The following is a 245,564-nucleotide window of genomic DNA, read 5'->3' as shown; positions in this document are numbered from 1 at the left end:
ATTAGTTAAGCATTGCAAATAAATTTCTCTGAAACGCTAGATGCTCAGAAATCTGGATAGGTGTGATGTTTACGTTTGAATAGTGTGCGTAACTTAGCTTAACTTGACTTTGACAAATTTTTGAAAATCCTGAGGAATAAAACGACACCAGCAAAGTACATAAAAAAAGATGACGAAGATTTATTTACGGGTGAATATAAATGTTTTACACTCGTGAAGGTTCACTCTCTCCCCGCTTCATAACCCCTGATGAATTTTCCACGGTACATCAAAGCAGCAAACCCATTCCTTGGGGGAAGTCAGAATCCGTTGTGGTTTTCATACATATAGTTGGGTAGTTGCCATGCATTAATTCCCAAGGATCCGAAGTTCGAGCTTTGAGTCTAAGTGGTCGACGTTGAAAAATCTTTTAGGATATGCTGTTCAAAAATTTGGTCCGAACAGATTGACCAGAATTTTCATCAGCCAAAAAGCTTAACGAGGAATAAGTAGCAGTTTCAAACGGAACATGATGACGATGAAACGTACAACGAAAGAACTGAAACTCGATCATCTAATCCTAGTTGAAAATTCAAATTCCATGAGATAACTTAATGAATACAGTACCTGAATATTTCTTCAACAATGATGGTTATGCAGCAATGCTCGGTTAGGTATTTAAACGGTCAAACAAACGCGGCAGGTTACTGATTCCCGGCTTTTATCCAGGCGATGAAGACCGTGACTTAAACGGCAAGTTGAATTTGGCGGCTTTTTTATCGGCCGCGGCGTTGCGCTGCCGTCGGTATCGCCAGCTCTGATCTTCAATCGGTAAGGTAGATTGGACAAAACTAGCCCTGGTTCGACAATCGCACAGGATACTGACTCATCGTTGGAGCAAATACCTACTATCGAGTTTTAAGCCCGGGGAATCCCTTGATTTTGAAAGATGCTTGTATTTTTAAAACCTGAACCACAAATGGATCATGGATAAGACACACTGCGATGAACACGCAGATTTAGTTTCACGCAAGTTATTTGGCACAGAAGTAAAACTGTCGCTGCCGTAACGCGGCCCAGTCATTGCTTCGTAAAATGCCTGAAATATTTTGCGGGAAATAACAGTGACATTTGAATCCGGTGTCGAATGATGCGGACATACCTCATTTATAATATATATTATACGGGTATATACGTACCAGGAATACTGCAGCGCCAGGAAGATGCAGATGCACATCGTTGCCGCTATAAAAGGTGGCGGAAATATCAAATGACGTGTTATTCGACTAGCCTGCTGTTCCACTAATGAACTTGTAGAATACGAATTATGTACTCCTGCTTCATTTTCTTTATTAAACGACTAACAATAAGATTCTCCGATCATAGACGAAGCATTTTGATGGCGATGCCTTCGTTGAGTTCGTTCCAAAATCTTTCTGTTCTCGAATTTTATTCCTACGATATCGGAAGGGGATCTAAAAAATTTGAGAGAATTAATGTCCGATATTTCGCGCGTATTTGCTTTTCTACGGCAGCGGTTCAATGAAGGTTTCTGTATGGACGAGCTAATAGAGAGAATGAGGAACTCTTCATGGTTACGTGTAACATGATCAGAATACCCGGCCATAAGAGATCCTCAAAACACGACCTACTTACTGCTCTACTCTTCTCTCTTCCTCTTCACGTTTCGTGTATTTTCATTTGAACGAACGGTCGGAGTGGCAAAACTTTACGTTCAGCGGCACCGCCTATATCTACTCGGAACGTCGACCGGAAAAGTCTGCAAAGTTATGTTTCGCAGTCCTTTTAATCGGCGCGTGCAATGCCAGATTGCTCTGTTCTTCGACGTTTACAGTTTTTTTCCTGTAAAGATATCACGTCGCGTTTCCGTATTTCAGTTCTCTCGCAAATATTCTTTGTAGAGCGAATCGGCAGAATTTTTTGCAACGGTTACCCAAGACGAATTTTCGGATCTCATTATTGAACTTCAAAGACTGGGCAAAAATCTCGATTTCGATATTGGAGGTTCTAAGGTAAACCAAAAAAATTGAGACTCGTTTGACCATCAGAAGCTTCAGCTGCAATATTCTTGGCTTACTCATGAATTAGTCCATGAAATTTTCTTTTCTTGTGTTCAACTATGATTTACAATATTTAGAACTTCGTGGTTCTATTGAGTCAACCTGAGTTGCGGGAATCTGCAGGGTGTAAATGATACCTAGATTCGAGTCGGCATATCTCAACAATAAACGAATAAAGGACTAAGAGGTTTAAACGAGTTATAAAATTTCGAGTTAGGCATGGTTTCGATGTAAAAATTGCACGGATAGTTATGTAACGGTTGAAACGCCATATTAATAAATTTTCTTTCGGTATTCTTCGAAATCGCTTCAAAATTCGATTGTTTAAAGGATCGAGGGCCCATCTTGACGGACAAAATTATCCGGAGATGACGAATCAGGAGGAGAGACCCAAACCCACCGCACACGTGTGAAGTGATTCGGGTCAGGTTTGAAGTTTGCACGTTGCAGACGGCGGCCACATGCCGGGGAATACGTGTTGCAGATTTCCAATGCGTATGTATGTTAATGCATGTCGAGACGAATGGCATGGCGCAGTGTAAGTTCTGAGAACCTCGGTTACAGCCTTTGCGTGCAGGGCAGACTAAATAAAAGGCACAACGACGCGGGCGCGACGTCTCGGCTTGAGAGAGAGAGAGAGAGAAGAGAGAGAGAGAGAGAGAGAGAGAGAGAGAGAGAGAGAGAGAGAGAGAGAAGAGATTAAAGAAGGAGAGTAAAAAGACGAGCTGATCGTTGTGTATGCAAAAGAGAAGCTAATGTGAGCCACAAGCGTGTGATGCATGCATGTATTGAGGACAGACACTCGCAGTCTCTGTAAGACTCGAACTTTATCACGAACATCATGGCCAATTCCCTCTCTGTAATTCATACCAGGTTCCATAAGGACTTTGGGCCGCATCTATATTTGGCGGCAAATAATTTGCATCTGTTGCGCAACGTACGCAAATGGAAATTTCGACGGGATCTTCTTATACCATTCGGCGGTTTGTACCTCGATGTGTACAATGTTCCTGTAACTATTGCTGAGGGAGAAGAATAAAAAAAAAAAGAATACTTGACATTTTACATTTATAAATGAGCGTTGTGATTCGCGCTTGTATATTTTCACGTTTTTTCTACACGATCTGTACTTACTTTTATACGAAAGAAAAAAATGCCAATAAATTATGTTCGAACTTGTATTCTCGGGCAAAATTTTCATCCCGTACAATAAAATACGTTATTGTAATCTGAAAGTTTGTAATACATATACCGTGTTAATTGCGAATGGACAGAAAAAAGATGCTACATTCATCTGCACGTGTAGTTTCTGAAACTTCAAATAAACAATTCGTATTCATGACACATGGGTGATGGCATAATTTCCGAGGTACTTAGTTCTTTTCTTGTACGCAGAGTGAAATAAATTTTTCCTTCAAAAATACACAAATTTCTTTCTGTTCTCGCTTTGTGCTTTACATCCGGTAACTAGGCCTCCGCTAATTGTTCATAATCTATGTATATACGAAACGGTTTATTCTTGTATATTTGTTCACCTGAGATTTATCACCCGGAGAAATATTATCGATTGGCTCGCACGTCCGGTGTGGATTTTTTGCAAATATTAAACGTGCGAGGTACGCGAGAAACAGAGGAAATAAAAGTAAGAATTAGCGAGTCATGGAGACGGGTGGAGAGAGGAAAGCGGAGCGGCGACTGGGCCTAGAAACACGAGCGTAACCCTAAATTTTAAAAGCTTCGTATACGTAAGAACGAGGCTGTGAAAGAATTAGGAGCCTTGACTCCGTGTCAAAGTCGTAAAAATGGTTGACACTATGAATCGAAAATGTCAACGATAAATCTCGATTATGACGCGAACTAATCCGGGGCTGGGGATGTGTAATAAACACATCGAACGGTCCAACGCAACGATTTAAGCGTCGTGTGTGACAAAATATATCTATGCAATGGCAACATAATTTCAGACCTGCGTCTTGGGCATATGGTGATGCACGCGTGTTTAATGCACGCGAGTAATGAACCAGTTGACTATTATTCGACAACGGTTAGATCATTTCTCGCGTCCATGTTCCCGCACTTTACGATTCGTCGCTGTAAAACTCAATAATGCGAGTCGTCAGGTCGTGACACGGTTCTGTAAAGACCAGGATCTCTTGCCCGCTTACAAAGGCTCTCAAACACAGAGTTTCCGCGTATTTGTACCTGCTCAAATTTGAGTTTCGCGCCGTTGTCGTAACGTCATTCAGCACTAGCGACTCGCGGATCGTTCTCGACGAGCCGCGGGAAATTTGAAACTTGTCTAAGAACTATGAGTGCGCGAGCGTGGTTATAAAGAAGAATTCTAGTCGATCATGAATTGGGTTAAGTACTCGAAGATAATTCCCGAAAGTCGGAGCGTCGCGAGACCATTTCTGTCAAAGGGGAGTGGAACAACGGAGTGAGCCCTTTAACCGCAATGTCAAAGTTCCGAATTAAGGAGCGAATGAGCAAACAATTAGACGGTGGCATGACGCATACGTCATCCAATTATCAATGTGCAACGTTCGATGGCGCACATGCACTAAAGTGCAGTTCTTTGCCCGACGCGTATGACCCGAAATAAGAGCAAAGATGTTTCCACCGGGTTTAATTGTATGTAATAAAAGTGCAGGACGGCGCGTCTCTCGATGTTAATTGTGCAAATTAGTGTATACATACACGCGCATAAACAGTTTGAAAAGTATCTCAATTGAAAATTTGCATATGCGCCAGAAACTGCAGTAGCAGCAGCGGTAGCAGCGACGAACAGAAGCTGGTAAATTAGTTTCACAATTTAATTCCTAATGAGACTAAAATGAAGTTTAATGTGTTTCGCATCGTTAACATCGGTGTAAATTTTTTCATAAAATTCATACAAATAACGAACGTTACATCATTCGTATAATTTTACTGGTAATTAGCTAATTCTTTTTAGCATAGACCAGTATGAAAGATAAAAAAAAAAACGCGATTTTAGTATGTTTCGTCGAATCTGTAAATGATTCTTCTTCTTTCGTTATATCATGTATCATGTTTGTAGCAGATAGTTGTAACTTTGGTTGCACAACACCGTTATTCGAGGGTCAAGGTCCAAGAAATAAAGATACATTTTTATCATGTTCATAGCTTGTTTAATTATACATTTTTCTACTGGATTATCTCGCTCGTCGTTTTACAACCCGTCGTACGAATATCGGTCGGTGAAAAATGCCGGTAGGTGTTACCGTGCATATATTCAAATATAGAGGTGAATAGATATAGTTTTTGCATAATTTTTAATTATTACTCACCAGTGTATTTTGCGCGTGTATGCATATTTTTAAATAAAGATAATGCCCAAGTTACAAATCTGGCCAATAAACTTGTCTAGACGTAATCGTAAACTTCGTGTCTCACTCCCCTCGGTTCTTAAGCTCTGAATTCTCTATGACCCAATGAAATCGGAACATACAATTATGTATTCGTAACCTTTCCATTAGGCAATAAGTTTTTTTTAAATATCTTTACGACACATTTTTAATTGTGATATACGCGAAAAGTGAGATACACTCTAAATTTGGAATACGGATGAACTTATCAACTGTACGTCAACAATGAAGTAGCGAAATCGATCAGACGATCAAAAAGTACTAATATATATATTTGTCTGGCTAGGTTCTCACTTTTTCCCCTATTTTTATGAGCTTGTATTCATACATTCATCTCTCGAAAGCCTTTTTAATTTTCTCCTAACAAATTAACGGAATGTGAGTATAATGTCGTTAAATTTGAGGTTATAGATACAACGCGCTCGTGTTTTCGTAACCGGTTTTCGGTATCGTTACCTTAGACGTTAAATTATTTATCATTTATACACCTAACAATTAATACAGATCGAAGCTCGTCAAATTAGACTTGATTGCTGATCATTGAATTATTATCAAATCTGTAAAATATGTTTTGCCACAAAGCGAACGCTAGCTCACGTTTCGGTTAAGATTTCAACGGCTTCTGCACATTGATTTATTGCAAACAAAGTTGAGATGGATTCTACGGTACATGAAAAAGGTTTCTGTACTAGTCGAGGTGACTGAAGTGGAAATTGACTGTATGGGATGTTTTCGAAAATTCATACAATCTCCATATATCAGCGCCTAAATCCAATATGGCGGTTCAGATAACAACCATCGATAGCTGTGAAGTTGGTTCATGTCTGCCTAGAGTTTTGGCGCGTGTTTCGAGCGCGGTTTCGGTCTCAACGCCAATGTGTGATAAAGTATAGTGAAAAAAATCGCTATTCCGCACGCGCGGAATCCTCGCGTCCGCGGTGGTCCGCGTACCTTATATTCGCGATTCTTGGGCGAGTCTGACGCACTGGTAAAACTATGTACGTTATACCTAATATTAGCCCCACAGTCAAGTAGGTGATTAAATGCCTGCCGTATAGGTTTTCACGCTCGCCGTTCAATGCGGCAGCCAGCTTCTGTATAATACACATGGCGATATATCTATGAATATCATCTATACGATTTCACTATACAGAGTGGCATTCCATCGAGATGAAGAAGTAAATAAATAAATGTATGAATAATGGTAAGCGGATTAAAATAGCGGTCAGACTATCGTTCCAAACTCTACAATTATCATTAATTCCGAAACAATTCCCGAAGTTTGCGTATTGCTCTTGCAGTTATTTTTATAGTGGTACTCTACGATTGAACCTTCACGAACATTTTATCGCCTCGATTGAGCGGCGATTTATAGTTATAGTTTATATTTGATCTTTTTTATTTTTTATTATTTTGCACAGTTATAAATTTGAGACATTCAGAGCTTGACACTTGAAATAGTTCACGGCGCAGTTCAAAGATGAATAGATAATCGACGATGATTTATAAAACTCGAAAATTGATGATAATTTATAGGTGGATCAAGATTGGTGGGCGTAAATCACACGTGTGAATCCAAAGATATCCATTTCCGAAACGGAATGCTGGAATCTATTCCGATATGAATTTTGAAATAGTGATTTTAAGCAGGTTCCACAGTTAAATATCCGCAGTACTTGCTGATAATTTTATTACGAATTGGTCGCACGTTGCGTGTTTATCAAATTACGGTGATTTTTTCGAAGAAGCAAAACATAATTTTCAAAAGAGAGGACAGGTAACCATTTTTTACATCGAATTGCCTCAAGATACCGAAAATTTTTGTGTATTCTTTCGATTTCACTCTGCATGTGACGAGTGATTTTATCCTGAAATCAATTTTCGCTACAATCCCACCGCGACAGTTTTTGCTTCCTTATCACGTTGGTACCGTAAAACATGTAATTCCGCAATACCGATCTGACATCGATTCGGCTCAACAAGTAGCAATTAAAAATTGGACATTCATCGAAAAAAGAAAAAACAAAAAAGAAATCCACTTCGGAAAATTTCTAAGTAACGATTTTTCAAAGGGCGAGAACAAAAAAAAAAAATCGTCAGGGCGTGAAATTGAACAAGTCTAAAACATTTTTCATAAAATCGATATCGAAATTGTGTCTCATAATTTCAGCAACTTTTTGCTCGTTGAATTTCTAGAATACCCAGCATCGCAGCTTACGAACGTAACAATTTGTTGAATGCTCCGTGAAAGCGTTTCCAAAAAATCTCGATATTCAATCCTTCGCAACGTTGCGAAAATCGAACGATCGAAGGGTAACGAACCCGTTGAGTCGGTGCTAAACCGTTTGGCGTAAACTGGTCCGGACAGAAGAGGATCGTCCGGCACCTTGACCGGTAACCGGCTGAACCGGCAACGCGCGCACCGAGCGTTCAGAACAGATCGGATCGGACCGTCGCGTCGTCGAGTGTGCGGCTGCTGAACGGAGCGGCGGGGCGGCTCCTGGAGCGAAAAGCGAGGCTTGCGAGGTGCCGAAGGCGGGGGGGGGGGGGGAATGGACGAAGGAGGGGGCGCCACAGCCGAACCTGAACCTCGGTGGTTCGCCGCAAGGGGGGGGGGGGGGGAGGCGAAACGGGTGGAGAGGGAACCACCACACGGGGCTTTTGAAAATGTTTTATCTTAGCCGGCGCGCACGGCTCTCAGACGCTACCCAACGCCGGTACGGTGTGGTGTGATCGTTGAAGCTGCAGAGCGTGACGACGAGCAGCGTCTGCGGTAGAGAGATTCGTTCTAAGGAGTCGGATTCGATCAGGTCTGCAGCGAAAAATTCGCGGGGTTGTTACGGAGCTGGGTGGAGAGAGAGAGAGAGAGAGAGAGAGAAGGTAGAGACGGCGGGTAGATTAGGAGGCGCGGTAAATTTGAAAACGGTTACGAAGGAACGACCAGTAAACAGGAAAATACGTCAACCATGAACCGTTGTCGCTGAAAAGTTTCGACTGACGGTTCGAAATCATCGCGCGGGTTTCCATCGACGGTTTTTCGTACCGCTGTCGCGGTAATAGATATAAAAAAAATAAAAAAAAAAAACAGAAATAACACCCTTGACCAGGCTGTCGAACCGTTCGCTGTTCGGCGATCGGTAATTCGCCCTTTCGAGATGACCACCAACGGCAGTGTTTTACTCAGGAGTGCTCTTCTCGCAGTGCTACTCGCCGCTTCCTTCGCTTCGGCATCCTTCGACGAGGTGAGTTCATTACACACGTTTCTCATCGATATAGAACTTGATGGATGTATGTGTATATAGGTATATATACCGTCATCGCGATGATTCTACAAGAGTTGTAAGTCTGGTTTTAGAAAATCGATAATCAGTTTTATACTGTATTTCCCTCCCCATGATTTACCTCGAAAAGTGCCGGGTCCTTCTTAAACCCAACAGTCAACGTTTGCATTCAATCACATTTCGTTCCTGAGAACCATATCCGTATGGATAATAAATTGTTCTTTCAAATTTGTCAAATTGCGCATACACAGGTATCGGTTAAATACCAGAGCTTGATAATCGATCACCCACCAAGTACTCGTCTCGCTCTATTCCCATCCGAAAGTGCAGGCAAAGAGATGTTAGAAACAGGTTGAAACCGATTGAGAAAATGAAGAATTGAATAGTACGAGTATCCGCGCCATTTCTTTTAACGTAACCGTATCGCAATTCCCGCTGTATAATCACTTTACAATATATCACGACGAAAAGGAACTAAAAATATAATCGTACGATAGAAAATAGGAGGAAAGGGGAAGGAGGTAACTGGGCCGCTTATTAGGTCGGACGATAACGATGCGGTTACATCTGCGGGGCTATCGATCACACGTGCTTTCGTTTTATCGATGACGGATCCGAGCGATTGTGATTTGGGAATCGCAGAAATCCTTGTTGCGATTACACGTCTGCAAATGGCCTCCGTTGTACGAGCCGCGACGGCAACGTGAAGGGTATCGACACATACAGTCTAGAACTCGGATTATCCGTCGTAGCAATTCAAGTGTAACACACTCAGGGGTATCCGTTTCTACGTCTCGGACTGCATCAAGTTCGACGCACCCTCGAGTTTGAACAGAATTAAGGCTTCCTTCATCCGATCATCCTGCGGCTGTCGCTGATGGATCAGCCCTGGTCTCCGACCGGAAGTAGCAAAGTGCGAAAATTCCCGGAGACACTGACAAAGCGTCGAAACAAGTTCGCGATGATAGTTCGGAGGTGAAAGATCGTTGCGACGCGTGGTTACCTTCTACTTAATGAGAACGGAAAAGCAAGGTGGGGATAAAAATGTTAGAAATCAGAAAGATTACTGCATCGGTTTCTCTAAAACGCGAAAATCTATTTTATACAATGATTTCGAAGTATGTACAGAAAATTCTGCTGTATTCCAAGTCATTCTGACGTTTCTGCATCGTGGTTTGGTTCTGTACTTTGATCTTTTCACATTTCGACATTATGGATTTGAAAAATACTATAAATAAAAATAAATCTTGGCCCTATGACCCTTGAATTTTATGGATCTCTGTGAATCTCTACCCCCACCCGGAAAATCATGTAGGAACAGAAGGAATGGGGAAGTCTTATTCTCGCGTGCATCGCAGCACGCGCGTCCGGCATTTCTGGTGAACCTCTGGATATCGAGGTCGACTGACAGGTAGCTCGGGATTTACCTCCCAAACAACATGGAGACGCCTATTGCGTGGCAGCCGTGAACATCTGTATCAACATGTGCCCAGTACCTAAAACCGACGGTATTGAAACGATACCTTTGCGGAGAACGCGGTTCACAACTGATTGTTGTGAACCGCAATTTGTTTAGCAGTACTTTTACCTCGATTGGAAGTATGTCGCTCGGTTGGTGTCATGTTAACTCGTAGGCAGCGTAGGTTTCTTCTTTGTCTGATACTTAATAATGTACCTTAATTAATTTGCCCAAAATACGACGGATCGTCAAAATTTGACAATTTCCATGATGGGCAGAAAATTGGCCCACGGAAATTACTCGACTCAGAGACGTAATAGCATATCGCATACTCGCTACATCTGGTCTTCCTCGTTAAGTATTTCGCAGTGTTATTGCATAATTCGTTCATCTGGATCCGATATTTTCATCTGATTTTATGCTATTTTAAGAATCTTGAAGATCGTGAACGATAATATTTGGAAATTGAGGAATTGAGCTGCTTATTTATGTTTTTATTTTCGATCTTAGTCTGCGCGTAATCAATACCGATTTCAAATATAAAATAGGTAAGAAAAAGAGTTCGCTCTCATATTTCGTTCCTCGAAATATCCTATACCGTTGAAGTTTCGTTCGCTAAAATAAGGTTCCATTAAGCGTAGCTCTTTCGTAATCAACGGTAAGATAACAGGCCTGCGGAATAGAACTTTTAATATCTCCCGAATAGTAATAATGCTTTTTTCTAGGTATTTAGATATGCTGAATTAAAATGTAGCGAAAGTTTTTTTTACACCGTATCGAGATTTATTCTTATGCAAGATACGCATATTTATAAATTTTTGAACAATGTTTATGAAAAAAAAAAAAATATATCAAATATAAAACTTTTTGAGTATAAAATTAATGGCATTAGTTTTAAACAACACTTAAGAGACTTGTGACATCTTTTTCTACTTTCTTCAAAATTCCTGTTCAATCTTTTTCTCTTGTACTTACCTTGATCTAAATATGCTTAAGGTCCTCATAAACAGCAACTAGCGAGGGTTGATGAACATTTAAATATCAACACTACCATTAATACATATAATTGCCACAGAAACTGGAAGTGAACTCTAGTAGTACGAAGAATACAGAAAAAAAATGTAACAAAATTTACGTGATAGAATTTATTGAATATCTTTTTCATAGATTCGTGCCTAATACCTACAGAAATTACTACTCAATTTTCTAGGGGGAGAAAACCGTCGCAGGCCTGTGTAATCGAACCACATTTTGGCGGTGTAATTAGATAAAAAAAAAAGAAAAGATAGGAGATAAGAACGAAGAAGGAGAGAGAAAATATGCGGCCTGGAATTATACATTTGCGATAATTCGAGTTTAATTCAATTAGATCGTTTTTCGGAGTCTGCATATAGATATTTGCGTTATGTATGTATATATATAAATATATATATATATATATATATGCGTGTGTGTGTGTATAGGTATGGATTTTTATATTCGCGATTCGCACGTACAGCGATTCGACTCGAATGGCATATTATTCGGCCAGTTTCGGTGATCCAAGAAAGTAGGGGGAGGGAGGGGGGGGGGGGGGGGGCACCTAATCCAGGTCCCAATTATTGTCACCGGTCCAACTCTTATAATTAACTTTTCAATTAGCCGAATTACATCCGTCATTTAACCCTGCGCTGCACACTGTCACATCCCGCCTCCTCGGTCGTCAACCGAACGGGACATAAAATACGGGGATGAATTAAATGAAAAGGAAAAGAGTTCCGGGGAAAAAGGGGAATTGAAAAAAAAAATTTTTTTTAAATTAAAAACAAAAAAAATAAAAGAAACGTCGGAATCCGTAATAAAGAAAAGGAGAGCAAAATCGAATCAGCTGACGATCGGTCGCCTCGGATAAGACTTTTTTTTCCACCACATCCTTAGGACTCCGTTTAAAACCACGCAATTGACCGCGATCGTCAGAGTAAAACGGAAAGATTAATCATAGCGATGAGAAACAAGCTGCGGTTTAACCCGTTTGGAAAAAGAAGCGACGGAAAATGCAGACGAAGCAAAGGAAGAAAGAAAGAAGGAAAGAAAAATCGAATGCGTATGTATGAGAGAGAATGGATCGAGACGCGTTTGGAGATGTTTCCATGTGAAATTTGAGACGAAACTAAGCGAGACGGGATGCTGCCGTGCATCTGCACCCCAAGTCTGGCACTGTTTGTGTTCGTAAAACGCCTCGACCTTGGATCACGTCTGGGTTTGCCTGTCGCTCATCCAGTCTGACGGATGAAGGTCTCCAGGCAGCCCTGCAGGCTACGATAATTGTGGTATCAATGCAAGAGCTAAGAATTACAACAAAATAATCGATTTTCGATAAAATCCATTATTTTCTTTCGATTAATCGATTATCATCGATTATTTTTCGTCACAATCGTTTTTTGTTTCTTTTTACTCCCACGGACGGTGCGATACGATATCAATTAATGCGATTAGAGTATCAATTATTATTCTAAGTATTACTTATCAAGTACCTGTTTGATGTAGTAAGTGAAAGATAAGTGAATATTTTCACCTGAAATTGAAAAATATTTTTTATGAAACTATAAATTATCAAAAAACTTTACCGCTATTAAGACTACGTGCTGAAATTTACGAAATTTGTGGTTTCGTATGCGCCGTTTCAAAAAAAAAAAATACGATGTAATCGATTAATCGATTAATTTTTACCGATTCAATCGAGTCGTGCTCGATTATTTTTTTCGACTCGATTAATCGACGCATCGATTACACAGCTCTACAAAATAAATACTTTTTTTTGTTGCTCTGATTTTTTCTGTGAATCCTGGTGTTTGAGAACGTAAAACTTACGAATATAATTATGATTATATTAGATTGGCTCTGGTTTTTATGTTATTGTAGTATTGTATTCGAGATGACTCAATGTTTAAAGGCGAATTTCTCTTGAACGGTTAAAGTTCTATATGAGTAGTTTTTTATAGAGCGTGAAATTTCCTATGAGAATCTGTTAATACAGATAGTTTATTAGACGTACGTTTAGATGGTTTATATGTCAGACGTTTATGAGATATATTTTTTCCTAAATTTTTTTACCTGTTATTTAAATGGAAAATGGAAAAAAATCAATATTAAAAGCTCGTATTTGGCTGAGATATTCTATATAAGATGCTCTACGGAAAGTTTGATGCGTGTTTGAGAGAAATTTTTTAATTTTTTTTTTTTTCGGAACACCCCAATACCCCCCCTTTCGAAGAAACTTGTTGTGCCCTCTTTTTCATGGCGAGAACAACAAAGTATTATATTTCTTATATTTTTTATACTTCTGCCCGAATAAAGTAAGCATAACTAAGGTTATTGATAGTATTTTTTTGACAAGCTTTAGATATTAAAAAAAAGAAATCGAATTTTTCACCTAAACATTGCTTTTTTGAGTCATATATGAAAATGTCGATAAAATAAATAACTAGAGCCAATTTCGAAAAACTACGCTTACTCCTAAGGTCGTTGACATCGAATCTTTCTAAGACGACTCAAATATCAAGAGCAACAAAACCACTGTAGACCAGTGTTATTATTTTATGCTTACGACGATCGTCGCTATTATGAGCCGGTCCGTAAAATGTTGACACCTTCTTCGGAACAATTATTCGTTCCAAATCAGAGTCACGTCGATTAGTTGTGCACGTCAGAGTTCTGGAGGTTGGTTGGCCAGAATACGATAGTTATAATTAATTTTTTTAACGTGATAGTCGCACAATGCGTGCGACATTCATCAAATTGTTGTATGTATATTCGGAAGCTACGAAGACCTTTTAAAATAACAAAACCCGAAAATACTGGAATTATAAATACAAGGTTAGAATTACCGATGCCTTATTTTAATCAAAATACCATCTCCTCCGAAATCGCTGAAACGGATTTACTTTTTTTTTTTTTGCAGAGGACAATTAGAATCGTCATTTGTCGATTATAATCAATACCGACATATATCGGTAGGTACTTCAAGTATTAGTTTCGATGAATAAAAATCGTGCGACGACCTTCGGACTGAAAAAGAAAAAGAAATCAAGAATTTCGAAATTGATGGATTCTCGGACTTTTTGTTTGTGCTGAAGCCGTTGAATGACTTGGCTGATTTTAGACAAATTTCATTTAAAAACTGAAAGGCAGAGAATTCGAAGCTTGAAATTCACGAACGGTTTTTGCAAACCAAAGATTTGATTTATATTATACGAATGCAATAAAAAACGGAGATTTTATCTTATGAAAAATATGGTGATTTCGAGACACAATGTTAGGATTTCCGTTCTGAATGCGATTCTTCTTCCGTCGCTCAAATCGCAAAATCCCTACTATCCGGGCTTTTATTGACCGGGTCATAGGACGAATCGCTTATCCATAACACGTAGTTATTTGCGAGCCAATATAAACGCAGTTCTTTCCCTCGAAGGGTAGATTAAAACAAACTTAATACGTGAATTCAGAACTAAACGAGATGCGAAGAATCCGTTCATCTTCGACGATTCAATTATACTTGCGGTAAGAAAGTTTTTCAGCACTTGATATGCTTCTTTAACTTCTTTCTTATAAATTGTTTTTCCCGATCTCTTTTTACCTATGCAACTTGTTCACATCACGCTTTTTCTTCTTCTCTAGAACGAAAACGAGAATCAAGAAGAAGCCACGTATAATGAGCTCGTATTTATATCGTTGATTATTGTCTACCATTTTTTTAAAATTTATTTACAATTCTCAACAGTCTTAAAATTTGATATGTATTCGAAAATTTTCAACTCACGTAATAAACTGTGCGCGAGGATGTTATTTCATTGATCAATAAAAGGTGATTGAGTTTTAGGTCAGTTTATATCATCTACGAAAAAACCTCTGAAATATGACGAAATTCAGAATGAAGTTTGTAAAATCAGTCAAATTCTTATAGACGTACATCTATCCGTGTTCTCTGTAGTATCAAAGCAGTTAATGACCTCACTGTATGTACAACTACGTAACCACAGAATCACGTAATGAGCTTTCCTCACGCATAGCTGGATATGTGATAAAATTCCGAGATCTGGTTGAAGCGATCCAGAAACTTTTCGAACCGTTGTGGTTTTACTTCGCACAAGTTATTCGCCGAATCGTTAGAATTTTGTCAATCTGACGAAATTCGCGGTCGCCGTAGAGCCATTGTCTGTTTTAAGGGTTTATACCTAATCAGGAGGCCGATAAAAGCGATTTATTGAAGTTTTTTTATCAAGAGACATTTGAATTTATTAATATAAAAATTTATATACATATTGGGGTAACATTGAACTTGATTCTGATATTTTTTATTTGTAAGAATAGTGATTTTTAAAGCTGCTATAGCCGATCTCCGCAAGCACTTCTGAAAAAAGGCGTTTTGCGGTGAAAATTTCTGGACTGGAACAACCGAAATGGAAAAACAAAAAAGGTCTAGTTAATATAAGGTATTGTCTGGTCTTTGATGGAAAGAATAAGCGAAATATTAATTTATAACAAAACAGTGGCTTCTCAAAAAAAAATTTCGATTTTCCATAAAAATTTTCGCCCCAAGTTGCTTATAAAATGGAAAATATTTACCGGCGATAAAAAAAACCTTCGATCAAGGACTGAAAAATATATTCATAAAGCTTGTGTGAAAATTTGAGACTGATCGGTTCAACCGTTTCCGAGAAATCTTTCTCACCGACTTTGAAAACATAGTTTTGAGAAAAACGCTTTCAAAGTTCCAAAAGCACTGCCAAAAGCTCCGAGGGCGTCTTTGCAAATTTGCGCGTAACTTCGAGAATACTTGTCGGATCGACATGAAATTTTTTCCGCATATACTTGAGTATACGTACATTACGAAAATGAAATTAAGACACAAAAATAGATTTTTGAAAAATCCCGACTAATTATAACCCTTTAATCGTCTCTGCCATGTCTTCTGATCAAAGTGCGAAACTATAGTTTGTTCGGCCAACCACGCGTCCTGTAGGTGTCTGCAAATTTTTACCTGCGTATTCCGAGCTTTTACTCTGTCCCGCAAAAGTCGGGAATCCGATTCCATCACCGCCCACGCAGTCCAACCCGAGTGGACCGTCGAATCTCTCGGATTGTCTCGAGGTGCGTTGTAACTTTTGTCGGAGAATCCGAGTCGTGTCTCGTTGTGCGAGGACCGCAGACTCCGTGGTCACCTTTCTCGGAATATCAACCGTTAACTCTCAAGAGTTCAAATGAATAACGAGCACTCGTGACGTCCGCCGGTTTTTTAAGTCGAATAAATCCCTCGCCTGCTTCGAAAATAAACGGGTGTCGATGATCTATCTGTCACTCTGCACTGCTAGAAGTTTTATTTTTATATTTGTATATTCTTTTTCTGAAACGATTCTTTCTCTGGCTTTGAAAATGAACCCAAAACCCTCGTTTAAGGATCGTCCGTCAGGTGTAGAGTTCGTTTGAAATAACAATGACTAACGATGAATGAAAGAATCACTAAATTGAGACTTGAAACGATATTTTTCTTTTATATTCAAACACAGGAAAAAGCCCGGTTGTTAACAACTTTTCGGAAGTTGTGCTGTTCTGACGTTTGTTCATGAAAAATGACAGCCAAACTCAATAAATCGTAGCCCATTTTGTTTGTAAATGAATTATCTACGAATCGACCGAACTCAAATATTTATAAAACTCTTAAATTGGCCGAAAATAATTTCTCTAAAATCAATAACGGTTACGTATGACAAACAAATTCCTCGTTTCAAAATATATAAGCGTCGTTGAAGTTCAAGGTGGAATGATTACGTGGAATCAAGTTACTAATGGAATGAGATGATAAAGTATGCATTGAATTTGGACCAACTGTAGGAATTTATCAATCGACGAAATATCCCCGACGATACATAACCTCTCATATCATCGATCACGTTTATCAATAATTTCTGTTTTTTTCATCGCCAATGATATTATATCTCTTCCCATAGAATTGATCGTAACTTAATTCAGTTATTTATTCAATATGTTTGTCTCTCAGTTTCTCAGTTTTTACACTTTTTCAGTAGACTATACACCCGATCCATTCTTAACGGTCCCTCCTTATCATGGACCGTTGCACAGCTTGCAGTAATAATTTACAAATAGCCATGTGTGTTCAGCTGTTAGAACATCGGCTTTTTATGGAATGAAAGGGAGCCCAAGTAGGTGGGACACAACGAATTGACGACTTTAATTGACTCTTAGGTAATAAATTTTCTGAACCCTGTCGTCCCGTTACATTGTGCAAGGTATAATAACCCGAAGGCAGAATAACAAATATACGAATTTTAGGTTATTATTTGTGTTTGCACAATTGTAGAAAGATACCGTAGAACCAGCAGGCATCCCAGTCCTGTCATTCATAAATTTTGATCCGTAATTATTGTAGCAGTGTAAATATACAAGGTAACATAAGACTATAACAAACACGATAGAACTATGATTATTTTCATCTTATATAATGCAGCGGTGACATCAGCTCGAGATAATGTAGTGTATATTGTATATAATAGAACCGCTCGATTTATGACAGGGTTATTCTACTTTCTCATTCTTTTTTCGCAAGTCTGTCTTATTTTACACCGATTATATAATCTTCTCAAAATATATGTACAACCAAAGCTACAGTTTATAGTGGGTAAGTATTTTTTCTCAGCGCGACCAGCGGCCTCTTGACTCATTTTTCCTTGACTCGAGTCAGTTCTCGCTATAATGGCTGATTCGTACGTGTAATTACTATGAATAAATTTTCCCCACGACGAAGATGCGATAATGGTTCTTTTCTTGGCGTCGATCGGAACAGTTGTAACCAATAACTGTACACGCTTAATCGTGACCTTACGATTATCTAGTTTAAACACGCCTCAATAAGCGGTGACGCATTCGGAACATCATTGATAAGGTGGAAATCGCATAAAAGCCTTCTCTGTATTATAATACAATTGTGTATTTCTGATTAATCGAGCTATTTTTTCTCCTCACAAGAGTGCCAATTAGTCCAAGAGCTAGATGCATTTTTTTTCTACACTCTTATACGGAACTGATTTTCTTATTGGAAAATGTTCAGCGGTGTCCCCTGAATGTAAATTCAAGTTTGGCGCGCTATAAATAAAACCTATGCACTATACAGAAAAAAGTTTCAAATAAAAGTTGTAGAGAATTTCATTATCCATGAAAGCGATGAATATCATTTTTTTCGCACGATGCACGGTTCGCGAGTTATTTGATAAAACGTATTTTCCAAGATGGCGGCTGAAAGTCCCTCCCCCCCCCCCCTCTCAACGCGTCGAGCCACTTGAATTTACATTCGTACGGTCATGCAAGAACATTTTCCAACAAGAAAATCATTTCTGAAAAAGATTGCATTGTGAACCTACTTTTTTTTCCTCTGGCTCTTGATCTAAAAAACTTGCCGTTTTGTATAGATTCGGATCTCTCAATCGGTAAGAAAGTTGCCTGCCGATACCTAGTTCAGAGATTATGCGGTCAATATAACCTACAAATAATAACTTGCGATAAAATAGCCTAGAAATGACAGAATAACCCTAATTAATATAATCAGAGTCAGTATAACCTGTAAAGAATAACCTGGGACAATATTACCTAAGTTAAATATCCCAAGGTTATAAAATAAGTTCGGCCTCCGTATAACAGGGGCGTATCCGAAACCACAACACACTATCCTCTGCGATAAACTTGAAAGTTGGTTATAATTATTATTACATTAACTGATTTATCATTTTCTTCCCTTTTATAGGTTATGTATGTAACGGTTATTTTTTGTCGGTCGCAGGTTGTTTTTTTTTTTTGAGGTTATTTTATCGGTAATCCAGTTCGGAGCTCTCAGCGACTCTTCTCCCCGATTCTTACGGCCCTGGCAAACGAGAAGCGCGTAGCAACGGTCAACAATGCCGCCTTTGCCTTCGGTTCGAACTTTCTTCGGGTGGGTGTTGAAGTACATTGTACATCTGCTGGACCATGCAGTGCGCTTATGCCTACCGACAAGACCGAGTTGTATATTTTTAGCCACGTCGCGAGTCAGTGTGCGCTATGTATATTTATATATGGTGATTCGTGACTCGTTTACAGTCACGATTAAACCTTCGACTATAACGTCGCTGTTTCTACAACCGTGAATCACATATGTGACAACATTCAAACCGTTTCATGGAAACGAAGGAAACAATGTTTCACGTTCACGCCAACGCGTTTCAAACACACGCTATTATAGGTTATCCAAGTTTTCAGGGATTACCTATCGACAAGGCGAATAATTCCTTCGGTGAAGTACTTTTTTTCCGAACACTTAGTGAAGTCGTGAAACACGAGGTTACCTGCACCGGTTATCGATTAATCATAACTTTAATCTTGGCGGAACATCTTCTCAGAAATATAATGAAACCGTAATGTCGATGATTTCTCACATCATACGCATACGTCTCATATACCCGTATTCATAATCGAGAATCGATCGTATAACCGCTAACTGCAAAATAATCATCGATTTCAATATAATCCATTCACGTGGCAGGAAGGAAGTGCTTGTCGAACGGCCGTTACCTCTCGTCTCTCATGCCTAGCCGCCTCGTTCGTCAAGGCTCAATGGGAATTTCAATCACGTTTGCAGGTAGCGATAAAGCGAATAACTGCACAGTCGAACCCCGAGCAGCGCGCAACCGTGTTTTCGCCATCGGCGCAGCTTTCTGCGCATCAGGTCAGCTGTTTCAGTTTCAGGTGGGGGTAGCCGTGTTGATGCAAACGAACGGGGTTCTACTGTACACGCATCGCGAGCTCTTTACCGTTCTCGATTCAAGTGCTGTAAAAAGTGCACCGAGCGCCAGGTTCGAGATAAATCGACTATCGGGTACAAAAACCTTGCCGCGAGTCACGAGAGTTCAGCGAATCGTTATGTTGGTAAATTGTACATAGTGTAGTCAAGGTCACAGCGTTCAATTCGTTCTTCTGGCTCTACATATGCTATCTAACAGGCGTAGGTATACGTGATTGTGTTTTAACGACAAAAGAGGCACTTTATTACACATTTTTTTTTTCTTTTTTTTTTTTTCTTTTTTTCAAGTGAAAGTAAGAAACAGAACAAGTAATGTCCTCATCTTCTCGCATCGTTGCATTATCATCGTCGACGACATTTCAGTGTACGCCCGTAACAGCTGTGAATAATCAATTAATATCGCCTTTCCAATCTTCGCAAATGTGTCTTCTCAGAAATGTTATATCGACGATATACGTTTTAATATTTCTATTCGAACTATTGTTCATGTGTCGTTTCTCTCAAGATATATCAAGTTGGTTTTTCTTAGTACATCCGAATGCGGTTATACACGCATCATCGTCTCACATTCGCAGTATGAGTAGATGCGTTATTTTCATTCGCGGGTCAGCCCATTGAAGATCCATTAAAGTCATGTTTGACGGCAAGGAGGGCAAACAGTCGTTGGTGAAATGAAAAAGCGAATAACGAGCATCACGTTGTTTATACTTTTAAACGGCTGGTGCAGCAGATCGGAGGTCAGCTTTAATTATCCGCGACGGTGTTCATCGGCAAGGGTCAAAGGTCTCCGCCAGTGTCAATCGGGTGATTATTTTTCCACGAGTGGGTGTATGCAGGATAAACGATAAACTTGAAACAAATGATGCAGACAGCCTGCGCTCGATTAGCATCGTATCAAAACGCCAAGTGCATAAAAATAAGCTGATCGCGCCCTTGCTCCACTCTGATTTCTGCAGAAATGACCTCTTCTTCGATTCTCCGACTCGTCGTCATCGCTAAATAAGTATAAACCATGTTTGTTACGTATCTTCGATGAAACTCCTTGCGACATTGCACGTGTATTTTAAACAAGTCAATATACCTGTGCCCAATCTTTTTCGGCTTACCAGAGCATGTCTAATTACTCTATCTTGTCTCTCTCGTGCCTGCGGCCGATCGAATATACAAACGCGTATGGAATATGATTTCAGATTGTCGAGTCGATATTCCATCGACCATGAAGTGTGAGGTATAATGTTTTAATGCATACATTTTTCCTTACATGCGATTCACTCGAAATTTTGAATACGTGAGCTTTTGGGGTCACTGATTACGAATCTGAACTCGAGATTCGAAAATTCAAAATTACTGATCCGATATGGCGGACAAGCAAAAGCAACGAGAAGAAAAATTTTGAAAAAACTCTGTATCATTTTTTGATATGTATTAAGTTTGCGTAAAAATTGGCATCGGATTTAGTAGTAAAAAAAAAAGCTGCGTGTATTAAAGGGTCAAGTATAAATAGATAAGTCTTGATTGTGAAACTAAGGAGAAACGTGCCTCGATGTCTTATTAATCGTAACACCATCGGTCGCCGATTTTTGCAAATGAAAAAGTATCGAACGCTAAAAAAATCGTCGATCGGGTTTCGGACTTGGAAAAACCGAGCTTTGCTCGCAATTTTGCATCAATGTTGGAATAGCGGAGAGTGAGAGGGAGGATCAGTTTTAATTGATTTTTCGTATAATCCTCGTTAAAATATTAAGGATATTATCATCCCCTCTCGGCCGCTCATTTATACAGGAAAACTGCGGGTGAGTCTCGCCCCTATTTTCCACCCCCGAGCCAACGTTCCGGCACTAAAATTAATCCAATATATATCGGGAGGAAACTTATACTACCGTGACGAAAAAAAAAAAAAAAATAACTCGGTGAAAAAACGTTTTTGTCTGTGGCTGGTGGAAAAATACACACACACACACACACACTAAAATACAACCCCATTCTTCCGGCTAGCTTGGTTCAATATTTTTGCGCATCTTCTGTCATTCTGCAGAGCCTCAACCAAAAGCTGATCAGCATTTACGCTTTTGCTCAATTTAACGCACCTAATCTAACGCCCACCTCCCTTGTTCACTTAGTTTTCCACCCCGTATTGAACTCCACGCGGCTGTCCTGCAGCTCTCGAAGGATTTCAATTATTCCCTGTAGGAATGTCGACGCCTGGGTAAGAGAGGTTGCGTCGTCTTGGGTCTTGGCGTCGTTCTGCAGGTTCCGGAAATGGGCGTTTTTATTCAATTTCGTCGTATTACCATTCTATTCTTTTTTAGACTGTTTTTTGAGCTTGGACATTCAGGATTTAAATGCAAAATTTGAAGCATTTTACCGATTGAGAAGGTTGATTGGCTAGAGGTCGATACTTTCTATTGATTTTATTACCAGATAGTCGTCCGCTGCTTATTTATCAAATTAATATATTATAGGTATGTATACATTTTCGTAAGTTACGAAAATTTCTTTAAAAATACAAGAATAGAAATCAGTGGACTTGTAAGCAAAAGTGTTGATATCAATGCTTCATTTCCTGTTGCTTGAAAATTGTTGAAAATATAATAGATTCGTTCGATCTCACTTTACGATATACTCAGCTACCCAATTATTAGTAATTTTTACGATATTTGAAATAAGATATCGATACCTAGCGATAATATTTCATTCATAATTCCAGTATTTGTTGCTTTTGTATTTTCAAAGCGATCTTCGTAGCTTACAAGTGTAATAATTTTTTAAATACACAATATTTGATCATGTAATAATTGTAGGTTTAATAAAAGGTACAGATTTTTGGCTAACCAATCTCTTCATTTACGTTGATGTTTGTTCAAACTCTTCAACGACAATTTCAAGATTTTTTTTTTCTGATCGATTACTTCGATTAAAGACGCTCGAAATATCATGAAACAAATCCGTCACGTTTCGCGTGAAACTATCGCCTTCGAATAATAGAAATAGAAAAAAAAAGAATTCGGAGTGCCAATGCAAATGAGCTGATTTCAAATTCGTGGATTTCTAATCGCCCATTAACGTTCAAGCATCAGCAAAGACTATAAAACGGGTAGATGTAGAGAGCCGGCAGCAGAGGTTATAAGGACCAGTTTCTGCCAGCGATCATTTTTATTATTACCGTTTTTTTATTTTCCCCCTTTTTCCCGGCGACGTTTCGCAAAACCAGTTTGACTCGTCGCCCACACGCGACAAGCTCCGAGCTGTAACGCATTCGCATGAACATATATGCTGACCGTGGGGGCAGCTTGATGAAATTTCTGTGACTTGAAAACGCGCAGCCGCGTCCCGACTTCCAGTTTCTCCCCTCCTCTCTTCGCCCCTTCTTCTTTTGTTTCGAAACGCGGAAACTTCCCCGTCGCCCTTTGCAAGGCTCACCCTTCAGAAATTTTGAAGACTTGAGGACCAGTCAGCCCCTCTGACCTCGTTTATGCTGCGGCTTCAACTACGAGAATAATTATAATTTGTTACACCACCGGACTTAGTTGTACTCTGGGATACATACTGTTGAGATCGTGCTGTAGTCCGCAGACCTTACCGACAGAGTCAAACGTCACTTGTTTTAACTGTGGTCAAAACCACGTGACATTTTACTCTGTCGGTAAAGACTGACTATAACCTCGCAAGTTTCGGTGTATAAATTTACAAGGAATGAGTTTCTCCTACTCGTTGTTCTTTCACACAAATGACAAACAAGAACGGCTGATTTCGAGTGCAACCTCAGGACTTAATTCACTTGCACAATTGCGCTGGAATGAAAAAAATGAAATGGCTGCAGGGTCCCGATTGTGAGTCTAGGAAAGACTCGCGAAGGACTTTAACCGACTGCCACGTCGAACGAATCCTGGATTCATAAACGGGGCGTGAATAATGCAGAGGAAATCAGACGTAAAATCCTAGAGATTCAGCGAGGGCGCTTGTCGGGTTGGAAATCGGAGGAAATCGGACTTCTCCGATGTGTGTTATGGTGCTATGAAAAGAGAAAAATTGAGACGACTGCGGGGTGCAGGGGAAAGTAGGGAAAAGGGATTTCCCCTGAAGATGTACAGATAACCTTATGCCCGAGTACAGGGCGTGCCTCGAGTCTGAGGAAAAATCACGCGATCCGCGTACTTGAATTTTTCATGACGATAGTTTGACTTTGATTTGTGGCTCGTGTTCATTTCGAATCGGTATAACATAAATACGCTACGTGTGTGGACGGACGAACTTGTTAGTTATACCTTTTATTCCGGGGTCTAAAGTACAGTCGTTGCTTTGCGAATTACGATTAGCACGTATTCGACGACGACGAAAGAATTCTGCAACACTCAGGATCTCGTCGACCGAAGCCAAATTTTCATTTATCCATTCAATTAATTTGTCTCGGAATTTATCCATCCTATGAAATATTCATGTCAGGCTGTTTACGTTCACTTCATTTACGACTAAAATAACCAATATTCGTTGAAATTGGACAAAGTATACGAATTTTATTATGACCAGAAGGTGATCGATAATGTAACCCGTTTCAAATTATTAATTCCTGAAGTGTCTGAAGTTTTTTTTTTTTTTGTTTTTTTTTTGCCCTCGAATTAAGGGAATTGTTGTCTTCAGTTGAAACTGCAGAGTATAAAATTTTCACAGATGCGAACATCTATCCTACAGAATTTTCTCAATGTATAAAGTTTAAATATATAGAAGTAAGAATATAGAAAGATCGAGTATAATATGTAATCATAACGGAGAATGGTTAAAATTCAACTCTATTCTTATTCATTACGAGTATCCTACATTGTGGCGTTCTATGTTTTCACTTTTCTATATATATATACTTGGACTTTTTGCATTTTTCAAATTCTATAAAATGGAATATCAGAAATTATTACGTTTCTTCTATTCTCCATTCCTTGCGACAATTATGATACCCACTCAAGAAGTTATCGTCAAACCTTCGCCACAAATTTCGAAGAACTTTTTTTAAAGCGCACAAAATTTCGAACCAATCATGTTCGAAGTCTGTAACGCGCGCGCAATTTCTCCTCAATGAGCATCAGTCAGAGTACAGGTATAATTGAGATTCGGCCTTTTTTCTCTCTCCTATATTTTTTCGTGTTACCTAATCGATGTTTCCAAACAGTCATCTCGCGGCGATCGTCCGTCGCGAAGGTCCAAGGACCGTTTTATTTCGAGAGCGTTTGAAAGGACCGAAGAGTAGCCCCGGCTGCATGAATGGAACCGGTGATTAGCGATTGCCGACTGCAGTGAGAGAACATATATTTATCCCCAGTCTCTACGACGCGGTTGGCTTCAAGTTCTGCTCGTTTCTGATCAGTCGTCGACGCTTCTATTAGACATGTCATATATCACGCATGTAATACGCAACGACCAAGCGGAAAGAATCGAGAGGCGGGGATGCAATTAGACGCACAATCAAATCCTTTTCCATCTCAATACATCATCGACGAGGAATGATCCATATCGTGTACATACAGAGTGAATTCCTAACGACTGCATGGATTGTCGTCTGCTAAAATTTAATGCGCACGCGCTACAATCCTACCGCACAACTGCCTACTACTTTTCTGGTTACAACTGTTTAGTTGATGTGAAAATAGCACATGCAAACAAATGGTCGAAATTTACACTTTTCCATGGAAAAAAGTATTTTCTGCTAATCTGCCATGAAAATCCGAATGCCGATTTTGACACAAACTTAATACACACAAAAAAAAATTTCTCTTAGTTCTTTTTGTTTGTCCGCCATATTGGAACCGCGATTTTAAATTTTCGAATTTCGAGTTCAGATTCGTAATCAGTAACTCCAAAACCCGGTGTATGTAAAATTTCAAGTAAATCGCATGTAAGGAAGAATATAAACATGAAGAGGTTAATATGACGGTTGGTCGCCCTGGCAAACGGCTGCTCTCGGATTATGGCGCATGCGCATAAAATTTTAGCAGACGACGGTCGGTCATGCAGTCGTTACTAAAGAACTCTGTATATTCACGATGTATGAAGTTCATAGAATCGCACATTTTGTACAATATTTCTTGCGAGTACTCAGAAATCTCTATCGCACAAAGTAAAAACGTCCTTGGCATAGAGAAATAAAACAAAGAACATACTGAACAACAATACCGTGGAAACACTTGTTTTTACTACTTCAAGTTTCTTTTCTCGGTTTTTGTCACTTCCACACATTACACACAACTTATTATATAAATATTACGCATATTCAATGCGCAGGAAACGAGCCTGTAAGTCGGTTAACGTACGTGTTACGTAATTTGTTGTTAATCCGTATTGATCAACGCAGCTTGCTGTTTGCTTTCTTTCGTCAACGTACGATCCTGGTCAATGTTTTTATCGTTTCCGCCGCGAGGCTCGAGTGTAAAGTCCTTCTTTGCCTGGTCCAAAGTTCCCTGCAAATTCCCCCCCCCCCCCCCCCCCCCCCGCCCCAAATTTCTTCGCGATGCAGCGAGAAAATTCTGCAGAGCGCGAAGAATGAAGGTGGAACCGATAAATCCTTCTTATCTTCAACTCGTAATTCAGATATTCTGCACCATCCGACTATATATATATATGATCCGGTATTCTTTACCCGATATTTTTCGGGCCTTTCAGAATCGTTCGAGCATGTGAAGGCCACGCCTGATCGCCGACGTCGTCGACTTCTATACAGGCGAAATTTGAGAATCGAACAAAAATTGTAGGCTAAGAATTAGCCGAATAAAGGAGTTCAGCGAACTTTACGCTCGTGCAGAAAAAGGTTTGATCAACGACAGCGAAAATCATTGCCCGGAATTTTTTCACATCGTACGATGTTTCGGAATTCCCGGATCATTAACATTCGGGTATCTAATCCTGGCGATCAATAAATATTACCTACAGCTTGTTGACGATATTTCAGAGGATTTTAAAAACTTACAAATTCTGATATTTGCTCGTTGTATTTTAATGGATGTTATTTAAATGGACTTTATATGGATGTTTCGCAAAAAATTTTCAAACATCGGGGCAGAGTTTTAGAAAACTTTCAGAAAAATGGCAATTGGGTTTTTCGAGAGAATGTTGAATTTTGATTTTTACAAATGAGATAGAAAATCAAAGCTTCTTGTAAATTTTATTACGAAGTGGTGATTTTTTTTTTACAATTCATAAAATTAATACGTTGATCGTGAGCTACGATTGTGACTTTTCTATGAATGTGTACTATAGTCACTGATTTTTCGTTTCAAACCGATTTGAAATGAAAAGTCGACGTCTAAGCTGACGCTCGTGTTTTGCTTATGATTTTTCAGAAGAACCGTCATCGTCAGTTGACGAATATTTACACCAATTCGATAAACACTCAAAAATGGATTATCTAAAAAAAGATTGATCTTCAATTCTCTCGCAACTTTGTTAATATCAAATCAAACTGTCAAAGTTAGGTTCGTATAATAATTTGCTGACACGATAAATATAATGTCTGATTTTCTTGCAAGTTTCACCAACTGCAGGATCGGTTGAAAGCGTATCGAAACGCATAAACAAGCTTGAAAATGCAACAGAGACGCGGACGTGAAACAGATGTTTGGGTGCAACAGCTTTGCAAGTCACAGCCTCTTTCTTCTCCGTACAATGAAGTGTAATAAAGCCGCGATCATGCGAGAACTTTAAGTTCGTCATGATGCGTTGGGCAAAACTTGGACGCGGTGATTCTTCGCGTGGGTCGTCGAGGTCAGACGCAGAAACAAGTTTCTCGATGAAAGTGAAACAGACCCGTCGATTCATCGACGAACTCGCAGTAATAACGACGTCATTTATTATCATTATTTATATCGGTCTTATTATAATTGTTACTTTTTATCACTCTTTTTTAATTCTTATTCCGTTGCCGTTTCCCTCTCTCTCGCTCTCTCTCTCTCTCTGTCTCTCTTTTTCCCTCTTTCTATCTCTGTGGCACACTTATCGATTCACGCAGTTTTCAGAAACGTCTCGTGGCTCCAACCTTTGCCGCGATTTTTCCAATGCAACTGAATCGTGTGTGCGTGTGTGTGAATAATTATCGCGTAGGTAAATGAATGACTTCTAATTCACTCTTCCGTCTGAAATTCAAAGTACAGAGCAATTAATTCTGACGATTATTCCCATGTCTGTGATTTATATAATATACTTTACCGTTTTATGTTTTCAAACTCTTATACACGAATCAGGTTTTTTGTTTCTTTGATAATAGGATATTTTAATCTTTCTATTCGATAACCATATTCTTCTTTTCGATCCCCAGCCGGCATTTTTTTTTTCACATGAAGGAGATCTCTGTTCATTTATATAGTTGAGGCAAAATAGGTTTGACTTAAAAATATTCGGGGTGTGGCTGCATTTTTGAGTTTAGGGGTTTTAGACCCTCGGGAACTCAAGTCTGAAGTCATTTTTGAGCTGCGTAGCAAGCGTTTAGAGAAAACAGTAAAATTTGACGTTTTTTGCGTTTACCTCAAAAACTGCTATCGCTGAATGAAAAATGACTTGACCATCGCCTAGAGCGAAAGATTCTAAATCAAATTATGTCCTCATATGTCGGAAACAGAGTCGTATTAACAAATTGCTGAAAAAGAAATTATTTCACCAAAATTCCCTAAACGCGATCGATAAGTAGAATTTCTTCTTTCTTAATTTGTTAAACCCATTCCGTTTCCGGCATGAAATATTTCTGTTTTCTCTTAACGCCGGTTATGCAGCTCAAAAAAAACTTCAGACTTGAGTTCCCGAAGTTTTTAAGGTATCGGAAGGTATAAGAAATCTTTAATTCATACATATTTTTTCACTAGACCATACGAATGAAGAGAAATCTCCTTCCTGATGCCTGTTCGCAGTCTCGTCGCGTAATCAGGTGCTGTTATCGGGTGGGCGAGTGGTTGGCACGAGATTATGCATTCGATGTATGAACATGTGCAGTGCAGAAACGGAGGTGGAGGGAATGTCGAGGTGAATTAGCTTCTAATACCGCAACCGCAAAGAAGAAACGTGCTAGGGTTAAATATAGCTTATGACATCAGGTCGAGGCTCGTCATTATGTGTCGTATAATGCAGCAGAACTCGATGATCCCGCATCAAGTTTATTAGCAGAACGCCGTGGATCTATCATCGATCGTTCTATTATTTCAAAGATTCTTTCGCGTCTTGCATTGTCAGGCCGACCGCCGTCTTCCGACATTATCGACTAGATTTCATTGTGTCGTATACCACGCGCGAATAATATTTACACCTTGTACCTTTGATAAACTATACTATTGTTTGACTATAATATCATACAAAGAGAAAAGCAGCTGTCGAAGAAACATATCGGAATCTGAGTTATTCGCAGAACGGAGCTTTTTAAATTCTGTATACCAAATTATAAATGCGAAAAAGAAGTCGAAGAGGCGAATAAGACGCAAAGACAATCGTACCTTTGAATGAATAACCCTGAGTTATTGACGATTCTACGAATATCGTTTTGATCGTTGCGTCAAGCAATTGCTAGGAGGTAGAGAAAAAAAAAAAAAAAAATGGAAAAATCATGTTAGAAAATTGATAAACTGAAGAGTAACAGATGTAAAGAACATGGATCAAGAAACCAGACAGATACGTGTATATTCCAAAACAATGAAATAAAATAAAAATGCGTAAAATTTTTTCTGCAAAATGTTCGATTCATTCCAATAACGTCTAACAATTACATTGTCGAACCAAGTGCTTCGTTTTCCTTTTTTTCTCGTGGTTCGATCGAAGCGTCTTATATTTGTCAGCGTATCTCGATTTTTTTTTCTCGGGCGGCGGGAGGGAAGAAAAAAAAAAAGAAAGAACAAACTAAAACTATATGCAAGAAAAATCATGGACTGTGAAATTAAATTACACGGGTTTCTCCGCTCGGTTTACAGATGTAGCTGTGTTTAATATATAATCTCGTTCGCGGTTGTAGCTTTTTGTGTTACCAGCCGTGTAACTAAATGTCTTATTCTTTTTTCTTACACCCACCTACATATTCGTTTTTTCTCATTATATCCGTTTTATGTATCGTCGCGTCTCAGAATTCAGATGCTGCTGCACAGCAGCCGTATAATACCGACGCGAATGCGACAAGTTGAGGAAAGAAACTGTTCACTTGTGCTCTTTTCCGATTGTACGGTCTATTTTTATCCCGTGCTTATGACTTCCTAACGACGCTCTCGCATATATTGGTATTGAAATTTTCTTCCGTCGTATCTCACAATCGTCGTGTCTAAACGTTTCAACTACATGCATACAAAGATTTGGGCTGAGTTATGAAATCCGGATTATTGTCACGTCGGGAAACAATGATCCGCTGATCTTGGGTTATAAATTGATTACCTAACCGCAGATGTTATCGATCGTGTAATATCAAGAAATATGCATACGTATACGTATAAACGGTACAAAATCATCGTTGCTAATGATTATTAGAGAAAAATATCTAATCTAGCACACATCGATGTATTGGATGCAAAATGACATTCAAATTTATGTTTTATTCGCTATAATATACCGGGAGCATCACGATCCGGGCTTACGTAACATTTTTCGAAATGTACAACATTCAGTCCATGGTCGAATCACGTTTACCATAATTTACCATAATGGGTACCTCCCACACCTGACATTTTATTATTTTCGTACACCTTCTTTGAGCCCGGACTGTAGGCGAACATATATTAATAACAGCACAATACCGATAATCATTCAATTTTTCGGTAGTTTCGTAAATTAATTTCCTCAATATTGGACCAATTTGATGAATTCTTATAGACATTGAGAATTGGGTAGGCCGGATTTTCTGGTCAAGGTCAAAATGAGTATTTCTTATCCCATTCTGATTGAGATTATACTTCAATTTATAATTGATTTTGTAATCAATAATCTATAAATCGTCTCGGTTAGATTTTGAAAAATCACAATTGATTTCTTGCTGAATCAGACAAGTTTGTCATTTGCAAAAAATTTTTTACCAACTGACAAGCTCAAGAAAACGAAAAAAAAAAACTTTGACGTAGATTTGTTGGGAATTGATTTATTTAGAAGAAAAATAACTACGTTTGTTTTTTTTTTTTAAATTAAAACCGGATCAACTGTATCGATTTTTTGATTAAAAGGATAGCAAAATAGTGTGATTTCTATGATTTCGTCAATAACAGACGTTCATAATTGAAATTTAGTGATTTAAATAAATTTTTTTTATCTCAGTAATCTTTTGAATTAAGTTTAACTTGATTATAATTTGATTCAATTAAACTTCTAAATTCTTTCCTTTGTCACGTTCTTCTTTCGACAAATTATCAACTCGATCGTACGTCCCATAAATCCTTAGTATATAATAATAATATTCCCATAACTTGCCGACGGAAATATGCATATTATATCAAAGGTGAATCTATTCCCGTCGATACCTCTCGTCGAGTTTGTATACCTACAATAACTTGTAATCGGAGATCGTTACGGTCGTTCCGAGCTTGTTGGCCCTGGCTTGCTAGCTGGGTTTGGCAATTTGTTCCTCTTCGAGAAGAGCAGACTCGCCGATGCCGAATGAATTAGAGACTCTTTGATGGCGTTTTCTCTTTTCCTCCTCTGCAACCAGCCGAATTGAGCAACCAGCGTGCATATAAACCCGCCTGCAGATCACAGCTTCACATCTCCGTACGAAAATGTGTATCTAATTAAGAAAAGTTATTCATCATTTTTATTTAGTTACAACATTGCACAAAGCGCTGCTTTGTAATTGTGCTGAAAAGAGAAGAAAAATAAAAACGAAACTAACCGTCCATTTTACTCGTTATTATTACGTGACCCAAATTTGAGTTTAACGAGGAAATTGGACACCTCCTCACATCCAAGAACCTGTATTATCAACGTGTAACCGCGGGCCACGCGCTCTTCGATTTTTATCACGCGGTGAAGATTTTTGTTGACATTTTTTTAGATAACAGAGATATTCCGGCCTCGCTACTATTAACCATTTTCATTGTACAAGCGTGTATATCTTCTGCTCTGGGTGTGCGCGATGATGTCGGCGATATCAGCCAGGTTAACGCACTTTGCGTCTACTGACCGAAGTTATGCTTCGAGAGCTTTAAAGCTGGCCTCTGGATCCGATCCAACGATCCTTTTTCTCGGACACCTGGAGAAGAAAAATCTGCATTACAATCGGAAAGCGAAAAGCGCGATGGATTGCTTGACAAATTTTTTTCATACCTTCCTTGGTTTCATTGACTTTTGAGAAGTATCACTTACGCAACAATTACGCGGATCGAATTACCCACCGAGTGAAATCAAACCGACGAGATAGACGTTCTCGCTTATCGTTCAGCGCCAAGTGTTATCACCTTTGCCTTTGATCGTGATAAAATCGCGATTGTGCTAGCTGGCTCATTGTCAGAGGCGAGTCGATGACCCATTTAAATGATCTCGTTTCGGTTCAAGGTGTGAAATTCGTTATTGAATCGCTTGTAATATTCTTCCTAGAGATTTTTTTGACGGGTTTATTCTCAGTCCAACAAATTGGTACCAAGTTTTCTTTCATTCCAACATCTTCACTTATTCGGTTATTATTTTTCCGATAAATTTGTTAGCGTTTTAGGAAACGTAACACGTGCGGATCTTATCTGTGCACGGTTACTACAATAAATGCTCTTGAAATTTCGATATCGATTACCTTTGACACGGAGTGGCAACTTACGCAGCTAATTAGCCACGTGCTCTAATTATTCCAGCAGCAAGAGAAATTCGCGATCAGAGGTTTTTAATTTTTTTATTTTCTCATCCGTGAAATTTAACCAACCACATTACGATAGTCTGTACAGATGTAACCGTAATTTGGTAAGCTCAGCCGTAGCTATTTACAACGATCGTGAATATCATGTTTCACCTTGACGTTATTACCCGAAGAAATTAAAATAAACACAGAGAAGAAATAGCAGAGCGTTTATCGATTTTGTAAAATCTTTATTAATCGTATAATTTACTCAGGTTTGTATTGCTTACAAGAAAAGTTTGGACAATTTAGATGATAAAATTTCGTAACCTGTTTTATCTGCATTTTTGACATAGAATGTATCTTATATTTACAGTTTTTAAATGCTTGGACTTTTTAATCCTCGATTCGTCTAAACTTTCAGTGTTTAAGGATATGGTGTAGGTTTCGTGTAGATTTTCAAAATCCATGAAGCTGGTATGTAAATTTTGTGTGAAAAAGCGTGCAGGGAACTCGACTTAAATCGAAACAGAACAAAAATTGCTGGTTTTCAACAATGAAAATTGTGACAAAAATTGTTTGATATTTCGAATTTAAAAATTGTGCGATATCTCGAAAAATCTTTCGCGAGACCGAAATTTAGGCTACAAGAGTCTCAGTGAATAGCAGTTATATTTGTTATAAAAGACACGAGGTAGCCCCGGCTTACGTCATTTAATTGTCGTTTTATCTAGCGCTATAATTCAGACGCTGTCTCCGTCTCGCGCCCTTCTCCTTCTCAATCTCTCTCTCTCTGTCTCTCTCACTCTCTCACCTTTACCAATACCACGCTGGGGAGGTGGAACGGCGCGTACGAGCGCCGCGTAGCTCCAACGTGTCACAGGAGATGAATCGGCGCGACGATCCGGCGCGCAGCGCACGCGTATAGAATCACCCCGTGATAACGCACGCGTTCCTCTCAATCTCGGTCTCCCGACCGCGGCGGGCTCACGTCTCGATTTCAAACCGTCGAGACTCGAGGTATCACTATGACTATCTGCTCATACCGAGCGATAAACGTTTCAAATGCGCGCGCATCCGGAAAAAAAAAAAAAAAAAAATGCGCATGTTGGTCCAAATCCGTAGTTGTATGAACGCAGATTTGCACAAAGTCGGTATAAGTCAGAATTTCTTGAAAACAAATGCAGAGAGAGCTGATTTTGACGTGAAAATCGAACCACCGATTTTCTAGGGACTTTTGTGTATAGGGATTTTGTCTATTGGCATTGAGTTATTCAGGATGTGGTGTATGAAGAGGTTACTCGCCCATCTGGCGCAAATAAACTCCCACAGCAGTGTTCGGTACACAACGAATAATATTTATTGATGAATAATAGGCTTTGACATTTATTCACAGTACGCGTCTCGTTACGAACTGATGCCGGTTGGCGTCGGCCATAGAAAGTTCGTTATTTAGAGAGGACGTTTCATACGCATACGTTTCTAACTCGTCCATTGTACGTTAGACTAACTATTTCGCAGTCTGCCTCCATTTATGCAATTCAGGTTACATTTTACCGATTGACATTTGCATCGAGGTTCATAATTGCAGTGACAATTGGAGAGATATAGTGAGAAGTTGGCCAATTGTTTACAACGAGACAAATATCGATTGGTGAAAATGTACCCAGAATTGCATAAATGCAGGGATATTCACTCGATCATCGTCAAATAAAATACCAATCCGCGAAATGAAAGACTTACCGAACCCAACTTACTTGTCGTCGCATCATGCTAAAGATCTTTGGCCAGCACGAGCTACCGACAACAGTGATAAAAAAAAAATACGTTTTCGACCTAAATCGCACCACCAATTGCAAAGTAAAAACTGAAATCGGATAAAATCATAAATTATTCAACGAGTTATAATAATGGTTACGACTATTTTTATAAAGAACGGTTGGGTTCTCCGATTTCTTTACATCCCAAGTTAATTTCACGATTTGAGTTAAAAAAAAAATATATAAAAGAAAAAAACACAAAAATGTTTAGAAGTGACAGGAATGCGCTGATATTCGCGAATGGCCAGAGAAGAGAGACGAGATATTTAAAAAATTTCCGGGGGAACGAGTTGAGAGCGCTTATCACATGTACGGGTCGCTTTAAATGCCATGGAGAGTGTAAATGTGGTAGGCATTCTCCATAAGTCGGACCTTAGGCTCATGCAGCCGCGATTCCGAAGGCAAGAAACCCGTCCTGAGGCGTGTCTCGCGACTGGAAGATGATGTCATTCTGCCTGATACATTCAGAGGTCTCACCAAGCCTTCCCTGCTCCGAAGAGCTTAACCAAGGGCATTTTGTCACGAAAACACCACTTTTGGATCTATTCCCAAAACCATTATCAGAATACCCATGTACGCACGGATTTGTTTGGGTAGCTTTGAAATCATCAGCCGATCCGGAACAGAGTGCTTGAGAAGAGCGAGAACAATGCGCGAGAGATCGAAACAAAAAAAATGGTTGTTCCACTTTCGTATATACCTACAAAAGTGATTCAGACGATCTATTTATCGCGATTATATCACGCCAGCCCCGCGGTTTGAAGCCTGGTTCTGGAATTAGCGCATGGGTTGCTGGTAGTGTAAGCAAGTCTGATATTATACTAACAATAAGCTAGTAAACGACCGATGACGAAATCGCGTTTGTTGGCTTCGAGGAAATACGGTTAAAATCCTTTTAGGCGAGGACGTTAACTCTTATTTTTTAACATACATTTTACTTAATTTTTTCTTTCATCACTTTGAGTGCGTGTGGCTGACTACAACTTGTTCGAGGAATTGCAAGTGAGTGTAATCAAAATCGCAAATCCCCAACACGACCGACGCATCTCATCGGCTGATAGCTTTGTGTCCACGCGATGATCTTATTTTATATAAGTTATGTACCGGAAATGGACTGTGTCACCAGAACCAGGATAACAAATAATAGACTGGTTTATCTTCCCTGTAACAATTATCTGTAAATCGCGTAATCTTGTCGTGACATTGATGAGTCGTTCTTCTTTAGTGGTACCTCGTATCAATCTTTCCATTCTCAAGTCTCACCACACTGGCAATCAAGTGGCGAAGAACATTCATGCCCAGCAATTAGTCCGATATGAATGAAATACGACTGGAGAGCCCAAATTTCGACCATTTCAGACGAGTACCATCAAATATTATCAGTGGACTTTGGGCAAGAAACAAAAGAATATATTCATGAGTTTCAAAACCATTTCTCGAGTTGTCCATATCGTCTGGATAGTCTGACTTACTTTGTTACAGTAATGAAAACGGATCTCACGGATAAGCTGCAGAGCTCATTTGTCCCTGAGTTTTTGCGCTACTCAGAAAGCGATGTACTTACCACAAGTTCTTCATCATCGTCTGCAGTGAGACGGACGGGTTGTATTTAAGTGGCAGAAGTTTCCTCCTCGCACAGCTTTTAACACGGATGAATTCACTCGTGCCCTTTATTTTTGACCCAAGTTTTTTATTTCCATCTTTCACACCCGTTTCGCTGCATCCTCAATTCTTCGTGACGTATATACTGACATTGAAACGTTCTCATGACTTGGTTTATCTCCTTCTAATCTAACGACTCACGATTACTGTCCGACCACTAGCGATTTCAATTTCCTCGGCTTATCTCATCGCCTGTGTATCACTATGATTTACAGTATTATTTTATCTTCAAGAGCCACTCGATGACCAATCATCACATTGAAATGTAATTCATCGACTGCAGACACCATTAATTTCTTCATACTTTTGGGAATCTTTCTGCAAAATGATTCGACGATGTCATTCGCCTCATTTATCAATCTAAGTTATCTCATTTCTTACTCGCATTTCTCTCTGTCAAGTTTCTGTCCGCACTCTCCTGCGATTTGGTCTTTGGCCAAGACGAAGAAACCTTTCTTCCATATTTCGCTTCGACTTCTCACCCTTTTCGGATCGTTCGTACAAGCGAAGCTAGTCCGAGCTCCTGGCGAAAGCTCCGAGAAAGAGCACAGATTATGAGTTAAAGGGTGCTCGTTTTGTTTGCTTTAGAGAAAGCAGCCCGCGATGACGCGTCGCGAAGCGAAGGTAGGTATGAGACATTTCGTAACCATGTATCCATATGCCTGATGCAAAACCATACCATTTACGGCGACCTCTTCGCTACTCATATTTCTATATATTTTTTTTTACAAGCCAAGGTACAATATAGCCTGTGGTTTTCGTTCCACGTACTCGGTTGATATAAATTTATGTATATTAACCACACGTACCGTATATACATGTTTGATGTTTACAATTTAGCTGGCGTCTTCTTCGGTAGCTATGTTATACCTAATTATAGAACACCACGTCAAATCTCGGTGCAAACACACTCACTCGATTGCCATTTCTTCCCTCGTCTCTTCTCACCGATATCGCACTCACGTACGATCCATTTAAATAAATCATATAACGAAGCGTGCCAAGCCCGCCAATTGGGATTTGCTGTAGTTTTGTGGCTACCGAATCATACAGTACCGCATAATACGTCTATTGTTTAGTATTTTCGAATGTGACACGAACCTTTTACTCCTCGATCTGCTTTCCGCAAGCGAGCTGATCTAAAGTAAGCTGCATCCGAAGATCTAGATGCTAGAAACAAACCAGCCCTCCTCCCCCTTTCGGTCGTTCTTTTATTATCGCCTCATGCTGTGCGACAACTTGCCGAGACGGTGAAAGCGCAGACTGCTAGTGTTGTTATTATTCCACTGAGCAGCTTGTGCATCATGCTGATAGAACTACACGTGTCTGTAATAAATTAAACTTCGGAGAAAAAGGAAGGCGAAGAATTTTTTTACTCATACTCCGGCGTCTCTGCAGCTTGGCATGTTTGGCCAATCGATTAGTGTCACCGTATTGGTAATTTTTGTACATTCTAACGCTAAGTAATTTTCGCCGCGTGGTCACTTATAGAGGTGCGAATGGACTGTCCCTATCAGGAATCGCCGTTTCCCCTTCGGCGATGCGACTTACTTCTTACTGACCAAGAGACGTAGGCATCTTGTCCACAGACTTGAATATACGGCACACCAAGGCTTATCGAATGAAGTACTGGGTGGTCAGATCATGACTAAGGGGGAGGGGGGGAACAACTTGATTTTAGACCGTTTAAGCTGTACCCCGAAAGCCTCAAGGGTATCGCTAGTTTCCTCCTCTTCCTCTTCACCTTCTCGCACAAATGCTTCAATTCGGAATTTCCTAAGCAGTAAACGAAAGATGTCGTGATCGATAGTACAGTGCACGTGGTGAATGGATGAGATAATGGTGGTGGAAAGGAGAATAGGAAGAATTGGAAGGTGCCCGATTGACAGTGACGATGTTACACGATGATCGGTGCATAGGTAAGCAATATGCAACCAGCGATCTTGAGTAAAGAAGCATCTTTGCATCCTGAAGATGGAGAGACAGACGATCGAGTTTATTCTTGATCACTGCTCGGCGCGATTCGACACGTACGATGATGGGGGTCGGGAATACAAAGGTGGCATGGGGAACGCGGTGGAATTTATTCGGTCGATGATTTGAATATTTGTGCGTTTATAAGCTTCGCGTGATCGGAGCGCCGCAACGCAACGCAACGCAACGCGACGGTAAAAGCCGGATGATGTCACTGCGTGGCTCCCAAGATGACGTAAGACCTCTTCTTCCACAAACAAAGCCGCGTGTAATATGTATGGCCTGTGTGTACAAGGCCCGTTAATGTGTCGGCGTTATCCACCCACCTTAGCGCCGCTACGCCATAAACTCTATACTTGAACTATAAAAGCGTTGGCAACAAATGAAGAACGAGAAAAAGGAAAAGCTTTTCCTCATCTCCCGGTGTGGCGTGCCTTTAAGTCGCTGACCTTCGGGCTGTCCAATCCTGTCCAAGATCCAAGGGTGCAAACTCTCATGTTTTGCGCTAATCTTCAACGGTATATGACGATGATGACGATGATGATGATGAGGTGAAATGGATTTCACTTCCATTTACTTTGTCCAATGAAAATGTTTCATTCATTTTAGCCAAAGAATCTTTCTGTTATAGTTGTAACTATTAAACGAGAAATTGTTTAGCTGTATTGTAAAAACATCTCTAATGATATAATGATCCCAATTCGTGCGTACTTAATGTTAGTCTGTTCTATAACATATTGTTCTAGTATATCTTGCAGAATATATATTCACTCGACTTTATCGGAACGTTGATTTCTTCAAATAAATGTCTTACTTATTTTTTAAGTTCGTGGAAAATTTTCAAGACAATATTTTATCAGGAAAAATTATATATCTGCAATAAAAGGTTTACGATTTCACAAATGGCGTGATATATCTTTTTCTCGTTAAATTATTACTGTATTTTAATTACTGGGCCTCGCGGTATCTTCTAATTCACATCAATTTTCTGACCTTTCGGTTTCTCCAGAGATTGTCGAAAGTCGCAAGTGACTGACCCCAGCCGAAGTTCCGATTTCTGCCAGTCATTCAACCTACAGGGAGTTAAAGCGCCGCCAGATCTGAGCGGCGAGATGCAGCGAATGAACCGGTTTCGATGAGCGAAGAACCTTTTGTAATTAACGCTTTACCGCGGGGATAGAACGAGTCTATCAGCGACGGGTAGGCAGCGTGGGCGTCGAAAACTCGCATACATAATAATTGGATGATAATTGGAAACCCGAAACTACCTAGCGCCGAATTAGGTTCGTTTATCGGGGATAGAAGGGCGGGAAACTGCATAGCATCAAGCGGAATCGATACATTATATTCTATGTCAGTTTTCTCCGACGGCGCGACATGGGGGGAAGACGAAGTAGAGGGTGGTAATCGGAAATTCGAGACACCGCGCGTGTGCTTCACAATTATGTTCATCATTCTGAGAGAGCAATTAACAAATTTTCGAGAAAATTCGCGCGTGCATTTATCCCACGCGTTTTAGGAGGGGAAAAATCGCTTTTCTCATGAAGCCTTCGGGCAGCTTCGCCGCTTTTACGGCCCGGATGAATTAGCGCCAATTGTGAACCAGGAAGGCCTTCTTCCTGCACCCACAGCTGCCGGCGTTTGCGGCTGGATTAGAGTGTGACAAAGTGAGGCAATTATCACACGTTTGCAGCATTTTGTGGTGAATTTATTTTCGAAATAAACACCGTGCTGGTCGAAATATTTTTACCTGGGACTTCCTGGAAAATTATGCATTAACGTCAACACGACGGGCTTAGGAATAGAGGCAGGAATATCAAAGCTCTTCATCTATGAATTTATCGATTCTAATGGATACGGTAGGGATTTTTGTATACTTGTCAAATACGGCTGAAAATTTAATGCAGAAAGCGTTGGCACGGTAGTGACTAAAAATAGATGAGCACACCGCCGGTTACGTGATCGTTAGCAAAATACGTAAATACGTATTCTAGCAACGTTTCTTCTGCTCTCAGCAGAGATTGAGATGTAGCTCCAACTGTTTAACCAATACACCATAAAGTATGTGGCGCGGCGTAACGTAAACTGTTTTTATCTCAAATGTCGGAATTTTTACATCACATGTTTATCAAGCAGTTAGATTGCTCAATATCCGCCAGTAATCATTCGGAAATTACGCGAGAAACTTGATCCGTGGGACGTAGAGTCAGATAAAAAAAAGTCTTACCGAAAGTTTATTTTGCCAAATTTTTTTTTTCACTAGTATCTTGGCACGATTTCCTGGGTACGAACTCGACAACTTCGTACTTATATCTATAATTCCCTACGTACTTCTTTACCGATTTCGACAAAACGATGCAGGTCACCTGGCTTTGAATGTTACGGCTGACCAAAAATCAGCAGCAATTGCGTCCATGGATTCAAACGCGTTGTTTTCTTCCCTTTCTTCACCCCAAGATTGGTTCTCAGAGGAGCTTAAACATGCGATTCGGAAGCCGTGGCGAGGGATTCTCGGACGGGAGGGCTGCAACTGCACCGGGAGACGGGATCCGGGAGTCTTTGGCTTTGGGGGGTTAACGGGTAAATAATACCCTCAACTCTGACGCGCACTGCAAAGGGACGAGAGGCTGAAGAGCAGCGACGGGATCCCGAGCTTGTAACGCTTGTACCACCCATTCTCCCCCCCCCCCCCCCCCCCCCCCCCCCCCCCTCCCCCCCACCCCTCGCCAGGCGAAGGCCTCTTCAACGCTCGACTCGCGAAGAGGCTTACCGCCGAACCTCCCACGCCGCCCTAATAGTCCATTGTCTGACATCCTCGGTCTGTCTTGGCGGGCGTCTCGATCCTCATCAGAAAGCACAAAACCTGTCTTTATCCTCGTTGCATTGCTGCAACGCTGCGACTGACACTCGAAATTCGCCAACACGTGACCCTGAGCATCGACACACGGAACATTTGGTCCAATAGAGATCCGTGGAGGATCGACAGATCCATATCCATGGTGGATCTCGACAAGCATCCAAAGAAATCCACGCTATCCATGGTCTGATCAAAGCCAATGATGGGTATTCATTGGATGTCCGTGATAAATACCCGTCGCACATATTCGTAACATTCTAGTAGATATGGATGAACAAATAGCGAACACAGATTGGAATTCTAATGGAGATCTATCAAACATCATGGCAGTTCACATATACGTATCCAATAGAGATGTTGTATATCCATCCTAGATATCCGCGTTACATCCATTGGAGATGAATGTTGAAGACAATGTAAGTCGCGAGCAAAGTGAGCACCGTAAATTTGTCGCAACATTTTAGTGACGCACGAATATCTGGATGATGCATTGCACGGTCGACTCGAGACCTGGTCGTTGACCCAATGAAAGGGTAGCCTGGTTCAGCAGGTTTTCTGTTGTCCAGTGGATTACAGTCGTGGATCACGTCCGTCGAGGAGATTTTAGATTCTTTTTTTTCTCAGCCCATGCTTCCGCCTCTGAAACAGATGACGTAGATTCTCCAGACACGTGGAATTGTGACTCAGAAAGCAAGATTCGAGTCTGCGGTAATGTGATTTCGAATGTCCTTCGTTCGAACGTTGTTTGACTGGTGGTATTATTCTGCACTATTATGATGTAAATGTTGAATGTTCATTGCGCGTGTTTCGGCGCGATTCCCTGCATGGTAGACATGAGTGTCGAATAATACTTGGTGCCAAGATAATGGGTTCGACATTCAGCGTCGTCCGGAAAATTTGCATACTTCGCGTCGCGGCGTTCAGTCGAAGGATGATAACGGGCCATTCTGGATTACGTAAGATGATTTTTTCCAGATCTCTGCAATACCTTCCCGTCTTCACTGCATGGAATCGAATGGTCTTTTCTTCTTAAAAACCGGCGTCACGCGCATGTTCGTAATATTGAATGACCATACATGATTATGTCAAGGTATTTTCGCGATGTGAGAAGAAAAATATCCCGGAGACCATTCCACGGTTTACGACTTTCAAGCATGTTATTACGAAATCCGCACTAGAAGGCGCGACAAAGTAATAAACCACGGTTTACAGTCTGTCTGGTCGGTCTTAGGCACGCCTAAACTGACGTCATAATGGAAATAAGTTCGGAATGGAAACGTTCGTTGAAGAGGCGATTGAATTGAACAAAAGGTTCGTTGTCGAAGTGTCTGAGAGTCGGAGGAATAGAAACATTCGTTAGCGTGATACCCAATTCTGCGATCCTGAAATGGTCTGAAATCATTGAGGGTCTTTAATCTTCTTTCATATTCAGGGTCTGGAGTTTCTACTAGTGAAAAATGAACCTGACCAGATCAGTTCATGGTGTCGATACTCATTTGAGTATGAATCTTAAAACTTTCAAGTACACCGCGGAGTCACACAGCGACGGATCGATACCCTGCAATCCTATCCCGTGACGCTTTGGTCTGCACTCTGAGGTGCAGGGACGAGGATCCCTTACAAAACCGTCTCGATTTAAAGCTGGTGTGAAAACGAGGGTAGGTAGGTACGTCAAACGGGCTACAGACGAGGATGCGAACGCCGGCATGCAGCGGCACGGGGCTTAATAATGTGTGCAGCGCGGATGACTGGAAAAGTTTGTGTCATTCAGAGGGAAAATCAGTGTGGCGGGGTCTTTCAGACGACGACGACGACTGACTGACTGACTGTGCATGCGATGCGTGATGAATGCGCCGGCGTGTTGAAATATAAATGGTCCCATGCACGGCGGTGTGGCGGGTAGAAGAGCGAAGGAGCGCGAATCAAATGAATATCCCGCTGCTCTTATAAGGTATAATAAAAATGTGTCTAGCTGGCAGCGCGGCTGACCTCAAAACCTGGCGCTCTTTCACAAAATCAACCAACTACGTATTAATATTTCACAGTTTGGGTGGAGGCGGTGATTTCCGGTTGTCACACGCTCCATTGTAACTGTATTCTAGATTCATTCCCGTGCCTTGACGACGTGATCAATTGGAATTTAATGCCCCTTGACAGCTGGGACCCAATTTTCTCGACGCGCCTTCGAGCTTGCGAATAAATCCCCTGCATTCGACTAACTTTACATGTTAACTATTCGGAATGCAGGGTCTACAGGTACCTTTAGCATCACCGAAATATTCATCAAATATTCAGTGAAGAGCACTGAACGGACAGTGTTCACGCGTTTTTCGACCATTTAAGGCGCAGACTGCATTTTTCCACTGGATCCGAAGTGCAACAGTTGTGCTTTCCATCTTCACCCGTCGTTCTACACATTCCGCTTGGTGTACATCGCCTTTCGCAATCTGCAGCGACGACGCTTCTTCATAAGAGCAATCATCTAGTTACGAACCGTGTTCTGCTTCGGTAAGCAGAAACCTTATCAACTCCAGCTTTACGTGAGATCTGAGTCGAAATCTGACGGCGAGAACGCATCTGCGAATCATGGTCAGTTTCAATGTTGCAACTACCCATGAATCATCACACGATTCTTCTGTTTTAAAAGCAGCACTAGTTTTTACGGCGAAAGGACAAAACGAAATCTTCGGTGAAGTCAATTCCGTCGTAACCAAGACCAGGTGGCACCTACGTAAAATGTTAGCTGAAACGGCGGGCTACGTCTACCGGAAGACGATTAGACAAGGAAAAATTGATAGCAACTCGGCGAGCACATTGTAAACGTTCCGTAAAAGGATCGCGGTCTTGTTGATCAGAATCTTGGAACAACATCCAAACTTATAGACCGAAGTCAGCATTGAAGGAATGAAATTTTTTTCTTGTACTTTTTCCTGGATATATTATATCCACCTGCCTATGACTTGTTTTCGCTATGGAACAACAGCTCGAGCTGTTTTCGCGAGTGTCAGCAGCTCGCGGTGTCACGTCTTCCGTTTGTAGGATTTATTTACGCGGTGGGATATCCAGTCAGCACATTAGTTTACCATCATACGCGCACTGATACGAACAAATGTCGTTTCGCGCTTGATATAATAATTCGCGAAAATTTCTCGCGACTTTCATTGGTAATGCGATGGCATGGAAGATTCGATCTCGTCAAGTATGAATGACATGCAAACCATGAGAACCACGGAGATTCGGATCCATGAATTCATGCCTACATACCGCATGGAGAATATTCGGCTGAAATTAACGGGTCGACATATTTGGCGTCAAACGAAATACGTGCAGTGTTACACGCTCACATACTACGCAAACGACTCTGCCACGTTGATCTGAACTCTAAGGCATACGCAGAACACTCGGCGGGTCGTTTTCGGTCATAGGCTACTCGCACACACGCTGGCAGCGTACGCTCAAAGTTTAAGATTGCGGTTGCATAACGAGACGACCGAATTGGAAAGAAATTATCGCTGTACAGAATGATGTCACGGAGCACGCTCTCACAAATATTAATGTGTAGGGGGACGTAAATCAAGTCCTTGTCGACCTTCTCGGACACAGTTTATTGTGTGTAAGCGCTATTCTCTGCATCACGATACGAATGTTTATCACCTCGCTGCCAAAGGCCGTTATAATGCCAGTGAAAATGTATCACTGTAACGATTCTCAGAGGAACATTAATTACAATAATTCTAACGATCAGAAAACATCGCACGGCAGCAAATTCGTATCTTATATATAATCGTTACGACTTGTCGGGGATACCACTGCAGGCGGTGATTCACTCCACTACCATGAATTCTGGCGAATGAAAATGAGCCTGGCAGTCACGCCTGGCGACGGAATTCGATTTGACACTTGATCTCCAAAGATAGACCAGTTGATCCCCCGACTTCTAAAGCGACAGCTAACTAAACCTCACAAATGAATATTATCTATCGTCGTTCCCTGACGGCTCTGCATGGAATCAACAGCGGACGGTGAGTGATGGTTCAACAAATGAACGGTTTTGAACGGGGGTTCCGTTATGGTTTTAAACCCAACTAAACGTCGTATCAATCTTGTCACTGGCCTCAATTGCCTTGTTTGTGACGCAAGCCTGCACGTGAAAACATTGCCAGAAACTTTGTCAAATAAGCTTGACCTTACCGTCGTTTAGAATCAGGGTTTTTAGTGTGCAGTTCGAAGACATTCATCATTAGACAACCGAGGAGTGAAGAGTAGACACATTTTTAATGTCGCTTCTCGCCCAAAGTTTTCGGGACAAAAGTCCGTGAGGCCAACTCGAGGAGCTTCCGGTTCGTTTTGCTAGTGAATTCTTTTTATCACGCGTTATTTACACACCTCGGGAGATTCGGTGGTGGGATCGCAGGACGGAAGTCCTTTTTCTATACATAAGGTGGCTGCATCGTTGGTGTAAATCAGCCCAGCTGACGTCTTTGCGTTCGGCAAACAAGAGTCGAGAGTATATAGTGACTAACAATAAGTTTCAGACACAGCACCGTAGTTGACGGAGTGGAAAATAATGGGAAGGTCTTAACTCGTACGCGAAAAATGTACATCATGCGGACTCCGGAGTCCAAGAAACCGAATCCCATTTGCAAAGCTCTTCGGGACACCGAAAGGCTATCCAAAGTCCCAACCATAAACGGGTCCTCGATTATTCGAAGAAGTTGAAAATACAAGGGATGCTTCGTGTATTTTTAGTCTCCGCCTTGCGGCAGCCCCGCAGGGCCGACATCTAACTCTCTAATGGATCCGTGACTGCATAGCTGTAAAGATACTAACGTGACTTGACTGAGGGTGCAGTTTATTCGCCGCGAATTTCGGCCCTATGATAAATCATTTTCTAACTTTGAGAACGAGAAATCCGAGTGCTTACACCAGGGGTTTTGGCTTACGTAGTCGGATTCCACTTTATACGACTTGCCTGATGTGATTTTTCCACTCGCATCAATTAAAACCTGCTGCTAAAAATATAAACAAGTCCAAGATCGATTCAAATGAATGGATATTCTTGGGAACTGGTTTTTTCTTTACCAAGTTCAACATATCTTGAGCGTGGAATTCTGGTTACGCAATAATCACCAAGTTCCTAAACGATATTAGTTAAATATTTGCACATTATACCTGTAACATTTACGGAGGTTCGTACATATTGACTGCTCAAGCCTCCGACACTTACCTCATCGATTTTCGGGAACATATTCTTCTCTCTCGATGTCAACGTCAAATTATAATCACCATATGTTTCTGTTGCATCAAGCGCTCTGCTTTTCAGGATATACGTGACATACCTAAAATTCAGTAAAAGAACATGCCGAAATAAATGCATGACGGAAAAAAGGTTAAGAGCGGTGGAATAATTATTTTTTTAATCACTAAAATTTAAATTACATACACCTTGATATTTATCTCGTTACCGTTAATGTCCTTGTACATATATCGACATTTCTAGCTGGAATATCACGGTGACATGTGGCATTCTTTAACACACCGTATCCATAACATGCGACGAAACATGAGGCCAGAAAATCAGAGTTCCAGGGTCCCGACTGCGGGCGGTAGTTGTTAACGGGAGTTTAAGGGTGTTTAAAGGGTGTTTAGGGTCGCTTAGATATTCTCAGGGGTAACATGAGCGCCGCGGACGTGTATCCTTCGGGATTCGCCTCCCTCCTCGTTGCTTCGTGAACTCGAACAGCTCGCGCCGCCCTGAAAGGCGAAGAAAGAGAGAGGGCAAGGTGATAAGTGAGTTTTGTGATTTGTCGAGTCGGCCACTCACTTCGCTACCGCTTCGGGTTACAACCTGATTTTCTGTCGCGGATACCGCCGGACGGGCAGGTCGCTCAGGAACCACGTGTGACTTATGACGAGGATGACGAGTCGAAGGGAGGGTAGAGGAAGAAGGGAAGGAATGAAACGGAAGCGAAATCTGAGTAATTCCAACTCATCAGTGTTGATTTCGAGTGTTTTCCATTGATCATCAATCTCACCTCTGAATTTCAATGGCCTTCCGAACATTTTTACAAGGAAGGTATCCCAAGAGGCGATTTGGCAGTTTCACCCACAATAACATAATATTATTTAAAGAATTCAACTGGGAAAGTTTTCTCATAACGAGAAATGAAAAACGTTATTTTCTCCATCAAAAAAGAAGAAAAAAAAACTATTAAATCGCCCCTTAACATGCTTTACTTTGAAGGGTGGTTTCACCATCTTGAAGTGTTTAATGGCAGATAAAAAAAAACACGTGTCATTTAGTTTTTAGTCTACTATAACATATTACAAAAGAAATCAAATTGGAAGGATCGACCTCGAATACCTTTCTTGTAAGTTCAATTTTAAGTGATTTCGGGACTGCACAGAATCGTTGGAAATAATCACTTGCCAGACTGGAAATAGAGAAAAGCATATTATACGATAGGAAACGATAGAATATTGACGAATCGAAACCATTTGTCGTTTACCGCAAAACTTGCAACGATTTCTTCAACCTCGTCGTGTAATTTCAAAAGATTCACAATGGCTTCGGTTATTTGAAACGATTCCTCGTCCTTTCAAAGAATCTTCTCGTCATTGACGTTCCTCTGATTTACAATTTGATTTTCAACTGATAAGATGATAACTTCGTTGAGTAAATGGCCCCTCGATTTGTGCCGAAATTAGTATTCCTCGAAGAAAGCTTCGCGGTAATATATCACCCTAGTCATCATTCCCCGACTTACGCCGTTCATCTCAGTTAGTTGGGCAAGGTCGTTCTGCCGTCCCTGATATAGTACATATTCTAAGACTTTAATTTTTCGTTCGATTTTTAAGCGTGGGTAAAAAATACTCAGTGGATACAAACAAATGGAGAGAAATTCGCGGCTGGTTGGTGGTTTAGTTTTTTTTTCCATTCTTTTTTTTTCTTCTCTTTTCTCAACCCGTTGAGAAAAAGAGGAAGTCATCAGAGCCCCGAGTTTCCGCAATTTAGCTGGACGACGTCGACGGCGCGGAGGATTGTCGCCGGATTATTTGACCACTGTCTCCTCCGCCTACTCGGGATGTTATATAGGAGTTCATATTATCAGAGGGTACAGGATAAGCTGGAATGGCTAGACGGATTTCTTCCCACAGTCTCCCTCGTTTTCTGACGAGCTACTCGAGATTTCCGAATCTCGATTTTCTGCAAAATTATATACACGTAATATAAGTAGAAAAGTACCAGGCAAAATTGCAAAAAATTACGATCATCGTTTTGCGGGTTTAATTGGTTCGAATAAACCGTTTTGCGATATTGATTCTGGTTGAAAATTGGTTATAAGTTTTTTAAAAAAAAAAAAAAAAACACACTTTGAAGAGCTACATACAATTTGGTGCTTACGTTTTTAATTCGCGCTCTTGGACTCCAGGCGATAATTGAGTCCTCTTAATATTTGAGCCTAGTCGACGGTTCAACGGCTCTCGATATATTGTCCATTAAATGTCAATGAGGTGCGATAATACCTGAATTAAATTTACAACTTCTGTCGAAGACGGAGCTTTGACCGATTAACTTTCTCGTCCTTTTATCTTCATTAAGTTTCTGCTTTTCTACGTTCAGAGAAAAGGCGACGTTATTGCTCGAGAACGTAATTCCGAGTTTTCTTGAGACCTCAACGATTTTTAAGACACAGAGACAATCGCTTCGGACAAGTTGGAAACGGACGACTGGTTTTTCCGCAAAATAGAAGATAAAAAGATAATTATCTCAAAAATTCTTACCATCTCAAACAACGGTTAAAAAAAAATTTTTCCAACCGTCAAATGTTGTCCGGTTATGAAATTTTCTGAGAAATCGTTCTCTGTAGTTAGAATTGAAAATAACCGACAGTTTTCTGTCAAAAAAAAAAATGGTTTCACAAAACGCCCAATTCGCCAAATTCATTGGATCGTAACTTTTGGCTGATCATTCGAATGCAAAATTGAAGAGCGCAATCACGGTTGTGAGTTTCTGACGCCGTGCAATGCCGCTATTGCCAAAGATGCGGAAATCGGTTCGTTTCAACGAAGCCTCTCGATTCGAAGGGAGACTCTCGAGAACTATTTAGGCGGTTTTGGGAGGCCTGCAACACCGGTTACGGCGAAACAGGGAAGGCGAAGGAGAGGCGATAGTTTAGCAGGCGCGTCGCGAGGCCCTGTTAAAATGCAAAGGCGCGGTTAGACGAGGTCTGCCCCACGGATATTCGGGGCAACTCTTTAGTATTCCGGCGTTACACTCTCTCACCCCCGGCGCTCCTCGCTCCTGTAACATGTTCTTCGCATTAATATACCAAGGCTTAAGACAAAAGCGACGACGACGATCGGCCGCGAACTCTTCTTCTCCTCCTCCTCCTCCTCTTCTTCGTCTTCTTCTTCTTCTTCTTCGTCTTCTTCGTCTTCTTCTTCTTTCCCTCGGCACTCGCCGCACGTCCGACGACTCGACGTATATTTTCGTTAACTTGACGCCCTCGAGGAGTCCGTTAAATTGGGGATTTTTCTACACCCTCTGACCATCTTTCCTCCCCCCTTTCACCCCAGCGATGCCAACACCACCTGCCACTTCCTTCCGGATTCCAGACCTCTTCCAGAAGTAACGTATATGGCGTTAAAATGAAGGAAAGTTACCGGTTATGAATAATTACTCGGTACGTTTGTTCAGATGGATCGAAACGGTGAATTGGAGTGTTATCTTTTTCAATTTTTAAATTTTGTTACGATATTCAATAGTAGGATATCTTGTTATTACAACAATTTGCAATCCTTAAGGCACCTCTGTAAGTTATACAGAATAATAAACTATCGGCACAAGTGTAGAGATAATTTTTCAATAGCAAAAAATCCATTCGATTGACAAATTAATCATTTGCCTCGATGTTTCGAATTCCAGAGAAGCTATTAGATAAAATTTTGTTACGAAGTCAACTTGTATAAACGACGATATCGTGTCGTGAGAGATTTTCAAATTTTGTTGTCATCTTCGGTTAAAGAATTTCAAATACGCAGGCCAAAAAAGAAAATCTATCTTCACTTCACAACCGTAAATGTATTTCAAATATGAAAGATTTATACGCTATTTCTTGCATTATTTCTCGCTACAGGCTTATAAATTTTTCAGGTTTCTTATCGTTTTTCACGTTTTTTTTTTTTGTTTGTTTTTTCATGAAACGTGGGTACGAGGAATCAAGCGCAAAATCAAAACTTCTGAAACCTGACATCTCATAATATCAAAAAAATCTTTCCATCGCAGTTATTTCGGTTACAGATCTACTAATGACTTGATTCCTTCATTAATTAACTCAGGGTAAAATCCTTGTGCTTCTGTTTTTTTCTGTAATTTCTTGTAACGCGTTTCTTGTCCCAAAAATTTGGACAACGGGCAATTTTAACTTCTTCCCGTACAGAATATCCGACTTAACGGTGAAAGCTGAGGGAATGAAATTTTCATTCAAGTAATATCTGAATTGCCGTTGACGTGACTGGAAACGAGACTCGATGTTCACGAGTCGGAGATGAAGGATGACCCAGTAGCGGCATCGAATAAGGTCAACGAAAGATTCGGTAATCACGGCGCCAGCGGCGGCGACGTTGTCTTCAGTTTTGCGATTAGCGGAGATAAACATATCTCCTAGCTACCTCGGTTGACCTCTACCGCTAGCAAGCTCCAATTCCTTGGGTCGGGGGGTTAAAGTTAAAATCTTTGGTAAACGTGTTCAACTTTTTTCTTGGAAGCATAACAGTTATGCAATCCTGGCGATAGCGTCAAAGTAGGATAAGAAGAATGTGTCGTGGCGTTAATTAAATTGGTACATGCTCGGTGAATAAATTACAGGCCACGGAGAGAAGGGTGGGGGGGTAAAAAACCGTGATTTGCACATCGGAAGCAATTAAAACCCTTCGTATCTGAGTAGAAGATTTTCAATCCACGAAAAAATATGCAGCATCGCTTCTGTGCAGAGTGTTCCGGAAGTTGAAAGCCGATCTTTAACGGCATTTCCGTTTAGTACACGCTTCCACGTTCTGAACCGGATAAACTTGGCAGTCCTTCTTAGAGGACGACGCGAGGCTTAAGAGACTTGAGAACTTTTATACCTACCTACTCCTCTTTGGCAGGACAAAACCTTTGCCAACAATTACGAGAGTCTTGGCGTATATTGCATAAAGAATACCGGGCGCTTTTCGACGCCCCGCAGAATTAACAGCTGAACAACTTTATAACGGACGGGGCAAACTCTTTACTCGGTTTTCATCTTTTTTCTTTTTTTCTTTCCATCATGTTTTCTCACTGCAGTTAGGTTATTGCGAATCTTTATACAGCGTTGTTTTACACACGAAAATTCGGTACGTGTGTTTTATGACAAACTTCTCGTCTTTTGACCACTGAAAAGTTATTCAAATTTGATTCACACTTGGTCAAGTTGAGGAACATAGTTTCTTTTTACATTTCTTAGTTTGATTCGGTTTTTCTTTTGTCTCAAGCCTGCTTTCGTTCGATTTACAAAATTTTTCTTCAAGTGTAAAAATTCTTCTTCTGCGCGCGTGATTTCAACACCGATTTACTAGCGTTTAATCCAGACAAACAAAGTCCACTTCAGCCATAATTGTATTCCGATCGGTAACGGCTAATAGCATGTATGTCCGTACAGAGAGAATCCGAACACCATTCATAAATCTCGCGTGACCTTTTTCCTCTTGAATTAAACCGTAAGCTCGAATGTAAAAATTTTGGCATTTAAAGGCGTGGATGTTCCCACTTTTTGCACAATTCTGTGACACCGCTTCGCTAATTGCCCGTGCGCTGGTTTCATTCACGAGATTCGCTTTTCAAACCGTACGTTCCGATATTCCTACTCGATCCAGATATCAGGTGCGTTTGATGTTCTGCGAGTTGAAATTTACTTATATTTATTAATTATCATACGCGATTTCATTTAAAATTCCAGAGTGTCGTGCACGTAACGCAAAATTTGCGATTTCTATTCTAAATCTAAATCTAATACGTTGTTACGAAAATTTATGCAAAAATGCGACCGGATTTGGCGACTAATATCGAGCAGCTTGCCCACCCACGCCCCGAATCATCTGTAAACGCTTTACAGATTTGTTTTTGATAATTATGGGCGAGTGATATCCGATTTCCGCAGCTTGTTGTTTATCTGCGGAAAAATTCACTGCCATTTTTATAATTCATTGAAAGTTCCGTTTTATAGAGTGCCGTAAATCCGAGAGTAAATATGCCAAGCGCCTAGCGTGTTGAACAAGGCTTTCGTTTTCCAACAAGACTTTTCGCCCTCGCGTGTATTCATTTACATATATTTTCATCTCCCGTTAAAACCATGATTTTGCATTTCCTTCCGCTATGGTGTATAAACGTTGGGTTTGATCTCGACAAAAATGAAAATAAACAAACTTGACGATAATTTTTGTGGAATAAAGTTCCACTAAGAATGAGATTTTCGGAAGGAGAACTTTAATCATAAACACTGTAATATTTAAGGTAAGTATACCAGTTATTGACACATTCAGATCCATTACCAACCCTTTTATTTTTCAAAATTATAAATTGACGGCACAAATTGTAAATTTCTCGATGACTAAAACCAATTGCTGGAGGCTTAGACGGTACAAATTTATTTTTTAGTAATCTTAGAACTAACGATCAGACAGATACAACCGAAAAATATAAATAATTGGGACCGGGTCAACAACTGGTACACTTCCCTTACTGCAGTATTTTGTGTCTTAAAATTGGAGTGAATTTTCATCGACCAAATCCCAAATTTCAAGGAACCGGATCGTCACTAGTCAGTTCGTAAGAATTTACTGCTAGGTAAAACAACTTCCGAATTCCCGGTCATTTTCAAACGGTGCGCCTGCTGAGCCACTTCCGGTTCCAAGGTGGTGTCACAAGGCGTCGGCCAATAAACACGGGCAGCACCCTATCCGTTTGTGTACATATATTTATACAGGCGATAGGCGAGTACGCTGCGGTTATCATCGAGGCCAAGCACGATTTGGCTTGTTGGTGAATGCCTTTCCTGTGTCTCCCTCTTTATTTCTTCCCACCTCCGCGCTCGCTTTCCTCGGAAGGCATATCCGCCCCCATTTTCCCCTTTTCACCCCCGTGGCGGCATTACAGCGAGTAGGTAGGTATATTGTCTCGACTCTTGACTTCCCGACGACGACGACGACGAAACTTGGTTATTCCGGAAGAGTTTTGCAAAGGATTTTCGCGCTAAGTCCGGTCTACGATCTTTTTCGGACAACTACGTGCTTGTATTTCGACGATGGTGCCGCTCGGATCCCGCGACTTCGAGTCGAAACTGACAGTAAAGGCTCTTCGGTGAGAACGGAGACGAAATGAAAACTACAAATGTGAGTGAAATCTTAGCTCGGTGGATTTCACATTGAGCGTCGGCAGAACCGCTTTCAGCCTTGCTCGTTTATCATGTCTCTTAACTGCATGAAACGAAACGCGTCTCGCCAAAGACGACCTTCCCTCCGACTTGATCTTCATTCGGCGCAACTTCAAGCCACGTGTTATATATATGCAAATTAGGACGATCCATTTGTGGACTGGTTTGCAATTGAACCACGTGCCCCGATGCTCAGAACTCGCCGACGTAGTTCAGAGCTGCTTTTAACGTGCCTAACAATCCTTGTTTGACAACTCGTTAGCTACCTTGAGGGCCTTTTGACGGACCACCTTATATTCTTTGTACATGGTCTACAAATATTGGTCGTGTAATATTGTTCCATCACTTTGTAGGTACAGCGTTCAATGAAACGCCTTTTGTGCTGTAGGCAGTTCATATCGCAATTGTGGTGTGCTAACTGAAGTGGCTAGTTACAACAACGGCTGGCAATGAACGAACTCATCCAACGATTTACGAATAGTACAACTATTACGTTTAACTGACCAAAGCAACCTTTTTAACTGTGTAAATCTAAGCACAGGCATCAACCTGAACGTCAAAACATTTCTAACTGGTTCAAACTCCTTGAGAATAAACGTGTTTCAAGTGCCTTTTTTTAGCTTCTCAATTCTTAGACAGTCCGGTTTCATGTCCTTATCTTCCTCTCGAGTATCTTAATCGTAAACCGCAACAAGTGTCGATTTAACGAACTGAAAATTAGACGAAACGAGTTTGTCCTCGAGTTCGACACGGTCAATATACGTTCCGGAATCCCCTGAGCATTTGGCCTCAGCTACTTGATCCTTGGTGGGGTTCGGAACCTTTTGTCTGGGTCGTAGCACCTGGGCGTCGCGTCACTGACCTCAGGATGGTCGGTTTACATGCTCGGTATCTTTGAAGCAGTTTCAGAAACCACGTGGTTTGTATCTTGGTGCATTAGGCGTGAAGTATGGGGTAACGGGCGTAGGCGGGCGAAGGGTGGGAAAGGACTCTCGATTCTGATCCTGAATTTATATCGCGTATTTAGGTGGGAATTGGTAGTTTACGAGCAAAGCGTGCGAGCACTGGGTGATACTCGGCAAACAGCCAATAGACCTCGATGGCGCTGAGAAACAGCGACCATGCGGGGCCGAGTGAACAGATCCAAATCACTTTTATTATTCATCTCTCTTCAAATTGGCCTTATGGAGCACTCTACGTCTTTGCCCCGGGAAATTCGACGCACTCAGCGAAGCAGGCAAAAGTTTGGCGAATACACGGCAGTGTCGACTTTTCTTCTAACGACCTTCTTTCGCTCTGATTGCAGAACGATGATCTGGTCTTCGATGCTGCCGACCGTGCTGAACTTCCTATGATCCAGAAGCACTACCAGCCCTCTATCATACACAGAATAAAAAAAAGCGTGTTTGACTTCTTCCGCGGCTCTCAAGAGGAATCGGTTGAAGAGGATAAGCAGAGCTATGGTACAGTATTTTAGGCTCATTTTATTAGACAGCATTATTTTTTAACCAGACTTAGACGCGACTCTACCATAAAAGAGCTTTACGATTCGAATAAAGATCTCACGAATCATGGTACAGTACAATAATTGCTCCCTTACATCAAGTTACGGGATGTATTCATCGCCTGGCCATGGCAGGTTAGGTGATGTAGGTCGTTTGCTCCGATTTTCTCACCCTTCAATTTGGCAAAAGGACAAAAATCACTTTGCGAATTACCAGTACGTCAGTCGTGGAATTCGTTCGAAATCTCTTTCGAAAGACAATTAGTATTAGCCAATCACTACCCAACGAGAATAATGAGCTTATGAATTTCTCTAATTTCTCCAGAAGTCAATTCGCTGTTTGACAATTCTGAAAGGAACGAGCGATTCAAGCGATCGCTACGAAGAACGCCTCGTCAAAACAACATTGACCAAAATGAGGTAAGAAAAATACTCCATTCTAATCGGATATCAGGGTAAAGTTCGCAAGGAATGGATCACGATTGTTTCTCACGTTTTCACAGTTTTCGGATAACGGCGGGGACGATGACGAGGACTATGGAGAATCCGGAAGCGGTGACACGATCACCAACGACATTACCGAGAGTATACCATTTCCTAAAACAGATCCAGGAACAGAATCAAAACCATTTGGCGGCACATGTGAGTAAAGCAAAAATCATTCGTATAAGTAGCCTTAACCGCCCAACTTCCTGATTGCATCACTACAATGGCTTCCCAAGCGTTTGGTTGCATCAGGGACAATCCAAGTAACTTCAATTTGATCTCTTGCAGATTACTACCGAGTTATCGTAAAAATCACAGAACCTTTCAAGTCGGAGTTCGCTGATCGACGAACACCCGAATTCAAGAATCTCAGCGAACAGCTGATTATTGAAATCAACCGGTTGTACAAACGATCTTTACCCGATTACGATACCGGTACCGCCATCCTCAAATTCTCGTGAGTATCTTCACCGGTATCCTTCCGCGGCCACCTCGGCTCGCGATTTAACGTCAGCCTACGGTCCAATGGAGCAGAGCTTTTATCTGACGACTCATATTTCAGGAAAACTTCCGACCGCTTCACGACGCAGGTCACCCTCGACATCGTGTCGAACGACTCGAACGAGGATCAGGTCCGCTCGGTCTTCGAAAAACAGGTCAATCTCCATTCTCTTGGCACCATAGTGCTCGATCCAGAGGATTTCAGCTTTAGAAACATGCAATGTGAGTATAGAATACCTCTGATGTCTAACACAGCGTCGCTATGACCTTAGCGTGTTTTAATACTGGCCAAAGTCAGGGAGTGAGAAACCTTTGATTTGGAAGTGTACATAGTAAATAGCCTCGACGGCTTACGTCAGAGAAATCTGGTAAGAATCACGCATGACGTACTTCGCACTGACGTTCTTATCCGTAGCGTAGTGCAATAGCGTATATAATTAGTAGTAGATTCACACGTAGTTCAATGTTCATCAAGTTATTTATCCGTTTACTTTTCTTCCCGATCTTGCACTTACATTTTTGGTTCGATTTTTGAATCCATCCCTCTCCGCTGCATCTTCTTCCATTCATCGGCTTGTGATCGGCTTTAGCCTCAAACCAAGGTGAATTGCAATGCGACTATGAGGTGGAAATACAGTGCAGAACGACCGGCGAATGCGTACCTATCGACTCGAGATGCGACGGTACTTCACAGTGCGCAGACGGATCTGACGAGGAGAACTGTAACCCTCCTGAAGCCACAACCTCCACGCCAACCACTCAAGGTAAGATACCCTTCAGATTTTGATTTGATGGTATTATCATTTAGTCATATTCACATATTTTCGATGGAATTACATTTCAATTTGATCGTTCCCCAATCATACTGCACGCATGACGAGTTTATGTGTATGCACAACGAATCAATGATATTATTGTTACTTTACATTAATAGTTATTACTTTTCTTCCACCCACAACCATTCTTGAACATTGTACACGTATTTTTATTAATTTCTCTCTTCTTTTCTACAACTATCCGTCCATTTATTTCAAATTCTTCACCTCTTTCCACCGATCCTGCTTCTTCTACACTATCTCTCATTCTTTCCACCTCGGCGCATCGAACTACCAACTGCAACAACAATCGCAGACAGGAACATCGAGCCATCGATATCAAGAGCGGTGGAAAATTCCGGAATTTCAGTTGATGAGAAAGAAGCTGATAATCGCATAGATGGGCCGGGGTCCACCTTAGATAGAGAAGATGCCGTGATTGATCAGGAAGAAGAAGAGGCTCGGCTGGGTCTGAATGTACCTAGACTGCTGACTCCCTCACCTCCGACATACCCGGGTATCGTGTGTCGAGGCGACGATACCTTCCGCTGCAGAAATGGCAGCGGATGCCTTGCCGGTGCACAGCGATGCGATGGGAATCCAGATTGCGCCGACAACAGCGATGAAGAAGGCTGTCCTCCGAGAGGTACGAAGAACTTCATGACGCAATAACACAAATAGGACCAGGGAAAAATTAAAATCGACTCATCCAACTATCACAAAACCAATATGAAACATCGGCTTGTCTTTCGGTGTCAAGCTTTTCTGCTCTCGAATTAATCCACTCCGCATGCATCTTATTCTTGCAATCGTGTCTGCCTTAACTATAGTCAAGGATCAATGCCCCTGAAAATTGCCCCTCTTTGAGAATCAAGTTGAAACTTTGTTGTTCTCAGGTGTTTTTCATGGTAAATGGGAGTAAGAAGAAAATTGATCCGCGTAAAATAACCTTGAAGCTTTATTTACTTTTCCTTGACAGCTGAATGGCAGTTTATAACATTGAATTTAACCACTTTTCGTCCGCTCGCAGTGATAAATATAGATAAACATACTTCAGTCTCATTGGAATCACCGTAAATCATTTGAAAGAAAAAGATGCCCCACTTCTGTAATGAATGATAAGGAATCACTCATGGGCTAAGCATCGGAATGAAAAACTTTTCATCACCACCCATGGTTTTTTCCTTCACCTTAATCTGATGCATTTTAACGAATGCCAAGTCAGACTTCATTCCGCAAGCATGTAAATTTCACGTATGAACGTATACTCCATACCAGAAATTTTCTGTTCTTTACGAATCATTTTCACTGTCTAGTTTTCTTTCTCTTTCTTTTTGTCTCTATTTTCACCTCGACACATCCGTCCACGGTCCCTTCTTCGACCACGCCAATCGATCTGAACCGAAATTCGGGACGGGCAGTTCCAAATCTACCAAGAGTAGGCGGAGAGCTATTGCCCGAGGATCCATATCAACATTATGATCAGAATGAAGATGAGCTATTCAAAAATTTATTCCCGACCCAATCAACCTCAGCAGAAGACCGTCGGAACGACCCGTGGACAGTCTTAGTGCGCGAACCAACCTCCGGAGGAAAGGGTGAAAGCCAAACCCGATTCACCTCAACACCCAAGACAGACATAGAGGAAGGTAATGACGTAGAGTTGTTCGAACCTCAGCCTCAGCCCGTACCGACAACAGGCGTCGCAGTAGATGAAAAGCCAACGACCCCAGCAGCTAGGCCGGGCACAGAAAAAGGTGGCGAAGATGAGACGTGGTTATCACAACCTTCGCCTATCCCGGAATGGGTTCAATGCCGAGGTGACGACTCGTTCCGTTGCAAAGATGGCAGGAAATGCATCGCCCGATCACAGATGTGCGATGGCAGACAGGACTGCGATGACTATAGTGACGAAGAGAATTGTTCGAACGAAGGTACGGAGAACATCGCCGAGTTAAAACCACAAGTGAATTTCGGAAGCTGTGTCGACCGCAACCAGAATGGCCAAATCCATCCAAATCCACGCAGCCGATTTCAGGGCTCGTAATCGAATCTCGATCATTTTTCTTACGTTTTTTATTCATTTATTTTTTTCTCTTCTACGCGTGTCTTCTGTCGAATTTCTTTACGTCTTATCTCGTCTTCTCGCTGTGACCAATCGTCACCCGCTATTACCGAAAATGCTTGAAACTTTTATCTCGGCTTGCTGTTTACTCTATGCTTACGGTGAAACTCCAAGTCCTTGTGGCTGAAGGTATGTTCCAAAACGAGGATACTTGCTCAGATTTCAAGAATAACCATGAGATCAGAGAGCAGTTTATTTAAGTCAGGTAAATATTTAAAACTGCGGGAGTATATACTGAGTGGATAAACTCATGGATGAAAATTTCGGAAACGTTAGCTTGTCCTTACCATCGATTCACGAACGAATTTGAGGTGGACTTAAACTGTTCAAATATCCTATTTCAACGTTATTAACTGGCTTCTTAACAAATAATCCTCAAACATTGCTCACCATTTGTGTAATATATTGACAGTAGTTATTAAGGATTTCACACTCCGTCTAGTGTTTAGTGGATTAAGGGCTGTGGGTTTATAATTCAAAGTTTTTAATATTGAGTAACGATGAAATCTATGGAATGGAATCAGGAGTTTGATAAGAATTAATTCACGAATGGCTTTCTTCAAATTTCGTATGATCATCCCCAGCCTGCGGCATCGACGAGTTCGTCTGCGACCTTTCGAGGTGCATCAGCACATCTCAGCGGTGTGATTTCAACAGAGACTGCGAGGACGGCAGCGACGAGAACAACTGTCCTGAGCCACCACGTGAGTCTTTTGCAATTTTCTATCACAATTAAGTTACCATTCGTTAATTACGCTTGTTTTTCGCTTCCCTGCGGAATTCGATATGCAATTTGATATCGTTTCTTGCGAAGCAGTCGCCGACCATCATGTCGGTACAGTTACCAACCGATGTGGTACTGACTTGAATCCCCCTGACACATCGTCGGTTAAGCGAAACATTTGACGGTCGGTATGATGTGAGGCTAAAACAGCAAACAGCAAGGCTACCATCACTGATTTTCAGTAGTTCCCTGTATTATCGACATTTGTAAGCGTTCACCCCAATACGGTTCAAGGGTGAAATTCGCGAGATTAGCAAACTAGCAAAAAGCGAGTCCAACGCCGTTGGATTCCTTCCAATTGATCGTTTCAGTTTATTGAATAGATCTGTGTCAATATACCTCTATAAGATTCACTAATTCACGTGCTGTTCGATAAACTTACATCTTCGACCTACGAGCAGAGTAAAATCTTCCAAGCTTACTCAGCGCTAAACGCATCAGTAAAGCTCGGGGATTGTCTTTGAGATAGTGCAACACTATATCTGCGTGTCTTTTCGAACTTCATCTTACAAGCCGCACAGAACTTGATATCTTAAGACGTGATTTTATTCGTTAAACCGATCCTCCGGCATCTGTCGAGAAGCTTCAGACTTCGTTGCGTGAGCTTTTCAAGTGGACACACGCGTTTTCGACGCGCGTAGAAGAAGGTCGGCATTGATGAGGAATTGAGTTCCAAAATCATTCGTGACGAGGCCTTGATCACCGGCGTTCTCTAATACGTGTGCGAAGTGAAAAAAGGTCATGCAAAACTATGCAACGAGGGCGTTCTCGTGAATATTCAAGAGCAGACTACGCTCTTTTTGGTTCGGGTGGGCTGGAGGATCATCGGCTAGTCAACAGCCCGGAATCTCCCAGCCTGTTCCACGCGTTCTCCCACAGCTTTTCGCTCACTTCAAGGAAGGCCTTGCGGATTCTAGTTCCTGCAAAATTTATCCTGTACTTTTTCTTTGTAAATACTACTTTTCACATATTCACCTGTGCAAATTTATTGCCAATTTACTCAATTAAATATCGCTATAATATGCATTCTCGAAAATCTAAACGTCCCACGATATCAGTTCTGATTGAAATTGCAGTGAAACGAATAGAAAAAAAAAAAATAAATAAATAAATAAACAAATAAATCAAAATTGCTGAATTAAAACAAAAAGTATGCTACCGCGAAAAAGCACGTCCGCAATCAAGTAGATACTACCAATTTTTCCGAGTGTGTCAACGACCGGTGATCGACCCAAAGATAACAACGACCGACGCCGCTCATTGTATAAATCAAATTATACGATTGCCCGCAGACTCATTTCACGTCTCGATTACGAGGATAAGGACGGAAGTCCGTTCGCCTCTTTGTCTTACGCTCTAAACTAGCATCCCTCGTTTTTTCCTCGGTGTTGTATACATTATATTATACACGTGCATAGTACAATTTACAAGGCCTATAAATACCGGCGGACACGCTCGTTGCTGGTGGTGTTCTTCCGATCGTCGTTCCAACCTGCATGCTTAATCAATATTCAAGTATTTACCCTCCTCCACCCCCCCCCCCCCCCTCCCCCCTTGCCCCTATCCCTTTTCGCCGTTTTCCTATAGAGGATCTTTTGCCGGAGCTGGAGGCATAACCCGCCGGCTTAGGATGAGGACAATTATGAGGCTTTTTGGGGTGGTGGGGGAGGGGGGAGTCGGCATTTCGCCGCACGCTAGGCACCACCACGACAAACGTCATTTTCTACGACTCGGGACATTACTCAGGGTGAATCTTTCTCCCTTCTTCCCTTCCTCCAGGCCCAACTGAACAAGCACAGCGCATCGTTCGCAGGGAGGAAGGGGAGTAAACCGTTCGAGAAATGTTATTTATCACTAGATTTTTTCCCCGCACTGTTCGCGTACCATCGTTTTTTGTTTCCAGTCCTGATCTCTTTCTGACCTATCCCAATGTCCGCACTTGTGTAAGGCTTTTTCGACTCGGGTTAAACGGCTTTATGTCATGTTTACTTTGAGCTAATACTTGGGGAGACAAATTTCTTACAGTTGTGTTATCATCGGTAATAAAAATGATGTGATTCCGGATGAAACATAATAACGAGTCTTTTAGCTTATTGTTTGTATAACCAAAAAATGTAGTATATTGTGTTTAGATTTTTTTATGGTACAGTTAGTCGTAGCTACTATATCCTCTTTTTACGACTGTTCCGATGATTCGATGAAGGGCAAAGAAACTTACAAGTTAATCGAATCTACAAACTGACGTTACGACAACCTTAAAATGTAGCATTCACAACTACAATCAAACTAAATGGTTACTAGTCACAGATTTCCCTGTAATTCCGACACAATATTCAAAATATCAACGTCATCGCGATACTCTAATTATTTCATTTAATTTCATGATATTTTCCGAAACAAGATGGAACTCTTTTCTAAGTGCAAACGATGCTTGACACACAATCTTACTTGACTACTTGAGAGGGTTAATTTGTTTGGTTTGATCTGACGTGATTTACCCCTATCACAACATGATTTGAAAAATTTTATTTAGGACTAGCGACGTCGGTCGATTAAATTATTTCACCGAGATTACATGCGGAATCGTATAAGAAAATTTGGGCCATAATTCTACGTCTCTGTGTATTGTTAAACCGTAAAGCAATAATCTCCCTGGAAAGATCGTATTCCTAAATCGATTTTACACCCGGGTCGTTCCCGTTGTTATAGAAATAATTGGCATTGTTCTCGTGCTACTTTAGCTTCGTTTTATTTACCCTATTATCCCTCAGGAATACATTTCAGCCGGGTCGTTACGCACACACAGACATGCATAACCAGAGCTTTTCACGAAGCTGCGGACGGTAAACCCTTTTCCACGTAACCTGCATTTGTAATTTTTATTCTATCAAAGCTCGGTCGTGTTCCGTTTCACGTGCGATTCGTCGACGTTATCGGTCATCGATTCGAGCATTTTTCGCACGCTATGACACGCCGTAATAACGCATGACTTTGTTATCGGTACATCGGTCAAACTTGCAGCGAAAACTAATCCCATCTGTGTCAGTCTTCTTATCACCCAGGTAGCACATTTATCCAAATGCCGACCATCGTTTGATTAATTAAAGACGACGTAATGTTCACAAGTAAAAAATTTTACTCACGAGTTGGCGGAATGTCAGTAACGACCGTCAATAAGCCAGAAATCGAAGCTGAGCCAACCCTGTGTCAATGAATATACTCAAAATTGTTGTCAAGATCAAGACAACGTTGAAACAAAAATTTGATATGGCATAGAACTCGGCACAGTGAATTTAACAGATTGAAATCCGAATAACCAGCATTCCGAACGTAAAAATATCGAAAGTCCAAAAGAAAGAAAGATCAAAGTGGTGAAATTTCACCAAACCAGAAATTCACGGAACTGAAAATCTTCGATCATTCGGAATTTCGGTGTTTCAGATTTTTTAATTTTCTCATCTTCTCACTTTCGAAACTTTGACTTATCGAAGTTGCGCCCTTTCGGGATTTAGTCCTTTCAGAACTTTGCACTTTCAGAACTTTGAGCTTCAGGTTTCTAACCATTCGAAACTTTGATGTTTCGTCAAAGTTTGATTTCTTCACCTCAAGTTTCGCAAGCAAAAAATTCGGGATTCGGCGCTTTCGGAACTTTTCAAATTCGGAATTTCAACCCCGCCTGAATCGGAGCACTTTCAAGCGTTGAAACGGATGAGAAACGGGCGGCGACCGAAATTGCTGAGACCGATTGAGCGCGGCTCGCTCTGCAAGTGTTGGGTGTTTTCATCAAGCTAAACTCACCGACATTTGAGAACGTGATTTTTGGTGCTCACCTCGACGAGTGTCGTAACCGCGGGATTAAACCAGCGGGGTACGGATTGGTGGGCGTCAACAATTCCCCGCCTCGTTGTTGCGCTCCATGAGTAATTCCGTGGCTGCGTTGTTGCTCTGTTACCATTTTTTCCATTCCATATTCTTTTTTACCCGTGTTTCTGTCGTTCGCGCCCAGCTGCGGCCAGCAATCGCGAACCTCACGAAATTACACCGCTTTCCAGCGCCTCCCGAATCAGCAGCTCAATCTAGCTTTCAAGCTCACAATTCGTTTCGGTTTCGAATCCATCCGGGGAATCAATTCTTCAGTCCATTTCTGGCACGCTTTTATGTATTGTCGAACCTTTTTTCGGGATTAGGAAGCGATCGGACTCTCATTGTCGGTAGACTTGCAAGTCGAGACTTGATCGTCCTGAAACTTCAAGTTATCCGGTCTCAAAGCGCAACTTCTTTATCATCTTCAAGTTTTCAGAGGACTTTTTTTTGTTTTTTTCTTCACCATTTCGAATTCCAAATAGCAGTCGTTACCTCGTTTCATCCAGCAAGTGTTTTGCAGAGTTTTTGTAACATGCGCATTAACGTTGAAGAATAAGTTACACGCAGTTAACTTCGGGGGAAAATCCAAGACGGAATTAGTATGTTCTAGGTAACTGCCTTTACGCCCGGGTAATTAGGAAAATTCGTTATTCGTATATCTTACGAGGTTGTAGAGTATAATCTTTACCGTTAAAGACTATGATTATAGGCGTCTTGAACCTTGTACGTACAACCAGAGGTGAAAGAAGTTCAGCGAACGAGTTGAAGAAGTCCATTAGTATGAAAATGTGGCCGAGAATCTCGGCTTGAATATAAACATTCAAGCTCTTCTGACTTCTCTTGCTCCCGTAAATTTCTCACCCTGAAGTGGGAAGCTCGTCAAACGCCGAGCTTTTCGCCGTCGTACTAAAGGATGTAACAAAAAATCGTCACACCGTCTTGTCCAGTTTTCGGTCCCGGCTGAAACCGCCAATAGGTACGATCGAAATTTCGATATAATTGAAGACGAGGGATTTCAGGATACCGACGAAGCCACTCAGCCGGGTAAAATTATGGAGACTGTCGCAGCTGCATGCGGCTACTTAGCGAGCGGTAACTTATACAGAGTTTCACGGATCCGAGGCCTAGTTTCCATTGTGCGGAAAGCCGAGCATCGGAGCAACCAAAGTTGGAATTGGAAGTTGGATATTCTGCACGAGATAGACAAAGAATAGAGCATGCAGCCCGTTCCACTTGTTCAGTTCCATCCTGTTTAGTTAGGCGGTAATCTATTCCGTTCGTTGCGAGCTGAAGCGAGGAGTAAAAAGCGAGAATCGAAGAAGAAGAAGAAGAAGAAGAAGAAGTGAACTAGATCTCCTTCCCCGGAATCGCGGTGGCTTAATCAGCCGTCCCTTGGCGCTCCTACGGGTGTTAATAATTAGCGAGGCATTCGTCTGCAGATCGTCGAGCGCGTCAACGAGTTTCGAAGAGGATCAGCTACGCGCGCAGCGCGGGAGAATTCAACGGGGGTGAAAAAGCGAGCCGAAGATGCGCGCGCAGCCCTCGGCGATCATTTCGACGGGCTTTAGTCGCTCGCACGAGTCTTTCAAAGCCGTTACGAAACCGGCCGAAAGCTCAGCGCGCCAAAGTCAGTCGCGCTACCGCCGCACGGAACTTTCACGTCAAGCCACGCGTTTCGGATTGAGCTTTTTGCTTCGAGGGTCAAGAGGTAGCTTTTCCTTGTGCGGGTGTCCGTTTACGTATTCAGACTTAAGATTAGACGAGAATCGAGAGTATTCGTGGTACTAAACAGCAACAGAAATTCAAAGTACAGCGTAGTTTGTGATTTGGTTCGACTGTTTCGAAGTCTTTTTCAAATCCAATACGCGTCTTGTAATTAGATTGATCAAATCGATATGTGTTTTCTGTGACAAGCAGTTACGGTAGTTCACATATTATCCAAATTCAGTACGAAACGGTTGAAAGCACATGAACAAAAAAAAAAAATACGACCAAAACTTTTATTATCTGTAGTGGGTTTTATATTTTTGAAGCCCTCTGTGTGATTTTTAACTTTTTGTTTGTTTCGTTGGAATTCTTTTTTGCGAAATCGTGAGATTTGTCAACTCGCTTTTCGTTAATTTTCAAACGATGTGATCGACTCTTTAATTCGTGGAAAATTTATACTGTATCAGACTTTGAAAAGATTGCGTAAGAGAGTGGGAGAAAATAAAAATTAAGTATTGAAATAACTGCGGCCTTGAAATCGAAGTAAAATAAGACGAAACCGAATTTCAACGTATCAGCTATTGTCGAAAACCATCGATAGCGTGATTCGATCCCCTATATTTTATTCTGATATCTCAATCGGTTCTTGAGTTATCGCTACAGTGAATTCATCTCAGCGTCACAAAGAAGAATCTTTCAACTCGTATCACGGAGGCATTCACAATTTTCCAATAAATCGCAATTCTCGGATTTCTCCGAAATGCTATTTATTAATTATGCACACCTTCGTAACTGTAGATCAAACTAATTTTTGCAACTTTGATAATTTTTCTTCGAAGATCTCTTGAAACAGTCTTGAAATTGAACTTTTATTTTTATACATAAATTAATGTGTAATCTACTCATTTACTGCAGACTATGAAAAGTATTGCAGAACTTCCGACGAAAAATCGGTAACAAAATCAGCAGCTTCAAAAATTTACCTCTTTGAAAAAATCAGGCTTCATTTACTCAATGTAAAACTTTCACGTGCTGTTTTCCAAAGACTGTAGAGACGAAATTTATTTGAAAGAATTCTCACTAGTTCTTAAATTTTTTTCGAAAATTTTTTTATCATCTCGTTTTCATTTCTCAAAAGCCTTGATTAATCAAATTTTCTTTCACGAAGACCAAATTTCATAAAAAAATTTCAAACTCTCAAATAAATTTTCGCTGTCATCTCAGACTTTGTAAAAACAAACGACGAAATTCAACGTGGATAAAATTTATCCCTCAGAGCGAATTTCGCTCTTAGGCGAGCTTGCAAAGCACCAAACGCCGCTGATTACGATCAGCGGTTTCCCACCATTCGTTGTCAGTATGAAATCCACGTCAGGTCGCGTCTTTAGTTTCGCCGAACGTCGGTTTCAAGTGGTTTCAACGGGGGGTTACATTACGTTGCGTTACGCTACGTTGCGTTGCGTTGCGTTGCGATGCGATGCGATGCGATGCGTCCGACGATAACTCCGATCGTCGCTTTCTCCCTGACACCGAGCTTCTCCTCAGTCGTGTCAGCGACGCTGCCTGCCATACTCGCGGCTGTCAGTCGTCGAGGTGATATTCTCCGAGTTAGTCGGTCAGTCAGTCGTTCTCCCGAGCTTTGACTCGATCCGTCCGATTCGGCTTTGCAGCTTGTATTTCGGTACGTTTTCAAATCGGCAGAGCGATTAAATCCTTCGGTTTGTGACTGCGATTTCATATTTCTTACTCGTAATTAAAACACAAACCAGTTTTTTTTTACCCCCCCTATATCGTGTTGATTTTACAATAGTTTTCTTTCTCATTCAACTACGTAAAAACATTATCACAGATAAATTTGATCGTCATTCTTGCGTGCGAATTGTACGAGATTTCTCCGACAAGTTTCAGACCGTCGGGAATTCGAAATTCGAATAGAAAGCGCGCCAGAGTCAAACTCCGTGTAAACCGATTGGGAGTTTAGGCGGGAAATTTGAACCAGCGAAGGATTTCAACCGTTTATACACGGCGTTTCTTCGCTTCTGGCTAGTGGAATTTTTATTTCCACAAGTTTTTACAGTTGGTTTCGTAATTTACTACCGTTCTTCACTGCCAGTGTCTGCAGCGAAGTTCAAGCTCAGGTTTTCCGCGGTATGACGTGACTTTCGACACTCCGGTCAAGATAAGGTTTCAGTTTGAACTTGTACAAAGTTGAGAAATACCGATAGAGCTAGTTCGATTTTAGTGAACTTCTCTTCGTAGCTTTAAATATAGAAATGATAGTCACAAGTGGAGAAGAAGCGCGAGAAATATTCTTTGCAGGGTTGACGTTGAATGCGATATATTAAAAATAGAAAAAAAAAAGTAAGAAATCATCGCGCGTTGAGACAGAGAGAGAAGCATAGCCCGAGAATGAAATGAACGAGAAAATCTCGGGTGGGCGTCAGGTCGGCGAGGTAAATCGCAGTAGGGAAGCGGACCTCGAGTAACAACAACGCTTTTATTATTCAGGTGCTGCGTTCCGCGTTACGTTCACAGGTACAACATACGTGGTACGTCAGGTACGCACAACGCTTCAAACAAATCGGACGCGCGTAGCGCAGCCGGCATTTTTGTGTCGTGTATTTAAGGCGCTGAAACCTTTTGTGAGAACTTGCGTAAACGCGCGCTTCTTATCTCTAAATTCTTCATAGAGACTGTAGAGCCTTTGTGTCGTGTTTGTTCCGGTGCTACGTGATCCAATTTTCAACTTTATTTTCTCGCTCTTGCAACTAAAGAAAACACCCAATTTATTCGCATTTATTCTACCGCGGTAGACGCTGCAGTTTTCAAGTCTAATTCCAAAGAGATTGGTTGGACGAAAATCGGTACTTTTCAGTTATTTTATTACCAGGTGAAAAATATGGTATTCGGATTATAAATAACTGCAGTATAGATGTCGACGCTTTAGTCAAAATCAATTTATAATCGTTAAGAGTTCAGTAATTCCGTTCAGAAATCTAACTTCTAAACATTCACTGTCACATCTTTTTTCATCATTCTGGCATCGTTGAATAATCAATTTCAAAACATTGCACCGGTATTGATTACCGTTAAAAAAAATCGTGACATTGAATTCACTATTACTAAAAACGTAAGATAGTCTAATTCTAGTTAAAACGAACCATCGTAGAATGAAATCGAATGATTCTGTAAGATGTTTAACAATTTTAAATCGATTTGGAACGAAGCTTCGATATCCAGACTTTTCTTTTCAATTTTACTTATTTCTATTTTGCTATTTTTCGAAATATCTATGTAGCTTGGAAATGTAACAATTTCGTAAATATTGCATATACAACGATCCCATAAAATTTTTATAAAAATCCTCGATTTTTGACCAACCACGTATAATTCCCGGCATAGAAAATAACAGAACTTGTTTCAAAGTGGTCGATTTTTTCGACATTTCACAGCCGTTCGAAAACTTGATTTTCCAAGTCTCGATCATCGCGAATCGCGCGCACGCATTGCAAACCGAAGCGAATTGTTAAACCGCTTCCCACGCCCCCGTTTGTTTTCAGTGTTTCAAGTTCAGCATAAGCCATGCGGATTAGTCGCTTGCAGTTCTAGTTTGTCGCGCTGCACTCGCTCTCCGAGGTGGCAACAACTGAAGTAAAGAAAAAAAAATAAATAAATAAATAAGGTCGCGATCCGAAGGCGAGATAATTCTGCAGTGTTAATTAGTAAGTGAACAAATGAACGCTTGAAGGTGGCAATTCGGAAACCCAACCGTCAAACTTAACAACTGTAAAGGGCCAAGGGCTCCCAAGCATTGTGAGAAATGGGAGGATCCAGATGCTTCGTCTACATCGCCCTGTTTCTGCTGCTCGTCATTTCCTCCGTAGATTCTCAGGGAAGAAGACGGCAAAACAGGACTCGTCCAAGAGGTAAAAACCAGAATTTGGCACGAATATCCGCTGCAATTATAAACCAGTCCTATTTGAAATGTACAATTTTCGCGGGCATTTACGGACGTTTGAAATACCAGAAAACTTTATGCCGTAGCTTTGAGTAAACTCTGATAAATTCTAAGTCATTTTTTCTCCCATCCCGTCAACTCGATTCAACTTTTATATTCGACACAAAAGTTTTGTGTTTTGAACACGGGACGGAAAATACCGAAATGCCAATTCCGGACTCCGCCAGAGTGTGATATTAAGTTTAGAAAATTTCCTCATAGCTTTGCAGGAGTAAAGTCTGGAGCGCTGCTCTTCGGCTCCGTAGAAACATCTATCGGTAGTAATTTGAGTGCCGATTTAATTGTGGTTTGGTTAAATCGATTAGGAGAATAATTACCGACTTGCAGAGAGATAATTGAATCCATTATTCTAATATCCTCTTATTCTTCCAGTACGGGAGGGGGGGGGGGGGGGGGGGGGGGGGGGGGTGGGTGGGTTTGAATTTCTCCGTAAGGTATTCCGAGTTAGGCGGAAACTGCCGTTAAAGAAAGAATGAGAGAAAAAATTGAGGTGATGGAGGAAAAAAAAAAAAACAAAAAAACTATCCGATTACAATTACAAATTAACGATTACAACAATTTCCTTTTCTCTTATTTTTAAACGTTATATGTAAAGTTTGTATAATCTATAAAATGAACTCCGTGTATTTCCCTTTTTCCTTGTCGTCGATAATTATTCAAACCACGAATAAAAGCTTGGGTCAATTAATCGCAGGAGTCGCCTGTAATTTCAACAATTATCCCGTCGATTTCTCTCTCTACATTTTTATCAGTCTACGTCTCTTCTCGCAGGAAAATTATCACGATCTTAATTCTTAGATCACCGCAGAGTTTACCACTTCTTACATAATTATAAAGACATACAAACGAGCTGTTTCCTCTGTCTCAAGGACTATGTCTGAACTTTTTCCATTATTGTAGTTCTCGGAGGAAATCATGCGACCGATCTAACCGCTCGATTCCTGCTGACATAACCGTAGCTGCATCCGGTTGCGAAGTTGGATAGATATAGCGGAAACTATTGTCGTATTTTTCTCTCTTTTAGCGATATTTTCTATGTTTTCAATATTTGCAAACACCGGCTCGAACTTAAGAACGAAATGGAACCGGATCGTGCCTATCTAAAGCAAAACAAAGCTCGACGAACTTGAACGGTTTTCTTAATCGACGCGAGAATGCGATGCAGATGTAAACCCAGTTATTTTGCACGACGTCTGTAATCGCAATTCGTGCAAGGAAAAAACATGACTAAGTTAAGTTCTGATAATCTTCATTAGCAATACTATCCTCTCGGTGCGATGGGAAAAATATTTTGAAACGATGAATTTTTATCGAGTTCTTTTAGCGACTGATAACACAGGCCTGCGAAATATAACTTATAATGCCCCCCAATAATAAGTAACAATGCTCTTTTTTTAGGTATTTAGGTATGTTGAATTAAAATACAGCGCAAGTTTTCTTTACAGCGGATCGAGATTTATTTTTATTCAAGATACGCATATTTACAGATTCTTGAACAATTTTTATGTAAAAAAAATACAATGAATACAAAACTGTTTGCTTAGGTATAAAATGAACAGTATTACTTTAAAACAAAACTTAAGAGATTAGACAAATCAAAAATATTTGCAATATCTTTTTCTACTTTCTTCAAAACTGCTGTTCAATTTTTTTCTCTGGTACTTGCGTGGCTCTAAATATGCTTAAAATCACCATAAACAACAACTACCGAGGGTCGATGAATATTTAAATATCAACACTACCATTAATACATATATTTAACACAGAAAATGGAAGCCGATTCTGGCAGTACTAAGAAAACAGAAAAAAAATGTTCTCAAAAAATTTACGCTATATAATTTTTTAAATATTTTTTTTATAGACTCGTACCTAATAACTACCGAAACTATTACTCAATTTTGTGGCGGGATCATCGCAGGACTGTGTAATATTTTTTATTCATCCGATTGGAATGAATAACACTTTTATTCTCACTTTTTTCGTTCAAATTTTGCAATCCCTGATTCCATCAGGTGTTTTTTACCGAAACACGTACACTTGACGATGATGCCGCGTTGGGTCGATGTGTAAAAACGTAAGTTGGTTAAGTTGGGTAAGAAAATTCTCGATCGCAAAGCCCAGACGCGACGGGAACACGAATATGGCTTTAGCAGATGTGCTCGACCCTTGACGGCACTGACCCTTGATACTCTTAACAGGTAGACCGGCACTAGTTGACTTTACTAACTGAGATAATACGGTCTCGGTGACGCACGTGTTAAGTTTCGGGGAAAAAAATTTCACTATAAAAACACTGGGGGGGGGGGGGGGGGGGAGGGATGAAAAAAAAGTAAGCAAAATAACAAATTTTACGTATATATTCACTTATCCATGATTACGACATTCAAGCTTACAACGCTTCTCTCGTTATTTGTTATATATTGATAATGCATTATTTGCTATTTCCGGCCGCCTTTCAGTTCTCTAATTTCTTTTATGTGAGAAAATATAGCGGAAAAATCGCCCCGCGTCTTTCCTTTTTCAGGGTGGTGGAGACTGGCGCGAGGGTTGAAACTATCTTTGTGAACCTGTAAAGGTAGATGCACACTATACAGGGTTGTACGGAAGTCGGATGTACGTCATACGGCTCGTATATAATATACTCGACATGTACTTCCGTTCCACACTTGAATCGCTGCTCGGCGAACCATTTGCCGAATCGATAAATCGAAATCTACCGATACGTAAAGCGGGTCTATGATGTACGAAAACAGGGGACGCGGGGATTATTTGTTGCAGGAAAGGCAATCGGGGGATTACTTAATTCGTGCGAAGAGTAAAGAGAAGAAGAAGAAAATAAGAAAGCACACAATTATATTTATGAGACTGAAGTTAGCTACGTTAGCGAAACCAAAGATTGGGGAAAAAAAATCACTGTTGTGCAATTTTTTAGTGACTCAAGTGGCCAAGTTTCGACGATTAAATGAAATATTTTCATCTTATTATAATTTACTGCATTTTGTAAATTCTTAAAATTACAAAATAACGGGTTTTCCGAAATAAGATGTTGGATTTCACGAAATCTCCACCGTCCAATTGCGTTTGCTTGCGCGAAACCGCGTATCAAATATATCGATACGTGCACACGGCGTATATAGGGTAGAAAAGCGTGGAGGTAGAAGATGTAGTGAAATTTTTTTCCAAAAGAATACGATGTGGTTTGGTAAATAACGTATGGATATAATATACATATGTACGTACGTGAAGACAGGGTCGAGGAAATAAAACAGTAAAAATAAGACTCAGGGAATTTTAGCCCCGAAGAGAGAAACCGCTGGTCGGATTTGAAAGGGAGGAAGGGGAGGAGAAAAGTGGGTAGTAGTAAAAGTTGGGAATAAATAAATTCGATGGGGGGAAAGGCATGTGCGTCTCGCGAAAAGTGTGTTTGCTTCTGGGGAATGGCGGCGTCGTCGAAGGGCGAAAAGCAAGCCCAGAGGCGAGGATCAAATCTAATAACCGCGGAGGCAAATATCTCCAGCCGGGAAATAGTGTTTCCCGTAAAATCCATCGCCCTAGACGCGATCAAATCGTTTAAACACCTCGCAAAATATCCTCAACGACACGTTACAAGTCGCTTCTGGTTATTATCACCTTATCCTCAGGGTAAATTTTTTTCCTTCCCTTTATCCAGTGACATTCGATGCTATCGATTATTTTGGTGACAAATTTTCTTCTACATTTTCTTCGTTGTTGAAAAAAAGAAAGGGGATGTAGGTAATTACAAAGCGTCGTTTAGGACGTGTAAAATGAATTTTGAAAAAGTGGCAGACCATGGAATTCCGCTAAGTATAAAATAACGTTGAAATGATAATTTAAAACTCCGGGCGTAAACAGTTTTGATTATATGTAGACAGAATAATCTGCAGTCCAGTGAAAATATTTTGCCATAACAATCGCAATAATATTTTTCAACTGCAAAAAACATTTTTTAAACCATCGATAAATATATACGATACCCTTCGATTTTGAAAAATAATTAAACGTTATTTGACTTGAGAATACGTGATTGGATTACTAGTGAAAGTGTTTATTACATTCACGAAGTGGTTAATTAATTTCTCGTGATTGGTAAGTTTATTTTCAATTTCACTCTTTGTCCATGACTAATTAATTTTTTCGCCAAGATAATATGCTTTATTTGTCAAAAATCGTTATGTATCGAATCTTCTAGACACATGTGAAATTCAGTGAATCGTCAAACCAACCGAAAAACGCTCAAATTCTCGGGTGAAAAACCGCTCTAATTGATTATCAATTCTGCACGATATGGTGACTTTTTTCAAACCCAAGTCACGTTAACGATGCCAATTTCAATCTCGTAACTTTTTTGCGTCATACCAGCGTTCGAAATGCCCATTCGATTCCTTTGACGTCAGAGCGCAGAGAAGAAGACACGTGCGGAATATTCAATCGGTCGGTTACAATCAAACTCTATTTGACAGGTGTATAGAAATTCCTGGATACCGTGCCACAGGCGCACGGTGATAACTTGGCGTTGCATAATCAGCAAGCAGCATTGCGTAACGCAGCTTCAGCTTCTGTCGGCCGCGCTAAATGCCGCGCTAAAAACGGTTAATCACTGCTGAACCAATTTATCGCCGTTCCTTATTCGCCGCAAGCGTGTTTATTCGTAAGATTGCCGATTCGCTAGCGCCTTTCATTGAACCCCTGATCCACGGAAACTCCCACGTATCGTTCGTCTCTCCAAAGCGATTTTAAATTGGCGATGCGCCGCCGCGTCAAACGCTGGCAGCTAATTACGTTTTTAACAGTCGAGAGCCACGTTCACTGACAACGAGCCTGGTGGTCTACAATTGGGTATTTAAATTACAACAACATTTATCATCATCGTGACTCTCGAAACCGTGAATTCGTTAACGAGATCCTTTGTAAAGCAGATGTAGCCAAGAAATCAAAAGTCGATCATAATCATTATCGAGTTTCGTAAAATCTGAATCTCAATTTACAGATTTTTTTATCACCTAATATCGAGCACAAAAACGCAATTAACCAATTCGCGGGTGAAATGAATCCGGTTTCTATAGCGTGAGCCAATCTCTATTTTCACCCTTTCTAAGAGTTGTTCGATGAGACGATTCCGGCAACGAAATCCTCGCGATCCTCTGCAGCTGGACCATCGATCTCCAAATTTACTGCTTCCAATATCCGGCGACAAATCGCAGCTTCCCTTACGTATTTGCTATATTCTTACATGGGTGGGATTCCGACTTATAAGACTGACCCGGTTATTAATTGGCGGAGAATTCTCAAGCTCGAGAGAGAAAAGCTTTCACCCTGCGGCTACGAGCCCATCTGCCGCCACGGTTTCTTTTTTCTCCATCTTCATGCCTCACGTTTTCCTTCTTTTCTCATCTCTTGCTGTTTACTTTTCGACGGTTGTTCCCCACTTTGCTTCATTCTTGCTTTTGTTTACACGGTAATTAACGAATAGATTTAATTTGCTTAAGCCGTTTTTCCGCAGAATCCAGTGTGCGAACATTTCCGAGAAACGAAATCAGGTACATTTCATGTAGAGAAAAATAAGCCTCTTTGTTAATTCAATCGGAAATTTTCTACACCGTCCCAACGTTCAAACTCCCGCCACATTCAGGCTGTGCTTCTCATTGCCGCCGACAGATGGACACGCGCTCTTATCGTTCTCACGGTAGAAGGAACTTTTCACTTATCAGAAATTCCTTAACGGTTAATTCCAATCCAAATTCACACGAATGAATTCATCGGATTCGAGTGTTTTACCTCTTGTACCGACAAAAACTTGAAATTTCATTGAAAATACTCTACTGTCAAGAGCTGTCTGATTTATTGTTTGGTAACCATTGAAAGAAGAAGAAATGAAATTATTTGTCAACTTTGTTATTACACACACGCATTGGCCGTGTGAAGTAACCTAGAAGGCTTTAGCTGCACGCAGCTGGGCGAGGCTTGCTTCAGGTATGTGACGGAATGTATTCCTGTCTTTGGCAAAGACGTGAAGTCTGTTCACGGCTGACTTGAGTTGGTGCGTTTTATCTGTGGCTCGAGTGTGTGTTTGCGACACGCTCGAGATGTTTCTGCAATTACGAAAGCGGTGTGGGTGTGGATACGCGTTGCACCTGCAAATTCCAGGGGCGAACTTAACGCCGACTGAACACATATGAGAATTGATAAGAATTGCGTCGCACTCGGGCCGAATTAGGACCTCTTAGAGCCCCACCTTCGGCAGTTGTGCAGCTTCGTTACGCAATCTCAGGTCGAGGAAATATTCTACAGTGCAGCTTCATCACGACGTATCGCACGCATCGACTCCTCATGCATTTAACAACAATCCTCTTGTACCTGAAGACTTATCTCCGAATGATGATCTCATCACTTCTGTGCTTGCGCACCGCGAATGCCTGCAAATTTGTCTTCAAACATCGGCTAGTTTCGTATGCAAGACTGATATCTGCTCGATTGATTGCCGAATGAATTTGACAATCCCGCTGAGCTCAACGCTCGTTTTATTATTCATACGAGCATTGCTCGATAGAGTTTCTTTCCTTAAAACTTGTGAAGAAATCCAAATGGTTACAAAATAATAAAAAATCTCATAATCTTGAACTCAGATGTAACAAAGTGCGTCATGGTTGGCCGATCATGTCAGTTATCGTAACCTTGATACTCTGTAACCCAATGACTGTTCATCCCTGAACGTTAGTAGTGAAGGTGCTTTTGGTCTGGATTCCAATCAAGAAAATCATACATATGTCTTCAAACCACTTGCATAAACTGATCTGTTTCGATAAACAGTTTTTTTTTTTTTTCTCTCTACTACGGTCACGGAATGCAAACTTGGGGATAACTCTTAGGCGCAATGTGTGCAATCACGGTAGAACTATGCTTGGAAACGTGCAAAAGAATGGAAGGTTCAATTCGATTTCATCGCGGATGTCAGGAACGAGTTACTGTCTAGGAGTTGCACCGCTAGTAAATATATGCAGCAGTGGTAACGATTATAATACGAATGCACTCCAAGTAGACGCGGCTAATACCCCGTTAAAGGAGTGACGGAATACCCGAGTGAATTCTCAAGCCGGAGAGATTATTCGAGCGGCATCGTGCCTGCCACTCATCCTGAACGAAGGTTGGAAATCGTGCCGCAAGTCTGTCAGCCGAACGAATATGTGCAATGGTATAAGAATGCGGGACTCGGAGTAGGAAGAGGATGTTGTCCTTGCGTCCGCTCGCTGCATGCCCGGCAATTTACCAATTTTCCAATCTCGAATTCAGCCCGCAATCTTTGTTCGCGTTTTCCTGCATCGGAATTTCTACTTTTTCGTTTCAACCTTCGTCACGGCTAATTGTGCAGAGTCGACTACTCGACGAACCAAGAATCAGACACCCTTCCTCGACTTTTGCGCGTTATCAAACCGCCTCCGTGTACGTACAGCGAAATCGCATCGGTGTTGGATGTTGTACCGCGGGACTTGATCCCCGCAATCGGCTCGTGAAAAATCCCCCTATCTCGCAACCCGATTCGCTCCCTTATCTCTGACCCTTGTGTGTAAGCCTCTTCAACTTTCCATGGATGCGCCGTTGTACGTATGTAGAAGTGTGCATATCTCAACTTTCCAACGAAGGTTGCGGTGCACTGCTGCCGTTGACCGCAAGGAAAAACGTGTTCCATGATTAGACGGGTGTTTGAAGGAGGCTGTAATTCGTATCGCTAATTGTATAATTATCCATTGTGGAGGAAATAAAGATCAAAGATCCAATCCGAAGAACGGCCGTAAGACCGTCGAGTTATAGACAATGTCGAGTCACGTTCGCGTATAAATAACAAGATTTTGCCAGCTTAACAAGTTCAACGATTGTAAACACAAGCGCGAAATGCCGGGTAATTGGCCTGATGGCTTTTTTATGGTCGCTTGTTAAGCTCGACAATCAGTACAGCGTGAAGTATTTCACGAAACGCGTGTCCGCTTTATACCGAAGCGCACCAATTGCACCAATTGGGACAATCTCGCGTCGGACAATCCTGCAACCGTTTGCGTGTCGATGGAAAAACATTGTCCAAAGAAAAAAAAAATTTTTTTTCAATCGCTTAACCCGTTCATTCTTGCGGTTTGAAATTCGGTACGAACACTAGTGCGGGAGAGGGAAAACCTTGGTTAGAAAAACATCTCGGACATGAGCGATCGTGTGACTAGAAATATTGTATATATTTGTTCGCATATCGACACGTGACATCATACTCGCTGTTATACGTATACGGCCAATTAATAAACATTTTGAGATATCGTTGTTAAAAGTCACCGGAGGAATGCCAGGAGTAATAAAAAAAAAAAAATAAATGTATTATTGCGAAAGAAGAACCTTGGCGACCAATAAATATAAATATGAGGAGAGGCAGAAAAACGAGACTTGCCACCCACTCTACATGCCTGCAAAACGGTTTTCGCCCCCGCATTTATTCCTTCGACCCGTTAACGTCACTTCGTCGAAACGATGTAACGTCATCTGCACCATCGCATGATGCACCATTACCACAAACGCTAAAACAAACCTGCACCCACATCGCGAGCATCGTCGTCTGCAGTCCGCATCATCCTCCGAGGCGACCTTTCCATGCGACAATTCAAATGTCACCGATCAGCGAGACTTTGCCATTACGATGCCGCCGCCGCATCATGCGGACATCGACGTGTGAAATCGCGTGCAGGAATCGCAGGCGTTAAATCATCCCACGCGTGAACGTGCAGTGACATATTCTTGCAATTGTCTACAACGCGTATCGCATACGATACGTATCGCGTATACGTATGTCTGAAGTTAATGAAATAGCGCAAGCTTTATTCTACTTGACAGAAATAACACAATTGAATGAGATCACTTGAGAAGTGGAAAGAAGGAACTGCTGCATACGCGAAGTGCTTTACGTAAGATAGCATTATTGTCATCGCAAGGCGGAGTTGTTATTCATTAGAAACATTAGCTACTCGGTGAGATGAAATTCAAAGAGCTCGGTGTTTAATTTGTACGAGACGAATATGAATTTGTTTTTTTTTTAACCCGAAATAGCGGCTGTTGTCTCACTTCGGTACCTCATGCAGATCAGGCTTGCGCATATTGTAATTCCCTCCGTCTTGCAATATTAATTCTCCTCAATTGAAACTGGTATGTACAAAAAAAAAAAAAAAAAAACAGAAGCAGAAGAAAGAAGCAAATAAAGAGACGAAACAGGCGATCGCTTCACGACGGTTTGAAAACGCGTCCTCCTCTGTACGAGTTTCAAACTACAAGGTTAATCATCGAATTAGTGTGATGGCTCTGTAACGAAAACGAAACGCCTTTTAGAAGCGTTATAATATATGCTGCTCACGCATCGAGAAAAATAAAAGGGATAAACAAATGCGAACTCTAGATGATTACATACATAGGTGTAATAAAATCTCGCCTATGTGGGAATGATCTCACTATACGACATGACCGTTTCACGTTTGTCCTTGTCACATGGGATTTTACAACTGGCAGACCGCGGGCTTGCGTCATTTTTATTACACTTGACGTTCAACACACGTTTAACATCCTACGCGGCGCCCAGTGTTCCTACTTTATGCAATCGACGAGAATACAATAACCTCGCAATGAACGTTATTCATTCATCTTTGCACTCGACGATTATTACAAAGTTCAGGACGGTTGAACCCCTGCGATGGAATATAAACGATTTTAACGTACCGAGAGGAAACGGTGAAACTTATAGCAGGCTGTGCGACGTTCTGCGCATGCGCAAAGCAATTTAACACTATTGGTCGACTGCAAAGCAGGGCAGCCAATTCATATGAAACGGGGCATCAGATGTCAGATTCTTCCGCGTTAAGTTACGATGAATCACGGCAGTCATCTGTTCGTTAACGATAAGAGTTTTCCATTCGTTCTCGAATCACGACAATTTATCATCGATTTGAGATCTGCTTAACCTGAAAAAATTCGCATCGACGAAGTTTGAGGTGGCTAGCCTGGGACGAAAAAGCTCGAGCATGCGCAGTGGGACGTTCAACCTGCTAAGTAGCAGGAAGATTGGTCGTATCAAGAATCTTTCTTTTTTCAAATTCTTTTCCATACACATCGTGTGTATCCACCAGCCGGTGCTGGTTTAAGGAGGGAATAAGGAAGGCTGAGGAACTTATATCAGGTCGATCGACACGCGAGGGTCACGGAGACGGGCTGCAGATTATTTTCATCGCGGTTCAGAAGCTACCTGATACCAAGTTCAATTATTGTATCACGTTGACAATGAGAAACGGTCTATCCGATACCCACGAATCCGGCACGAAAAGAGGAGCTACACTAAACTGTTGATTTACGGTGGCCCACCGCCTAGACGTACCTACATATATTCTTATACAATGTCGCACGAGATAACGCTTGACAACAATTTGCCCCCGCGAGGGTTAGACTCTGGGTTAAATCGATTGGGGCCACTTATTGTTGTATTTATAATTGTAGGCTTACGTTTCGGGACGATTATTACGATTGCTTTTATTGCTCCTTAATTATCCTCCGCATCATTTGACCGTCGATAGGTGGAAAGTTTTATTTATACATCTAGGAATGTATGGGACGTACAATCGTGTCAAAAAATATTCTAAGCAAAATTTGGAAAGGTGTCGTTGAGACTACAATCTGGTGACATTTACTATTGGTTGAAAAAATCTTCGTACTGCGGGCAAAGTTTAAGAACCGCCGAATTATTCGAGTCTAAATCCAAATTGAGCTCTAATTTTTTTACTTTTTTTTCATCACGTTTTTTATTTCATAAAATTTTGACCTGGCAGAAAGATTCTACTCATTTTGTACCGAACAGAACCGTAAAGTTTCTCCCGATTTCTTAAGGAACACAATCCGAGTAATCGTTTTTATTGAACATTTTAGACTAGGTTCTTACATACCTATATATTATACATGCACATAAATACACGATTCTTCGCCGATTTAGCAAAAAAATATTCAAATTTTATGTACATAGTTAGGTACATAGATATCCATATTTTAGTCGGAGACTTGAGTGCATGAGGTCGCGTTAAGTTGGAAAAGGGGGAACGAGGGAACGAGGAAATCCCGCGTCAGTTACACGAGCTGAACAGGGGAGGGTGAAAATTGAAAGACTGAAAGAAAAAAACAGGCCGAAAACAAAACAAGAACAAAAAAGAAACACGTTAACAACGATGATATAAAAAAAAAAAAAATAAAATGTAACAGGGGAGCGTCGAAGAAAAAAAGTCTCTACGCTCACTTTATATTTAAATGAATTTGTTGAACTTTTGCCGAAGCTTTTCTCACCTCGTGCCGGGCGTTTTCATTCATGACGGGAGTGAAGGATTTTCCCATTCGGGATAAAAAAAAATAGATAAAATATTTGAAAAAAAAAGAAAGAAAAAAGAAACACGGAATCGTGACTTGATAATACCTAATTACTCTACCGGTGACGTTAATTACACAATATACATATATATTATGTTATATATATATCAATCATCGGGCAACAAGTACGTGGAAAATTTGCATCTGTGATGTCAAGGAAAACTACCAGATAGTCTTACTTTGTATCACTTTGCGACCGATACTATTTTGCCGACAGGACCCAAGGTTACCGCTTTGTCTTCGGTAAGAATCCTGCGGTAGGCTGTTTAGGATAATTTCTAGTTTCTAATGGCCGAATTATAACAGCCACCACCTTCGCCGCGAGTACAGCTCTTGTCAACTGCAAATGAATCCTTGTTTTTCTTTTCCTTTCCTTTTTTATTTAATAATTTTTTTTTTTTTTTCGTGCAACATTAACGAGCGGAGGCGCGTTGGACCGTGATATGTCATATATGCAAAATAGGTAAGGCAATAGATGAATTAACACGACTATTCTCGACATATTAATTGTACAGCCTAGTCGTCCTTCTAATACGATTGGTTTTAGAATGGTGTTTTTCTTTTTTGTCACACCTTTTTTTTTATTCCAATAGTTTTACACAGTTTATATGAATATAGTATAATTTCCTACGGTATGATATGTAACGTGATTTTATCAAATTTTGTACTGCTTTACAACAGGACTGGTAACAATTTCTTTGACGGTATAGGTATAGGTATGATTTTTTTTCTCCAAAACCTTGATCGGTAAACATTTTAGGGGCGAAACATGTTATTCGGAATCACTTCTTTTTTCTTGTTATAGATTGTCAATCACTGTCAGAACATTATTTACTGTTCTAATGCCTGCGGCCTTATACGGATGAATTTAGCTGATTCATTTTTTTTTGGAGTGCCTGAGTGGATTTTTTTTTGGGTGAGGTGGGGATTATTTGAACGGAAATGAAACAGCGAGTGGTTTTTTGTTTTTTTTTTTTTTATTTGTCTTCTACTGAGTTCTGTCGATTTTCAAACCCGATTGAACGTTTGCTTGAAATGATTTCAAAGAATAAGAAACGAGGTATGGTTGCACAAAGTCAATCTGACTATGCGACAAATCATTGCCTTTGAATATCTTCTACGAAAAATTGGTAAAATTTTGAGTTTATTTCAAACACAGTACCTCGTAATTTTTATGAAATCAGATTATTCTCGATGCGGATGCGGCAGCGGTGTTTAGAGTAAAACGCCGAAAGCTCCCTTCAATATCGACCAGCAATAGCGATTATATGACCGGAGGGTGGAAGTTCGGATTTTAATTTTTTTTTTTTTTATATAAATACGTTTGTAAAATCGATGTTAATTCACATAACGATATTACAGCCGGCGTCTATGTGACAATAACTTTAAACAAACCAAAGTTCCGGTACCGAGAATCTATTGACATAAGCTATACATTATATATATATATATATGTGTGTGTGTAAAAATGACAAAGGTGAGAAAATATAATTTCAGAAGTGAGAAATAGGCGTGAGAAGACGAAAGAAAAAAAGACCGAGGCGAAAGTGAAAATGAAGTAATCCTTCAAAGTCGTTAATTAACGAGGTGGGAGAAAAGTATATTGGGCAGTAAAGAAGCCGGCCGCAGGTGTCAGTGGAGCTTCTTCCAGCATTTGATCGCAGTTTTACGAAAGGATAATAATTCCGCGCCGGGAAAGGTTGCGGGATTAAATCGCGGAGGGTAAAGTGCACGCGTATAACGTACAACGTCCGCGGGGCGGTAAAAACCGGCAGAAGCTGGAAAACGACAAGATTTTTCCCGCACCGCAGTCCATTAGCAGCGCATGGACGATTTAGCAGAAGCTCCCGTCGCCTCCGGCTCAGCCACAGCTTTTAGGTCCAGCAATTTGACGCCGAGCGGTGGCTTGTCATGCTAATACGACCGACTTAGCGTCACGAGGCGCGGAAGTGTATCAATTTATTTTTCTACCTTTATTTATTTCCCCCCTGGTTTAGCCCTAGGGGCTTACTTCTTGCGCTTCTACGCACGAGCTATAAATTTACCGGGGCTCTGTTGCGTGTCCGTGTCAGCCTAACGATCGGCCAATTCGTCGTCAGGCATATATTCGCGCGCTTTTAGGATCAATCGGTCGGACCGTCTGAGTCAAAAGTTTATGGAGAGAGGGAGAGGGAGAATCGGTTGTAAGAACTACAGACGTGTTGTTTGAGATGGGACGAGGTTCAAATTCCAAATTTCAGGAGTTCCGAAAGCCTCAAATTGCGAGCTTTTTCATGGCGAAACTTGGAGTAAAAAAATCAAACTTTGACGAAACATCGAAGCTTCGAATGGTCCGAAACTCGACGCTCAAAGTTCCGAAAGGACAAAATGACAAAATTTAAAAACCAGAAACATCGAAATTCCGAAAGATCGAACATTTTCAGTTCTGTGAATTTCTAGTGGATCGGTTCAAAAACCATACAGTTTAATTATTTCGAAAGTATTAATTATAAAACCTTGTCTCAAATTGTTGATATCTTGGCTTCTGTTATTCGGACTTTCTCAGACTCGTTTCTATAACAGAGTAAAAAAGTCGATAATTCGTCATTGTTCAACATCATCGGGTCGATTAAAATTGGCGTTTTTCGAAACGATTTCTTCTAATGTTCTAACTTTTTATTCAGACGGTCCGGTCAATTCATCCCTTATACTAGCGGCTGTAAAAAATCACCACCACGCGAGCGATTACTGATTTTCGAGCTTGCAGACGTGTCTCCGTAATACCGAGGCGAAATATGCGCCCCGTTTGCCGGCAAACAAGACGTCGTAATCTTAATTTTCATTTTAACAGCGCGCTCGTAATTTGCTCGCCGAACTCGGCTCGCGAACCCGGGCAGACTACGAGCGATTATTTCGCTAATTTGCCATAAAAGTAGAGAAAAAAAAAGAAGAAAAGAAAATGATTCGGTACCGATACGTACGTCACGTAATACGGTAGCTCATTGCTTCCGATTAATACACGTTTAATTTGACGGCTGTCTTCGTGGCAGTGAGGAGAATAATAATTTACGCAAAACTTTGGAATAATGGCTAATTTTTTATAAACTTCCATCGCAAGACGCGTTTCGCAACAATAATTAAAAATTCTTCTCTGCTGTCCCAGAATCCAAAATTTCGATATTTTGAATTGTTTCCAGCAAGTTTCCAGGTTTTATTGTCTCCAAAGAAAACGAAGAGGAATCCAAAAATTCACAGGTTTAAACACTTGTTGATAGAAAAAATTCTTATGCGGTTAAAAATATTTGCTGGTAAACGTTTCTTGAATAATATTAAAACTACAAGGCTTACATCTTCAAGCCACTGATCGTGCATATTATGTTCACAAATTTAAATGCCGGTGCCTTATAAATTTCGTACAATGAATTTTAAATCGAAACTTTTCCAATGTTTATCCCCTTAAACCATTGCGCAGTGACTGGTATAGCGCAAAGTTGAAGTAAAGGCACGCGAGTTGAATATCTTAAATTGTTAGTATACATGTTGAATATGAAATTGATCAAATGGAAATAATATCCCAGTACAGTAATAATATTTCAGGCGATTCGACATTGCGATCACGTTTTTCGATTCTATTTATCGTCTATTGGTCATTGCCACGCAGGAATCAATGAGATCGATTTAAATGTGTCGAATGTACGCGTTAAGCGGATTTTAAAAAACTCATGCTTGGACCACGAATGAAAATTCGTTGGATGGAGTAGAACGAAGTTGAAAAATTAAAAAAAAGAAAAAAGAAACACACTCGCGCACACAAAAAACAACTCACCCCACGAACAACATGCAAATAAGAATACCGTTCCACGCAGCGATGAAATATCTGGTTTATTATACCGAACACCAACATTTTTACGGTCCTACAGAGCGGATTCTTTTACGATTCTTTATAATCCCGAAGGGGGCGGGAAACTCGGGAAAGTTTATAAATTGCACCCCCATCCTGACGCAGGCCTGAATTATCCCCTTTTTGCGCAGACTCTCCGCGGCTCGTTTCGCCGTTCGCCTCTTTCCAGAACCATAAGAGCTTGCTAACGAGGCGTGTACAGAGGAAGGACTTCGCCTCCGACATGTGAGCCGAAATAAGAAAGAAAGAGAGGGAGAGAAGGGGTAGGGAAGACTTGAGCCCCGGTTAAGAGGGATGAAACCGAGGAGCCGAAGGGTTGCTGAAAGAGCTGCCTGCACAGCGTCCCTCCTACTTGTAAACGTCCGACGCATGGCTGGTTAACTATCGAGTAGACCTCTCAGATGCGGCTCCAGTTGCTCCTTGACCACCTCGAGAGACGCCGACGCACATTTCGAACGTACTTGAACGTAATTTGAATATCAGCCCGACAGCCACTCGACGAAAACCAAACAGAATTAGAATCCGGCTGGAAATCCGATGCATCTGAGATACGTTATGGTAGACGAAATTTTCGATGGAAAGAAAAAAAAAAAACAACACGTAAAAACGTCATCCATATCCAAAGGTTGACCCAATTAGTCGCACGTTTCACGACTCAATATTTTTTCGCGCGAATTTTGTTATCCGATGGTTTTTTGGAGTCGCCGATCACGAATCTGATGTCAGAATTTGATAATGTCTAAATCCCAACTATCAAAATTTAATGATTCAGGGCGAAACTTGTTACTCGGGGGGACTTTTGGGGTTATACGAAGTAACAGATATTATTCGAAGTTGTAAATAAGCTGTGACAAGGTTATGACGTGGAAATTTTTAAGGAGGTAAAGGGTTAAAAAACTGATCAACGTTGCTCGTGCGTATGAATGTATACCATTGGTCCAGTAGTGATCTTTTTCTATCACGCGGTGACTTTTTACCAACGAAACGAAACATCCAGTTGGCAAATAAATGAACGAATCACAGTTCAGATCGAGGTATAATTGATGTTCGTAGTTGTTCGCGTGTTCGAGCAGAGCTTTGTATCGATTCACCGACGTTTCAGGTCGGCAATGAACTGGAAGATCACGCGTATCAACAGGTCTATGGTTTCCGAAACCCGTGGAAAGCATGCAACGGTTAGACATATCGCTCTAATTAACTCAATCTCCGTCTCGTTTACCAGACCGGGCCAAATCCCCCGAAGAAACTTACACCTCGTGGGATACGCTGCTGCTTTTACAAGTGCCCGGGCCCTCGTATACCTGTATAAATACAACTTAATCCCGAGCCGAAATCCCCGGCGGGATCGTCCGGAGTTTCCTGTTTGTCCAAACGATTTATGGGTATTTTTCTTGAGCGCCAGCTCGAATTATCCGCATCGTCTTGGGTTGTTTTCATAATCCATTGGTAGAATCTGTTAACGAATGGCTGATCACTTAATTCCTCGATGAATTACGAACGACAGGAGGCCGAATCCTTAGCCTCTGAACAATGCAAATTCAACTTCGAATACGGATAACGAAAGTTTGATAGTTGCAGGATACAGCGTCCTCCGTTACACAGATTAGAGTGCACGGCATTGCGGTTCCCGTAAACGAGCAAGAAACGAGAGGTTAATGTTTTCATTCGCCGAGTGGTTGCTGCTGGCTCGTCGCGAGCTGATATTAAGCTCTGCAACGCTTCGCGCGCTACCGGAGCTTTTTGCGCTTTTATAACCTTCTTTTTTGCCCCCTGCGACACGGTTTGAAACGCGTACATTTATAAACGCCGGATATGTACGCAGAGCGTGAACTACGCGAAGATTTTCTCCCTATCCAAAGCAGCTCAAAACGATGGGAGGAGAAAAGCTCCGTGCTTTTTTCCCTCCCCGCTTCTTTACCGATATTTCGGGAACGATTGACCTCGTTTGTAGATTAAATTTCTGGAGAACGTGCAACTGATCCCCCTGCGGACCGTCGCCTCGCCATAACCCTAATTTAATCACAAATGCCGGCGAAAGCTGATCGTGTGAGGTCGATCCTCGGCCTTCCCTTGAGTCGAGATGCCATCCTTGAAGGGCACTTGGCCTCACTGTACCCGCCGCTTTTTCTCTCTCCTTTGAAACACAACGCTCAAACTTTGGGAGGGAGAGCTTTAGGAGTATTAAATACCCGCTCGTTGTCAGTCTCGGGAGCTTTCAATGGCCCGAAGAGGAGGGTCCTTTAACGCGTGACCCACTCAGCGTTGGCCCCCTTCGATTTTTCATCCAGCTTTCGTCAATTAGTGTGAGAATCTCGACCGTGATACGCATTTTGTTATCTATCGGCGCTTCGTCGACGATACAAAGGCACTTTCGTTCATTGTATAAATAATTGGAATTTATTAGTCAACAAGATCCGTCTTCCGTGTATGTAACGCTGCTTATTTCTATTTCTTTCAGCTTGTTCTGACGGCGAATACAAATGCAGAAACGGACAGTGCATCGGGAAGGAGCTGCTGTGCGACGGAACACCGGACTGTCGAGACAGATCCGACGAACTCACCTGCCGTAAGTATTCACACGGGTGTTTTCATTCTCTGATATTACAGCAGGGATCCCAAGGGCTGCTAAATGCGATGCTAACGGTATCGAGAAACGTGAAACAAATAAGACACATTTACACTCGTAAACATTTTACACGAATACGCACGATATACGCTCATTGGTTTGCACAATTATTCCACCACATCGAGTTTCACGATAATTTCATCGATTTTGTCTTAGACAAAAGCATGGAAAATGGTGTACACAGCATTCCCTGCAAACTCCAAACACCAGGTTTAACCTTACTGTTTTGAATTTTTTTGAAACTATTTCAGATGATCGTGTGGGTCTGTAAATTTCATAGATTTTTTTAAACCTTTATCAAATGGTTGTCGAGTTATGAATATTCAAACATGTTTGCAGTTTCGCTTTTTTTCTTGTAAATTCCTGAAAAAGTTTCGATCAAATTCAATATTGCGAGGTTATAACCTGGTCGAGTGATTCAACAGCTGTATTATCCATATCCAAAACGTTCTTATCCACACGCTGTCCGGGTTGCATGCTGTTATGGTTTTTAGGATTAATACGCATGTAATTAAACACCGTCGAGAATAGCGAATAGATTTTTTTTAATGTGTCATACAAGAACCCGCGGTGGTGGGGAGAAAATAGCAGCGATAAACGCGAATCGATCGAACGATCAAAGGCGCGGTTGGTGTTTCTTCATATTTGCGAGAGACTTTCGGAAAAGTCAAGAAGTTGGAGATTAAGAAACAGCGTAAATAACCGCTGAACGATGGTATTAAAAAATGTTGTCTTACGACCGTTGCATCATCGCGTATATTTAGAAGAACGGCCCAGTCTCGACGATCTGGACTATGATTTTACGATCGGAGAGGAGTTAGATAAAAGCTTTGGAAACGCGATTGGCGTTGGGAGTCCGTCGATCGTGACGGCCCAGGGCGAATGCCCGATCGACAATTGGCCCTGCAGAACTGGCAAACAGTGCATTCCTGCATGGCAAAGATGCGACAACGAACCCGACTGCGACGACTTGTCCGACGAGGACAGCTGTGGTATGCATGCTTCCCTATTTACTAACAAGTAACACGGTGCGATTCGTCGAAGAAAAATGCGAATTCGGTCGATCCAGTTGAGTCGAAGCGCGACTGAAACTTCAAACTTGTTTTTGGATGACGTGAAATTTTTACATCATCAGTAAAGATTCGTGTCGCTTGGATTGACAGGACTCGGCATGATCTTGGATATTAGTTTAAATCGTGTGAAAACTTCATTGTGTTTTCCAAAAACGCAGGTATCTTGGTAGTCATGATGTCAAAAATTGTTCGGATTGAAAATTGAATAGCCACGTTTGTTTTGTATCATACTAGAACTTAGAGTCAATATTCGTAAAAGATAGACTGATTGTGCGTGTAATCAATCCAAACTGGCTGCACACAAGTACTTGATCCATGAACCTTAATTGATGGTTAAAATGTCACGCAGTCAATTGAAAGAGCTTTTGGTGTATCACTGATGCGTCCCCTCAACGAAAATCCGGTTCGAATTTTCCATAGATTCACAATAAATTCGTAACAATTTCAATCTCGCGAGCCGATCTGTCAGTCCCCGCTGTTCACGTGATTTCTGGGTAATTTCTTTTCGCAAGCTCCGGTAATTACCGTTACACCTGCTACGCGCAAACTCGTCGAGTTTTAATCCGACGGTTAAAATCGCGCGCGACTGTCAACCGCTGCTTTTAAATTCTCCGTAATACCCTATTCGGCCTGATTACGCGCGGGCTGGACAATCACGGTTCGAAAAGCAAAAGAGAAAAAATCCAGAACAAAAAACAGTGCCACGGGTGTAGTGAGAAGCGAAACAGCCAATGATGTATTCCCGGGGTGTTCGTTAATTCTTTCGTATCTGTGACGGCTTTCGTCCCGAAAGTGACGCGCCAGAAACACGTGTAGACTCAACACCGATCCATTTCCGATAGCCAAGGACCGCGTGACGTCAGCGTCGCCTGATCTGGAGAACAGCAGACGGTGTGACATTCGTAGAATTGACCGTGGATGCTGCAGTAAAGATGTTCCCGTTGAGAGGAGAAGTGTCGTTGTCTCCTCTGAAATGCGTGTCAAATTCCTCCCGGAGATCTTATCGTAGTTATAGCTGGGACTTGGATTGCCTCTAATCAAGCAGCACGCTGCACCACTGGAACGATGAATAACAGCTCACGATGCACGATCGCTACTAACAACCAACTAATAAGCTTTAACCACTCTGCACCGCCCTCGTCCTAAAGACGAGAGCAAACAGTCAACGTAACGCAGTGCTAACGTTTTGATTTTCCTCACGCATGCCCAACCTCCACAACGACCGCATCTCCTTCAATGACCATTTCGAACCAACGATTCACTCAACGACCGCCAGGAACGGCCTGCGATCCTCAGTCGGAATGGACTTGTAATAACAACCAGTGTATTTTGATAAGCCAGAAGTGCGACGGAGTCGCCGACTGTCAAGATCGGTCCGATGAGCAAATCTGTCGTAAGTCACTCTCCTCGAACGAAGACCCTTGCCCTGCACTTCCGCAATCGGGCTTCGGCTTTTCGTGTGCTCTACGACTTTCACTCGTGCTCAGCAGCTTCCTCTGAAGCTGAAGTCACGCTACGTTCGTCGATTCGTTATCTTCTCTCTTCCATCACCTCGAGTCTGGACTGTGTCTTAAATGTGTCTTCGTCTTTCTTCTTCGGATACAAACTTTCTTTGTTAACTCTCTTTGATCAGCTCATAATGTTGATTCCCTTCAGAGTCGATCACTGGATCTCTGTCGTGACAGACTTTCCTCGATTCTTCGTACTTCTTAGAAGTTTATTTTTCTGTAACCTGATTGTCTGTTTCTTCTATAAGAAGAACGTACGTCTATTGTAGTCTCGGCAATGATCTTCTGGTTTAAATTGATTTGGCCTACTTTCCTCTTTGTCGTTATACGTGTTTCGTCCACATCTCGTACCGTTTTTTATGGGTTCTCTCTACCTTTCTCACTCTCACTTTCTCTCTCTCGCTCTCTTTCTCCCTCAGACACTTGTGTGAATATCGAAGTTTTACGTATACAGAAAATATTGTCACGTCTATTGCAGCATGCAGCGAGGCCCAGTTTAGGTGCAATAATGGATACTGTGTACCGAAAATACGACGATGCGACGGCTTCAACGATTGCCAAGACAGATCCGACGAGATGAACTGTACACCACCTGCACGTACGGTTGACTAAAAGCACGATAGCGTTAAGAACAAACATTCAACTAATATAATTCCTCAGTTCTCTGGTGAGATTAGTGGTCTACTCTATTGGTACTAAAGCCATCGAGATGAACTGATTCGTCTGGCAACAAGCATGTCGAATAACCCTTAACGTTCCCGAAACCTTGACTCGTTTTCAAAATTTGTTCAACTCCTTATACGTGATGTGATTGACTTTAAATTTTGCCAACCAGGTACCGCGACTATTCCAACTGTATTAAGTGTCGTGAGGAACGAGATGTATGTGTTCATTATACAGTCTTTCAAGATAATAATATGAATGAAAGCTGATGCAAACAAAGTTTCGCGGTAGATTCTTTTGCGAAGAACTAAGTTCAATGAATTGTTTTTGGTAGTGGGTTAAGATACATATATTGACTGTTATAAGGTGAATTAGATTCCGTGCAATGATTTGAATTATGAATTTCCTCATTTATTTTCACCTGTTTCGTTTACTCTGTTCATTTATCTTGTTTTTCGTTTTCGCGATTCTAGCACGATGCAGGCCTTACGAATTTGAGTGTCACAACGGAGAATGTATCATTGATACTCAGGTCTGTGACCGTGTCCGCGATTGTGCCGATGGTTCTGACGAAGACAACTGTGGATCCGAGGGTATTTTATTATTTTATAATTTCCAAGTTGTGATTATAATTTCTTGATTATACCACAGATTACTGGATCAATTTTATTTCTCATGGTCACCATACATTGTTCTGAATTTCTCGCGGGTGTGACCGATTCAGGCATTTTTCTGAAATCGGAAGCCATTTGTCCGTCAAATATCGACTTACAATATACAGCATCTGGTAAAAAAAACTTGTCGGAACACAGAGCAAATCAAGTACCAAAGACAACGAAACTTTAAATGTTATATTCGACGAAGGTAACAACATTTCCTCTTTTGTATTTGCAGGTCAAGTGTGCAGTTCAGAAGAGTTCCGATGCAACGATGGAACCTGCTTGAGTTTGAATGCGCGTTGTAATTCTATCATAGAATGTTCTACTGGCGAAGATGAGGAACAATGCGGTAAGTGCAAAAGCATGATAAAGAAAAGACTGAAAATACCTAGCGTAAAATGAAGAAAAATAATTTCTCTTATCACCATCATGAAGTCTCTTTTCACATTCACCCTCAATGCAACCGTTCCAAGTGACTTCTTCAACGAAGTAGATCGACCAGAAGATGTAGCAACGGAATGATTGATTTATACTCGGTTGCGTACGGTCGTCGTATTGATAAGCATGCACCTAAACCCGATCGAAGCGGATGGGAAAAACTTTCCATCGACATTGATCGATTTCCTGTAGGAGCGTATGCCGAAGGAAAACTTTGAGTGCAACATTTCGCAGAGCTAGCGAATTCCCCCCCCCCCCCCCCCCCCCCCCCCCCCCCTATAACCACGTTGAAAACTTTCATCAGGTTCGCTCAACGGAGTTTAAATTTTCCATTTCCTCGCGATGACCGGAACCTGAATATCCATCGGGTAAATATCGAATTCTCGTAACGATGTTTCAAATTCGTGACGAGATGTTTGCAGGACGCGGGGTAACGAACATGTCACATGTTAAATAAGTATTTAACGTGCGTTCGAAAAACTTTACAACAATACTAATCAACTTCCCCCGACACGCGCAATCATTCACACTTTCATTACGCAAACCCACCATAGTGTCAAACTATCTCGTGAAACGAATGAGCTTCGCTATAGTAAAAGCGCTTTGTCGTCTCAAAAACCCCGTATCATATTATGTATACCGCTTCTGCTTCTGTACATACATCAACGCAAACCATGATAGAAATTCGAGGACGCCACGCGTCTGTTTGTGATTAACATAACGGCTTGTACACCTGTTTGTAGTAAAAAGAACAGTAACGGACCCCAAGTCCTCCCAACGTCCCACATAGCTGAAATATAATGATAATTAACAAAAGTCAAAATCACACCCGTATGTCTAACCAAAACCCATAAAACCATCCCTCAACTCGGCCGACGTATAAAGAGTGCGAGTATGGTGTGTGGAGCAGGTTGTGCCGCCACGGAGTTTCGCTGTTCGGACGGTACTTGCATCGCTTACGACTTGCACTGCAACGGATACAAGGACTGCCCGGATAACTCCGACGAAGACTGCGGTAACTATTACTCATCCGTCATACCCACACTTCCCCAAACCCCGTAACACGCACCCCGCGACCCACACGCGACGGGCAGGTAGTGCCACCACCACCCCTCGGGACAATCCGCGTTCGCTACTCTTCAAGGAAATCAATATTACACTTCCTGCACAACATATTATCGCAAATTCCTCCTTTTCTCTATATCGTTAGTTCCTCCTCTGGTGTGAGGTGTAAGATCTTTACCGAGGGTTGGTGGTTTCTGCTTGACTGTCAAAAAGATCCCCTTTCAAATTACCATACTGAACAGAAAAGCCATTCATGACCACACATATAGTGGAAAGGATAACAATTGTTGATCATCGTTTCATTTAATTTTATTTATTATTTTCTGCATTCACGGCCATTCATCGATCATCACGTCACAGGCAATGCTTCTTGGGTCAACTTTTATAACGCGAAAGATCCGTACAAGTACGCTTCGCCGAAATTGATTGAACAGTTGCAGTCTTTAGCTCGGCTGCACAACTCCTCGATTCGTGAAGAATTGACCGCGATCTTTCCAATAATACTGTCCAGAATGAACGGTACAAAGTCTTATCGTCATAAAGTCATCCTTAAAGATATCCTTCAAAATCAAACCATCACTGAAAGTAGTATAGACAGCTTTCCCACAACGACAACTCCTGCTACAACAACAATAACTACTGCTACTACAATTATTACTACCCCGATTTACTCGACCTGGTGGACTGATGGAGGTTACACCGGAAGCGATGAAAATGAAACTGATAAGACTGAAGTGGACGATGAAGTGTTTACCAGTTCCGAACCAACAGTAACATTACCAACTCAATCTAGCAGCAATAATCGTTCTTCAGAAGTTGAATTCATTAACTCGAATGAAATTTTCGTCCATCGAAAGGCTAGTACAACGAAGCCAGATAATCAAGCCTCCTTGGACAATGATTGGGAATATGTGCAATTTGTTTCCAAGGGAAGGCTCAGGAAGAAACCGAAGCTACGCCCAGCGGAGCGTAAATTGTTCAACGAACGGGTCAAGCAGTGCCGGATAAAATGCCTGAGAAATTGGGTTGGCAAAAAAGACAGAACAGATTATGAAGATAGCCTTGAAATGCGGCTTCAAATGAACAGGAATCGAAAGGTGATAGATTGTTTGGAAAATGCAAGAAATCGAACCAGCGAACAGAGCTGCTTCTGGGTCGATGGGATACTCAGGTCACAACGTCTCTCCTATCTGCCACAATACAGCGGCCGGAAACTAATTAATTCTGGTATCAGAAGTGGCAAGAAATCTAAGCATAAGAAACGAGTATCTCGCGGTGCGAAGGCAAATTTTTACCTGAAGAAATACAAAATATTGGAGGAATTCCCCGCCGGTATTGTTAGAGGTACCACTGCTACCAGTGCTGCTTCTAGCGTTACTTTCACCACGGAAAAGAGTGAAGACCGTAAAGCAGATCTTCGGAGCCACGAGTCGATCCGCGAACGTGGGGCATTGGAGGAAATGTACCGCAGGACTTGCAGGTTCAAGTGTGAGAAGTATTGGATGAAACTGTACGACGGAAAATCCGGTGAAAGTAGCAGTGAGCAAACTTCTGAAGAAGGGCTGACCAGCACTACGATTAAGCCGACGACACAGGATCCACTACCGTCCATCTCGGATGAAATGACTGAAGAGAATTTAACGGGGATTGATTCTGGGCTTGTTGATTCTTCAGAAAACAACAGCTCGGAGCGTTGGCTAGCTTCATCTAGCGAAAGAGAAATTTCTGATAATCGATCCAAAAAAGCCTCACGTGGATTTTACAAAAGTGGCAGGAAAAAAGTAAGTGCAGAATCCGGAGAGCTGATTGTATCGGAGGATGATAAAAAAAGGGCTTCAATAAAAGGAAAAGGCATCAGAGGCAACGGAAAATGTAATCGTAGACCAGGAAAGAATGTTCCAAAAATTTGTCGAACGAAAACGGAAACAACCTCAACCAAAACAACGTCCTTGACTTCTACCGCCGTAACATCCGAAGAAGAACCATGCCCCCATGGTCAGCATTACTGCGATGGAGGAAAATGTGTGAAATACTCTCGCGTTTGTAACGGAAAACGTGACTGCGAGGACGGTACAGATGAAGAGTCTTGTGAATACTACTTGAATGTGATGAAGAATCGTGATTACGATTTAGGTGACTACGGAAGTGGTTGGACCAGTCCAGATGAAGGCCATGTCACAGATTTGAGAAATGACTTACCTTCGACCAGTGTAACTGCTGTAACTTCAATTATCAACTTTGACCATGAGTTCATAAAGTCCGATACATCAGAGAACGAATTGTCGAGCGGTGAAGACTCTCACGAAAACCTTGTCGACAACGGTGAGTTTAGTTTGAAGAAAGATCAGGTTGAAGCTGCAACCCAGACTTCAATGACGAATAGGCTCAACGGGAAAAAGTGTTCGGACAATTATCACCACTGTGCTGAAGGTATGTGTATCAACGACACGTTAGTTTGCAACGGGGTATTCGACTGTATGGACAAATCAGACGAAGCTGACTGCGAATACTTCAACAAGGAGATGAAGAACACTGATTATAAGGAAGACTACGATGGGAGTGGCGCGAATAGTGGCTACGATGAGGTGACAACGAGTAAAAGTGGGAACTTTCAGTCTACCACAGAAGTGAGTAAACGTCAAACTATTACCGAACTGCGCTCGACATCGAAGGAAGGAAAATCGGTCAAAACCACATCGGAAAGATCGATTTGGAACAGCTTTTTTCTTTTTGGAAATGGCGACGAGTCGAAAACAACAGAAGACGATTCCTCCAGTGTTTTAACTGCTGAACAGAAAACCACAACGGATTATGGTGATTCGGAGGACAATTCATCGTTTGAGAAACCGAATAACAGAGTCGTTGAGGATCCAAATGCTGAAAAGGCAGGTGAAATTTCTCAAGAACTATGGAGTACAACGGGTACCACGAAACTCGAGGTCAAGGACGAGAACCGACAACTTGAACTCGTTAATAATGCTTCAACAGAGATCTTAAGCACGACAGAATTCCCCTCTGATAATTCAACCGAGAAGGCAATAACCACTCACAAAACTGAAGGAAGCTCCGCTGAACAAGTGACCATGTCGAACATGCACTATAGCTCACAAAAAATTCTTACGGGACATGAAAATCGTCCGATAAGTACCTCTGCTAAACATGTCGCGACACTTGACCAAAGAACCACAACGACGAAACGTCCAAAAGAAAATTACTTTGCCTACAACATATCGTTCTCAAGGCCGAATACCAAAATATTCCGACGAAGACCATATTTCTCGAGAAATGTAAACTGTCATAATTATCCAAGGGACTTCAAGTTGTGTCAACGGTGGATGCGTCGTCAGCAGCAGATAAGAAGGCTTGAAGAGGAGAAGGAGCAAATACTCTTGGAGCAGCAGAGAGAACTGAACTTGCACCATAGTCAAACTGCGAACCGGTGGTCGCAGATATTGATAAAACAGAATGTGGACTTGGAGGACAAATTAAGAGGGTTAGACGAGTCAAGCCGGAACGACAAAAATGAGACAGTAAATTTTCGAGGAGGCTGGCCGGACCGAAATGACTGCGCCAGGAACAGCTATCGGTGCAAGAACGCAGAAAAATTGACTCAAGGTAGACCTTGCGAATTGTATAAGGAGGTGCAAATGTCCAGGCTTGCTGTACAGTTGAAAAGCTTGTGGGAAATTCGCGAACAAGATCTGTGTATTTAGTTATTCTGGCAAAACGCCGATATTTTCAATCGTAGTTGATCAATGTCGTCGTTCGAAGGAAGTTTATGGATCATATCTATTGGACATTTTTCGGGAAAATGTGACGTCCCATACTTTTTATGGTTTTCTCATAGATCCTTGAAAACGTGTTTGTGACGTCCCGCCAATGGGTTATCTTTACATCTCATTGTCATGTGACATTTCCATGTATGTACGTAATCATTCATCTCACGCATCACATCGTAAGCATCACCTCATTACGCTGTACATATGTATCTGAAGAGTTTCCCAATTCGATTGGACTACGATATTCAATTCTCATCCAACATTGTGTCATCTCTGACAAGTCGTTGTGGCAAATCAGTTTTAGTCCATTAATTACAAGATATCACGACCAGTTTTGTCCATGAGTTAGTAGAAAAGAGCACTGAATTTTTGCGCCATATGATGATAGCTTCACTTCGCAGATCCATCGGAATTGGAATCTCTTCTTATTTCACCACGCCTGACACATTCCTTTTTCTCCATCAAACATTTCACCAAGTAATAAAACATGTAAACATGCGTCGTTTATTGTACATAGCTGTACTTGCACGTAAGTTGTACCAGTAAAGTGAGCGGACAATTGTATCTGAGGTGGATCAGCATCTCTTGGGATATAATTGTACAGTTCTCTTTAGTACGATTATCAGATATCAGCGTAACGACCAGCGCTTCAAGTACTAGAGGTAGCTAAAATCGCGCTGTTGATCTCTGAGCGGGTAGTAAAAATCATTTGAATGAAATTCGAACGGTTTTTGTGCGCCTGTCGATAACCCAAGCTGCTTTCTGTGTGATCTCCTTGTGTATACCGGCAGACAAAACTAGCGACATTCTGTGTATGTCTGATCCACATACCGAACACGCCTTTATAATAGAAAGCCTCGCTTGGTGTGCAGCTGAACGAACGCCGTCGTCGTCGTCTGTTTCACTGTGCCCTGTCTGTGTGACTCGAACAATCATTTCTCACTGACAATGAGCAAGAAACAATGAAAATATGTTTGTTCGAGCGCTTGTACAATTAGAAGCGGGAAAATTATGCTGGTTCTTTTGTTTTTCATTATTTTCCCATCTGGTTTTTGGTTTTCCTGGTTGTCCCGGCTTACCGACGAACCTGTAGGTTGGGCTGACTGTCCCTCGATGGATTTCACCTGCGGAGATGGCTCTTGTGTCCCGAAAAGCTCGGTTTGCAACGGCATCGACGACTGCCCGCGGGCCGAAGACGAGCTTCACTGCGGTATACATACGTCCTTAAAATTTTTCAGCTATGCTATGAACCCTTTTCACGCATAATTAACCTCACTGCCTGCATACCGCCAATTGCTACATGCTACTTTCAACCAACTCCTGCTCGCCAGCGATGTCTGCGCCACGATTTTCTACCTCACGCAGGATCGCAAGGTTCTCAACTGACGATTGGACTGTGGATGAACTTGTTTCATTTTTTCTAACAAAACGGAAGTAAGACGACCGGATAGATAGCCTTCCTTGGCGTGTTTCTCCGTTACACTAATCTGTTCACCATTCTCTTTCTGTCGCACCGCTTTACGCATCTACTTGTTTACACACGGTGAAAAATAACACGGAGCTTTTTGTACACCATTAACACAAATCCGAATAAATGGTGAGAAGAAATTGCTACTTGCTGCAACGTTCCCGTATTAGCTGAAATAAAATCGTTTCAGGTACAGACAACGTTTCGTGTCCCAAAGTATCGCACCTGATTTTCTCAGCCTTCTACCTTTGAGCAATTTCTTGAATGTTTATCTGCATCGTTCTATCAAGTATTCACCGAGTCAGTTACGCACGTCTTGTGAATTTTGTATTATTATGTTTATGTACATAAATGCGTTATCTCGCAGTAGATGCTTGCCGAAAAGAATCCAGCATCAGGGAAAACCAAATAAGAACAAACTGAAATTGCAGATCCTGTGATTGAGCATGTTGTGATTCAAGTCGAAGGACGAACAATAATTGCGAAGCTGGATTCTTTGTAATACAAAACGACGCCCTCATCTTTTACAATTCTAAAACACTTATTATCCCGCATCTGTGTATATATTCACCCACTTAACCATTTACTCGTTCTTCTATATGCGATACGATCCCGATTGGCACTCGTTTATTATAAATCTGATTGTAAACCACTTATTACATATAAATATGTTTACACCTACGCATCATACTCCGGTAGAGCCATAAATAAAACCTGATGTAATTGTGGTGTGTGCAAATTGAAACGCATGCATCGTGAATGAGTTCATCGCCTCGAGGTCGGTCACGCCCACGTTTGATCTTGGAAAAAGCTTAAGGCTATTTGATCACTCGACAAATACTGCGTGACGAATAATGTTCGTTAAGAAATAAAATTTAAACATAAAACCATCAATCGAGACCTTAAAAAATTGAGAGAGCCGTAAAAAAAATCTACGCAGCATAAGGGCATCAAACAAAATACAATTATTCTGCAAAAGAACAAAAATTGACGGTACACCAGTTTTTTCCCCCCTTATTTCGTTCATACGATACCATATTGGCATGAATTCTCGAATCAGTTTGAAATTGACCACCTTGTGCTGTGTTGATGTAATGTAACTTGCCAGCGATAATTGTTATAAATAATTCAATTAATATACAGCGTAAATAAATTGTTCATCTAAATATGATATGTAAATATGCCCGTAAACCTTCAATTTGCATCTACTCAACTGAAGTTTACGTATCCGTTTATATGTAATGCACATACTTTATGAAATCATGCTTAAGGATCTTGATTTCTGAGTCCTCGAATAAACTCGCAACACGTTTTCTCACACGCCTTGCAGTAACTATTTAGGTACACATTTTTCTCGACACCCTGTCGACGCATATATCATATCTATTATACTAATTTAAAAAACTTGTGTATTCATAATGTGTATTAGGTGTACGAATGTATGTGCCATTTTAAATAATTTATTCTACTTTAGCTATGGCAAGTATACGGATACTTGTCTCCTCCTTTCTTTGTGCAAGCCACACTTTTACATCACTCAAGTCACTTGTCCTGCAAAAATTTATACCTCTTCTTACCTGATTCGATTAGATGACGAGGTAATGTGCACGCAATTAAATCAGATTCCAAGCAATCGATAGCCTGCCTCTTGTAGTTTGATTTCGCACGTTCAAGCTGGGAACGTTTCTCTGCCCCCGCATTTTCCGCCTAGGCATGTAGGCCTATCTGCCTACGTCCTCCACACATATGTGCCTGATATTTTTCAGTCAGTAACCGTCATTTTAGTTACTATCTACATTCTGTCTGTGATTCAAACGAAAGCTCGAAGCTGGATAGAAGTGGAAAGATTTCCTCAACGTCACGGCCACTTCGAGCATTCGGTCAATTTTACTCTGACTTTTCCTCTACTCCAAGTCGTCTTCCTCCTCGTCCTTCTCCTCTTCCCTCTTCTTTTCGTCTTCAGCTTGGCTTCATTCCTCACGGAAATTTGCACTCGCTATATATTTGTTTCTCAAACGAGATTTAACAACCTGTCCAGTACACGTAACTAATGACCATACAACCATACAACCATATGACCATGTAACATTATAAATGTTTGTACGTGCTTTCGCTTTATTCGTATTTCCGCAAAATCCGTCAACGCAGTGAGACCATGCACCGATTCGGAGTTCAGATGCGTCAAGGATGGTAAATGCATCAGCGCTGCGTACAGGTGCGATTCGACTAACGACTGCTCAGACCGCAGCGACGAGGAGGGCTGCCCCCTGAAGAGCGAAAACGGGACTGGAATCGGGACCGGAAATCGTCCCGGAAGTGGAGGGTTGAACCGAACTACAGAGAGGAACTTCGTCCCTGAGGGCGAAACCGAAACGACTAGTATGCTTTTTGTGTCTCGTTGCTTTACATATACTAATTGTGTCATTGTGCTAACTTAACGAGTTCCCAGTTACCGCCTAATAGCATTTCGAACACTCGCCCATGAAATCATTTTTACAACGCACATTGATGGATTCTTCGATGAAGAATTTCTAGAGGGGAAATTTTACAGACTTCCAAATTATGTACATCAGCGACGATTATCAAACAAGGAGAATACCCATATTCAGATTTTCGCACTCGTGAAACACGCACGGAAAGAACTATAATGTAGATTTTTCATCTTTTGTGGTGAATACACGAATAGCATTTCCTTGGAGTTAAATCACTAACCCTTACTATTGGTTTTTTAACTCTTATCATCGGATTTGTAAATCTTTCCACAGTTGCTGTAGATTTAACTCCAAAAAAGTGCTGTTCGTACATTCACCACATGACATGTAAAATCTACAACATTTTTTTTCCGTGCGATTACTTACACGTGGTGACTTAGAACCGAAATATTTTCACATTGAAATTTTATTATGATAATTCGTTGCACGACGAAAAATGTCGGCTAAAGATGGGTGTTCTCGTTTATCGTCGACAGCAATGATATAAGTAATTTCGCTAATTTCCGATCAGAATTTATTACTCAAGTATGTAAATCGTTAACACAAGTTTTCAGTTTGTGAAGATAGTTCATTGTGTCACGCTAACTCGTGCGGTATTCGTATAAGCTGAAATTATCCTTCCCCCCTCTCCCAAGGTTTGTTTTACCTCCAATTACCTTTACGATGACTGTCGTCAGCCTAATTGTGCTTTATGTGTCTAAAGCGCTTGAACAAATCCCAACGTATTCGATGTCAAAATCTGAATATTCCTGTTTCCCCCATGATCAAATATACCGAACTGCGGTGATGGTGCGTCGTTGTCTATCACTTTAGAATTCATCAGTGCTGAATATATTACTGTTGTATCAGAAAATGAACTCGAAAGCCCAGACAGCGACTCGCCTTCTCAGCTCGTCCGTTCGTCCTTGGTATTCGAGCTCTCGGGTCCCAGAAGTCTTATTCCGGGCTTGTGTCCGAAACGTCACAATAAAACGGCGGTAAAACAGATAAAGTTCAATGTTTTTGGATAAGTTAGTATCTTGTACGCTTACGTCATCCTTTTCGGTAGATTTAACACAACCTCAAAATGTATTCTTGGTTTCTTTCAAAGCGAAGCTAACTGACAATGAAACATGTTACAAACTCATCACGATGGAAAAACGTCCACGGAATAAAGTGTTGACTGAAATACAACGTGATGAAACATCCTCAGGATGACAAATTGCAAGTGACAACCTTGGAAGATTTTGTTATGGATCGATTAGAAAAGCTGATCCATATTTGAAAACCTATTTCGGTGGTGAAAAAATAATTATCGTATATCGATTATAGTCTTTCAAGTATCTGAAAAAATTTCGAGGTTATGTAACTTTCTCCGAAGAGATATCCTTAGTATGTACATGAAAATACTACCTAGCCCAAAAACAGACCGTCTATCTACCCTATTGACTCTAGTTTCACAAATACGTAAAGGAGAAATTTCAGAATGCATATAGACCTCGGGATAATGCGATAACGGCCGGTAGGATTAAACGCCTAATTAACATCGAAAACGGGGAGTATTTGTCAGTATTTTCTGGTTCGAATTCTCAGATATCGGAGTACGAGAATGCGACCCGAAGACCGAATTTCGCTGCAGGAATGGCCAGTGCATCTTAGCTCGTAGGGAGTGCGATAATCTTCCTGACTGCTACGATGGCTCAGATGAATATAACTGCGGTAAGAGCTTCAAGCTCCCATCTCCCATCCCTGAGCTTTTGTTCTTCGTTCCCAACCCACAAAATATATCGGTAACAAATCTGATGGGAAAATTCTTGATTGAACTGTCGTGAAGAGCTTGGAAAAAAAAATGTTACCAATCGAACGTCGTTGTTCGATTTATTTTGCGTTTTTTTTTTTCTTTTCCATGTTATCTAAATGAATATTCATTCTTAGTTTCCAGAAACGTTTTAATTTTGGTATTTCAACAAATATCGAACGAAAAATTTCTGTAGAGCTTCTTATCAAATTTCCAAAACCGTTCGAATTCTCCGGTTTCTAGGAATCAGGATAAACTCAGATATAATCATCTAGTCTACGAATAAAACGTCCAAGTTTTCTAAACATTTGTTCAAAAGTAGCAAAAAAGTTTTTTCCACCGTAATGGAGTCGCGTGTTCCTTTTACGTATGCCAGACTTCCACCTGTTGCTCCCACTCTCCCATCACTCCCGTGATTTTCCCCGGTGCCAGGGGCGCCTAGTAAAACCGAGCTTTGTGTGAGCTTTGTCTGTGTTAGTGCGCAAAGGGATCTGCTCACTGGACCAATGGAAGTGTGGAAGCTCGGAATGCATACCGGAGAACGGAAGGTGCGACGGTGTTACCCAATGCGTCGATGGCTCCGATGAGCTGGACTGCGGTAACTAGTGCTAAACGTGCTTGCTTCGTCTTTCCCTGCCCTGCCGTGTTCGTGCCGCCATGTGACTGTCTTGATTTCCGCAGCTTCGTTACTATGAGCCCATGAGTGTTCCAAGTGCGAATCAGAGTCCAACAGTGTCTGCCCTCTTTTTTAAAAACGAACCCCCTTACCACTATACACGCACGTTCATTACACCCATTCTATACCCTGTTACGATCAGTCTGTATTTTCTTGCATTCGTCTATTTTTCAAACTCTGCTAATGATTGATGTTACGTACCTCTATATCTACACCAAGTACCTTTTTCTTTTACAATGGATTGGAGCTGTGCCGGATGTTTATGTCCCTTTTGACGCGGTCATTGTAAGAGTCTTTTGCACAAAATACAGGATTTTCCGATAGTTTTGTCCCTTGTGTTAAACATGTATGTACGGGTATAGATTTCTGAATTCCACTTTGTACTTAATTACCTATACTTTCTTCGCTAACTTCTTTCAATCGCGTGTAATCCAGTTACACATGTTAACGATCCGGTGATCCAATTACCCAATAATCTTGTAGACTACAGTTTTGCTTCACTCGCTGTTTACCGTTCAGAATGGTCTACGGTGACTCTCGGAACAACACGGTTTCGGTGACACCTACTTATCCCTGAGCGATATTTCAGAGTTTGGAAATCAAACTCCTTCATCTCTCGAGGATTTTCTCTTTTAGAGAAAATATAACAAAGGATTTTTACTGATAAACATGTCTCGGATATCAGAGATAGCTCAGTTCTTCACACTTTTTTGTTCTCCTGAGGGGTAGAATCGCTTAAAGCAATTTTGGAAATTATTGGTCTTCGGTTAAAGCTCGAAAAATTGATGGAAAACGCAAAAAATATGTATTTCAGCTGCGCAGTAACATGCTAACCTGACAGTCAACCACTAGCATATACCGACAACGCTTCCATTGATATTTCGAACTTCTCTAAAAAACCGCTCAAGCAAAATTGCAACCTCATACGATGTCCGAAAACTTACGAACGATTTCATTGTTCACGAACGAGAGGCAAAGATATTGTGAAATACGACTTGCTTACTCCAAAATCCTCTCAACGTTCGATCCTCAAACAGATTTGCCAACAACTAACGATGACCGATCTTGAATGTTTCAACACCGTTGGTATTCAGCAAATATTCTTAAAGATACTCGCGTAATTCTGTGTAACATAGCATTTCTGTGGTCCTAGTCGTAATCCGAGATGGAAGGGCAGGGATAGGAATAACGGAGCAATATTTGTCGGTCGACGATTAGGCGGCTCAAACTAAATTGGTTGTCAATTGTAGTATTCGACTGTCCGGCGGGAACGTTCAAATGCAACAACGGCGTATGTCTGGATGGGACTAAGTTTTGCGACGGCGAACCGGATTGTCCCGACGGATCCGACGAGAGGAACTGCCGTATGATAATTGTTGAAATTGAAAATCTAGCTTCTTTTGCCTGCAGTTGTTTGGCTCGCATTTTTACCTCGCAATCAGTGTCTTCTGGCTCTTGCAATGTACATACAAACCTTAAGAGTCGCCTCCCTTTACTTGCTGTAATTTACTCTGCCGCCAGTATTTTTTGTGTTTCACTACACAATTACACCTATCGCTCTCTTAGCTGACACTCTAACGTTTTCTCGTCCGTATTGTTCGGCCGAACTTTTGCATCGTTTACTAAACCGCGTGTATCGATATCGTCTAACCCCAGTTCCGTATCTGCGTCGATACTCCAGAGGCGTATCATAGATTATGTACTTACTGTTGAGGAATGCTTCTTGTATAACGTGAACTTTAAAGTTTTCACGATCATTAACTTGACTAAAGCGAGTTCTTATTAATTATATAACCTGCAAAACGAATGAGTTTGAAGATGATTGATAACATTAAACTGAAAACTGAATTAAGATGAATAACAGAGCGCTTTTTTCTATCGTTGCTGAGGTGGAAATATTAGCGTTCGAAATCATCTTCATTCGGCAAAATTGCACTCAAAACTTTGGCCTTAATCGTTTTCGTCTATTTTACTCTTTCAGCACAGGTTGCCTGTTTATTACTAACATATTTTTTGACCGTTTTTTCTACGTCTTTTATACGTATAGGTATATATATGTATATATAAATATTATATCTTGGTATTTACTTATTTTTACTTACAGCTGAGTGTGTATATATTATAATTGTAGGTATATACATACCTATGCACCTGTACATCAATCGTTTGATGTAACGTTGCATAATATTATTGTTATTATATAAATTTCTGTACATATACCCCTTTTCTCATAAAAACGTCTGTTTATATCGTGTGAATATCTACGTCCATTACCGCAAATGGAATTGCATGAGATAATTAACGACACGTACGCGTAAAATCTCGCATCGCATGACGCACGTGTGTCCAAATGTAAAAGAACAAGTAACGATTTCTGGTTCAAATTCATGCAGAGACAGATTAGCCGTGCACGTTTTGACGCGACGCCTTTACTCGTACGTGTCGCCTGAGTTTATTTCCTCGCTGATCTTTCTTGACAAACCTCATGCTAAATAGGGTTTCGGTATGATTTGGAGACCTCATCAGATTCTCTGAATTCTAGCCTGCCCTGCCGGCAAGTGGCCGTGTGCAAACGGAAACTGCATTTATCAGAAATTCCGATGCGACGGGCACACGGACTGTCACGACGGAAGTGACGAGATTAACTGCCGTAAGATTTCCCAAACCGTTTTTCACATCACTCGTAGAGACTCGATAAGCTCACGTAGAGGAGCGATTTCCCGGTGAAATCACCTCAGGGTGGCTTTATTAACTACTCCCAAGCAAGCCGCTATATATCTCAATATGATTTGCGATAACTGCCTTACAATCAGTTCAGCTCAATGTAAGTTGGTTATCAGCCACCCTGGGTCCGATGTATATATGTACAGCTATGTAGCGAAACAGCAGAAAGTCGCTACCGCAATTGAAAATCTAATCGGTTTTTTCGACTTTGCGCAGAGGACACTTTGAGACCGACTCGACCACCGAGTCCACCTTCTTGTACGCAAGATGAATTCCAGTGCGGCAGTGGAGAGTGCGTTCCGAGAACCGCCTTCTGTGACAGCGTTACCGACTGCAGGGACGCCAGCGACGAACTTAACTGTCCGACACAGGGTGAGTTTGACAATTTTGGCAGGCCGTTTTCGGAATTTTTTACACATTCGATCATGTAAGTTCACCTCCTAATCTGTCGCGTTCACGAAACACTTGTCCCATAGATTTGTACAAGGGATGTTGTCGAACAATGCCTTGGAAACGTGGATTTAACGTGTTACTTAAGCTGGAACAGACGCTGTGCTTTAAAGTTGTAACTCGCCATCAATTTGTCCAATTTCCTTACTTACCATGCCTGCAGGCTACTTTCGAATCCGGACACGAGCGATTTTTATTCGCAGTTCAAACAGCGTACAGACATTAATGTTCAAATCCTCATTCTAAGGGCATACGAAACAGTTCCCTGTTAGTCAGCACCGCACGTCTGCGTTGAAGTATTCATAGATGGGCAAGAGCAAGAGATCAATATAAAACAGACGAACACCTTATAGAAGCGTTACATTTGATTACCTATAGAATCTTGAAAGTATCCCGAACACTGTCAACAACCAGCCGGAGATAACCACGGTGTTGGAAATGTCGCAAATTGTTGTCGTATGTATTTGAACGACGCTTTTCTTTCTCGTTTCATCTCGCGTCTGAGAATTCTGACAAAACTTCCATCTCAACTGTGATCATCTCTGATTTTATTCCAATTTATATCCCCAAATTTCATGTGGTTCCGAACCCTTTCACGGTTTTCCAAGAGATTTCACAACAGATTTTTACCAGATTTTTACCAAATTTTTTCAGAGTTCCAATTAGAAAAAAAAACATCATTGTAAAATTTGTCAGAGAAATTCCAAAAAAATTACTATTTTTCGGCTTCAAAATTTTCTGAACAACTTGTGAAATAGCGTTAGTATTACGTGGAGGTAATCAGAACACAATAAGAAGTAATCAGAGTCTTTCGTGAAATACATCGTAATTCGGTAAGAACGTAAAATAGTCTCGATCAGTTTTTCCATAAAAGATCGCGATCGATTATAAGACAAATTGTCGTTGAAACGGGAATGTGGGGGAACGATCGGAAACGAGAACGAGGAACGGATAACACTATGGTTCAGATTGGGTTACTTCTAGGTGTAGAAGCTTTGGATAAGACCTCTTCTGCTGAGAGGCCGCCAGAGAGAACGACATTAGCGACCGTTCCCGTATCTTCGAGGAGTTGTGCCGCGGGTGACTTTGTTTGCGATGACGGTGCTTGCATCCCCGCGGCTCACCACTGCGACCATTTCTACGACTGTCGTGATTTTACCGACGAACAATACTGCTTCGGTCAGGCAGGCTCGTTCCATAGTCAGACTCCGATCATTTATTCATTCTTTCAATTACCCATCACCGCCGAGGGGCTTGATTCGAAGATTTCATAACTCGCGTTGCACTGGAACTTCGACACAATTGATACGTTTTTAGGTTAGGCAGTATCTTCGCAATCTACGCCACCATTTCAGCCGAGGTAACCTAACCTCGAAATTGATTTTCGGCTGTTCCAAACTCGTGAACTTGATTATCATTACTTTTAAACTTTCGATATTGTTTTTCAAACATAATTGCGAAATCGCTTCATCGTAAGTGATCCCTGAGAACTCAAATATTCCAGCTTCCGTCTGAAACCTACGTCAGATTTTAGCAGCAATTATTTTCATCTTATTTGGGGGATTTTTCACCAGTCCACAGAATAGACTGTTAAATAAATCCATTGAAATTTCTATTATGTATACACTCGTTTCGCTTTTCGATTAGCAAGATTATGTGACGCGAAAAATGGACACAAGTGTATTACCCAACCCAAAAACATTGAGCTCTATCGATGATGCCGTTTCCCTGTAACGCAAGTAATAAAATTTTCGAATAAGGCCCAAGGCACTTACACCTACACATACAATTAAAACGCGGCATTCCGGTTCAACTCAACCTCACCCAAGCGCATTTCTGAATCAAGATTTTATTCAAATGAAAACCAATCCTAGCATTTTACAGGAGTGGACATTATTTTCAATCCGTGAATTACACGAGTTCCATTTATATTTGGCTCGAATTTGAGGTTAAAAATTTTACACTTGCATATATAATGACTGAATTTTATCAAGCGGAAATAAAATGCCTTCTGCTTGGACCTCAACTTCCGAAGTAACAAATTAACCGAAAAAGATCAGACATCGAAAAATTCGCGTATTAGACGCAAATTTACGTGCCGAGAAGTTCACCCAGGGAAAAAAAAATTAATTCGAGATGAAGGACGAATGAAGGTGAGCAACGGTGGGTGAGTTTTGAGCCGAGCTAGAGTGCCAAATTTACGAACAGAGCTCGTTACCTGTCACAATATCAGTCGGTGTTAGCTGTCGAATACATTGTATATAGATACAAGTTTTATGTTTAGGTTTGTAAGGTATTATACGCTTGACTTTCAGTAGCCAGTTGATCGACTTTAATATGCAATGCAATTTTACATGATTAGACGATTAAAAACTTCAGCCAACGAACCAACGATAAACCGTGTACCTCGTATACATTGTATTTCAGGGTAACTAAACCAATGCGACGTACCAATTTATCACTGATTGATCGATTAACGTTAATTAATTGGTCGGTTAATTGGCTGGTCATTCGACGGTTTGATCGATAGTGCATCTCTGCCTGCAGTATCGCCGTTACATTCGTAGTCAATATGTAAAATGCGTTAATACACTGTTCTATACATCGTAGCTAGACTATTTTCCCCTAAATCATTTGATGAAAGAATAGCGAGATCCGCTCGTCACTGCCAAAGTTACAAACGCGGAACTACAATTTTATGACACATCGGTATTTCATGGCGAACGAGCGAACCTCGCTGCGGTATGAAAAAATTCAACCAACACCTTGAGTCTTTGTCAAACTTTGCATCTCACTCTCGAGCTAGTTTTCTCCCCAATGATTTTTTGGAACGTACCTTTCACAAATTCCTCCGATCGTTCACGATAAATTGATCCCTGAACATTCGTTTCCACCGTTGGCCAAAACATCATCCGATTTTATTTGAGTGGCGATCTTTGTCGCAGTAAAATTAATTGACGATATCGTGATTGGATCCAGTTAACGTGAACGAGAATTAACTAGATGTTTGTAGAGTAATGTATAAATATCATTTGTTGGAAGTTCTTACCTTAAGTTCATATTTCATAAATGATGCCACAGAAAAAAGAAAGAAGAAAATTGAAATCGAACCGTTTCTCTTTTTCGCAAAATTGCAGTTTTTTCCCCGTTATCGGCAAATTTACCCGCCCTCATACGCACCGCCTACACCTTACACTACGTTAATCTTTGCGAACGTAGCTATTGTTAATTAATATAAATTTTCTCACAATTTGTAAAAATACAACAGCTATAAAATTTTCACTTCTTTGTCAGAGACTGGCGTGCGTCCAAAGAAAAAGGTCGCGGGCGATGACGTAACGACATGTTTATTATCATCCCTACATTATCCACTTATCGTAAATGTTAGATCGTTACATATTTTATAACTAGTACATGTATGTATATCGCATAAAGAATATTTATACATGGATCGTAATTAGATTTTGGATCTCTGTGTTCTGTCAACATTACCGTCGTGACGATTGATTCGTCACGTAGCAGCCGCGATCGTTTCAGCCACCGCTAAACCCCCGGTTTTTAATATTCCCAGGTTGCAGCCGGGGCGAATTCCAGTGCAGAAATCGCGCCTGCGTGAGCGAAGGATTGAGATGTAACGGATACGACGACTGTGGCGACAATTCCGACGAGGAAAACTGCGGTAAGCTTAGAATTATACAAGCGTTATTACAGCAGGCAATTGGCAGAAAGTAGATGATTGGTTGATGATTGGACCGGTGAATGAAACGGGTGAATGGATGCTAGGCCTCGGATGGTCAATTTGACTATTGGACGGTCTCGAAAAATGACGAGACGAGACGACAAGATCCTTGAAAATTTCCCCTTGTAAATGAAACGCCCTTCGAAGCTCCTTTCGAGAAGAGTTGCTCGGAAAGCGAATGGCGGTGCGAAAATGGTCCCTGCATCTCGATCAACCAGCGGTGCGACGGATGGCCCGACTGTCCGCTGGACAACTCGGACGAGCTTGATTGCAACCAGACGGCCTGTCAGCCTTGGCAGTGGCGGTGCGAAAACGGGCCCTGCATCGCCCTGAGTCAACGGTGCAACGGACGACGCGACTGTCCGCTGGACAACTCGGACGAGTTAGACTGCCCCCGACCCACTTACCCTCCCTTCCGTGAGTCGAGATAAAAAAACGGGCCCGTTTCAGTTTGCTTGAGTTATTCTTGCACGCTTGCCAAACGGCGAGGGCGCAACGCGAATAATCGCTACGAGGTTTCCGACTGCTGCAGCGAACCACGCCTGCTGCACTCATCATTTTTTTTTTTTTCCCTTGCGTACTAAATTTTTGAACGAACGAACAGACTAATTATTCATCCTTCAACTGCGAGCGTTAATCGAACTTTTACCGCATATAATCACACATTACCTAATCTACGCAATCGACACCTAATAACTTGTGATTATTTACTAGCTGAATTATATGAATGAGACTTTTTAACTGATGCAGCCACAAATGGATTTTTTTTTTTTCTCTTCACTTATAGAATGCGTTTGAGAATGATGTCGCCTAATCCGAATATACACCGTAACACTTTCATCGGAATGATTATTTTTAAAGACAACTTTTATTCTGTTTTATTTAAACTCGCTACCTTCATCTGATATAGCTTGAGCAATTAAACCGATTGTAATAGCGACGATATTAATAGTAACAATAATATAATGATAACGATCGGCATGAAGAAATATAATCGAATAAAAAATCCTCCCCGGTGAATCAAACTAAAGCTGTAGATGAAAACTGCTTTACCAATGAATCTGGAGATGAAAGACTTCTTTATTTCAGAGTGTCTTTTGCAACATTAATATAGGTGGCTAAGGCTTCTCTCTCTTCTCCTGTACCTCTTTTATAATTTACTTTCCATTGCATTCGTTGCAAGCTTAATAAGAAAACAAAAAAACTGTTACAGCGCAAGAGTCGCTGAAACTCGTGGTACGCCCGGTGGACCAAGTGATCAAAGAAAGTGAGTATACACTTGTATTTGAATTGAAAGTTAAAAACGACTGTTTGTGGGTAAAATTATTAGCTCCGTGTCATTTAACGTGAGAGAAAGTTTTCAAGAAGCTATGATGCCGCTAGTATCTTATTATCGACTGATCGAATAGTACAGATGTAACTCTAACTTGTCGAAATTTCACTCGTGAAAATTCGCACATCTAGTGCAGCACTGAGATACTCTTAGAACAATGTTGAAAAATTCCTTAGAATACTAATACATATGTATTATTCTTTGTTTCTTTATTGCTCTGGCCAGAACCGCCACCTGAAGGTAAGACTTAATCGAAGAGCAGCCTGACATCATGCTATATGGGCTCATTTAGGTTTCACGATAACACTCATGGAGAGATTTGTCTCACATTTGTATCCATATAATATTGAATATTTATTGCAACAGAATTCAAAGCTTACAGGTTGAAGCAAGTTGTTTCTGCTTGTTTACACCTTAGAGTCATTAATGCACGAATATCACGAGTATTGTATAAGAGTATATTTTGTATTTTGGTGCAACCTCAACACATGTAATTCACCCATGAATATTATATAAATAATATTAGTAAGAAGAATGAAAATTCATCGATGTAACGACCAGTTGCAATTTACTTAACCACTAATTCGGGAATTTGATTTTCTAATTAGTAATTACTATTGTCATGAGCATCAGGCATATGTACGCACGTACAAAGTCGGTATGTCCGCTAATTTACAGAAACTGCTGCACGTGGTATAACAATTTTGATTTTAACGGCACAATGCTCATGATTATAGCTACCAGAATAACTTTCTGGCCGCTTCATGTACAATTGCGCATAGAATATGAACATCAATTCGTTGATCATATCTTAAGATTCAGTCACACATAAACCCATGTAATATATACCATAAGGGGTGGTAATTTAGTCAAAATTAATCCAAATATCATACTAAAAGAATTTCTTTAACACGTGGGATTTTATTTAATGGAGATAAATTAAATGAGGGCACGTGATCACAATGCATGATATTGATAGATGTTAAATGAGATTCTAGTACCTTCATAAAAGATAAATATCTAATTTACGTCGGTTTTTATTCTCGAGTCGTAGAATGATTTGAGGAATAATTTTCGCGTTAACTAGCTTGACATTATAAACATGGTTCTGACATTCTGATTAATTAATTTGCACGTAGTCTGCATTTAACGTAAAATCCGCTGTTCACTGTATCAACTGTCTAGATTTTCCTTAGACAGTCGGATGGACGTCAAAAATTATGAGAACTGTTGAATTTGTTTTGCGTCAGCCCATTGTAATAGCAGAGAAACAGCTCGTGTATAAGTATCCATGAATAACGTATGTGCCGTTACTATAATGAAAAGTGTACAAAATACCATGAAACGTCGTGTTCGAGCCTTCGACGATACAGGCAGACATATACACGGAAGCGGGCACGCGACCAATCTTTGCTAATGTCTTCAATTGCACTCGGGAAATTCGGGGGCTGACTTCGAATAGCCATCATTTTGCGATTTCTTTTTCGGCTCGCAGCTAACTGAGTTACATATAACTAAATAGGTGTTCAATGCCTTATTTTGTTTCAACTAAATCGTTAACCCAAAATCGTGAACACCGCTAAGGATATTTTTCAAAACGGGGTTTACGTCGACGCCAATCGACGGTATTCATTGTTGGTAAATTTTCATGAAAAATTCACACACATTCAAGGATACATACTCTCTGCGCCAAGAAAGAAAAAATCAAATGAAGCAATTATTTTCCGAAAAAGAAAATCTCAAAATATGGTCTCTTTTTTACCCATCTACTAGTATGTGAGCTAATTGGGATTGCTTGTTTTCTACGGGTACCGCAACGATCACTGTCTGAATATATGACAAATTAAATCTAATTGATTCTTTCAACCTGACGCTAGGTCAAGAAGTCGTCATTCGATGTCGAGACGAAAGTCCACGTCGAGCCCAGGTCCGCTGGGTCCGCAAGGACGGCACTCCGCTGCCACCTGGAAGCACTGTTAAGTCCGGTCGTTTGACGATGCCCAACATACAGGTCAGCCACGGTGGTGACTACGTCTGCGAAGCGCTCGGAGTACCCGTGAATACACCGGGTCGAACAGCTACCGCCCATGTGACAGTTGAAAAGTGTGAGTAAATATTTTTCATAGATGAATCAGTGTTAAAGGACCACGCGAGTCATTACCTTGAGATCTGACGTCGGACGATTGGATCTGACTCGAATGAAAACTGTTTCCAAATCTGTGTAAATGATTATTGTTCGGGGCCCAAGCTGGATCTGCGAATTTGTCAAGTTCTTCTTCACATACCGTTGCGCCCAGATAACTTATGAATTGTTCTGGGGGCTTCACAGACGAATTCAATTCTTCAAGACCGAAAGAGGCTTGTAAATACTACGAAGCTACCTGTAGCAACGGCGATTGCATTCCGAAATCGTCGGTGTGTGACAACAGGATGGACTGTACGGACGGCAGCGATGAATTGAGATGCAGTAAGTGATTTCCTAAGAAGCACCTAATAGGATCGCCGTAGAGTTGGCGGTAATGTTGTTCAAGACTCCACAAGTAGGAAATACCGTGCGCTTCACCCTGCAATTTATTGTACAGGTCCGCTTGGATGCGAGCCCAACGAGTTTAGGTGTGCGAGCAAGGAATGTGTGAGCAAATTATGGAGATGCGACGGTGACAGAGACTGCACTGATGGCAGTGATGAAGAAAATTGCACGCCTTCACCCCCAGGCTCGCCCTGCAAGTACAGCGAGTTCAAATGCACACGTGTCGATCAGTGCATTCCGAAGACCTTCCACTGCGACATGGAGACAGATTGTATGGACGGAAGTGACGAGCTAGGATGCTGTGAGTAATCTCATGTTTCACCGTATTATTTGGTTACCTATTCCCGTCATTAACGTACGATGATTACCAATTCCCAGCTAAGGTAACCATCCAAAGTCCTCCGCCGATGATGGTCGAACTAAACGTAGGCGAAACCTTTACGATAACTTGTACCGCCGTCGGTATTCCGGTGCCAGAAATCAACTGGCGATTGAACTGGGGACACATACCGGACAAGTGCAAGACTACCTCTGTAAACGGTGTCGGGACTCTGACGTGCCCTAACATTGCGATCGAAAACCAAGGCGCTTACTCGTGCGAAGCGATGAACGGTCTGAGGGGACCAAACGAACCAGGATGGACGTTCGCAGTCCCCGATACCATTCTTGTCGTTAAGAATCCGAAAGGCGTTTGCCCTGCGGGACAGTTCAACTCCCTCGCTCGCTCCCCTGAAGAATGCATCTCCTGCTTCTGCTTTGGAGTCGCTACCACATGTTCGAGCGCCGACCTCTTCACCTATGAGCTGCAAGCGCCCTTCGACCAGTACAACCTTGTCGCTGTGGACGCTACCAGAGGCACAAGGATCCAAGGTCGAATAACCGGTAGAGTGCCGGAGGTTCTTCCTGTCGATCAAAACGGTGTTCATGTCACTGACCCGTACCCTGAAAGTAATGATTATGTCGATATACCCTACTTTGCACTACCGGAAAGCTACCATGGCAGTCAACTGAAGTCCTACGGTGGATACCTGAGGTACACCGTCCGACATGCTGGCCGAGGAAGAAGACCCAATGGCTTGCCTTCGGTCATACTCAGTGGTAACAATTACGTTCTATTACACGAGGACAAGGGTGTGGATCGAGTCTACGAGACTGACGAAGCAGTGCGATTCTTCTACGGAGACTGGCAACTGAGAGAAAACGATGAGTTGAGATTGGCATCAAGAGAGGAGATCATGATGACACTTGCAAATATTGATAACATCTTAATTAAGTAAGTAATTACTTTCAGTAAAAGTTATCACGGACTGTCTAATAACTGCGAGACTGATTCGATAGAATGCTCGTGAATGAGTAATACTTTGAACAATCATAAGTAGTAATTTCAACGCATACTATAGTTTCAAATATGATTGGAGCTCAAAAATTCGTTTAACTCTGTTGTTTGAATAATGATTACCAAGAAGAGATATCTAATATTTTTCACATAAATCAACGTTAATTTTACTAATAAAAATCAGGCGTCTGCCTGTTGTGGTCAACGTGGTTGTAATCCTCGTATAATTAGTAAGTTTAAAGCTTCGCCTTTCTTTCGCCAGGATCAAATATGACGATGGACCGATAGATACTTCCATCATAAACGTGATAATGGACACAGCTGACGTGGGTAACATAGACCTGGGCGCTGCATCATTTGTTGAAGAATGTCGCTGTCCAGCTGGTAAGTTAATGTCAGATATACGAATGTACTCAGTTGATGATAATTTAATCCTCCCGCTCGTCTCGGTCATTCATCTGTACTTGTACGCTCAGGCTACACGGGTCTCTCCTGTGAAAATTGTGCTTCTGGCTTTGCGAGACGAAATAGTGGCCCATGGCTAGGGCAGTGCTACGAAGAAAGGCTATCGATCTGTCCACCTGGCACCTACGGTGACCCATCAAGAAACATCCCATGCCAGACTTGCCCCTGCCCGCTAACTTCGGCATCTAATCAGTAAGTTCAAGATGAAAATCTAGAATAAAATCCACACAACGGTTCGAGTCAGTAACGTGGTTCGTTTCTTTTAATCTTGAAGGGATATCACATTGTGAGTGTTTGAAATTCTGCGAGTTATTTCAGCCATGCGATCTTGAGACTCACCGATATTGCCAACTTAGATTCCAATTACGTATTAGTGTGAAAAAAAAACCGAAATAATGATAGTTGCCTCATGGTGCTTGTATGATTTTTATAACGAACTGATTCTTAAATGAACATAGGTTCGCTCGAACCTGTCACCTCGACTCGGACGGACAACCGACCTGTGATTGTGCCCAAGGATACCTTGGACGTAGATGCGAACAGTGTGCTCCTGGATATCAGGGCAACCCCTCCACCGCTGGTGACAAATGTGTGAAAGTCAGTGAATGTGACCCTAATGGCAGCATCAGCCCGTATGTGAACCCTGTAACCGGACAATGTGACTGCAAGGTATATAACTGATTAGTCATCTCATCTTTGATCTACATTTTGCTCACCTTTGCATTTACAATTTGGGGAATTCATTGCGTTCATTTAACCATTGCATGATTCAAATTCATTTCATGGCCAGAGTTCACAATTTTGATGCAATATTGTTGATTTCACTTGTCTTGTTGTTCATACCACCTTTACTGATGGACTTGGATTGATTTATGTTCAATGTGAGTATACCAAAGTGCATTGTCACAGTTGACTAATTATAATAAATAGGAGTCCTAGTTGGTACTTTTTGTTAGAATTTTAGCTACAAACATTAACATGCAGCACATAATATTCTACACCTGTTTCAGTCGTCTGCAACTGGTCGTACCTGCAACAAATGCAAGGCCAACACGTTCAACTTGGCCGCCAAAAACGAATTTGGATGCACTAGTTGCTTCTGTATGGGCATCACTGAAAAATGTACTTCTTCGAACTTTTACAGAAGCGAAGTAAGTCATAGCTGTTGTTTTTTTCTGATGTTTTTGGAAAAGATTCAATAACACAACACCGCACATAACGGAAACATGTCTGATGTCAATTTTCGCCAACGGTACTGTACAATTGAATCATCCGTTTCAGATCCGCGCAGAGTTTACCAGCTCCATCCGTGATTTCTCTTTAGTCGAATCGCCACGAGATGGTAATCAGCCATCGCCAATTGTCGATGGCATCCGGCTGAATACCATACGCCGAGAAATCGTGTACAACTCTTTTCCCAACAGTGGCAATTACGAAGTTTACTATTGGCAATTACCTAGCGACTTCTTGGGTGACCAGCTCGGCTCCTACGGCGGTAACCTCGTGTACACAGTGAGATATGTTCCGTCCCCAGGGGGTGGAAGATCCAGAAACAATGCTGCCGATGTTGAACTGATCAGCGTAAGTAATACAGCTGTTCACATTTTCTTTCACGAGACTGTGTACACGAGATTCTCATTGACATATGACATAATAAGTTTGTTCACTTGGTGTACTACGTATTTGTAATGATTTTTCGACCATATGATTTTTGCAGTCAAACGATATCGAACTTCGATACTATTCTGCAGCACAAGTAGAGCCGAACGATTCCGTGAAATTCACGGTACCGATACATGAGAAACATTGGCAGCGAATCGACGGAACTACCATTAATCGAGAGAGTCTTCTTATGGCTTTAGCTGACGTACAGGCAATCCGTATTAAGGCAACGTATACCACACATACCGATGAAGCTGCGTAAGTATGAGAGAGAAGGACAACCTCGATCAGAAAAAGGTCCCAAACGATTGGAAGAATTGCTAACGTCGGAACCTTTCAGACTCTCTTCGGTGTCTCTGGATACCGCGGTAGGCACAAACAACGGCAGAGAACGCGCGGTTGAAGTTGAACAGTGTAGCTGCCCCGTCGGATACAAAGGCTTATCTTGCGAGGACTGCGACGTCGGGTACACCAGAGCTGATGAGGGATTGTATCTTGGCTTGTGCGAGCCCTGCGAATGTTACGGACATGCAACCCAGTGCCATCCGGAAACCGGAGTCTGCGAGGTTTGTTGAAATAATTGAAATTGAACGCTACAATAATCAGACTTTTCGATTCTGCCGTAACCTCCAACACCGCTGGAGTAACTCGCCTTTTATTTGCTTTTTATGCGGGTGAAATATTCAATTTTCTTTCGTCTATTCCAGTATTGTCGCGATCATACAACCGGACAAAAATGCGAATCCTGCGAATTTGGGTACGAAGGTGACCCAACTCGAGGAACTCCTGAAGATTGTCAGCTACGAGACTTACCCTCCAGAAACTCAACAAAGTGTAACCCGGCCGGATCTCTCGGGACCAATTCTTACATCGAACAGTGTCCGTGTAAACCTAACGTCGTGGGTCGTGAATGTGATCGCTGCCGTGCATCGACCTTCGGACTATCCGCCGGTAACCCAGATGGTTGCAATGAATGTTTCTGTAGCGGAGTTTCCCAGGAGTGTCACGAAAGCTCCCTTTATGTCATTCAGAAGCCAACCCTTATTCTCGATTCCAATCATGGCTTTACTCTCACAGACACGTAAGATTTTATTATTAATCCATTATGGTGAAAAGCTTGATTTTATTCTTCTTTTATCAAATATAGAATTTTATAAACGAAGGTGCGTGATTGAACTTCAAGTCTCAAACACCACTCTAAATGCACAAAACGAACTTGGCACAGGCTGCAACGTTCTGATTGATCTATATTTTGAATATTTCGAAAAAAATGAAACTAGTTTATCCGTATACAGCGGACGAAGCCAAGTGATAACGGAAGGATTCGACATTCAAACTGCTACAAATGAGATCGGTTACCGTTATCCGGACACTCGGAGCCAGAGACTTTTCTGGTCATTGCCATCTTTCATAACGGGTAACCAGATAAAGAGCTATGGTGGGAATTTAAATTTGACCCAGCGAATCGCTACCCGTGCCGGCGCACAGATCGATAAAGATCAAGATATTGTTCTTATCGGCAATAGCATAACTCTCTTCTGGGTCAATCCTGAAGAAATCCAATCAGATTACTCGCTGGTGTGTATCATCATCGTGTATTTTCAGCTTTCGTAGCAGTATTAATTAAGCTAGAGGGGGTGACATTTTGCAACGTTGTCACGAATTTCTGCATTAAAATTCATTCACAGACATACAGCGTGCCATTAGTTGAATCAGCATGGAAACGACTGACGAAGGATGGTCCGCGTAGCGCGTCTCGTGTGGATCTCATGACCGTCCTTGCAAACTTGGAAGCTATTCTGGTCCGTGCAACGCACAGTCAGGAAATGATTGCAACTTATATCAGCGATGTCAGTCTTGACACGGCTGTGCAACACGTGCCAACCAACAGACGCGCTACTCAAGTCGAAGTCTGCCGATGCCCGTCGGGATACACGGGAAGTTCCTGCGAAACCTGCGCCCATGGATATTATAGGAACGAGTACGACAGATCCCGCAGTATCCTAGGATCCTGCAATCTTTGCCCGTGCAATGGAAACGAACAAAGCTGCGAACTCGACGGATACGATAATGTCAAATGTCACTGCTCGCCGCAATTCAGTGGACCATACTGCCAATACGACTGTAAGTAAATTGCGAATTCATTGTATCACAATCATGGATTTCTTTTTGTACCCTGAATTTGGAAATTACAGTTTTAATACATTTTCGCGACGAAATATCCGTAATCTCCTCGGTGATCCATTACACCGTGGACCCGAGCTATTGGCGTGTGGCGAATTCTGAATAATTCTACCGCCACTGTAGTACTGGATCTTTCACAAATAAGGACTCGTACAATATCTTGACAAGAATTTCACAGTTCACAATACGTACCTAGGTCAAGTCTTTGTTCACTGTCAAGACCTAGATGCCAAACTCGAATGAAGTGAATCAGAAAATATCTTTTGCAAAACAATTACGAATTTCGATTTGATCAACACTCAAACACTGTAACAGAATCAAGAGCATATGTTTATTGATCATGACTAGTCACTGTATAAAAAGCTTCATACGTGGACTTGCAAATCCTCACATCGTGCACTTATTCGTCAGGCAGATATCCACGAACCGTGACTGATGAAAGTCGGCATGCTTCTTAAACACCTTCCACGTACCTAGATATGAAGTGTGTTATTCGCAAAAACATGACTCGAAAGTCCGTTTGATGCGAATCATCATCTTGGTACCCAAAGTGCTCGTGTCGCGGTATCGTTGAAATTCGGTGAAATCGGAATCATATACTACACGGTCATTTAATATATCCGGTACCGTTAAACGTCATTCACTGGATGCAATCAATTCAAAAAACCGAAGGTTCGAAAAAACTATCGCAAAGTCACAGGCCGAAACTATCCAAACTTGGTTTCGTTAGTCTGACAGATCAGAACAGGATACAAATTACATTCCTCGTTACCTTAGTGGCATCAATATCAGGTTTGATGGCATCTAATATGGGTCCTTTCACATTTTTACATCTGTGTAGTTTCTGTGTACACATACTGTCCGTACCATGACATATAATGAATATTCGTTGTAGCTCTAGCGTCCCAATTGTCATATTATGCAGACTATAATTTTAATACGGCGGCTTCAATATTGGGGCGGTGTTCAATATGTACTGTGTTGTGTTCGCGAAGTAATGCACAGCTCACTTTATTGTCAGAACGAACTTTTTTGCTTTACAATTGGCGTGTTACCTCCGATCTAAATATTATATGCAATAAGATCGTGGTTACATTAATTTTTGTTTGGCGTGAATAAGTATACTACGAAAAGAATATATTACTGCATACAACTTACATTGTCCTCTTGGTAATAGTATGAATATTTGAGAAAAGACAACAGCAAAGCAGCGTAAATTTAATTCCCATTAATTCTTGTACACAAACCGAAATCTTTCGGATTTTTTGGATCATATTCATTCCACTTGAGTCACAGCATATATGAAAACATGTGCTTGATTATAAAATTGCACAAACACTTTGATGAGTACCTACATGGATGAGAAATACCCAACTGAAGCGACGGACAGGGTAAAAAAATTTGAAATAACATTACAGTCCCAGACACCACCACGATCACACCTCCGCCGCCTAATCCGCCGAGAATCATCGTCACGATCCGTCAGACAGGTCTTGAAATCGTCGAGGCCGGCACGACAGTCAGATATTACTGTTCCGGAAGGTCAGAGGACAGCGTAAGTGCCTGCCACGTAATTTGTTGAATGAATTTTCGTACATGAAATGAAAATTGAAATTATTTCAATGACGGAATCGCACTGAGGTTTTTTTCCGAATCAAATAGGACACAATCGACATCCAGTGGCAGAAGGAGGATGGTGAACTGCCGCCTGGTCGAAGCTACGACGACGCTCGTGGTCTTCTTATTATCAGAGATGTCAAGATCTCCGACAGCGGTGTATACGTTTGCCAAGTCAGCGACGGAATCAATGTCGCCGTCGAAACCGTGTCTCTGACTGTTGAAGGTAAGCCAGCATTCTAATCAAGCTCTTTAATCACAATGGTGTATTCGTATGTCAAATTGAACTGAAATAACACGTTTTGTGAGTGAAATCGATTTTCTCTCGGATGCAGCATTTCCGAAGAGTCTGCTACGAAGAACAGGTATTTCTTTAACACACGATTCGTAAAAGTTGTCGCAATGTAAACGCGACGGTTTCGTAGAATTGTTACGGATCATCCGAAAAGCAGAAAAAAGGACCGTTTCGTGACCCTTGGCCGTAGAATTAATACCTTTCTTTTCTCCGAAATTCGTTATAATAACTACAGCGTGACAGAAAGAATTTGATGGAAAAGTCTCATCTGATGCAATGAAAGAATTTCTTCTTTAGGTAACGTAGGTTCGAAGCCAACAATAGCAATCAAGCCAAGTTACTTGACGGTCGAAGAAGGGAATCCCGCCGAATTCCATTGTGATTCATCGGGTGTTCCACAGCCCGAAGTATCGTGGATTCGTGTCCGAGGTGAAATGAATCCCAGCGCAACCTTTGAAAATGGTATTTGGAGACTACCCTCCGCCAGGAAAAGCGACGAAGATGAATACAAGTGTATCGCGCGAAATAGTGCCGGTACCACCGAACAAAGAACGATTCTCTACATCACTGGTAAATAGATTATATCATCATCGAGAAATTTCACTCCTAGCGAAAGTTTGTTCATTGAGATGGTAAATATTTTCCTATTCTCTTACCACAGAACGCCGTGAGCCACCACCAGACAGACCAATTATTGACCCTATCGAATGGGTAGGTGGCCCCACTGAACCTGTCCAACTTGTGTGCACCGCATCGCTTGATGCCACAATCACTTGGACCAGGGCCGGAAACCTACCATTGCCACCTTCTGCTACCGAACGAGGGGGAGTTTTGACAATTTACAATCCTAGTCCTTCCGACTCCGGCATATACGTGTGCACGGCAACCAGCTTCCAAGGAGTAACGACTACCAACAACGCGAGAATATCAATCCAATCATCGACCGGACCTCCAGCCGTCACAATTGAACCAGCAAGGCAGACCGTTTTCCAAGGAACAGTAGCTGAAGTCAAATGTGTCGTGACGGGCAACCCTGCACCTTCTGTTACATGGACAAAACGCGGAGAACCTCTTGGTGCTCATATTCAAATTGTCGGAAGTACGCTCAGGATCCTCGAACCGAAAGTTTCGGATCGAGGAATTTACGTCTGCCAAGCTACCAACAGTGGCGGAAGTTCGCAGGGCAGCGCTGTGATTGAAATAGAACGTGAGTACACAACCACGCGGAATCGTTTGCGGTGACTGAAATCATTACATGATGCGGAATGAATGTCAGACCGCCGTGCAATTCGAAATGCTTGCAGTCGAACCGTACGGTTCCACACCTGAATATTATATCGTCTCGGTTTTGCAGCTCGAGAGGCGCCAGTCATAGCCCTGTACCCGGAGAAGAGGCAACGCGTTCTCGTCGGCGGGTCAGCGATGTTCGCATGCCGTGCTGAAAAGGGAATCCCAACACCAGAGCTCATCTGGGCTCGAGAGGATGGCAGACCGTTCAGCTCGAACGTAGAGCAGCTATCTTCTGGCGTGCTGAGATTCAGCAACGTTACTCTGGATGACGGCGGAAGCTTCACTTGTACAGCATCAAACGCGGTCGGATCGACTTCTACAATTGCCGTCCTCGAAATTAACTCACAACCAGTAATCACAATCACACCATCCAACCGAACTCCTCTGATAATCGGAGTTGGCCAGAGAGTGCGGTTCACCTGCAGCGCAACTGGCCAGCCACCGCCCACAGTCGAATGGAACAAGGGCCCCGGATAGTAAGTCTATTAATATTATTATATGAATGTACGGTGTATCGTTCGATCCTTGAAGAGAACAGACTTTTCCAATCATTCTACGATCGACAACGAAGTTATATTGTCTTCCGTTATCACCCAATGAAAACAGCAAGAATAAATCGCGTTCAATATTTTCTACAAGAGAGCCAATTGAATAGTCCAACTTATGGCGATCGGATCTTATTCAAACACCACCCACCAATACCAAAGTAGATTACATAAATGAACTAGATCAAAATCCGAAGGGTCAACCTACCTAGGGTTTCTTGTTAATATGTTCGGCAAAATGAGGAGCGTTATTGTGACGTAAATTTTCTAATTGTCTGGCTTAAAGGTTTTTAATGAATGAAAGTACCTTATCACACAACTGCTCTCGGCGTAGTGACTTGCCAGTGTATTATTATTTCAATATTAGTCGAGAATCAAATTACATTCCTGCTCTCTTACGCGAACAAATGCCAAGAGTAACTTTTTCTGCTTACTTCTATAGTCCAGGCAGTAGCAGAACCCGCTCGTACGACGCTGTCCATGAAATAAGCTCAGTCTCCTTCGAAGATGAGGGTATCTACACGTGCACTGCGTCAAATGGCGAGGGCGTAGCCGAAGAACGCATCGAGCTTATTGTAAAAGATAATGAAATAGTCCCACCGTCACCTAACCCGGTAAGTTTCATTCGCTTTTTGGAGACGTTCGCCAATTGGAAAGAAAAACTAGCATCCAACCTCTACTGTACAAGTATGAAATCCACGGAGTACGGTGATGTTTTTGCACAAACTGATTTGATTGTTCTGGGATAGAGTGGCCCTGTAGTGGAGATTCCCAGCGAGACAATGAGGATTCCTGTTGGGGGACGAGCTGAGATACGCTGTCAGATATTCAACGGTGACCGGAAGCTTTATCTTGACTGGAAGAGGAGTGATGGCGGGAGTTTGCCAGAAGGAAGCAGCGTGCGCGACGGCACTCTGTCTATACCTCTTGTGACGAGTAGAGCGGCTGGAGAATACGTCTGCCAAGGGACGAGCACCACCGGAAGTATCGAATTCCAAGCGAAGACTTATTTAGAAATCATAAGTAAGTTGTCCGACCGCTCTGGTACATGCAGGCAGATATATCATAGTCATCTTGACAAACACGAATTGATCCTAGGGTTTGACCAATGGTAGTATAAATTTTCGTTCGTTTTGCTTAGCTCCACCAAGAATCCTGTTGGAGCCGATCCGACAGACCGTGAGGCCAGGTGACAGCCCATTCGTGAATTGTAGCGCTATAGGAGATCAGCCCATCACTGTTAGGTGGCAAGTCAGTCAACAGGGTCTTTCTAACCGAGTCAGTCAGACCGACGGAGTCCTCCAATTCCACGGTATCACCTTTGAAGATGCTGGAAAATATGTCTGCACAGCAACAAATCATGCTGGAAGTGCCGAAGCGGTCGCCGAAGTTTCAGTCACTTCAGGTACAAATCATGATTCCACCACCTCCGGCAGATATCGATATACTAAAACTCACACGCGTTACGAGTATGAAAGCTTCACCCTTGGTGAGCCAAGACAAATTTGTTCTCCTCGCGTTTACATTCGCGTATCTTCCGTTTCAGAGTACGGGCCTCCTGTCACCAGTACCCAGCGAGACGTTTCCGCATTCGTTGGCAATAGCGTACGGCTCGATTGTCCCCCATTCCAGAGTCGATCACTTGTCGAATGGAGTAGGGAAGGATCAGATCTCCCGGCCAACTCGTACAAACGCGATAATTATCTGGAAATGCCTCAAGTTAGGGCGGAAGATAGCGGAAGATATATATGTCGGGTCACCGATGCTTATGGAGTAAGAAGCGAGAATTACGTCAATTTACGAGTCGAATGTGAGTATTTAAGCCCAGATCCAGATGTTTGAATTTAAATCGAAGCACCGTCGTTGAGACCGTTCATCATCCCTACTACACAAATCGCACTATATCCCTCAATGACCATATCTTTAAGATTTTTATCGTAACCACTAATAGTAGAACCATTCCAGTTCTTTGTTACCTTAATCTTTCTAGAGAACTCTGATTTTTCTTTAATAGATTGACAGTTTAATACTCTCAATACACAGATTATCTATGTAGGACTTTGAATTGCTTGCCTGAAATACACTGGTTGTCAAATCAGTACGAATCATCATTTTCAAGAAGCAAGTACGCTCCGTTGAATTTTCTTGCCCCAATAATGATCGATACTGACGGTATTAAATACACGATAACGTACTAAAATGATGCGATAGCTTGTTTTTCATTCTAACCGTCACGATGCAGCGTGTTTCATAGCAGAAAGTAGGGAAGTTGAATCACCGGGTAAATTGGACGGTTCCATAGAAAGTACATTTCTAGCTCTACACTTTCTTATAGAATGGATTAATTGATGTGGTAGATCAATAAACCGTACTTTCCCCAATATTAAAAATATTCACTTCGGGTCACCTTAAACGTTATCGCTGTGACAAAGTAATTCGAGAGAGAATTACAGGGTCATTTGTCGAGTATTGCCCGTTGAACCCTTAGTGAGTGGAATTGGCTGCGTCTGTCACATTCGCGGCCAGTATTTGATAAACAACCCCGTACATAATTTAGAAATCAATAATCTGTACCCGATTCAGTGCTTGTATCTATCGTCATTTTCTCTTTTAATCATAGAATCAGAATCACCAAACGGATCAAATAAGTAGAAAAAACCGTCTTATGCTTATCACGCTATTCTCTAGAAGTTTCCATGCATTAACCAACGTAATAAGACGACCAATATGCTTATTATTTCTTTAACATATTTGCGAGTCGTTTCAGCTGATCGCATTGCAGAATCGTACAACCGTAGTTCTCGCAAGGGCTCCCGAGATTAAAAACCTCTACACATTTCGTATTATAATTTAGTAGTTAATTTGCTTGCGGATTGCATGCCAGTGTACGGAGCGTTGTGCAGCGATACCGAAATCCAATGCAGAAGCAACGAATGCATTGACAAGCGCTATCTCTGCGACGGCTTGATCGACTGCATGGACGGGAGCGACGAGCGATTCTGCAATAACAGACAATATCGTCACTATCCACCATGGCAACGCGGTTTGTACACAGATATGTTTCTCCGTGAGGTCCGTGATCGAATCTTAACATTTCTTCCAACTTGATTAGACACTCATCCTCCTCTTAGCAAGCTATTCTTTCGTGTTTGTGATCGTTTCGTCACACTTGTGCAATCTGAAGTCCGCTAATGATTCTACGAGCTGTACAAAGGATTGACTAAAAAATTTACACGATAGCATCTATTCGGTGATCAGGCACGCTGTACTAGTAGAGTTCGTGAGCAGTTCGCTAAAATCTCGAATAGACGTACCGTTATACAATCGTGATCCGTACACATTCTGTTTATCGGAGGTTAATCAGAATTTCTATTTCCGATTCTGAAACATGCTCTGCTTCACTTTTTCTGCATCCCGTGTACTGCTTTTATTGTCCAATCGCATCTTACCTCACATGTCATTACCGGTCTCATTGTTCACTTTTATGTACCCATGCGTAACGATTAAGGACAGAAATCTATTAGTCCATTCCGAAAATTGTGCAATTTCGACTCACAATTACACGAAATTGTAACGAGAACAGTTTCAACCTGGAGATTTCATCCAAAGTGTAAAGAGAATCTACATTACTAGATTCTGGCACAACTTCGGATTATGGTCAAACAGATTTTCTGCCCGATTTTCTGTGCATCGTAACTAACGAACTTGTGAATGCCTAGCTCGAGCACCACAGATCTCCCTCCGCATACGAGCTAGTAGTGAACTCGTCAACATTGGAGATACCGTCAATTTACGGTGTGAAAGCTCCGGCGGTCAAGACGTGCGCTTCCGATGGATCCGACCCACGTATTCATCACTGCCACCAAATGCAAGAGCGGTTGGACCTGTGCTGAGACTTGAGAATGTTGTTCGAGGTGACAGTGGAGTATATCGTTGTATAGCCGAAACGCGAGAAACGAGCGCCGAACAGGACTACAATCTCATAATTCAAGGTAGTGTAGACCAACCGAACTTTTTTCCTCAATTCTACTTTGCAAAACTTAAATTCACTTGTAAGACAAGACATGTCCAGTCAACGAAACCTACTAACAGGATCACTCATATTTTTGTGTCTCTGCTTACCGATTTTCACTGGGTGAGTAAAATCGATTTCGTCACGCTCTCGAAGATAACAATTACGGTCTTCTGTAATAAACGTCAAAGTGCTCTGTCTTAAATGTCCGCTAAGATCTTACCGAAGTTTGTCTTCCTGTTCACTTGAATACCCGTGTCATGAGTTCATCACCAATCCAGGTGGGAACAACGATTCACCAGCTGTAGAAACGACAGCTGTGCCGTATGGAGCGGGATTCTCGATGGATTGCAAGGGTGACATAGAACCACCGGTTGCATTCGAGTGGGCTAAACTTGGAGGTATTTTGCCGAACGAAAGTAGAAAACAGAATGTACGTATGAAACAGCTGACCGATAATTAGTGAGACTACTCGAATACTGCCATGACGGGTAGGTTTAACGCAGCACTCTTTACTTTCCATTAGAATCACCTTACACTGGTGAACGTGAAAGCCGAAGATGCGGGCACGTACATCTGCACCGCGAGCAACGGCCAAACGAGCGTGGAAATACTGCAAATCCTGGTTGTGACTGGCGTGGTGCCGTACTTCAATCAAGCCCCCGAGAGTTACATATCTTTCCGGCCCCTGCAAGAAGCCATGCTTAAATTCGATATCGAAGTATCGTTCAAGCCTGAAATGTACGACGGTATTATTCTCTACAATGCTGAGAAGAGCGACGGCGGTGGAGACTTCATTGCTCTTTCTCTCGTCGGAGGATATCCGGAATTCAGGTATTCAATCGTAACGTTTTATCGAGGTTAGATCGAATTTTATCCGATTAGCAAGCCCAGGATTCACAACCTTTTGACCGTCTTCGTGCGATTGTTCGCGTTGCATAGGTTCAACCTTGGATCTCGTCCAGCCGTTATCCGAGCACGGAATCCTGTCACTTTAGGAAAATGGCACACAATCAAGCTCTATCGTAGCCGGAAAGACGGAAGAATGACGATAGTTGGCGATCCTCAAAGCCCCTACTCAGGTACCGCCCCAGGCAGGTTGCAAACGTTGGATTTGATGGAGCCGCTGTACGTAGGAGGTGTTCCCGACTACCAAAGGGTTGACTCGGAAGCAACGGTATCCGACGGCTTTGTGGGTTGCATCAGTAGACTGGTCATCGGATCAAAGGAAATCAATTTGATCACCGACCAGTTGGAAAGCGTCGGCACTACTACCTGCGAAACTTGTGTCGAAAATTCGTGCAGCAATAGAGGAGTTTGTCAGGAAGCCGCTACCGAAGAAGGATACAGGTGCCTCTGCCCTGCAGGATACAGCGGAAACCTCTGCGACATTGTTGGACAGGCATGTTATCCAGGTAAGCAAAACACGAATCCATATTGCTACGTTTGCTCTGTATGAGTCAGTGTCAAATTTTGATACCGACAAATTCCATCATGCTGTGTGATTCTCTTACTCCCAGGGGCCTGCGGTGAAGGTACATGCAACGATATAGGCGACGGTTTCACTTGTGACTGTCCAATTGGCAGGGGTGGTCACAAATGCGAATTAGACATGAGCGTTGACGAGCCAGCGTTCTTGGATAGCAATGCATACTTAGCGTACCCAACGCCCAAGGCATTACGCAAGTAAGTATACATTTTTGCACGTTGATAACTGAGTTGAAAACAGTGTGGAAATCCCCTAGATTTGGATTGAAAGTAGTTGTTAATTCACAATATTTTTCCATTTTATTATGCAGCTTAGAGCGCGATCCGCCATTGATTTCTATTTTCATAGTTTGCTATTCGCTTTTTCTTCACCAGGGTGTGCCAGGATTTTTTAGTGGAATGATTTCATTACTTTTATGTTTTTACAAATCTTTAACATAAATTAAAATCCATCCACCATACGTACTTGATTAATGATGTTGCAAATTGTTTTATCATTCCGAATTCAAAGATGACGGCACGATCTCCACGACTTTCGATAAACAATATTGAGCGGATGAAAAAATTGCGTCCAATCTAATAACAATATTCAGCTAAGATTGTTAAACAGTCATAATATCATCCGATGTCTTCGCTTTGGAAATTCTTCCAAATGATAACGTGAAATGAACCTAACTGGGCAAAATTATTTTCAGGCATGGTAAACGATTCACGCCTAAAAAACATGGGTCCAAGTTGCGACCGCGCTCATTCAAAAAAATCAGAGCCAGACCACGTGCTAATCAACACCACAACGAACTAAAGCGACACACTAAATTGTGAAATTGACACCAATCCGACGCATACGTAACTAGCAGTACAGAAAATATTTGGTTACAGTAATAAATTACCTGACAACACACTTTAACACGATGTACGCAAGTTCACCGATAAGAGTACGATTGTTCATCCAAAAACCACATGGATCTCGCCCCCGTATCATGAATGCACGGAATCCCGTGTCGCAATTTTATACACGCCAAATGTCTGTATTTCGGGATACCATGAGTACCTTCTTATCTTTCAACTCAATTCACGTTTTCTGTACTCGAAAGATTCAAATTCGTGTCGCGAAAATAATTTTTCACAACAAAAAACTATCATACGGTGCTGAATAAATGTAATAAAAAAACTTCGGTCAGTTTACTAATTATTAATTAACGTTTTGTACAGCTTTTTAATTAATGCATTTAACGCGTCGCTGTAAGCCACTTACTTCTGTTATACTTATTATTATTATTATTATTTTTTTTTTTTTAAGTTAGACACGATCAAACCACTGCCACACCAGTTGCATTTAACTACATCGTACGAGGCTTAGCGATTGAAAAACTGTAATAATATGGCGCGGTAGCATTAAATGAACATTTAAATGTTAAACGAAAACTAGCTTACATTTACAAAATGAATTGAAACAAATTGAATTTGAATAATATGTTTGTACTTATATCTATAAGAATCTACATGTATAAAATATATATAAATATATATACTTGTTGACGCATTGAAATGAATTCGAATATATCTACTTATATATACTCACTAGGCCAAGCCTACTTGACAATACATGCATATATACATACACAGAAATAATCTACGAGCAAAATAAAAATTGATGTGACAAGTGAACGTATTTTGATTTTGTTTTATTAATTTTTTCGTTTTTTTTTTGTCTTTTTTTCGAATTTCGCTCATTCCATATATCAGTTGCTCAGAATAAATTTCGTCTAATAAAAATCCCAGTTCGTTGCTTCTGGTTCTGAATATTCCGCGTGCGGTAGCTTCTCGGTAAGTGTCCGTTTTCAAAGCTGTAGGAGAAGCTGAAATCGGCCTTGTAACGAAATCTCCCGATGAAACTATCGCCAAATTCTGAAACCCTCACGCTCGTTGATTGGCGAATATCTCTGCCAGCGTAAAATTACATGTACTGTATAAAGCTTACGAGAAACCAACCTTCGAGCATACGCATGATGAGAAGGGACTGTACTTCGTTCGAATCATGCCAAGCATGAATTATGGCTGAAAGCTGTAATGTTATACTGCTTTGAATTACACTTTCGTCCATCTTCGCAATCACAGTTGTACACAAACGTGAGTTACTTGATTTAACAGTATCTCTTTGCTTACGAGACTAGTAATGCTCCCGTTCGGTTCTTCACAATTTGGTGAATTCTTGATTCTATTATATTCTAGATAGATACGAATCATGTGTAAGACGAAAACAGTTCCAAATTCGTAGTAAGAAAACTGCTATCAACGGAGGAAGCCGGCAGTTATTATGTATATATTACAAATAATTTAGTTTGTATACTTTAAACAGCTTGCTGCCTGCTTACGTATCTTTACGGTTGACCATTTTTTAGTTTTGCTTCACTATCATTTGATTAACTTTTTTAGAACTTAGATGAGATTTTTCATTGTTATTGCGTGTTCGTTTAAATCTATTGAATGTAGTATTCAAAGGTATGCCTCAAATATTCATATCGTTTTGTCAAGCCTAACGTGAGTATGTGATATGGTATCAATAAATCAAGATGGAATTTCGGTTTGAAATGAAAAAAGGAATGAAAACCAGTTGCAAAAGTCCTGAATATTTCACACACACTTTTTATCGAACCATTTCACAAAATTCACCGTATAAGACAATCACTGTTTTACTAATTGACATTTATACCCCGCATATCTCAGGATTAAACTAGCTATGACATTTAAACCATCGGACTCGGGCGACGGAATTCTGATGTACTGTGCTCAGAACAACGAAGGTTTGGGCGACTTTGTAGCCCTCGTAATAAAGGACAGACACGTAGAGTTGCGATTCGACTTGGGCTCCGGAATGGCGGTGGTAAGATCGAACCACGTTGTGCAGCCAGGAATTTGGCTCCACGTGAGGGCGAGCAGAGACTTCAAAGAAGGGAAACTGTCCGTCAACGGAGAGGCCCAAGTCGAGGGAAGGTCGCCAGGTTCTTCGAAAACCATGAACCTCGACACTCTCTTGTACATCGGAGGGGTGAACAGCCGCAGGGTTGCGGTAAACAGGAACGTGGGAATCGACAAGAACTTCCGAGGCTGCATAAGCAAGGTACGTTAAGAATCGGCATCGAACTCGTGGACCATCGGATAACGTGAAATGCTTCAATAACAGTTCGACATCGCGGGGCAGAACATCGACATTCTCAAGTCAGTCGTCGAATCGTCCAACATCCGAGATTGCATGGGAAAATATTCAAATCATACCGATTTCCCGCCGTACGAAACAACACCGACTCCCACAAGGCCGCCAACCTCGCCGTCAACGACGCAGTTCGATCCCTGCGTCTCGAATCCGTGCGTTCACGGAGACTGCCAACAGACGGAGACCCTCGACTATTCCTGCGTTTGCGAATACGGATACGTTGGCAGAAACTGCGAGAACGTTTTGAAGCAGTGCGAATTGCTGAACCCCTGCAAAAACGCGGGAACGTGCACCGATCTTCACGGGGGTTACAAATGCGACTGCCGGCTCGGTTTCAACGGACTCCAATGCGAAATTCGTGAGTACATTGTTTCAGATTTATTTCTTTGTTCGGGTCACCGATACCAGCAGTACTGTTTCCGCCGCTAAACACCGTCGTTTTTTCAGCCGTTGAAATAGCATCGGACGTGGCTTTCCGCGGCGATGGCTGGCTCGAACTCGAGAGGTCGGTGATGACCCACGAAGAAGAGAAGGAAGTCCTGGGATTCGAAATCTCCACGAACAAAAGCACCGGCCTGATCATGTGGCACGGACAGACGCCGGCGGATCTCAGGCCCGATGATTACATATCGCTTGCTGTCGTCGACGGGTAATTTCCGAAAACGCTTCCTATCGGACAAACATTGCCGATACTCTTTTTCAGAACCGCGTCGAAAGTTGCTGCAAATCCGAGTTACAGACTCGGAAATGCAGTCACCTCGTTCGAACATTTTCAGAGATTCGGTTGATATTTTACGAAATCGGGCGTGCTAAATGTTTCGAACGTTCCAATAGAAAAATCAACATTCAAGGGGAATTTTCTGGTTGAATAAAAACTGCGTTGCCGAAAAGCAGTCCGACTCTTGCAGTGATCACAGTCTCAATGCTTCGAAATTATCAGATTTGTCGCAGAATGAATTCCAACAAATTTATTTAAAAAAGTTTACCACTCTGTGAATATCCGTAAAATCTCTGTATCTTCTCGAATGACGTAAAAGTAGCCAGAATATCTACAACGTGAAACGTATGATCAGTGTTATACGTACCTTTCGAAATTTCGTCAAAAGCCAATCGGATATACGTCGAGTGCCAAGAATCAAAAGGGTGTATCTCACCGCTTTTCAATCTATAGGATAAATTCGATTGATTTCCGAAAACTGCGGGTTACACCTTTTCGCTACCCAGCCATGGATACGTCAACCTAACCCGGACGAAAGTCGTCGCTGAACAGCGCTGAAATAAATGCCCTTCGATTTCAGGTACGTCGAGTATCAGTACGACCTTGGATCGGGACCCGCGAAGATCAGGGTGACGGCCCAGCGGGTGGATGACGGGGAACGTCACAGGATCGTCCTGAAGCGTCAGGGAAGCGAGGGCAGCATTGAGCTGAACGGTGAGCATACCGAAAGCGGGGGGAGCGACGGTCTTCAGCAACTCCTCAACGCCAGAGGCAGCGTTTACCTCGGCGGTCTGCCGGACTACGCGATGAGTTACGGCCGGTACCAGGACGGGTTTTCCGGGTGCATCTACACCCTCGAGGTCCAGGACTCGGGGGCGATATACATCGGCGACGTGGCGATCAGAGGAAGGAACGTTTACCCGTGTACCAGGTGAGCCAATTTTCGGCCGTTCACCGGTGAGAAAAACGGCTCCGTTTTCGCCGAGGCTCATATCGTTCCTCGATCTTTTACACGCTGCTTAGAACAAGGTGGATTCCGTCCTCCCTGGTGTTCACGGACGCCGACGCGGACATATTCGATGCCTTTGTACCACCGCCGCCCGTAAATATCATCCACCCAAAGCCGAGCCTTAACGTGGCTTCCGTCCGATCTCGAAACATCAATTTACTCATATTTGCCCAAAACGTGGTTCTGTTTGCAATGGACGTGAGATTGTTGCGCAGAATTGTCGTTACGATGTTTCGAAACGCGCTTGTTACTCCAGTTGACGTTAAAAAATTTTACCAAATCGAATCTGAGAGCCATTAATTATAATTTTTATCACCCGTACAAGTTGCACATTTTTCAAAAATTCCTACAACTAAGAATGTGTAACTTGGACCGTAATCCTAATATTGTCAATAATTAATTAAATTTCCACACGATTTAATGCTTCACTCGTGGCTGGAGCTGCAAGATTAGACTGAGGTAATTCCCGGAGTATTCTACGTACAATTATTATGGGGTATATTGTCGTTGCGTGATCGTCCCGTCGTTTCATCGTTTTTCGAATTACTCATTTTTCAGCGATCCCGACAGCGTTCCGAAAAGAGGTGATATCTGAAAGTTCGCGTCCAAAGATGAATGAAAGTAAGTCTCCGCGATTGAGAGCCGAAGGATCCGAACTTTGAGTCCCAAGGTGACGATCGGGAAACCGGATGAGAAGCGAAAAAAAGAACATTGATGGTACTCATCTTCTACGTGGTGGAGGGAAGGAACTGATTCGGATTCTCTTGCTCTCGATGAGCGAAGATTAATTAGTATTAAGGAACAAATAGGAACGAAGGCTTTATACATACATACACGATACTTACATGTACGACATGTATATAGTTATACTAATGTAATACCATATGTAGCATTGTAATTTTGTATTATTATAGTCTTTTTGTACCACCTTATTTAAGACATAATAGTACTATTTGGTTACCGATTACATTGTCATTTTCGTCCAACTTGACGCATTTCCGCTGTACATTATACACCAGCTTTACCAAGGATAGTGTGCTTTTAACCGACCAAGTGTAATCTGTAATCTTGTCATACCGAAGCTGACTTAAATTTCAGTTGGCGAACTTCAAAGCCATTGTGCGGTAGCGGAACTTGGAAAATCATTGTTGTTGTAAGAATAATATGTGAATCTCGTGCAATCGTATAACGGTGCGATACGATAACTGATATGGTTCGGAAATGAAATCTCTTTTAGTCGTGTTGAAACGACGCGGTGTATGTTATTTGTACAGTACGTGGGTACGTTTCGGTAACTTCGGTGATATTTAGTTGTTCAATTACTGGCTACCGACACAGCATGAAATGCCTGATACGAACTGGCAAAATTTTTGTTGATAAATTATCAGAACTGAATTAGCCTGGTGCTACGTACAGATGTTGTGACTATTATCGAGTAGTGAGTTTACGGATTAAGGATACATCGTGACACTGACAGATTACAATAGCTTCCATTAAACTCTGAGTATACGCAGCGTCGCATAATTATATTTTCTCACTTGTTAGACAGACGGATACTTGCTGTTATTCATTACAGGCAACGAGCATTACGTACTTTTTCATGTAGCTAGAATTCACATCGACCTGAACATCGTTCGCTTGCGTTACCATAAGATGAACGAAATCACTTGAGGTCATAACTAAGGCACAGGGAAACTAGTCTTCAGCTTCCTTTTCCATTTGCCATTTAGTATCAACAAAGTATACGCGATTTGTGCAACCGACAATTGATTAAGCAATGAAGAATCTAATTGGACTGCAGATTAAATTGTAGTGGATATAATTTAACGGTAGATATGCCATTTTTTTCCATGCACAAGTGAATAACGGATCAATTCAACAAAGTTCTGAAACGATCATCTTTGCGCCGAATAATTTTTTATTTTTGTTTCTTCTTTGTCGTTTGATAGATCTTACTCGGCTAGTCAGTTATTGCGCTACAAGTGGAAGTAACTCTTCTTCCGAAATCAGATTATCTGCTTATGCTTTTCGCGGCTGACGAATGACGAGCCGACAACGCCGGAAATAAATCGCATTCTGATATGTATTTTACCACATAATCGTAAACTGTAAGAAAGTACGTAATATCAATTATTATGGCAATGTTTGAAAGTAATGTTACATATTATTACTATTATTATTATTATTATTATTATCGTCGATGATAATGATAAATATCAATATATAATATATATACATATAGGTATAAATAAATATATAATTATTTCCGACATCAAATGAGACAATAAATATAATTTTCGTAAACATGATGAGTTTCGTGAAAGAAAATTCAATCCCGATTGTATAATATTTATCGTGTATGTTAAAAGTAATCAGATCTTAAGCGTATCTGATTATGTACGTATAAACCATGTAACATTGTAACACTCGTCAAATAGGAATATGTCCAATGGGAATACGGGGCTCTTTGCTTCATTGAGACTTGAGTCCAGTTTTGAATGACCAATTCAACTTTTATACTAGTAATTATACACAATTGGAAAGCGAGTGAGCGCAATACGTCGTTCGGTAGTAATTTCGGGATTACTCGAACGGGCCTTTTTTATCGTCCATAAAGATACGATCTTAGAGCGTCTGACGCAAGATTTTAAAAATTGTTATTAGATTTTTTTGGTGAACTTGCCCGATCTTCAACAGGTCGCACTTGCGTTGTTGATCTTATCGGTAATTTCGACGATCTTTATATCGACGATCGGACCAAATTTTCCGGATAGTTCCTATCTGAAATTGCCAAGCTGCAGGAATAGAATAACGAGATTTATTGAGAGGTGAGGGAATCGGGCCCCATCATTACCAAGCCAAGTTACTTGACGGTCGAAGAAGGGAATCCTGCCGAATTCCATTGTGATTCATCGGGTGTTCCACAGCCCGAAGTATCGTGGATTCGTGTCCGAGGTGAAATGAATCCCAGCGCAACCTTTGAAAATGGTATTTGGAGACTACCCTCCGCCAGGAAAAGCGACGAAGATGAATACAAGTGTATCGCGCGAAATAGTGCCGGTACCACCGAACAACGAACGATTCTCTACATCACTGGTAAATAGATTATATCATCATCGAGAAATTTCAGTCCTAGCGAAAGTTTGTTCATTGAGATGGTAAATATTTTCCTATTCTCATACCACAGAACGCCGTGAGCCACCACCAGACAGACCAATTATTGACCCTATCGAATGGGTAGGTGGTCCCACTGAACCTGTCCAACTTGTGTGCACCGCATCGCTTGATGCCACAATTACTTGGACCAGGGCCGGAAATTCTGTTTATACCTCGTACGACGTGCGAAATGGCCTATAATACGTCTGACAAAAAATGAAAATCACCGGAAATGTCCAAAACCATCAGCAGAAAACTAAGCTCGAAATTACAGGTTGCACGACCGGATTTACTTGGTGGGGGCTTCTAGGCTGACCATTAGCGGGGGCCTATGGATGGAAATGAAATGAAAAATATACTTTTTCCATGTTTCTTGCCATGTGGAGAAATCTTCGACTAACATAGTTTTTCATTTTTTTTTTTTTTTTATCAACATATTCAAATAATACAGGAAAACTGAACAATATTTGATGCACGAAAATTAAATAATGATTTTTATTTTTATTTTCGATTTATATTAACAATTCTTTTGGAACAGGTGGACTATGAAAAAGTATACACTCATCAAATAAATCACATTTATTAATGTGTCAGTGTATCAATTTTACTTACTTGTTCTTGACAATCTTTCGTTTGAAAAAAATCAGTGATTGAATGAGTTTTACGATTAATTGCATTAGCTTGTTTTTGCTACTCTTTCTTATCCTTCACTATTTTCCAGCCTGATTTATAGTTACGGGGGGGGGGGGGGGGGGGGGTATCTTATGATTATATATATCTACAGCGGTTTGTTGTATTGATGGACGATATTTGCACATTTTTGGAATGGAAATAGTATTATGTGGAAATTTCACGAGAACTGGTGCGACGGTTTCACACATAGATCCACTTTTGCAAATGCTCGAATACGACTTCGCAGGTGTTGAACCACTCTCCCTAGAATGTGTGAGAATTTCTTTCCGATTTCCAATAATCTACCAATTAAATAGATTAAAGTCCTCTTCATTTACGCCCATATCTTAGATTTGAAATAGATCCGACGTTAAAGCCATCATTCCATTCATTTCAAATCGTGATTAATACTCACCATAAAAAATGTACCTTGTTTATTCGTCACGGTCGACGTTAAATTGGACAATATGTACAACTTTGCATAAAAATTATGTATTACACAAAAAATTCCATTTTGTATTCTTAATTTTAATAATACATAGTAACGCGATTGTTATCAATGAGTCGACGCTTCTCAAGATAGTTCATTATTCACTGTTCAACAAATATTTGCTATCCAAATTTTTATTCCTATTCTAATGTTCAGCATTACGCAACCGATTTTCACAACTAGTGGCAGTCGTACTCTCTCTGATTACAAATGAAACATAGTTTTGTGACTAGAAAAGTGACTCATGATTTTACTTGCATCAATAATCAGAGTAAAGTTAATGTTCTCAAGATGTCGGTTAGACAAAATTATCATTTTCTACACCTGAACGGTATTTACTGTTCGTGATGTGATGGGTTTTTTGCTAAAAAACAAAAAATCAAAAAATAATCGTTTCAATGTATGCCCACTCAAATCGAATAATCACAAACTTTCTATGAATTAGCTCAAATGTCCGTAACCTAAAGATAAAGTCTCTTGAACTTTTCCTTCAAATTATTTTGATCAGTGTGAAATCGTATGCGTACGAATTTCGCAGGTCAACATCTTATAGCTTCAATACACGATGTGCAAGTTTTAAAGTATTGTCATATATCTCACAATTATAGTATCATATAATTATAATTAAAATCACACCATGGTACTATACTACAAGTCAAATTTGTACCCCGAAATGAGAGGCAGTCCGGTACCCACTTGCTTTTGATAGTCAACATAGTCTTGTCCAAAAAAGTTTATCAATGTCATTTCTTCAAGTAATACCCGCTGTTGGAAGAATCTCCATGAAATTAGTGTGTAACACACCGCACAGAAAGGATTCTGAAGAATCAGCTGGAACATAACGCAAGTCAGATTATTTTTCAAAGTTACCTAATTTGACTGTATGACAATTAAATTACTTTTTCCCCTATTTCAGGTTACCGCCTTCAGCAGCATTCAAGCTAAAATATTTTTTTCTTGCTAAGATCTTGTTCAGATCTTTGGAAAAATCTCAGAAGACATACCTGTGTTCCAATTGACCAATAGAACCATCCGACATAACTGGGATGTCGTGAGAAACTGTAGACACCGTGCGTGACAAGTTGGTGACCGTCAGCTTTGGTGCTTTGTATGATATGATTAAAATTCTTTCTTGCCGTGAACATAGCAAGCTTCCTGAGTATCTCTCCACAAACGCAGAACGTTAGTCCGATCCAAGAAACAAAGTGCGGTTCCTTCATTTCAGGAAAAAAATATCTTTCAATGATAAATTCCATCCAGCACACAAAGGCAGCTATTCCATACTCGACGCTGTGATTTAGCATGAAGGAATCAAGGGACAAGGCGCTTGGATTTGTCCAAGTAATAGCCAAGAATTCTGAATAGTGAAATGTCGCCATTACTGATGTGTAAATGCCAAACATTTGCCATGATGATGGCGCTGTCAAATATATCAATATGCCAATCCCAAATGCATAACCCAGCGACGTCGCTCGCACCGCAACCTAAGTAGGAAGAAACTGATATCAGTTCAAATATATTATCTGTGTGAAAATTTCGATATGAAATTGCCAATGAGATAAGCCGAGGCTTATCAATGTCACAAACAAAAATTTATCTGAGTCTCAATAACGAATTGAGAAGATCTTTGTTTGAAATATAATTGCAAGCGTTGCTTTTTCTAACTTAACCTAATCTAACATTTGAAAAATGTTCGACTGTTAGTGTATACGTATTTGTAGATACTTACTTGATAAATGAAACCACGAAAAGCAATAATGATTAAGAAATTCAGGAGTATGTACAATACGACATAAGTCAACCAAACATTCTGAAAATAGAGAGAATAAGTCTCGAATTGTAACCTAAACAGGAACTTTGGCAATAGCGCAAATATCACGCCAGTCAAAAATGTGAAGACACTGATTTTTCCTTCGTAACACAACATCTCTGGTCTGTTGAATACTTTGAGTAAATAGTCAAGACGATAAAACTGTTGTTTCAAACGAATGGTACACTCATTTCTACCTCAGCACTAGCTCGCCGACCACACGTGAGATATTTTGACATTGCTTGTGAAGGGCTGGGCCCTTGTCATCTGCAGGAGGAACGAAAAAGCAAATGTGTGTCAGTATATCAGTTGATTCTGCCGGTACTGCAGACAACATACTAACCGGCTGTTTTCAGAGGGATGGCCTAACGGCTCACATTTTTGAGGGATACAGTAGCATTTGGGACACAAATATTAGCTACAAATTACTTTGCAGCTTGCGGAATTACAAGGACGAGAGATATGGTACACGGTGACTGTCGTACACGGAAATAGAATGCATTACAAATGTTAAATACTCGTCGAAACTATGGTACATAAAGATAATCGATGACAAAATTAAAATAAGAGTCGCCATTTCAGGCGATAATAAGGTTGATGGTTTTTAAATTTTCAATCGGAATACGCTATGCGTTCATTAAATAAGTCAAAAAAGTATTTTGAATTGATTTTAATCCACTGTATACTCCTTTTTTGGACAGTTTTTATTCGATTTCGTTGCGTTCAATTCTGCCAAACTTCTATAATCAGACGTCCATTGCGCGATGCGTATAATGCTGAGAGTTCTAATACATGCGCTCATTTTACATACAAGCAATTACCACAAAGAGATTAGGATATGCTACGTTATCCTACGTTAAGTTATTTTAAATGATAAACACTGCGAAAATTTGACAAGATTTTTATGTACTTCTGTTACTCAATTTACTTATACACACGCGTATTAACATATGGTAATATAACGTACATTCCACTTCATAACTGATACCTATTTTTCCCCCTGCACAGCATCGCAAAATGAATCAAGCATCGCGGCATCATCTTCGCTATCGATCTCACCTTGAGGTTTATCAGCAGTCTTTCCAGAAACACTTTCTGTAATTTCAATATTCTGCCGTTTTACCTGCGGCTCATCCGCGTCCGCTGCTTCAGCAGTATCGTGACTAGGATCGCCTTTATTATTCGTCGAATCATCCAGAGTGTTTTCTCTGCTATCGTCACCCGAGCGAGAATCATCCACTTGCTCCGTAATGCTGATTAAAATAATTTCTACCGCAGTCGAATCACTCATTCTCTTTTCCTTAGCGTTGTCTGGCTCACTAACGTTTTCCTGATTCTCGTTGTTAGTATCAAGATTCGTCTCATCAAGATTCGCTCTGGTATCAAGGCTCTCGTCTTCTGGATCCTCGAGAATAGGACTAGGACTGTGTCCAGCCCTGTCTTCGTTATTCGGGCTGGATGTATGAGCGGTTTTTGGGCCCATGTTGGAATCCATTGCAAAATCGAGTTCGATTGGTTCATTTTCCCTGTCACCCAAATCCACTACAATCGGTAGCCTCAAAGTTGGGGCAGCAGGGTGTGCAATTTTCTCAATTTCAGCCAATGCGATCTTAGCTTCGTGGCTCACATTAATGTCTGCGTCATTTTGCGCCATTTGGAATATCTCTAAACAGTACTGAGTGGGCGGTGGTACCAAAGGATGCGGATTCAGCTGCAACATTTTTAGTGCTTTTACCAGATTCAGACGGCAGGTTGCACTCCGTTTGTAAAACGTTTCTTCGTGAGTCTCCAGATAACAATCGTGGAGAAGAGCAACCAACGTGCTCTCAGAACTCTGAAAATATTTAAAGATTTAATACAATATCGCAATATTGTAGCCACAGTGAAACACAGAGCGAAACATTCTGCATTAAGAAGAAGAAACGAACATTTATTTACCTCATAGAAAGATGCTTTCATTCTGCATCCTGTATTTAGGAAGATATTTTGCAAAGCTACCAAAGCTTCGTCAACTAAATCTGCATTTACCAATGGATTAGAATCATGAAGTATGTTCGTCTGGGCCATGTTATTGTCAAATTGACTTTCTCTGTGCCGTTTCAAAGCTCGCTTAGACATATTGTGCGTTTTTTGTACCTGAAAGTGATGAATTAATTGGAGTATAAGTATGGACGTCAATTGAATATATCGAGAAATGTTTTACAATTAAAAAAAAAACACTCAAGTACTAAATTAAATCGATCACTTGTACTTACGGACAATACAACTCGGTCTTTTTCTGGAACAATATCTTTCAAAATATGTGATAGAAGTTCTTCACAAACATTTTCAACTCCCGATAGAACTCCTGCATGCATTAACCATGTCGAAAGGGATTTGTAGACCCGTATTCTGATGTTTTTGAACGGCCTGGTTCCACCCAAAGTTCTTGTATTTTCGGTCGTTTTTTTCGTCCATGTTAAGACTTGATGCAACAATTGGAGTATAGTTTGAGCATACGGCACTAATTCTTTTCCAAAACTATGAAAGTTTAAGAAATTCTTGGTCAATTAATCAATACTCGTAGCAATTTGTTTCTTGACGGCAGTGTATGATTGGAATAAAATTTAACTTACCCTAAAACAAAGGCATCCAATACATGCAACAAGCTGGAATGTAGATTTGGCAAAATCAAATGCAAAATTTGCTTCCTGAACGCATTCTCATTGCCCAGCCCAGCGGGAGTAATAAAAAGGCCTCGGGAAAGGATCTTGAATATGTTTGATGGAGACACTGAATTTTTAGATCCACATCCTCTGTAATAATAAGACGAAATATTCAACACTTTTTCAATCAGTCTATTGAATTCTGTACCGTTAATTATTGGTGAAATTGCCCACCGCAGTGTTATGCCGAGGTATATGCACAGATTATTGAACCGACGCTCTAATCCCAAGTAATGCAACATCATGTCTGTCTGGGGAATGATTGGCAACGTGAGTTTATCCCCGATATCAATGTGCTCTATTTCGGCAACTCCGCTGAACAGATCATCCATTGTTTCATGGAGACTATTGCAGATCAAAATTTGGCTGTGAGTCCATGCAGTTAAATTTGCTTTCCCTGCTATAGGCTGGAACGAACGCTCAGTCGCAGCGGTCAACAATGCAAAGCATCTTGCCCCGGCATTGACCAAGTTATCTTGTCCAGAATCAACCAAGGGCAGAATTAACTTCCTTATGGTTACCTAGAAGACGAAGACGTGGATTAGAAAAGACATCTGGTCACGCTTGTTAAAGGTACATAATAAACTAGTGTTGCAAAAGTATAATAATGCCGCAGAATGTGAAATTCTAGATAATGCTGTTGAAGAAAAAAACCAAACCTGTAATCTTTCACAGGGTTCAGGATAATGGTAGAGGAGCACGGCAACTAAGTAAAATATTGCACCAAATCGCCTTGCGTCAGACAAATTATTGGCATGTGTTATAATCTGTTTGACGTTCTGCATGGATATCTGCTTTTGGAGCTCAGGAATCGTTTTACAAGAAATAGCCAAAGTAGCAACGACTTTAGCTGCAGTGGTGACCTGCAGCTGTTCGTTCTGGACCGCCTCAAGACTCTGCAGAGCCTTTGTCATCCACAGCATAGCATGTTTGAGTAGAACGTCCCTCGAACATCTCGGTAATGTTTTCAACAGCAGTTTCAGACCTTCATGACGTGTCGCCGCATGGTTCAAGTGGTTGTTGATCAAAGACAGTAGACTATTTTGAATGGCATTGACCTGAAAAAATAAAGAGCACGTAAATTTAGTTATATGCGGTGAGAGTGACAAATCTTAGGTAAAAAAAAAAGTTGTTCTCACTTCATCCTTGTCGAACGGCACATCAGACTTGTAGACTAACAAATCCTGGATAAATTTGTATCGTTCGTCGTTGTTCTGGTTTGAGGTTGAAATCAAGTTCAGAATATCAGCCATTTTTTATCACTGAATAATAAACGTCAGTGATTTTATACGGAAAAACAGCACAAACTGGATCCACAAGCTGGAAGATTAGTTTGATTCTCCCATATTTCCACTGTGATTAAAAACTACCCGTTTTCACAAAACTGAACTACTAATTTAACGCTTAGACCACTTTTAAAAAAAGCACGTGGACATTACAGTGGGCAACTTAACCTAAAACTATGTTAGATTAGGTTAGGTCAAGTTAGGTTAGGTTAGTCGCATATTTGTTGATTCATTTTATTATTTCATAGGCCTTTTCATCTAAAAAATTTTTTGTGCGCATGCGTTAGCATCAGCCATCTTTTTTGTACTGCTTTTTGTAAACAATCATGTTAAAGTGCCCCCATATGACAATTAAAAATAAAACATTATTAATTTAAGCATATTTTGCGTAAAATAATTGAAAAAAAAGTAAAGTAATAAGTCACATAATTGAGAAAAAATTTTTTGCCACTCATTATAATTGTGTTGTTTGTAAAAAAAGGAACAACGAAACGTTGTTGTTATGGAGTATGTAAAAGTGATACACGGTACAAATCATTTAAGGCCAGGTTACTCCAAACAATTTTGAAAAAATCGAATAAAAACTTTAAACTGATTTTTCTCCGAACCACGTTTTTTCTCATGGATGACACTCTCATTTCAAAACTATTGCACTTATCGATATGAACCAAACGGCATTTTACTCTATAGATGTCTGGCTATGGCCTCAAGCAGAACCAGAAATATTCATTATTATTTAAAAAAATTATAAACAATTAAAAGTGAAAAAAAGGGTAAAAAAATTCAAAAGTCCGCCATTTTGTTGTTTTTCATTGAAAATGTTTCATTCTGCTTGAGGCCATAGCCAATTCGATACAGAACATGAAACCGTTTTGTTTTTTGCTTTCAGATAATTCGTTTCCAAGAAATGATGTCATCCATCTACTAATCAGATGAATTTAAGCAGCCATTTTCGAAACAGCCATTTTGAAAAAAAAAAAAAGTTTTTTTCAAGTAATTTCATATATGTGCTTTCATATGTAAAAAAAATTGATTACTCAACATGTTTTGTACTATGAATAAAATTTATTGAAGAAATCACGTTTTTTGGAGTAACCTGGCCTTAAAGGCAATACGTATTATTTTATAAATTTTCCAAAGCCTTGTCTGAAATATCGCAAAAAGATAATAAAATCCTCAAGCAAATTACATATAAATTCATGTGCAAAATGTACGAATTGTGAATTATGGGTGAAAAAATGCGGCAGAAGTGACCGAGGTTTTAGATCTATTGTAAAACTTACCGTTTACGATTCATGGCTCGTTGAATGAACGAGTTTTTCTCTGTCAGCCGATAACTCTTATAATATTGGATTAATGAATAAAATGCTTCTTTGCATTTTTGAAGATCAATGTATTCCCCACAACTTTTGTTTGAAACTTTTTTTTTAATGTCCATACTTTTTGAGCTATATGCGAGGTTAAAGTGCTATTTTTACTGGCCTAGTGCAGTCATTTGATGATTCGTTCAGCATTCTTGCGACGCGGGAAGACGATCCAAATACAGTCAAAAATTTTTTAAAAAAAACGGTATGACATAAATTAGAAACATTGTTTGCGAATTACGTTAAATTTTATTTTGTACTGTATCCCATTATAAACATTTCTCAAAGTATGATATATGCTTAAAGGCGATTGGTTTATCACTGTGAATTACATATTTATGTACTAGGATGATGTTCAAAAAATAAATTATTTTATCACTCGATAAATGTAACAATAATTTCAGAAGCACTGTAGGGTTCCGATTGAAAATCTCCAGTAACAACTAAACAGCTAACGCATTCGATATCTAACAGTGGTGCACTGGAAAATATATTTTTAAAAAATAAATGCCCTTCCGCATAAGGGTAAAAAAAGTTCAGAGGCTAATTGATATGTCAGAGGCTGAACATGAAGTACTCTGCGGCTATACACTGTATAACACTAATTAGGAATTATTGAAACCTAGCTGCTGTGAACTTGACTGAACTAATGTAATGATTGTTAAAAATGAGCCAGTGTATGCAGCATCTAAAATAGACCCATTGTCAGGAAAGCGCAAGAAATTTAATCCAAGATACAAAGTTTCAAGATAACGACAATGTGTACGAGTCTTTTTGTGATGTGGCACAATCTTATCGACGAATACTGTATCTACGGTTCAAATCGAAAACGTGGGAAATCTTTTTCTCAATTCACTCCTGTCGATCCAAAACCGCCGGTTCCTCTCTCCGTTGACTCCAGACTGTTGACTTCTTCCAATTCGGGATAAACTATTCGTTCGCAGATGAGCTGTGCTACTCGATCTCCTGGTAGAACTTTGAACTCTGTGTTGCTGTGATTGAAGAGTACTACTCCAACATTTCCCCTGCAATATAAATAGAAATTGATGCAAGGCTGCTAGTAGTCACCTTGCCAAAGTTGCGTTACACTTTGACAGTGGAGATTCTTCGGTTTGAAAATTTCCAATCGACTTACCGATAGTCAGCGTCTATGACACCGGCACCAACGTCGATGTGATGCTTCCACGCCAAGCCTGACCGAGGTGCAACTCTGCCGTACGTTCCTATCGGCACTTCGACTTGAAGATCAGTCTTTATCAGCTCCTTCCCGTTAGGCGGTATGACGTATTCGTAGGCGCTGCAATGACCAGAAGGTAGCAGATTTGGGTGATTGGCTGATTACCCAGGAATTTTCGTATTGCAGAACATGATCGATACAGAAGGAAGTTGGATATTATTCATGAAAATACAAGCTCGGCTAACCTGCGTAGATCGTAGCCGGCAGCAGCAGCGGAACCCTTCATAGGTGCGAAGGCCTTGTCGGATAATTTAACGAAGCGTAAAACGCTGTTCACGACGTCTGATCCGCTTGGTGGCATAGTTATCCGTATTTCGCAAGATAGACCAGAGTTTCAGTTATGGTACCTCTACCCTTCACACAGTCAGCGCACAAATCGATGCCGGGAATCAAGAAATGCTGACGGATGGCGCGTAAATTGAGGGCGCAATCCAACGGACCAATGAAAAACTATATATTTTCTTGCAATTCGCGCGCTTTTCTATCTACCAATCAGCTTTTAAGTCGTAGAAATTTCCCCGAAAAATAGTTCGTTGGCGTACCGTTGACGGCGCTGCCGGCTTGCATCGCTTAATTTGAAAGTAGCTGCAGGTAACTTTTCATTCGACATTGCTCAACTCTCTGTGATCGCAAAGAGTTTCACAGTTAACAGTGTATTCTTGAATAAATTTCATTGATCGTACCTTTCAAATATGTGTTAAAATACACTCAACGTTTTAAGAAGCTTCATTCCATCTCTCCGCATCAAAAAAAATAAATAAATTGCCGACAATCACCTTGTTAGGTCTTTAAATCAGGACACTGCTTTAAATACTGTCTCATATACGGAGCATAGATTTCATCTCGATCAAAATTAGCGTTTCCGTGATGTATTACAGTTACTCTGAATTTTTTTCCATACGAACACTTTACGAAAAACAATTCTGCTTCTCTACCCAACGTAGATACTTCATTTGCGACAAGCTAAAACAGCGTTTCGATTCTATGCCTACGTAAATTCAAGATCGAGAGCGCAAATGAAAAGTTGTTGGAATAATTATGAATATTAATGTTATGGAATACATCGAGCGCATGTCGAATAGAGTCCCATTTTGAAATAAATAATTCTTCTATTTTCATATTATAGACGTATTATTGTTGGTAATCTAGTTTGTCTCCTGGAAAATTATAAAATTGACAGTATGCATCACGTATTAATCGTAAATGGATCACATATATTAATATCGTACATCTGATCTGAATGTGTATACATTCTTCTCTCGGGTACCTATACTTTAATCAAATCACTGTTTTGCTACGAATTTTGTTAAGTACGTAAAATCTGCACAAAATTTTCACAGAGTTCGGGAAATAAAATCAAATAGTCATAGCCGCACAGTTTCAGACCCAGTCCAGTACAGTTCATTCAATATGCCTTAATTCTCGTGCAAGTGTTTGGATGTCAGTGATTAACAATTTAACAAATTAACAAATAGAATTAAAGTAGCATACAAAAAGGAATGAAAAAATACGACTAAACATTACACAAGATGTCTTATTACTATACGAGGAGATATAGATATACAGTATATAGCGTCTTAAGCAAAATATGAAAAATACTATGTCGTAGTTTCTAAATACAGCTCAAGTTTTGGCTTACGTAAAGGTACAACACGCCTCTGCAGGATACGATATAGGTATAATTTATGACGTGTTATTATCTTGCACAAGATATTGTACGGTCATTATTACATAGAACCTGGATTCAAATGCTTTAATTTATTAAAAAAGTAGGTGCAGTTTAATATTAGGATGATTCGAATGATGTCGTATTATCCGAAATCCGCTTTTCTACGAGGCAATGCGTCTCAGTCCAATAAGAATTGGAATAACACGATCAGATAAGATAAACGAAACACGTCGAGGTTCGAATCCGCGTTCCGGCGCTCGGTGCCAATCCAAACCAAAGCTTCTGTTTGTAAAAGTAATAGAGCAGAAATAATCGCGTTAGAAAAGTTCAATTGATCGGGTAAATACAGTTAGTAACCCATATCAAGTGATATCAAGTGATAGATGGCCGAAGGGGTTTGTTTTGGAAGAGAGAAAACGAGGTAGCCCCAGTCATCCACCCTCTGCGGTGTGCTTTGAATTACTAAACATACGAAAGCCGATACCGCCCGAGGGGAAAACGCGATCTACTCTTACATTTGTGGAGGATCTTCTATCGTCGAACTTCTGGAGCCGTATATGTGTGTTGGGGTAGTCCGATGTTTTTCTACGATGGGATTTACCGTAGCTATTATCAGAGGTTGATTATTTCTGCCGAGCCAACGACGCTATGGAAAAAGATTTCCCCGCGTGACAGATCGAAAACTGAATCCAGAAATTTGTTCATCCGTAGACAAGTTTCAATATAAATTTATATTCTCATCAGTTTGTGGGGAAAATTAAGAGAGAGAATCTATGAACAATCTTTTAGCAATGTCGATATAAAAGAACATAATTTTGTCAATATTGCAGATCTTGGAATTCCAGAAATGCTGGCGAGATAATGCACGATCCTTACTGTCAATTATAATACTAGCTCTCTTCTATTTTTAAACATCTACGGGAAAGATATCCTGGAAATCAAACTTCGAGTTTTACTAAATATCCACGTTCAGAGGCCTGGGAAATCACCTCAAACGATTTTGAAGTGGACGCGAAGTGTACATGTGTGTGAATAATTTTCGTAGGAAACTATACGTGTGTTGAAAACAAACTGAAGGAATTAATGGCTTTTGTCACAATTGATGTGATTCTTTTTTATTGAAAATGATGAAATTGTAATCAAGACTAGGATCAGCTTGCTTCTGAGAATTCCTTTTCGCCATGTTCATGTCATAATGATCTGCGTTCTGCAATAGATAAAAAGATATAGTCGAAAAACAATGCAAACTTATCAATTATTTGTCTTACGACTATTCGTCGTTACTTCTGAATTGCCTCGATCCCAATTATCGGAACTGACAAATTCATTAGCAGTACTTTTTTCACAAAGAAACGTTGTTGTCCAATCCGTAGCAACCGGTTCTTGTGTTTTCTTCAGGTATAACATTTTGCATTGTTTTCCGTGTATTTTGCACTGCAAAATTGTAGAGAGTAAAATGAATTCAACGAAAGAAGAATTTGTTGTACCCAACTTTGGAAGTCATTGACACAACATCTTAATCAAGACAGTTACTAAAAAAAAGTATTCACCATAGTTTGATTAGGTAAGAAAATTGGTCGATTGTATTTCCATACTTGTTTATTAAGATTCGTGAATCCACGAAATAAATATAAATGAAACGCTATATCAACCGTGAGGAGTGTCGTGTATTATTGCAACAATTTCCATAATGCAAAACAATTTTCCAAATCACTCAATGAAACAATTACTCACAACGTTTTTACCAATTAGGCACAATACAGTATCAAAAAGAAACAATTTTTCATTAACGGCGATGAAGCTACAGAATGTGTGCCCGGGACGATGTATACAACGATATACCTATCGTCAATACATATTTTCAGAAAAAAATAATTTACGATTTTCTACCGTCGCACCGCCTAAAAAGTTTATTTAGGTCAAAAGAAATATTCTGTGAAAAGATGAGCGTTCTACGTTACGTGGAAGGTTTCATATTTTTTCGAATTTGTAAAGAAGCACGTTGTAGCACTTCAATTATTATTTCTTTCCTGACATTTATATTCAATCCAAAGATCACGATCCACAATACAACAATATTTCATCCAGGAATATTATTCTCCTAAATTAAAAGTTCAAATTGCATTATAACTATTTTGTGTGATTGAATTATTGATGAGAAAGACACACAGATGCACTTCTCAAATATCAGGTGAAGTCTTGATATTACAAGTGTGGGTCTTCTTTGCGAAGTAAAGTGATATTACGATTGATGAAAGTAATAAAAAAAAAAAATTATTATACACGATACTTCATAAATTTAAAAAAATTTATAAAGCTGACAAAACAACCGAGCGCGATCTTTTGACAGAACTTTTCTTTTAAACTAAACAAACTTTTTAAGGGGTACCATGGTGGAAGAAAATCGAAATTTACGTTTCACTGGAACAGCCTAATATACATAATAGGAACAATTCACGCTCTTTTCCATCTGTTCGTACCAATGATAACTCTCATTCTTAAGTCTAGTTCATATCACACTGCCACCCGCGGATTTATGGGAATTTGTAGCATTGCGCACAGTTGGGTTGCACGCAAGGTATTCCCGGTAAAATTGGAGGAAGATGAAGCAGGCCTTGTCTGTGCGGGTCGATCATCTGATTGCACATGTGTTCCCGAAGGTGTTGAATATTGGAATTGAAGTAGTTGTTGTACTGAACGTTTAGAGCAACGCTGTCCTCCTGCGGACTTCCGGTTTTAGCGAGCGTCAAGTTCGCCGTTTCCGTGCTGGAGCTCTTCGGCTGCAACTGCTCCGGCACGATATTGAGCAGACAGTAACTGTCGCCGTAAATATTGCGGGGAAAGCTCGAGTACGTCGGCGGAAAGGTGAAGAAATTCGGGACCTCCGGGGTCGTCTGCTGCTGCACGTTGCTCTGGAGGCCGTGGTTCACGCCTTGGATTCCCTGCAGAGTGACGCTTTGCGTTGGCTGGTTAATCCCGCCGTTGAGATTCTGCACGGGCCTGAAAGCGGAACCGGAAGCGGTGCCAGCCCCGAGAGCCGTTTGGGCGGCAAAGTACTCGATGGCCTTCAACAGGTCCTGACCACATCGCTGAAGCACCAACTGCAATACCGAGAGCTTTGTGCTGGGGAATAAATTGGCGAGAGTTTGGACAGACGCCTGAGAGACGGTCGATCCCGGATCATTTCCGTCCTCCAGCTTCTTCCCTGAATCCGCTGACTCAGTTCTCTCAATTCCGTGCGTTTTGTTTACGTTGAACAGCAGCGTTCTATACCGTTGTGAATTCGAACGTTCACCAGCAGACTGAGGGCAAACTTCAGGGCATACTTCCGAGGTACTCGAAGCCCGCGAAGCTTTGGTTATCTTCTGGTCGACGATCGGAAGGATTCCACACTGACCAGCTGGTTCCTCCGCAGAGCTCGTTTTTCTTTCTGTATTTTCTGTGGCGTTCTGACGAATTTTGTCTTTGTCTGCTGCGTTGTTGGACATGCCAGAGTTGTTGTTCGATATCGGGTCCGTAGCATCAGGCTCCGTCACAGCCATTCCGAATATTTTTCCCGGCGGTAGACGATTCAGTTTTTGACCCGTTGCTACCTTCGCCATGCTCAGAGCGATCGCGTCCTCCGCTGCCTGCTGTCGCTTTAGAGCAACCTTCAAACATACGTTCGATAATAAAGCTCTGAGATTATTCATTCTATTTATATAACGTGAGCATGTTTTACGCGCTTTTTCATGCCTGTTTTCTGTACGCAAAGTACCCGTTTCTATGACGGTAGAGTAAGTCCGCGAATGCGCATGCGCGGAGTGCTGAAAAGACCACTTTCAAGTTCTAGGAGTGTGAAAAGCGGGGTTTCTTCTGCACTCCGCGCATGCGCTGTCGCGAACAAATCTGACGTTACACGACTCTAACCTCAATTTCGTATTTCGTGAAAAGACGCATAATATACTCTTGTTATGTAAAGAATCGTGTGCAATAAGGAGGCCACGGTCTTTTTGCCTCACGTATTCGCAGTATTCGCTTAGGCTCACTTACGACTTATATTGCAAGCTTACGCTCCCGAAAAGACCGAGTTTGCTTCCTTGTTACACAATATTCTATTTTATGATAAGCATTCCATTGCACGAAATCCGTGCAACTCGTAACAACAGTTTATTACAATCGAGAAAATGAAAGTAAACGCCAGAGTATTTTATTTTTCTATCATTCAGTCGAGCAAACATTTTTTACCAACAATTTCGAAAGCTTGTTTCTAATTTTTACGTGCAGTGACAATTTTATACCAGAGCGCACGACCGATTCTTTGAATACATTTAAGTCTAAATTCGGACCCGTATAAGTATGAAATTCGAATCTCGTACAAATGCCAAACATATATGCCTTGATGACGTTATGTTAGTTGTAAACGATATCTGTCAAGGTTTTGAAAATCAGGGTGCAATATAAATAGGAGCTAATAGTGGGACGAGGATTGGCGCAGTATACCAGTTAAATAGTATCAATAACCTGACCGAGTGAAACCCCTGCCTCCAACCTTTCATAATTCACGCGTCTATCTGTGGATTCAGTATCAAGTATCGTCGTAATGTTATCGGTACACAAACCCCTGACTGACGCGCAGTGTAATATTCCTACGAAATGCTACACCGCGCTTAATGGATTCAACTCTCAACTTTCCGACAAGCTCTTCAGACGCTTTCATAGCTTTATCGCGTACACACGGCTCTCCTATTTTTAAATGGGATGGAAAATTTCTAAAGGAATCAACATAAAATGTCCAATCGGCTGTCCGATTTTTGCAATGAAGGCAAAAAAACTGCAGAATCTGCTAGCAAGCAAACGCTGATGTTGTACTTATAAGGCAGAGAAGGGAAAAGCGAAATACCTGGGCAGCCATCACTCGTTGCCTTTCGGCAATTAAGGCGCATTTTGGACACACGCACTCCCGATAACGACATTCACGTTTGTGACCCCGCAGCCAGGATATCAGCCCGTGATTTCTACACCGGGCGCATTTGGGTCTCCTCTGCTTGCTGTCGGAATCGCGCGTCTCTTCGTCAAGACGTTTCGTCTTACCACGGAGCATTCTGTGAATTAAAGAAAACAAATTTTCAATTTTCAACAAGCAGACGAATCCTGCTAAATCAAAACTCGTAACGGTCGGCCCCTTTTCATAATCAAATTTCAGAACAAATCATCTTCAATCGAAATTCATGTGTGAGAATCTGAGTGTTCGAAAAAAAAATCTCGATCAACTGACATATTTGAAAATAAATAGCAACACTTCGCAAAGATCGTAAAAATTTCAAAGACTAACTCTAAATTGCTTGAATAATGTTAAATTCTCAGGGATTTGTATCGAAAACGAAAATCGTCTGACTCAAAAATGCGCACATCGTTACGTACACTTTGGTAAATGTTTGTAGTTTCTTTTCGTTCTACAGTCAGACTTTATATTCACTGCATTAGTTGTAAAAGATTGACAATTATACAGATGGAAAAAAGGCGACAAACTTTCGTACTCACAGCACTCTCGAAAATGAGTATCGTATGCCAGACCTTCGGTAACCAAATGAAAGATCTATACGTTATACTAAATATTTCGGTCTGTTCTTCGACTTTCAGCTTCCGCCGCTTGACTCGACGGCATTAGGTTAAATCCGAGGCTATCATCACGGTGGTGTCGGAGCAGCCGATCCTGCGCGTGCAATTTTCGATACCTCCACCGAACTCCCAAAGAATTCCACCAATCCTTGTCTGGTTCGTCCCGCCGTTTTTCCCGCGGCAATCAAAAGTCTGGGGGAATCCCCAGGCGGACCACCCTTTCGCAGGCGGATTGGCTCCGGCTTGTTTACCTTCACTTCCTCCCATATGTTCTGGTCCATCCCTCCGGTATCCAGCGTCACGGGCTATGTCACCGCCACTACTTTTTCGATTTTGCGACTATTATCAACTTCCTCTTCGTTATTAAAGCTTGTGCAGCTTTTCGAATTACTGTACGGGAAATTAAAGAATGGTGAAATAAAGATTTTGCCAAGAACCAAGATAATACGTTATTATATAATGTGAGTACTTTACAACGGTACAGAACGTGCCGAATAACAATCCGTAATAGTTTAATATATTTGTGTATTTATATAAGTGAATTTTTCTAGTGTAATAGATTTATTTATTTATATTATATAATAGGTATATGTATGGGTATAAGTGGTCAAACTTCATGTGAGGCTCAATCTTTACATTTGTGTATGGAATGTACTAGAATATATAATATACATTTATTATGTATATGTATATCGATTTTTTATAGTGATATGTGTTTCTTCAATTCTACTATGTATATTATTCTCAATACGTGATAATGCGGTAATAGTGAGCGCTTTGTCTTCGTTACGTTTTCTTCCTATTCGTTATAACTTAGAGAAATATACAGTAATTTTTGTTAAAAAACTTTTCAAAAACACCTGCAGTATGCGATAAAATTTACGATGCAAGATTAAGAGAGACACATGAGGTACACATAAATGTTAATTTTTCAACCATATATGTACCTGCATATATATATTTTAGTTACATAGTTGATATAATATTCAAACCTTGTGTATACCTCTACATAATACATATACGTATACCCATTGATATACCTATACTATATCACGCCAATGCAAAATTATAATACATAACGAGCATAAATGTCGAAAAAGTAAAGCAGCATAAGTATAGTTATTATACATGTATCATATATTATAAGTTGATTCAAACAGCGCATAACATCGAATTCATGAGAATATATTATGTAATATGTAATCCCACTGCGATTCACAATCGTATTATATCATATCATCATTTAACACATTACAATTTCTCATGAGGAATAACAGTCAAAATATATAGAAAATTTAATCGCCGTTACAAAATTTTTTTTAAAAAACTTTATATATTACATAATTATAATTACATAATATGTGTTCATCCAAATTACGTGAGTTTACGGTTTCGTCGAACAAAATTATACGCATGTATGCATGTATGTATAACGTATTTTCTAACACCATGATATATCGATATGTGTCGGAAAGCATTGTAACGATAGTCATTTAATTATAAACTTTTACTTTTCTTCGATGTTGTTACATCACTTTTCGCAGATGGATCGCGTTCCGAGGTAAATCAACGTTAAATAAACGAGCATACTATGCATGTTCATTATAATATGTACAAATCCATATAAATATATAATTAAATGTATGTACAAGAAAAAAAAATAAATAAATAAATCACACGCTCGTATACCCGGGGTTAATGTAAAAAAAAAATCGTCCCTAACGATCGAGAGAGGGAAATATTTATAGTATACAATTGTTGTTTTTTTCTTTCTTCAACAATTTATTCCATTTCACCACTGAATAGTTTTCCCATGTTCTATTTCTCCGCTATATTATGTTTTCATTTAGTTATTATTAAATTTTTTATTTTTTTCTATTTATTCTTCTCAAATTACTGTTTGTCAAGTGCACGAATAACCGAGTGCAATTAAAATTTCTACATACATATATAGGTATAATCATACTGTAATTTCTACACCTTACATATATTTTTCGATAAATTCTCTGTGCTTTGAAAATTTCGCGCGTCGTACAATAAGGTAAGAGTTGTACTATATTGTATAGGTATGTACTATGTTCAAGAAGCAATTGATAATATATGCGTCAACAATTTGTGTTTATATTATAATATAATATTAATACAGTGATGCGATCATAGAATTGTTTATTTATTCGTTTATTATTTTTTTTTTTCGTTTTTTTTATCGTTTTCATTATTTTTCACCTCCACTATATTCAGCAGCTATCTGTTCACAATAACAAGGTTCTTATAATCTTTCAACTATGAGATATAAATTTCCTTCAGGTTTCGTACCAATGCCTCGCACGTGCGTGCGTGACGGTCTTTAACGGTGATGCTTCAGCATTGTGTATATTCTATGTATATTCGTTTCATGTTGTTCGAGCGGAAATGATATTTTTCAGATATCGGAGCAATCAACGGGATAATCGCTACCGAGTCCGGGCCGGGGGGGGGTTATACGATGTGCAGCACAGCTCGAATTTTATAAAAATACCGTGAAGATGAGGAGAGGATGTGCACAAGAGTCCGTAACATAAATATACACACCGATACCAGGTTACTTCGTATTTTCGTGGAAATGTCACAGGTACAAGCAATTTAACAAGGGGGGATCCGCCTACATATATGCAACCTGAAGTACATTTGTGTGAAATGCACCCTGAATTGCATAAATTTAGGCGGATTTCGTTATACCATTTTGAATTGCATAAACGCAGGCGTCTATTTGCCCTGCTTGCGCCAAATTGTTGATGCTACATTTCCGCGAAACGATCCAGTATATTAATGCTAATGCATTGAGTTTGAGGAAATAATATAATACACAGATATTGTAACTATTATATGTATGCACAGATTAACGATAAACTGAATACATATATAAATAATCTTGGAAAGAAACCATTTATAAAATAATAATACAATTACTCATATTATGTATAAATATATATTGATAACGTGAATTTATAAGTATAATAATAATTTGTATATAGTTATATAGGCATTACAGATTTAACGCGCCCGCGATTTTCCATACCTATGCATATATTATATGTATATCGTAGTGCAGGTCCTCCCTTGGATATGTCGAGAATATATATATATATATATATTTTTTTTTTTTTTCACGTCATCTCCTTACTCTCAATTGGCCCCGAGATCAGAACATCTGTATATTTTAAATTAATTTCATTCTTGGCATGTGCAACTCATTTTCATTCTTATCTTCACCCTCATCGTTTCTTCGGAATTCTGGTGCCCCTTCTCTTTTGTTCTCTTAATTCTTTTGTGCATTTGGTACAGTAAATACTATAATTGTACAATGGCACACGCAGGTACCAAACAATGGGTACGGAATATTATCAGATATGTATTACTCGTTAATTTGCTATAATAGTATCATATAGTGATTAAAATCCATTCTTTAGCGACGTGTAATTGCGTTATATTTGTAAGGTATAATTTATCATATCTATGAATGTATGTAATAGATATTAAATCGTCGTATTTTGTTTTTAAATTCATTTTTGTTTCGCTCTATGTTTTATCGTTGATTCTCTATCTTTTTCGTTCTTCATTTCCTTCGCTTGTTCTCATAATAACTATTATAGTTCAACATTCGGCGGATAGAAATTATCGACTCTATAGACGTTGTAGGCCGCGTATACTGTATAAAATATATAATCATACAAATATGGTTGAAAAAGTGTGCAACACGTATGAAGAAATAATGAAAGTTGAAAATGTTGTTTTCACTGAGAGTTCGTGTATAATATAACATAATATACGTTGTATGTATATATAAAGAACTATACCTATACGTGTAATAAGATATGATAGCATCGTTTGTAAATTTCGGAAAGAACTGATATTACAACAACAATATGTAATATAACGAGTTCGTCGTTGTTAATAAATTCAGGAATTCAAATATGCAGCTATAACCACGTAGAAGACATCGCGCGCATGTTTCAGTTTTGATTGCAGCAAGTACATGCGTACATTATAGTTATGCAACAACATTTTATGCAGGTAAGAAGTCAAGGTGGACAAAGAAAAAAAAATTGTTCTTCAAAGAATCAAAGCGTAGATACAGCGCAGCAATTGATAAAAAATAAACCTCAATCGCGTTATGTGTGAAGTCCGCTCTTTAAAAATATCTTACGCCATGTATAATATTATACATATATAATATAGATTTAAAAAATCACGTTGATCTATATAATATACATAATATATATAATATATACATTATACATACGAGAAAACGATGAGAAACCTAACAGACACGTATAAGCCACATGTTACGTAAACCTTCGTGTATGTGTAATACAGCGACTAGTATAACCGCACATCAGCTCTTCGCGACTAGTTTATAAACTATAATAACTGCATAAGATAGAGATTGTAAATTTTTTAAATATCCGTAACAGCCCGCTAAGTCCGTATTTATAGGTACAGTGCTCTATTCAAGACTCTATACTGCACTCTGCTAATTCGCTCTATATATGTGTATTACATACTTCTATTGCGTTCGAATGGCGTTTAAAATATAAGTAGTAATTACGTATTTTATAAATTTCTATTCTATGACGTAATACATAAACTATATTTATACTATTTTATTATTGATACTAATAATGTTATTATTTACGTAGTTTATATAATTATATAAGAAACCCCTAATAGCGCGTTATTTATTATACAAAAACCTTACAACTATTCAACAAAAACCAATCTTGTAACAATTTTTTAATCTTCTTACTGCAATTTACTGGAAAAAATTGCGTCGCTGTTATAATCGCTGTTTTTGCTTATTTGTTTATCCTTTTTTTTTTATAACGTCACGCTAGATAAATATATATATCAACTACAATTACAGACAAGAGCAAGTGTTTACGCTCAAACTTTACAGCGGGTTTTTCCTCCAAAATGACCAAGGGTAAAATGCATTACTACGTTTAACGTTATAAATTATTAAACCCGAATGATGCAGTGTTTCCGATTGGAATTATTATTATTATTATTTTTTTTTTTTACCGCTCAGGTTAAATAGAATTCGTCGTCTAGTAGTAATTAGAAGAACTACGAAATTTTTATCACGCGACACGCATGTATGATAATTTACCCGCATCCAATTGTGTCGTCGTCTCTGAATTTGACTATGCTACGTGTTATAATATCGATTATTCTATAATACACCGATAAATTATTTACTCGAGAAATATAATTTAGAAAATGGTGAGATGCAAAATATCGGAATTGGCGCCATTTGGCGGTGGAAAATATGCATAACACACTACTCGAGCTAGAAATCGAATTTAATTGTAATGATAATTTTTAGTCACATTTTCCAAAACACGTCAACTTGATGTTACAAAATTAAGTCAACAAGATCATATGTTGGATCCCAATACGCGAGTTGTTGAGTAGTTTTTTGAAGAAAAAAAAAAGAATATTAACTCAACGTTGAGGGATTATTAATAAGAAATCGATTAGTCAGATCAAAAACGCGGAGATCACAATAATTGATAATTCATGAAAGAAATTGTAACAATATTTGCCTAAACCTGGGTCGAATAGTTTCTAGTTACATGTAAGTTCATACGGGGTTGGTTATAACATAATTAAGTACGATATAATTAAATATTACGTAATATGTCGAGTGACCTACTGTATTATATGTCCCATTACCTTATATATTATTATCACTATTGTTACTGATAGTATCATTATTATTATTACTATTATTTATTATTGTGGTTTTTTCTTATCCTACCGATTACTGTCACGTAATTCATATACGCATAACATTTTATATAAATATTCACGTAGTCGCGTTCTTTCTTCATTTCATTCACGTATATCCTTCGCCCCACATTCACACCCCCGCAAATAATTTTTATTCATCAAATTACAGGAATGAAATATATCTTGCAGATGTGAAAAAGAAAAGTTAGTCAACGACAGGATTATTTGTAATTTGAGAATAAACCGCAAGTTCTAATTAACGAAGTACAAGGAAACGTCGTCGTCTCCACTTATCGTCACCGATAGGTACTTTTCTTATATGCTCTGTCAGCGAATACGTTTTCCGCATACAACTCCGGCACGTGATCGAATATCTACATAGTTTGTAAAAGATATGATACACGGTATACACGGTAGCCCATGCATAATTCATACCGGGTATGCCTATGAAGTCGAGAACCTACCTCAACCTAGACTATATTTATTCGCTGCTTACAATTAGTCGCGGGGTTCGCGACATTCTAAGTGTTATGTAAATCCGCAGGATAAATGAAATAATTTATACAGGAATAAATCTTTCAGAAGAGGAGAAAACGGCTGGGGGAAAACCGATGATCCGGGGGTGAATCGCAGGGCTCATCTCTGTGTTGCGTCGTGTTTTACACACACAGACACACACGTACGCATGGCGGTTGTGTTTACCGTTTGCGTATTATCATTGTAATGCGACTTACAACTTAATTACATAACGGCACATTTCTCCTTAAGGCTTATCGCGTTGTTGCTTTGAACCGGCTGCAGGGATACCGTGCGATTTTTCTCCAATGTCAACAAGTCTCGGAAGAGCGCGTTCACGTTGTGATTCGTCTTCGCCGAGGTCTCGAGGAAGCCGCAACCCCAATTTGCCGCCTCTGCTGCGCCCTCGCTCATCGACACCTCGCGGACCGACGGACTCTCGTCGCACTTGTTTCCCACCTGATATTTTAGAAGAGGGTGAAGAAAAGATACCGTTACATTTTTTGGAAATGAATCGATGGGAGCGGGGTAGAAATTCCGAACTTGAAAGGTTCCGAAAGCGCTAAAGTAAAGAAATCGAACTTTGACGAAACATCAAAGTTTCGAATGGTCCGAAATCCGATGCTCAAAGTTCCGAAAGGTCAAACTTTCGAAAATGCGAAAATGAGAATTTTGATCTATATGAAACGTCGAAATTCTGGGTGATCGAAGATTTTCAGTTCTGTGAATTTCTGACTTGGTGAAATTTCACCACTTTGATCTCTCTTTGTTTTAGATTTTCCATATTTTTACGTTCGGCATCCTGGTCATTCGGATTTTCATTTTTTCTGATTTTTGACAACCACTCGTTGAGTAAACTACACTGTGTGAGTATATTTTTATTTCTCGGAATTTTGCCCCGTCTTCACTTGAATATTCGGAAGCTTGCATTTTAGAACTTTGAGGCGTCGGGTTTCCGACCATTCGAAACTTTGTTGTTTCTTCAGAGTTTGATTTCTTTACGTCAAGTTTCGCCAGCAAATAATTCGGAATTAAGCGCTTCCGGAACTTTTTAAATTTGGAACTTCAACCCCGCCCCAATCGATGCGAATTCCTAGCGATCAGAGCAATCATATGTCGCATCAAACATACTCACCAGCATAATCGGTATCTGAGATACGTCTTGACCCTTGAGCTCCCGGATCACTGCCCAGATTGGTCGAAGCTCTTCTAGACTTTGCCTCGAGCAAACTGAGTAAACGAGGATGAAGGCGTGACCTTTGCTTATGGAGAGCCGCTGCATTGCTGGAAACTGATGGGATCCAGTCGTGTCTGTGATTTGTAACGTGCAAATGTTTTTGTTGCAGCTTATCACCTGTAAATAGAAGAGAAAAGAAGAAATATTTCATTTTTCCATCTCATTTCATTGAATCGTTATCAATCATCTTCACACTCATTAATTCGCAAAAATCGTGCGAATATTTTGCGAATGTGATCAAATCTGACAAAAACATTGGTTTCATAATGAACGTTTCTTAAGAAAGTTTGTCTTCACGTTTGAATCGCACTTTAACCTCTAGATCAATATGTTTCCGTTATCAATTTGTCGTTAAATAATCAAACAACCAATCGGCTCGGTTCGGATCAGGTCGGCAATTTCCGGAATAAGATGCAAGCGGCGCGTGCGACTTGCATGGTGCAGTCAGTCAATTGTCAACTTTTAGCCGCAGAGAAATGGCGCCAGATTTAAAAATCTATATTAGCATTCGCGAATACTTAAAAATTTATATTCGTTACATCGCTACTATGTATGTACATACCATCACAAATTTATATCAAAAATAATTGCGAGTTAACTACTTTTGGTATATACTTGGAAAAGAAAAGATCTAGAAACAAAAATGAAGAAAAAGAAAACTACGACTGTACAGGCCGTTATCAATTCAGTTCAGACAAGTCAACGTGGTACCATATGGCAATTCAAGATACGAGTATAAATCTTTGCGAAATAGGGGCATGAGACTTTTTATAAAAAGAGAAGAGTGTTTCTACAAAATTGAATCACGATGATATCAGCTATACATCTATACCTATTCCTAATTATTTCCTACACCGTTCGCCGACTTGTTGAATAGACAAAAAAATAACCTTAAGGCCATGTGCATTATAATTTATAGTCACACTTTGAATCCGTGAACCGTACAACGATAAAGAAGCAGAGATATTAGAAAAGCCGGCATCACCAACCAGCGGTAGTAAAGGTTTTTGTCAGGTCAGCCGTGCAAATAGTCGTAAATTACGTAATACGGTTAAATTACGCTCGGATGGGATACAATTTAGCCGACAGATGGATCTTGGACCTTTATTGCAAATGGTACGACGATCTATATCAATTCTATACTAGATGTGCACATTTTCGAAAGTATTGTCATAAAACGATCAATTCGATTTTCGTCTCTGTTTATATATGATGTGGAAAAACCGAAGAATACGTATGGAAGAAATTGAACGATCATTCCTAGGCGGTATTGGTATAAAAATTGAAATATGTTTGATCGAAAGTGGTAAATAAGAAGGAATATTCGAAAGAAACTCCGAACCACGGTCATTTCATATTAAGCTATGATAATGGGAAAATATATCACGTTGAAGTTAGTAACGTTACGATGCAGGATGTATATTGAGAAAAACCGTTATTTCGCAAATTTTTACTGTTTGAAATTCAGTAAACCGTATAATGAAGAAAGTCTCTCTAATATTTAAAAAATCCAGCTCATTGAGTCACTCTAAAATTGGAAAATGGTTCTTTGTTTTTTGTCCAATATTTCGTTAAAGTAATGTTACTAACTTGAAGCTCGTGAAAATCTGGAATACTAGCTGTGTTCCAAATAATTTTCATCGAGTAAGAAATACGATAAATCGAACTGTAACATTAAACGCATCGATGTTTTTTACTAAAAAATGATTTTTCATTTGTCCTTTACTCGACCATGCCTTAATCAATTGTTAGCCTTACAAACAACAAAAATTGAAGAAACCGACCGCGGTTAAACATTTTCAGTATCTTCGATGTTGAGTAAAATCTAAAAATCTCTTGCGAATTTCAAATTGTTCGATTCGATTTTATGTATTGGTTGAATATCTATATCTATTCTATCTATCGCTGTGAAACAGTGTAATATGCAACAATGACAACGCTCTTTCCGCTACCTCCATATTGTTTGATACAAATATAATGCATTTACATTAGGGAGGTTGGTTTAAAAAATTTTTTTTTTAAGATGCCACTCGAAAAATTTGTGACAAATACTGAAAAAAGAAATTATGATCAAATCTGGAGAAGGTAGGAAAATATTTCGAGGTTACTACGAATTATTGTAATATTTTTTATTTATTTTTACGTCTAGACACTGGCAAATATATATTAGTTTGTTTTTTTTTCTTTGTATTGTGGACCAATTAATCGTTCACCAATCAACAGCAAACTACACCTAACAATTCCGCAGTTGGCTGTTATCGTCTTTTAACCGAAAGATTAATCATCTCGGAGAAATTTTGACAACAGTTTTTGCTACCGAAAGAGTAATATCACTACACCTTAACGTCCCTGTTTTGTTTTTAATGCTGATTTTTACGAACAATGATCAATTCGACAACGATACGAAAAAAATAAACTAATGTATATTTGTAAGTCCGTAAGGTGTAGACATAAAAATAAAAATAAAATATTACAATAATTGGTAGCGACATCTAAATATTTTTCTACTTCCTCCAGGTTTTACGACAGTTGTTTTTTTTTCCGGTATTCGTCACAAATTTTTCGAGTAGCACCTTAGAAAAAGGTAAAAAATGAACTACCCTAATATATACTGTATTTAGTATTACTTTCCGAAAGAGCAGGAAAATGGCAACTGCAGCGGCGTTGAATTATTCTAATAATACATACCTGTCTGTAGGTGTCCTCGATGGTGGGTATGTAGGACTCGCGGAATGTCCCCTTGACAAAGCGCAATACTAAGGAACTCTTGCCGACCCCGCCGGCCCCGAAGACGACGACCCTGTAGTCGTTGCTTTGCTCCGGCATCCTGACATCGGCCGTCGTGACGGATTAACCCCCGGCGAACGGGGTCGCTTTAGGGTGTTTTACTTGAGCCGACCGAGTGGCGGCTCCTCGTGCGCACCCTTCAAGCCCTCCGAAGTCCCTGCGACCGGTCTCGAGGTGGGCGAGAAGCCGGCCTTCCTTATCCTCTTCGCCGGCGGCGTCGTAGCCCAGGGTTTTCGAGTGAGAAGGACCTGCCTCAACCCCGATTCAGCGACGTAGCTATGACGCGAATTATGTATACATGCAGTGCGATTGGCAGGGTTCAAAACACGCCGCGGTTATTTTAAGGCAAATCGATCGATGCAGGTACGTCACGGCGCTCGTTCATTCACACTTTCTGTATGCGGACAAAAATTTATTATATATATACGGATAACGGACGTGTGTTGGGCGCGTTTCGTAGATAAAGTAACGCATATGTGATGAAATAATACTTGCAGCAATTGATCCTCGCGCCTTTTTTTACACCCTTATTTCTTTTTTCAATTATACCCGAATAAACGAGGCACGACTGATGGGGATGAATGCGCGATACTGCCGAACAAAATTAAGGATATAATTTTATTTACCGCCAAATTCTCCCAGTAATTCGCGGCTATAAACACCCCAACACGACAAACACACTTCGGTTTATATGATTACTATTGCAGGTTTAATTCGTTGAACGGTAACCCGCCGGCTTTGTCTTTCGTTTATTTCCTCCCTAGCTGTCTATCGACGGAGCATAAACGACGGCTTCGAAACGGACGTGCGCAGGAGAATAAAGTGCGAACGACGTCCCCGTGTGTGCGTTCTCACTGTATAATTACAATCGGATACAATGTTATCGCCGGTTTTATTGTTACGCAAATTACTTATTACAGGGCGATTCGATGGCGTTGAATTTTATCCAGCAAAACTCGATTATTGACAATCAATTTTGCTAACCGAATGTAACGGCTGCACCCTCTTGTCCCTCCCGCCGACCGGGTTGATCACTCCCTTCGTTCGAGTAGGAGGCACGTGCATATGCGCACTACGATAGAACTAACGAGAAAAATCAATAACCGTTTCGTCCGAATGCCGGCTATTATTATACGTTGACATCGTATCTTATATGCCGCATAGAGACGCGCATTCTGATCCTCGATTCATGCCCCACGTACACAGACTGTTACATGCGTGTACCTGCGCTGAAAACACGTGGGCGCGGTTGTAGTATCAACCGGATACAATTAATACCCGTCTGTACGAAAAACTCATGGCCTTATTATATGAAAGTAATCGACGATTTTTTATGACTCCGATTGATACGTCAAATTCATTAGCCGTATATGTCCAAAAAAAAAAAAAACCCTAATTTTATTCGACGATACAGCGTAACTGTAAGATGTATTCTATACTTAGATATTCTTAATGCTTTCGAGAAGTTGATTTCCCGTGAAGATCGTGTCCGACGCAAATACGAAACGGCTTCCGGTTGACTGTTCTATCAGCCTGCAAGCCGCTATTTCTCCGTACGTAATTCCACCGACAATGCAAATGATCACGGGCCCCGTTTGCACGGCTTCCTGTTGCCCGGTTAACGTGAAATCCGGCAAACTGTGTAAGTAGTTCAAACTTTTCGTGTCGGTTTCTTGATTAAGAATAAACCTTGTCAGCTGTGCCTGAAAATAAGGAAATAAATGAGTCTTCTTCAACCGTCGAAGATTCGAGTAACTTTAATGGAGATACCGGAGAGTATTGAAGGGAATAAAGGTATATTCTGAAATTTAAAAATATGTAAATAAAGCCGTATATCATGGATCACTAACTATTGTCGGAATATAGGAGCCGCCAAAAACATAGCTTGAGCATGTCGGAGACTTCAGATCTAGAGGTTTCGTGTGATTTGGGAGTTGTTTTAGTCTTTGGGCAGCAGTAGCCCATTCGCTGCTCCACTTGGGAAGTTTTTGGAGAACGTTATCGGTTCGGTAAGCGATAAGCCCTGCCTGTTCCATCTTCCAGAACATGGGGATATTTTGATAACCGTGAGCATGTAGGTAAGCCGTCTGAATCGGTTTCACTTCACTTTGGGTTACTCCGTCACTAACGACAGACAGCAATGCGAGCAGCCTGAGGCTGCGCAGAGGATGCTTATCTAAAAATGAGAATGTGAAATTCCAAGTCGATCTTGTTGCCTCAAAAAACGAGCTCAATGCTACCTATGTTTGTTTCGATGTATTCTAAACACTCCTTTCTCCTGCGACACTCAAGTATTGACTTTTCAACTGACTGCAAAGCTTCAAAAGCTGCTCCGAGCTCTCCAACTATTGTCTCACATGCAGCAATGTGAAACCCCAGCTGTCTCTTAGCTTCTGTCACTTTCGGGAGCCTGGTTGCGACATAGCGTTTCATTTCTGCCAGCTGCATAGTTTGAGTAGCTTCTTGCTCCGCTGTAAATACGATGTTCAATTTTAAAAAACCAGCTGCATTCTACTCAAATTTACACTGTCCACTTGACGCTCAACTGAAGCAGATTGTAAATGGTCGAAAGGGTTTGCAAACTGTGAACTAAATAACATTGCAGCAGTATGTTTGAAAGTCTCGAGCCAATCTAATTGTAAATAGATAAATAATATTGTAAATACTTGATAATTATAATAAAGTATTGCGTAAAATGCATCTTACACTTTAGCAGCTTTGCCTTATCACGAAGGTATGGAAAAACGTGACTAAAGTGTCTGTCTCTAACTTCCCCGTACACCTGATCAGTCTTTGGATTTAATTTGGTCTGGGAGCCCTTTGAGTATGCAGTGCCAGCCTTAATTTCCAAAATTTCTCCCATTAGGCCCAAATATGTAACAGGGGTGAGAAGAGCAGACGGTAAGTCATGGGCTCTGTCCATTAATATCATGCAACCACACTGGCTGGCGGGATTTTGGGACGAAAAATACTCCTCCATTGATTCTGTCATTTTCAAAACTATTTTACTATATTTGCCAAGACACAAGGTGACCTTAGGTCGACCTACGATCATATGTAGCGACCACAAGTTCTTTGCAATGGCAGGCAAGAGGCTCGTATCTCTGTGATAATACAAATCAGCGTACATCCGGGTTTCCAGTGATAACACATTGCCATCAGATCTAATGAATTCCCAGGACAGTGAACGAAGTTTAACCAGCTCATGGAGGCCTGCGGATATGAGAAATATTGGGCTCAGTATGTTCGGAATGAATGAAAGTCTGAAGTGTTAAAACTTTGAAATATAAAGAAAGTCTGTGCTTTCAACAATACTGATCTCCACCTTCTTCTTCTACCAACAGTTCCAAAGCAGCCGGAATACGCGGAACGACTAGCAAATAATGCGAGAGTCCACGGTTTTGGGAAAACTCGGCGTGTATCTGGTTAAGAACTCTCTTGCAAGCGATTAGATCACCGGATACTAGAAATATGCGCTGGGTGTTGGATGCTTTAAGCCCCTCCTCAAATTTAAAGATTTTATCAACTCCATAACGCCTAAAACGATGAGAACACTAATTAGGATACACACTTTATTAATCAGCACATCAGTCTCGATTGTCCGTACACAAACTAACAAACCTGAGAGCTGTAACACCTATAAAACACTCAAGAGTTTTCATTAACTTGGGCTCAATAATTAAGTCTTTTTTTCCTGATACATTCTCCAACATATCAACAAGCTTTCGCTGACTTATCTGCTGCAGAGTATCTAAGCGATCATCCAATGTGATGTCCATTCTCTCAGCACCGCTATAGTGTTGTTACCTAGTTTTAACGGGTGCCCTTTTCTAATTTGAATTTATTCTGATGCCCAATTAACAAGGACAACTTCGCAATCCCGAGTTACCTGAATATTAAAGTATAGACATCATTCGTAGTTGGAATAAGAGCCTTAATCGCGATTTACGATTTCGTTAAAGTGATCTCTTATTGAAGCATGTTTCTGTCGTTAGAAATTTATTTTACCTAGGCTGAAATCGTTTTTTAATAAACTAACGATAAACGTTAACATATCCTAACCCCACATTTATAGGTTAAGGCTTCGAACGCAAAGGCATCAAGTGGGACAAGCATAGAGGTATTATTCTCTATGGGGGAAAGACGGTGAGTTTTCATGAGTAATAAATCAGTCACGTGACTGCGTTCTGGAAACTCTGTATTCTGACCACTGATTTTTACACATCAACTGCGGGTGCGTTCCAAAATTAGCTAGTGGTGTTAAAACCTCCCTAAGACAAAGACAGAGCTACCCTCGAATTCGGCAGCGGAAAAGAAATAGATGGTTGTTGACAGCACTGGCAGCTAATTTCGGAACGCACCCTCAATTTATCCGAAAACGGCGAGACATGTAAGGTGACGTAAGGAAAGGACTGACCAAAGAGTTCTGCTTGATTTTCTGTGGTGAAGGACAATGAAGCCGCGAAATTCAAATGACATGTTTTTTGTGTTGTATACGCTATTTTTAACGATAGCGTACTCTTGACATTGGGCATATCGTGAGTTGGAATAAAATTCTGAAAAATTGTAAAAAAATACATCGCATCGAGTCTTGGCATGACAATGACAAATGACAACTCCGTTTCCGTTACCGGAAAAGTGATAAATCAGTATGTACTATGATTTGGGATATGAGTCCATATACTGATTGCCTGTAACAATATCCACATTAAGCACATGCAGCTTTATCAAAAGATTAATGTCAGGAACCTTCCAATGTATCATATCATAAACAATTCAGTAATGCTTAAAAGAAATGCATGAGGTAATCACCACTCGAGAAAGCTTGATGTAATTTACAAACGTTAGTATTGTAACGTTGAAGTAGGTATCTAAAAAAAAACCAAGCGCTCAAAAATATATGCTTACCTTGTGAGGACAGATTCCATCAGAAATTTTATTGCCTAATTAATATAAATCATAATTGATACTGTAGTTAATTTATACAATGTATATGTCGGAGAGCTTGAATCGTTGCTTTTATTGCTAGATGTTGATACTATGATCATTTCATTAACAACGGTATAATCGTGATCGCAGTCAAGATAAGGTTGACCCAACGCTAGTACGATGCTATAACCATCCGAATTACGCACACATGCGACAATATCTCACTAACCTTGCAATCTATAATAGGCACGAACCATGACATTCTAAAGTACATAGTATTTTAAAATATGTCCACTGGTCAATGTTCATCCTTATTGATGTAACATTACATATCACGTAGACCTGTAAACGTTCAGAAATAAACTTTCATTGTCACTCACTCGTTGAAAACACAGATTTACACTTTCTGTATAATGGCAAATATAAACGAATTACATGCAAGTATTCAGATGTTTAATTATTCAAGTACGTATATTGTACATAATCACAAGTGAATAATGAAAGTTAAAGGAAAATAAGGAAAGTACGGACTTTTCGATGGACCGTATTGAAACATGTACATAAGGGTGTCCCTTATTTAGAGTGTTGACATTTATTAATTATATATAATTATAATAATAATTTATTTTTTTGCGTGTCCCTCAAACAAACTTGAATAATTCACAAATAATTCTGCAATTTTTTCACATTTTCATCTCAACTTTAACCCGTATCCATATATAAAGGCGAATGTCCCCATTTGAAATACACGTGTTTCGGACACATTCTCAGCATACATTTTATTGTAAGAGTAATAATGTTCCAAAAAAATCTATAACTGCGAGGTTTTAGTAGGCATTAGTACTACTATATGAGAAAAAATTCATACCCTCGAAATATGACTTTTTTCCATTTACAGAACGTGCAATTTGCATATTAAATATATATATATAATATATGCACGAGATTGCATGGTGCGAATTTTTTCTCAGATAGTAGCCCTAATGTCCACTAAAACCTCGCAGTTATAGATTTTTTTGAACGTAATTATTTCTCTTACAATAAAATATATGCTGAGAATTTGTCCAAAACACGTATATTTTGAATGGATGGAAATCCACCCTCTTATAGGCACAAGTTAAAGATGGAATAAAAATCTGAAAAACTCACATAATTGTTTTTGAATTGTTTAAAGTCGTTTTGGGAGGTGCACAAGAAAAAAAATCTTCAACACCCTAAAAAGGGATACCCTAATGTACATATATACACACAACTCCGGACGCAAATGGTATAATATACTGATTATACTTACTATGAAATCTCAAATCAAATGTCACGGTCACTCGAGGGTATAAGGTTCTCGAAGTATATGACCTCCTACATTGTAAGCTAATGAATTTGAAATATGAATAAAATTGGGAGCAATACTTATAAGTAATTCGCATCACAAGTGATCAATGATTAGTTAATCTATTCTAATATCTATTAATTTATCCGTATCATTTCACGTATTAATCGACCCGTAATCGTAAACTGTTGTCGCAGTCCCCACGTTTTCTTTACAATTGGTAACACGTACGATATCGTGGCTCGTTAATTGGCTGCATGAGTGCGCGTTTATTTTTTAGCATTGTGATGGAATTTTGTAATTAGGAATTATAGCTTTCAGATTCGGCGAAATATCGGTTGTGTTATTACGCCACCGTCGCGGAGATACCTTGGAACCTGAATTGGACCAACAATAAGTTATTTGATATGATGTCAAAAGAAAAGACCGAAGTGCATGAATCGGATGCGTGGTAGATTGCTAAAAAGACAAAATGTAAAATGCTTCAATATTATATGTAGATACATTTGAAATGAGAAATGGAATATACTTTCAAAAATATAAATTAAATTGGTGAACGTAAATGGTTACTTTGAGAACATTTATAATGTTGAATACAAAATGCCTTTTACATCTCGAATGCCTGTTTTAGATGAAACCATCTGAAATATTATACACGGTATAAATATGTTTACATAAGTGATGATAGAAAAAATGCAGGTCTCAAGTTTATCAATATAGATTGCACTTATTATTCAGACCCTCTATTAGTTCACCATATTACATAATAGAGATGATGTTTGTCGTACTGTACGTTAGACTTGTTGCTATCAAAACATTTTTTGCTAGATTGATAACGATGGAAAAATTCTATACATAAATATTCCAAACACGTGGGGTAAAATAAATACTGGCGACTAAGAGTATAGCTAAAAACTTATCGTGAAAATAATCTTCAGAAATATTTTTTATGAGAACGAATTTTCAATTCCGATCAAATTAATCACCTAAAGATACACACGCTTAAAAAATGGTGTATATAGCTACACTGTTGAACGAAAATACCCAAGGTGCATCTCACCGATGTTGTAGTACCTACGTTGCAAAACATTAGAGATATATTTCTTGAACGTGCTAATTCAGCCGTTTCAGGTGTAAGAACCGCCCTTAAAGTTTACCCTCAACACATGAGGGACGCAAGTATATTATCGTCTATTGATAGTGGATGTAATGTCGAATTGATTCTATCAATAAAATTTATGACAATGTTGAAAAATCTAGAAAAATCGATGTTTTTAAGAGAGAATCAGCAGTAGTTTTTGACCCAGTCAGCAGATAGAGAAGATACGTGTTTGGTATTTGTTTTTTGAAATTATCGGCGTATATTTCAGGTCAGCTATTGAAATCAGTCAGGTTTGGAGATATTATTAATTATGTTTACATCAGCAACCAAGATGGCATTGACAGTCGGAGGGCAACGATCAGGCTATGGGTGAAAAAAAATATCTTGTATAAAAGGCAGTTGATCTCTAACTGAAATTCACACGTTAACTGGAATTCGATCGACGAAGAAGCAAAACGTCACATTTGTGAGTTGAGGCGTCGCAAGTTCTGCTACATAATTATTTTGAACGACATATTAGTTGATCACAGTTTTACTGCTTTTCAGCGAAATGAAGATCCTCGTCGCTTTCGGGTTTTTTTTGGTCGCTGGTAAGTTACTTTATCATATTAAACCTTTCCACAATACGAGTATCTAGGCCATGACCGAGACGTGAGGTGTATTTTTTGGCTTTCTTTGAGTTTGAGTTCGAGAAATTTGGATCAATGAAAAGCCTGAAAATTTCTCGACTGATTTTTTCCCTTCCAAGAGCCGGATGAAAGTCGTCCGGTAGAGTGTACTTGCAATTTTTAAACGACTCATTCTTGTGCATGCCCATTTCTGCAACAGGAATTCTGAATTCGGGCGTCGCTCAAGCGGAAGAACCGCAGAAGCCTCCCGCAAAACAGACCTACGTAGAGCTTCTTGGGAAGGTGAAGGTCAACCCTCTCAGTGAAGACGATAGTGACGAGTACGATGAAGAACTTGTAAAGGCAAAGTGCAACAAGAATGGTGGACCCACCGCGTACGATACTGCCGTTCAAGGCTTGACAAACTTGCAGAATACAATTGAGTCCGTAATAAATTCAACGGACAACAGCATTGAATCAGACGTTTCTGGTGATTCGAGCTCTGAGGAGGAAGATGAATTTAAATCGATTTGCGGCTCCATCCTGATTTTGAAAGGTTGGACGACCCTAGGCGTAGATGCGATCAAACCTTGTTTGGACTTAGAGGAACGCCAAGTTGTCGAAATTCTACTAAACGTTTCGTTTCCATTAATCGAATTTGTTTGCGAGAACGATGGAAGTCAACTCTTAGGTAAATGACTTCCGCAATACGGGTAAAATATTATCCATTGAGTCAATCACATTCTCATACCGCCTCCAAACTTATACATGTGTGCAGTTGTGTCTATAAACGGGTGAAATACCCGCACATTTAGTGGAAACAACTCACTCAGTATTTAACGCGAGCGTGGCATTTTCAATTTTGTATAGGATTTTTCCAAACTGGTGGAATCGAATGTCTCGAGGAAAAAACTGAGGGTATTCGAGCCTGTTTGCACATCAATTCAACTTTCGCTGAATCCGTTGAATCCACTGAATCCAGTGAGGCCATTACTGGTAGCCCCAGTGCCATAATTCCAAAACCATTCGATCTTCCAGAATTCGCCGTAGATCAAGAAGATTGCAGGTAAATGAAAACCGCATGTTTCGAACCTGACGGATATTCTTGGTAGGGATGTTTACATGCCTTCGATAAACACCTAAATTGATAATGAATTATTCTCTCTATCAATAGTGACCTCCAAACTATGCAAAACTGTGTCGTCGGACAGTTGAACGAGTGCGCGCAAAGGACTCCTTCGAACTTCATAAATTCTATCTTTAACATTATCAAGAAAGAATCAGGCTGCGCAGCGGTACTCAAAGCACACGAAGCACTGGCTACGAACGCTCTGTAAATGTAAGACCACATGACCCAATGAAACAAACAAAATGATATACCGGCAACAGTTCATATTATTCTTATCAATATTGCTAATTTATCGTCAGTCCTACCTGAAATAGTGATGGGAGAAATACTTACTGATTCATGTACACTGTTCAGTCTAAAACACTGATGTCAGATTATGTAACGTTGTCAAATAAAACTGCATAAATAGTACATGTCAAATGTACGCGAATATGTCATAAATCTATTCTGTAAACTAAGCAGTCAGCATTATAAAATTTCTTTCCCTGTATGTACAGTAAGTTTATGCGGTACACAAATTAATTTTCACATTTGAGAAGAGAAATGTGATCTACGAATGGTTGGCATGGCGTAATGGATTATCAAACGGATTGTGATACACGAATACGTATAATATTCACACGCATGTGGTTCATATAAGTTGAGCATGAATGACGGAGAGTGGTTTAAAATAGGAGTTATGATGTACTAAAGATCAGAAGCGATAATTCGAATCATCTGTTACTGTATTGTATAATCGACATTATTACCTATAATTAGGTTTTGCCAGTCTAACACGGTCGAAGTCATTTACAACACTACGTAACAATATACGTAAGGCTGCGTGATAAAATTTTACTACGTACGATATGTATGAACGAATCGCGTATAAATATTTGAAAGTATGAAAAATCAAGATCAGCGATCGCCGATCGCGCCAAGTTCGTTAAAGAAAACATAAATGCGCGCGAGCCGACAAACTTTTGTCTTTTACCGCGAACATAAGCCTTTGACCTATCCAGCGAGAATTTGATCACATATTCCTCCCCTCTCACGACAAAATTCGACATCAGACAAGTTTCGTAAGCTTTTAGATTTTTAGAGCTTTCATTTAGGCCTTATATCAATACGACTGATGCACTAAGAGTTGAAATATACCAATTCTGACATTTCTAACGTTGTAGAAATCGTCTGTTCGATCAAGAATTTTCAACCACTTTCAGACCTTAAGACTAGATATATGACGTACGCTTGAACTATATACAATATCTCATATTAGGCTAAACCACGGAGTAGTAGGAAAGAGACTATTCTGCAATAAAACTTGTCCCCAGTTTTGAGGTAACGTAAGAAGAATTGTCTGAGTGCGATATGAGCGCCTCTTATTGAAAAAGGGAAATTTTCGCTATAAAATGTGAAAAAAGAAGGTATCGTAACCTATAAACCTCCGTGCTATAAATATACTCCGTAAATTCGTAAAATATGCATTTTAAGTGAGTGAAAACTGAGTAATTGCTTTTCGAACCTCAACCAAATCGTAAGATCATAGAGGGAAGGGGGCACATTGCGCAAGAGGCGATTAAATCACACCCTGACAATTCCTGTTACGTTGCTCCAAAAAACAGACCAACTTTAGAGCTGAGCGCTGCTTGAGTGTTAAGTCTCCTTCCTACTACGTCGTGGGCTAAGCACAGCGCTTATAAAGCTTATGGAAGCAACACAAGAGAGAGCGTATCGATCGCTCGTGCTCGGTCGATAATAACGTGAGCTGGTGAATTTCGTAAACAATACGTCGGCTGCGTGACATATGATGTGAATAAAAAGATGTCAAGCATATCAAAGCCAAAGTTGAAAAGTTCGCTAATGTAAGAAATAAATCGATGAGTAGCGATTATTTTATCTATATAATAATGTCGAGGCATAAAAATAGCACCGAGTGTGGCTTCGCTGTCTTGAACAATGATGCCTTCACTTTTAGGGTTTTAGGAGCGTAGTCGTTAAAACAGTCGAGATGATGAATAAGGAAGAATTTGAACGTGATCTGAAACGAACGTGTGAAAAGTTTATAAGGTATATTTTTGCACGAAATAAGAGTTGCCTGTCAAATAACCATAAAAAAATTATACTACTTATGAGTCTGACTGCCTGGCAATTACTTTGATGTGAGAAAATTTGTATGACGCAGAACAGTATGCTTCGTGGGATACATTTCCATTCCATCAGTCGCAAAGTAAGATGCAATGAGAAGGAGAAAAGGTGAGTTTGACCGGTCGGTAAAGGTAAGAGTACTACGTGACCTTAACCTTTAGCTTCCACATCTCTCTGGAATCACGTTGCTGCCACACTAGGGTCAGGCTGACCCTAAACTTACCCAACTACAAATGATAATAAAACATGAATAACGAACAAAATAATTCGTACATTGATAGAAATCCAAATGAAAAATTGAATTGGTGCGTAAGACTTGGCAGGCCTCTTTCAAGGCATGGTGCAAACATGAAACGATAGTGATAGAATTTGATTTATTCCTCAATGTATTTTTCTAAAACGGCCGAAATTGTCGCTCAGTAATTGGCTTGTAGAGATGCGAGCATGTTTCAACACTGTGACAGAGTTTTGTAATTCAGAAATTTATCTTTCAGATTCAGCAAAATATCGATTTTGTTACTATGCCACCCTATGCCAAATCTGATTTGGACCAACAATAAGTTATTTGATATGATGTCAAAAGAAGAGACCGAAATGCGGATAGATTGCGTGGACTGCGTGGTAGATTGTGTTAGAAAACACGTTCACATAAGTGCCGATAAACAAAAATGCAAGTCTGAAGTTCATCAATATAGATTCCGCTTGTTTTTCAAACCCTCTAATCAGTTCACCACATTATATAATATAGATGATGTTTGTCATATTGCACGCCAGACTTGTGATAAAATAATCAAAACACTCTTCACTTGACTGATAACCCGAAAAAAATTCTATACATAAATTTTTCACATACGTGGGGTAAAATAAATACTGGTGTCCCAGAGTTCAACCAAAAACTTATCGTGAAAATAATCTTCACCACTAATTTCTTAGACAACGAATGTTCCATTCTGATAAAATCAATCATCTACAGATGTACACACATAACAAATTGTGTATATCCGTACACTGTTAAAGTAAAACACCCGAGGTGCGTTTCACCGACGTTGGAGTACCTACATTGCAAAACATTAGAGACATATTTCTTGAACGTGCTGATTCGGTCGTTTGAGGTGTATAAAGAACTGCTCTTAAAGTTTACCCTCAAAAAAATAAGGGATGCAAGCGTATTATCTTCTATTGATAGTGGATATAATGTCCAATTGGTTCTATCAAAAGAACGCATGGCATTTTTAAAGAATCTAGAAATATCGATTTTCCGGAGAGAAATTCAGCGGCGGTTTTTATTACAATCAGCATATAAAGGAGATACGTGTTTGATATATTTTTTTTTTTTTTTTAATTATCCACGTATATTTCGGGTCAGCTTTTGAAACCATTCAGGTTTGGAGATATTATTAATTATGTTAACACAACAACCGAGATTACATTTACAGTTGGAGGTCAAAGATCAAGTTGGGGATAAAAAAAAAAAGAAAATATCTTGTATAAAAGGCAGTCGACCTCTAACTGAAATTCACACGTTAACTGGAATTCGATCGACGAAGAAGCAAAACGTCACATTTGTGAGTTGAGGCGTCGCAAGTTCTGCTACATAATTATTTTGAACGACATATTAGTTGATCACAGTCTTACTGCTTTTCAGCGAAATGAAGATCCTTATCGCTTTCGGGTTTTTTTTGGTCGCTGGTAAGTTACTTTATCATATTAAACCTTTCCACAATACGAGGATCTAGGCCATGACCGAGACGTGAGGTGTATTTTTTGGCTATCTTTGAATTTGAATTCGAGAAATTTGGATCAATGAAAAGCATGAAAATTTCTCGATTGATTTTTTCTCCACCAAGAGCCGGATGAAAGTCGTCCGGTAGAGTGTACTTGCAATTTTTACACGACTCATTCTTGTGCAATGCCCGTTTCTGCAACAGGAATTCTGAATTCGGGCGTCGCTCAAGCGGAAGAACCGCAGAAGCCTCCCGCAAAACAGACCTACGTAGAGCTTCTTGGGAAGGTGAAGGTCAACCCTCTCAGTGAAGACGATAGTGACGAGTATGATGAAGAACTTGTAAAGGCAAAGTGCAACAAGAATGGTGGACCCACCGCGTACGATACTGCCGTTCAAGGCTTGGCAAACTTGCAGAATACAATTGAGTCCGTAATAAATTCAACGGACAACAGCATTGAATCAGACGCTTCTGATGATTCGAGCTCTGAGGAGTTGATTTCTGATGATTTCGCAGTGATTTGTCTCTCGTTCGGGATTTTGAAAAACTGGGCGACCCAAGCCATAGATGCGATCAAACCTTGTTTGGATTTAGAGGAACGCCAGGCTATCGAACTTCTAGTAAACATTTCGTCTCCAGTGATGGAATTTGTTTGCGAGAACGATGGAAGTCAACTCTTAGGTAAATAACTTCTGCAATACGGATAAAGAATTATTCATTGAGTCAACCACATTCTCATGCTACCTCCAAACTTATACACGTATACAATCGTGTCTATAAACGGGTGAAATACCCGCATATTTAATTTCTATAGGATTTTTCGAAACTGGCGGGATTGAATGTCTCGAGGCAAAAATTGACAGTCTGAATATCTGTCTCCCTGACAATTCAACCTCCGCTGAATCCACTGAGGTCACTACCAGCAGCCCCAGTGCCGTAATTCCAAAACCGTTCGATCTCCCGGAATTCGCCGTAGATCTAGAAGATTGCAGGTAAGTGAAAATGCGCATGTTTCGAACCTGATGGATATTCTTGGTAGAGATGGATGGATGACATGCCTTCGATAAACACCTAAATTGATAACGAATTATTCTCTCTATCAACAGCGACCTCGAAACTATGCTAAATTGTGTCGTCGGACAGTTGAACGGGTGCCCGCAAAGGACTCCTTCGAACTTCATAAATTCTATTTTCAACATCATCAAAAAAGAATTAGGCTGCACAGCGATTCTCAAAGCACACAAAGCACTGGCTGCGAACGCTCTGTAAATGTGAGACCACATGACCCAATAAAACAAACAAAATGATATACCGGCAACAGTTCATATTATTCTTTTCAATCTTGCTAATTTATCATCAGTCCTACCTGAAGTAGTGATGGAAGAAATACTTACCGATTCATGTACACCGTTAAATCTAAAATACTGATGTAACATTATATAAAGTCGTTGAATAAAACTGCATAAATAGTACATGACAAGTATATGCGAATATGTAATAAATCTATCCTGTAAACTTAACAGTCAGAATTATAAAATTTCTTTCTCTGGATGTAACGTGTATGGAGTCAATTTATTCGGTGCACAAACTCATCTGCTATTAGTCAGCTGTTGAAACCAGTCAGGTTTGGAGATATTATTAAATATGTTTACATCGGCAACCGAGGTTAGATTTACAGTTGCAGGGCAAATATAGTGCTAATTCGGCTATTCAAAGTGTAAGAACCGCCCTTAAGGTATACCCCCAAAAATAATTGATCCACGCATATCATATCTTTTATTGATAGTGGATATAGTGTCCTGCTGAAAATCCTGAAAAATCGATTTGTTGAAGAGAAATTCAACAGTGGTTCTTGTCTCAATCGGCGTATAAATAAGATAGGTCTGCAGTATTTGTTGTTTGAAAATATTTGTGTATATTTTGGGTCAGCGATTGAAGATAAGTCGACCACCAGGTTTCGACCTATTATCAACTATGTTCATATTACCAAACTATATTATATTTAGAGTTGGTGGGTGAAGATCAGGCTGTGGGTCATGATCTTGTGTAAAAGACAGTCGACTTCTAACTGAAACTCACACGGTTACTGTAATTCGATCGACGAAGAAGCAAAACAACGCCTTTGTGACGCATTGCAAATTCTACTACATAATCGTTTTGAAAGATATATTAGTTGATCATAGTTTAATCGCTTTTTAGCAAAATGAAGATACTCATCGCTCTCGGTTTTTTTTTTTTTTGTCTTTGGTAAGTCACTACATCGTAGCTAACGTCCTCACAATGCGAGTATCTAGTCCATAATCGTGCTGTGAGGTGTATTTTCCGGTCGTCTATGAGTTTGACATCTAGAAATTTGGTATGAAATAAAAGTATGAAAATTTCTCGACTGATTTTTTTCCCATCAACGAGCCGGATAAAACTCGTCCAGCAGAGTGTACGTACAATTTTCACCTCACTCATTCTTGTAAATTCTCGCTTCTGCAACCGGAATTCTGAACTCGGACATCGCTCAAGCGAAAGATCCGAAGAAGCTTCCAGTAGAATGGGACTACTCAGAAATCCTCGAAAAGGTGAGAATCAACCGTCGCAATCCAGACGACAGTGATGAATTTGATGATGCACCCTTAAGGGAAAAGTGTAAAAAAAATGGCCGACCCACCCTCACGGAAAAAAACCCCCACTTGGGTGTAAATTTGTACCCCCAACTCATAGATAATGCTAATTTCCCATAAGAAAAAAGTTAGGGGTACGAATTTACACCCAATTTGGGGGTTTCTTCCGTGAGGGCACTGCGTTCGATGCTGCCGTTCAAGGCTTGGTAGCCTTACAGAATACAAGAAGCCCAAGTGATTTGCGACGCCATGCAGAGTTTGAAATACTCGATGATCCACGACATAGGTGCAATCAAACCTTGTTTTGCTCCAGACGAACGCCGGTTTGCCGAATTTCTAGTAAACGCTACAATTCCAATAATCGAATATGTTTGCGAGCACAATGGAAGTCACCTCTTAGGTAAATGACTTCTGCAATATGGATAAAGGATTATTCGTTGATTCAACCACATTCTGCAATACTGCCTCCAAACTTATACACGCATATTTAGTGTATAAAAATTTTCAATTTTCTATAGAATTTTTTTCAACAGGTGGGGTCGAAAGTCTCGATGCAAAAGAGGATATTATAGATGTCTGTTTCCTCGACGATTCAACTTCCACTGAATCCACTGAGGCCAACGGCACCAGTGCCGAGATTCGAAGACATGAGAGTTTCCTAACTTCCGTCGTAGATCTAGAAAGTTGCACGTAAGCGAAACTCTGCATGTTTCGAACCCGATGGATTTTTTTGGTAGGGATGTTGTCATGCCGTCGATAAACACCCAAACTGATAACGAATTATTCTCTCTACCCGAAGCAAGTTCGAAACAACACAAAATTGTGTGGTCGGAGAGTTGAACGGATGCACGCAAAGGACGACTTCGAACCTCGTCAATTCCATCTTGAACAGTGTCAAGAAAGAATTAGGCTGTGAAGCGCTACTCAATAAAATACGTGCAGGATATACTGCAAATAAACACTCTGTATTGGAATTTGAATTTTTTGACAGACAGAATTTATGTCTGAAATAATGCATATTTGTAAAGCGGAAGACCCCAGAGACCAGGTAACTTTTCCAATGTAAAATTATTAATGAATTAAGAATCGAACGTTGCATGATCGATGTAATACCACTGAATAGTTAATACTATAATTATTAATTTTTAATCTTTGAGGAATTTGCTTCATTAATGGAAGAGAGAGAATTACGCATTACAAATAAAACTGCATATTATTTGAAACAACGTTAGTATTATGTTTAAAGTTTCGTCAAGAGTAACGATGCCCACTGTTACAATTACTTCGGAAGTTTTTAATTAAATTTACCTGTAATGATTTGCGAATAGCATTTCCATTTTTTACCCGTGAATGAGAGCTGAATAATTCAAAATCTGGCTCTATACGTTGTTACGCTGCAAGAGCAATTCAACGTTGACTCGTTCGTTATTAAAGCCGGAAATTAATAAGCAATATCTTCGAACATGTCACAGATGATATCAATCATACAAAGTACATCGAACTTTAAACTTTCTGATCATACTTGGCTGTTATCACCTTTGTTTTCTCTTTAGCCGAACTGTCATTATTTTACTATCAAAAATTTTCTCGGTAAGCGTAGTAACACTGTGATAATAAAGTGTCCATAGACGTATCGACAGGATAAGGTCTGAGTCTTCGTTCGTCGATAATTGCAAGAATCCGTATCATAAACACATGTGTTTACATTTGGATATGTAGATCAGCTTGTGGATGCCAAGTCAGTATAAAATGCAGTCAATTTCTAACTTAAAATCACATGCTCACTAGAGTTCGACCCGCGAAGAATAAAAACAACGTGTCTGTGAGTTGTAGCATCGTAAACTCTGGAATATAATCATTCTGAAAGACAAATCGGTCTGCTTTGTAGAAAAATGAAGATTCTCATTGTTCTTGGGATTTTCTTGATTGCTGGTAAGTTGCTCCGTTAAAATGAAGGTCTAGTTGATATAATTTCTAATCCATAGTCCTTGCATGAAATATAATTTCTGGCTTTCGTTTAGCTTCACCATCTAGAAATTGAGAATCATACATTTTTATTTAATCTGATAAATTTTTGCCCGTCAGAGAGTTACGTGAAACTGTTCAGCAAAGTAGCTCTTACGATCTTTGATTCGCGTATTTTCGTCAATACCTGTTTCCTCAACAGCAATCCAAAACGCCAACATCGTTCAAGCGGAAGATCCAAAGCCTGCACCTGGCATAAAGCTGCGTTGGGTCAGTTTTCTTAAGACGAAGTTTCACCATTTCAGTGGAAAAGATAGTGACATTGACGATCAACAGATAGAAATAAAGTGCAACAATAATGGTGGACCCACCGCGTACAATACTATCCATCAAGGCATGGAACGCTTTCGAATTTCTATTGACTCCATAATAAACAGTATAAACACTAACGTTGATGGGCAAACGGAGAAGGATTTCGCAGAGGTTTGTCGTTCTATGCAGAGTGTAAATAACTTGCTGACCTCGACCGCGAACACAATCAAACCTTGCTTGAACCTGATGGAACGCCAGGATCTCGATTTGAACGTGAACGTTTCATTTTCAACAGTGGACTATGTTTGCCAGAACAATGGAAGTTCCCTCTTCGGTAAGTGAATTTTGGAATACAGATAAAAGACTATTCATTGTGACAACTTCATTCTCATAATACTTCCAAACCACATGCATGTTGTGTTAGTATGTGTAAAACATTCACCATTATTGTAGCATTTTTAATTTTTTATAGAATTTTACGCGACCAATGCAGTTGAATGTTTGAACGAGAAATTGAACGATTTACATGATGATTGTACAGCCGACAATTCAGTTTTTAATCATTCCACCACCCACATTGATAATACTAATATTCCACTGGTATTCAGTCCTCCAACAGCCACCATACAGACGAATTTGTGCACGTAAGTAAAACTGGACATATTCCAAACCTGTGGTGAATTCTTCGTATGAATATTCCTGTACACCCCTTCAATATAGACTCAATATTATAATAAATTATTCCTTCTTCAACAGTGATATAGATAGAGCGCAAAATTGTTCCGTTAGAAGGTTGAACGAGTGCAAACAAAAGAGAGCTTCGAAATTCGTCAACACTTTTTGGAATATTTACAAAAAGGGATTAGGATGCGAAACGATACTTAAAGGGATTGCAGCAAATGCTACTGCAAACAGTCCGTAAATGTAAGAATACGTGATCTAACAAAGCTTGAAGTGCAATGTATTACAAGTTATACATATATTAACTCTTCTCAAACTCACTAATTTGTCACTTAGACTGTATACTCGAAGTATATCTCAAGTATAAAAGTAACACAATGTTACAGGAGTGATATGCTAAAATAGCATGCCATCATCCCTAATGCTGCAACAAGTACTAGATAAGTATATACTACTAGTGGTTCCTGTTCTTCGGGAAATGAAAGTGTCATCCCACACTAGGTAATTCCTCTCATTTATGTCTGCATAAACATCCCTGCTTATTATCTAAACCACTTATGTTTAATTTTGTTATAACCGAGTTGTACATTATTTTATTATTTCTGTTCGTGACAGATGTTTTAAATAAAATTGTTCTGAGGAGGGCCCCCATCAGGGCTGAAACGTTAACACACGTGTTTTGATGTCTCGACCTTCATATCCAAGAATAATATTACTCAACAATTCACCAAGGTCAAGAAAAAAATCGTCTTCATAAGTATATAGCATTCGTACCGCGCAGATGTTGGTTCATGGTACTATGTAATAAATCTATTCAAACTAAACAGTCAATGTTTTAGCGATTATTCCTCTTGTAGATACATAACATATATTTTACTCCATTCCGAGTAAATATTCATTGTCGTTTGAAATGAAAATTGGAAGAATTTTTGTAGGAGTTTCTTTTGCAAGAAAAAAAAAACGTTCGCGATGCATACATAATTCGTAAATTTATTTGATATTGCTTACAGCATTAATTACGAGCAGCGACGTATGATAGCGAACACTATGGTAGTCAAAGCTCGAATTTTAGTTGTTCGACAGATCGAGTCTGTATTAGTAATGCATATTCGTAAAGCGAAAGACCTGAGAGACCAAATAAATTATCACGATGGAGGCAGCCACTTTCCAATTTAAAATTATTATACCCGTTCATTAATTGTGAGTCGTAAATCAAGAGAAACGTAATCGATGTAATACTCCATACTAGACACTTCATTTGCAAACCTGGAACATATTTGCAAACGGAAATGAAAAATTCTGTACTCCAAATAACACTTGTATATTTTTGCTATAACTATGTCAGTAAATAAGCAAACACATTGTAAATAGCATTTTATATTTTTCGATAAATTGTATACGGCTTTGAGCTGTGAGTATATAATAAACAGTTACGAAATCCTGCAATTAGTAACATACTTTACTGTAACCTCATTTTTTTGCAAAAATGCATCGATCTGAATGGATTATTTTGACAATCGATTTATTAGCTACTAATTATTGGTATTTTGTACCGATTCTGTGCTGTCAATTAATCATATGAATCGATTCTTCATGCTGAAAATCGATTCAATGCAACTTCTGAAGTTCACGCTCTGAGCGTGATAATAAGAGTACGCCCATCACCTATGCGGCACGAAAGTGTTGAAAGGATGGTAACATTGTTTGATACCAAAAGTGTTTCAAACAGTTTCAAAAAGGATCAAGCCTGTGCTTTATAATCTATACATCCTACAGATTGCAATGATTGTTGATGGTATATCGTTTTAGGGAGTTTGTTAATTTCTCGTTCACCAATGGTATATATTTTGAGGAGTTTTGCATATCATTTCTTGTATTTTTCAAAAGTTCAAAAATACTTCGATCTTGGCGGGATTGATCTTTTGTCATGAAATCGATTCAGGAATTGGTCGGTTATGTATCGGTTCAAATCGATTATCAAAATCGATTCATTCGAAAAGATCCGTGCACCCCTTACAATTGGGTATTTGCATGATTTTTATATTTCTTAACTTTTGATGTTTTTCGATTCTATAAATTTTTTTAGAATTTTTGAAAAAAAAATATTTTGTTTTTGTTTATAAGTATTTAAATAATTTAATAAATAAAAAAAAGGCAATATTTAAATGAATAAGTAGCTCCATCTCGCGTATGTGACGTCACAATGCTGAATTTTTTTGAAATTTTTAGCGCCAAGTTCTCCTGTAAGCACGCCGTACGTGTAATCAGCTGTTGCTCTGTGTTGTGATTGATGAAAAGAACGTCTGATAGTGCTGTTTATTATAAACTACAGTTATTAAATTATTTAATATGTCATTAAAAAACGATTTTTGTTGGTGTATAGTACCAACTTGTAAAAATACTCAAACTAATGCTTGCTTAACATTCTTAGTATAATAACATTGACGTGATCATAACCTCCACACAATTATCCGTGTGAGTTAAAAAAAAAAAACACCACACAAAAATTGATTTCTATTTTAATTATTTTCACCGAAGTCTGACATTAATTATACAATGTATCAAACTTAAAGTTTAAAAAACTTACTTAAAATTTTTTTAGCGCTAGAAAATATTGTACATTACTCTTTGTGAATTCAAATAAACGCGCCAGTAGCAGCACAATGACGTCAAACCAATCACATTCCGTTTTATGTCACGTGACTTTTATGTGATTTAGGACCACTTTTATTTATTAAATTATTTAAATACTTATAAACAAAAACAAAATATTTTTTTTTCAAAAATTCTAAAAAAATTTATAGAATCGAAAAACATCAAAAGTTAAGAAATATAAAAATCATGCAAATACCCAATTAGTTTTCACTCATTTTTTAGGAAAATTTCTGGTGCAGATATTTCGCTATGAAAGTTCCAATGGAAATTTTGTTCTACATAAAAGATTGATTTATCATAGTACAATGTATTCCTATATACGTTCAGAAAATATTTACTGGTATAATCTTCAATGTGAATATAGAAAGTGTTCTTCCTCTTCGAGCACATTTGTAAGAATGTCTGTAAGTGTTTACATTTTGGTATCTTACGCTTCTTGGTGCGAAGCTCGTAAGACGGTCAATGACCGTCTAATATTGAAATGCGGATATGCATCATCAACATTAATATTAATCACGAGGTAATTTTCATTTTGTGAAACGTATGTAATTTTTGAACTACTGGTAAATTCGAAAAATTAACGACGGAGCCAGGAATCGAACCTGGTATCTAGCGATGCTTTACCGGAGCCTTACTCCACTAGACCACCTAGCCGCCCTGACTCTGATGTCGTTAATTCCTCTCATTACCAGTAAGTTCAAATTTGTTTTCTTGTGCTGTGATAGTATATGTGAATATAGAAAGTGTTCTTCCTCTTCGAGCACATTTGTAAGAATGTCTGTAAGTGTTTACATTTTGGTATCTTACGCTTCTTGGTGCGAAGCTCGTAAATGTTCTTCAATGTTAGCTGCGATTAATCGGTTGAATACCTGTAATAACGCAAAATAAAATTTCATTTCTGGAACCGCGACGAGTGTATGCATTTTCCTACCCGACATATTATCCGTACAGGTTTCCATGCTATACGAATTTGAATTTATTTATATCATCATGGAAGAATGAGTTGTGAAGCCATCAATAATATGCAGTGATGTGGGATATTCAGTGTTCATATATTAGGCTACTGTTTAAAATTGATAAAAACCGTATTCCGGGCCTATTTCAACTCTCTATGGTTATGAATTCCGACGACAAAATAATTTGAGATTTACATACACTGCTTTGCGGCAACGAGTGGTCGCGATCGGTTGCACAATTATCGATGATATGAGGTAAAATTTCATATGTCTAATATTCTGCGCTCATCATTTACAATTAGTAGCATCCTCTGACACGAAATAGGTTATTGTAACTAAATTCTGATGTGCTCGGTCGGTAACCACCCAATACTCTGCCATATTAAGCATCAGTGTCGCGTCAGCGAACGCTACTGAAAAAACCCGACATGGCCTCTCTTACAATTAAGCAAAGATCTCAAGGTCCGTTCTGCACAACAAAGGCACAAACTGAAATGCAAAGTGCAGAAGGTTTCTCTCTGCAAAGTGTTTGCGTTGACTGAAGAATACTGAACACATTGTCAGAAAAACGGTGAAAGTAGTTGGTCTATCTATAAAGAATATAGTTTCTATGATCATTGGTAAATCCGAATGCGTTGTTTATGACGTTCTGGCGTGGTGACAGTTGCGAAAACCTTTTAGTGAGCTAAATTTCAACGATATTTTCTGTTATACCAGTTGGATCAATTAATTTATTCTGTTACGACGATTGGCGGGTAGGTTGAAGATGTTTTTACAACCAAAATACCGAGTCACAGGTGGCGCGTACATTCTTGCAGTTCAATTGTTGTCAAATTTCACAATTCATTGACCCCTAAAATATTTATTTCCGCGTTTCCCTTCGTAGGGAAAAATGAGTTTCCCAGACAACCAGGACGACATGTCAAAAGACGAATGGGTTGCCAAACTCGAGGATGGGTCCCACATACAACGTGTTTCCATGAATAACCTAATAATGAATTACCTTGTCACAGGTAACCTCAAGTCACGATTTGAGATCTTATTTAATATGACAAAATGAACCAAAGCAAGTACGGGATTCACACAAACTCTCAATCCACACTTTATTTCCATGTTTAGAAGGCTTCAAAGAAGCGGCGGAAAAGTTTCAACAAGAATCTGGAGTCGGGCCGACGGTTGAACTAAATTCTTTGGATGATAGAATTCGTATTAGAGACGCTATCCAAAATGGCCGAATTCAAGAAGCCACTGATCTGGTCAATCAGCTACATCCAGAGCTTCTCGATAATGACAGATATCTTTATTTCCACCTGCAGCAACTTCACCTTATAGAATTGATACGTACTGGCCGAATCGAAGAGGCTCTCCAGTTTGCTCAAGAACAGTTGAGCGAAGCTGGGGAATCTGATGACAATATATTAAGTGAGCTGGAACGTACCTTGGCTTTGCTAGCATTCGATGAACCACACAAAAGTCCCTTCAGTGATCTTCTGCACCCAACGCACAGACAGAAGGTAAATTGTCGTAAGTCATGTAACTTGATTAAGGATCTGTAATAATAAGAATATCCTAAGTCGAGAGTTTTACCCACAGTATTTACAATTGAACTAAATTTAAGAACTTACTGAAGACTGTATTCTATTCTGAATCCATATCGCATATTTTCAACTACATACTATTTGCAATAATGATACGCAACTAGGTTTTTCTAAATAGCGGTAGGAAACCATGAAAACTTTTGATTGTGTATATTCCAAATGCAAATTGCTCAGATACACATCGCATTCACATTTTAAGTCATTTCAGCTGCAACTAAACTGACACAAAAAGTACTTTAACCTTTTAGCATTTCTACATCAAATTAATATGTTTATAAACTGAAAAAACTTTTTGAGATAAGTATGACTTGATGAAACTTCTGTTTACATGCTATTTCATTTTTTTTTTTAAACCCAATGTCCTCTTAATATTAGTATATGTTGCAGATTGCAAGCGAGCTGAATGCCGCCATCTTAAAAATGGAACACCGCGAGACTACCAGCCCTAGACTAAATAATTTATTAAAAATGATACTTTGGGCTCAGGATGAGCTGGATACTAAGAAAGTGAAGTATCCCAAAATGACAGATTTGGGTAGTGCCACAATCGAAAATCCAAAGTAGTATTAATTAAGTAAAATGATGTTATAAGAGATGTCAGAATTCAGAAATTTATTTATAGGAATATCCTTGGTAATGTGATTAAATTAAGTCTTAAAATAAATGTTTATCTTGTATTCAACTCAACTTTTTATTCGTGCAAAATATATTTACAAGTTTTAAACCCCACCACGGTATTTTACTACATTCCTAAACACCCAGATCCTGTGTGTGTTTTGATCAGAAAAATGTTAATGAAATTTTGAATTGCACTGCCCATCACGTTACGACAAATCTGAAGAGTTATTAATACACGCTCCTTGACTGACTTGGATAATGATATACAGAATAAAAAAATCTGTTTTCTTTATTTTATACACAATTACATGATGTTTGCCTACAGGTAAAAGTTAAAAAAAATTAGCAGTGTACCGTAACTTTAAATGACATCAAGTTAGTACGGAAAAATTCATGTCCAATTCTTTACACAATAGAGTACGTCATGAATGTTAGAAAATATATCTTTGCAAATTACATACTTATATTCTAAAAGTGACATTGGCATTTGTTATTTACTGTTAATTGTTGGACATTCAAACATACGAATCGATCCCATATTGATGTAGCGTGACAATGATGGTATAAGATGGTTAATTGAATACAACGAGTCGACTTTACTGCACCCTCAATTACAAAAATTAATATTTATCACTTGATGCGAACAAAAAAACAACCGTACAAAATTATACTAAAATTCGTCAGATTGAAGAGTAAAAACCGAATGGAGTTGCGAAATAAACGCAGTATGGGGGAATTGCATCGAGCTACCAAATGTATTCATAAATTTTTGAGAAGAACCCTGTCGACTTCTGTGGCACGTTTTGAGGCATTACAACTGCTTGGGGGCTCAAATGTTGGTTATAGCCTACCGCTAAAGGACGGGCATTCTGTATTCTTGGCGAAGTAGGTGGTAAACTACTCGCATAATCAGGAGATGAAAAATTTATTCTATCTGATGTAGAAAAGCACCTGGTGCCACTGCTCAATTTGGAAAGGTTATCTTTTTCTGATCCCAAAACTACTCCCTCATCTGTGCAAGGAACAACGCCTATCATTGTAGAGCCTGAAACAATGTTGCCATTGCACGCCAAAGCTCTGTGTGCATCTTGCTCTGACGCACATTTTAGATGGATCCAATTACCCTGAGCGTGAGGAGCGCCACGTTTCTCAACTACACGGACTCTGCTGGATATATGAGACAATACGGCGTTTATAGCATTTGGAGGAAAACCAAAGACTGTGACCCATTGCTGAAGCCCTTGCAACGGTTCGTTAAGAGAAAGGTTTGCAGGACTATCCAAGAACAAAGTGTTGTTCAAATTTGATCCCGTCAACACTCTCGACTGATTACTAGTAACATTCTGACCCACACTGGGACTCTGCGGCACCATTGACTGTGAAGTTTCAAGTGTATCGAAAAGTCCTCTAGTTGGAGGACCACCGGATTGCCCCTGTGAGCTGATTTGTGGACCACTAGGGCTCGTTACGTTACCAAACATGGCTTTTTGGCGATTCGTACGGTAGTCTGGAGTGCAGTAGTTCGAACTAGGTGATGATAAGCCTCCACTGGTAATAGATCCGAATTGTGTATTTCTTGGGGTACCTTGGGGACTCATTATATTTAATCTAGCGGTCTGAAGCAGAACAAAATAAATACGAATAAGTGAGATGCTGCTTGGTAGAATTCGCACTTGTAAAATACAAACAGAGATCTAGGCTTACAGCAAAACAAATAAATTGCAAGTGAATGAACAAGGTTACAGGTTTGCGTTCTTAAAAATTTTGGAGTTTACAGAACTGACGAATTACAGAATTATTATTTTTTTGAGAAAAAAAATTGAAATGTCGTTACAAGATGACTTCGAGTTGTTAAGATTCTTACAGGATTAGCATCTCCCAATAGGAAATTAGGTAGATATGTGGAGTTTGGTCCTGGACTTCCTGGTGTTTGGACTGGACTTCCAACAGGAGATCCAAGGGTCATGGGCTCCATCTAAAAATACACAAATTCATTCAATTTGTCATCAGAAATACACAATACAGGTAAAGTTGGCTAACAAAGAGGTTATAATCTAAATAATAATTAGTTTTTATACTTCGTAGAAAGAGAAATGCTCGGATGTTAGACTTGAGCTATTTCTGAAACTTCATCATACCTTGATCTCTTTTAAAATATTCTTCTCGATATAAATAAATACGTTTGACAAGTGATCGCAATCAAAATCAACAGCCGAAAATTTTAAACGGTGAAGTATGGAGTTTATCCCTCCATATCCTTAACCGTGGGTTACAATACTTTAAGAAAAACCACACTTTTTTTTACGATTTCCAGGTATGAGTTACTTTCCTGAAATCCGCTATGAAAGAGTGATGCAGTGTCGAAATTTAAACTCTTTCCGTTCATTTGTTTAATATAACGAGAAAAGGGGTGAGTTTGCTCGGTCGGTTAGGTAGAAGTACTACATGACATTGGTCGTCTGGTTTTCGCCGTTACGCGAGAATGAGATTGTCATTGTAATAACACAGCGACTCTCAGATCTATCTGGGTAACTTTTTTCGTGGCGTCGCAACAGTGACCACGGAGTTGTCGGTAGAATTACAGAACATATTAAACGTCGCTAAAATATTACGGATAAATTTTGGGAGTATGGCATTTGTCGAAGCCCCCTATCAATCAAAAACCATGGATTCGATGGTGCCGGATTGGCTTTCAGCCGAACACAGTACCGGCGTAAGTTCGCCTTCGAGTTAAAAATCAGCCGTTTAGCGTACAAAAGAGTTTGAAATTATTATATGACGTTCACTTAGGTTAGAATGACGGTGCATGTAATTCTTTGACCATCATCCATGATTAGTATTTTCAATTTTGAATGGATATAAACGCTTAAGAAAAGTCTTCTTGCACCTTCGAAAACAAGCAACCGACACATCTTGTTTTTCCTCATTTAAAAATTGGTATTTATTCATTCCTCTTTCCAGACATCAATCATGGCTTGTGAATTCGAAGGCGGTGTAGTAATCGGTGCTGATTCACGAACCACTACAGGGTATGTTGTTCAATGTAACCCAGATCTAAACTTCTCAATTTTATTTTCTGTGATTCTTGAAGTAAATTTACATTGAAAAAATTTGGTTATTTGTCCTCTTCAGGCACAAAATAACATTTCACTGACTGATTTTCAGCGCTTACATCGCCAATCGAGTCACTGACAAGCTCACCAAAGTGACGGATCACATTTATTGCTGTCGTTCAGGCTCTGCTGCCGACACCCAAGCTATCTCAGATATAGTTTCGTACCACCTGGCTTTCCACCAGTGAGTCTGTCAACGAGATTGTCATTATCTTCGAATTACTGGAGATATATAATTCTTAATTTATCTGCAAAGTGTGGGGTTCAAAGTAGTAAACTGGAGTTTAATACATTTCAAATGTTTTGTAGCACTGTTTGATAAGGATAATCAATATTTTTAATTGAACAAAACATCTGCAAATTATTTGTGGACCAGAAAGAACTACTTGTAAGTCTTGGGAAAATCACTTTGGAATCCTAGTTAATACCTCACGTGCTGTATGTTTTTCATCTCTGGGACCTGTCAATAAATATTTGAGGAAATTAAAGCTAAAAATTCCACTGTGATAATCAAATTCGTGTTTTGAATTCTCAGAATGGAACTTGGTGAACCACCTTTAGTCGAGACCAGTGCAAATGTATTTCGTGAGTTGTGCTACAACTATCGAGACTCCCTTATGGCAGGCATTTTGGTAGCTGGCTGGGATCGTCGTAAAGGTGGTCAAGTTTACAGCATTCCTTTGGGAGGCATGTGCGTGCGCCAACCAATTGCAATCGGTGGCTCTGGTTCAAGCTACGTTTACGGTTACGTAGATGCGCATTATAAGCCCAACATGACCAAGGATCAGACAATAGAATTGGTCAGCAACAGTAAGTCACTCATTTCTTATTTGTCCCATGTTTGGTGTGTTTCATCTCCTTTAAATCACTGCATTCCTTTATTTCTTTTTGCAGCACTGTCATTGGCCATGTCACGTGACGGTAGCAGTGGTGGAGTCGTAAGACTTGGTGTTATAACTAAAGAAGGCGTTGAAAGACGAGTCATCCTCGGTAATAAGCTGCCTCAATTCTACGAGGGATAAATAAATTATTTCTACAACCATTTATTACATTACATGTCTTAAAGTGCCCTGTGTACTGTTTTAGCTGTTCAGCTGTAATCTGTTTAACTGGTTTTCCTTCAATTTTGGTAAATAAATGACGGAAACGAAATCAACTTTTCACGTTTACTCACCTCACAATCTCCAGCTGTATTCTTAAGAATTTATTTCGCATGGAAAGAGAGCCAACACTTGCTTCAATTATTGATGAATATAATTTATGGAGTTCATGAAATTTCTATCAAGGCATTTTAAAAATAACATACCATTATGCCAACAAGCATTCAAGGTCAATTCTCGAGGTTAAAATTTTGTTTCTAACCCTTAATTCAGCTTCCAAGGCTTAATAATTTCATTTGCATTTGCATAATGACTTTAAAAAAACATGCATTGCCTAATTTACTTTAAATATTATGCTGATTTCTATGCTTTTGCATTCTCTTGTTGTTCAAACTTAGGATACTTTTGTGCTACTTCAGCCCATGTTATTTTACATAGAGACAAGTCTTTCACCACGGTTGGGAGCTCGTCCAACTAAAACAGAGAAGAACACATGTTTAAACTCCCAAAACGTTTTAAAGATATGGAAAAAAAAGATGTTTTCAAAAGCTCAATTTTGGTTTGGTAAGATAAGTATAGCACATTACAGCCGGCTGATCAATATAAGAAACTTACATTTATTCTGACTTGATCCATGCTATCCCGTTCTCTAAGGGTTGCTGTATGCGGAGTCTTCAGAGAATCAAAGTCTATTGTAATGCCAAAAGGTATGGCAATTTCATCTGTACGAGCATATCTTCTACCGATACTGCCTGAAGAGTCGTCTACTCTATGGGATATGTCGAATGCAGTCAAATCTTGTGCTAAAATGACAAAATAAGGTCAATTTTAGATAGTACATAAAAGATATCTGAACAAGGTGAAAAATTGTTAGCTTACACCCATTAATTATGGGTGGCACTTACATAGTTTCTTAATAAATGGTGTAAATTCTGTATTACCACTGAGTGGCAAGACAGAACATTTCAGGGGTGACACTGCTGGAGGCAAACTCAAGTATGTCCTTTGCTCATCACCTTCTCTCATCCGGAAATTGTGTTCAAAGAGAGAATACATGACTCTACCAACACCAAATGAGGGTTCAACGACAGACGGTGTGATTTCCTCAACGTGTAAAGTTTTTTGGTAACGTTTTATCGAGACCATGTCCTTTGTAATTTTGATTGATGCCCCATCATGCAAAACGAGATCGTAGTCCTCGTTTTTACTTATTTTTCCTTCAAGCACCGCGATTTCGTTTTTATTCAACGCAGCCAGTGCGTCCAAAACTGCTTTGGCTTCCTTTTTAAATGCTTTACCTAGGACACCCTTGTTCGGGAATGCTTCGACAACGTCAACGACTTTTGGCTCAGCCAGCTTCTTTTCAGCGATCAATCTGACCCCTGTCGCCTTAGTGTGCTGAGTAAGATCGTACGCGGACCTGTCTGCGCATCCAACACACTCTATCCAGCCGTAGGACGTCAAGCATTCAGCGTCCCAGCAATCGCAAGCATAATGCGCCATTTCGTTGCCCATGTGCTGCCGAAAGCGTAACTTAGCAGGATCTATTCCAACTTTGAGTAAAAACTGCTGGATCCTAGCCATGAAGTATCCTAGAGTCTCATTGTCTACCAGCCCTGTCTTTACAGCTTCTCCAATTTCCATGTATTCTGCACTTTTCCCATCCATTTGGCTACATGCAGAGTAGAGATGCATCTTAGTGTGCTTCACAGACTCGAATTTCGGATGATTTTTATCGTTGGGGTCGCAAAAATGTTCAATCTCAGCCATTGTGAATTCTCTGACACGGATGAGTCCGGATCTCGGTGATATTTCATTTCTGAAAGCATTACCAATCTGTGCAGCAGCGAAGGGAAGCTTGCCTGAATTGAATTCCAACAGCCTTTTAAAGTTCACGAAAATTCCTTGAGCAGTTTCCGGCCTCAAGAACCCTTTGATCAGTCCAGATGGGCCAATCTGCGTGGCAAACATCAAATTGAATTCGATAGGTTCCGTTAGATCATTGCCAGTTATCGGTGATTTCATGTTGAATCTTGACACAACTGCTGCTAGTTCTTGCTTACTCATACCATCCAACTTGATGATGATGTCTTGGCACTCAGCGCGCAAACTTTCGTCAGTTTTCTTGTCCAATGAAACTTTCTCCAAATGTGCTTTTATGAAATGATCTAGCCTAAAGCATTCTCCGGTCTTTACATCCTTTATCATTAAATCTGCAAATCGGTCCACATGTCCAGAAGCTTTTAAAACCGGTTCAGGCGTTAGGATGGAACAATCAACTTCCAGCATCTGTTCCTCTAAAACAAAGAAGCTTCTCCAGACGCTAAGGAAATTTGATTTCAAGGCACATCCCATTGGACCGAAATCATACTGTCCTGTTATCCCACCGTAGATGGCAAACGACTGGTCAAGAAAGAACCTTCGCTTCAGAAGATCCTCCATTTTTGCACGATCAAACGACGCCGATGGGATCAGCGACAGTTCCTTGTCCTCAAGGAGCTTTTTACGTGCCTTGAGCTCTGCAACAGCCTTCTTGACATCAAAATCTGGTGCTCCATCAGATTTAAGTTTACGGACCAGGTCCCCCTTTAAGAAACAAAAAAGAAAATTATAAGCAGAGTGACAAGATTATTGGACGAGAAGAAAGAAAGCCATGCTTACTCTGATGCAATACACAGACGGATTTTGTTAGAGGGGAAATACATGCAGTTTTCTTAATTTTTTGTCGCGAATTCTTGAATAAACCGAAATACAAAAAGTTTCCAAACATTGTGTTGTTAATGAAAACTTTTTTGGAGTAAAAATCTGAAGCCATATGGCACTCACCTGCTCCTTGACACTTGATCGCAGGGGCGCAAGGACCTCTTCTATCTTTGGATCTGCCATACTCTGTAGCTGAAAGTGCAGCTTTACTTTTCTGTGCTTCTTCTTCGAGCCCCACTGAGGAGTTTCGGAATATAACCTCGAACTAACAGCAAGATTTCTTGAAATTTGATCGAGGAACCTGAGATATTTGATCCCGTACCGAGCTCCAGACTTGCATGTGGCTCGCACAGTATGGAGAAAAATCTGCATTCGCAGCGATCTCGATCCCCAGTTTTCGCCGGGGAATTGGCACGCTGGTTACCGACTACCGTACAGTTGTCAGATTCTACCGGAAACAGCACGAGTAAGATGAAAAGAAATGGGAAAGGTTAGACTTCGTAGATGGGAAAAATCCTTTTTTTTTCTTCCTAATAATTAGAACGGAATTAGGACGGAGAGACATAATTATTCCTTCTTTGAAGTGCTAGTTGCATTACATTGATCATATTCGGAATTGGCATAGGTTTATGATTGCCTATGGTTGGCGATTGTTGAATACAGCTGAGTGCAACAAACAGTAGCAAAGCTACTGACCGGTCACAATCGTTGTGCGTGTTCGGATATACGAGTTGGATTCGTATCATATGACGTCATTGTTCGAAGTTCACCTTGTACCTGTCCATACTTTAGGAACGTACGAAGTACTTTGCTGAGAAATTAGCACCCGGTGTAGTGGCAGAACTGTCAACTGAAGCGTCTACTTCGACGTTCAGATAAGTCAGCGGGCAGCCGGTGACAACTGAAAGAACGGGGAGAAGTGTAAACAGAGTTTATCATTAAATATTTGTATTTGGAAGAAAGACTTTAGTTATTGAGACGCAATGGGACGTAGAAAGAGCAAAAGGAAACCGCCGAGTAAACGAAAGGCGATCGAACCGCTTGACACCCAGTTCAATTGTCCGTTTTGCAACCACGAAAAATCCTGCGAGGTTAAGATGTGAGTAAACACAAGATACGGATAATTGCCTTGTTGTTAGATATATTTGTCACTTTAAAACCGATTATCATATTAAATGGCCAATTTTTTTCAGGGACAAATCAAGGAACACGGCCAGAATAACGTGTCGTGTATGTATGGAGGACTTTCAAACAACCATAAACCTATTATCAGAGCCTCTTGATGTCTATAATGATTGGATTGATGCCTGTGAGACTGCCAACTAAACTGCAATTGTAGCAGAAGAAAAAACGGAAGACAATGATTAAAACACTAAATTATATTTCGCTCTAAAGCATGATGGACTAAACTATAGATTCAGAACTGACAATGGTATTCGAAATACGATGCAAGGGCCATGGATACCTCTTTTACTTGAGTCATGCCATATTCTGGTTATCATCTCTTGGTACACAAGCTGTATATCAGGAGACTGGTCACATTTGCGTAGATCTTTTGTTGATCTATAAATGTTCTGACAGTATAATCAAACATAAGTATCTTGCAATAGTATTGATAACTGTAAAGAGGCTGACATTTTGGTGTCACGATACCTGCACATTTAAAATTTCAATTTGCGCGGGTACAAATTGAGTGTATGCACGAGTGTAAGTAATTTGGAATGTATGTATGCGTGAATTTCAATAAATGAAGCAAAACCATAATGAATAACCGTAACTCTGTACATTGTGCCCCCATACTGCTTCGCGTGCGTGCGCGCGCGAGTGCCTTGTATATTAGTGAAATAATGCGTCACCCACACGTGCAAGGGTCAATAAACGTGCGTAATGGGTAGAGGTAATCTGAATAATTTTAAAGTGAATTGAGTAAACGATACAAGGATCGTTCAATCGATCTCTGGGAATGAAGAATAGGGTATATCCGTGGGTGCATCTATCTATCGATTGGTAAAGATCTCTGTTTTCCCTTCCCTCCTCGGTCTGCTAGGCGGAAGTACGCGCGGTGTTGACAAGATGGCGGGTGGTCCGATCTCTGTCTCGGTATTAGACTTGGTAAAAAACGGGAATGAAAAATGCCGCGGAAAGTGAGAGAAAGAGCGACGCGTGCGGCTGGCAGATAAATAAATAAGGGAAAATCTTTTGTCCCTAGAATTCTAGCGCGTCTCGATTTTACGTCATATAAATGAACCGCACGTTACACGTAGGGAAGGCACCAGAGACCGGGGTAATAGTTACGTTGTGATTTTCGGCTGCTGCGAGGCCAGCAGCACCAGCAGTAGCAGCAGCACCCGCGAACGCCGCGACAACGACGCTATGGCGTCCATCGGTGTGTCATTATTATTTTTTTTTTTTCACTTTTAATTAGTGCTACCAATTAACATTTTTGCTCTGTCTATGATGTTCTGAAGTCGTCGGCGGTATTTCACGCCCGCAGTTCGCCCACCAATAGACAATATTCGGTCATCCCGCAGTGGATAATCGCGGTTAACGGACCCAAGTCGGTACCTTTTCACCGTCCTCACACGTCCGGTCCTCTTCTTTCCTCATCTGACAGCTGAACGCCTCAAGCCTGATATTTCCTCATCTCGGACAGCGCGACACCGTCCCTCTGTCTTTTTCCCCAAATTTCAGCCTACCCCTTTACCCTTTCCATCTGCAAAATGATTTAAAGGGGCGAAAGTGATTTTTAAACACGAGTCATGGATGAGGATCCCGCTACCAACATGTCAAACTCTGACATGGACAGCTTTCTGACGAGGATTGGGGATGTCACCATAGAGCGTGTTAATCCAGAACGGAGCTCCAAGGAGTCAGCTGAGCAGTCGGACCCGTCGGGTCTACCACCTGGCTCCAATTCTCCCGCCAATGTAACCGGCAATGATGAAAGCTCGGAGGATTCTGAAGCCGAATCGTTTGACAGGGAACGAGAGAAGGGACAAGACCGTTTCCCTGATGAGGAAATTGAGAGGATTCACTCGGAGGGATCTGGCGATGACATGGATCTTGACGAAACTATTGACAGTCAGATTGGCGTCAGACTTGACCATGAAAAGCAGCAAACTTTGTTGGAAGATGAAGAAGATATTGAAGGGGTCAACATTTTGGATAGCTTGCCGTTGGAAGGTTCGTCTGCACGTAAAATATTTACCTCTTTAGATTCTAATTGACATTTGTTTTTATTTTTCTTACTTATGGCAGCTCTTTTTACAGATACAAAATCACAATATTATCTTGGCTCTTGTAACCTTCTTTGGATTCTTGAAAACAAATACTTGACTAATGCTAATCAATTTTGGACAGAAACGGATTATCCTCTTATTTATAATCTGACATTTCTCGAAATAGAAGACTGGCTTGACCATACATTGTTATTGAAGTTTTGAGAGTTCGTTTAGAAGTAACAAATTTATTAAAACAATTTCTATTATATCATCACTATAAGCACGATGCCTGTAAAGCATAATTGTATCAGTTCTGTAAGGTTCTGAGCAAGTCTGAGGGTCAAAACTATTGCTGTAATTTGAAAAAACTAAAAGTTCAGTTACTCACTCTTATGTAAATACCCACATGGTTTCTCGCAATGTGTATGTAGCTTAAAATTTAGAAATTTGATTCCTTCCGATCATAATCAAGTACTTATATTCCACAGGCGCACCCATCGAGGGACAAGAAGTGACAGAGGCAGATCTGCTTGGAAAATCTGTGTCCAAGGAGATGGACGAAGCAGAATGTGATGAAGATGAAATTGAAAAGATGGATGACAATGTTGATGACGAAGATGCCGAAGGGGAGGGGAACAAAAGACTGTGCGATCCAGAGAACCCTGACTCGAGTAAGAAGAAGCAAAAGAAGGGTGACCAGAGTGACAGTTCAGGCCCAGAGTGCGAGACAAAAGTTGAGAAGAAAATATCAAATATGAGACGAAACATTCGAGAAGTAATGGATGAGAATCAATTGGACGAAGCTACTCTAGCTGCACAGCGACAAGAAATGGAGCGTCTTCGACGAGTACAAGAACAACAGAGAATCATTCGTGAAGTGCAGAGACAGATTGCTATCAACAGACAAAACAGTAAAACTCAAACTCGTGTGATTAGTCTTCTTCAAGGAAAACAGAGCCAAAGTGGAACCACGATATCGCCATCGTCATCATCCCAAGTACGATTGCCTAACACCGTTCTACTGAAATTAAATTCTGGTTCTGGGTCGGGGTCTGGGTCTGGGTCAGCGTCAGGACCTGGAACAGGACAAGGTACTCATAGCAGCTCTGCGGCTCAAGCTGCTCAGCAACAGCAAAGAAAAGCACTGGAAGCAGCTCGCTGGCAGAAAGGAAGAAGCACTCTGCCTGGAGTTCAGACATCTATATCTAGAGTTCCGAATCGTTCTGGAAATACCAATCTTCTTCAACAAAGAATTCGGATGATGACACCATCTGTGAGCATCTCACCAGTTGTCCCTAAGAAGGAACCAGTCGATAATAGGTGTGATCTTCGTGTTCATTTCTTTTCATCGATCTTTCATTTTAAGTGATTTATCATAGCTTGTTAGTAGTGTAATGTGGAATAGACTTTCACTTCACATCTTTGTCCTTTCTTGGATCGCATTTGAAAGTGAAACTCTGACTTCTGTAGCATAAAATAGGTTAAATCATTGCTCTTATCATTGCAGATCAGAGTACTACTCGGAGTCTGAAGTCTCTGACATAGAGGCTGACGAAGCGCTGCGCGAAAAGCAGATGCACACATTAAGGAAGGTGTCTGGGATGCCCAGGGTGCAAAAACCGGCAAAGGGTAAAGATGTTGTGACGATATCAAGCTCGAGCGAGAGTTCGGATGACGACTGCATTGTGTTGAGTGATCCAAGTGGTGGCGAGGAAACAGATAATGAAGATGACCCATCCAATTCGGGTATGCATACCAATGACCGCTACAACGTCCCTGACGAGCACGGTCGAGTCCTGGTCAACGTCGGTCACCCAGAAACAGAGCCGGATGTTTTTCTAGCCCCGCAAGTAGCACGTATTATAAAACCCCACCAGATAGGTGGGATTCGTTTTCTCTATGACAACATTGTCGAGAGCATTGAGAGGTACAAGACTAGTTCCGGGTTCGGTTGCATCCTTGCGCACAGTATGGGTCTGGGAAAAACGTTGCAGGTCGCAAGTTTTTGCGACGTATTCTTCAGATGCACGACAGCCAAAACTGTTCTGTGCATCATGCCAATTAATACCTTGCAGAATTGGCTGGCCGAATTCAACATGTGGCTTCCATACGAAGCAAATGTTCCACCACATAATCAGACCATCCCTAAATCCGAGTCACAACCACACGTCAAGCAGGAAATAAAAGAGGAAAATGGAGCGCACAGCGACGCGTCGCGACTTCCGATGCAGTCAAATCCTGAATTTGCACCAAGAATGCCCCAAGACAGTACCTGCAACCAGCCTATTATCGATAGTACAACTCCTCATCAAGGCTACGATCCATTAAGCTCGCTACAATGTAGAGTCCAAGAGAACATCCACAAGGACCCTACTGGTGACCAAAACTTTCATTACCGCAACGAAATGTCCATGAATATGATGTACGGAAACCATCCTACTGCGGTACCTACCTTTGATCGTGATCCGGCCAAATCTGAGCTGGATTATTCCGGCTTGTCGAAGCCTGCAGCTTCTCCAGGGCCGATGTACCCAGGCAGCTACTCCTGTAACATGATGGGAGTAGATCGGGAAATAAAGCAGGAATTTGCCCCAACCACAGACTCAGTGATTAAGACTGATGGCAGTGGAACAACGGAGGGCACTGATGGAGTGAAGAAGGAGGAAAATGGTGGGACACTTGGTGCGGCTAAGGAAGTGCCTGCTGCAGGGGTGACGGAAAAGAAGGAAGTGGAAACAGTTAAAACGCCATACAGTGTGGATTCACCTATTGGTCAGGAGCTGCGTCCACGCCATTTTCAGCTTCACATTTTGAATGACTCTCATAAAAGCATGGCCGCTAGAGCGCGTGTTATTCAAGACTGGCAAAAGAAAGGAGGTGTCCTTCTAATTGGATATGAATTGTACCGGCAGCTGTCCCTCAAGAAGCCTAACAAAGCCAAGCGAAAACGCGGACAGGCATTCAAGGACATGGTGGATGTTGAGGAAGATGACAAGAACAAAGGACTTCTTGACGATATGCACTCAGCTTTAGTCAGTCCTGGGCCCGATCTCGTCATATGCGACGAGGGCCACCGTATAAAAAATTCTCACGCCAGTATCAGCCTTGCTCTAAAGCAGATGCGAACCAAACGTAGGATCGTGCTCACCGGGTATCCCTTGCAAAATAATTTACTTGAGTATTGGTGTATGGTGGATTTTGTAAGACCAAACTACCTTGGCACAAAAAGTGAGTTCTGCAATATGTTTGAGCGTCCTATCCAGAATGGCCAATGCATTGATTCTACCCCACAAGATATACGGCTTATGCGTTATAGGGCACATGTCTTACATGCTTTATTGGAGGGATTTGTCCAGCGTAGATCTCACTCAGTGTTGCAGATATCGCTTCCGCGAAAGGAAGAATACATCCTTCTTGTTAGAATGACACCCCACCAGCGAAAGCTTTACGATACCTTTATGACACAAGTTGTGAAGACGAGAGCAGTTCCCAATCCCCTGAAGGCGTTTGCTGTGTGCTGTAAAATATGGAATCACCCTGACGTGTTGTACCACTTTCTTAAGAAACGTCAGGCCAATGAAGAAGATGATTTGGACCTCGAAGAAACCATGGGGGAGAAGCCTGCTCCAGGTACCAAACGCACTAAGGCACGCCAGGCTAAAGGAGAATCTAAAAAGGGTAAAAAAGCGAACGCAACTATTAAAAACAAACCTGCTGCAAGTGTCCAGCCAAACTCTTCATCTTCGTCCAGTAATGACATAGCAGAGGGTGAAAATCGACACCAAAATCCGAATCAGACAGGGAATTATCAGAACTACCCGATGCAGCAGCCGCAAAACACAGCTTACTCCAACCCTGCTGTTCCCAATACATACCCTCAGGGATACGCTAGGAATTCAGATTATGATTGCAGACAGGGACAAAACTATCGACAACAGAATGATCAGAGCAATTATTGTCGGGGTACAAATAATGCACAGCAAGGAGAATATGGAGAATTTTATTCAAATCAGGGACAACAACGTTACACCAACCCGTCTTTTCAGACCTTTCCTCAAGGCTCTGGATACAATAATCCTCAGGGGTACCAAAACCAGGCCCAAAACTATCTTTCGGGGAATGATCAACTTGCTGGAAGTCAAACGCAAAACTACAACCCACCAAGCTCTCACAATATCGAGTATCGCACAGATGCGACTTCAGGGAACACTTATAACGCGTCATCTCTTTACCCGACACAGTGTTACCCATACCAGGATCAGACTCGAAATTACACGGCCACTCCTAACTTGGGATCAAATTATCCACAAAGCTATCAGACCCAGTCGTCTAATCAGTCTTCTGGTTTGTCAAATATGTCCGAGTACCCGACATACCCAACAACGAATCCTGTTCAGGGCTACACCCCTTCATCAAATCAAGTCAACCAACAAATTTATCCACGAAGTGACACCTCGGGAAATCAAAATTTTCCAACGCCGACGCAAAGCCAAGGACAAAACTATACAGCTAACCAACAGAGCCAAAATGCGTCAAATCAGACGGGCCAGATATTTTCACGAACAGATAATCAGTCTCAAAATTTCGTACGTCCACAGAATCAGACTCAATCGCATGATTATAATGCTGACCAGCAAAACAGGAATTCTGCTGGGAATCAGACCACAGCTTATCCACCCAATCATGAAGCTGCGCAGACACAGAATGTGCCCAACTATTCTTCAGCGACTGGAACCCATGCTAATCAAATTAGCCAATTCAAGTCTGAGGATCCTTACTGGCAGCAGAATAATTACACTCAAAATTTTAGGCAAGATGCTAGCGGAGACCCTTACTATACTGGGACTGTAACAAATAGATACCAGAACAATTATTATCCATCGCAAGGCTTCCAGGGCCAAAGATATGAATATAACCAAACCCCAGGGATGGAGGGAGTAGGGAATAATGATGGAAAAATGGCAAGTCGTGGGCCGATTAGAAACTCTGGTCCAGTGCAAGCTAAGGGCAATTTCGAAGAAGGGAACAAAGATGGAAACAACATTACTGCCCAGAGTCAGAACTCAGCACGAAATGTTCCCCCTGCTTCTCAAGGCTACCCTGCTAGTACAGATCCAAATCGGGTCGATCCCACTACTCCATCTCCTCAGCCACAAAACAACGATCGTAATATTGTTCATGGGCTTGTGACACCGAACACAAACAGTATAAGGCAGATCGACTCGAATAAGGATGAAGAACGCGAGCGGGATGATTTGTTGGACAAGGAAAGGGAGGAAAAATCCGATGACGAAATCCTAAACAAGGATGAGGACAAAGACCCAAAGAGTTCACCCATGGCAAAAGAAGATCCTGGTATTCCGTACGATTGGGTAAGTGGCATGTTTAGACAGAAAATAACCACTTTGAAAGCAAAAAAATTATGATAAACATGTAAGGCTTATATGCTTATCTATAATGTGTTTTTGTTTCAGGCGACAGATCTCATGAAAGGTTACGTCCCAGGGCTCATTGACGCATCTGCAAAGATGTCCATCTTTTTTTGCATCCTAGAAGAGGCAGTGCGTCTTGGGGATAGAATTTTGGCATTCTCTCAGTCACTTTTCACTTTGAATTTAGTAGAAGACTTTTTGGCACGGAACAGCTTGAAGCATCCAGATGGGAGAACGGAAGACTGGATGAAGAATGTCAACTATTACCGCTTGGATGGAAGCACCAGTGCACTGGAAAGAGAAAAGCTTATCAACGAGTTCAATGCCAATCCAAAGATACACTTGTTTTTGGTTTCGACACGAGCCGGTTCCCTTGGGATAAACTTGGTTGGAGCGAATCGAGCGATCGTCTTTGATGCCTCGTGGAACCCTTGCCATGATACGCAGGCCGTGTGCCGGGTTTATAGATATGGTCAACAGAAACCCTGTTTTGTATACAGATTAGTCACTGACAATTGTCTCGAGCGAAAAATTTATGACAGGCAAATCAGCAAACAAGGAATGGCAGACCGCGTCGTCGATCAGTGTAATCCCGACGCCCATTTATCGCTCAAGGAGGCAGCAACATTGTCGTGGGACTGGGAGGAGGACAGTCAAGTACAGGACTTTTCTCAGGCTAAGGATGGATATGCCGATCCCGTTATGCATAGTCTTCTAGAAAAGCACTCATCCCTGCTCACCAAGCAGCCATTCAGACACGAGAGTCTCCTTGTTGATCGAAAGGACAAGAAGTTGAGCCAGGCTGAAAAACGGCTAGCGCGACGCGGCTACGAGCTTGAAAAGATGGCCGCAAATTGTTCCAGGCCAAGCTACAACTACATTCCAGGAAATACGGCGAGTAGAGGTGACTTCCGTACATTATTTTCCAGCAAAAGAAATATTCAAGAGACATGGTTTAACACTTTCACTTTGTTCTCAGCGGGAGGGCTTCAGATCCGTGCCATACGAGGAGGAGATGCAGGCGGAACTCCAAAACCTGTGGCCTCTGTGAGGCCGATGCAACAACGCGGTACTGAGGGACTTGGAGGGACCCGAACTGTCGGTGGAAGTAGATGGATTCCAGCGGAGGTTTGGCAGAGACAAGGAATGAGCGCACAGGAAATGACTTTACCTTTGGATGTTGTTATTCCGACAAATTCACCCGACAAAGGTAGCATTGTACTGAAGGCCGGCCAGCGAGTTATGGTCCTCAAGAGTCCCAAAGGCATTTACATGCAGCTAGAGTCGGGAAAAATCATTGCCATTAGGACAGCGCTGAAACTAAATCAGCAAAAACGGGAGGAAGAACCCAAAAAAGGTAATATTATATGTGGGGCTTTCCACGACAGATCGACCTGCCCAAAAGCCTGACCCTCCTCGAATTTGTTTAAAATTTGTGAAAACTTTCTGTTACTTGTCGAGAGTGGTTGTGATATTTTTTATATTCTTCCTCGACGACGCTTAGATGTTAGCATTCGGTATAATATGTGCGGAAAGCGGAAACGTACGAAGTGTAATTAAGTATTACTCGAAAACTATTGATTGTATAAAAAAAAAGGTGCATATGAAAAAGTTTCAGTTTTAAGTATACTGCAACGCCAAATTATGCAAAAAGTTATTGGGGCCGCTGGAAGCCCGTAAAAGCTCAAAGAATATTAGTTTTTGAGATTTCTCAAGAGCGGGATAATTTTTTTCGACAAAAATTTCAGAGGATGTTCCTTTCTTACTGTTCAAAAACTTGTGTAAACTTTATCATGGGCCGGGATTTGGTTTCCAAGCTATGAATTTTTTTCATTAAAAAAATATATATGTAGTCGCATTTCAGAGAGAACGTAGTTTTTATTGCAGTTTTTTTAGTTTATAAAGTTGGCTTGTCTGTGTACTCAGGCTGGGCTCCAATATTTTCTTCTACTTTAATCGAACCCTGATCGTTTGTACTAATGTTCCTTGAATATCACCAATAGGTGTTTCCTCGTTGTCGCAAAGGAAGCATAATGCAGAGGTTGGGTTTCCATTGAGAAACAATTCCGCAATATCGATCATTCCAAAGTCATCGACATCACCTGGTCGACCACCGCTTGGAAAATCGCCAAGCGGTACAGGCTTTAAGCCATTCGCCGATAAAGAGATGGCTAGAAGGCCAAGGCCCATTGCAACAGCAACAGCCAAGCCATATTCGAGTCAAGTAAGCCTCACGAACCAGGTCTCTCTCTCGCGGCTTCCTAGAGTCAAGCAAGAACCGATAGACTCCTCGTCTCTCGGTGATAATTCCAACTCCTCCGACAGTCAGATGAGAACAGAGCAAAGGGTGGAAGAAGTCAGACTGGAGGATGTTGTCGCAGAGGCCGGTTCAAACTCAGAATATACTCGAACTGACTCGAATCGCTCCTCAAACACCGATTCCGAACCGACACCCCAGAAACCGTCCGAAGAAAAGGAGAGCAGAAACGAGTCCTTCTCCACGGATATTAACAACAAAGACACGCGCGTCAGTAATGAGGTTCAAGAAGAATGTTCCCCATCTGGCGAACAACTCTGTCGAGCGACTGCACCCGTGACGGAGCCGCAAAAACCATCGTTGAAAAATTATAGACACAACTTCCCGAGTCATAAGGCGCCGCTGGATGACGCGAATACGGACGAAATTATACTAGAAGAACCTGAGCCCGTTCAGCCGGTTTTAGACAGACCACACAATACTGCTGATTCTATTACGTCGGCACCAACGACGCCCAGACCCGATCCGACCCCGCCAAAAGTACCGGAAGCAACGCCCCAAGTTTATCCTTACTCCCAGTACTCCGGATACTACGATTATTCCGATCCGCGATCACGCTCGCTGGCGTCACCGTACAGAGCATATCTTCCGAGCGTATCGCCGCAGACCGGAAATCTCCGACCGCCACCTGAACCGGCGAAAGAGACACGAATCGAACCCGAGAAGCCCAAAGAAACTGCGAGTATTTCTGCACCTACGTTAACTCCCTACCAACAGCCGCCAGTCAGTACAAATCCCAGATCAGTGGAGGATGCTAATAAAATAAATAGCAAGGTCAAGTCGCATGTTCCCGAGGCGAAAACCAGAGAAGAGACCCACGCACCGACCGCATTCAGTCATCCGACAAATGCCAGGTATCCAGCACCGTACCCGCCAGGACCTTACGATGCTTACTCGCAGCATTATCCAGCCGCCCCTGGATCGTCCTCAGCGTACACAGCTGGTGGTAAGTCTGACATCGTTAGGGTAGACACGTTAGGAACGTTGAAATAATGTCGTACGTATGATTCAACAGCTCCTGGATATCCTACAGCGTTTGCTGGGCCGACGTACGATGCTGAATACGCCCGAGTCTACTCAGCTTTCCACGGTCCACCGTCGGCAGCCGATCCGTATATGCATAGGGCCTATCCACCTCCTCCTACGCACCCAACGAACTATTATCCTCCGTTTCCACATCCACCGCCACCACCATATCCAAATTATTCATTTTTGCCACCTTATCCGAATCCAAATCTACCCAGCGAACCTCAGCCCCCTGCGCAATAGGATTAATTGATTAGTGTTTAAGTCGAAGAAAGAGAAACTGTATGAATACATTTATAGATTGCGAATGCCAATGAATATATCTGAAGAAAACCTTGGAGCTGATCGCTGATCTTATACATGCATAACATGTATACCTGTTGTTTGACAAACGCGATGCACTCGTTGATGTCTTATCATTTTCCATGCTTGAAAGAACTGCGAGAGTAAATCGAGGTGACAAAACAAGTCAGAGAAGACAGGAGATAGACAAAGTTCTTTAGTCGTGTCGAACGAAGCTTGACGTCGAGCCAATTACCAGTAGGAATACTCTCGACGGTATTTTGGACGGAATATACCCGATGCATTGAGACTCTGAAAATGCGGAATAGTACAGTTTTAGACATTTTGTTATTTACAGAAATTGAAAAAGAAACATATTTGTTGGAAATCTCATAGATCTAAGGTCGGTTTCTGACTTGTCTGCAAGTGGAAAACATTCCAATAGAATACAAAGAGTCGTTGTCTCAAGTCTGAATGCAAAATGATTCAGAGACCGTTTCTGTAAGTCTGTAACCATCCCGCATTTTCAGGAAAATTATCTTGATTGGTGCATTTGTGACAAGTGACTGAATCAATATGCAGTATACAAATAGTATTGAATCACTCAAGTTTGAAAGCCAGTAAAGAATCGACCGTATCGTTAGCAAGTTGTACATGACTACGTGTTACTACCAATCGTTACGATTTCTTAACAAAATAGGTAATCTTACAGTAGCATGTAGGATCGTTGTTAATTAGGAATGTCCTATTACTAATAACTATCTTGGGACTTAGTTAAAGAAGAATATTATAGTCGAATTATCATGGTAAATATAATACTAAATCTATAGTGCATTTCATGATTTCAATATCAAGTAGCATGGTGATAAATAAAAGAACCACGCTGGGTTTGTGCAAAATTTTCCGATGAACATACGGTTACACGTTGTATAGTAAGAATGATCCCGCCATTTGCACTGCTTTGAAATGATAGGGTGCACTGTAGGATAGAGATTACGAACGATTGCAAAGAATACTTTGTCTCTGTTATAGCTTTTTTGCCACTTACATGTTTGTAAATACCCATTATTTACATTTCATACTTTATTTATTATTATACATCGTCGTTTATTATTGCTTTTTTTTTTGATGTCAGAGTATTCCACTTATGTAAAATAAATTGTTTACGCTCATTAAAATACACATTGTTTTTTAGTGAATATTGTTGAAAACAGAGAAAGAGAGAAAGAGAAAAAATTGATAAAAAATTACATACAATACATATTTTTTATTTTCACTGTTCGAGAAACATTTAATCATGCCAGACCAATAAATTAGTTCTTATTACAAACCAGCTGCGCATGTAAATGCTTGGTGTAATAAACTGTTACTTCAACTATAAATTTTTTTAAACTGGAATTAAACTAAAAGTAACAGGAAAAATCACCCAATACTGTAAACAACCTGTGTACAATCGTGTACACACCTATCCCGCATTGGATTTATTAAACTTCCAGAGCCTCGGATGTACAAACAATCCGATTAGTCTCACCCCTGGGTAGTATTTACTTCTGAATTGAAATACACGTTGAGATTTTCCACGTGCTGAATTCGTATCCTTTCACAGATGTTCATGTGACATGGATCATTTCTTTTCTGGAACAACTTCACTGATACCGTACATTCCAGCTAAAAGTCTGCCATGGGCTATAGGTACTGGTTCTTTCGGAGCCAAATAAGGCCCCTTTTCGCCCATGTAAACATATCTGCATTAGTTGTTAAGGATGATAAAATTTCATCTCCTCAAACATCAAAATGTATAATAACATGTCTTGATTGTCGTACCTAATATCAGAGTGGCGACGGACCGCGAAAACCAGGAAAAGTCAGGGAATTTTGACGAACCACAAGGATAACTTTGCTTTTTTTTCGTTAACCGTATTCAAACGTCTGCTATGCTTCGTAAATTTAGTTAAGTTAACTTTCCGAAATGGTAGTGTTCAATTTTTAATTATTTTTATGAAACAAAGCAATACTATGTATTTTTTGGATCCAAATTTATATATTCAAGGTATACAGCTTAGTCCGGTCAATTTAGACATTTCGAAACACAATAATTCCGACAGAGCTGAATTTTGGTAGAGACCTTGGGTTTACCATTATAAAGAAAAAGAAAAAAGTCCCCATCGATACCATGTGTGCTAAAAAAGTTATTCAAGGTCAAAGGTCAAAATTGTCGGTTTTTTCGATTTTTCTCGTTAACGGTTAATTTTATCAAAAAAATAGCGAAATTGTAGATCATAAAATTATCCACAAAAATGGTCTCTATACTTTTTTTCCTAAGAATTATCATTTCTGAGATATCGCGATTCTAAAAGTCGAACGAGTTACATTCTATATAATATGCACGCATATTGTATATGTCACGGATATACATAGTATATGTATAGTATATATAGTATAATATAGTATATATTATACTATATGTATAGTATATATACTGATATACATAGTATATATATAGTATATAGTAGACTGCCTCAAAAAAAAAAAAACCATTTTTTTTTCGAACTCCAGATTCATGAAATCATAGTTTATAACATAATATTATACCTCGTGAATGGAAATCGCCGTGCGATTTGTTTAAGAGGTGCCGCATCGAGATTTTGTAATTCCCATTTGATTAACACGTAAGAAATCCAATTCTGATGGTCGGAGGGACATAATAATTTTTCTATGCAACGAACGGAACTCTATATAGTAGCGCTTGACAGTTTATATGTTTTCTTCGAATCGCCGTGTGTGATAAATTTTTTAATCGCATGATTTTCGAGTGATTCAACATTACGTAAAACGGGGTTTTTCGCCTTTTCGAAAAATGGGTACCTAGGATAAACTCCCAGCTTCCTCGACTGGGTCACATTAAAATGTTGAATAATATCCGTCAAATAAATTTGAAGAAAACATATAAACTGTCAAACGCTACTATATAGAGTTCCGTTCGTTGCGTAGAAAAATTATTATCTCCCTCCGACCGTCAGAATTGGATTTCTTACGTGTTAATCAAGTGGAAATTACAAAATCTCGATGTGGCACCTCTTAAAAAAATCGCACGTCGATTTCCTTTCACGAGGTCTAATATTATGTTATAAACTATAATTTCATGAAGGTGGAGATACAAAAAAAAACATATTTTTTTTTTGAGGCAGTCTAATATATACTATGTATATCCGTGACATATATAATATGCGTGCATATTATATAGAATGTAACTCGTTCGACTTTTAGAATCGTGATGTCTCAGAAATGATAATTCTTAGGAAAAAAAGTATAGAGACCATTTTTGTGGATAATTTTATGATCTACAATTTCGCTATTTTTTTGATAAAATTAACCGTTAACAAGAAAAATCGAAAAAACCGACAATTTTGTCCATTGACCTTGAATAACTTTTTTAGCACACATGGTATCGATGGGGACTTTTTTCTTTTTCTTTATAATAGTAAACCCAAGGTCTCTACCAAAATTCAGCTCTGTCGGAATTATTGTGTTTCGAAATGTCTAAATTGACCGGACTAGCTTCTAGAGTTTTTGGTCATAAAAGCTGCCCAATATTACCTAAGTTTCGTGGAAAAGCGTCAGGGAATTCTGAATCTTTTGACAGCAAACGTCAGGGAATTTTATTTGAGCAAAATTGTCGTCACTCTAAATATGCACGGTATAGAGTGTGTGATGAGATGAAAAAAAAAAAAAATTGAAACAATTCTTGTATATCCAATATTTTTTCAAACAGTTTTGCAAAAAATTTTCAAAAATTGTCAAGTAACTTGATTGCTGTGATTACCTGTAAAAGAGAAAAATCTTTGATCTCTGAAAACCTTGAGACACATCTGATCAACGTGATTGAAGATTTGAAATTTCCCATTCACGTTACACAATTGCCAGAAAAAAAGGATACGGAAGTCTAAGGACCCAGTAGGCGCTCTGCGATAACTTTATTGGTTCCTCGCAACCAGTGACGAAAATCGGACAAGGGGGGGGACCTGGTTGAACCCGTGGATTCAAGGTGACATGGACCGGGGCCTTGGGCGTTACAACATGTATTCTCATCAACTGTGCCATTAGCGGCTTTGTTTGCCTAGAATAGATTTTATGGTTCGATTGCTTGATTGTAACAAAAATACATCAAGCAGGAAATTCGGAATATGATGTGATAAGAATAGTTCATCAACAGTACCTGCAGGGACACGGAAAGTATAGAGGCATATCTGCCGTGCTGGATGTAACTTTGTTCCCGCTGTCCTTGACAATGCCAGTTCCAGTGGCCTTCAGGACTTTATCAGGAGCAGATGCCATAAACCTGTGGCCTCGTGGACACTCGTATTCAACGCCGACAAATATTTTGACAACAAATTCCTTGCCCCCCTTAGATTTACGGCCGCGTATCGAATTCATATTTTGAAAATTTTTACCTCCCCGATTGTAGCTGTGACTTGGATTGTCGCCAACCATTGGCCACAGAGATCCTCTCTCCTTCTGGTGCTCTAGTCTGCAGCATTTTATTACCTCGTCAGAATTGAAAGGAAATTAAATAAACAGATATATTGTTTAATGTTGTCCCCAATTTACCTGACCGTCACATCCCAGGGTAGTAAAAATGCTGACGTCGCCAATACGCCGGTCTGATGCTGCAGTCCAAGGTTGTGCGAGTAAAGACTGCTAGGCCCAAGGCAGACTAGTGACCAGCTGGAGAATTGCGGCAGGAGACCAACAGGGGATTCTGTATGCAGCATACCTGGTAGATACTCTGTCGTCGATGGCTGTCGAACAAGCGACTTTTCTGATGCTTCTGCATCGCTAACCTCAGGCGTTGAACAATGTAACTGTTCAGGTTCTAAAAAAGGAATTATGCAATTATTGCTGTGAATGAAGAACCAAAAGGCAATGCAGTTGAATAACAATACCCATCCATCTATTTATGGTGATTATCACTTCGCAAACAAACCTTTGTTGTTTTCTAGGTCTACATCACACACTTCGATAACCACATTGTGGGCATCTGGGACATCAGTTGTGTCGCCCGGAGTGAGACTAGCTTTGTTGCTGAGCCTCTGATTATCATCGTTTATTAAATCGCTTGTAGGCGCTGACTGTCCACTGCCAAACACTGGAACGTCATCTTTTTGTTTTGAAAAGTAAAGATTGCGTCAAAAAATAATGTTGTATAATATCTGATGGAAAAATCTGCTATGCAAGAAAGGTCGGGGTATGTGATAAATCCAGGACAAGAAATCAGATGAAAAATTTCTTGAGGGATTTAATAACGATAGTCTTTTTCTGTTTCAGAACTTAAAGGATCTCAATGATCTTGTTTTTGATAAAACCTACACATGGACCTTACCATGCAGTGTATTTACACCAAGGCTACAAGCTTGCGTTTGCCCCTGTGGAGTCGACAGCTCAATACGAGAAAATGAGTCTTTTCGCTTTGTAACAGGAAATAGTTGTGCTGGTCTGAAAATTGTCAAGGAAAGCGACTTGATTAGTCATTTCAATTTCAATAAAACTCGGATACTTGATATATGAAAGACTGCCAACCTGAAATTGTGTATGCTGGGCTGAAAGACTGGAAATTGTATGCTTTCTAGTTGCGAACATCCACACTGTTTGGCCAATAATTGAAAATAATCATAGTTGGCCTGTCTTAAGCTGAATGGATCCTCTCTTGGCCCTTGGCATCTGCCACAGTTGCAAGCACACACGTATCTTACGCCACTGCTATGCTCCATTATTGGTAGATCGCTGATAGATTTAGAAATGTTTTGTGATTATCGTTAATCAATCTGAATCCAAGATCGGTGTTACATAATCTGCTTGTGACTAAGATATTGCTCTTTATTTTACCCATCATCATCCCTAGGCTCCACTTGTTCTCCACCTCCTGCCCCTTCACTGCCACCTTTATGGATTGGATTTGTGCAAGGATTCCCAGTCAATGAAAGCACCTCGCACATTTGTTTGCCTGCCCGCCAGTGTTTGTCACATTCTTGCTGCAGTTTTTCACTGAACTCTTCAAACAGTGGGCCACGTGCATGCATCTCAAATACTGCCATGGCATGTGCTAGTTTAGTTTCGTGATATGCTCTGAAAATGTGGACAATAATCTGTCAAGGAAAATTTACTGGTGAAAGTAGTAAAACCTTTTAACCAAACAATTTCAGAATTCAGACCTGGTGTAGTGTTGTGGAAGACCGTCTTGATATGTTTGAAGTGCTCTTGGCAGAACCTTGCTGCACCTGCTCTTACTAAACTTTACATCAGTGTCAAGTAAGTGATGGAGTGTTGAAGTTTCTCTGTCCATTCTCTTGACAAAGAAATCCATGAGCTTATTCACAACTTCAAAGAAGAGAGACAGCGTTGGTATCTGTTCAATAATACTTGACATGAATTTAACTGAATTTTATTTTTTCTATTAGAGGATACACGATCCTTGTAGTTTCAGAAATACTTGTTCTCACTTGGAAATGAGTAGGTGCTGCAAGCCGCCCCACGTTGTCGTCAAAACCTTTCGCAAAAGCTAAGCTTATGTGCTGCTGAAGGAACGACTTGAAGGTATGTGTTTCTAGAAGTAAATGATTTTAATTTAGGTGAAGGCAAACTTGTATGAGTAGTATATTCAAGATTTGATTGTTGAAAATTCTTGACAAAATAAATGAGAGAATTTTTTTTTTTTAATCAATTTTACCATCTTCTAAGTCATTCGATAAGAATAGAGAATCCACGCTGGCTAAGCTTCTTGAAGTGTCGCCACCTGAGCTTACTTTGCAGCTTTGAATTAGCTTCCTGACCATGTGACCTAGGATGTCTCTGGACTCAGTCGGCCCCGTGTGAACATAAACAAATTCCTGATTCGCTGGGATTGCAAAAAGCGAGTTTGTGCTAAAAACAGAAAATTCGAACATAATCAGAAGTCTTTGACCGCGTCAAATTTTCGTTATTGACAATGAACCATGACTATACCTAATATTAGTGACTATTCGGTTTTTTCTTAATATATGATATATTTGATCCTCAAGCGAATGTTCAAGCTTTTTAATGTTGCCACCTTCTGAATCCCGGAATGACGAAGGACAGGTTTCAAAGTAGAAAAGCACCCGTGGTGAACATGGTCTCACATTTGTAGCCCAATCCTTAGGAAGTCCTGGAATTCCACTTAGAATTTCTCCAACTTGTCCTGAGGTCTTCTGCCTGCGTCAAAAATCGTTGACATTGAAAATTCTATGTTGCAGATTCTATTTTTTTATCAGAAATTAACTTACCTGACGACATCCAGCGCTCTAAACAAGTGAACATAGCTGTAATCAAAACTGTGGGTAGGGTGAGTAAGTATAAGTACATGAGAAACGTGGAACAGGACGAGCAGAGCTCTGGAGTATTTTTCTCGCATATGAGCCCAAGCAGTTAGGAAATCTTTGCTGTCGCTCTTGTCGATGAACCGATCATAGGCATTGATCAACGTGTGCGTGTCTAGGAGTCCTCGAACGTGCAGGTAAACCACACGATCTTTCGCATCATGATATCCTTCTATTTCGCACTACGGAATAGATAAAAATGGTAGAATTTCTTACATTGGACTAATTACTGTGTTGGAAGTGCATATGTTTATTCAAGGCTACAGTCCATACCAAGTCGTCCTCGTCCACCGTGGGATCATCCAAAAGACTCGTTTGTAGGATAGAACTGAGCATCTCAGTTTTGCATGCTTTGGCACGAAAGTGTGACTTTCCAAACACAGAGACGACAACAACTTTTCTCTCTGCATTTGGTAAGCTATAAAAACAATGATTTCAAATTTAATGAGGTTTGAAAGTTACAGACAAGGGTTTCAACTGGTTGAAGAAGTCTGTGTTAATTAGATCGCCTCCGTTCTTTCGCAACTTAATCGAATGTATTTACCTGTCCGTGTTAAATGGGAGTTTAAATTTTTGAGGCCTCATTTTATTTCGTATTACAATTTAATTGATAGCTCTGTAAGTCGTCTTGTTTTAGGTTAGAGTTCAAATTGTTGTGTGGTTATATTTTTAAAGAATTCAAACATGTGTGCCATCGCTGGTGATTGCGGCTGAACTTATGACTGTAACCAACATTCTGATTATATTCTGTTACTCTGAAGATAATAAATATCATCTGAACTTAAATCTTGTCAATTAGTGGCGCTATCTAACAAAGTATTTATAAACTATAAGTCCAAATTATGTTATATCAAATGATATACGAGTTGCCTGTGATAAGGCGTAATTCCGTATTCAAAATCATGATTTTTTTAATAGAATATGGTTACCAAATACATTGTTGTGTATAAATACTAAAATGATTTAAAGAACATTATTTGATACTTGTGATATATTACCCAACTTCTTCGCTTTTTCATTAGTCTTCTTTTAATTCAGAGATATGACGATCCATCGCGAATTTTATGAAAGCTGACGGAAAAAGCAGATTTATTAAACTTTTTGAGATAATAGTAATCTCCAATCAGAATTTTAGACAAATCAATTGTAATAATTCAGTTATCGGTTAATAATGGTCGACATTCCTCAATTATCAAGATCGTATTTAAAAAGTCGTCTCAATTTTTACATGAAGAATATCACGAAGGGCAGAAGGGAAAGTCGTGATATGCGTACGAAACTGAAACGTACGGTAACAAAGACTTAATTCATCTACAAGATTGCGATATCGTGTCGTCCATTTATTTTTTAATAAGAATAAAAAGAATTCGACGCTCCAACTATAATTTTTGTCATCTTGACAAATATTGTCACATCGAACTGAATATAATAAGGTTTACCAAGGTAAATCAATTTTTTTTATGTTAGTGATTTATTTAAGTTTACTATTCTGTATATAATGTAAGGTTATGTTTAGTATGAGTAAAGTTATATGAGTATCTATCAAAAATCTCGGTCTGGGGCAAGTGTGCACGGGTAAGTGTGCGTGTTCGCACACTTACTCCCGTTGTTTTATGTGAGAAAGCAATGAAGTTGTTGTAAAAAAATTGACACTTTGCAGGGAGCAATACACAAAACCTCCAACCGAAGAATGAATACAATGTATTAAATGCATGGATTGGTGGCATGAACAATGTACCTTTTATGAAGGAGGTAGTTTTGAATGTGATCGCTGCCACAAATAATCCTCGTAAAATTATCAACTAATTTTAAAGTTTCTTTTAAATTTCTAAAATTTCTTTAAGTTCATTCTTAGGCATCTGATTTTACGTGATTTTATTGTAATAAGTCGATCTCGCATTATTTATTTATCTAGTCTTCAAAATAATTTGTTATTAAGAAGACTATAACTATTCAAGAACAATGCGCACACTTACCGTTTTGAATTTTTATTTGTTACGCGTTTGAATTTTTCTCATTAACCATTTTTTCTTTCTAATTGTCAACGTTTTATGTGTTATTACTTAATTTAATTATTAGTGCAATAAATGCTTTATCATATGCATGGGTTCTTTTGTCCTTATTTCTTTTTGTTTAATTTTTACACGAACCTAAATCCTTAAGTGCGCACACTTGACCCGAACGACTCTACGTGTAGTTCTCCTCGAGAGAAGTTTTAAAGTTATAGAGACTTTTTTCATACATATCCGCAAATCAGTACTAATAACACTAGGAGTTAAAAAACAGAATTTCAATCTCGTTGAGGAACGTTTCTTTCCTGTGGAATAATCAAAACGAAGCAGCTAATGCGGGTATTCTTCTATGCGGAGTTTGACGCCAGTGTCTATTACAACAAAAATCTCGTATGAGGCGGCACGAGTCAAAAGATAGTCGTAGCTCATCTAGCTCAGATTACGAGACGAAAGTTGCTGGTTAGTAATTGGCTGACACTTTCGGTGTTTCTACTCTATAATTTAGCGGAACACCGACTGGATCTTGGCTCTAGATGCTCGCACGATGCGTCCAGATCAGACGCGGTCGATCTCTTTGAATTACCGAGATATTTCGAGCTACAAAACCGTAAGGGCTCCACTGCCTCCGATCTCCCAACGAGGTGGTCCTTTTCTGTTATACTCACTTTTTGATCTTTTTGATTAAGATCGGCGTATCTTCTTTTTTCCGGAATACAAAGAAACGTTGTAATCTTGAAAGTTCTAGCGAATAAATGTTAATAAAAATCTGCTGAAAAGTTTGTTGTTTTTTTTATGTGTAAGGGAAACATTTCTACTCATTGTTTCGAATTTAGTAGTAAGGTACATTGAATTTGGAAGCGGAAATCCTGAAGAGAATCGATTTTCATTTGGTCATTAGTGTTTCCTTAACTTATCCCTGGCGTGAATCCTTCCTCGAAACTTCGAAGTAATTCCTCCGACGTGCAGTAGAAGACCAAAGTCTTGTCCTCGTGATCGATTACTGTATTGATTATCTCGACGAGGCGTTTGTCCGGCAGGTTTTTTGTGTACTTGACAAACGTTTGGGTAAATTTGTCCTCCCGTTCGTTCTGAGGTATAATTCCGCCGGCGATATCTTTGCTCGCATCGTTTCCGGGTACCCGCGGTGCATCGATCAGTTCGACATCTTCCGTGCTCGAAGACGCTGGAGATTTTGCTGCGAGACACGAAAACAGAAAGCGAAGTGTAACGCAGCACAACGTCCCCTCGGAAACTACTTGAGGCGCGGTACGAAGAGCTGATTGTAAGTGTGACGGGGTAGCCGGAAACAAACCGGTGTTCGCCTCGCCTTCCGCCTCCTCTTCCTCCTCAGCGATCGGTTCCGGGGGTTGCGGAGGTTCCGCTACCGTCGCGACGTCCGGAACTGGCTCAGCCGGGTTTTCCTCCTGATCCTCTTCGATGCCGCTCATCATCGACGTGGTTCTATCGCCTCGTTGAATCCCTCGAAACGCAAGGAGTTTTCACTTCAAGATGAGGATTTCGACTGCCACGTAGAGAGGGATGCTTCTGCACTGGAATGTATTGTGGGTATATAACGTATGCAGTAAGCTTTCAGCTATAACAGAATAGGAAAAAGATGGAATCAATTTTTATCACAGATTTCTATGATCATAATAGCTAATCATTTTGAGAAACCAGTGATAATGCTGTATACAGAGTTCGTAATCATTTCGTAAAATACTGTACGCATTTACGCATACTGAAACTTGAAATTTGAAATAAATCACGGTAATGAAATTTTTTTTTTAACATCAAACGCAATGATGTGATTTTAAGGTAAATCTAGAGCGATCTTGGTGAGATCCTAAGAGAACTCCGTAAAATGTATTGCGTACTTTCTAAAGTACTTCTGAAAAACATAGAGTAAACTTTCCAAGTTCTCGAGAGTGCGAGGTGCGGGATAGGAGACATGATTTTTCAATACCAATCGTTTTCTTACCATGGCACCATTATGGACAGCTATCCGTACACCATGTCAGCGGGTTAACCGCAATGCGGTATTGGATGTCAGTAAAAGCAGTTGATTTTTTCATGTCTTAGTCTATCGTCATCCAAATATGTTTGCGTACTGACATCCATGGTTTAAATTATCTAATAACGCAAATTGGAGTAATTTTACGATGTATAATTAGAAATTTGTATGAATAAATTTAGAGTCTCCATTTTTTATGTAAGAACATGCGAGAGGAGGTCACCAACGATTCTGATACGAATTGGCCTGGCATTGAATAAAGAAAAGAAAATCGTGTAGAACGATGATCGAGTCAGTCATTAGAAGTATGCAAATATTAACAGGGTAATGAATACCCTGGAAAGCTGATCCACTCTATTTTATTTCATTTGTTTTCACTGTATGCTTGACTTTGCGACTAAGAGGATGTTTCTTTGCGTGGATTGTAACCCAAGCGTTGTTTCAGCAAACACTCATTGTCTCTGAGTTTATATATCACACCCACGTTCATTCTCGACCATATTCTCTAGCCCCATGTCCTAAGAAGTGGTCGAAGATGCGCCGATGCGGAGTTCTAACTTTCGGTGAGTACAGCTGAAATATTTCCGCGTTGAATGGATCCAAAGCCAAGGTGCATTGTAATAGTTTCTTCACAAGTTAACCTGACGATTTTCGCACCAAAATCATGAATAATTCGTACACACATTTTACCACACGATCTGAATAAATTTTCCATTTCCACTGACCTTGTCTGTTACTGATAACTTGACCTACTTCGACCTTGGACGCGACTTTCTCGGAGCGAATCGTGACTTGGACAGTTTCTACAAGTGTGGTACCGTCTAGTCGTGGATGAGATTGTACTTTGGCTTTAGGCACAGATACATCGCTGGTGCTTGCAGTTATTCTTATCTTTCTGGCGGAAGCCCCGGGGAGGACGTCGTCAGTTGGAGTACACGATAAGGCCACGCAGCAAACGCTGACGACTTGGTGTGAGGAGAGGGACGTGTGCGCCGGATGCCGGGCTGCAGAACGTCTGCGTTCCCAACCTCGATGTCTGCAGGGAGACGAAGAGCCTCTGTCGGGAGCAGATCTCTGCGGATGCTGTTCCTCCTGCGTCGCACAACGTGGTACAAATGCGTTAATCTGTCTATTTGCGCTAGCCGGTGTCCGGTCTACATCTCCGTGAACTAAATTTTCCGGACGAAATCCCCCCGGACATAATTTCCCCTCGGCTAAGATCTCCAGGATGATAAAAAACAAATAAATTAAATAACCAATGTACAAAGAAACTTATGAAACTTAAAATAAATGAATAAATTAAAATTAATGTCCGGGAAAATTTCCGAGTGGGCTAATTTTTTTCTGCGGGGGGATTCATTCGCGTGGATGTTGTCCAGGAAATTCAGTCCAGGGAGATTTAGTCCTAGAACTGCGGTAGCGTCATGCTGAAAAGTTTCATCAAATAACTTCGAATGTCACTTCGAATGGTGATAAAAAAAAGTTGAAAACCTTTATTTTATACGTTGCAAATTACTTTCTGCCCCATCAGGATTGGGTCAATCTTGTGACTCTCAGCTCTCGGTGTGGCTCGACGAATTTTCCCAACTGACCACCATTATCCTTGCGACGACCCGATGTGAAGAGGGGCTGATCTGCACCAACTTCACCTGCAGCCTCGATTTGTCTACCGTACTTGGACACGAAGTGGCGGATCTGCGGCTGAACAAGGTTCCTGATAACGGAACGTTCGAGACCCAAGATGGTCCATATGACCAAGGTCAAGGCCAAGGTTACCATGGTGAGCTTGATTTTCCGGAAACCAGCATCACCACTCCTTCAACAGTTGCTACCGACGATCCGACCGACAACAAAGACGAGCAAGCAACGATGGATGCTATCCTGACCATGAAGAGAACACAGGCCTGTTGGAGTAGAAGTGATAAATTAACGCTCTCATTACCATCGAATAACTCGATAGGGCGAGTAGCCGCGATCTCCATTAACGATAAACGGTTCCAACTGGTTTATACCGGAAATTTGCTGTCGGAGCTTGAGGTTCTGTTGAATGTGGTCGACAGGTGGGATCCAGACTCGTTGGTGGACGAGGAAACGGTCGCGTCGCTCATGAGCGCATCGGCCGCGTCGGAGACGTTATTTCGAGATGTTTGGAAAACTAACCGGGAAAAACGCGATTTCCCAGAAAACATGCAGCAGATTTTGATCCGCGGTGCGAGCGCGCATCGCGAATACGCGGAGGAAGACCGATTCCATGCTGTGAACACATCTGCAACCGAGACTACGAACCAAGGTGACGAGTCGACGGTCAACGTTCAGATATCAACTGGTCCCCGGAAGATTCAGACCTCGGTGGACCTCGAGGAGGACGAGGAGTCGAGTTACGATCATTCGGCAAATCAGGACAACGCCAAGGACGCTGAAAAGGCGACGTTGTGGAGTAGAGCGGCCCGTGTAAGTGAATCGGAGCCAAGCATTAAGCGGAACGAGGCACTGACGGTCATCGAAGAACGGTTGTCGGCAGTCGAGTTCAGGACTAGCATGTTCGAGCAGGCTCTCGAGGATCTGGCAAGGTTGTGGTGCGACCCCGGATTTACAACAGGTAAAAACTGTTTTACCGACGCGGAATCGGGATACCGAATCTGGCCGTGGAGTTCGGTTCACCGGCATCCTCAGGGGCAGCTTGGAACCGATGAGAATTTAGCTCTTGCCTCGGAAATCGAGCCGGTAAGGCTTCGCGGAAGCCGACAAAGGATGGACGGCGATCCCGCGATCATTCGGGAAATTCCGGCCCCCGGACAATCGGGACGTCGGAACTTTCTCGGGAACGTCTTCAGGGACGATGCGTCGGTGCTTCGTCGTTTCGGTACCGAAAGTCGGCATCCGCTGGTCCGCACACTGAGTCCCTTCAGCGTCGGGCGAAGGCCTGCAAGTCGAAGACTCACCGAGCCGTCGTTCGAATCACCCTGCAAAAAGGGGATAGAAAATAACCGCAAACTCGCAAATCGCGGCCCTTTGTTAAGGGAAAGTGATTCTGCACCTCGTAGGATCGTCCGGCGTTCGGTTTCGACCCCGAAACCTTCCGCATGGCACGACTATTCACAGGATTCGAGGATCCTGGAGACGCAGATACCTCCACCAAAGCCGCCTGCTGCCATCACGGAGAATTTTGAGAAGCGGGAATCGGTTATCCGGGAAGAAATCCTCCCGCAGTTGATGCCCTCGTGGAGAATGATCGTCACTGGAAGGGATCGACATGTCAATGGAATTCCAGATTTTGGTAGGCGCCACACGAAACGCGAGCTTCCGCTGGTCCTGTTTGGCTCGAATGGGACTCGGACGAAGAGGATCCTCTGGCCCTCGAAATGGATGGGGTACCACCGCGCCAGGCTTCATCTGAAATCACAGGGCCTGACTGATCTCGAATCCCAATTCACGAACATCACGGAACGTCACGATAGCCCAATGGCGGAAAAGCGTTCTTTGTCACAACGAACATCTTAAGCGAAAAAAATGATCATTAAATGTTATTCGAATCTATCCTGTATAACGTATTATTTATTACTACTATTAGTATTGATAATTAAAGCACATGGGTATGTCGCAGACGTGTGTCTTTAATCATTTATATCTAAGGATTAAATTACTGGATTTGAAGGTTACTTTTTCAATCGAAAGCTCAGACGGTGTACAAAAAGATAATGTTTGCGGAATGATTATAAAAAAGAAGAGTATTGTTGATATAACAGAAAGAATGAAAAAGAAGTCATTAAACATTGTTAAAATACGACTTCAACCCTGGGTATCCCACACCCAATGCGCCTCTTGAAGGTTAATGCTACTAACGATGTTGATGATCATATCGGTCATTGCTGTAATTTATACCCTGAAAAATCGGAATTTTCATAAATAAAGCTAGAGTATTTATAGTCTAGTGACGTAACGAATTTAAATTTTCAAGTATTTGCAAATGCGAATGCGGCTGCGAATATTTCTCATCGACATTTTTCAATCTGAAACTTGAAGACAAACTTTTATAATAAAAATTCATTCTAAAACTAATGTTTTTTTTGTCTTATTTAATACTATTTCCACAATTTCTGTAAGCAAACTATGAACTGTTTGTGACAATCACATTCACGATTTCTGCATCTGCGGATGCGAATATTCGTTATATCACTACTATATACCAACGATTTTCAAAAAATATAAAATAAAATATATAGCTGTACACTCGGTTGAATATACAATACAAGTAAATATTTATCACATCTTCCGACGTTGATTACCCGATACTTTACATACTCTATTTTGCGTACGATTTTTCCTTACCACAATTGATCTCAATAGTCGTCGATATCGTGATCTTACAGTAACAAATACGGCAATTTGACAACAGGTTAGGTATTCCAAATAGCTCTACGAGCGTAGGTTCACCTAATCTACATCTGTTCACCCTGCATGCCAATATACACGTACAGCATACACCTACCAGTATAATACAATTGTCATCGGAGGATGGGGTCGTATATAATTCGAAAACGGTCGATCCTTAACGCGCAATTAGCGAGGGAAGCAGGAAGGCGGTTTCCTCCCCCCCCCCCCCGCCCCCCACAAACCCCCACCTTCTCACCCCTCCGCAATCAGTGCAGCAGCGTCGGAAGGTTTATGGCGCGGACACGCGTGTATATACATATATATATATACAGATAGAATATAGGTATAACGTGAAAGGAGATCGTGGGTCTTCTTCTCTCCGCACTTTCGCCCTCGCCCAGCGTATGATGGATGCGCCCAGAAAGCCGAAACGCGAAAGGGTTGTTTTTGATCCACGGACGCTGTCGAGGTCGAGACGGGGTGGAGACGGCGCGCAAGGGTGGCTGGGTTGGCTCTGGAGTCGGGTCGGGCTGGGGGCGATAAAGTGCCGCCGCTCGGTCGGAGACCCGACGGGGGTTGGGGATGGGAAGCCCGGCTTCGGAGGGGCGGGGGGTGGGCGGGCGGTAATCACCGGAGGTGGAGAGGAGAGAGAAACGCGATAGCGAGAGACGTCAGACGAGGGTCGTTCCTGGAGGAAAGGAGGGTGGGTGGGGTTCGAACCCGGGGATAGAAACTCGTCAGCCGCATCCTCGCGCCGGGGATATATTTATACATCGTACACACACACACATATATATATATACGCGTTCGTACCATAGGCAGGGTGTATACATACCTATACAGGTATGCACAGGTAGATGTATGATACTTTTGACCTGAAGATTATTTAGTTCTTCGAAAGATTTTTCGAGGTCATTGTAAGGCTTTGCTAGGCAAGGTCTACAGTTTTTCCAAGTGCTTTATTTTTTCATATCACGCTTTTTTGTTTCGTCGAAGTGTTGCTTTTAAACTTCTTATTATTTAGTATTTTTATTATAGGTACTTGGTTATGAATAACAACATTTTCTTTTCGCAGAGATCAATGTTTGAACGTTTCGATAGAATTGTGGAAAAGTAATTTATAATTTTTTCAACTTTGTTACAAACATGCGACGAAATCATATCGTTCGACGAGATGGATTTAAGGATCGAAGTATTTTTTCATTGAATTTTTGAAAATATCTATTCAAACACAATTTCATCTTCTCCGCAATTTTGTAACAATTACATAAGTTTGTTATTGACTCGAAAATACGTTGGAATATTTCGAAAATTAATATAACTGTTGGACGTATTTGACGATATTTTAAAAAATGACGATGTTTAATCGAAGATTTTTTTTTATTGCTACACAGATCATAGATTCTTATGATCTAGAATATTAAAAATTTGTCAGAACGATACGGTTTTGAAAGTTTAATAACATCACCAAAATTCCGGAAATGTCGCAATGCGTCATACCAAATTCTGCATACCCATACATTACAATCTCCGCTGCCCTTCAACCTTAGAGTTACCTATAATACCTGTCATAGAACGAATTGTAAGATCGTTATCTGATTAGGTTGCACGGATCTGGCGCCGATATACTTCACATTTCGTGGACCACGAGACGACGCCTTTATTGTAAAGCATAGCGTGGCGGAAAACTCCTATTATACAAATCGGAAGTTTGCGTGGCCAACGAAGGATGGAAGAGGAAGGGGGTTCGTATCCAACTAAATAGCACACTTTCCCTCTTAGATTTTCTCGAATCGGTCGTAGCGTCTAATCGTTTCTCACTGGCCACTTATACGTATAGTCTGGATCTGTGATACACTTACCCGTGGGTTGGACATGATTGACGGGCAGCTGCATATTATTTTCGCAACAGGTTTACGGGAAGTTTTCCAATTTCTATAGATAAGTACGAAATCAGCTACATCCAGGATACTAAGTAAGTTACATAAGCATGGAAAATAACTATATTTCTTTATATAATGCGAGCATGTTTCACGCGTCTTTTCATTCGTGTTTTCCGTGCACAAACTATCCGTTTCTATGAGGTTATAGTAAGCCTGCGAATGCGCATGCGCGGGTAACGAAATAGACCCATTTCAATTCCGTGCGCATGCGCTGTCGCAAAGAAATCTGACATTACGCGACCCTAACCTCAATTTCGTGTTTCACGAAAAAACGCGTAACATATGAAAATTCAGGCTGTACCACCAAGTTTTTTGTTTTCAATGTATAAGGTACAGATAACACCGTCCAGGTTTAATGACAAGCTTGAATAAGTATAATGATATCGTTTAACTTCGACAGCTAGTAATTAAGTTGAATTATAGGGATGCGCACCTTGCACATCCGTTTAAGATAATCGTAAATAACACCGCAAGGATGTATCAGGCGTACAGTTCGATCGAAAAGTGTGGAAATATAAAATTTTTAAATCCAAGTTTCAGATTTAATAAACGAATTGATTATAAGTTTTGATTATAGTTTTATGAGAAAACTAGCTCCTTGGTGAGGAAAGAAATTGAAAACCATGAATTTATCTGCAAACAATTCGGTACGTAGTCAATGATATTGCATACGACTGGTAAACATTATCGAGTAATTCTTGTTGAACATAAATTAGGACAGAGAGATAACCTAAGTTCAAGGAATAAATGAGAAAATAGCTTCATAGCTGATGACGTAAATACATTCTAAAATGAAGCGTTAACTTATTTTACGAATGTTGTTTTTTGTGCGGTCAATTGAACAAATAGAATGAAGATTCGAGTCCGGATGAATTTCCAAAACAAAATGAGCAATAATTCATGAAAATTGAATTTACGGCTTAAGTTTCCCATGATAAAGAGTCAGAATAGTACGACTTTTGAAAAATCTATCACGATCGATCTCTTTCGGTACGTACCTATTTTTTGTTTCTTCGTTTTTCTATTTTGAGATAACAATTTGAACTGCTGCAAATTGATAAACCGCATTCGCACTTCCAGCGTCTTTAAAAACGGTTATCCTTTTGTTTGGGTAATATTTTGACGATACTGTACCTAAACCTGATGGATCCTTAACAGCTGCGTTAAAGCGCAGGTTCGTAGTTATCCCGTGATTGGAGCGGCGTGAAAAGAACCGAATTCGGTGCGGCTGGTTAAAGCTTTGAAATATGGTTAGAATCTGGAAACAGTCGAGAACCAGGCTGATCGTGAGCGGCGTCAGGTATATGTTAAGGATCCATAAGCAGCAGATCCGCACACGCTACTCACGGCGGCTGATCATCTCCGAGTAGATATACGAGCATATGATTTTAAAAGAATCGTCAATTTTTTTTCCTACCAGTCTAACAAATACCCTTACATCAAACCCGAATGAAAATCAGGCTGGTATAGCTGCTGCGGATTGAACGCGGCTCGAAGTTTCGTTAGCCTTGCGCGATAACGAGAATCTATTTAGCCCACCGCCACCGCACCCCGGGCAGTTAGGCCTCCCCCCTCCTCATCCCGGTTAATTCCTCCTCACCCGACTCCCGGATCGTGCACCTGCTGCGAGATCCACCTTGTAGCCTGCACCGGGTCGGCACCCGATTACCGCTCCAGATCACAGGGCGCTCAGGGGTGGTTCCAGAGCCTGGTTCCCGGTTGCCTCGCTGCTTCCACCCGCGGGAGGCCAATTTGTCCCGATTACCGTGAGGAGGAGTTTACGAGGCAGGGGGGGGGGGGGGGGGGATACGGGGATAGGGACGAAACTCCGGAACCGTGAGGAAGAGCGAGTGGGGGGGGGGGGAGGGGAAGAGGGACCGAGACGACGTTCTGACCGTTCTCCGGATGGATGATGCCCAATTGCATGGGTAGACGCCTAATTGATTCAACGAGATGCGTTGGCATCGTATATGACGCCGGATGCGCGAAATTAGATGCAGGTGCGACGTGATCAGCTTCGCGATAAACTTTTTATATCTCGAGGTTGGTGCGAATAATTTTGACGTTTCAGAAATTTACGGAGGAAGAAGGTTTCAAGCGACGAAAAGAGAACCTGTACGGCCGCTCACAAGGGGCTTGGAAACGTAGGATTAGTTGATTTGCAATTTGTAAATCAAATGATTTGGTGCAGATCATGCGACAGACATTGTAATACGTATATTTTTATTTTATTGACGATAGGCGAAGGGTTGATCACACTTTAAATCTGGTGCGCAGCTTTCTGTGAATTTCGTGATATCCCTTGAAATCTCCTGAAATTTGCTGAAATCTCTCGACATTCACTGAAATCTTTTGAAATCCATTTGTCTTTGAAAACTTTTGTGATATTTGAAATGATTTGTAATCGTTAAAATCTTTTGTAATCTTTGAAATCTTGAGAAATGTTCTGAAATCGTCTGAAATATTTTTCCATCTTTTGAAATTTTTTGTAAAATTTTGATATCGTCTGAAATGTATTGAAATCCTACAAAATGTTTGTAATCTCGAAATCAGCTGTACATCAAATCGATGAGTGACTAACATCTCGATGATAGGTGATATTTGAATGTGATAACAAAATCTGCACCTTTCTCGTAATTTATTACAATTATCAGTTGATTCTATTGAATGTTTCGTTGCAGTAGATGAAAGAGTTGGTGAAATATTTTATTCTGCTAGTTGACTAATATTTTATAGTTGAATACGTGTAGTAAAGAAATCGTCGAAATCTAACGTTTGCCCATCGCGGTGATCAGATCTTTTTTCTCTGCTGTGAGAAAGAATAAAAAAATGTCAAAACGCCGGGTTTAGGATTCAAGTAGTTTGCGAAAATTCCTGGATCGCTGATACATGACTGTCAGAATATATAGCATGAATTTAATTTCAACAATTAATGAAAATATTCTGAACTCCGTTTCGTTAAAATTCCACGGTTATTTGGTCAACAATTGACAATATCCACACAAATGTTTGTGGATTAAAATTGAAGGTCAATGGCCAATTATTGACACAATCAGGTGGTAAATCGTTATATCGCAACAATCTTTGTCCCTGACGCTCTGCCGATAACCGTGGAATTTTTATAAACTTTTGTAAGAATTATACCGCAAGGAGCTTTTCGAAAAATCTCACTTTTTAACGGTATTTCAAATGATATCTCGCCACGTGTGTTAAAACAACTGATTAAAACCAGATGAAAACCACTTGTTTTACGAACCTATGTAACGGTTTAAAATTTCAATCATATCGAAAAATTATAAAGTTTCACCGATCACGTATTCTCGGCATGAGAAATGATCCGATACGTATACGAACCTTGTTTTCCCGGTACAAAAATCCATTCGTTAAGAACTTCCGGTTTTCAGGTACGATAATACCAAGAGACAAGGATAAAGTGGTCGAATTTCGGCTCCGCGAAGATTCGTCCTTGCAGCATTTCGAGCTGATTGCTCAGGTGTCCGAGATCTCCTCTCTTCTCGGCTCGCGGCGTTTCGTTTGCCGGTAAAATTAGAGAGCGGTGAAAATTGATAGGGCCGGTTTGCTCCGGGCGTGGTTCTCGGTCCGTCAACCGCCACCGAACGGCGAGAAGAGAAGCCGGGTCCTTTGTCCGGGGTTTCATCCTCCTCTCGGCGTCAATCTTGCTTTCAATCTGGACTCCGTTACGCTCGGATATTCTCGACGTGTGCAGGAAGGAAGAAGAAGGTCCCGTTCGCCTTCCCGAGCACGCGCCGTTTTCTAAAGAAATCGGCACGATCTTCTGCCCCTTTGTCGGCCCGCTAATTGAGGCGTTGCATTAGCATACAGCCTCCTCCGATCCCCGATGAGGTAGCTGGAAGCTCCTTCTCCGCTTCTCGTCGAACTAGAATTCTCGCTGCACGCGCGCGATGCTCAACCGCAGATATTAAAATCTCGTTACCTGCCCGAGGGGGGTGGAGGGCTTTTTTCCAAATCGAGAGGCTCCGTGAAACTAGATGGAAGTTAAGATAGGCATGATATAATTGTGTCAAGGTGGTTTAAGCTTGGCGTCACGTGACCGATTCCAGAGTCTCTACGAGAATCCATCTCATTATTTCGTACTAGACGTCGATTCGTTTTGCCATTTTTTTTCCGATTTTTCCGTTTTGTAAGAATTACCAGATATGATCGATTATTTTTTCTCGATTAATCGAGTACAGTCGATCATTTTTCCTCGAAATCGGTTTTTGTTTTTCATTCCCATGAACGACGCGATACAATATCGATTTACGTGATTAGAGTATCAATTATTATCATTGTCTTACTAACCAACTAAGTATTTGATGTGAGCAGTGAAAGATAAATGAATATTTTTCTCTGAAATTGGAAAAGATTTTTAATAAAACTATAATTTATCGATAAAATTTTCTACCATTCAGACCATGTACTGAAATTTACGAAATTTTGTTTTCTTGAATAGAGACGTAGTCATGTTCAACCGAAACTGGCTCTTCTCCAGAATTAATTATCCATATTCCTGTTGTCATACCGTCTGAATAAAGATCGCTGAAGCAGATCTTCGTAGCTAAGGTTCTCGTTTTTTTTTTTTTTTTTTTTTTTTTGCCTGCTGAAATTCAAAAAAGGATTGATCATGACTTCCGTTTTTCTTTTACAGCTCGCCGTACGTATACTTCATAAAAAAAAAACTGTGCCTATGAAACGCCCACGACTCATAGATAGGCGTGTAATTTCTAACCGCGGTTTCAGCTCACAGTTCAGCATCCCGCATCGAAGTCTGAACTACGGATCGATGAATCGTCTGCAGAGCGGTGCAGGAAAGCACTTGCAGTATAATTCGTGCACCGGAAGCGTCCAAGGGGTGAAAACACGAGTCGAGGGCGTCGGGACGGAGACGGCGGAATCCATTCTGCCCGACGTCTACCTGCAGAGGCGGGAAGAGGAGCGTCGTTAATAATAAAGAGGGAAGTCTGATCGTTCGACGCGAGGCGCGCTTCGCGCTTTCTACGTTATGCACCCTGCGAATTACGAATGGATGAAGGAGCGAAGGAAAGAAATGAAGCTGGAAACGAAGGAAGGAAGAGGAATTCAACGGAGCGGAATAAAGGGGTGAATGGAAATCGGCCGTTTAGTCATTGTTGTTATTATTATCATTATTATTATTGATTCGAAGATTATATTTAAAAAAAAATAAACAAAAACAGAATTATAATAAAATTATAGTATTACCTTCTCGAGTACGACAAAAGTTTTCTACAAAATAATCCGAAATATAAAAATATTTCAACAAGCTTCGAATTGAAATTAAAAAATTTTTTTAAACACAAACTCGTGCCTTTGAACCTGCATTTTGTACACAGGTATAATTGAATAATGACATCAGGATATTTTGGACGATTTAGCGATTGTTGGGTTGCTGCTTGTGGGGGATTGTTGATTCGTAAAGCAATTGAATATAAACGAATTTAGTCGGGCGTGACCCGAAAATTATTACGATACCTACTGTAGCTACGCACTTGTCTACAAACTATTCTAGGGTGATTAAAAATTTACCAACAATTTAATAAGATATTTTACAAGCAAAGTCACTGTATTCGTTATTCGCTCTTTTAATATAAAAATAAATCATGCTATTACCATATTAATATCATTATACTTACTGGCTGTATTATTTATATAACACTTGTAAACACTTATCTGCAGAAATTCGGGCGCAGTCTTAGTTTTCAATGTTCGGTACGTACGAGAATTTTCCCATATCCGTATGATTGTCCTGAACGTTTGTTTTTTATTTAAATAAAACGTTTTATAGGCACAAAAATTTATCGCTACATCAATGAAGTGGAAATTTAAGTTTTGACTTTTTATTTTGATACAGCGGTCGAGGTTCAAACAGACGGGATATATACTGGAAAAATTATTACATATACAAGGATGAAAGGGTAGTAAAAATTTGTAAAAAAAATCAATGAGATTCCTTTCAATGATATTTATACGTTGCGATCAATATAAGAGATTTATTGACCGCCCAACTAAGTACATTGAATATGGATCAGATCCGAAGGACATTAGCGGTATGCTTAAGTTTAATCATGGCAATACTTTAATGTAATATAATATATATATTTGTGTTTGTTTGTTTGCTTTTTCTCTTTTTTTTTCGTGTGTTTTGTTATTTTAAATATTTAACCTTAATATCCTTCTCCTTATCGCATATAGATAACATCAAAATAAATCTATATTTATAATAATAGTAATTGTTTCGACTTGGTGTAGGTACAAGGTTTTTTCTTTTTTTTTTTTTTTAAATTCTATTTACAATGAGAATCGCGGAAAAGACAACGAGGGTTAAATACTCTTTAATCTTTTCTATCGCTTTATGTACACGCCTTTATATACATGCATATGCATATATATATATATATAACGTGTACATAAAGCAACAACTATATATTTATATATACATATAAATAAATATATACTTGTTTACCATCATTTTATACATTTCACGCATTAAAACGTACATGAAAGCCGTAAATTATAATTTCTGATGCGCCAGTTATCGACTGATTCATAATTGTTCTCGATATATATTTCTAATTTTTCACAAACTACATGACATATTTTTCGATCGGAATACGAAACAAATATCAAACGAATAGAATGGAAATTGTTATATTTAACCGGTTCTCTGATCGATTCAACAAATTATTCAGTATTATATACATAATGACGCGATGTTTTTTTTTTTTTTTCTGATTTCCGAAACGGTGTATGTTTCAGAAGCTTTTTGTAAGTAGAACTGGAATTTAGATACCTGCAGAGAAAGTGACCACAACCGGGTAACGCCTCGTTATTATAACACGTATATACCTCTTACTTACTTATGATCTGTGCGATACCGCGCGTATATATATATATATATATATATAATTTTTTAGAAGAGAAATAAATAGAAGATGGAGGGGAACAAATAGAAAGAAAGAAAGAAAAGAAAAGCTCAGCGAAATGAAAGGTAGGTGTATATTTTCTTTCACTCTAAATTCTAACTCTCACTCTTGACTTTCGCATTCATATACATATCATATATATATATATATATATGTGTATATATCATATATATGTGTACATATCGTATATTACACCGACGAAAAGTGGACATATCGTATCGTCTATTTTACACATATCCTAATCAACGCGCGAATCTGCAGTTAATAATAATAATAATAACTCTGTACATTTTATTTTTCACATTCGTATCACTCTGTTGACTATATAAATATTAAGAAATAGAATTCAGGGGAGGGAAAAATGATAGGAGGGATAAGTGAGAGAGAGAGAAAGAGAAAAAAAAATAAATAAATGTAAAGAAAGAATAAGAAAACTTTCAACGACGAGAAAGCGAGAAGCGAGGAATTCACCACGGCCTCCACATTCCCTCCTCGTCTTTAGGGGGTTGGGGAGGTTGATGCAGGGAAGGTGAAGACGGGGCCGCAAGTCCCTCGCTTTCGTTTCTACTGTTGGGTCTTTCGTCGGCAGTCGCCGTATCCATCTCACGATGATGATGATGATGATGATCGACGCGTTCACCCTCCGCTGTGTTACACCTCGTTCTTTCGGCCGTGATCTGCATCGCCGTCGTCGTCGTCGTCGACGTCGTTGTCATCGAATTTCCGTTGACTTTTTTCGAAGTGGTAAAATCGAGAGGCTGTTCGTGCCCCTGATTCTCGGAATGAATACGACTGTGATTATGATGATGATGATGATGATGACGATGATGATGGTTGTTGTCGCTGTCGTTGTTGTTCAGGTTCTCAGCCTGCATAACACCATCGGGCCCCGAATTATCGCCCCGTTCCTGTATCCTGGGACTCTTGCTCGGCTTGTGATTATCCCCCCCACCAGGCACACCCCATTCGATCGATTCGTCGTGGGGCCTTTTCGCAACGAGTTTGTCGGTGGCCTTCAGCAGCGACATGTTCGTCGCGGCCCAAATTGCGGTCGGTGGATTGGGCCCGATGCTTATTCCGTTCGCCGCCGCGGCCGCCGCAAGTTGAACGTAGTGGCTCGGTAGGAGGAAGACGACCTGACCGTCGGGCAGTCGGGAGGGTATAACCTGGACGACCGACAGCATGTTCGGGTTCTGCTGGGAGGCGGAAGTCGAGGCTTCAGGCGTCCCGACGCCCCCCGGGTTCACCTGGCTGAACGCCGACGTCGGCCTACTGCTGTTGTTGTTCTCGTCGCCGGCCGTCGTGCTGCTGTCAGGTCGCGCCGTCTCCATCACCTCCGGCAGCTCCGACTTTATCTGCACCACCCCCGCCGCCCCCGCCCCCAAACCCCCGCTGCAGTGGGGCGCCACCACCGCGTGGTGCTGCTCCAGGGGACCGGGACTCGCCGCCCCCGTCACCCTGTCCGTCACGCTTCCGGGACTGCTGCCCAGCCCGCTGTCCGGACGGGAACCGAGGTCCAGGTCCAGCTCCGATACGCAGCTGTCCAGGTGCCGTAGAAGACGCTGTTTCACGGCCGGATCCAGTGGCGTAGAGTTTCCGGTTATTATGTCAGGGGCGTCTAGGTATCGGCTCACCTGAGGACAAGCAATATCGACGGGGGGTTAGACAGGCTGGATGCGTTTTAGATCAGATTTTTGTCGAGACTTGTACTCGTGCGAGTTGCACTGTGATGTCAAAACGCTGATAATTGGTCCGCTTTTGTTTTTTATTTTATGTCGTGGATATGGTTTTCCGATTAGGGTATGCACGTATAGAATTATAGAAACGTATTGAATTACAGAATTATTAAACTACGTATAAACGTTATTTTTTGTCTAACCGAATGTGCAAAACCGAATTTTACGCACTCGGTTAGGAAATAAATTATACTACATCGGTTTGGAGAAATACACGTTCTAATTAGGTGTAACGAGAACTGGAGTGCGGCTGGGATTCGGTTATAAATTTAAAAAAAATACGAATTTTCCAACACCTCGGCTAAAATTTTAACAGTATAAACAACGGCATTTCTTTTCCTTTTTTTCTTCGCGATATAATCGTGTCACAGGATTTTTCGAGTTTGAAAAATGGATTTTGAACAATTATCAATACCTCGGATATTTAGGATTTTTATCTATGCGTACGACATAATTCACTCTTCGTAACTGGAATTTAAATCGCCTAACACCGAGCAGTACATTGTTATACATACACGTTTGTAATATCTGCACAAATTTTTATCGCAAATACAAAACATCCCGAAAGATTTTTGTCCCACGTATTAACACGATCTATAGCTGTATGTATTCTAATTCGAATAAATGATTTATCGCAATAAATTTCGAGGGCGTTCTCTCTCTCTCTCTCTCTACTTCTCTCTTTGCGGCGATCGAGTATAATATACGGTATACGTATGTGGGTAACATACGTGACCGTATTCCCCGAAGCGCGCGAAGACGAGGATGAGGACGAGGATGGCGGGGGGGAGGCAGTGATAATAAAATAAAATTGGCTGCAGCCGTGCTCAACTGCTCAACCGCTAAACCGTCCATCCGTGTTTCGTAGGTGGCAGAGAACTTGTATAGGTGAGAGAGAGAAGAGTCGAGAGAGAGAGAGACAGATGGAGAGATAGAGAGAAAGAGAGGAAGGGAGGGAGGGAGGGAGAAGAGGTGGAGACGACCAACACGGTATATAAATAGACGTCTCGCGAGACGAGTCGCAGACGCGTCGAGACGAGCAGCGCGGTAACGGCTCTTTCTCTCTCTCTCTCTTTTTCTTCTCGCGATATTACAAGCGACTTCTGTCACGGTTTGCATTGCCGGGCTCTCGAGAGATGTGCCGGCGCGTACAGAAAGCCGCGGAAATCCTGGTGCATCTAGGCGTCGAGAAAAACAAACGCGATATAACAGATTCGCTTCGCAATGTATATTCGCAACGAAATCGAAAAATCAGAATTGATGTATCGACCGTTCTTCTTCCCGTTCCCTTCCTTTTATATCGTAATATACAGGATGGCCGACAAATATTTTTGAAAGAAAATTTCATGACATTTCCAAGTTTTCCATGACCTAAGATCTAGTCTTCTCTGACATTTCTACAGTTCTCGAACGTTACTGAAACCTGAATCGTTAGGTTTATACAACTCTATATTCGGTTCAAATGCAATTGGAATTTAAGAAAAATATAGTGTGAAGAAAACAAAAAAAAAACAAAAAAATCAGATTAAGCCAATTTGTTTTCTTGACGAAAAAAAGGAAACTTGTTACCTCGGACAATTATTTCCAATTACCATGATAGAAAACTGATACTTTCAGTTTTTTCAATTACCAAATTAGAAAGCCCCTGACAATTTCAGGTTTTTCATGGCACCTTTTAAATAACCTGATATTTCCAGGTTTTTCAGGTGCGTGGCCACCCTAAGTATATATTTATACGTTATATTTTGATTCTCTTCGATCTAACGATTTGATCCAAATTTTCAAACCTTTATTACAAAAAATTGACAAATTGAAACTACAGATGTGAATATTTTCCTTGCAAATGTTCAAAATTTATCAATCACGCTATTTATAGTTATTATACCCTCCCGCAGACAACAATTTTTTAAGAATCGATTATCCACCGTTTAAACCTAAACACGATCTCCAGTAAAAAAATCCGGAACAAATTCAATAACATTTCCAGGACCCTGGACACGATATTAAAGTGACGAAATTTCACCAACCACGAAGATTTCCCTTAAACTTAGTCGTTTATAAATTTTCTTTAAAACTCGTACAGCGCTTTTTGCAGAAGAATTTAAATGAAAATCACCGAGACGAGGTGTCGATACGTACGTCGCGGCACGTGTGTTATAACTTTCAAAGCCCTCATCATCTGCAACAATTCTTTCAGCTCTCGTGCAACCGGCTTTTGCTCGTTACATACATATCCATATACATATCGTGTTATATACTATAGTATACACGCCACATCGCCACCGGCTTCTAATTACCATTTACCGGTCCTCAAGGCTGCGCGTATTGAATTAGTTTGCACGGTACTGTCGCGGTATTCGATCGGGGTGTCGTTAGAGCAACGACGTACAACAAATATATAATATCATGTACCAGTTTATCCTTACGCAATACGATCGTTAATTATATACGCAGCCTAAATTTTTACCGAAGATAAAACGAGCAACAAGAAAAAAAAAAAAAAAAAAAAAAACCGGAACTCCAATGTGACCCAAGTTCTCGTCATAAATACCCATGTATGAAAGAATATATATAAAAGATTCTTTATGGTTTGTTCTTTTTTTCTTTTCCTTTCGTACCAACCTCTCTCGAGCAGTCCTGATAGCCGGCCTTGTACCTGGAGAGGCCTGGCTGAGCGAGAGATCTCTGTCTCTGAAGATGCCTGACGGTTAGTTCGAGGATATCTGCCTTCTCGAGTTTACTGTGCTTCGTGTTCTCCAGCCGAGCACTGTCCAGGATAAGCGCCTTTAGCGCGGCCAGCGACTGGTTTATCCGCGCCCTGCGTCGCTTCTCCATCAGTGGTTTGTTTGCCTGGAAGCAAATGAAAATTAAAAATTTACAACAAATACGAAGAAGAGAAGAATATTAAAAGATTGCGGGGTGATAAGAATGGTGTAACTTTGATTGCACCGTTTGCATCTTTGCAAAAAAAAATACACCGAATAATAAACGGATGGAATAAATTCCAAAGGTTTGTTACCGGTCAAAAAGTACGGCAAGTATGACACGATTTTTCTCAACGTTCTATATAGTTCTCAGTTCCTGCACAGCGTGACAAAGCTACAACGTCGAAATGATGCGTATAATTATATGTATAACTAAATGAAGTGAAAATTGAACGGGTGGGGGTCAAAATTTGGAAGGATGAATATTTGGAATATATCGAAGTTTCAAACATGCGAAAATAACAATTTCGATATATCGGCCGTTCCAAATATTCATCCTTCCAAGTTTTAACTCCCACCAAATTGAACAATATTATACTATACAATGGTGTCTTCAATTACTGCCATAAGTTGATCAAACTTTCGTCGATAGAGATAGATGTGTAACGTGTACATGTATAATAAATAATAAGAATGATTACAAAATTGTTCACTTCGTTTATCACACCACGCATGCCGAGATTGTAGGTACCCGGCCTATACATATAATACGCGTACAGTCGTTTTACATACATTTTTAAACACGTCCGTGACGTTTGTATGTACCGTAAAGAATATTGATACATCAATGCTCGGTGTGTATATATACCCATACGATCTACGTTACATGTATGATATATAAACGATATCGATCAGTCGAAGGTAAAAAATTCGAATCTACGACGATGACGCGTTGCGACGTCGTATATTTGTCGGAGAGCCCGCGGGTCAAATGCAGCATGCCGATGTCGAGCCGTTCTAGGAACCCATGATATTACCCACACCTACACCTATGTATCATAAACACATGTATGTACACATGCACACGGTCTAACAATAAAACCGAGAGAAGCCGTCGCGATGCCTCAGCGCTCGCCTCCCGACTCGTCCGTCGGACTATGTACGATATATCCGTACAGGCGCACACCACACATAGGTATTATGTGAGGAGGTAGATACGCGAAAGGTGCCCGACGGTGACGGGCGACGACCGACTGTCCGCCTTTTTCTTCCTCCGCCCCCCTCGCGACGAGACGAGGTGAGCTGAAGTGAAGTGAAGTGAAGTGAAGTGAAGTGAGGTGAGGCGGCGTGCCCCGAGGATGGCAGAGTGCCGGGCGCCGCGCGCGAAGAGAGAAATGCTCAGGGTGCAGCTCGTGCTGTATTATAAATTATAATGTAATACACATCCTATACCGGGACAATCTCTTGAAACTTGAAAATCAACCGCGCATGCGCCAAATACTTAAATCTCATTGGTCGGCGAAATCTTCCCGCAGCGATATTTTTGTCTTGCGATGCAGGCGGGCCAGCGTATACGCAAAATGTGTACGTTTGAATTTTCAAAGAGCGTAAGCATTAAATTCCGACCGTTCTTTGGAGAATCAACTTTCCGACCCGATAACAAATGCTTTCCAAACCTTTTCGAGTCGCTACCTCGATTATTTGAGATTCTAACCTCGAAAATTCGTATCAACCGCATCGCCGGCAGAAACAGTTTGACAGTTGAAACTCGGGTTGGCCAGCCTGCGCGAACAGCCGATAAAACTCGCGCACCCGCGGTTCATCTTAAATTTTCAAGAGATTGTCCCGGTATACACAATTATACAGACGTAGGACTAGAATACAAAACGGAATTATGAATTCTGGTCCCGCGCAGTTCCGACGCCGCTGACGTCACGCCGCGCCACGCGCGACTCAGTCTTTCTGTCTTCTCCATCCTTTTTCAACCATCCGATGCTGAATTCTAACCCACCCTCCCACCTCCCCCCCCCCCCCCCCTTGCCCACTCACTCCCCAATAAGTTGAGCGTCCGGTCGTGCCGTGCGTGCCGCGAAACATTGCTCGCGGAAACGGTCGAGCTTTCGAACCGCGTGCCGCCCCCTCGAGATAGCGAAAGACCGATAATAATGAATCGCGGCCGGTCTGATCCGTGCGACGCCGTCGCATTTTCTTCCTTATCTTATTGAAGACGCTTCTTTTTAATCGCACGGGCGTTCCATGCGTATCTGAAATATATTGCACGGTATTTATACCGATATTTAAAATGTATAAGACAGAAGCAATTTTGTTTTTTCGTTTTGCCTTAACCTCTAGAATTTTGGAGAAAAAAAAACGTCAAAATACGTTCAACGTTGAAGGAAGAAGAATAAAAATATTTGATCCATATTGTCGCTACATTTTTTTTTTTTCTTTTCTTATTGTTAGTAGGTATGTACATAGTAATATTCTCCCGCACAACCTGAATGTGAAGCGGCTTTTCTTTTTATATTCGTGATGGGAATGAAGTTATTAACGTTACTGTAACGATGCATGTTTTAAGAAAAACCGCTACTTCGCATCTTTAGAAATATCCGAGATTTTTGGTAAACCACTATGAAGAAAATATACTTTAATTTTGAAAAGTCAATTCCTTAAAAGTAATTTTCAAATTGCCCAACTATGATGATTTTTAAGAGTGAAGTTTCGTTGTACGTTAACGTTACTGACTTCAGCCTGATTACTCGTTAACTATTCATCGTCAACGAGAAATTGCTTCCCGATGACGGCACGATTCAACGTCGCGTTACTGGTCATACGCTTATATATATATATATATATATAGGATGTATCCGCCATTTAACAATAAGTGGGAAAAAGTCGGGCAAACTGCAGACCGCAGACATTTTTGCCGTTCTATTCGTAATTGCGGTTTGCCCCCGATCCGATCGGACCCGTCTTCCTTATTTCTTTCCGTCCTTTCTTCTTTCAGCTTGCTAAGCGTATGATAGTAGATACATTAAAATTGCAGGGAAATCATGGATACCGGAAGGATGATAAATTGCCTACATCCGACACTCTCTCACTCTCAATCTACACTTCTTCGATCTTACTGCATGTATAAACTTCTGTACAACACTTTACATGTTCATTTTTTCAGAATTTCAAATTACACATTTGACTTAAGAATCAACACAACAGCTCATTATATAATATATATAATATGGGCTGAAAAATGTTTATTCAGAGAGTTACAGAGAATCACATATATTATGACAATATAAATATCATCGTAATAAAATGCAATCCAATAATGATATTAATAATATATTTTTCTTATTCATCTTTTGAAGATCTGAAATCTACATGTTCTAACAGGTGTCAAAGATTTTGTTACATCTTATGAGATTTATTTGAATTGTTTTAGATTTTATAAAGTGGTTTTCTTTTTTGCAAGTTTTTAAATCGTACTTCAGCTACGCCGGGTGTAAGAAAATCTGGAAAAAAAATGACAATTGCGTTTTTTCGTCATGTACTTTCGTAAGAAAAAATGAATAAAAGCCAATCTGAGACATCGACGTGTAGAATCTTGATCGAGATGTCATGGGATGCCCCCATATGTGTCGCATTACGTATACATCTACAGAAATGCGAATATGTAAGTATATTAACAATACCCAGTGCCGACTAACACGCAGGTATAAGCAATCAACGACATGCTCAGTCCGCGCATGGCATGGTGTACCGTCATATATATATAGGCGGCTTAACGCGGCCTTCTAAGGTAATCAAAGTCCGCGCTGCTAGGTAGAATAGATACCGCCTATACATATATGTGTATATATATATATATACCTCTATCTATAAACGTGCGAACGTGCGTATGCACACATGTATACACAGGTATATTACAAACCAATGTGTGCACCAATGCGATCCGTACCGGCTTCTGTGCTCTTCGCCGCATTTTATCACATGTTCCAGACTCGACTCGACTCGATTCGACTGCACGTATGTACTGCTGTCGACGTGAGACACGCATGCAGATGCCTACGAGTAATTCACCTACAGCTTTTATACGCGTATAAGTATGCGTATGTATATTTGTATATATATGTAATAACATAGATGCGCATCGTGTATAGAGAACCAGTTAAATTTTGTATTACGGGTTTGACGGAAATTTTTTCCGGTATACAGTCGACGTATCGCGTGAAAAAAGTATTATTACTATTATTATTGTTGCTGTTGTTATTATTATTTACCAACATTGTTTTATATGTACACTTGTGGACAATGAATCCGAGATGGCTAATTTTTCACCCTAGACAGTTACGTTGGCAACACAGAGAAACCTGCAGCGCCACAGTCGGCCGAGCGCGAATCAAACTCAACCTCAATAAGCATAACGTAACTCATGATCGTCGAATCTAACCTTAGAATACATTTCAACCCAACAAGTCATTATCCCCGCGGTATTCTAAGGTTAGATTCGGCGGTCATGGGTTGCGTTATGTTTATTGAGATTGAGTTTGTTTCGCGTTCGGCCGACTGTGGCGCTGCAGGTTTCTCTGTGTTGCCAACGTAACTGTCTAGGGTAAAAAAATTAGCAGTCTCAGATTCGTTGTTCCCAAGTGTACGTGTTCTATAGAGACATAAAAAGCAAACGGAGAGGGCTGTTGCAGTGATCGCTGTTATCAGCTTGATAATACACAACTTGAGTCAATCTGCGGCGCCCGCAGGTTACATACAGCAGGAGACGATGCGTGTTTGGGGACGCACTCGCCGCGTTCGTTGGATTCATTCGACTGCACAGGACATCATCCAGAGTCGAAGTTTACAGGGGCGGGAGTGTTGCTACTCGACATACATAATGGGGTATAAGTGACTGCGGGGCAATTACCACTTTCCGCTTGACAATTAACACACGAGGACTGCAAGTATAGACCCGATGTAAGCGATGAGGATACAATATGTAACCTTACATGTAAAGATTGTATTCAAATTGTACATACGAGTATGTGCGTAAAAAGTTATAGGTGTGACAAGAAAATAATAGAAAATATATAGGTATATTATACGGATGATTGAAGTTTGGACGGTCGTAAGTCATACCTATTTTGAGGAGTTTTTTTTTAAAAGAAAATCAAAGTGTTTTTCAGCAATTTGAGTTTCAACGTTTTATGACTTATAGTTTCGAGAATATTTCAGAATTTTTTTATTGTAATTAATAACAAAATGGCGGTATGGCCCGTTTTCACTGCGGTGACGCAGATTCCTCGGTCAATTTTCATTCAATCAATTTGAAATTCTTACACAATCTTTGAAACTTGTTTATCGATTCGACCTCGTGGCTATACTTTTGAATTTCAATCCCACCATTTTTTTTATAAAAAACTTTTTTCCCCAATTTTCTCCTCGTAATCATACATATTTGAAATTTTTTTTTTTTTTAACATTTGGGCTACGAGCCAAAACCCGTAAAGGTGTTTTTAATTACAAAAAGACTTTTCCATTAGTTACAAGTTGGACAGTGACGTAAGGAGATGCGCCACCGCAAAAACCCTCGAGTTCGGAGTCGTTCGCTACTTATACACTTCATGCCAGTTTGTTATTAATTTCACTGAAAAAATTCTAAAACGTTCTCGAAAATATAAATAATAAAGTCGTCAAACTGAAATTGCTCCAAGAGTTTTCATTTACTTTAAAAAAAAAAAAGAAAAATAAACTACTAACAATAGATATAATTTTAGACCGTCCAAGCTGTACCCCCCCCCCCCCCCCCCCCCCCATATATATTCAGTCCAGCATCTGCATGCACCGTGTATAATAATAATTGTCCCCGAATGAGCTGGTCTTCTCGATCTATCGCAGCGACAGAGACGAGAGAAGGACCGACTCTCGAAAATTGGTTGGGGTCCCAGGGGCGTCACCGGTTTGCATTTGGCGTAAAGAGTACCCGCGGGAAACGGCAACGTTCCGAGGGATTGTTAGGACGTATAGATATACCTATGACGCATTTGAGCCGATCTATCGACGCTACGCCACGACAAGCAGCATGTGTATACGTATAACGCGGTTTAAAGGACACGCGGCACGTGTCGGGAGTGACAGGGAGGCGGGAGGAGGCGGAGGGGGGGGGGCGGAGGCACCGCATCTATGATCAGCGGCGGCAGAACCGGATATCGTGCACATCTCGGTGCATGCATGCACGCAGGCCTTCATATCGACGGATATACATGTACATATAGATTATACAGGTATAGTGATACAGACTGGAGATATACGGCATGTGGTTTTTTCAATGAGGCTGAAGCTAGCAGTCAGAATTATTTGCTAAATGCTCTAATGTTCATTCGAATAATCTGGTAGTTGAGTCCAGAAATCAAAATTTTGTGAAATATCCTGAACCGTCAATATGTTCATAGAATTATGAGGATAAGACTGAACACCATTTTTCTATTTTCAAAAAAGTTTAACACGTTCAGATGCTCAATTCTGGATGCTAGTTTCAACTTCACGTTTTTTTACATTCACAGCTTTCGACGTACCTTGTGCGATACGTTATTTTTTATTTTGTATACTCGTTTTAGTAAGACGATCGGTGAATTACATAGGAGCGATTAGGACAAACGATTTATGGATGTATTGCGATACTCAGTTTCTCTTCTTTTCCACTGTTGAATACGTTCAGAGTGTTTGTACCTTACCTGGCTCTTGTTGTTTCTCATCTCATTACTACAATTGCTTTCTTCTTCTTTAATCGAGTGATACTCGAGGTGGTAACGCACAACCGAAACTAAATATGATGCTCAAATTATTAATGTTAGCGTAAAAAAACATTGGGGTGGGAACGAAACATTTTTTTGTAATTTTATAGTGACTTTGAAGTGGCTAAATTTTGAAAATATGAATTACTTTTGCTTCATTACAATGACGTTACTAACCTCAGTCTCATAAAAAAAAATGGTCTGTGTAATTGACCAGAATACTGAACCTAAATGAGGCTGAAGCCAGCAGCCAGAGTTAGAAGCCAAACGTGCTGTTACTGATGAAAATGAGCCACTAAAGCCCCAAGATCGAGAAAATTAATCATTGTCATAAAGAGCCAACACTTTTCTACAATTATGTGTGTATAAATTTGTACTAGTACTGGTCCTATTCGAGAGAGAAATTTGGCATTTTTCTCAGCTAACTCTGGCTGCTAGCTTCAGCTTCGTTGTGCCTAACGATCTGTAAGATTACAAGTAGAACCTGTAACTTTGTCCACTGTGCAGGTGTAAATGTAAATTAATGGCGGTATGACAATGATACACAATGTTATTCATAATGAGGGAATATATAACTCGGTCTATGTATATTCTAGGATTTAGTATCATTAGTTTTTTTAAGTATCTGTACCAAGCCACGAACAGTTAACATCGATTACCTCTCCGTGTTTACTCGATGATTCTGTAATAAAATTATTATGTAAATCTATTTGGTTTAACACAAGAACTACCAGACCAGTCAAAATGACCGGTGTTATAATTTCATTTCGAAATCCCTGCTTCACGTTAGATTTCTTTTTTTCCCCCGCAACGATGTACTGACTTTTACAGCGGTATCCAAAGGAGTGATGTAACGAACTTTATTTTTCTTTCATTAAACTGATTTTATAATTTCACTACATTTAACCTCTCGGTAGTTCTGGTGTTAATAAATACCTAAATGTCGAAATATGTACTCACTCTTCGTCCGTCCGAGTGTTTCGGGCTAGGGCTGGGACTTGGACTCGGACTGGGGCTGGGCGCTGGACTGGCGCCGCGTTGCTGAACCGTGTTGTGCTGTTGCTGTTGCTGCTGCTGTTGCTGCTGCCGATGATGACGCTGCCCGGTTGTTCCGGTGGATTTCTTCTCCTGGTGCCTCAGCGAGTGGAGACGCGCGGTCATCTTAGCAGGCCGTTACGGCCTCCGATAAGGACGATCGCTTCACCCTGATCGCTGGGAGCGCAAAGCCCTGAAGCATCGCAGCAGTTCGCCGACGTCTATAGTTTAGTCTCTTCTTTCTTCTATTCTCTTCTGCTACTTCGCCCGCGACTAATAAATCGCGATTATGCCGGCGAATGTGCCGGCTCTGTTCACTTTTAGCAAATCCCGCAAGTCTGTCCGCCTTCTATCTCCCCCCACCCTCACCCCGCACAACGTAACGCACCCTTCACTGCTTCCGGGTCGTCGATGCAATCTTCTCACTTCGTCACTCCGAGTTCACACAGAAAAACAACAAACTATTTCGCACTCACTGAAACCCAGTCAGTCCTAACTGTTCACAGTTGCGCCGCCGTTTACGTGCGTGTACGTGTGCTGCCTCGCCACGTGGTTCCCACCCCGGCGGCAACCACTTGCCGTCGGGACAACCAAAGTTTTCTAATTTATTTATACCTCTCACAAAAACTCAGTTCCGTCGCGTTCCCTACAATAAACCAAGGGATAATAAATCCCCTACAGTCATAAACAATGAATTTTAACACCTTTCGTCGTTGAACATGTACCCCGTTCCTTTATCGTAAAAATATCTTCTCCAAAACAAATCGGCACGCTGTAAATTTTCCTCATATATCTGAAAACTCCTTCAACGTATTACGTATTTTCAACAAGCTTCCCTTATCCCGTCAAGAGAGTCTTCAAAGTTCGCCAAAAACAGCCTCGTCGCACCGCAATCAAGCCCTGCGATCCTTGTCGTCCGAGATGCTCGCTCAACGGGCGGCAATAGCAAACTGACTGCCGCTGCGAACCCTCTGCCCGACCCCTTTCGCCCCCCCCCCCCCCCTGCCCCTTCTCCTGCTCAGCCGTACGAACCTCCACCGCCACCTCGTTCCGCGCCCGCCGGCGGTGGCTCCTCTTCCGAACGAGTGGGTGCGCGCCGCGCGTTCACGCTCGCACACGCCGCACGGGACTCACGCCGCTCACGCCCGCGCTGCACGCTCACGCGAGCCCTCGACCGTGTCACGTCTCGCCGACGCGCTACCCGGCTCGCCTCGCTTCCCTCCCTCCTCATCCCTCCCATGGGATGGGAGCCGTGCCGCTTGGTTTGCCGACG

General features: G+C 40.5%; 18 protein-coding genes across 55 annotated transcripts; 8 read left to right on the top strand and 10 right to left on the bottom strand.

The window, feature by feature from the left end:
* The first annotated feature begins 8,139 nt into the window (after positions 1–8,139).
* trol (terribly reduced optic lobes) lies at positions 8,140–134,465 on the top strand. Of its 33 annotated transcripts, none has more exons than XM_046623039.2 (62): positions 8,140–8,688; positions 54,841–54,997; positions 55,364–55,458; positions 55,542–55,680; positions 55,813–55,981; positions 56,087–56,247; positions 56,616–56,789; positions 57,211–57,486; positions 58,262–58,774; positions 59,550–59,669; positions 87,122–87,229; positions 88,054–88,281; positions 89,639–89,755; positions 90,349–90,468; positions 91,007–91,126; positions 91,428–91,541; positions 92,541–92,645; positions 97,568–97,684; positions 100,091–100,321; positions 102,007–102,132; positions 102,690–102,809; positions 104,138–104,251; positions 105,430–105,537; positions 105,828–105,983; positions 109,633–109,740; positions 109,948–110,217; positions 111,014–111,067; positions 111,359–111,373; positions 113,011–113,238; positions 113,463–113,600; positions 113,716–113,964; positions 114,042–114,936; positions 115,262–115,383; positions 115,476–115,656; positions 115,923–116,133; positions 116,475–116,615; positions 116,746–117,045; positions 117,182–117,384; positions 117,467–117,692; positions 117,834–118,207; positions 118,422–118,704; positions 118,815–119,250; positions 120,729–120,865; positions 120,973–121,153; positions 121,520–121,792; positions 121,884–122,429; positions 122,577–122,988; positions 123,500–123,671; positions 123,807–124,080; positions 124,199–124,462; positions 124,604–124,867; positions 125,942–126,100; positions 126,777–127,049; positions 127,351–127,502; positions 127,596–127,903; positions 128,012–128,484; positions 128,590–128,755; positions 131,285–131,678; positions 131,742–132,129; positions 132,219–132,420; positions 133,070–133,420; positions 134,057–134,465. In XM_046623039.2, exons 1-62 carry the CDS (start codon positions 8,602–8,604, stop codon positions 134,091–134,093), a joined length of 13,635 nt encoding a protein of 4,544 aa, XP_046478995.1. In that variant the 5' UTR covers positions 8,140–8,601; the 3' UTR covers positions 134,094–134,465. The 33 variants fall into 33 exon arrangements, with proteins under 33 accessions (XP_046478995.1, XP_046478993.1, XP_046478992.1 ...); XM_046623037.2 differs by having other exon boundaries at positions 57,157–57,486; positions 102,699–102,809; XM_046623036.2 differs by having other exon boundaries at positions 57,157–57,486.
* A 3,280-nt stretch (positions 134,466–137,745) lies between these two features.
* On the bottom strand, positions 137,746–139,935 carry ste14 (isoprenylcysteine carboxylmethyltransferase ste14). 2 transcript variants are annotated; one of them, XM_046623069.2, is made up of 4 exons: positions 139,824–139,935; positions 139,546–139,626; positions 138,821–139,300; positions 137,746–138,647 (listed from the first exon to the last, which is right to left on the bottom strand). In XM_046623069.2, exons 1-4 carry the CDS (start codon positions 139,863–139,865, stop codon positions 138,465–138,467), a joined length of 786 nt encoding a protein of 261 aa, XP_046479025.1. In that variant the 5' UTR covers positions 139,866–139,935; the 3' UTR covers positions 137,746–138,464. The 2 variants fall into 2 exon arrangements, with proteins under 2 accessions (XP_046479025.1, XP_046479024.1); XM_046623068.2 differs by having other exon boundaries at positions 139,546–139,935.
* Positions 139,936–140,511: 576 nt separating this feature from the next.
* Positions 140,512–144,476, bottom strand: LOC124217451 (proline-, glutamic acid- and leucine-rich protein 1). 2 transcript variants are annotated; one of them, XM_046623067.2, is made up of 8 exons: positions 144,226–144,476; positions 143,471–143,651; positions 142,991–143,389; positions 142,506–142,852; positions 142,242–142,421; positions 141,882–142,146; positions 141,565–141,762; positions 140,512–141,460 (listed from the first exon to the last, which is right to left on the bottom strand). In XM_046623067.2, exons 2-8 carry the CDS (start codon positions 143,582–143,584, stop codon positions 140,615–140,617), a joined length of 2,349 nt encoding a protein of 782 aa, XP_046479023.1. In that variant the 5' UTR covers positions 143,585–143,651; positions 144,226–144,476; the 3' UTR covers positions 140,512–140,614. The 2 variants fall into 2 exon arrangements, with proteins under 2 accessions (XP_046479023.1, XP_046479022.1); XM_046623066.2 differs by lacking the exon at positions 144,226–144,476 and having other exon boundaries at positions 143,471–143,923.
* A 738-nt stretch (positions 144,477–145,214) lies between these two features.
* Positions 145,215–146,624, bottom strand: LOC124217453 (deoxyuridine 5'-triphosphate nucleotidohydrolase). Its single transcript, XM_046623070.2, has 3 exons — positions 146,404–146,624; positions 146,117–146,278; positions 145,215–146,006 (listed from the first exon to the last, which is right to left on the bottom strand). The coding sequence occupies exons 1-3, from the start codon at positions 146,517–146,519 to the stop codon at positions 145,829–145,831; spliced, it is 456 nt and encodes a 151-aa protein (XP_046479026.1). The 5' UTR covers positions 146,520–146,624; the 3' UTR covers positions 145,215–145,828.
* A 3,603-nt stretch (positions 146,625–150,227) lies between these two features.
* On the bottom strand, positions 150,228–153,860 carry LOC124217345 (doublesex and mab-3 related transcription factor 3, truncated). Its single transcript, XM_046622757.2, has 3 exons — positions 153,411–153,860; positions 152,770–152,971; positions 150,228–151,537 (listed from the first exon to the last, which is right to left on the bottom strand). The coding sequence occupies exons 2-3, from the start codon at positions 152,968–152,970 to the stop codon at positions 150,422–150,424; spliced, it is 1,317 nt and encodes a 438-aa protein (XP_046478713.1). The 5' UTR covers position 152,971; positions 153,411–153,860; the 3' UTR covers positions 150,228–150,421.
* A 62-nt stretch (positions 153,861–153,922) lies between these two features.
* LOC124217093 (GTP-binding protein Di-Ras2) lies at positions 153,923–164,531 on the bottom strand. Its single transcript, XM_046622375.2, has 3 exons — positions 163,702–164,531; positions 160,912–161,130; positions 153,923–160,235 (listed from the first exon to the last, which is right to left on the bottom strand). Exons 1-3 carry the CDS (start codon positions 163,837–163,839, stop codon positions 160,002–160,004), a joined length of 591 nt encoding a protein of 196 aa, XP_046478331.1. The 5' UTR covers positions 163,840–164,531; the 3' UTR covers positions 153,923–160,001.
* Positions 164,532–165,173: 642 nt separating this feature from the next.
* Positions 165,174–168,725, bottom strand: Vps33B (vacuolar protein sorting 33B). 2 transcript variants are annotated; one of them, XM_069135424.1, is made up of 7 exons: positions 168,709–168,725; positions 167,422–167,689; positions 167,126–167,337; positions 166,507–167,013; positions 166,041–166,271; positions 165,651–165,976; positions 165,174–165,503 (listed from the first exon to the last, which is right to left on the bottom strand). In XM_069135424.1, the coding sequence occupies exons 2-7, from the start codon at positions 167,577–167,579 to the stop codon at positions 165,240–165,242; spliced, it is 1,698 nt and encodes a 565-aa protein (XP_068991525.1). In that variant the 5' UTR covers positions 167,580–167,689; positions 168,709–168,725; the 3' UTR covers positions 165,174–165,239. The 2 variants fall into 2 exon arrangements, with proteins under 2 accessions (XP_068991525.1, XP_046478322.1); XM_046622366.2 differs by lacking the exon at positions 168,709–168,725 and adding an exon at positions 167,809–167,910.
* A 2,847-nt stretch (positions 168,726–171,572) lies between these two features.
* LOC124217088 (27 kDa glycoprotein-like) lies at positions 171,573–173,353 on the top strand. Its single transcript, XM_069135115.1, has 5 exons — positions 171,573–171,624; positions 171,689–171,748; positions 171,987–172,457; positions 172,637–172,832; positions 172,941–173,353. Exons 2-5 carry the CDS (start codon positions 171,709–171,711, stop codon positions 173,101–173,103), a joined length of 870 nt encoding a protein of 289 aa, XP_068991216.1. The 5' UTR covers positions 171,573–171,624; positions 171,689–171,708; the 3' UTR covers positions 173,104–173,353.
* Positions 173,354–176,555: 3,202 nt separating this feature from the next.
* Positions 176,556–178,218, top strand: LOC124217094 (27 kDa hemolymph glycoprotein-like). Its single transcript, XM_046622376.2, has 5 exons — positions 176,556–176,587; positions 176,652–176,711; positions 176,951–177,427; positions 177,561–177,738; positions 177,853–178,218. The coding sequence occupies exons 2-5, from the start codon at positions 176,672–176,674 to the stop codon at positions 178,013–178,015; spliced, it is 858 nt and encodes a 285-aa protein (XP_046478332.1). The 5' UTR covers positions 176,556–176,587; positions 176,652–176,671; the 3' UTR covers positions 178,016–178,218.
* Positions 178,219–179,233: 1,015 nt separating this feature from the next.
* Positions 179,234–182,878, top strand: LOC124217089 (uncharacterized). The gene is made up of 8 exons (XM_069135720.1): positions 179,234–179,316; positions 179,672–179,758; positions 179,892–180,406; positions 181,078–181,290; positions 181,526–181,969; positions 182,108–182,279; positions 182,392–182,559; positions 182,703–182,878. The coding sequence occupies exons 4-7, from the start codon at positions 181,251–181,253 to the stop codon at positions 182,555–182,557; spliced, it is 822 nt and encodes a 273-aa protein (XP_068991821.1). The 5' UTR covers positions 179,234–179,316; positions 179,672–179,758; positions 179,892–180,406; positions 181,078–181,250; the 3' UTR covers positions 182,558–182,559; positions 182,703–182,878.
* Positions 182,879–186,368: 3,490 nt separating this feature from the next.
* Hou (GID complex subunit 8 homolog protein Houki) lies at positions 186,369–188,202 on the top strand. The gene is made up of 4 exons (XM_046622373.2): positions 186,369–186,682; positions 186,814–186,940; positions 187,047–187,441; positions 187,913–188,202. Exons 2-4 carry the CDS (start codon positions 186,820–186,822, stop codon positions 188,087–188,089), a joined length of 693 nt encoding a protein of 230 aa, XP_046478329.1. The 5' UTR covers positions 186,369–186,682; positions 186,814–186,819; the 3' UTR covers positions 188,090–188,202.
* Positions 188,203–188,416: 214 nt separating this feature from the next.
* LOC124217087 (nucleoporin Nup35) lies at positions 188,417–190,542 on the bottom strand. 2 transcript variants are annotated; one of them, XM_046622369.2, is made up of 3 exons: positions 190,222–190,542; positions 190,008–190,118; positions 188,417–189,759 (listed from the first exon to the last, which is right to left on the bottom strand). In XM_046622369.2, the coding sequence occupies exons 2-3, from the start codon at positions 190,116–190,118 to the stop codon at positions 188,890–188,892; spliced, it is 981 nt and encodes a 326-aa protein (XP_046478325.1). In that variant the 5' UTR covers positions 190,222–190,542; the 3' UTR covers positions 188,417–188,889. The 2 variants fall into 2 exon arrangements, with proteins under 2 accessions (XP_046478325.1, XP_046478324.1); XM_046622368.2 differs by having other exon boundaries at positions 190,282–190,541.
* Positions 190,543–190,677: 135 nt separating this feature from the next.
* On the top strand, positions 190,678–192,408 carry Prosbeta1 (proteasome beta1 subunit). The gene is made up of 5 exons (XM_046622374.2): positions 190,678–190,856; positions 191,105–191,172; positions 191,309–191,440; positions 191,792–192,066; positions 192,151–192,408. Exons 1-5 carry the CDS (start codon positions 190,773–190,775, stop codon positions 192,276–192,278), a joined length of 687 nt encoding a protein of 228 aa, XP_046478330.1. The 5' UTR covers positions 190,678–190,772; the 3' UTR covers positions 192,279–192,408.
* GlyRS (glycine--tRNA ligase) lies at positions 191,898–195,643 on the bottom strand. The gene is made up of 4 exons (XM_046622364.2): positions 195,183–195,643; positions 193,262–194,942; positions 192,972–193,159; positions 191,898–192,830 (listed from the first exon to the last, which is right to left on the bottom strand). The coding sequence occupies exons 1-4, from the start codon at positions 195,429–195,431 to the stop codon at positions 192,720–192,722; spliced, it is 2,229 nt and encodes a 742-aa protein (XP_046478320.1). The 5' UTR covers positions 195,432–195,643; the 3' UTR covers positions 191,898–192,719.
* Positions 195,644–195,738: 95 nt separating this feature from the next.
* On the top strand, positions 195,739–196,831 carry LOC124217095 (transcription elongation factor 1 homolog). The gene is made up of 2 exons (XM_046622378.2): positions 195,739–196,158; positions 196,253–196,831. The coding sequence occupies exons 1-2, from the start codon at positions 196,043–196,045 to the stop codon at positions 196,383–196,385; spliced, it is 249 nt and encodes an 82-aa protein (XP_046478334.1). The 5' UTR covers positions 195,739–196,042; the 3' UTR covers positions 196,386–196,831.
* Positions 196,832–196,945: 114 nt separating this feature from the next.
* LOC124217082 (uncharacterized) lies at positions 196,946–207,392 on the top strand. Its single transcript, XM_046622360.2, has 7 exons — positions 196,946–198,242; positions 198,769–199,600; positions 199,788–203,652; positions 203,755–204,616; positions 204,692–205,069; positions 205,716–206,975; positions 207,045–207,392. Exons 1-7 carry the CDS (start codon positions 197,819–197,821, stop codon positions 207,296–207,298), a joined length of 7,875 nt encoding a protein of 2,624 aa, XP_046478316.1. The 5' UTR covers positions 196,946–197,818; the 3' UTR covers positions 207,299–207,392.
* Positions 207,393–208,584: 1,192 nt separating this feature from the next.
* Positions 208,585–215,429, bottom strand: LOC124217084 (nonsense-mediated mRNA decay factor SMG8). 2 transcript variants are annotated; one of them, XM_046622362.2, is made up of 15 exons: positions 215,273–215,429; positions 215,002–215,146; positions 214,636–214,910; positions 214,337–214,564; positions 214,062–214,255; positions 213,835–213,938; positions 213,547–213,740; positions 213,221–213,460; positions 212,915–213,118; positions 212,718–212,830; positions 212,322–212,495; positions 211,946–212,210; positions 211,554–211,865; positions 211,275–211,454; positions 208,585–209,082 (listed from the first exon to the last, which is right to left on the bottom strand). In XM_046622362.2, exons 1-15 carry the CDS (start codon positions 215,311–215,313, stop codon positions 208,962–208,964), a joined length of 2,790 nt encoding a protein of 929 aa, XP_046478318.1. In that variant the 5' UTR covers positions 215,314–215,429; the 3' UTR covers positions 208,585–208,961. The 2 variants fall into 2 exon arrangements, with proteins under 2 accessions (XP_046478318.1, XP_046478319.1); XM_046622363.2 differs by having other exon boundaries at positions 212,322–212,483.
* A 15,488-nt stretch (positions 215,430–230,917) lies between these two features.
* On the bottom strand, positions 230,918–245,260 carry Sidpn (bHLH protein similar to Deadpan). The gene is made up of 3 exons (XM_046621223.1): positions 244,217–245,260; positions 236,389–236,616; positions 230,918–233,664 (listed from the first exon to the last, which is right to left on the bottom strand). The coding sequence occupies exons 1-3, from the start codon at positions 244,415–244,417 to the stop codon at positions 232,498–232,500; spliced, it is 1,596 nt and encodes a 531-aa protein (XP_046477179.1). The 5' UTR covers positions 244,418–245,260; the 3' UTR covers positions 230,918–232,497.
* Between the last annotated feature and the right edge of the window lie 304 nt (positions 245,261–245,564).

Source organism: Neodiprion pinetum, chromosome 4 (assembly GCF_021155775.2).
Source record: "Neodiprion pinetum isolate iyNeoPine1 chromosome 4, iyNeoPine1.2, whole genome shotgun sequence".
In the NCBI taxonomy this organism is placed as follows: domain Eukaryota; kingdom Metazoa; phylum Arthropoda; class Insecta; order Hymenoptera; family Diprionidae; genus Neodiprion; species Neodiprion pinetum.
This window is presented reverse-complemented; position numbering and strand designations above follow the sequence as displayed.

Coding starts and splice junctions, on each gene's coding strand:
- trol (XM_046623036.2), top strand. CDS start 8,602: ATGACCACCAACGGCAGTGTTTTACTCAGGAGTGCTCTTCTCGCAGTG. Junction 56,790..57,156: donor CTCCACGCCAACCACTCAAG/GTAAGATACCCT, acceptor CAACAATCGCAG/ACAGGAACATCGAGCCATCG. Junction 116,616..116,745: donor CGAACTTTTACAGAAGCGAA/GTAAGTCATAGC, acceptor CATCCGTTTCAG/ATCCGCGCAGAGTTTACCAG.
- ste14 (XM_046623068.2), bottom strand. CDS start 139,743: ATGTTGTGTTACGAAGGAAAAATCAGTGTCTTCACATTTTTGACTGGC. Junction 139,301..139,545: donor TTCGTGGTTTCATTTATCAA/GTAAGTATCTAC, acceptor CTTCCTACTTAG/GTTGCGGTGCGAGCGACGTC. Junction 138,648..138,820: donor ATTGGTCAATTGGAACACAG/GTATGTCTTCTG, acceptor GTTATGTTCCAG/CTGATTCTTCAGAATCCTTT.
- LOC124217451 (XM_046623067.2), bottom strand. CDS start 143,584: ATGGCTGATATTCTGAACTTGATTTCAACCTCAAACCAGAACAACGAC. Junction 142,422..142,505: donor TACCTCGGCATAACACTGCG/GTGGGCAATTTC, acceptor TTATTATTACAG/AGGATGTGGATCTAAAAATT. Junction 142,147..142,241: donor TTGGATGCCTTTGTTTTAGG/GTAAGTTAAATT, acceptor AAACTTTCATAG/TTTTGGAAAAGAATTAGTGC.
- LOC124217453 (XM_046623070.2), bottom strand. CDS start 146,519: ATGCCACCAAGCGGATCAGACGTCGTGAACAGCGTTTTACGCTTCGTT. Junction 146,279..146,403: donor GCCGGCTACGATCTACGCAG/GTTAGCCGAGCT, acceptor TGGTCATTGCAG/CGCCTACGAATACGTCATAC. Junction 146,007..146,116: donor GTCATAGACGCTGACTATCG/GTAAGTCGATTG, acceptor TTTATATTGCAG/GGGAAATGTTGGAGTAGTAC.
- LOC124217345 (XM_046622757.2), bottom strand. CDS start 152,970: ATGCTCCGTGGTAAGACGAAACGTCTTGACGAAGAGACGCGCGATTCC. Junction 151,538..152,769: donor AACGAGTGATGGCTGCCCAG/GTATTTCGCTTT, acceptor GTATGTTTGAAG/GTTGCTCTAAAGCGACAGCA.
- LOC124217093 (XM_046622375.2), bottom strand. CDS start 163,839: ATGCCGGAGCAAAGCAACGACTACAGGGTCGTCGTCTTCGGGGCCGGC. Junction 161,131..163,701: donor TCGAGGACACCTACAGACAG/GTATGTATTATT, acceptor TTCTATTTACAG/GTGATAAGCTGCAACAAAAA. Junction 160,236..160,911: donor CTCAGATACCGATTATGCTG/GTGAGTATGTTT, acceptor CTAAAATATCAG/GTGGGAAACAAGTGCGACGA.
- Vps33B (XM_069135424.1), bottom strand. CDS start 167,579: ATGGACATCACATTGGATGATCGCTTAGATACTCTGCAGCAGATAAGT. Junction 166,272..166,506: donor TAAGGCAAAGCTGCTAAAGT/GTAAGATGCATT, acceptor TCGTATTTACAG/CGGAGCAAGAAGCTACTCAA. Junction 165,977..166,040: donor ATACATCGAAACAAACATAG/GTAGCATTGAGC, acceptor TCTCATTTTTAG/ATAAGCATCCTCTGCGCAGC.
- LOC124217088 (XM_069135115.1), top strand. CDS start 171,709: ATGAAGATCCTCGTCGCTTTCGGGTTTTTTTTGGTCGCTG. Junction 171,749..171,986: donor CGGGTTTTTTTTGGTCGCTG/GTAAGTTACTTT, acceptor TTTCTGCAACAG/GAATTCTGAATTCGGGCGTC. Junction 172,458..172,636: donor CGATGGAAGTCAACTCTTAG/GTAAATGACTTC, acceptor AATTTTGTATAG/GATTTTTCCAAACTGGTGGA.
- LOC124217094 (XM_046622376.2), top strand. CDS start 176,672: ATGAAGATCCTTATCGCTTTCGGGTTTTTTTTGGTCGCTG. Junction 176,712..176,950: donor CGGGTTTTTTTTGGTCGCTG/GTAAGTTACTTT, acceptor TTTCTGCAACAG/GAATTCTGAATTCGGGCGTC. Junction 177,739..177,852: donor GTAGATCTAGAAGATTGCAG/GTAAGTGAAAAT, acceptor CTCTATCAACAG/CGACCTCGAAACTATGCTAA.
- LOC124217089 (XM_069135720.1), top strand. CDS start 181,251: ATGAAGATTCTCATTGTTCTTGGGATTTTCTTGATTGCTG. Junction 181,291..181,525: donor TGGGATTTTCTTGATTGCTG/GTAAGTTGCTCC, acceptor TTTCCTCAACAG/CAATCCAAAACGCCAACATC. Junction 181,970..182,107: donor CAATGGAAGTTCCCTCTTCG/GTAAGTGAATTT, acceptor AATTTTTTATAG/AATTTTACGCGACCAATGCA.
- Hou (XM_046622373.2), top strand. CDS start 186,820: ATGAGTTTCCCAGACAACCAGGACGACATGTCAAAAGACGAATGGGTT. Junction 186,941..187,046: donor AATGAATTACCTTGTCACAG/GTAACCTCAAGT, acceptor TTCCATGTTTAG/AAGGCTTCAAAGAAGCGGCG. Junction 187,442..187,912: donor ACCCAACGCACAGACAGAAG/GTAAATTGTCGT, acceptor TATATGTTGCAG/ATTGCAAGCGAGCTGAATGC.
- LOC124217087 (XM_046622369.2), bottom strand. CDS start 190,118: ATGGAGCCCATGACCCTTGGATCTCCTGTTGGAAGTCCAGTCCAAACA. Junction 189,760..190,007: donor TATTGGGAGATGCTAATCCT/GTAAGAATCTTA, acceptor GTTCTGCTTCAG/ACCGCTAGATTAAATATAAT.
- Prosbeta1 (XM_046622374.2), top strand. CDS start 190,773: ATGGCATTTGTCGAAGCCCCCTATCAATCAAAAACCATGGATTCGATG. Junction 191,173..191,308: donor GATTCACGAACCACTACAGG/GTATGTTGTTCA, acceptor ACTGATTTTCAG/CGCTTACATCGCCAATCGAG. Junction 192,067..192,150: donor AATAGAATTGGTCAGCAACA/GTAAGTCACTCA, acceptor TTCTTTTTGCAG/CACTGTCATTGGCCATGTCA.
- GlyRS (XM_046622364.2), bottom strand. CDS start 195,431: ATGCAGATTTTTCTCCATACTGTGCGAGCCACATGCAAGTCTGGAGCT. Junction 194,943..195,182: donor GATCAAGTGTCAAGGAGCAG/GTGAGTGCCATA, acceptor TGTTTCTTAAAG/GGGGACCTGGTCCGTAAACT. Junction 193,160..193,261: donor ACCATTTATTAAGAAACTAT/GTAAGTGCCACC, acceptor TTGTCATTTTAG/CACAAGATTTGACTGCATTC.
- LOC124217095 (XM_046622378.2), top strand. CDS start 196,043: ATGGGACGTAGAAAGAGCAAAAGGAAACCGCCGAGTAAACGAAAGGCG. Junction 196,159..196,252: donor AAATCCTGCGAGGTTAAGAT/GTGAGTAAACAC, acceptor AATTTTTTTCAG/GGACAAATCAAGGAACACGG.
- LOC124217082 (XM_046622360.2), top strand. CDS start 197,819: ATGGATGAGGATCCCGCTACCAACATGTCAAACTCTGACATGGACAGC. Junction 198,243..198,768: donor GGATAGCTTGCCGTTGGAAG/GTTCGTCTGCAC, acceptor TATATTCCACAG/GCGCACCCATCGAGGGACAA. Junction 199,601..199,787: donor AAGGAACCAGTCGATAATAG/GTGTGATCTTCG, acceptor TTATCATTGCAG/ATCAGAGTACTACTCGGAGT.
- LOC124217084 (XM_046622362.2), bottom strand. CDS start 215,313: ATGAGGCCTCAAAAATTTAAACTCCCATTTAACACGGACAG. Junction 213,741..213,834: donor CAGCACCTACTCATTTCCAA/GTGAGAACAAGT, acceptor ATTATTGAACAG/ATACCAACGCTGTCTCTCTT. Junction 211,866..211,945: donor CCCTGGGATGTGACGGTCAG/GTAAATTGGGGA, acceptor AAAATGCTGCAG/ACTAGAGCACCAGAAGGAGA.
- Sidpn (XM_046621223.1), bottom strand. CDS start 244,417: ATGACCGCGCGTCTCCACTCGCTGAGGCACCAGGAGAAGAAATCCACC. Junction 236,617..244,216: donor AACACTCGGACGGACGAAGA/GTGAGTACATAT, acceptor ATTTGCTTCCAG/GCAAACAAACCACTGATGGA. Junction 233,665..236,388: donor ATCAGGACTGCTCGAGAGAG/GTTGGTACGAAA, acceptor GCTTGTCCTCAG/GTGAGCCGATACCTAGACGC.